The sequence below is a fragment of the Ovis aries genome, chromosome 15 (assembly GCF_016772045.2).
Source record: "Ovis aries strain OAR_USU_Benz2616 breed Rambouillet chromosome 15, ARS-UI_Ramb_v3.0, whole genome shotgun sequence".
Classification (NCBI taxonomy): domain Eukaryota; kingdom Metazoa; phylum Chordata; class Mammalia; order Artiodactyla; family Bovidae; genus Ovis; species Ovis aries.
In genome coordinates, this window is record NC_056068.1 from 6367733 (window position 1) to 6656090 (window position 288358).

The 288358-nt window shown below is 38.3% G+C and overlaps 3 protein-coding genes and 2 non-coding genes across 8 annotated transcripts; 1 reads left to right on the plus strand and 4 right to left on the minus strand.

The window, feature by feature from the left end:
• Positions 1–317: 317 nt before the first annotated feature.
• On the minus strand, positions 318–29019 carry CFAP300 (cilia and flagella associated protein 300). Its single transcript, XM_027979145.3, has 7 exons — positions 28895–29019; positions 28609–28690; positions 15187–15262; positions 12419–12585; positions 8914–9086; positions 2058–2124; positions 318–990 (listed from the first exon to the last, which is right to left on the minus strand). The coding sequence occupies exons 1-7, from the start codon at positions 29002–29004 to the stop codon at positions 862–864; spliced, it is 804 nt and encodes a 267-aa protein (XP_027834946.2). The 5' UTR covers positions 29005–29019; the 3' UTR covers positions 318–861.
• A 50351-nt stretch (positions 29020–79370) lies between these two features.
• Positions 79371–215064, minus strand: CEP126 (centrosomal protein 126). Of its 4 annotated transcripts, XM_012095326.5 has the most exons (11): positions 214681–215064; positions 207451–207570; positions 172266–172411; positions 161710–161821; positions 142168–142363; positions 133475–135617; positions 119711–119823; positions 116510–116585; positions 114616–114825; positions 107895–107959; positions 101919–102310 (listed from the first exon to the last, which is right to left on the minus strand). In XM_012095326.5, the coding sequence occupies exons 1-11, from the start codon at positions 214806–214808 to the stop codon at positions 102248–102250; spliced, it is 3372 nt and encodes a 1123-aa protein (XP_011950716.2). In that variant the 5' UTR covers positions 214809–215064; the 3' UTR covers positions 101919–102247. The 4 variants fall into 4 exon arrangements, with proteins under 4 accessions (XP_011950717.2, XP_011950716.2, XP_014956361.2 ...); XM_012095327.4 differs by lacking the exons at positions 101919–102310; positions 107895–107959 and adding an exon at positions 79371–93342; XM_015100875.4 differs by lacking the exon at positions 107895–107959.
• On the minus strand, positions 96864–97013 carry LOC114118630 (small nucleolar RNA SNORA57). The gene has a single exon (XR_003591865.1). It is a non-coding gene; the product is annotated as a small nucleolar RNA SNORA57 (small nucleolar RNA).
• TRNAC-ACA (transfer RNA cysteine (anticodon ACA)) lies at positions 160436–160508 on the minus strand. The gene has a single exon. It is a non-coding gene; the product is annotated as a tRNA-Cys (tRNA).
• Positions 215065–222715: 7651 nt separating the features above from the next.
• On the plus strand, positions 222716–238417 carry ANGPTL5 (angiopoietin like 5). The gene is made up of 8 exons (XM_004015977.5): positions 222716–223104; positions 225030–225174; positions 226819–226922; positions 227823–227916; positions 231135–231235; positions 233991–234111; positions 236285–236470; positions 237854–238417. The coding sequence occupies exons 1-8, from the start codon at positions 223009–223011 to the stop codon at positions 238171–238173; spliced, it is 1167 nt and encodes a 388-aa protein (XP_004016026.1). The 5' UTR covers positions 222716–223008; the 3' UTR covers positions 238174–238417.
• Positions 238418–288358: the final 49941 nt, after the last annotated feature.

The window sequence follows — 288358 nt, forward strand, 5'->3', positions numbered from 1 at the left end:
GTAAAGAATCTGCCTGCAATGTGGGAGACCTAGATTCAATCCCTGAGTTGGGAAGATGCCCTGGAGAAGCGAAAGGGTATCCATTCCTGTATTCTGGCCTGGAGAATTCCATGGACTTTATATAGTTCATGGGGTCACAAAGAGTTGGGCACGACTGAGTGACTTTCACTTTCAATGAAGGGACAGTACTAAGACACCCTGTACTTTATTCATCTGCCAACCTAATAATACAATGAGGGCAACTCTCTTTGTTTATACAGCTCTTGAAGTAGTGGTGGGGCAGCTCCGATTTTATTACATAATAAAAGAGTTTTCAATTATGCTCAAAACATTACTTTTTTTTATTGAGAATTTTAAGTGGGACAAATGAAACAAAGGAATTGTTATGCTTTTCACAGTTCCAGAAACAAATCTTCATACAATGAACAAACATAATTAAATGAAACTTAAGTTTTAAAAGCTAATGATTCACATTAATGATTCATGGTTAGACATGTTTAGTTTCTCTCACAATTTCAATCCAGAATTAATTGACTTCTAAATAAAATGCATGGAATATTGAAGACTCACTTGAAAGTTAATGTAACAAATATGAACAAGATTTTTAGTTCTTTGTGACTTTCTGTAAAAATTCCATAACTGTATTGGTGTAGGTTACATTAGAGATAAAATTTGGTTCCTGTGCTGGTATTCTACAAAAATTTAAAGAAAAGCATCTTGGTATTTGTTTTCTTCGCCTCTACACAGGTTCTTTACATTTTACTTGAATTAACTTGCAGAGTAAATGTTTATCTGTAAATCAGTGTTAAAATAAAAAATTTGTAAAGAAAAAACAGTAAGTATAGATAACCTGAAAAAATATTAAGACACTTCCCCCACGCCATAACAGTGGTATAAAACATGAACATGACGCTTAATAGGATCCACAATAAAGTAAGAAAATGTCTGTTCATGACTCTTTGTTGAAGGGTAGCATACACCAACAGAATCCTGAAAAAGATAAACTTATTTAATATACAGCTACATTTAAATAATAGTCAACACATTTAGCTATTATGTATTTTCTATTAAAATATCATGAAACACATATAAAATCTTTGACAATAAGTCGGACAGCACAGTCTACTATGCCAGTAATACATATATACTATACACACATGCATACTTCTTGACCTTAAGGAATTTATAATCCAGAGAAAATTCTATCTTTTAAAAAAGTGCTAACATAGAAAAAAAAGTTTTGCATTTTTCTTCTATCTTTGCTTTTGTTAGAACACAGTCTATACATACTGTTTGGGCTGGGACTATGTTTCCTTTGTTTAACCCTGGACCCTAGCCCAGCACAGTAGCTGATAACACAGTAGGAATTTTAAAAATAATTATTCAGTGATTGAATAGTTACAAACTGCTTCATATGTATAATAATATTTTGTGCAGTGCTAAAATTCAAGTCTCAGATTCTGTGATATAAAAACATTTATGTCATTCTTACTTATTTGTCCTATAAATTATGGTTTGACAAGTTTAAGGAACTGTGTTCTACCTCATCTGAGCTACAGATTTAGCTCTCAAATAAGAAGTAACTATTATTAGGCATGGATAACAGAAAAGCTGGGGGGGGGGAAGTTCATCCCATTCTCCAAATAAAGCATAGCTCATCAACTTTTAAGAGAAAACTATTAAGTTTATGTTAACTATGTTCTGTGCATACATGTATGAAGTAAAAAAGTAAAAGTGTTAAGTCATTCAGTCACGTCCAGCTCTTTGGAAGACCCCGTGGACTGTAGCCCGCCAAGCTCCTCTGCCCATGGAATTCTCCTGGCAAGAAACTGGAGTAGGTAGCCATTCCCTTCTCTAGGAGATCTTCCCAATCCAGGGACTGAACGTGGGTCTCCTGCATTGCAGGCTTATTCTTTACTGCCTTAGCCACCAAGGAAGTGTATACACATATATGTTCTCTTAACCATGTCTCTCCTAGTTGCTAACTCCAGTTACAACAATTCTAAAATAACAAGTAATTAAATTGATTGGCTGCAAATTTCCCCCTCAACACTTACATATGCTGTAACTTTAAAAATAGAAGAGGTAATTTGTATTTTCTTGGTTTGAGGATTCTTCCGAACACTAGAATAGGGGGGAAAAGGGAACATTTTAAAATTCAGCAAACACTAGCATAATATATTTAAGATACTGATCCCTTTTAGTACTTGGGTGTCCTCACTGACATATAACATGGAAATATAAAATATCTAATTAAGTAGTTTGAAAAGGATGGCACCTGTGGTTTCAGTAAGGTTGACTGAACTGACATTGCATAAAATGGAATTTTTCAGTTGGAGAGTTTGAGGTTGGTTTGAGACTCAGATGATAAAAGCACTCTCAGGCCAGAGACAATTACTGACAAACAAGAACAGGTTAAAGTTAGACTTAAGGGTAAACAGCTGAAAGGGGTAGATAAAAGCATACTAAAGACTTAAACAGCCTGAACATAAATGCCAGTTCTGTCACCAATTTGTTATTCTACTTTTAGCAAGATTAACCTTTCTCAACATCAGTTTTCTCATATGTGAACTCATGATATGGTTCCTTTTAGGATTATATGAGAATTAGGATTATATGAGATATTAAGAATAATATCTATGAAAACTATTTGTTAAATCATGTATTGCTAAATTAAAATCACTTTCTCTCCTAGCTCTCTTTCACTTATTCTCCCCACCAAAGATAATCTTTAGTAACATATAGTACAGAAGCAAACTGAAGATTGGGGAAATAGATGACTTAATTTATATATAAATAAATACATGTTAAATTTATAATGCTTTACAATCTGCAAAAAAACTTTTTATACTTTACTTCACATAAAGATCACACAACTCAGTGAGGTAGGCATCATTTTGCCGATTTTATAGACAATAGAACTAGAGAAGTCAAGTGATATATTTAAGACATTCCAACTAAAAGTGACATTTCTGGAAATAGAATGTAGGTGATACAGAGTCCAGTTTTCTTTCTCTACATTTCACCTGTTTATCCTATACTTATGTTATATAAATTCATATGCATCAAAGGTATTGTTCATGTGTTATGAGTATAGTTTAAATTTAAAGGAAGGGAACCCTCTTCACTTTGTCAGGTGAGATTACTGCTTCCCCTTCACTATGTATGTAAAAAAATGGGGGAAAAGAGAGATGAGCAGGAAGAAGGGGGACTCTGGGGGAGGGTATGCATGTACATTTGTGTTTGAGCTTGGGTACCTGTTGGAGGTGGCCCCAGACTATTTCAGGGTTTAGGGTTTAAGATTATTAGGTAGTTTTCATCTCAAAAACATTTCACTAAAATTTAAACCCAGGAATCATGCAATTATATTGATTTCTATCTATTTCTGTAACATGAATTGAGGTCATCTTTCATTTCTAATGCCTAAGATACACTGCTTGAAAGTTGGAGACTACATTTAAAACTTCTTGCTTATCATAGGGAAGCCTATAACCACTACATATAAAACATTTATATATACCTATATGATCACCCAGATTAAAATACAGAACCTATCTGTAGTTATACCTAATTTTAAATCTTGATCTGGAGGTGGTTATATGGGTATAAACATATATAAAAATTCACTGAGCTTATGTGTACTATGATTTGTTGAGATTACTGTATGCAAATTACTCCTTAGTTTAGAAAACTAAAAAAACCCTTGTAAATGTTTGTGCCTATCAGATGAACTTGGAGGAAAATTTAGTATTTGATACTACATGTAATAATCACTTACCACCTACAAACACGTACCATAGATGTCTCACTTTTAAAAAGAAACTACATAGGTACACTATTAGAAGTTGGTACCTAATAGATATTAATATTATTCCACTTTACTACCTCTGATCCTATATTACTGTTACTTTAAAATATCTCTAAGACAATTTGCCTGATTTTTTACAGATCAAGCAAAGTACAGTATTATCTGTCCTATATCTCATAAGAAAAAAAAGAAAAGGAAACATAAAGTGATACTCATTTGTGCCCTGATACAATTGCATTGTATCAGATTTTTAGCACTCACTAAGTCACTCTTCAAAAACTGGTTCCAAATAGGGAAAAGAGTACGTCAAGGCTGTATATTGTCACCCTGCTTATTTAACTTATATGCAGAGTACATCATGAGAAACGCTGGGCTGGATGAATCACAAGCTGTGATCAAGCCTGCCAGGGGAAATATCAATAACCTCAGATATGCAGATGACACCACCCTTATGGCAGAAACTGAAGAAGAAAGTGATGAAAGTGAAAGAGGAGAGTAAAAAAGCTGGCTTTAGCTCAATGGTGTGATCACTCACTTAGAGCCAGACATCCTGGAATGTGAAGTCAAGTGGGTCTTAGAAAGCATCACTATGAACAAAGCTAGTGGAGGTGATGGAATTCCAGTTGAGCTCTTTCAAATCCTGGAGGATGACGCTGTAAAAGTGTTGCACTCAATATGCCAGTAAATTTGGAAAACTCAGCAGTGGCCACAGGACCTGAAAAGGTCAGTTTTCATTCTAATCCCAAAGAAAGGCAATGCCAAAGAATGCTCAAACTACCACACAACTGTACTCATTTCACACACTAGTAAAGTAATGCTCAAAATTCTCCAAGCCAGGCTTCAGCAATACGTGAACTGTGGACTTCCAGATGTTCAAGCTGGTTTTAGAAAAGGCAGAGGAACCAGAAATCAAATTGCCAACTTCCACTGGATCATGGAAAAAGCAAGAGAGTTCCAGAAAAACATCTATTTCTGCTTTATTGACTATGCCAAAGCCTTTGACTGTGTGGATCACAATAAACTGTGGAAAATTCTGAGAGAGATGGGAATACCAGACCACCTGACCTGCCTCTTGAGAAACCTATATGCAGGTCAAGAAGCAACAGTTAGAACTGGACATGGAACAACTGGTTCCAAATAGGAAAAGGAGGACGTCAAGGCTGTATATTGTCACCCTGCTTATTTAACTTATATGCAGAGTACATCTTGAGAAATGCTGGACTGGAAGAAGCACAAGCTGGAATCAAGATTGCCAGGAGAAATATCAATAACCTCAGATATGCAGATGACATCATCCGTATGGCAGAAAGTGAAGAGGAACTAATAAGCCTCTTGATGAACGTGAAAGAAGAGAGTGAAAAAGTTGGCTTAAAGCTCAACATTCAGAAAACGAAGATCATGGCATCTGGTCCCATCATTTCATGGGAAATAGATGGGGAAACAGTGGAAACAGTATCAGATTTTGTTTTGGGGGGCTCCAAAATCACTGCAGATTGCAGCCATGAAATTAAAAGATGCTTTCTCCTTGGAAGGAAAGTTATGACCAACCTAGATAACATATTAGCAGAGACATTACTTTGCCAACAAAGGTCCGTCTAGTCAAGGCTATGGTTTTTCCTGTGGTCATGTATGACTGTGAGAGTTGGACTGTGAAAAAAGCTGAGTGCTGAAGAATTGATGCTTTTGAACTGTGGTTTTGGAGAAGATTCTTGAGAGTCCATTGGACTGCAAGGAGATTCAACCAGTCCTTCCTAAAGGAGATCAGTCCTGTGTGTTCATTGGAAGGACAGATGCTAAAGCTGAAACTCCAATACTTTGGCCACTTAATGCGAAGAGCTGACTCATTGGAAAAGACTCTGATGCTGGGAGGGATTGGGGGCCGGAGGAGAAGGGGACAATAGAAGATGAGATGGCTGGATGGCATCACTGACCGGATGGACATGGGTTTGGGTACACTCCAGGAGTTGGTGAATGACAGGGAAGCCTGGCGTGCTGCAGTCCATGGGATCACAAAGAGTCAGACACGACTAGGCAACTGGACTGAACTGAAGTCACTCTTCAGGCACCATGGTTTTTAAGGATGTTGGAACATAAGTTCCACATAGAAATTTATGTGGAAATAATCATATTTTAAAAAATATGATTAGGGAATTTCCTCATGATCCAGTGGTTAAAACTTGGTGTTTTCTCTGCTGAGGCTCCTTGTTTGATCCTTGGCTGGGGAATGAAGCTCCTTCAACCCTCACAGCACAGCCAAAAAAAAAAAAAAAAAATTGGATGTTAACAGTATGATTATATTAATTATTTAGAAATAAAATAATATGATGATTGATTTCTTATCAATATCATTTGTGCTAACTTCTAAGGATTTGTCCCATATTGATTCTAAATGTCATGGTGTACAGAACATTCTAGCTAGCTCTGCTCATTTTAAGAAACAATAATCCTATTGCTTAATAAGCATCAGAAGGCCATAATCTAAGCCTAAACCAGTTCAAATCATAAATCTAGGGGAGATATGTAGTTTGGGGAACCTCTCCAAAATATCTGACAAGAGTGTGTTTAATGTCTAAAACAGGAAAGACAGAGGCACTGTTAGTAGTATAGAATTATTTCTAAGACATTTTTGAAATGTAATGAAACAACTGATTGTTTACTCTGATAAAATGATTTTAAAGTATTGCCTATGTGATTTAAAGAACCCATAATCCTTGAAAATAAGGCATTTCCCAAAACATTTAAAAGATGTCTATTATAGGAGCTATATTAATAATTATGGGTGAGGGGAAAAATACCTTAAGAATGTTTTTATCCTTTTGTTTGAGCTAGAGACCTCTAAAAAAATCAGGCTCTGTAATGTGCCCTCAATATCTACTGATACAAATGTAAGGGATCAACTTCTTTGATAGGATTAAATAGTAACAATGTTTACCTGCAAGTGCAGGTTAGATACTGTAAGGTAGCCACTGCATGTATAATTAGAAAGAGAGCAGATATTTTTCTAAAGCAGATAAAAACACCCAAATTTCAAGTAAAGGAACAGAAAAAAATATTCTTGGATAAGTTAGCTTGTACAAATGACACAACTAGATATGTGGCTCAGCATTCTGAGAAATTACTGATGATATTTCAAGTCCCACCTGTGCTTTCTCTACTTCTATATCCCTTGATAACGGCTATGTTGAACCACCTATATCTTTATCTTAATCAAGATGTTTATTCTAATCATAATTTTCTACTGAAGTTGTATTGAGAAGACAATTTTATATCTTTTCCTCATTCACCAAAGAAACTCATAAAGATGCTTAAACTTGGATCATTGAGAGAAATATTTAATAGTTCTCAAAGAAAAGTAATGCTCTAACTGGCTAATCTTCTCATTCTCCCTAGAATGACAGACTTGGGGTGTATCGCCCCTGAATTGGGAACAGACTGCCCTCCTGTTTGCTGGCCCTTGTGGACTCCATTCCATCAAGAAATTCTAGAACACTTGTACCCACACTGACAATGTCTTCTTTTGAACTTCCGAGGTTTTTATTACAGTATAAAGAACTATAAACATTTGCCTATACATAACTGAACATTGGATTATATAAAAAATATTTACTTATAAAATATTTTAAGCAATTACTTTATTATTATTTCCTATGTTAACTTGTAATTTCTTTGAGGTCAGAGACCACCTGATGACGCCTGTTGCACTCCTGAGTGCCTCCTGATGACTCCTCAGGGCCTGCCAGGGTTCCGTGCCTAATATTAACACTTGCTGGTGGCCTAATCAAGTGAATCCATGGATAAGTTCCTATTCTTTGTATACGATGTCATGAATTTTGCCTACTCATTTTATGAGTGGCCATTATTCTGAGTCATACATTTCTTAGCACCCTCAAAACAGAGAAGAGAATCACAAGAATTAAAGGAAGAGACTGTGGGAAAAAACTGTAGTTTCTGTGATGTTTAGGTTCTGAAGTTGTTTCAAGTATCTCTAACAGAACCTCTTCCTCCACAGCACATGGCAGTGAGGAATTCCACAGGTTCCTGTGGCTGGTGAGGGACAGCACCCTGTGGTGGCCGTGGTGTGTGTGTGTTTGGGGTATGCTGAGGAGTATCTAGCGGGAGTGCTAGAAGTCGTAAGTTTTCATGGGCTGCAAATGATAAGAATATGTTTGATGTAGGTATGTGCATGCTGGTTCTGAAATTGTTTCTGTAATTTCTCTTCTAATAATCATTATGAATTGACACAATAGCTGTTTCATAAAAATCAGAAACAGATTATAGAAATATTTTTTTAAAACTGTATCAGAAATAAACTCAGTAGAGTAACTGAACCATGCAGTTTGTTGTACAGCTGTATGACACGTGTAATGGTTATGAGAATCAAGATGTTGAGGATAAGTAAAGTAATAAGAGTCTGATGGGAAGCTAGTTCTACTGTTTGCCTATGAAAGTAAAAATTTGTAACCAAACTCTGGGAACCTTTGCTTTTTACTTTTTCCTATCCTGTATGCCTATAAACATGATCCAACATCTTCATCATTGAAAAACCCAACCATAGAATGTTCACTCAAATTAAAAAATATATCAAAGTTCTTATCCTCACGTGATCTTCAAAAAGAAAAAAAAGCCCTAGTGCAATACCAAAAACAAACCTAGGATTAATTTTGAAAAGATAAACACCTTGGTGAAAATTCTTCCCCCTCCTTAGAACGAAGGTAATTTTTTTACTATTATTTATTAGTATTAGTCAACCAAATTCAAACATCCTAAGGGATCTCATGTCTCCCTGAGATTTAAAAGGAGGCCTGGGGGGAAAAGGGAGACCTGGAAGACAGCAGTTGCCAGTAAGGGATAAAGTGAGTGACAGGCCTGGCTGAGGAAAGGTCAAGGGGCAGAAGAGAGAACTGAGGACCAAAACAGGGTCAGGGAGATGAAATGTTCTAGTTTGGAAGTGAAGAAGGAGGCTCTGAGGAGAGAGCCAGAGTAGTGCTATTTTTATTCACTTTGGTTATTAATAGATCCACAAATGGAGGCTGGGTAATCTTACCAGAGTTAAATAATTTCCTCTGCTAACCAGAGACTTACATATTGTAATAGAGCAACATTACCTCACTAGATCCTTATAGATAAGTTTTGTTGTTTCCAGATATGGATTAATTACATCTTCATATTGACAAAGGGCTCCACCAAGGCAAAGATGTTTGAAAAGACAAAACAGGAACTCTTCTCTATCTGGTTGGCTGAATACTTCATAATTTTCTGAGTCTTCCACTAGCAAAACCTATATAAGATGATAAAATTCATCTTAATGTAACATAATTCGAGGTTCTAATTTTTATGCTTTCAAAAGTTTCAATTTATATGCTTAAAAGTGATTTTAGACCTATTTTAAGAACCAATCCCGAGGCCATGGAGAAGGCGATCTGTAAGACCTGTGCTTATTTTCCCTCCATTAGGTAATGACACTCAGTGAAAGGAATAAATCTAAACCCAAGCCTTCTCTTCTGTTGCTTTCTTTGTTCTAGTTTAATCTTTAGTAATTTTGTGCTACTGCAATTTTAGTCTTGAGTCACTGTGAATCTCATTTGGAAACAATGGGAGTATAAATAAATGGAGAAACTTTTCCATCATAGTCTTTGCTTCCACCAAGAAACTAAACAAAAATGTTCATTTTCTAAGCCCTCTCATAGTGTTTGGATTACTACTTTCTTTATGCCTGCAGTTACACCATTTTGAACTATTCGGGTAGCTGGAGTCTCATAATCACCTCTCTTTTTTTCCTGTTCTCCTCTAATAATATCACCTTACACATCACCAACCTACATGGACTCTTGCTCTCTTGTGCCCTTGCTACCTCTTTCGGAAAACAGTTTGGCTAGCTCTGATGTGGAAGATTTTCTTACAACATTGTGCATTATAGACAATTGCTTAATTTGTTGACTGTGGTGGACATAAACAGGTGATGATTGTACACTACAAAACATATTCCTTTTTACTGAATTGCTTATACACCACTTACTTGAAAAAAGAATGTAAAGGAAGCTAACAATAAAATATAGATACACTAAGATAAAAATATAAGAAACAAAAGAATGTAACCAAGACATAAATTGGGAAGAGAAAATAAATACACAGAAGAGCTCTAGATGGAGAAAAGCTATAAAAATTGTGTGTAACACTTAATACTGCCATACAGGTAAAGGAGGGACACATGAGTCATAACAATCACAGTCTAGAAGTAAGAAACACATTTTTATTAGGAAAATTGATTAAACTTAACCATTTTATTTACCTTAATCTCAAATGAAAATCACTCCAAGGTCATTACATAAAGAGGCATTTAAAAGTAATAAAATTTATGGTACTGTCTGTATATAATTTACTTATAATGACTTGATGAAAGCCAAAGTATATACAGTCAAAGATAGGTGAGGGCTTCCCCGCTGGCTCAGTGGTGAAGAATCCGCCTGCCAATGCAGGAGACATGAGTTTGATCCCTGGTCTGGGAAGGTCCCACATGCTGCAGAGCAACTAAGCCCGTGCACCACAACTACTGAGTCTGTGTTCTAGAGCCCGGGAGCCACAACCACTGAGTCTACCTGCTGCAACTACTGAGGCCCACACACCCTAGAACCCGCGTTCCACCGCAAGAGAAAGCCTACATACTGCAACCAAAGAGTAGCCCCTGCTTGCTGCCAGTAGAGAAAAGCCCACCTAGCAACGAAGATGCAGCACAGCTATAAATAAAAAAATAAATAAAATAGTAAAAAAAGAGAGGAAGTGGTCTACAGTTTATTATTCTGTGTGCCACATGTAACATTAGCACATCTCCCCTCCAGCTCTTCCTCCCTCTCGATAAGGAAATGATATGATACTGAAACCCAGGTTTGCAGCTGCTTAAAGCTCTGGCCCTTAAAGAACAGTTCACACATTTCTAACACAAGGACTCTCATATACTGAACTGATTAGGCTGTGCAATTAAAAGACTGTAATTGTAAAATTTTGTAGTGAATGTTAAAACAATAATGCTTTATGTCTGATCTCCCTGTTTGTTCACATACAGATCTGTTCAGTTGTGTCGCCCTCCAAGAATAGATATGCAATAGTTAACGAGTCCGACTTCTGAGCCAGTCAGGAAGGATACTATGATCAGTTCTTACCTGAGAGCTGGCCTACAGAATCTGTGTTGCTACACAGTGGGAGGGACCTTTCCAGTTCAGGCTAAAGCTAGAAGCTATTTATAAATGTATTTTTTCGCCAGAAAGCAACAAAGTTAAATAAAGCCTTCTCCGTTGCCACAGAATGGCAAAGAACACAAGAGCAAAACATAGAGGCAAGCAGCAAAAACCATGGAGCCCAACACTTCCTGAATAGAGGTGCTATTCACTGCAAGAAATAAAACAGGCAGCAACTGATGGTTTTGCAGAATATTCTGTTGAAAACCAAATCCTTTTAAAAAGTCCATTGCTGAGGCTCTCTCTATAGAGGTGAGAGCATAGGAGTGAGAGTTCTTTTAGGTACTGTTCTAGTCAAGATCAATATATAGACTGGTGGGATGCCCTCTGGTCTTCTTCAGATAAGATTTCTGTGTCCAGAATGGTATACGAATGGCTTCCCTAGTTCATTTTTATCTGATTTATAATACATTAGACTTGTACATCTCTCTTAATGTAAAATAATAATAATAGTAATTAGTAGTAGTAGTTAATATTATTGAAAGATTACTAAGTGCTGGGCGTTGTACAAAGCATTTTAAATGCATTATCTAACAAAATTCTTACATTATTCTGATTTCATATAAGAAACTGAAGCTTAGAGAGGTTAAGTGTGACCATGATTAAGTGGCATAGCCTGAACTGGAACCTACATCTATTTGACAGCCCTAAATTTTTACCATCTTGTAAATAATAATAATTCATTTCAACAGGATTTCATAAAATGGTTTCTCAACTCACTTTATCAGCAATTTTAGGAAGAGAGTAGAATGGGCATTTTAATTTCCATAGTGTATAGATAAGATCTTGAGGCTCAAGATACTGAATGACTTGCCTAAGGTTATTATTTTCTTGTAAATAATAAATCAGGAATTAGGTGAATAATCCATGTCTTCTGATGTCAAGTTTAGTACAACTCTCATTAAAACAAAAATTAACTTGGTTAATCAAATAGCTTTTTGATCTCAGCAATGAGATTGACAGATTATTTCACTCCAGGGATGTTTTTAAATACTCATTTCACATGTTAAGGGAAAATTTGAAAGAAAAATAGTCATCAACTTAATAGGCCAGTGTTTCTTGAGCTCAGGGTTTACTGACATTATGGGCCAGATAACTTTGTTTTGGGGACTGTCCTGTGCATTATATGGTGTTTAACATTATCCCTGGTCTCTACCCGTTAGATGTCAGTAAAACCCCACTGAGAACTAATGAAATATATAAATAAACAAGTTGATAAGAAAGTGCCATTCAAGAAGACACCTACATGCAATGATTATTACTGATCATTATTCATTGATAAGAGGTATTTTATGGGGTTAAGGCAGGCAGAAGTTTTTGACATTAAGCATTTCCTGAAATGAAATTCTACTGTGAAAATTTTAAATTCTGTACTTACTTTTCGTAACTCATCAGAAATAAGGAAGGGATCACAAAAAGAATCTAGACATTTAACAATATAGCCATTGTCTCGTACAATAGCTTCATCATATAACCGATTAAAAAATGACATTGAAAGCTGTGTGCAAGGAACGTTTATGGCTTCAACTTTTTTCACTTCAGTTCCTGAATAAAGAGATATAAAAATTAATTTAGTATTCTCAATTACTTCCAAAACAAATATCACTATTCAGAGATTCTAAGAATTAACAAAAATTACATATGTTTTGATATATTTAAAAGACACATTAGTTTAGGGATTTTATTAAATTCTTATTTAAATTTCACCATTTCAGGCCTAGATGAAGGATATGTAAATTAGAAAATATCAATACTTGAAAATGAAATACATTTATTGGGTAGCAGGAGGTTCTTAGATCACTTTTAATGAATGATATCAGAACTACCTGTAAAAACATAGAAATTCCTTCATATGATTTTAGATTTGTATTATGTTTAATGTTTTATAATTCTTAATACAAAAATTTTAATCAATGTAACAAGCGTGTTTCTAAAGTCATTGAGGGTGTTTTGAAAATATTTCTCTCCATTAAAAAATTTCCTCCTCTGATCTCACTGACATTGTTTATTACAAAAAAAGTTTTCTCCAAGCCAAGGTAAATTTTGAACCAGGTCCTACTCAAGTTACTACAAGTATGGAATTAGAGAAATTTGAAATCTATTGTTCTAATCTGGTACTCTATTTTTCTCTTTCAGCTTTAGGTCTTCCCCCTTCCAAACATACACTCCCTCCCTGACATTTCCAGAATGTGTCTTTCAGGAATATATTTTCCATTAGTAGAGGTTCTAGTAAGTGATAGAAAGATATAAAGATTAAGGTGAATTTTTTTATTATTGCCTCAGTGAATCACTCAGTCAGTTTCTCTCTTTTATGCACCTACATATGAACACGCACTCACTCAGATATAAAGGGATGGGGCTCTCCTTGTTCAAAGTTCTAGGAAGACTGCAGACTTAGACGTGGTATGTCCTCTCCCCAATATCTTTGCTGGATCTCTGATCTGAGAAGCAGTTTGAGCTTGAGAAGAGTAATACTGGTGATTATTTGCAATTCCTCTCTCTTGTCCACCCAGAGTCCTGGCTAGGAACTATTGCTCTCGTTCTGATCCTGAGCTGGGCTACTGTGGAGCCAAGAACTTGTGTGTGAGTCACTCAGCTGTGTCTGACTCTTTGTGACCCCATGGACACAAGGCTTCCCTGGTGGCTCAGATGGTAAAAAAAAAAACTGTGTTTGCCTCAGTTATTTCAAAAGCTTTGCTGCTAAGAAAAGCTTCTTTTGTTTCAGGGGCAAAATTCTCTGGGGGATTAAAGTGAAAAGAAGATCCTGGAAAGTGATAAAGTAGGTCTGAGCAATATTGGAAAACCAAAGAACAGCAGTATAAAACCAGACAATCTTTGAACATGAGTCGGTGGCCACAGGATGAGGGACTGACACTGGGCAACTTGCCACTTTAATAAACCTACCCTGGGTCTGATGTGGGGAGTGGCAGGAGGGTAGGGATGGTGAGAGAACGTAATTAAATTCAAACCACTTAGTCTGAGACACAGAAACAGCATTTGCTATGGACTGAATTGTGTCCATCCAAAACTCATAATGTTAAAACCCTGTCCCCCAAAGTGATGGTACTTTGAGATGGAGCCTTTGGAGAAAGTAATGAGGTCACAGTGGATTAGGAGGACCTCAACATATGAAGTTTGAAGGGACACAATTTAGTCCATACGCTTCTGTCCTTGTCCCCCTCCCAAATTTATTTCATCCTGACAACCTCAAAAGTCTCAATTCATTCTGGCATCAACCAAAAAGTTTAAAGTCCAAAGTGCCATCTAAATCGGATATGGGTAAGACTCGAGGTATAATTTGTCCTGAGGCAAAATTCCTCTCCAGCTACGAACCTGTGAAATGAGACATTACAGGCTTCCAGAATACAATGGTGGGACAGGCATAGGACAGACATTTGTAGTCCAAAAGGGAGAAATAGGGAAGAAAGAGGTGATGGTCCCAAGCCAGTCTAAAACTTGACAAGGCAAATTTCATTAGACTTGAAGCCTCAAGAGTAATCCTCTCTCGTCCAATGCTCTGCCTGCCAGACCTACTGCATGGGGGGTGGCCCCGTGTTTCTTCCTCTGAGGGGAGTGAGTCACTGAAACTGAGGGGTGGCCCTGACGATCTCTGAATTGCCTTCTCAGTCCTTCTTCTGTTTGGTTGCAGCCATGGGCCGCACCAAATAAGATTTCACCCAAGCATCCTCATGTTAGTGGACTCTTACCTGACCCTCTTCCCTTGGGTGGAATTGACCACTCTCCTCCTTTTGCTCCCTTTGCTATGGGATACACTAGCGATATATTACTGCACATATTTTCAAACATATCAGTGAGTTCCTTGAGTACAGGTTTTCTCTTATTCTGATTTCTCTTATTCCTCATTCCCTGCATCTCTCAGAGCCCATGGATGGTGCACAATAAATACTTTCCAAATGAATGTAAAGAGAGAAAAATTGTTCTTATGTGCTAAGCCAGGATATCTATAGTGGACCCTTGGGGGGAAGATATATGGCAGGCCTGGCACAGACAATTATTTTGACCTTGATGTTATCAAACGTGAGTCATTATTCATAATTTGTACTTTAATAATGAAAATTCCTCAAGTGAAATTTTGTTATAATAGAAAAATCGTAATATGAGGAGATGAAAATAAATTTTGTTTACCTAATGTAAGCCACTCTCCAGAAGATTCTGAAAGTAACTTCAAATTGGGAATGACATTTGGATCTTTGAAAAAGGCCTAAAATACAAATTTGAGGGGAACAAAGTTAGTTACATTATTATCCACAATAATAAGAATTGACTTTAAAATAACTATAGTAGAATCTTATTTAAATTGGGGAAGGGAAATCTTTAACTGGTAAAATGTCTGAGTAATTAATGTGTCATAAAGAAATGAAGTTTTCCTACCTTCACTTTAGAACAGTATTAACAATAATGTCCAAGTAGCTACCTTTCGAACTTAATAAATAGAAAGTTATGATTTATAGTGAAAAGTAGGAAGTTAAATAATGTTTGGAAATTTTGTTTTCTTTTAACCTCGTTCTCTCAATTAACTTAGCAATCATTACTCCCACTCTCCCTACCTCTCAAATCTAAAAAGTAAAGTGAAAGTGAAAGTTGGTTAGTCATGTCCAACTCTTTGTGACCCATAGGCTGTAGACTGCCAGGCTCCTCTGTAGCCTGCCAGGCTTGTCTGTCCATGGAATTCTCCTGACAAGAATACTGGAGCTCGTCTGCCCATGGAATTCTCCAGACAAGAATATTGGAGTGGGTAGCCACTGGCTTCCTGGTGGCTCAGACAATAAAAAATCTGCCTGCAATGCAGGACACTAGGGTTTGATCCTGGTGTCAGGAGAAAGGAATGGCTACCTACTCCAATATTCTTGCCTGGAGAATTCCATGGACAGAGGAGCCTGGCAAGCTACACAGTTCATGTGGTCACAAAGAGTTAGACTTGACTGAGAAACTAACTAAATCTAAATCTAAATGTAATTGTCAATTTAATTCTATCCAAGCGGCACACAGGAAAGTGACAGATTTTGCTTTTTAAAAATGAAAACTTTCTGTATAGCAAAAGAAGGAAAAGTAGCCATGAGTTTTATTTTTAGGCACTAGCAGCTGACTCTGGGCAAAAAGATCTGAAGAGAAAGTTATTAAAAGTATCTCAGGCAGTCCACATAATTTTCAGGAGATATAGAGAATCAGGCTAAGGCACTGGGAATAATACAGAATCATATGTAGAGCAGCCCTGATGAGGAAACAGTCTCCCTTGCTATAGCCTCGCTAAGCACTAAAAAATGCTATCATGATCCCTTCCTCACCAAGGCCACTGCTGTGCCAGGAGTACCCTGCCTGAAAGCTAGATGCCTTGGCCACCAACCCTTAGGATTCTGTGTACAGAATCTTTCCTTAAGTTGCTCACTTTTTTCTTAGTAAGTTTATTTATTTTAACTGGAGGCTAATTACTTTACAATATTGTAGTGGTTTTGCCATACATTGACATGAATCCACCATGAGTGTACATGTGTTTCCCATCCTGAACCCCCCTCCCACCTCCCTCAGTTGCTCACTTTCGAAAAACTGGTTTTGTACTGACGAGTCTGATTAGTAACACTAGATCCTAGATTTGCACTCTGAGTGCAAAAAGAGGCAAGTATTACAAAATGAAGTAAACCGTCAACAAAATGAAAAGGCAACCCACTGAAAGGGAGAAGATATTTGCAAGTCATACACCTGATTAGGGGTTAATCCAAACTATATAAGGAACGCAGTTCAAATAACTAAAACTCATAACGCAATAACAAACTAAAAATATGATTTAAAAAATGGGCAGAGAGTCTGAATAGACATTTTTCCAAACAAGACATGAAAAGATGCCCAACACTAATCATCAGGGAAATGCAAATCAACCCACAATGAGGTATCACTTCACATCTATTGGAAGTGCTATCAACAGTAAGACAAGAAATAACTAGCATTAGCAAAGATGTGAAGAAAAGGTAATCCTCACTCACTGCTGGTGGGGATATGAATTGATGCAGCCATTATGGAGAACAGTATGGAGGTTTCTCAAAACACAAGAAGTAGAATTAACATATTACCCAGCAACTGCACCTCTGACTATTTATTCAAAGAATATGAAAGCTCTAATTCAAAAAGCTTTATGCACCCTATGTTCACTGGAGCATTATTTACCAAGAGTCAAGATATGGAAACAACCTAAATAACTTACATGTCCATTTATGGATGAATGGATAAAGCAGCTGTGTTTTATATATATATATATTTATATATATATGTATGTGATGGAATATCAGTCATAAAAAGATTGAAATCTTGCCATTTGTGACAACATGGAAGGACGTTGAAGGTATTACAGTAAATTAGTGTAATAAGTCAGACAGAGAAAGACAAATACTCTATGGTTTCACTTATATATGGAATCTAAAAAACAGGATAAATGAACAAACCAAACCAAGCAAGTGAGCTTCCCAGATAGCTCATTAGTAAAGAATCAGCCTGCAATGCGGGAGACACAGGAGACAGGGGTTCGATCCCTGGGTCAGGAAGATACCCTAGAGGAGGAAATGGCAACCCACTCAAGTATTCTTGCCTAGAATATCCTTGGACAGAGGAGCCTGGTGGGCTACAGACCAAAGGGGCACAAAGAGTCTGACACAACTGTGTGAGTGAGTACAAACCAAACCTACAGATACAGAGAACACATCGGTTGTTGCCACAGAGAAGGGTTGCGAGGTAGATGAAATGGGTGAAGGAGGTCAACAGGCACAAATTTCCGATTATAAGATAAGTTAGTTATAGGGTATGTAATGAATAGCACAGTGACTATAATTAATGTATCACATATTTGAAAGTTGCTAAGTGAATAAATCTTAAAAGTTCTCATCACAAGAAAAAAGAAATGTAATTCTGCATGGTGACAAAAGATAATTAGCCTTACTAAGGTAACCATTTTGCAGTATGTGAATCATTATACCTGAAACTAGTATCATATGTCAGTTATGCACGATCAGCCACTCAGTTGTGTCTGACTTTTTGTGACCCCATGGACTGTAGCCCTCCAGGCTCCTCCGTTCACGGACTTTCCAGGAAAGAATACTGGAGCATGTTGCTATTTCCTTCTCCAGGGGATCTTCCTGACCCAGGGATCGAATGCAGGTCTCTTGAATCTCCTGCCTCGGGAGGCGGATTCTTTACCACTGAGCCACCTGGGAAGCCCATGACAATTATACCTAAAAAAAAAGCAAGTGTTTTGGATCCTGTTTTGGACTTCCTAAAAAATGAAGGTTGAAAATCACTCCAAATCACATGTATGTTCAAAAAATATTGGGCAATCAGAAAATAATGATGCCCAGGATGAGCAATAAAAGAAAAACAACAGATTGGTAAGAAATATTTGCAACAAATATGATTTAAAAGAGAGGGAGGTTGATATTCCTACTGGCTTAAAAAAGCCCAACATTTATGATAAGAAAAACTGACAACCCAATTTAAACACAGCCAAAAGATAACAAAAAGCCATGTAAAAAAATACAAATAGCCAACAAACTTATGAAAAGATGCTCAACTTCAAGAGCAGTGAGAAAAATAAAAATAAAAGCCAGAAGATATCATTTTACCCACTATATTGGCAAGATTTAAAAAGACTAGTAACTTTTGGTAGGAGTACCAGAAAATATGCACTCTTACATACTGCTAGTAGAAGTCTGAATCTTTATAACTTTATATCCAGAGAGAACTGGATATTATCTTTGACATTAAAAACATGTAACTTATGATCCAACAAATTCAACTTTTGGGTATGTTATACAAAAATGAAACCATCAGTAGGTAAAATTTATGTACATGGAATTTTTTAATAGTATTGTCTGTAGTGTCAATACCTGAAAAATTTCAATGCCCCAAAATTTCAATGCCCATCAGTAGAATGATTGAATAAAATGGCTGAATAATAATAAAATAAAATGGCTCAATACAGTACATCTACACTAGATGGCATGCAGTTATTGAAAAGAAAGTTATAGAATGTAAGCTTCAGAAGCTTGTTTTTCTTATTCACTGTTATATTGCCAGGGCCTGGCATATAGTAGTTACTCAGTTTACTGTTTTGACTTTGAAGGAAAGCCGTTAAGTATTTTGAGTAAAAAGAGTAGTTTAAGAGTAATATATATGAAAAAACCAAAACTCTTTACACAAACATAAAGAAAAGTATGGAAGGATATATACCAAACTATCACCAATAGTCACCTAAGAAGTGATAGTTGTAGGCTTGTGGGAAGAGAGGGGTTGAGAGGGTTGGATTAGATTGGGGTATTAGATTGTTGACTCTGTGAATTGTTCTTTGCTGTTCAGATTGTTTCAATAAACATTTCTCTTATTGCGACACTTCCTTTAAGCTATTGCTCTATTTTCTTAAATGGTTTCTTGAAAGAGGAGTCTATCTTGTTTCACTTCTCTGTCTTCCAGTTATTTTTATACATCTGGCTCCTGCTCCTAACACTCAACCGAAAGTATCCTAATTCCCAAAATCAAATGGACATAGTCCCGCCCTCATAGAATCAACAGACTGAAAGGAGAGATGTTAAGATATTAACATACCCTGAATGTAACGAAAAAATACAGGGTGCTAATATTGAAGTATATAGTAGGCAGACCTACTCTAACAGCTGTGGGATGAAAGGTTAATGCAGAAGTACATTTAGGTTCAGATCTAAAAGCTGAGTAGGAGTCAGCTGGAAAAAAGATATACTGGTAAATGCTTAATAACTGAAACCCCTTCCTCCCAAAAAAGCCCTGATTTGTAGTATTTGATGATTTCCAGGGTGGATTTCAAATTGCCAACAGTTTAACAGCCAGCAAAGATTCCTGAACATTTAGCACTTGAGCTGTCCTGAGCTGGTTTCAGTGTGACACTGGAAAGACTATCCTTTTTAAGGTGGAGAAAATGGCGAGTTTAAAATCTTTAAGGTGAGAATGGAGGGGACATCCCATTGAAGAACAGTAATGAGGTTCATGGGACTTCCCTGGCAGTCCAGTCATTAGCCGCGCAGTGCTGCCAAAAAAAAAAGAAGTAACAAGGTTCAGTGTGACCAGAGTCGATGGGCCAACGGGTCTAATGACGTTGGGGAGTTAAACTGAACTTTGGAGGTCAAAAATTTTTATCTTAATCTCACACTGCTCTAGATTGATCAGTATTTTGAGCTAAGGGCAGTTGGAAGACACTGAAGAGATTTAAACAAAGATGTGATTAGAGTCATATTTTTAAAAGTTCATTCCTTCTGTGGTATGGAGAATGAAGTGAGGGGCTGTAAAAAGACTGGTTAAGAGAGACGGTACTGCTGTAATCCAAGAAGGTCTGATGTTCACATGTCAAAATGATAGCAAGTGGGGAGGGAGAGAAGTGGATGGAGTCCATGAATACTTAGAAGAAAGGGACAATGGGAGAAGGAGGACTCAAAGATGACTCCCCAAATTTTTGCATGAAAAATCAGGCAGAATGAATGTCATTTAATGAGAGGCAACAGTGGAGAGGACCAGATATGTGAGTGAAGATTAGTGCAACATTCAGCAAGTACTCAATGCATAATGTCTACATTATGCCAAGCAAGACAAAGTCCCTGGTCCCATGGTGTTTACATTCAAATGGTGGAAATTAAAGGCAAACACCTTACAGGTATCATATATGTCTAACTACAAAAAAAATCTTACTCAGAAAAAAGGAAGTTACTTTATAAATTTAAGAAGTCAAATAAGGAGTGTTTGTGCAACTATTTTAATTCATATAACACACATTTTAAAAAGACATGTATGCTAGAACCAACCCCAATTAACACTGGTTTTTAATGCTTTTTAGAAGTCTTCTGAAAGAATCAGCAGAAGGGGAAACTTAATTCAGATTTAGTAATTATACCTGGGGGGAATCCACTTACATTTTAAATGTCACTATGAATGGAAGTGGGTTAAGTGGCCTGCAGTGAATTGGCCTGGAGCCAGTGGAAATAAGTCTTCATAAAAGGTCCAGGGATAACAAAGATACTGATATAAATGCAGGAGGAGAAGGGGAACAACAGAGGACAAGATGGTTGGATGGTATCACCAACTCGATGAACATGAGTTTGAGTAAGCTCCAGGAGCTGGTGATGGACAGGAAAGCCTGGTGTGCTGCAGTCCATGGGGTCACAGAGTTGGACACGACTGAGCAGCTGAACAACAGCAATAACAAAAGGCCCCTCAAATAAAGCAATAGTTGTTATTGAAATCATAACTATACACCTGAAGAATGAATTTTCTTAAAAAACACAAGAACAGCCTGCCTTAATGTGTACAAATGTTATGTTGAGTTTGTTATAGAATTTCCAGTGAGGCATTAGAAGTGATTCTCTGAATCTCGGATAGCTTTAAGAAAGCTGACATGTTTTGGAATTTTTTATTCCCAAATAGGAGTGATAACAAAGACACTGATATAAACAGTATGAACATGTATGAAAAGGCAATGAACCATGAACAGTATGAAAGGCAAAAAGATAGGACACTGAAAGATAAACTGTCCAGGTCGGTAGGTGCCCAATATGCTACTGGAGAAGAATGGAGAAATAACTCCAGAAAGAATGAAGAGATGGAGCCAAAGCAAAAATAACACCCAGTTGTGGATATGACTGGTGACAGAAGTAAAGTTTGATGCTGTAAAGAGCAATATCGCACAGGAACCTGCAAGGTTAGATCCATGAATCAGGGCAAACGGGAAGTGGTTAAACAGGAGATGGCAAGAGAGAACATCGACAATTTAGGAATCAGTGAACTAAAATGGACTGGAATGGGCAAGTTTAACTCAGATGACCATTATATCTACTACTGTGGGCAAGAAGCCCTTAGAAGAAATGGAGTAGCCGTCATAGTCAACAAAAGAGCCCGAAGTGCAGTACTTGGATGCAATCTCAAAAATGACAGAATGATCTCTGTTTGTTTCCCAGGCAAACCACTCAATATCACAGTGATCCAAATCTATGCCTCAACCAGTAATGCTGAAGAAGCTGAAGTTGAATGGTTCTATGAAGACCTACAAGACCTTCTAACACCTACAAGACCTACAAGACCTAACTAACACCCAAAGATGTCCTTTGCATTTAGGGGACTGGATTGCAAAAGTAGGACGTCAAGATATATGTGGAGTAACAGGCAAATCTGGCCTTGAAGTGAAAAATGAAGCAGGGTAAAGGCTAATAGAGTTTTGCCAAAAGAATGTACTGGTCATAGCAAACACCCTCTTCCAACAACACAAGAGAAGACTCTACACATGGACATCACCAGATGGTCAATACCTAAATCAGATTGATTATATTCTTTGCAGCCAAACATGGAGAAGCTCTATACAGTCAGCAAAAACAAGACCAGGAGTTGACTGTGGCTCAGATCATGAACTCCTTATTGCCAAATTCAGACTTAAATTGAAAAAAGTAGGGAAAACCGCTAGACCATTCAGGTATGACCTCAATCAAATCCCTTATGATTATACAGTGGAAGTAACAAATAGATTCAAGGGATTAGATCTGATAGATAGAGTGCCTGAAGAACTATGACAGAGGTTTGTGACATTGTACAGGAGAAAGGGATCAAGACCATCCCCAAGAAAAAGAAATGCAAAAAGGCAAAATGGTTGTCTGAGGAAGCCTTACAAATAGCTGTGAATTGAAAAGAAGCGAAAGGCAAAGGAGAAAAGGAAAGATATACACATTTGAATGCAGAGTTCCAAAGAATAGCAAGGAGAGATAAGAAAGCCTTCCTCAGTGATCAATGCAAAGAAATAGAGGAAAACAATAAAATGGGAAAGACTAGAGATCTCTTCAAGAAAATTAGAGAAACCAAGGGAACATTTCATGCAAAGATGGGCTCAATAAAGGACAGAAGTGATATGGACCTAACAGAAGCAGAAGATATTAAGAAGAGGTGGCAAGAATACACAGAAGAACTATACAAAAAAGGTCTTCATGACCCAGATAATCATGAAGGTATGATCACTCACCTAGAGCCAGACATCCTGGAATGCAAAGTCAAGTGGGTGATAGGAAGCATTGCTACAAACAAAGCTAGTGGATGTGATGGAATTCTAGTTGAGTTGTTTCAAATCCTAAAAGATGATGCTGTGAAAGTGCTATACTCAATATGCCAGCAAATTTGGGAAACTCAGCAGTGGCCACAGGACTGGAAAAGGTCAGTTTTCATTCCAATCCCAAACAAGGCAATGCCAAAGAATGCTCAAACTACTGCACAATTGCACTCATCTCACACAGTAGGAAAGTAATGCTCAAAATTCTCCAAGCCAGGCTTTAACAGTATGTGAACCGTGAACTTCCAGATGTTCAAGCTGGTTTCAGAAAAGGCAGAGTAACCAGGGATCAAATTGCCAACATCTGTTGGATCATTGAAAAAGCAAGTGAGTTCCAGAAAAACATCTACTTCTGCTTTATTGACTATGCCAAAGCCTTTGACTGTGTGGATCACAACAAACTGTGGAAAATCCTTCAAGAGATGAGAATACCAGACCACCTGACCTGCCTCTTGAGAAACCTATATGCAGGTCAGGAAGCAACAGTTAGAACTGGACATGGAACAACAGACTGGTTTCAAATCAGGAAAGGAGTACGTCAAAGCTGTATATTGTCACCCTTCTTATTTAACTTATATGCAGAGTACATCCTGAGAAAACTAAGATCATGGCATCTGGTCCCATCACTTCATGGCAAATAGATGGGGAAACAGTGGAAACAGTGACAGACTTTATTTTTGGGGGGATCCAAAATCACTGCAGATGGTGACTACAGCTATGAAATTAAAAGACGCTTGGTTCTTGGAAGAAAAGTTATGACCAACCTAACAGAAGCAGAATACAGCATATTAAAAAGCAAAGACGTTACTTTGCCAACAAAGGTCCATCTAGTCAAAGCTATGGTTTTTCCAGTAGTCATGTATGGATGTGAGAGTTGGACTGAAAATGTGAGAGTAGAAACATATTTCTAAATGTTTTAGAAATTTTACATAACAACAGTTTAAATGTATGTTTGTTAGATGCCACACATTTGAAATATAAGTAGATGTCTGACTCAATCATGTATCTGGCAGACTGCTGATTTCTGATCCAATATCATATCTCTCTTTCCTTAAGGAATCTCAATTTTATTTTAAACAGTAATATGCTCAGCTAAACATCTATGCTTCCTAGCAATCTTTGTGGCAAGTGATCCTGAGATATATGCAGAGTCTGGCCATGAGATATAAGCAGAAGCTATGTACAGACCTTCAGGAAGCTCTGTAAACTGAAGCGCTCCCTTGCAGTGAATTTGGAGGGTTCCTGTCAGTATCTCTAATCCATGGTGAGAATGCCAGCATTATATTCTACGCACAGAGGTCTCTTGAGACTCAAAGTGAGATCTTATATTCAACTATCTAGGATACTGCCACTTGGATGCACCTCAAATTTAGCATGCCTGAAACTGAAATCATTTTCGTTATTTATTCTTTTCCATTTTCTATATATTTAAATCTTCCACTCTAGTCAACCAAATAAAAAACTCGGTCATCCTACATTTCCTCCTTTCCCTGTCAGTTATCTCATCAGTCCTTGAGTACTACCTGTCTCATAAAGATCTCTCCAGGCAATCTCAGTGCTTCTGTCTTAATTCAGGGCACCACCATATACGGTCTGGAAGATAAGTTTCCAATTTAGTCTGTTTCCGGACTCAGTTCTAACAATCCACCCCCTATACTTCTGCCAGGTGATCTCATTACTTTAAATTTTACTGTTTTGCTGAAAACCTTTCAGCAACTCTTCAGCTACATAAAGACCAAATTCCTTTGCATGGCACAGGAAGTCTTAAAAAGTACTGTCCCAACCACCTGTTTAACAATACCCCACTCTGCCTACCTGACAAACTCTTATTCATTTTTCAGGCCAGAGTTCAAGTGCCCTGTCTTTTGGAAGGGCACTTTTTTGACCTTTTTTAAGGTTAATTTTAACCTTTTCCTTTAACCACCTCAGTCAAAAATGACCACTTTCTCTTTTGTGCCACCGCAATACCTTGTGCATTTTATATTATACAGCTTCTCATTCTACAATGCACTTTTTGGTCTGTTTTCCTCTTTAACTGTGTCCTGCTCATCTGTACAGACTAAGAAACTAAAGAAATATTTTCTGGATGAATATTTCCTTCTTTCCATCCACTTACTACCTTACAAACTTTTGAAATCTGTTTCTAAATTTTAAGGGAAAATTCAAAATCTGGAATCCTACTTTAAGCAGCACTCTTTGCTCAGTTACGGGTTTTGTAGTCAATGACATGCAAGTTGGAGCCAAAAGGTCTAGGTTTTGCTATTTGCTGGGCAAGCTTGCACAAATTATTTAGCCATTCTGAGCTTCAGTTTCCTTAGCTGTAAGCTGCTGCCGCTGCTGCTGCTAAGTCACTTCAGTCGTGTCCAACTCTGTGCGACCCCATAGATGGCAGCCCACCAGGCTCCCCCGTCCCTGGGATTCTCCAGCCAAGAACTCTGGAGTGGGTTGCCATTTCCTTCTCCAACGCACCAAAGTGAAAAGTGAAACTGAAGTTGCTCAGTTGTGTCTGACTCTTAGAGTCCCCATGGACTGCAGCCCACCAGGTTCCTCTGTCCATGGGATTTTCCAGGCAAGAGTACTGGAGAGGGGTGCCACTGCCTAAAGTGCGGGCCAAAACACCAAATCTACCAGATTGTTGTAAAGATTAGTGATAAATGGATAAAAAGTGCTGAAAGCTAAATCTGGCACGCAGGAGTCATTACTGCTTTGGGATAACATTTTGCAAAGTAGTATACAAATGTTAGTAACAATAACAGCACATTATAAGCCAGGCATTTTGCTAAATATTTTTATATTTCACTCAATCTTCATAATAATGTCAATATATATTCAGCATTATTTTCATTTTCAGAAAGTACTTAAGTGTTAAGCGCTGTAGGGATCTTGTAGGAAAGTAAAGGTTGAAGAACCTTAACTTGCCCAATGTCATACAGCCAGTAAGCAGCAGAGTTGGACAGACAGCTATCTAGAGGTCAAATGAAGGGAGGATCCAGGTTCTGTAGTGTCTTAAGCATGTACAATTTTAGGGGTTCTAAGAATATACAAGGTCTTCCCTTGGGGCTCAGCTAGTAAAGAATCTGCCTGCAACGCGGGAGACCTAGTTTTGATCCTTGGGTGGGGAAGATCCCCTGGAGAAGGGAAAGACTACCCACTCCAGTGTTCTGGCCTGGAGAATTCCATGGGTCCATGGGGTTGCAAAGAGTCAGTCACGACTGAGTGAACTTCACTAAGAATACAAAATATTTAATTTTGAAAAATTCCAAAAACATATGAGCATGTGAGTATGCTGCTGGAGTACCTCAGCGTTCCTTGGAAGGGGATTCTGTGAGTGAGGAGCTTGAGCTGGTGAGGGGTCCTGAAGAGTCAGTAGCTTCAGGGTAAATCCCCTTCTGGAGGCCATTCTCTCAGCCACAATGCTTTATCTCCTCCAAATTAGTTGCATGAGTAAAATTAAGGATTGTATGAATACACTTCTTTATATTAAAATATGAGAATACTGCCTACTCACAAGAAAAAAGGATAAACATGAAAGATATTGAAAATTAGTTTGGAAAAACTGCCTATTACAGAAATTTATTGTGCTTTATGGATTAATATTGATTCTGTTGAAGATCTCTGTGTGTACTGAACAAACCAAATTAATTCTACACTCTGTCTATGAAATTTTTCTGATACCAATGCCCCTCCATTGAGTGATCTTCTTCCTTGTGCCTAGGGCACCTTATATAGCCTCCAATATAGCAATTATTTTGTCTTGTAGAGAATTTTCTACACTTCTAGCTTCCACACCTATACACATGACTTACAAGCTGGGATCAAGTCTCTTTTTGTCTTTTTAACACCTCCCAGCAGGGATACAGTAAGTATTTGACAAATATTTGTTGAATAAATGACTTATATTAAAATTTTTACAGCACTCTAAAATTCAGTTAATAAAATCCTGATGATCTTAAAAAAAAATTCATTTGAGAGCCAGTCCTGGCATAAATGAAATACATTAAAAACTATAAAAATCTAGCTGAATGAGAAATGTCATTAATATTATAATCAGTAGCACATTAACATTATAACAATCTGAGGTAAAGGGAAATAGACTTTAAATAATCTACCCTCATTTTAAACAGTATTTCTTCAGCCCCCTGTCCAAAATTCATGTCCTTGGGACCTTGGAAAGTGACCTTAGTTGGAAACAGGGTTGTTGTGGATACAATTAGTTAAAGTGAAATTATACTGGAATAAGGTGGGCCCTTAATTCAATATGGCTGGTGTTCTTATAAAAGGAGAAGCGACACAGCTGGGAGGGAGACAAGGAAGGAGAGCTAAGGGGCTTTGACAGGAGTAGAGATTCACGTTTTGCAGCTGCAAGCCAAAGAATGCCAAGGATTGCTGGCAACCATGAGAAGGTAGGAAAAAGGTGAGGAAGGATTCCTCTCTACAGATTTCAGGGAGAGCACAACCCTGTTAACCACTTGATTTTGGATCTCCACCCTCCGAAACTGTAAGATAATACATTTCTCTTGTTTTAAGCCACCCAGTTTGTGGTACTTCCCTACAGCATCCCTTGAAAACTAATACACCCTCACAATAAATATTTTGGTTAATTAGATTAATATTTTGTTCACTGCACTATCACTCTATATGAGATGATCTGATTTTTTAAATTTATTGGCAGTCTTGCTAGGAGTCGGTAAGATCCTTGAAAGCCAGGCTCCTGTCTTCTTCCTTCTGGCATCCCCACTACCTGACGAAATTTCTAGCACAGGGCAGGCCCTGAGGAAGTGTTTTTGAATGAGTGAATAAACTATGCCAACTAGACACTACAGTCAATGCCTGAGGACATGAACCGCAAAGATAATATCACAAACAATAAAAGTATTTTTCCATTTAACTGAGGACTAAAAAACCCCTAGGATTTTAAATAACGTGAATGAAATACAGTGAACACACCAGAATCTGTACTTTGAAATGTTTTTCCCCCTTTCAAAGCAGCCACCTCTACCAGCTAAAGATTTATTTCAATAACTTAGTCACTGCTTAAAACTTTTTCTGGAATTCTTCATATGGAACTGCTAATAGAGCCTCTTCTCACAGGGTAGATTTAATTTTGAGAAACTACCAAAAGTAATTTGAAGCTAAGCCTAGTAAATAAAGCTGGTGATAAAGCTGGATAAGATTTAAAAATGAGATGTGCCTACTAAAAAAGAGACCGATTTTCCAGGGAGAGATTATCTTTCCAAAATCGAAAAGTTCTTTATGGCGGCATACTGAAGAGCTAATTTATGGTGATGGAAAACATAAAAGTTCCTGTGAAACAATCGATTGAACCGTTTTATTATTCTCAAACTTCAAGAAAACGTCGTCACAGAATAATACCGTGTTCACCAGAATCTATGCCAAAGTAGAAAAAAAAAATGTAACATCAGCAGTGGTTCAAGGAACGCTCCAACTTCCATACCAACCATAACGAAATCATCCTTGCGATAAGTCTGAAACGTCTGGTCAAACCCGAACGCCTGCGCCTCGATTCTACCCAGCATAGACCTGGGGCAGAGAAGAGAAGGACGGTCAACTCGGGCTGGTACCCTCTGGGCAGCACATTCATCCGTCCCACCCACGGAGCCCGCCCTTCTTGAGGGTAACGCTGCCTCCGAGTTTCACTCAGGACGGGGCCGCCTCGACGCCCGATCCGCGCCTCCACAACAGAGAAGGCCAAGGGGCATAGAGAAGAGCCCCTCGGCCTCTCACCACTGGCGGAGCCGGCTGGTAGTCTGCGGGGTGCTCAGAGACTGGAAGGTTTTCTGAGGCAAGAATCTGAAGCTGTAGACGCCCAAATCGCCCGGCTCCCCCGCCGCCATCTTGGTCCTCACTGCGAGGAGTTGGGGCCGTTTCCAAGGCAACGCGGCAGCCTGGGGGGGCGGTGACGCTGAGGGGGCGGGGCGGGGCCACAGAGGGGCGGGGCCACGGCTCTACGGCGATCAAGGAGTCCGCGGAGCCGGCGGAGGAGGAAACTAGGGGTCTGCGGCAGAGAGCGCCAGTACATACTTGCTGGCTTTAACCGTTAATAATTACTCCGCGTGGGTTAATTTCTTAGTTTCAAACCTCTAATCTTAGATTTATAGCCGTCTAAGTTTAGTGACTCAACCATTTGTGAAGAAAAAGTTATTCTGAACCAATTATTTTCAAGAGAGATGTCTATATAATTACTTGGGAAACTGTTTCGCCCTCTGGCTTTTTTTTTTTTTTTTTCCTTTGAACGTTACCTCTGAAGGCTAAAAAAATTTTTCCGAATACACCACAGTACAACGTGCTGTTTAATAGAAACATGTATTTCTGATTTTGTATTGAAAATTGCGTTTCGTGTGTGTAGTTGTTTTGTCTAACAGTTGTGTATCAGAAGGAGCTGAGAAAGGGCAGGATGTCGTTCTTTGCCACTTCTTTTCTAACTCCCTTTCCTTTCCCCTTCAGTTCAGTTGAGTTCCCTTAGTCCTCCATAATCTTGATTATTCCGTTTTCAGCCGACAGCAGTAGGAGAGAGGGAGGGAAACGCGCGCGCACACACAGTATTCGTCTTCATTATTGATTTTATTGTTTTCATTAACTGTCGTCTTCTAAATATTTATATTAGTCCTTTTATGTCATGAACATGGTTTAGTTTAAGACTCTTGTTTTGTATTTCTGTTCTTTTTTCCCTTTAATCCAACAAAGAAGAAATAATATTTCATTTTTCTCCTTTTTAGCTTTTTAATTATATGTTTTAGTGTAGCTTTTAATGATTACTCGAGATAAAATATGACTACTTCATTTGTTTCATACCACCTTAAGTCATCACTTTAACCATGTTTCAAACAAGAACCTTAAAATAGGTAAAAATCTATTCACTTTTTACCCTTTGTTGCAGAAGATCAATATTTTACTTCTACCAAATGTCCAAAATACATTATTTTGTTACTGTTATTTTAAGCGTTGGATATTATTTCATATTTACTAGTATATTTACCCTTTGCATTTTTCTTATTCTTTCTAGCAGTTCTGAATTTACAATATGGGATTTTCATTGAAATTGAACATCTTCCTTTAGTATTTCTTATAATTCAAATCTTCTGATAAGTAAATTTCTCAGTTTGTTGTCTGAAAGTGTCCTTATCTTCGTGTTTGAGTGATATCAGGCTGTGCAGAATTCTAAGTTGAGAATTATTTTTGTCAGCACTTTAAATATGTATTCCATTGCCTTCTGGATTTCAAATTTTTGTTGTAAAGTCAAGCATTATTTTTAGCGTTGCTCCTTTCTTTGTCTTTGTGTCTTTTTTTTTTTTTTTTTTTGCCTTTGATTTCAGCATTTTGGCTATTCCCTCTCTCTCTGGTTTGTTTGTGTATGTGTCTATCTTGTATATACCTGTTTTTGTGTGTGTCTTGTGTTTTCATCCTGTTTGGGATGAACTTCTCGAATTCTTTCAGTGATCTCTTTAAATCAGTTTTCAACAACTCAGCCATTCTCTCTTCAAATATCCAACTTTGTCCTTTTCTTTTGGACTCCAATTACATGAATATTAGAACTTTTAACTATTTCCTGTATTTCTCTGTTACATCTTTTTCAATTCTTTGTGTCTTCTTGTGCTTCATCTTTTTTACTCTTTATTGATCTGCCTTTGAATTCACTAATCTTTCCTGCTTAATTCTCAGTTTTAGATATTTTATTTTTTATTTCTCAAATGTCCGTCTTAATCTTGTTTATTCTAGATAAGTCTCCATTTTTCATTCACTTAGTATACATTTTTCTTAACAGATTAATTGAAGTTATTTTTAAACCTTTGAGTGCTTCAATAGAAGAATTATTTTTGGATCTACTTCTTTTGCCTGCTTTATTTCTTGATTATAAATCATGTTTCTTTGCCTTCTCACACATTTAACAACTTTTTGTTTTAGATACAATACTGTGTATTTGAAATGCATAAGGGATTCAGAAGACGTATCTTCCACCAGAAAGTGTTCACTATTTGCTTTAGCTGATAACTTTAATATAATCAGGGATTCAGTAGGTCAAGACTGAGTTTTAGTTTTAGTAGAACTGAACTGCAGTCTTGTCTATTTTGTTTCTATACCTTGAGCAGGCTTGATTGAAAATCTAATAGATCCTTATCTTCTGGGCCCCCCAAAATGAGAACATTCAGGTCTTCTTTTCAGAGGTATTGAGCTTGCACTTCAGCTTCCTACATTCTTGAGCACTGAAATCTAGCAAATGTCTTGATGAGGAGACTGAATGTGTGTTTGAGACAGGCCCCAGCTCTTCAGTAGGACTTTGCTTGCTAAGCTCCAGGAAATTATGGAAAATCTCACTGTGCTTTAGAAGTTTCTGCAGAGCAACTCCACATCCTACACAATAGTGCCCAAACTCAGCAAATTTACTTTGGAAGTGTAGCCATGTTCAACCCTTAAAATTTCTTTGCACTACTACCAAAGGTCATTCAGTCTTAACTTTGCATCCGTCAGTCAGTCAGTTCAGTCACTCAGTCGTGTCTGACTCTTTGTGACCCCATGAATCGCAGCACGCCAGGCCTCCCTGTCCATCACCAACTCCTGGAGTCTACCCAAACCCATGTCCATTCGGTCGGTGATGCCATCCAACCATCTCATCATCTGTCACCCCCTTCTCCTCCTGCCCTTAATCTTTGCATATCAGTCAGTAAATGAGACTTTTGAAAACCTCAACTCATCTTGGAAGGGTTTTCTAGGGGAGGTGTCAGAATGTAGATTCCTTGATTTTACCACCAGAGATTGAGATTCCACAACTCTTGGATGGTGCGTAGGAATTTTATTTTTAATATGCACTTTGGATAAAACTGATGTAGATTTTCCACACTATTCAATGAGAAAAACTTTCCCACACTTTCTTTAAAATCTATATTAAATATCATCTCATGAAGAAATTTGTTTAATACTTCTGACTTTATATAGATTTGGTTCTTGCTAGACAATCAAATATTTGATCATATATTATTTTGAATTTTTATGGTTCTGATTGTTTGGAAACATCTTTCCAAAGAGATTCCATACTATTCAGTATGGAATTTGACATTTTATAAAAACATTTTCCATAGGACTTAATCCTGTGTATTTGTTTAGTTAATTTTTTTCTAGGTTTCTCTAGCTTCGTTGAGGTATAACCAACTTACAATGAACTGCACGTATTTAAAGTGTAAAATGTGATGAGATTTGATATATGTGATCTTTGTGTTTTTTAAAAAGCCCTCAGATAAAACTAAAGATATACTTATTTTGAATTTAGGATGCTAATTTAAAAACCTCTTTGCTTATTTTTGCGTTACTCAAAAGTAAATCATTTTTACTTGGGTTGTTGATGAAATTCATCCTCTTTTTTTCAACCCTGTAATCAGTGATTATACTTTGCCTGTATAGTCTTAAGTTCAGTATTTACTTGAAAATTGATAGTTCTCTAGTTGCTATTTGTTATTTAAATATGCATGATTGGTATGCATGTTCTATACAACCTTTATTAATTCAGTCTCAACAGTAGTTTTTTATTTTTATTTCCCAATCACCTGGCCTTCCGTGATGGCTCAGCAGGTGAAAAAATCTATCTGCAAGGCAGGAGAAACTGAAGACTCAGATTTGATCCTTGAAGAAGATCAGGAAGGTCAGGAAGATCCTCTGGAGGAAGCAATGGCAACCCACTCCAGTATTCGTGCCTGGAGGAAGCCTGACAAGCTAAGCACAAGCACAATCATCTTTAAGTTTTTCCTTTATTAAAAAAGTACATAACATGTTTAACCAGGATAAAAATAAGTAAGCAAAAAGAACAGAAATACCCATGATCCCAGAACTATAATCTTTCAAGTTCTTGGAGCAGTGAATAACATTTTCCATAAAGAGATTTTCCAGAAGAAAAGTTTTCAGCCTGAATTTCATTGACACACTCTAAGGCGCCTTGGCCAGACAAGTCTATGTAGGAAAAAAAAAACCCTCCCATATTTACAAAACAGTTCTCATATTGTATTTAACTTTATGTATGTTTATGGTTTGTTTTTTCTGTATTTTTATTATCAGTTTCAGTATTTTCAAAGTATTGTTACTGATCAGGGTCCCTGGACTCTTTAATCAAAAGAAATTATCAGAGCCCAGACAAGGAATTCAGACAAGGCTTTACTGTGACTCCTGCTGCAGTGCAAGAAAGTAAAAACAAGTAACAGATTCTCTTGCTCACTCCCTGAGGGGCTGCTAGCTGGTCCCTGAAAAGGGGTGAGGGTGGAGCTGATGGGTAGTTCAGGCCAGAGGGGCGGATTAGGTGGTCTGCCCACCCACTTGGTGGTGCTATGTGCAGGGATCATTTACAGTGCCCTGCTTTTGCTCTCTGTACCTCAAAAGTAGAAGCTGGATTTTGGCCTTTTTGTATCTTGTTCATAATTTGCCCCAACTGGGACTAGATGCAGTTAGAGTTTCTTTGTATTCTGTTGTTCTAGGAGACGCTTATATGTGTAAACACTACAGCAAAGGGTCTCAGGCCCCGGGTCCCAACCTGTCTCAGTATAACTGTGTTTAATAGTGTGGACAATGAAGTTAGATCAGAAATCTAACTCTAGCTCTAGTGTTTAGGTTTCCTCATCTATAAATTGAACTTTTTTTTTTTTTTACTTTATAGTAATACCATGAGGATTAAATTAATTAAGTTGTATGAAGTGCTTATCACAGTGACTGGCACTTAAAATTCCAGTGTGTGGTAGTTGTTAATATTAATGGCTATTTTCACATGGGCTTCTAAGAACAGAATACCAGTATATAGTTTGTATATATAGGAAATAAGGTTTGAGTTGATATATTTCAATTTGTGGCTCTCCCTTAGAGATTCATTGGATTTGTTGTTTTTGTTGTTCAGTCACTAAGTTGTATATGACAGTTTGTGACCCCAAGGACTGCAGCATGCCAGGCTCCATTGTCCTTCACTATCTCCCAGAGTTTGCTCAAATTCATGTCCATTGAGTCGGTGATGCTATCTAACCATCTCATCCTCTGCCACCACTTTCTCCTTTTGCTTTCAGTCTTTCCCAGCATCAGGGTCTTTTTCAATGAGTTGGCTTTTTGCATCAGGTGGTCAAAGTATTGGAGCTTCATCATCAGTCCTTCCAATGAATATTCAGGGCTGATTTTCTTTAGGATTGACTGGTTTGATCTCCTTGCCATCCAAGGGACTCTCAAGAGTCTTCTCCAACACAATTCAAAAGCATCAGTTCTTTGGCTCTCAGCTTTCTTTATGGTCCAGCTCTCATATCTGTACATAACTACTAGAAAAACCAAATTATTGTTTTTCTCTCCTTTAGCTGTTTATAGTTTTTCATCAATTGCTATGAATCTCAGTTTGCATCCTTAAAACATGTACTTTGCTTCATTGGATTGTAAATTGTTGCTACAGTGGTTTAGTTGCTAAGTTGTGTCCCACATGGATTGTAGCCTGCCAGCTCCTCTGTCCTTGGGATTGTCTAGGCAAGAATGCTGGAGTGGGTTGCCATTTCCTTCTCCAGGGGATCTTCCCAACCCAGGGATCGAACCCAGGTCTCCTGCATTGCAGGCAGATTCCTTATCGACTGAGCTGCAAGGGAAGCCTTTGAATGTGTAATTATTACTGCTGGCTCTCATGCATTCATGTAACTGTAAAAGATTGCTAAGTTAAACATTACCATTGTTCTGATATTTGGTCATTAAGTGAAGTTGCTCAGTCGTGTCCGACTCTTTGCGACCCTGTGGACTGTAGCCTACCAGGCTTCTCTGTCCATGGGATTTTCCAGGCAAGAGTACTGGAGTGGGTTGCCATTTCCTTCTCCAGGGGATCTTCCCAACCCAGGCATCTAACCCTGGTCTCCCGCATTGCAGGCAGATGCCTTAACCTTTGAGCTACCAGGGAAGTTAGCTGTTATTATTTGGTCATTAGCTGTTGTTATTCTTTCAGGTTTTACATTCTTTTCATTTGGCTAGTTTGCACATACCCTGCATGTTACTAGGCACTATGAGAGTTCCACGATACTGATGAAATATTGATCCTGCCTGCAAAGCTCTTACAAATTCGTTGAAAATTATTGAACAGTCCTTCTCATCTTGTATGCATGTTTAGTGGCTCTGTTATGTCTGACTCTGGAACCCTGTGGACTGTAGCCTGCCAAACTCTTCTGTCCATGGGATTTTCCAGGCAAGAACACTGGAGTCGGTTGCCATTTCCTACTCCAGGGGATCTCCTGATCCAGGGACCAAACCCAGGTCTCCTGCATTGCCAGGCCAATTTACCAGTGAGTCACCTGAGAAGTCCATGTTATCTTGTCTTTCATGTGCATGAACTCTGCTTAGTTCCTTTCATTCTTCTAAAATTCAACCTAATCTTCTCATTGATCATTTACTTATCCTCTGTCACTGTTTAAGGTTGCCAAACTGCCAGCTTTTACCTGATAATTTACAGTACACATCTGTTTGACCTAAAATAGTTCAGTTCAGTCGCTCAGTCGTGTCCGGCTCTTTGCGACCCCATGAATCGCAGCACGCCAGGCCTCCCTGTCCATCACCACCTCCCGGAGTTCACTCAGACTCACGTCCATCGAGTCAGTGATGCTATCCAGCCATCTCATCCTCTGTCGTCCCCTTCTCCTCCTGCCCCCAATCCCTCCCAGCATCAGAGTCTTTTCCAATGAGTCAACTGTTCCCATGAGGTGGCCAAAGTACTGGAGCTTCAGCTTTAGCATCATTCCTTCCAAAGAAATCCCAGGGTTGATCTCCTTCAGAAGTCTGACTTTAAAACATTCAATAAATTGAGGAGAGAGCTAATTCTAAAGAAATCCCAGGGTTGATCTCCTTCAGAAGCCTGACTTTAAAACATTCAATAAATTGAGGAGAGAGCTAATTCTAATATCGGCTTATATCAATGTGTCAAAATAGCACTTATGTTCTTTCTGTAATTCTACTTGGCGGAAATTTTCTATGATTCTACTGATGTGAAAAAGATTTATGGAACACAGTTAGTAGCCAAGAACAATATTAAGTTGATTTTAGTGGTTGTGTGTTCCTAATAAATAAGGATAGAATTTTTACTTTGGAGGAATGAAATAGTAACTGTGATCACAACTATTTGAAATTTGAAAAATGTTGTTTATTGATAAGTTACTTTGTTTAGATCAGTGGCTATTCAAAGTCAGTTCATAATAAAAACTTCATTTTGTCTGTGGCCAAATGAACAAACTAAGCATGATATACTTTTTCATAAAATTAAATGCCCTCATATTAAAGAAGCTTCTCTATTTTAAATTATGCTGTCTTCTTGCGTGTGTGTGTGTGATTAAAATCTCCTTTCCTTAGGAAATGGGCTTCCCTGGTAGCTCAGTTGGTAAAGAATCCGCCTGCCATGCAGGAGACCCCGGTTCGATTCGTGGGTGTGGAAGATCTGGTGGAGAAGGGATAGGCTACCCATTCCAGTATTCTTAGATTTCCCTGGTGGCTCAGCTGGTGAAGAATCTGCCTGCAATGCAGGAAACCTGGGTTTGTTCCCTGGGTTGGGAAGATCCCCTGGAGAAGGGAATGATGACCCACCCCAGTAACCTGGCCTAAAGAATCCCATGGACTCTCCATGGGGTTTCAAAGAGTCGGACACAACGGAGCAACTTCCACTTCCTTTGGAAACAGTAATATTAAATAAAAGTTTTATAACCCTATGTCTGTTAGGTTGGTAGAGTCTTGCTGCTCAAAGTGTGGTTGATGGTTAAACAGCATTGACATTATTTGTGAGCATGTAGAAATGCAGTATCTCTGACCCCACCCCAGACCTATGGAATCAGATTCTGCAAGTGATTCATATACACATTAAATGAGAAATGCTGATCTAGAAATACCCATCCATCGGCCCTATCCCCTTTTATTTTCAAGTTATTCGGTCCTTCCGTCTATCCATTTCCTCAATTCAGAAACCTAGGCCTTATCTTTGACCCTACCTGTCTCACCCCTCCCCTATCCTCTCCCATGTCAAACTCATCATTAAATTTCATAGTCTTCTAAATATAGAAGATATCCACTTCTCTCCAGTTTCCACTGTTGACACTTCAGTTTAAGCCACCACCATCTTTTTGATTGGATGACAATCAGCAAGGCTTCCTACCTCCTCTCCCTCTTTCACGTCTGCCATCCTGACTTCCATTCTGTACACAGCAGCCAGACTGAGCTTATGAAAATAATAAATCAGATTCTAAAACTTCACTGTTGAGAATCCTTTAATGGGTTTCCATTCAGTTCAGTCGCTCAGTTGTCTCCAACTCTTTGTGATCCCATGTACTTTGGCACGCCAGGCTTGCCTGTCCATCACCAACTCCTGGAGCTTGCTCAAACTCATGTCCATTGAGTCAGTGATGCCATCCAACTCTCTCATCCTCTGTCATCCCCTTGTCCTCCTGCCTTCAATCTTCCCCAGCATCAGAGTCTTTTCCAATGAGTCAGCTCTTCGCATCAGGTGGCCAAAGTATTGGATCTTCAGCTTCAGCATCAGTCCTTCCGATGAATATTCAGGATTGATTTCCTGTAGGATTGACTGGTTTGATCTCCTTGCAGTCCAAGGGACTCTCAAGAGTCTTCTCTGACACCACAGTTCTGTTGCCCTTAGGTAAAATCCAACTTCTGGGGGTCTGTATTCTTCATTTTCAGCCTCATTATTCACCTCCCTCTTGGGCTCCCTACTCAGAGATCATTGGTCTGGAAAGAGCCAAACTCTTCTTGCTCAGGGCCTGGTAAAAAGTATATCCTTTGCTTGGAACACTTTTCTTCCTTTTAGTTTCAGCCTAACTACTTCCTATGCATCCTTCACATTTTGAATTATTAATTGCTTCCCTAGAGAGACCTTTCTGACAGCCTGGTTAATATTGGTTTTCCTGCTAATTCACTCATAACACATACTTGTCCCTCATAAGCTTTATAACAATGTACAATTATTTAAATATTCGTGTGCTTCCATGGTTAATGTTTGTTTTCCTCACTAGCCATAAAAATCCAAGAGGTCAGAGACTGTACAACACATGTTCTTGGTCACTGGCACACTGAAGGAAATTCCAAAAAATATCTATTGAGTAAATGAGTCAGTGATTCTGATTTTACTGAGCTATTTCATGTTACATGGGCTTCCTTAGTGGCTCGGTGGTCAAGAATCCGCTTGTCAATGAAGGAAATGGCAACCCAGTCCAGTATTCTTGCCTGGGAAATCCCATGGACAGAGGAGCCTGGAGGCCTAAGGTCCATAGGTTCACAACTTAGCAACTAAAGAGCAATAGGAACACCACCATATTCTATACAAATAAGACAAATAATTTGACTAAGTTGTGTTTTTGTTGTAAGCTTCCTGGATGGCTCAGTGGTAGAGAATCCGCCTGCAGTGCAGTTGACACAGGAGACACAGGTTCAGTCCGTGGGTCAGGAAGATCCCTTGGAGGAAGAAATGACAACCCACTCCAGTGTTGTTGCCTGGAGAACCCTGTGGACAGAGGAGTCCATAGGGTCACAAAGAGTCTGACACGACAGAGTCTGAGCACACACGAAAGCATTAAGTTTAGCTCCAGGCAGATTTGCTGCCTTCTTCTATCTGTTGAATTTAAAACAATTTGAGCTCTTATATTTACAGATAACTTTTTAGAGGTTTAATTTACAGGTAATTAGTACTGTGGGCTAAGCACAGATTTTTTTAGGTCAAGCTATCTGCTCTTTACTCTGCCACATACTAATCTCTAAGCCTCAGTGTCCTCGTCTGGGTTGTTGCAAGAATATACATGCTTATCACAGTGTCTGTGTGTGCTGACTAAGGGAGCATTATCGTTATTTGCTTACTGGCTTTGACTGTGTTTAGCACAGCAACAGCTTGTAGTTCATCAACTCATGTATCTGCAGCAGTTAAAAGGTCCTGCAGTAAAGAAAAGGGTTAAACCTGACGCCTCCTGTTTCTGGAAGATTTCTGCCTCCAATAGTGCAGAGGGGGATGGGCAGGGCCCCAGGAAGAGATAAACAAGTTGGGGCTGGAACTTGTCTCTGCTCTGTGACAGGGCTGCTTACTGTCTTTGACATTAAAGCTTTTCAGGACTGTCAAGAAAAGAGTTCCTTTGCCTTTCTAATAGTTGGGTACAACTCGTTAGTCTTGTTTGGTTTCTATAAAAATATTTTTTATTGCAAAATCCTGGTTTTGGTTGACACTTGTTTAAACAAAATTTATGAAATGGTATATAGTAAGGGACCTTGATTTCCTACTCCAATCAAGTCCGCCACGCCTCCAGCCCTGCGAGAGGGGTAAGGCCCAGCATGGGGTGTCACTCTTGCCTTCGATGGAGGAAAACACTAAGAACCAAAGCAGGAAACTGGTACTCAGGAATGAAGGTTGAGGGGGAAGGAGTGCACTTGATTATTATTTACAGGTTATTCTTTATGAGTAGATCTGTAGATAAACTTCCACTTAGTCCAAGAACTGACTGTTCTGCTTGCAGAAAGGGACGCTGAGCTGTTTCACACTAGTTTTGTATTGGGAATGGAATTCTGGTGAGAGATCCTCCGTGTTAACCTGTTAACCGTGACCACCCTTCACCCCCAACCTTGTCCTCCCACCTCGATTGCCTTTCCTCATCTGAGATGTTCTGGCTCAATGTGTTGTTTCCTATTTGGAATTAGGAACATACTTGTGCGGCCCAGTCCATAGCTGTTCCTGCATGCTTCTTCCTAAGTGTAATATTTATCTAGCTTCTCACGCAGGCAGGCCCAGCTCCTCTTTCAAGGCTATAGGGAGTCTTTCATTTGTATGTTGCAAGGTCAGGGATCTGCAGGAATGGGGTGGGGTGTCTCTCAATCAGAGCAGGTCTCTCTGCAGACCCAAGAAGACAAATTCTCAAGATGTAAAAGGTTATTATTACTATTGTTATTTTTTACAAGAGATATGGACTATTGTTGATACTTTAAAGATTGTTGTGGTTTAACATGGCTCCTCAGAAAGCACAGTGATTTGTTAAACCAGCTCATCATGTTCTTTAGATACATATTTAAATAATTATTAATGCAGATGATCAGATGAGGTCCTTGAGATGTGCCAGTGTGTACACCAGTCTTTCTTGGCTGCCGGATCACACTGTTTTCTTATCTGTGCATTTCTTTTCTTTGTAGATCACTGTGAATGCTTTTAAGTGATTTGGTTTGAATAAGCTGTAAAGGCAAATGGAGCTGTACATGCTGCTTTTTAATGTTTTTTCCTCTGCAACTTCTCCGTCCCCTTACCTTGCACACAGAGTGGTATCTGTAGATTTTCAGGTGTGTCCAGGCTCCAGTACTGCTAAGGAATAAGCATACCTCCTCTCATTCATCCAGTCAACTGAGGCGGTGGATTGCAAGGATTAATGATTTAACACATGGAATGTGCTTAGACCAGTCTTCTGCACACAGAAAGCTCTCAAGTGTTAGCCATTGTTATTATTTATTGGGTGCCCATTATTTACACAGGGGCTTTCCATGCTTCTTAGAGACCAGTCTTCTGAAAGTTTACAATATAGTAAGAGAGAAAGGACATGTACATAGCAGCTAGAGTTACTGCTTTTAAAAAAAAGTGATCATAACTTTTGTATAAAAATCTTCAAACTCTTATCAGGCCTCTAGTGGTCTGTCTGCTTGTACCTACCAACACAGTCATATCTTGTACCAGTTTCTCCTTTGTTCTCTAACCTCTAGCTATATTGGATTATTTCATTTCCTGGAATGCAAACTCCATTAGGAGAAAGAATTTTCTTCTGTTTTTGTTTAGTGATGAAACTCCAGCACCTATGATGTAGTCTGGAACACAGGAAGAGATCTATCTTCTATCATTTGTTATTGTTGTTGAATAAATGTTAGTGTTAGCATTTGCGACTCTCTTGGCTTAGCGGGCAAAGAATCTGCCTGCAATGCGGGAGACACCAGAGACTCGGGTTCATCTGGGTTGCGAAGATCCCCTGGAGGAGGAAATGACAACCTGCTCCAGTATTCTTGTCTGAAGAATCCCATGGACAGAGGAGCCTGGTGGGCTACAGTCCACAGGGTTGAGAAGAGTCAGACACGCCTGAATGACTAAGCACAAACACTTACTTGAATGCAACCCACTTATCCCCATCACCTTCTTTCACTGAGCTACTCTCTACTTATCCTTTTGGCCTGGGTTTAATATCTCTCCTTTGGAGAGTTGTTTGCATTAGATTTTGTGCTACATGCTCAAATTTAATTTTGTGCTACTGTGAACTTTAAAGCTTCCAATTGTTTAAAGTATCAAGAGAATCATATCTGTTTTGTTCACTCTGTATCCCCAGGTCCTAGTTTATTGCCTGGGTCATTGAAAGTTCTTAATTATTCAAAGTGAAAATAGCTCTAATAGAAGGTTGTTGTTGTTTAGTTGCTAAGTCATGTCTGACTTTTTTGCAATCCCATTGTCCTCTGTCTAGGCAAGAATACTAGAGTGGGTTGCCGTACCCTTCTCCAGGGGATCTTCCCAACCCAGGGATTGAACCCATGACTCCTGCATTGCAGGCAGATTCTTTACTACTGAGTCATCAGGGAAGCTCCTAATGGAAGGTAGACTAAGATAAACACTATAGTGCCATAAGAGGAATATAGATAAAGTGCTTGAAATTTAGAGGAGAAAAATATTATTTACAATAAGAATCAGGGAATGCTCAATAGAGGATGTAGTATTAGAGCTAGGCTCAATGGATGGGTAGGATTTGGAGGTGGTGAGAAATGTCCCCCTTGACCATAGCCTGAGCCAGTGTGTGAAATGGTATAGACACTATGTGTACCGCCCAGAGTCCCTTGTGGAACTGAGGCACTCATTGCCCCAAAGAATGGAATTATGATCGGAGTCTTTCTCCAGGAAAGGCCCACAACCCAAGAGAGCTTCTCCACTCAAGTTTACTCCTCAGGGCAGGCACAATCCAATGCCTGGACAACATTGCCCCTTACTTCAATTTGGGACTTCTCATCTGAGTTTCAGAGGTCATTCTAGTTTTTCCTGGAATCTCTGTTGTAACTGTTTCAGAGTTCTAACATCTCTTTCTGTTTTCATCCTGCTTCCTTCACTCCTTTACAGGACAGAACTCCTCGATAAACCTTTTGTGCACAGATCTCTGCCTCAAAGTCTGTTTCCTGTGGACCTCGATCTAAATAAGCAGCAGACATTACAGGAAGATCAGTTGGTCTAGAAAATGGAAGGGTTTTTTCTGCCCTGCCCCCCTCCCCATTTAAAGCAGTTGAATCTCTTCAACAAAATTCTTGTCTGGAAACATCATCATGTAAATATGGTGAAAGGGGAGTTTCTGTACTTGAAGTGGGAGGGAGTGCTACTGTTTTTGCCTATTTTGGCTCCCTTTTTCTGTGCCAAGATAATTCTCAGAGGGCTTTACACACCCACTAGGTCTCATCTGAGTACAGTTCAAAAACCAGTAGGAAAATCACAGAATCCATGGAATAGAGTAGGAGAGAAAACAAGGTCAGGCTGTTGAGTGCTTTGAGTGTCAGGTCAGGAAATCTGAACATTATTCTGGAGGTGAGGGTAGGAGAATACTGACAGTAGTAAATTCAGGGGCTAACGTGATCAGAACTGCACTGAGGCAAATGGGTAAACATAAGGCGAATGAATGAAATCTCTTCCTCATATTATATAACAATTTCCAGGTAGATTATATACATACATGTAGTGAGGTCATAAAATTAGTATAAAATATATAAATGTGCACAGAGTCTTGGGGTTTTCCTTAAAAACATGATACCACAAGTGTTACCTAGGGGGCATTCTTTTTAAGCACGATACTCCAGAAAGAAAAAGATTGACAGATTTAGATGAAAAATTAGAAACATCTGCACACGTAAAACACCCTAACTAAAAAACCCAAATGATAATTGGAAAACATATTTTGAAATAGATTGATAATTACTATCCTGAATACACAAAACGCTCATGAAAATCAACTTAACAATAGAAAAATTGGGTAAAGTATATGTACAAGTAATTCACACACACAGGCAAATGACCAAAATGAAAACAAATTCCAGTAATCAAAGAATACATATAAATTACAATAATGATGTCCCTTTTTTCACTCATCAAACTGGCAAAGTATGGCAGGTACTGTTCTTTGCCTACCCCAAAGCCACCTCCTAGTCTCTTCCTTGCTAACAGAATCGTAGCTATGTTTTCAAATTGGATAGCAGTTTACTGTTCTCAATGAAGGCAGTTCCAGTCCTTGGTTTAGGGGTAAATCTGAGGTCCATTTAGGCTGCTGAAATAGAAGAGTAAATCATCAACCCTGAATATTCATTGGAAGGACTGTGCTGCAGCTGAAGCTCCAATACTTTGGCCACCTGATTTGAAGAGCTTGCTGCTGCTGCTGCTAAGTCGCTTCAGTCATGTCCGACTCTGTGCGACCCCATAGACAGCAGCCCACCAGGCTCCCCTGTCCCTGGGATTCTCCAGGCAAGAACACTAGAGTGGGTTGCCATTTCCTTCTCCAATGCATAAAAGTGAAAAGTGAAAGTGAAGTCACTCAGTCGTGTCTGACTCTTAGCGACCCCATGGACTGTAGCCCACCAGGCTCTTCTGTCCATGGGATTTTCCAGGCAAGAGTACTGGAGTGGGGTGCCATTGGAAAAGACCCTGATGCTAGGAAAGGAGGAGAAGGGGATAAGATGTCTGGATGACATCACAGACTTGATGGACCTGAGTTTGAGCAAGCTAGGGAGATAATGAAGAGCAGGGAAGTTGAGTGTGCTGCAGTCCATCGGGCTGCGAAGAGTCAGACCTAACTGAACGACTGAACGACAACAACTCCTGCATTAGCTCTTTAGCTCTACTTGTTTCTTTTTTTTTTTTTTTCTACTTGCTTCTTTACTTAATCATCCATACAAATGTGCACCATTATCTCCCATCCTAAAAATAACATGAAAACAAATCTATAAAAACTTCTTTGGATTCCATATCCCCTTCTGGTTACCATCCCATTTCTTAGATTCCCTTTACAGCAACACATCTTGAAAACTTGTCTTAGTCACTGTTTTACTTCACATTTTTTTCCATCATCTGCTCTAGTTACACTTGAATCTGTATCAATTCATTAAGATTTATCATCAGGATCATTAGTGACATCCAATGTCTCTAAATCCTACTGTCTTCCCTATTCTTTAAAATATAAATATATATCATACATGGTACATATTACATATATATATCAATATCATATGGGCTTCTCAGGTGGCACTAGTGGTAAAGAATCCGCCTGCCAATGCAGGAGATGTAAGAGACATGGGTTCAATACTTGGATTGGGAAAGGAGGAGGGCACAGCAGCCCACTCCAGTATTCTTGCCTGGAGAATCCCATGGACAGAGCAGCCTAGTGGGCTACAGCCCGTAGGGTCGAAAAGAGTTGGACATGACTGAAGAGATTTAGCGTGCACACATACATATTATATGAACAAATAAATAAATATATTATTTGGTTGCATTGGGTCTTTGTTGCAGCACACAGACTCTCAGTTGTGGCATGTGGGATCTAGTTCCTTGACTAGAACTAGAACCTGGGCCCCTTGCATTGAGAACTTGGAATCTTAGCCACTGGACCATAAGGGAAGTCCCTCTTCTTTATTCTCTTACTTGACCTTTTAGTATCTGTTTACTCCTGATGTCTCTTTCTCTCTGTATGAGGACACCGGTCCTGTGAATTAGAGTTCCACTCTTATGACCTCATTTAACCATAATGACTCCCTTAAAGGGTTTCCCAGGTGGCACTAGTGGTAAAGAACCCACCTGCCAATGCAGAAAATTTAGGAGACATGGGTTCAAGCCCTGATCAGGAAGCTCCCCTGGAAGAGGGCATATTCTTGCCCAATGTTCTTGCCTGGAGAATCCCGTGGACAAAGGAGCCTGGCTGGCTGTAGCCCATAGGGTCGCAAAGAGTCAGACATGACTGAAGCAACTTAGCACGCTCCCATGCATTTCCTTAAAGGCGCTATGGCCAGTTATAGTCACACCATGGGTTAGGGCTTCAACCTACGAAATTTGGAGTGATAGAAACAGCTTTGTACATAAGCAGTTATTTTAGTCTTAAATATCATGTCAACTTAAAAAAAAACTCTGACTCTGACCTCTCTTTGAAATTCCAGACTTGTATCTCCAAATGCCTGCTTAACATCCTGCATGAATGTCTAACAAGCACCTAAATTTAACATGGCCTAAACATACATCAAAGCTGTATATTGTCTCCCAGCTTAATTAAGTTATATACAGAGTACATGTGAAATGCCAGGCTGAATGAATCTCAAGCTGGAATCAAGATTGCCAGGAGAAAGACCAAAAACCTCAGCTATGCAGATGATTCCACTTTAATGGCAGATAGTGAATAGGAACTAAAGAGACTCTTGGTGAAGGAGGAGAGTGAAAAAGCTGGCTTAAAACTCAACATTCAAAAAATGAAGATCATGGCATCCGGTCCTATCACTTCATGGCAAATAGGTGGGAAAATGTGGAAACAGTGTCAGATTTCATTTTCCTGGGCTCCAGAATCAATGTGGTTGGTAACTGAAGCCATGGAATTAAAAAATGCTTGCTCCTTGGAAGAAGAGCTATGACAAACCTAGACAGTGTATTTAAAAGCAGAGACATCAAAAAAAAAAAAAAAAAAAAAGCAGAGACATCACTTTGCCGACCAAGATTCATGTAGTCAAAAGCTATGGTTTTTCCAGTAGTCATGTACAGATGTGAGAGTTGGACCATAAAGAAGGCTGGTCCAAAGAATTGATGCCAATGAATTGATGCTTTCAAATTGTGGTATTGAAGATTCTTGAGAGTCCCTTGGACTACAAGGAGATCAAACCAGTCAATCCTAAAGGAAATCAACCCTGAATATTCATTAGAAGGACTGATGCTGAAGATGAAGGTCCTCTACTTTGGCCACCTGATACAAAGAGCTGAGACATTGGAAAAGACCCTGATGCTAGGAAAGATTGAAGCAGGAGGAGAAGTGGTGATAGAGGATGAGATGGTTGGATGGCATCACTGACTCAGTGGACATGAGTTTGAGCAAACTCCAGGAGATAGTGAAGGACAGGGAAGCCTGGTGTGCTGTAGTTCATGGGGTTGCAGAGTCAGGCACGACCTAGCAACAGAACAACAGCAAACAGGCCCCTCCATCTTCTGCTTTTTCCACCACTTTCTAGTTTTTTTCCATCCTACTCAACAACCTCTCCTTCTTTTTTGTAGTTTAAGCCCCAAATATAAGAATTCCTGTCTTTCCCCTATCTTTCACAGCATATCTACTAGGAGTTTCTATCAATTCTACTTGTAAAACATTCCAAATATGCCCATTTCTCTTCCTGTCTCCTATTCCCCTGCCAGTACAAGCCTACATTTTTTCTCCCTTGGATAAAAGTTTCCTAATTGACCTGATTCTACTTTTGCTTCATAGTAATCCATTCTTATGGCAGCTACATGATCTTGTAAAAAGACCTTGCCGCTCTTCTGCTTAAAATCCTCCAATGGATCATAGAACTAAATGTAAAAACAAAATAGACAAAAGATTTGAGTGGGCACTTCATGAAAGATGTTAAAATGAATGGCAAAGAAATGCTCAACACCATGAAATATTAAGGAAATGCCAATGAAAACTACAATGAGATCTTGTCACTCTTTTACTTAAAACCCTGTAGCATTGGGCCTAAATGTTAAAGAGCAAAAACAAAAGAGCAACAACAGTAGGTCAAATGATTTAAACAGAGACTCCACTGAAGATGATAAAAGGCAAATAAGCCCTTGAAAAATGCTCAGCATCGTTAGCCATTAGGGAAATGAGAACCAAAACCGGAGTGAAATCTTGTCATTCCTGTTGCTCAAACTAGGCCCAGCTTCCATCACTTCTCACCTGTACTGTAGATAGTCTTCCAGCAGATCTATCTGCTTCCATTTTTGTGCCTCTTATTGCCCTTTATTGCACTTTCAAATATAATGCATTTTTTTTTTACAAATTGAAGGTTTGTGGTGACCATCTGTCAAGTAAGTTTACCTGTGGTATTTTCCAGTGGCATTTGCTTTCTTCCTATCTCTTTGTCACATTTTGTTAATTCTTACAATATTTCAAACTTTTTCTTATTTTGTATTTGTTATGGTGATTTGTGATAAGTGACCTTTGAAGTTCAGTTCAGTTCAGTTCAGTCGAAGCTCAGTGTCCAACTCTTTGAGACCCCATGAATTGCAGCACGCCAGGCCTCCTCGTCTATCACCAACTCCCGGAGTTCACTCAAACTCATGTCCATTGAGTCGGTGATGCCATCCAACCATCTCATCCACTCTGTTCTCCTCCTACCCTCAATCTTTCCCAGCATCAGGGTCTTTTCAGATGAGTCAGCCCTTCACATCAGGTGGCCAAAGTACTGGAGTTTCAGCTTTAGCATCATTCCTTCCAAAGAACACCCAGGACTGATCTCCTTCAGAATGGATTGGTTGGATCTCCTTGCAGTCCAAGGGACTCTCAAAAGTCTTCTCCAATACCACAGTTCAAAAGCATCAATTTTTCAGCGTTACTATTGTAATTACTTTGGAGCACCATAAACCACACACACACAAGACCTCAAGCTTAACTGATAAACGTTGTGTGTGTCCTGACTGCTCCATTGACCAGCTGTTGTCTGCCGCTTTCCCTCTCCTTGGGCCTATTTCCTGAGATACAGTAGTTTTGAGATTAGGCCAATTAATAACCCAACGATGACCTCCAAGTAGTCAAGTGATAGGAAGAGTGGCATGTCTCTCACTTTAAATCAAAAGCTAGAAATGATTAAGCTTAGAGAGGAAGTGAAGTGAAGTGAAAGTCACTCAGTCGTGTCTGATTCTTTGTGACCACATGCATTGTAGGCAGCCAGGCTCCTCTGTCCATGGAATTCTCCAGGCCAGAATACTAGGAGGCGTTTCCCTTCTCCAGGGGATCTTCCCAACCCAGGGATGGAACCCAGGTCTCCCATATTGCAGGTGCATTCTTTACCAGCTGAGCCACAAGGGAAGCCCAAGAACACTGGAAAGGGTAGCCTATCCCTTCCCCAGTGGATCTTCCCGACCCAGAAATCAACCCGGGGTCTCCTGCATTGCAGGTGGATTCTTTACCAACTGAGCTATCAGGGAAGCCCTTTAGAGAGGAAGGCATGTCAAAAGCAGAGACAGGCCCAAAGCTAGGCATCTGGCTAGGCTGTGAATGCAAAGGAAAAGTTCTTGAAGGAAATTAAAAGTGCTACTCCAGTGAACACAGGAATGATAAGAAAGCCAAACAACCTTATTGCTGATATGGGAAAAGTTTTAGTGGTCTGGATAGAAGATCATTCCTTTAAGCCAACATCTAATCTTCACTAAGGTCCTAACTCTCTTCAATTCTGTGAAGGCTGAGGAAGGTGAGGAAGCCGCAGAAGAAAAATCTGAAGCTAACAGAAGTTGTTGAGCCTTAAGAAGCCACCTCTATGACCTAAAAGTGCAAGGTGAAGCAACAAGTGCTTATATAGAAGTTGCAGCAAGTTACTGACGTCTAGCTAAGGTCATTAATGAAAGTAGCACCACTAAGGAGAAGGCAATGGCACCCCACTCCAGTACTCTTGCCTGGAAAATCCTATGGATTTTCCCTGGTGGTGTGCAGTCGATGGGGTCGCACAGAATCGGACATGATTGAAGCGACTTAGCAGCAGCAGCAGCAGCAGCACCACTAAACAATAGATTTTCAATGTAGACAAAGCAGCCTTATAATGGAAGAAGATGGCATCTTGGACTTTCATAACTAGAGAGGGGGAAATGCTGACTTCAAAAGCTCTGAAGAACAGGCTGACTCTCCTGTTAGGGTCAAATGCAGTTGGTGACTTTAAGTTTGAAGTCAATGCTCCATTTATCATGCCAAAATCCTAGGGCCCTTAAGAATTTTGCTAAATCTACTCTGCCTATTCTTTAGAAATGGAATAGCATAGCCTGAGTGTCAGCACATCTGTTTACAACTACTTTATTCAATTTTTTAAGCCCACTCTGGAGACCTACAGCTCAGGAAAAAAAAAAAAAGAGAGATTCCTTTCAAAATATAACTGCTCATTGACAATGCACCCGGTCACCCAAGAGCTCTGATGGACTTGTACAATGAGATTAATGTTTTCTTTTTTTTTCCATGCCTGCTAACACAACATGCATCTTGCAACTCATGGGTCAAAAAGTAATTTTGAATTTCAAGCCTTGTTATTTAAAAAACACATTTCATAAAGCTACAGCCACCACAAACAGTGATTTCTCTGAGGGGTCTGGGCAAAGTAAGCTGAAAACCTATTGGAAACCATTCTAGATGCCTTTAAGAACATCTGTGAATTGTGAATGGGAAGAGGTCAAAATATCAACATTTACAGGAGTTTGAGAGAAGCTGAATCTAACCCTCATGGATGACTTTGAGAGGCTCAGAACTTCAGGGGAGGAAGTAACTGCAAATGTGGTGGAAAAAGCTGAAATTAGAGGGGAGTCTAAAGATGTGACTGAATTGCTACAGTGAAATGAAAGTGAAAGCTGCTTGGTCATGTCCGACTCTTTGTGACCCAATGGACTATACAGTCTGTGGAATTCTCCAGGTCAGAATACTGGAGTGGGTAGCTGTTCCCTTCTCTAGGGGATCTTCCCAACCCAGAGACTGGACCCAGATCTCCTGCATTGCAGGCAGCCGAGGCATCAGGGAAGCCCTGAATTGCTATCTCATGGTGGAACTAGCGGGTGAGAAGTTGTTTCTTATGGATGAACAAAGTGGTTTATTTCTTTTTTACGTTTATTTATTTAGTTTATTATTTCTGGTTGTGGTGGGTCTTCGTTGCGGTGCGAGGGCTTCTCACTGCAGTGGCTCTTTGCCTCGCGGGGCACAGGCTGTAGGAACGCGGGCTTCGGTAGGTGTGGTCTGTGCACTCTAGAGCGCTGGTTCAGGGGTTGTGGCACCCGGGCTTAGCTGCTCTGCAGCATGTGGGGGTTTTTCCAGACCAAGTGTCAAACCTGCGTCTCTTGAGTTGTAAGGTCGATTCTTAACTCCAGGACCACCAGCGAAGCCCAAGGAAGTGGTTTCTTGAGCTGAAATGTGCTCCCAGTGAAGATGCTGTGCAGTGACAACAAAGCACTGAGAGATTACCTTAACCCAGTTGCTAAAGCACCGGCAGGCCCTGAGACCATCAAATCCAATTTTGATGTGGAAAGAAGTTCCACTGTAGGTGAAATGCTATCGAACAACACTGCATTTCGCAAAGAAATTATTTATGAAAGGAAGAATCAGTCTATGCGGCAAACTTTATTGTTGTCTTATTTTAAGAAATTGTCACAACTACCTCGTGTCAACAAAATACATAAATATCTTACAGAACTCAATATAAAAATCAGACAATCCTATTGAAAATGGGCAAAAGATCTCAATAAGAGATTTTTCCAAAGAAGACATGCAGATATCTAACAGGTACACAAAAAGATGCTCAGCATCACTAATCATTCAGTTCAGTTCAGTTCACTCAGTCGTATTCGACTCTTTGCAACCCCATGAATCGCAGCACGCCAGGCCTCCCTGTCCATCACGAGCTCCTGGAGTTCACCCAAACTCATGTCCATCGAGTCGGTGATGCCATCCAGCCATCTCATCCTCTGTCGCCCCCTTCTCCTCCTGCCCCCAATCCCTCCCAGCATCAAGGTCTTTTCCAGTGAGTCAACTCTTTGCATGAGGTGGCCAAAGTTTTGGCATAGTCAGTAATCACTAATCATTAGGAAAATGCAAACCAAAACCACAATGAGGTATCACCTCACATCTGTTGAAATGGAGATTATCAGAAAGACAAGACAGGAAAGTATGTGGAGAAATGGAAACACTGTGCACTGTTGATGGGGTCTAATCTGATGCAGTCACTATGGAGAAAGGAATAGAAATTCCTCAAAAAATAAGAAAATAGAACCGTCATATGATCCAGCAATTCCACTCCTGAGTATTTACCTGAAGAAAACAAAAACACTAACTTGAAAAGATGTATGCACCCCTGTGTTCATTGCAGCATTATTTACAGTAGCTGAGGTATAGAAACAACCTAAATGTCCACTGGTGGATGAATGGATAAAGAAGTTGTGAGATAAATACACACACAGACACACACACACACACACGTATATATCTCAGTGAAGTCAATATGCTAAATGAAATAAATTAGAGAAAGACAAATACAGTATTATCTCTTATATATGAGCATTCTAAACCACCCCCACCCCCTGCCCCAGTTCATAGATGCAGAGAACTGTTGGCAAGAGGTGAGGGTAAAAGGGGTAGAAGAACTGGGTGAACTGGTTTTTTTTGTTTTTAGTTTAAATAAATTGATTAAAAAAAAAACAGCAAAAAAAAAAAAAAAAAAAAAAGAGGGAGAGAGAGAGAGAGAGAGAGAAACAGCTAACAGAAATTAGTACTTCTAGGATATTTGCCAGTTGTCAGTTCCTTTCCTGTAGTGGGTCAAGAAGCAACAGTTAGAACCAGACATGGAACAACTGGCTGGTTCAAAAGTGGGCTAAGAGCACATCAAGGCTGCATACTGTCACCCTGCTTCTTTAACTTCTGTGCAGAGTATATCATGCAAAATGCTGACAGAGGATGAGATGGTTAGAGTGCATCACCGACTCAATTGACATAAATTTGGCAACTCAGGGAGATAGCAGAGGACAGAGGAGCCTGGCGTGCTACTGTCCATGAGGTCACAAAGAGTTGGATATGACTTAGCAACTGAACAACAACAACAAAGTTCCTTTACTATCAGTTCAGTTCAGTTGGGTCCCTCAGTTGTGTCCAACTCTTTGCGACCCCATGAATCACAGCACGCCAGGCCTCCCTGTCCATCACCAACTCCCAGAGTTCACTCAGACTCAAGTCCATCGAGTCAGTGATGCCATCCAGACATCTCATCCTCTGTCGTCCCCTTCTCCTGCCCCCAATCCCTCCCAGCATCAGAGTCTTTTCCAATGAGTCAACTCTTCGCATGAGGTGGCCAAAGGACTGGAGTTTCAGCTTTAGCATCATTCCTTCCAAAGAAATCCCAGGGCTGAGCTCCTTCAGAATGGACTAGTTGGATCTCCTTGCAGTCCAAGGGATTCTCAAGAGTCTTCTCCTACACCACAGTTCAAAAGCATCAATTCTTCGGTGCTAAGCCTTTTTCACAGTCCAACTCTCACAACCATACATGACCACAGGAAAACCATAGCCTTGACTAGACAGACCTTAGTTGGCAAAGTAATGTCTCTGCTTTTGAATATGCTATCTAGGTTGGTCAAAACTTTTCTTCCAAGGAGTAAGTGTCTTTTAATTTCATGGCTGCAATCACCATCTGCAGTGATTTTGCTACCCCCCAAAATAAAGTCTGACACTGTTTTCACTGTTTCCCCATCTATTTCCATGAAGTGATGGGACCGGATGCCGTGATCTTCGTTTTCTGAATGTTGAGCTTTAAGCCAACTTTTTCACTCTCCACTTTCACTTTCATCAAGAGGCTTTTTAGTTCCTCTTCACTTTCTGCCATAAGGGTGGTGTCATCTGCATATCTGAGGTTATTGATATTTCTCCCAGCAATCTTGATTCCAGCTTGTGTTTCTTCCAGTCCAGCTTTTCTCATGATGTACTCTGCATATAAGTTAAATAAGCAGGGTGACAATATACAGCCTTGAAGTATTCCTTTTCCTATTTGGAACCAGTCTGTTGTTCCATGTCCAGTTCGAATTGTTGCTTCCTGATCTGCATACAGATTTCTCAAGAGGCAGGTCAGGTGGTCTGGTATTCCCGTCTCTTTCAGAATTTTCCACAGTTTATTGTGATCCACACAGTCAAAGGCTTTGGCATAGTCCATAAAGCAGAAATAGATATTTTTCTGTAACTCTCTTGCTTTTTCCATGATCCAGCAGATGTTGGTAATTTGAACTCTGGTTCCTCTGCCTTTTCTAAAACCAGCTTGAACATCTGGAATTCACGGTTCACGTATTGCTGAAGCCTGGCTTGGAAAATTTTGAGCATTACTTTACTAGTGTGTGAGATGAGTGCAATTGTGCAGTAGTTTGAGCATTCTTTGGCATTGCCTTTCTTTGGGATTGGAATGAAAACTGACCTTTTCCAGTCCTGTGGCCACTGCTGAGTTTTCCAAATTTGCTGGCATATTGAGTGCAGCACTTTCACAGCAACATCTCTCAGGATTTGAAATAGCTCAACTGGAATTCCATCACCTCCACTATCTTTGTTCATAGTGATGCTTTCTAAGGCCCACTTGACTTCACATTCCAGGATGTCTGGCTCTAGATGAGTGATCACACCATTGTGATTATCTGGGTCTTGAAGATATTTTTTGTACAGTTCTTCTGTGTATTCTTGCCACCTCTTCTTAATATCTTCTGCTTCTGTTAGGTCCATACCATTTCTGTCCTTTATCAAGCCCATCTTTGCATGAAATGTTCTCTTGGTATCTCTAATTTTCTTGAAGAGATCTCTAGTCTTTCACATTCTGTTCTTTTCCTCTATTTCTTTGCATTGATTGCTGAAGAAGGCTTTCTTATCTCTTCTTGCTATTCTTTGGAACTCTGCATTCAGATGCTTATATCTTTCCTTTTCTCCTTTGTTTTTCACCTCTCTTCTTTTCACAGCGATTTGTAAGACCTCCCCAGACAGCCATCTTGCTTTTTAGCATTTCTTTTCCATGGGGATGGTCTTGATCCCTGTCTCCTGTACAATGTCACGAACCTCATTCCATAGTTCATCAGGCACTCTATCTATCAGATCTAGGCCCTTCAATCTATTTCTCACTTCCACTGTATAATCATAAGGGATTTGATTGAGGTCATACCTGAATGGTCTAGTGGTTTTCCCTACTTTCTTCAATTTGAGTCTGAATTTGGTAATAAGAAGTTCATGATCTGAGCCACAGTCAGCTCCTGGTCTTGTTTTTGTTGACTGTATAGAGCTTCTCTATCTTTGGCTGCAAAGAATATAATCAATCTGATTTTGGTGCTGACCATCTGGTGATGTCCATGTGTAGAGTCTTCTCTTGTGTTGTTGGAAGAGGGTGTTTGCTATGACCAGTGCATTTTCTTGGAAAAACTCTATTAGTCTTTGCCCTGCTTCATTCTGCATTCTAAGGCCAAATTTGCCTGTTTCTCCAGGTATTTCTTGACTTCCAACTTTTGCATTCCAGTCCCCTATAATGAAAAGGACACCATTTTTGGGTGTTAGTTCTAAAAGGTCTTATAAGTCTTCATAGAACCATTCAACTTCAGCTTCTTCAGCATTACTGGTTGGGGCCTAGACTTGGATAACTGTGATATTGAATGGTTTGCCTTGGAAACAAACAGAGATCATTCTCTCATTTTTGAGATTGCATCCAAGTACTGCATTTCGGACTCTTTTGTTGACCATGATGGCTACTCCATTTCTTCTGAGGGATTCCTGCCCACAGTAGTAGATATAACGGTCATCTGAATTGAATTCACCCATTCCAGTCCATTTTAGTTTGCTGGTTCCTGGAATGTCAATGTTCACTCTTGCCCTCTCTTGTTTGACCACTTCCAAAATGCCTTGATTCATGGATCTGACATTCCAGGTTCCTATGCAATATTGCTCTTTACAGCATCAGACCTTGCTTCTATCACCAGTCACATTCACAGCTGGGTATTGTTTTTGCTTTGGCTCCATTCCTTCATTTTTTCTGGAGTTATTTCTCCACTGCTCTCCAGTCACGTGTTGGGCACCTACTGACCTGGGGAGTCCCTCTTTCAGTATCCTATCATTTTGCCTTTCCATACTGTTCATGGGGTTCTCAAAGCAAGAATACTGAAGTGGTTTGCCATTCCCTTCTCCAGTGGACCACATTCTGTCAGACCTTTCCAGCATAACTCGCCTGTCTTGGATTGCCCCGCCGGCATGGCTTGGTTTCATTGAGTTAGACAAGGCTGTGGTCCTAGTGTGATTAGATTGACTAGTTTTCTGTGAGTATGGTTTCAGTGTGTCTGCCCTCTGATGCTCTCTTGCAACACTTACCATCTTACTTGAGTTTCTCTTACCTTGGGCGTGGGGGTATCTCTTCACAGCTGCTCCAGCAAAGCACAGCCGCTGGTCCTTACCTTGGACCAGGGGTATCTCCTCACCGCCGCCCTTCCTGACCTTCAGCGTGGGATAGCTCCTCTAGGCCCTGCGCAGCCACCGCTCCTTGGATGCCGGGTTGCTCCTCTCAGCTGCCGCCCCTTAGCCTCGGGCACAGTGTGGCTCCTCTCTGCTGCCACCGCTGACCTCGGACTTGGGTAGCTCCTCTCAGCCGTTCCTGCGTCATCGCAGCCTCGCACTCTCGGCCGCTGCCCTTGACCTCAGATGTGGGGTAACCCCTCTTGGCTGCCGCCCTTTGGGCATGGGGTCCTCCTGGCTTCTGCCCCTGACCTCGGGCGTGGGGTAGCTCCTCTTGGCCGCGCTTACTGCTCCAGTCGCAGCCGCCCGCGCCTAGGCTGTATACTGTCACCCTGCTTCTTTAACTTCTGTGCAGAGTATATCATGCAAAATGCTGACAGAGGAGGAGATGGTTAGAGTGCATCACTGACTCAACTGACAGAAATTTGGCAAACTCAGGGAGATAGCAGAGGACAGAGGAGCCTGGCGTGCTACTGTCCATGAGGTCACAAAGAGTTGGATATGATTTAGCAACTGAACAACAACAACAAAGTTCCTTTCCTATAGCTGGAGAATAAATAAAGAATTTTGAATCATACATTGTACAACATAAAAATGTGCTTTAAATGGAGCATAGATTTAAATTTAATATTGTGAAACTTCCGAAAAAAGTTGAGAGCTCATCTTTGTTATCTTGGGTTAGGTAAATATTTGTTAGATTGGAGATAAAAAGTATGAATCATGAAAGAAAAAGGTTGATAATTTGGATTTCATTCAAATTAAAAGCTTCCCTTTAAAAGACCTTACACAAAGACTTGTATTTCAGTGTTTATAGTAGTTTTATTCATAATAGCTCCAAACTGGAAATAGCACATATGTCCTTTCTTGGTAGGTAAATAACTTGTGGCATGCTCACGCAATGGAATAGTACTTAGCAACAGAAAGGGAAAAACAACAGATCCAGGCAACAACATGAATGAATCATCATGCTAAGTAAGAGAAGCCAGGTGCTAAGAACTGCATACTGAATGCAGGGCCGGCTTCAGAGGTGTGTGATGTTTGTAGCTACATGGGCTCCATGCTCAGGAGGACCTTGTGTTTGGTTTAATGCTATGTTTTTGCTGCCTTGAAATTCTTAATAATTTTGTAACAAGGGGTCCCACATTTAAATTTTTTTCTAGGCCCTGCAAACTATGTAATTGTTTTCACTGTGTGATTCTATTAGTATGAGATTTTAGGGAAGCTGAAATTCTGGTAACAAGAAATCAGTAATTAGAAGAGAGGGTATTGATGGCAAAGAGGCAGAGAGAAGCTTTTTGGAGTGATGAAAATGTCTTATATCATAGATTGTGGTGTTTATTACACTATTCTATGTATTTATTAAAACCAGTCAAATTGGAATTTAAAGCTGGGAGTTTTTATTGTTTATGAATCATACTTATTTACAATGACTAAACAACAACAGCACAATCAGTAAAGATCACACACATTTTCTATAAAGTAAACTCTGATGGCTTCCCTTCACAGTTGGAACAGAACTCTGAACTCTTTTCACTTCTGCTGGGAAATCAGTTCTTCCTAACCTCTGTGACCTCACCTCCCTTTCCTACTACACTCAGTCACTTGGCCTTCTCACTGTTTCTTACACAGACTGAGCTTCTTTCTACCTTAGGTCTCCGCACTAGCTTATGTGACTGTGATTCCTTACCCTCATCTTTGCATGACTCACTCTTGTTATTTGCTCTCAATGTAAGTCTTCTTCAGTGAGGTCTCCCCTAACCATCCAATTGATAGTAGCCTCAGGGACTCAGTCACATCACCTCACTGAATTCTTTGCCTAGCTCCTGTCAAGCCCTAACATTCCCAGCTTATCATTTATTTATCTGCTCTGGTGGTTTAGTTCTGTCCCACTCTTGTGATTCCATGGACTGTAGCCCACCAGGCTCCTCTGTTCATGGGATTTTCCAGGCAAGAATACTGGAGTAGTTTGCTCTTTCCTTCTCCAGGGGATCTTCCTAGCCCAGGTACTGAACCCAGGTCTCCTTCATTACAGACAGATTCTTTCCTGACTGAGCTACCAGAGAAGCCCATTAAGAAGACTGGGAACCTATCTGTCACAGTCACCACTCTATTCTTGGTGTCTAGGACAGCACCTGACACGTAGTGTGTGCTCAGTAAACATTTGCTGAATGAGAGAGTTGATAAAACGTGATATGATAATCTAATGATATGAAAAGGGCTTAAGGGTTTCTTATTACACATTTTCATACTGATCATGGGCAAGAATACTGAAGTGGTTTGCAACTGCCTTCTCCAGTGGACCACCTTTTGTCAGAACTCTCCATCATGACCTGTACATCTTGAGAGACCCTACCGGGCATGGCTCATAGTTTCATTGAGTTAGACAAGGCTGTGGTCCATGTGATCAGTTTGGTTAGTTTTCTGTGATTGTGGTTTTCATTCTGTCTGCCCTCTGAAGGAAAAGGAAAAGAGGCTTATGGAAACTTACGGGAGAGACTGCCTGAGGGGTAAACTGGGTCTTGTTCTGATGGGTGGGGCCATGCTCTGTAAATCTGTAATCTAGTTTTCTGTTGATGGGCAGGGCTGTGTTCCCTCCCTGTTGTTTGACCTGAGACCAAACTATGGTGGAGGAAATGAAGATAATGGCGACCTCCTTCAGAAGGTCCCCTGCACGCACTGCTGCACTCAGTGTCCCCAACTTGCAGTAGGCCACTGTCAACCCATGCCTCTGCAGGAGACTCCTGGACACCCAAGGGCAAGTCTGGGTCAGTCTCTTGTGGGGTCACTGCTCCTTTCTCCAGGGTCCTGGTGCACACAAGGTTTTGTTTGTGCCCTCCAAGAGTCTGTTTCCCCATGTCACTTAAAGCTGTTACTCTCTGCAACTTAAAGTAAGCCAGTCAACTACAGGGAGGGACCTTGAAACCCAAAAAAAGAGGCAAAAAAGATCTTCATGACAGATAACCACGATGGTGTGATCACTCACTTAGAGCCAGACATCCTGGAATGTGAAGTCAAGTGGACCTTAGGAAGCATCAGTTCAGTTCAGTTCAGTCACTCAGTCGTGTCCCACTCTGCGATCCCATGAATCACAGCAAGCCAGGCCTCCCTGTCCATCACCATCTCCCGGAGTTCCCTCAGACTCACATCCATCGAGTCCATGATGCCATCCAGCCATCTCATCCTCGGTCGTCCCTTTCTCCTCCTGCCCCCAATCCCTCCCAACATTAGAATGTTTTCCAATGAGTCAACTCTTCGCATGAGGTGGCCAAGGTACTGGAGCTTCAGCTTTAGCATCATTCCTTCCAAAGAAATCCCAGGGCTGATCTCCTTCAGAATGGACTGGATGGATCTCCTTGCAGTCCAAGGGACTCTCAAGAGTCTTCTCCAACACCACAGTTCACAAACCTAGTGGAGGTGATGGAATTCCAGCTGAGCTATTGAAAATCCTAAAAGATGATGCTGTGAAAGTGCTACACTCAATATGTCAGCAAGTTTGGAAAACTCAGCAGTGGCCACAGGACTGGAAAAGGTCAGTTTTCATTCCAGTCCCAAAGAAGGGCAATGACAAAGAATATTCAAACTACCACACAATTGCACTCATCTCACATGCTAGCAAAGTAATGCTCAAAACTCTCAAAGCCAGGCTTCAAAGGTACATGAACTGTGAACTTTCAGATGTTCAAGCTGGATTTAGAAAAGGCAGAGGAACCAGAGATCAAACTGTCAACATCCATTGGATCATTGAAAAAGCAAAGAGAGTTCCAGAAAAACATCTACTTCTGCTTTATTGACTGTGCCAAAACCTTTGACTGTGTGGATCACAACAAACTGTGGAAAATTCTGAAAGAGATGGGAATACCAGACCACCTGACCTGCCTCTTGAGAATCTGTATGCAGGTCAGGAAGCAACAGTTAGAACTGGACATGGAACAACAGACTGGTTCCAAATCAGGAAAGGAGTACTTCAAGGCTGTATATTGTCACCCTGTTTATTGAACTTCTATGCAGAGTACATCATGTGAAATGCCAGCCTGAATGAAGCACAAGCTGAAATCAAGAATGCCAGGAGAAATATCAATAACCTCAGATATGCAGATGACACTACAATTATGGCAGAAAGCAAAGAAGAACTAAAGAGCTTCTTCCTGAAAGTGAAAGAGGAGAGTGAAAAAGTTGGCTTAAAACTCAACATTCAGAAAACTAAGATCATGACATCTGGTCCCATCACTTCATGGCAAATAGATGGGGAAACAATGGAAACAATGAGAGACTTTATTTTGGGGGACTCCAAAATCACTGCAGATGGTGACTGCAGCCATGAAATTAAAAGACGCTTGCTGCTTAGAAGAAAAGCTAGGAGCAACCTTGACAGCATATTAAACAGCAGAGACATTACTTTGCCAACAAAGGTCCATCTAGTCAAAGCTATGGTTTTTCCAGTAGTCACGTATGGATGTGAGAGATGGACTATAAAGAAAGCTGAGCACCAAAGAATTGATGCTTTTGAACTGTGGTGTTGGAGAAGACTCTTGAGAGTCCTTGGACAGCAGGGAGATCCAACAATCCATCCTAAAGGAAATCAGCTCTGAATATTCATTGGATGGACTGATGCTGAAGCTGAAACTCCAAAGAGACGGACACAATTGAGTGAGTGAACTGAACTGAATTGATTACATATTTAGGCAAAAAACAGGCAGCAAAGAGAAGTTGTGTAACAGTGATCCCTTTATTTACAAAACACAAACGTTGTTTAGTCACTCAGTTGTGTCCAACTCTTTGAGACCCCATGGACTGCAGCACGCCAGGCCTCCCTGTTCATCACCAACTCGTGGAGCTTACTCAAACTCATGTCTGTTAATTCAGTGACACCATCCAATCTTGTCTTCTGTTGCCCTGTTCTCATTCTGCCTTCAATCTTTACCAGCATCAGAGTCTTTTCTAATGAGTCCGCTTTTCCCATCTGGTGGCCGAAGTATTGGAGCTTCAGCTTCAGCATCAGTCCTTTCAATGAATATTCAGGATTGATTTCCTTTAGGATTGTCTGGTTTGATCTTGCAGTCCAAGAGACTCAAGAGTCTTCTTCAGTACCACAGTTTGAAAGCATCAATTCTTCATCACTCAGCCTTCTTTATGGTTCAACTCTCACATCCATACATGGCTACTGGAAAAACCAAAGCTTTGACTAGATGGACCTTTGTTGGCAAAGTAATGTCTCTGCTGTTTAATATGCTGTCTAGGTTGCTCATAACTTTTCTTCCAAAGAGCAAGTGTCTTTTAATTTTATGGCTGCAGTCACCATCTGCAGTGATTTTGGAGTCCCCCAAAATAAAGTCTCTCATTGTTTCCATTGTTTCCCCATCTATTTGCCATGAAGTGATGGGACCAGATGTCATGATCTTAGTTTTCTGAATGTTGAGTTTTAAGCCAACTTTTTCACTCTCCTCTTTCACTTTCAGGAAGAGGCTCTTTAGTTCTTCTTTGCTTTCTGCCATAATTGTAGTGTCATCTGCATATCTGAGGTTATTGATATTTCTCCTGGCATTCTTGATTTCAGCTTGTGCTTCATTCAGGCTGGCATTTCACATGATGTACTCTGCATAGAAGTTCAATAAACAGGGTGACAATATACAGCCTTGAAGTACTCCTTTCCTGATTTGGAACCAGTCTGTTGTTCCATGTCCAGTTCTAACTGTTGCTTCTTGACCTGCATACAGATTCTCAAGAGGCAGGTCAGGTGGTCTGGTATTCCCATCTCTTGAAGAATTTTCCACAGTTTGTTGTGATCCACACAGTCAAAGGTTTTGGCACAGTCAATAAAGCAGAAGTAGATGTTTTTCTGGAACTCTTTTGCTTTTTCAATGATCCAAAGGATGTTGACAATTTGATCTCTGGTTCCTCTGCCTTTTCTAAATCCAGCTTGAACATCTGAAAGTTCACAGTTCATGTACCTTTGAAGCCTGGCTTTGAGAGTTTTGAGCATTACTTTGCTAGCATGTGAGATGAGTGCAATTGTGTGGTAGTTTGAATATTCTTTGTCATTGCCCTTCTTTGGGACTGGAATGAAAACTGACCTTTTCCAGTCCTGTGGCCACTGCTGAGTTTTCCAAACTTGCTGACATATTGAGTGTAGCACTTTCACAGCATCATCTTTTAGGATTTTCAATAGCTCAGCTGGAATTCCATCACTTCCACTAGGTTTGTTCATAGTGATGCTTCCTAAGGCCCACTTGACTTCACATTCCAGGATGTCTGGCTCTAGATGAGTGAGCATACCTTCATGATCATCTGGATCGTGAAGATCTTTTTTATACAGTTCTGTGTATTCTTGCCACCTCTTCTTAATATCTTCTTCTTCTGTTAGGTGGATACTTCTTCTGTCCTTTATTGTGCCCATCTTTGCATGAAATATTCCCTTGGTAGCTCTAATTTCCTTGAAAAGATCTCTAGTCTTTCCCATTCTGTTATTTTCCTCTATTTCTTTGCACTGATCACTGAGGAAGGTTTTCTTATCTCTCCTTGCTATTCTTTGCTACTCTATTCAAATGGATGTATCTTCCCTTTTCTCCTTTGTATTTCGCTTCTCCTCTTTTCTCAGATATTTGTAAGGCCTCCTCAGACAACCATTTTGCCTTTTTGCATTTCTTTTTCTTGGGGATGGTCTTGATCCCTGCCTCCTGTACAATGTCACAAATCTTCAGACACTCTGTCTGTCAGATCTAATCCCTTGAAGCCGTTTCTCACTTTCACTGTAAGGGATTTGATTTAGGTCATACCTGAATGGTCTAGTGGTTTTCCCTACTTTCTTCAATTCAAGTCTGAATTTGGCAATAAGGAGTTCATGATCTGAGCCACAGTTGGCTCCCAGTCTTGTTTTTGCTGACTGTATAGAGATTCTTCATCTTTGGCTGCAAAGATTATAATCAGTCTGATTTTGGTATTCACCATCTGGTGATGTCCATGTGTAGAGTCTTGTCTTGTGTTGTTGCAAAATGGTGTTTGCTGTGACCAGTGTGTTCTCTTGGCAAAACTCTATTAGCCTTTGCCCTGCTTCATTCTGTAGTCCAAGGCCAAATTTACCTGTTACTCCAGATATTTCTTGACTTCCTAAATGTTTATTGCAGTCAATGATGCTTGCTCCTTGGAAGGAAAGCTATGACAAACCCAGACAGCATTTTCAAAAGCAGAGACATCACTCTGCTGACGACGGTCCACATAGTCAAAACTATGGTTTTTCCATAGTTTTGTAGTCAAGTACAAATGTGAGAACTGGTCCATAATGAAAGCTGAGCACTGAAGAATTGATGCTTTCAAATTATGGTGCTAGAGAATGATCTTGAGAGTCCCTTGGACAGAAAGGAGATCAATCCAGTCAACTCTGAGTATTCATTGGAATGACTGTTGCTTAAGCTGAAACTTCAATGTTTTGGCCACCTGATGTGAAGAGCCCACTCACTGGAAAAGACCGTGATGCTGGGAAAGATAGAGGGCAGGAGGAGAAGGGGATGATAGAGGATGAGACATTTGGATAGCATCATAGACCCTATGGATATGAGTTTGAGCAAACTCTCGGAGATAGTGAAGGACAGGGAACCCTGGTGTGATGCAGTTCATGGAGTTGCAAAGAAGTGGACATGACTTAGCAACTGAATAACAACAACAAATAGTAGCTACGTGGCTTCCCACGTTTCTCAGTAGTAAAGGATCCACTTGCTGCGCAGGGGACACTGGGGATGTGGCTTTGATCTCCATGTCATGAAAATACCCTGGAATAAGAAATGGCAACCCACTGCAGTATTCTTGCCTGAAGAATCCCACGGACAGAGGAGCCTGATGGGCTACAATCCAAGGGTGGCAAGGAGCTGGACACAACTGAGTGACTGAGCATGCACTCAGGCATAGTAGCTAAGAGTGTAGGTTCTGAGATCAGATAAGCTGTTGTAGAATCCACACATTCTGTGTGGCTTTGGGCAAGTCTCTTAACTTCTCTATGCTTCACTGTTTCATTTGTTAAAAGGGGTAAAATTGTCCCAACTTCATTATAAGGTTTTGAGAGTATTAAATGAAATTATCATGTACTGTGTCTAGCAAAATGCCTGACACATTGTAAGTGTGCATTGTGACCCTGCGGACTGTAGCCCACCAAGCTCCTCTGTCCATGGGATTCTCCAGGCAAGAGTACTGGAGTGGGTTGCCATTTCCTTCTCCAGGGGATCTTCCTGGCCCAGGGATCGAAGCAAGGTCTCCCGCATTGCAGGCAGACGCTTAACCTCTGAGCCACCAGGGAAGCCCACTAAATTATCATAGTCAATTTTAATTGATGTCAATCATAAGTGTCAAGATATTATAGTATCAATATAGTAACTCATACAAAAGCTGCCCTTTATGGGGCAATGGCACCCCACTCCAGAACTCTTGCCTGGAAAATTCCATGGATGGATGAGCCTGGTAGGCTGCAGTGCATGGGGCTGCGAAGAGTCGGACACGACTGAGCGACTTCACTTTCACTTTTCACTTTCATGCATTGGAGAAGGAAATGGCAACCCACTCCAGTGTTCTTGCCTGGAGAGTCCCAGGGACAGGGGAGCCTGGTGGGCTGCCGTCTATGGGGTCGCACAGAGTGGGACACGACTGAAGCGACTTAGCAGCAGCAGCAGCAGCAGCAGCAGCAGCACAGCCTTAAAGTTGAGAGTTACGTATTATTCGGTGGAAACTTTTAGGACTTTAAGCCGGCAGGCAGCAACTCAAGTAACCCTGAGAAAACTGCTCTAAGGAAATGAAGCGAGGAACCAGGTTATGTAGAAATTTTGCAACAAAGGGTAGGTAATCTGGTCATCAAAGATTATTGCTAATTAAAGGAAATCAGATATCCCAAGTCAAGGAATGTAGTGCTTTTCTGTGTATGGGAAAATGCAGGAGTCCAGACTCACTGAAATCATTCCTTTCATATGCATCTCAGCTGTCTGGGGCCAGTACCCTTTGTGTTTCAGTCCAGAGCTTCCTTTCCTCAGGGCTCACTGTGGGCAGTGGTTGTAGTCTGCTGGCTGCTAGATCAGAGGTATTCGTCTTGTGTTCCTTTGGGGCTCACGGGGTCAGGTTGGAGGGCTGTAATTGGTGATGAAATCCTTGTTTACGGACATGGCGGAAAATATTCCATTTCTGTTTCTTCCTCTTGGTCAAGAATTCGACCAATATTTGGAGACATTTCATGGCCCATTTTTGTCCCATGGCACTGGGAGGCTCATCCCAGATCAGGCAATAATTCTCATCGATAACTCCAGGTGTTAATTTCTGGATTAGGCCCATTGATAAATAATAAAAGATTCTCTGGATTCTCTTTATTCCAACCTACTATGATCCACAAGATACTTCCCTTGTTGCTTCTTCCAGTGCCTAGAATCACACGAAGACAGTTACTGATCACACACAGAACTATACATAAGATCAATTGTTTCAAGTCACTTAATCATTGCTACATTTGTTGGAGGCCTGCCTACACATTGTGTGTGTTACACACAACAATCATATAAAATAGATATAAGTAATGTTGCTGTTATGCCCAGAGTCTGAGTCCCCAAAACTGAGAGAATAAGACGTTCACAGCAATGCAAAAGCATAAAGGGGTTTATTACTAGCTCGAGCCAGGACCCATGTTTCATCCAGCACAGTGGAATCAGACAAAGGCCCCGAGCTCTGAATCACATATACTTTTATACAGACGGTTCTTTGTTTCTGTAACAGCATAGCTGATTGGTTAAACCGTACTCGCGCAAGGGACTTTTAAACCTCGCACCCCTCTCCGGATTGGCTCAGGTCTGGCGCGGGCGGGGGGGCTATGGGGATTTTTTCTGATTGGTCGAGTTACACTGCCTGTGGGAATTCCAGAGCCTCAGCTTTTCTCAGGCTTAGCCCGCCCCTTAGAGCCTGTCCTGGCTTCAGTTTGGTCCCAACAGTTGCTAGTAACATTGACAAAGTTATAGTGTAGCAGACGCACAAAGCATAAACATTATGAAAACAGAACAAATTAAAACAATGATCAGTGTAATTAGTTGTAGTCCAGTTGCAATAAACCATCAATTCATAGGAGAGCCAGCTGGAGAAGCCAAATTCTGGCAGGATCAGGTAGGGAGAAAAAGATAAATGTTTTATCTTTGTTTACAAAGGTATACTTTGTCAGCTTGTAGGTCACAGCATAAGAGAAAAGGGTTTACTGGAAAACAGATTCAGACTAGTATATTTTCAGAAGTCAAAGTTATAAATAATATTCAGTAGTTTATTCAGTAATTGATTCTTGTTGGTCTGCATGAAGTAATCACGTTTTCCCTTAGCGCTTGTCATTTGTTACCCAGTTCAGTGGTATTATATAAAGGCTATCAGAAACTTATATTTGTTTAAAAAGTTCTTTTTATGAGACTTCTTGAAAATTTTGTGAAAGCGGTGTAAAGTTATGATAGTCTATAAAGGACAAACCAAAATAGCATGGTTAAAGATCTGAGTACAGTGCAATTAGCAGGAAACTTGGATATTTCTGCAACATATAACATTTTAGGATAATGACAAATTATGACTGATAACACTATATCAGGACATATCAGATGTTAGGGATTCCATATAAATTTTGGGATATCTATATTAACGACATTTATCCATACTAGTGAAATTGTGTGGTGGGTCTGTATGCTGCTTGTGAACTTAACTCCTCCAGAGTCATTTCAGCTCATCTTACGTGTCTTGGTTGCTCCCTTTGGCAGTTTAAGACCACCCTGGGTGCTTGGATAGATGAATGACCAGTTCTTATTTGCAACCTCTGGATGAGCAAGTGTTTTAATTAATGAGTGGATTTCCCTAGGGACCACTGTGAAGTTTGAAGGGTCAACCTCCATCATTCCTGTAAATTTCTCAGTCAACTGAGAAATCCGTAACTGGCTGGGATTAGTCTTGTCCCTTTTCGTCAGAGCCTAGCTCTCATATAATATCTTCACTTTTATTCTGACAATTCTATTAAGGAAGCCGAATTAAGGAAAAATGTCAGATCAGGCTATTACCTAACCACTCAGCCAAGACCACTCAGTTTCCTATAACTGAGCAAACCTTGGTGCCTTTCAACCAGCCCTTTCCCTCAATGTCTTTCAACTGTGTGGGTATTTCCCTGTTATCTTACAACCAAGCCCCACCCAGTATTTCTCTACTAGTGAGTATTCTCTAGTATCTTTCAACTATCCACCCCCACGTCCTTGAGAGGGGGCATGTTCCTGCCATACCCCACCAGATAAAACTCAGGATCATCAATCAGTTCAGGAGACTCACTCAGATTCACGTGGACTCCTGAAGGAGGTGGATAGGTGCAGGAGGCCTCTGCTGCACCAAGGCTCTGGACCCTTGTAGAGTGCAGGCGGAGCACAGAAGTCCTCCTGGGTTCCTTCATGGTCTCCATAACTGTCGACTTAAAAAAGGGTCACAGCCTTAAAGTTGAAAAATATTTATTATTCAGTGGAAACTTTTAGACGTCAGGCCTGGGAGGCAGCATCTCAAGCAACCCTGAGGAAACTGCTCTGAGGCAATGAGGGGAGGAACCAGGTAATGGAGAAATTTTGCAACAAAGGACAGGTAGTCTGAACATCAAAAGACTTGTTAATGAAAGAAAATCAGATATCCCAAGTTAAGGAATGTAGCGCTTTTCTGTGTATGGGAAGGTGCAAGAGTCTGGACTCACTGACCTCGTTCCTTTCATAGGTATCTCAGCTGTCGGGCCAGTCTCCTGTGTTTTTCAGTCCGGAGCTTCCTTTCCTCAGGGCTCACTGTGGGCAGTGGCTGTAGTCTGATGGCTGCTAGATTGAGGTATTGGTCTTCTTGTGTTCCTTTGGGGCTCACAGTCTCAGGTTGAAGGGCTGTAATTGGTGATGACTGCGACATCCTTATTTACTGATAAGGCAGGGAATATTCCATTTCTCAGAGCTTTCTTGCCTTTCTGTTTATGAGATATGTGATTCTATTTTCAGATCATATATGTTAAATCAACTGTCATTTGAATTATTTTTATTTGATTCCTTTAATCTTAAAAGAGGGCATATCAAAATATTTCAATAACAGAAAGTTTGAATTTTACCTTAAAATATAATTTATTCTGGAAATTGTGGGACAAAAAAGCAATCAGTATTTTTCATAATGAGAAAGTCTTAAAATAGCATACCTAAATATACATATTTCAGATTAAGATTTTAATAGGAGTGTGGTCATAATGCATAGACTTTAATATTGCTATAGCATTTTTCATTTATAAGAATAAAAAATAGACTCATGATCTTGACAGATATATTATCTAGCTTATTCAGAAGTCTTACCACACTCTTGCCTTCCAAAGACAGGAAATGCTGTGCTTGTACCTTATTCCTTAAAGTGATTCTGTTTTTTATTATGTTTTCTCTTAAAAATTTTTCAAAGTGTTTGTGTTTTATTTAATGTTTATTTAGGTACCCAAGGTGAAAGGTGTTCAGTTCAGTTCAGTCGCTCAGTCGTGTTGGACTCTTTGCAACCCCATGGATCACAGCACGCCAGGCCTCCCTGTCCATCACCAGCTCCTGGAGTCTGTGATGCCATCCAGCCATCTCATCCTCTGTCGTCCCCTTTTCCTCCTGCCCCCAATCCCTCCCAGCATCAGAGTCTTTTCCAATGAGTCAACTCTTCTCATGAGGTGGCCAAAGTACTGGAGCTTCAGCTTTAGCATCATTCCTTCCAAAGAAATCCCAGGGTTGATCTCCTTCAGAATGGACTGGTTGGATCTCCTTGCAGTCCAAGGGACTCTCAAGAGTCTTCTCCAACACCACAGTTCAAAAGCATCAATTCTTTGGCGCTCAGCCTTCTTCACAGTCCAACTCACATCCATACATGACCACAGGAAAAACCATAGCCTTGACTAGACGGACCTTAGTCGGCAAAGTAATGTCTCTGCTTTTGAATATGCTATCTAGGTTGGTCATAACTTTTCTTCCAAGGAGTAAGCATCTTTTAATTTCACGGCTGCAGTCACCATCTGCAGTGATTTTGGAGCCCCCCAAAATAAAGCCTGACACTGTTTCCACTATTTCCCCATTTATATCCCATGAAGTGATGGGACCGGATGCCATGATCTTCGTTTTCTGGATGTTGAGCTTTAGGCCAACTTTTTCACTCTCCTCTTTCACTTTCATCAAAAGGCTTTTTAGTTCCTCTTCACTTTCTGCCATAAGGGTGGTGTCATCTGCATATCTGAGGTGATTGATATTTCTCCCGGCAATCTTGATTCCAGCTTGTGTTTCCTCCAGTCCAGCGTTTCTCATGATGTACTCTGCATAGAAGTTAAATAAGCAGGGTGAGGTTCCATGAATTATTTAAGAACTGATCTGACTGAAAGAGAATATGTGTCAGTGAAATTCCACGTATGAAAAATACTGTAGCAGATGTTTCTGTGAGGAGATTATCTTCAGTTTATATCAAACTTACAAATATGCCTCAAAAGCTTAAAAAAAACTAATCTTGCCAATTAAACCCCATGAATTTTAGCTTGTCATGGAAATAAACTGGAAAGTGAGGATATGATCATACTGAAGAGGCTGATTTCATTCTCTTTCATGAAAATAATGCTTTTGGTTCATGATTCATTTGAATGCATGAATTCTTAGCTCCCTGTCCAAGCACTCTTTCCAGGTCTTTTCTCCTAATGCTCTGATAGCATCTCTGAGTCTTTGATGGTATTTTTGCCTTCCCAACTCACTTGGCAAAAAGCCAACTGAAAACTGTACTCACTTCAGGGAATACGCACACTTGAGAAGCAACCTCAGTATTTGCATTGGGGTGGTTCAGCTAGATTTTCCTAGAAATGTGATATCTGTTTGCTAAATCTGTGACTTTAACAGTTGTTTTTTTTTTTTTTTCAATCCATTTGTTCTTTGTTTTTCTTCTCAGGTCAAGGAGAAAATAGTCTTCTCTTTGTTGATGAAATAGATTTTGTTATAGGTTTTTATTCTAATTCCTAGCCCTTAAAAATATTAGAAAATCTTGGTGGGAGGTGGGAGGGGGATTCAGGATTGGGAGCTTGTATACACCCATGGTGGATTCATGTCAATGTATGGCAAAACCAATACAGTATTGTAAAGTAAAAAAAAAAAAAAAAAAAACTTGAACTCTTTGAACATTAGTTTGTGATAATCAGTATGTAAAATAAAATATTTTGCATACAAAAATGACACATCCAAATGCATATTACTTATCTGAGACATAAATTTCCATGTGTGATTCCATGAGTGAGGATCTTTATAGTTTAACATTCATCTATTTAACCATGAAACACATTTGCTGAAATTGTGGCTTCCTGCCTTTCTTCTGATTATTTTTCTTTCAGTTTTACTATTTTTTGCTGCAGATATCTTTTCTCATCTCTTTTTTTGGGATTTTTTTTAATGGTTTCAATTTTACAACAGCTTTATTGAAATATATTCTCATACCATAATACTTGTCCTTATAAAGTATACAGTTCAGGGGTTTTTTAATATCTTCACAGAGTTGTGCAATCATCACCACTATCTAATTCCATAATATTTTCACAATTCCATAAAAAACTCTGTACTCATGAGCAAAAACTCCCTATTTCCTCCTCCACAAGTCTCTGGCAATCACTAAACTATTTTCTGTTTCTGTGGATTTGCCTGTTCTGGACATTTCATATAAATGAATCTTACAATATGTGACATTTTTTGACTGACTTTTTTCATTTAGAATGTTTTCAAAATTCATTCATGTTGTAGCATGTGTCAGTTCTTCCTTTTTAATCACTGAATAATATTCTACTACATGGATATATTGCATTTTATTGATCCATTCATCAGTTGCTGGACATTTGGGCCCATCAACTTTTTTTAGCTATTATGAATAAGTTGATACGAATATTCATGTACAAATTTTTAATGTGGAAATATGCTTTCAATTCTCTTGGGTATAGATCTAGACATAATTTCATTACTGTTTTAAAATTTTTAATTAATTTAATTAGAAATAAAATGTTTTTACATTTAATTCATATTTTCAGTTTTTTATGAATTATTTGTTTATTCACATTGTGATGTTTATTTTTTGTTGATTTCTAATAGCTATATATTCTACATATGCAAATTGTTGATTTTTAATAATTATTTTTATTTTAAACTTTACCAAATGTACATATAGCTTAAAAATCTACAAGTGTTGGGATTTTCCAGGTAGTCTAGTGGTTAAGAACCCACTTGCCAATACAGAGCACATGTATAGGTTCAATCCCTGGTCCAGGAAGGTTCCACGTGCTGTAGGGCAAGTTAGCCCATGAGCCATAACTGTTGAGCCTATATGCAGCAACTACTGAAGCCCACACACCTAGAGCCACACGGCAACTACTGAGCTCACACCCTGCGACTACTGAGGCTAGCGTGCCCTAGAGCCTATGCTGTATGACAAAAGAAGCCGCTGCAATGAGAAGCCCACACACTGCAACAAAGAGTAGCCCTTACTCGCTGCAACTAGAGACAGCCTGTGTATACCAACAAAGACCCAGCACAGTCAAAAATAAACGATGAAAAAGTCTTAACACATTACAAGTGTTATCATGAAATAATCACCAGCTGTATCTCCATTCTTTCTTCCCAGTGATAATCACTTTTAATTCTTTTAGTTTTTTTTCTATTAATACTAGTATTTACCTCCATATTTCTAAACAATGAGCTTATGCTGTCATTCTTGATAGTTCAGTTGTGTATGTGATACGTTCACCTTCTACTGTAGTTCTTGGGCTTCCTTGCACCTCAGACAGTAAAGAATCTGCCTGCAATGTGGGAGATGTGAGTTTGATCCCTGGGTTGGGAAGATGCCCTAGAGAAGAGAAAGGCTACCCACTCCAGTACTCTTGCCTGGAAATTTCCATGGACAGAGGAGGCTGGCGGGTTACATTCTGTGGTGTCACAGAGTTGGATACAACTGAGTGACTAACACTTAAACTTTTTCACTTCATTGTAGTTCTTATAGCATTCTCTACTCTTTTCCCCATACCACATTTCCTTTCAACCTGTAGAATATTTACTAATATGTTAAATTAATATTTAATAATTGACTATATAAGTAATGGATTTCCCTTATATAAATAATGGGCTTCCCTTGTGGCTCAGTTGGTGAAGAATCCACCTGCAATTTGGGAGACCTGGGTTCAATCCCTGGGTTGGGAAGATCCCCTGGAGAAGGAAAAGACAACCCACTCCTGTATTCTGGCCTGGAGAATTCCATGGACTATATAGTCCATGGGGTTGCAAACAGTCAGACATGACTGAGCAACTTTCACTTTCACTTTCATATAAATAATAATTTTTTGCTCTTGTCATATAGTGTCCTATGAACATATTTATTTCTTGTTCAACCTTTTGTTTTGGTTTTTATTAAGAAATCACAATTTTCTGTTTAGCTTTTAATTGCATTTCATGCCCTTCCAGATTGCAGAATAATAAATAACATCAAACCGAGTAGACTTTCTATCCTTTTAATGCTTTTTGTTGTTGATTTTTTCCCCAGCTGCACTGCTTGTGGGGTCTTAGTTCGCTGGCTATGAAAACATGGAGTCCTAACCATTGGGCCTTTAGGGAATTCCCTTCTTTTTATGCTCTTACAGTCATCTCTTCTGCATCTGTCTAAGCTATTGCTTTCTAGGCTTGGTGCTCAGCTGGAATCTTCCTTTATCATTATCGTGGGAGTTCAAGAAAAAAATCCTTTTCCTGTGTTGGCTTTGGGTCTTCTAAGAACTAAATGCCAAGATGGGGATAAATGAGCAAATAATTTATTAATGAAATGCCTGTGAATAGAAACAAGGATATTGGAGAGGCTGAGGGAATCTATCAGAAGACAAGTCTGACCCTCAGGGATGGAGGGTTTGATGGAAGGAAGGTTAAACAAGCCTTTGTGTGGCCCATGAGAAGAGTCCTGGGCCTCCCAGGAATAAGCCTTTCTTAGTAATGGAATAATTTGCTGGGACCAGTGCATGGAAAGCCCAGGCTGGGCTGGGTTTCTGAGCACAGCAGTTAAGACACTTGGTCAATATTCTCCTATAGTTTGGAGGGTTGCCAAATGCATTCTCGTGGCCACTAAGGCCACCTTGTTTCTTAGATTTCATATATTTTTTCCCCCTTAGTTTAGTCCCTTGTTTTGGTAGCTCATATCCTCTAGTTGCTTAAGATCATGGTGCACTAATATCCTGTGCGATATTCCTTAATATTTGGTTTATTCCCCTTTTCTCAGTGTTTATCCACTGAAACTGTCCCTCTGGGCAAGGAATGAGGGAATCTTTACAGTATATATTTGCTGGATGTATTGCAGGGTTCTTCTTCCTGGGAACCTGGCTATCTCTTCATTTGGTGGTTCCATATCTGAAAATGGGCTCAGGTCTGGGGACTGAGCAAGGCATAGTGACTCTTTGCTGGGATCACTGTCCTCAGCCAGCTGCTCCTCCATTCCTACCTCTGATTGCAGATGTTAAGTCGTACCTTTGAAGGGTGCCTGGGCATTTTGTCCCTAGAAACCTAAATTTCTATTAATTCTCTCTCTGCCAGCTAAGTTCTCTCAGCTGCCACTTTAACCTTGCTAGTGGTTATGGTAACTGTGGTCCCTTGATTTCTGCAATGAAGTGCTGCTACCTGGTTTCTCTTATTCCAGGGACTCATCGTGTCTGTCACTTTTAGTGAGCCTGGCTCTGAGCTTATTCCAGGGACTCATCGTGTCTGTCACTATTAGTGAGCCTGGCTCTGAGCCGTCTCTTCCTACATTTAGGCATGGATTACAGATAACTGGTACTGAAGTTCTTAGTGACAGCATTGTCTTCCGTAAGAAGCAGCACTTACCCCTTGTAATGAGACAGGAAGAAAGGGGTCAGAGCACAAGCATTAAAAGGATAGCACAACTATTGAGAAGCTCAGGATACAACAAAAACCAGCTAGAACGTACTAGGCCCAAGATGGGCTTCCCCGGCGGCACTAGTGGTGTAGAACCCACCTGCCAATGTAGGAGACGTAAGAGTCACAGGTTCCATCCCTGGTTGGGGAAGATCCCCTGGAGGGGGTCACGGCAACCCATTCCAGTATTCCTGCCTGGAGAATCCCATGGACAGAGGAGCCTGGTGGGCTGCAGCTCATAGAGTCGCACAGAGTTGGACATGACTGAAATGACTTAGCACGCAGGCCCAAGATGGCAGGAGACTGGACCACAGGAGACCTGGAGCCTCATTATATGCTCACTGTAATACATCAGCGTGCTGACTCACCCACAGGCACCATGACAGTTCTGAGGTCAACCATAACAGGCCAAAAAGTGGGTAATGGCCCAATTTCTGGAAATCTCCACCCCTTCCCCAAAATAGTTAGATTAAGAGTAATCCTCCCACTCATTAGTCTATGAAATTATTCAGCCCATAAAAACTAACCATTCTCAGAATGTACTTTAGTGCCACTGAAATGTATAGATAAATATGGTTAAAATACTGTTTTATATTAGATGACTTTCACCACCATAAAATAACATTAAAAAAAAAAAAAACACAAAAACAACACCTCGGGGCCACTCTCACTTTCCAAGACCCTGACTGCGTGCCCAGAATGCAAGTCTGGCTTTCGAGATGGCCCATGCTCTGTCTTTGGATGCGTATCTCCCTCAATAAAACTGCTTTCACTTCCTTAAGGCTCGCTCTTGAGTTCTTTCCTGTTCAAAGCCAAGGACCCTGACTTGGCGGCCTGACGCAGGGGCTCACCTAAGACTTGGGACACGATCATCCTTTTTTGCCCCATTTCTCCTATGACAGCAAGCCCCTACTGAGGCTTCTCCACCACAGTCCAATGAGTACCCCTTAGAGTTGTCCCCACTTCCTCTCCTGGCTGCGAGGGAGATAACTGTTATTACATCCCAACACAATACAGCTGGGAGTGCTGGACCTGAGGGTCTGCAAAGAAGCATCTGGTGAGAGAGGTACCAGCATCACCAAGAACTTCAGTGCTGGCTCCTCTCTGTAGTTTGGGGCTGGTGGTAGAATAGTGGCCACAGGATTGGGGGTGTGTTGAGCCTCAATACTGGGGGACATCCACCTAAATGTCCCCATCCCATGTTTCAGGGCTCGGACCCTAGTGTAACAGAGTGTTTAATCATCTCTGAGGCTCCCAGTTGTAAAGCTGCAAAGTCCTGTGATTGCTCCTGAGCTGTGTTCTCTGCCACTGCAGGGAGATAAGGATGGCTTTGTAAGAAGTACCACCACAAGCACACACTGGCTCTTATACTTAGCCTTGAACTGCTCATTAACTGCCTTCAGTTTCTCGTTATCCCTCTGAAGGGCTTCCATTCACTTGTAAAGACTAGCCCCTGTCTTTGCAGGTCTTGGGCCTGTTGTATCTTTTAAAGGCCTCATTCATTGCATGGGTAAGCTTGATTTTCTCCACTGGGTATGTTTCTTCAGGGCGACATCTGTGAAATACTCAGCAGTTGAGATACTGCCTTGTGCCAGGGATGATCTGTGGCCCACATCCCTCTGAGGTTGGAGTTTTCCTGGCCGGCCAGTGAGCAATCCATTCTCTGCCCTAGAGGCTGCCTTCTCAGACCATTTGCTAGTACCAACTGTTCAGTTCAGTTCCTCTGAAAAGCAGATACCATGATGGAGTGGAGATGTACAAGGTTTATTAGGAGGAAACACCTGTGAAGGATAAAGTGAATAAGAGCAGGTGTTAGCTAGGAAAGTTTTGACATTATGATGTGGATCTGACAACTGAAAAAGGAGAGTGGGAAGGAAGCAGCAGTTCAGAGAGTCTTGACCAGGCTGGTGAGTCAGCTGTGAGGAGTCCCCACTGGCCAGATGGTCCTCTTCAAGTCCACTCACTATCAGTCATGGTGAGCAGCCTAGGCTGTGAATGTGGTGCTGGATCCTGCAGGTATAACACGTGGAGGCTGTCAGCCAAGATCCTCCTGGGGTCAAAGATGTCTATCTAAAGAAAAACAAATGAAGTAAAAGCTGTGAGTCAAGTTTTATACAGGAACCTTACTGAGGACTGTAGCTTGGAAAACACCTTTTCAGGAGAGACTGCTCTAAGAGGCAGGGGAGGAGCTAGTTAGTATATATATGAATTTTCTGGCTGGGAAATATTGTAGTCACGTGTGTGTGTGTGTTGCTAAGTCGTGTTTGACTCTTTCTGACCCCATGGACTGTAGCCCACCAGGCTCCTCTGTCGATGTGATTTCCCAGGCAAGAATACTGGAGTGGGCTGCCATTCCCTTCTTCAAAGGATCTTCCCAACCCAGGGATTGAGTCCATGTTTCCTGTGTCTCCTGCATTGACAGGAGAATTCTTTACCACTGAGCCACCTGGGAAGCTCCAAAAAATAACAGATGTCTCAACTTAATGACTAGTGCTTTTCTATTGTAAGAAGATTCAAGAATCTGGGGTCACTGAAATTCTCTCTTAGGTATGTATCTTAACTATCTAGGGGCCCAAATATCCAAAAACACAGAACTTTCATTTTGCTTTTCCAATCCTGAATTCCCCTTCGGGTGCACTGTTGTGTTTCGTCTTAACCCATTTGTATGATCGTGGACAACAGGCTTCGTTCCTTTTATTTGCAAAGGGAGATCTGAGCAGTGCACACCCCTGAGGGTCACTTCCGTCCTCCCCCACTGCTCTGTCATAAATCAAGTTTCTTTGTTTGTCTGTGTTTATTTCGCGGTTTTCTAATCTGTTCCATTGATTGACTTTGTAAGCATATCTGTGCTACTACCACATGATTTTATTTTGTAAGGACTTCTATTAAGTCTTGTTATTTGTAAAGCAAATACATCCTTTTTTTTCCTCCATATTGTATCTGGGCTATTCTCATTCATTTCCTCGCTCACATAAATTTTCAGGTTAGTTTGTTAAGTTTTGATGTTTTAGCTGGGATTGCATTCAATAGTTAAGATCAACGGGAAGAACTCTGTGTGATGGTGCATCCTCAAATCCAATGATATGGTATATACTTTCATTTATTTCTTTTAAAATGTCTTTTGATATTATATGTATAAAATTTTCCCAGAAAAGTCTTGCTTATCTTTTTAAAGATTCAGCATCGATAATTTAAATTTTTGTCCCTGATGTAAATGGTATCTTTTCTTCAAAAACGGTTATATTTTCTGTTTCTTGCTTGTGTATAGTCATGCCTTTCAGAATTGTCCTACCTTCAGGCAAGGGGGCCCGGATACCCCTTATCTACCAATTACTGGCTGAAGACTGCCCTCAGGGACTGGGTGTGACCCTGTTCGGGGAGCCTCTTGGCCTGAGGTCAGTGCCTGAAGAATGACTCAACTGAGCTGCAGACATTCCCACCAGCTGGGCAAATACCACCTAGGCCCGAAGGGGGCTTCTCAGCATTTAAGAGTCACAGAGATGTTCAAGGTCCTTCAGCAGATTGAAGAATTCTCTTTTATTCTTAGGTTTGTTACGTTTTCCTGGGTTGGTAAAAGAAGAAGCCGTGCCTACCTGTATGGTGTGTGGAGTTGGATGTGGGGTCCAGGCGTTTTTTAAACAGGCTTTCCACTCCTCCTCCGTCAGCCTCCCCTTGCCTCGGCTAGCCCGAGCCTCTTCTGTGGTTTTGGCCGTGCCTACCTGTGTGGTGTGTGGAACTGGATGTGGGGTCCAGCCGTTTTTAAAACAGGCTTTCCACTCCTCCTCCGTCAGCCTCCTCTTGCCTCGGCTAGCCTGAGCCTCTTCTGTGGTTTGAGGGAGAGATGGCTGGCTCTCAGGCCTCTTTGACGGCAGCACAGGGTTTAGCTTTCCTCCGTCATCCTAGTCAGTTCCCACTTGACCTCTGTTTTCTGGCCATCAAAGGTCTGATGCTGTCTCCTTTGGTCTCTCTTTTTTATTCCTTAATTGTCATTTAAGTTGGGTTCAAGAAGAAGCATACGTAATTCATATGTTCAATTGTTCTTGCTGAGAAGCTCTCTCAGTGTTCTGATTCAGAGAATAATAAAACAAAGGTAAATTGGGCAGAGAATTCCCTGGTGGTCCAGTGGTTAAGACTCCACACTTCCAGTGCAGGGGGTGTGCGTTTGATCCCTAGTTAGAGAACTAAGATCCCACATGGCTGTGGCAACCAAAAAAAAAAAAGTGGGCAGAGTTTGACATAGGCTGTTTCTGAAGTTTGAAATTACCCCTTCTTTCTTCTCAGTCTTTGCTTGTCTAACCCACCCTTCAGGTCTCACATTCTCCAGGACACGTACCTCCTCAGCCCAAGTCTGGGTTATATACTGCTTCTCTGTGTTGCAGTGTAAACTCACTCTTGTTTCCTCCAAATATGAATGGTAATATTATGTTTTTGCCTACCTAGTTTGCACTCTGCAGTGCAATACTAATAGTGTTTTACTATACTTGTTTGAGGCTTCCCTGGCGGTAAACAATCTGCCTGCAATGCAGGAGATCCATATTCGATTTCTGGGTCAGGAAGACCCCCTGGAAAAGGGAATGACTATCCAGTATTCTTGCCTGGAGAATTTCATGGACAGAGGAACCTGGCAGGCTGCATAGAGTTGAACACGACTGAACGACTAACACTTTCACTTTTTACATACTTTGTTTTCAAAAGTGCAAACCACAGAGTAAAAGTCATTCTGATGTAACCTTTTCAAGGAATTTCTTGGAGGATGTATTTTCATCAATATTCATATATAGGGAGAAATAAAAGCAAATTTATGGTTACTCATCTTCTGATTCTGAAGGTACAGGAGACTTCTTGTTTAACCTGGAAGGTGCTTTTGTGACAAGCAAACTCAACCTCCAATATGGGAAAACTGTCACGGGAGCTGTAATCCAGTGTCATAGGAAATTTGGAAAGGCAGGCTTTCAGGGGCATTCTTTAGTTTTTCATGTGTACATTTTTGTCAAAGAAGACATTCTCATTTGCTATTAATTTCTTGACTTACCTGATTAAAAAAAAAGCGATAAATGCACAAGGTAGATCCTGTTAAAAATTAACTGCTGAGAAACCACTACTGCTAATGCTTTGTTGCATACATTTCCTGGTTTCCTTCTCCATGTTGGTTTCCTCTCATAGTTAAGACACTGTTAAGTGTAGCTCCCTCTTTTCTCACGTAGCAATGAATCATTGTTTTATCTCCGTTTCATTAGGTATTCTTTACAAACATGATCTTTATGGTTGTGTAATGGTCATCAGAAGAATGCATGTAATTTAACAATTTTCCTATTGTCATCTAGGGTGTTTTATTACATTTTTTTTGGTAACAATAAACTTTGTTACATATATTTGAAATGCTATTCTTGAGGAAATTTAGTCTTTAACTCTGAAGAGTAAAAGTGGAGAGGCTTTTCATAGACACTTTGTGATAATGCATGTGAAATGTATATAAATTTAAAAAACGTAATATATTTACCTGGTTTAGCTTCCTATTAGTATTAGTGTATGGAGGAAGAAATGGCAACCCACTCCAGTATTCTTGCCTGGAGAATCCCATGGACAGAGGAGTCTGGAAGGCTACAGTCCATAGGATTGCAAAGAGTTGGACATAACTGACATGATTTAGCATGCTTGGAGACTTTTATTTATATTATTTGTATTATTGAGCTTAACCAACTTACTATTTGGAGAAGAAGGTAGATCATATCTACATTCAGAGTGAATTATATCATTAATCATAGTCTATGATATATATATATATATAAATATGTAAAGTGAAAATAAAGTGTTAGTTGCTCAGTCATTTCTGACTCTTTGAGATCCCATCAACTGTAGCCCACCAGGCTCCTCTGTCCATGGGATTCTCCAGGCAGGGTACTGGAGTGGGCAACCATTCCCTTCTCCAAGGGATCTTCCCCATGCAGGGACTGAACCTGGGTCTCCCACGTTGTGGGTAGATCCTTTGCTGTCTGAGCCACCAGGGAACATCAAATACATAAAACAATATATTAAAATGAAACAAGTATTGTCAGAGACCACTGGTTTTCTTTTTTAAAGTTTATTTGATTTAAGCGGAGGATAATTGCTTCACAATGGTATGTTGGTTTTTGCCTGTACACCAGTGCTAATCAGCAGCAATGATTGTATGTCCCCTCCCTCTGGAGTCTCCCCTCCCCTCATCCCTTCCTTTGAGGATGTTACAGACGTGAGGGCTGGGCTCCCTGTGTTATACAGCAGCTTCCCACTAGCCATCTATTTTACAAGTGGTAGTGTTTATATGTCAATTCTCCTACCTTCTCTTTCCCCTCCTGTGTCCACAAGTCCACTCTTTACATTTGCATCTCCATTCCTTCCCTGAAATAGGTTCATTAGTACTATTTTTCTAGATTCCATGTATGTGCATTAATATACAATATTTTTTTCTGATTTATTTCACTCTGTAAAACAGGCTCGAGGTTTAACTATCTCACTAGAACTGACTCAAATTCATTATTTTTTATGGCTGGGTAATATTCCATTGTATATATATACCATATCTTCTTTATCCATTCATCTGTCAATGGACATTTAGGTTGCTTCCATGTCCTGGCTATTGTAAATAGTGCTGCAATGAACACTGGGGTATGTGTTTTTTGAATTGTGGTTTACTCAGGGTATATGCCCAGTAGTGGGGTTGCTGGGTCATACGGTAGTTCTATTCCTAGCTTTTAAAACAGTCTCTGTACTGTTCTCCACAGTGGCTGCACCAATTTACATTCCCACCAACAGTGTAGAAGGGTTCCCTTTGCTCTACGTCCGCTCGGCATTGATTATTTGTAGACTTTTTGATGATGGCCATTCTGACTGGGGTGAGGTGATACTTCATTGTAGTTTTGATTCGCATTTCTCTAATAATGAGCAATGTTGAATATCTTTTCATTTTTCATGTGTTCATTTGCCATTTGTCTGTCTTCTTTGAGGAAATGTCTGCTTATGTCTTCTGCCCATTTTTTGATTGTTTTCCTGATATTGAGCTGTATGAGCTGTTTATCAAATTAGGAGATTATCCTTTGTCAGTTGCTTCGTTTGCACTGATTTTCAAACTGGGCAGCAAGATATCAGTGAGTGAATGTATCTTATTGGTTGTAACTAGCATAGGTTTGTTTTTAAAGTGAGATATGATTGATGGGTCTTCCTTTGGTGGCTCAGTGGTAAAGAATCTGCTTGCAATGCAGGAGACATGGCTTTGATCCCTGGATCGGGAAGATCCCCTGGAGAAGGAAATGGCAACCCACTCCAGTATTCTTGCCTGGGAAATCCTTTGCAGAGAGGAGCCTGGTGGGCTACAGTCCATGGTGTTGCATAGAGCTGGCCACAGATGAGCAACAAAATAATTGATGTGTTACATTGTATTACTTTTATGTGTACACAATAATATATTCATTGCAAAGTGATTACCACAATAAATTTAGTTAACTTTCAAGCAACTTTCAAACTCCTCAAAAAATAAAAAGCAGTACTACCACATAATCAGGCGATTCTATTTCTGGGTATTTATCTGAAGGAAATGAAATTACTATCTCAAAAAGATGTCCAAACCCCCATGTTCATTGCACCATTATTTTCAATAGCTAAGGCATGAAAACAACTGCATGTTCTTTTTTAAACTTATTTTGTAGTCAGTTCAGTTGCTCAGTCATGTCCTACTTTTCTCGACCACATGGACTGCAGCATGCCAGGCCTTCCTGTCCATTACCAGCTCCCAGAGCTTACTCAAACTCATGTCCATCCAACCATGGTTGATGCCATCCAACCATCCCATCCTCTATCCCCTTCTCCTCTTGCCTTCAATCTTTTTTTGTAGTGGGGTAGGAACAATAGACTGGTTCCAAACAGGAAAAGGAGTACATCAAGGCTGTATATTGTCACCCTGCTTATTTAACTTACATGCAGAGTACATCATGAGAAACGCTGGGCTGGAAGAAGCACAAGCTGGAATCAAGATTGCCGGGAGAAATATCAATAACCTCAGATATACAGATGACAGCACCCTTATGGCAGAAAGTGAAGAGGAACTAAAAAGCCTCTTGATGAAAGTAAAAGAGGAGAGTGAAAAAGTTGGCTTAAAGCTCAACACTCAGAAAATGAAGATCATGGCATCTGGTCCCATCACTTCATGGGAAATAGATGGGGAAACAGGGGAAACAGGGGAAACAGTGTCAGACTTTATTTTGGGGGGCTCCAAAATCACTGCAGATGGTGATTGCAGCCATGAAATCAAAAGATGCTTACTCCTTGGTAGAAAAGTTATGACCAATCTAGATAGCATATTGAAAAGCAGAGACGTTACTTTGCCAACAAAGGTCTGTCTAGTCAAGGCTATGGTTTTTCCAGTGGTCATGTATAGATGTGAGAGATGGACTGTGAAGAAAGCTGAGCGTCGAAGAATTGATGCTTTTGAACTGTGGTGTTGGAGAAGACTCTTGAGAGTCCCTTGGACTGCAAGGAGATCCAACCAGTCCATTCTGAATGAGATCAGCCCTGGGATATCTTTGGAAGGAATGATGCTAAAGCTGAAACTCCAGTACTTTGGCCACCTCATGCGAAGAGTTGACTCATTGGAAAAGACTCTGATGCTGGGAGGGATTCGGGGCAGGAGAAGGGGACGACAGAGGATGAGATGGCTGGATGGTATCATGGACTCGATGGACGTGAGTCTGAGTGAACTCCGGGAGTTGGTGATGGACAGGGAGGCCTGGGGTGCTGCGATTCATGGGGTCGCAATGAGCGACTGAACTGAACTTACTGAGAGCAAATCCGGGTGAAACTACTGGCATTCATTGTGATAGAAAGCCTATTTTTTCCTAACCACTAGAGGGCAGTATACTACATTAGTTAAAAAATTACACGTAATTTTGTGTTGGACTATTAATGTTATGTGAGAACCTACCACATGGCATACACTGAGATATGGATAAACTGGTGAATAAGACACGTTCTATAATTTAGTAAGAGGACAAGACAGTTACCCACTTTGGTTTGGCTCCTGTCCGCCTTTCTAGCCTCATACACTGCCACTCCCCAGCTTGCAACCTGACCTGTGGTCATGCTCAACTCCTCCTAATCGTCTTGCACATGCTGTTCTCCCTTCCTGAAACATTGTGCTTTTCTCTACCTGTTGAACCCTAACTTATACCTCAACCTCCAATATCTTGACTTTTCCAGGCAAAGTTAAGTGCAAGCATGTGTCTTCTCCATTTCACTCACATGGAACCAACTTTAATATTCTTAGAGCTGGTGACCTCTTTTCCCTAGGAAACTGAACTACTGGAGAGCAAAAGACGTGTTGTTCATTTTTATTTCTCTAGTTGTGTCTGTGACATAGTGCTTAAAATGCACATTTAATAAACGAGCAAAGGATTCATGTCAATGTATGGCAAAACCAATACAGTATTGTAAAAATAAAAATTAAAAAAAAAATAAACGAGCAAAGAAAAGTGCTATGAACAGATGCTGTGAGGAGATAATTTCCTCATAATCTCTCCATTAGTTCTTCCACCCTCTCCTTCTAACCATGCCACTAAAAAGCACCTATCCAATCTCCATAGCAAACCAGAGAGGTTTTTTTGACTTGCCGATGGTGAGGGAGAGTTAGGCTTTGTCAAACAAGGGAAGGGAAGGGAAAATAATTTTGGAGGAAAATTTAGATTTCCCTAATATTTCCCCATGACACCCTGGGGGATGATCTTCACTTTAGCAACACACAGCTGAGACTGAATAATCTTTGTTCTGCCATCCCTTTCTTAGACTAGCCAAGTAGGCAAAGTGGTTACGTTTGTCATTTGGCTAGCAGTTAACAACCCTGACACTTTAGCATTAAGACAGGTTGCCTAGTACATTCCATTGTGATCTACAAAAGCTAAAGGAATCAGAGTCAAGTTTCAACATGTTCCAAGTCCTCATATGACAAATTAAACACTTCTCCATCCAAGTGGTATATATACCTGTTTATAAAAGTTTTTGTTATATGTTCACTTTAGATGTTTGCAAAAAGATTAAAACATATTTTTAGCTTGCTTACAATCTTGTAGGTATGCCCATATTCAAGTGTGTTAATGTTATGTTAGTGTGTGTTAGCTGCTCAGTTGTGTCTGACTCATTGTGACCCCATGGAGCCCTCCAGGCTCCTCTGCCTGTACTCATATCATTTGGGAAATTCTGTAGAGAGACTTGGTTATATATTACAAGGGATAAATGAAGTCTAAAGTCAAATGCACTTCTGTGTGAGTCCTGGATATGTCTTTTTTTCTAGCTTTGTGAACTTGGGCATGTTCCTCAACCTCACTTCACCTCAGTTCCTTCATTTGAAATATGGACACAGCAGTTCTTCCCTCAGTGGAGTTGCTAGGAGGATTAGACAAAGGCCTGCATGTAAAGAGCTTTACACAAAATTTGGCAAATTGTGAACTTTCAGTAGATATTAGCTCTTATTATAAGATGAAGATCTTCAGTGCAAGATAAAATCATTTTTTCTTTGTGAGTTTTTCTTTCTTCTTTTTCAAATAACCAGTGCTTAATGGATTCCCACCACCCCCCACTCCGCTACTATGGCAATAAGCAGTTTATTCCCCCATTTTGATAAAACATATGGCATAAGCTAATGGGGGCTTGCAAGCACGAGAACCTTGGCGGAGATGAAGTGAAGGCCCTGCTGTGGGTGCTATAGCCTGGGCTAGTCGGGGGTTGGACTTTGTGAGCCTCAGAAAGTCTCTTCCAGTGTTTTCCCATCCAGAGAGCTCTTACCTTTGCTGCCCCTGCAAATGCAGTGGGGCATACAGCCTTGCTATTAAGCATTCTTGAGGCTCTTCTACTACTTCGCCAAGAGTGAGCTTTCTCTTCTTCAGCATCACTGATGTTGGCTTGGAATATGGTTTTCAAACAGATTGTCTAAATTATCAACTCCTGTGGGTAGGAACGTTGCTCTGTATAATACATATCAAAATGACATATATATTAATATATAAGTGTGTGAGTGCGTGTTCTGTGTGCTCAGTCATGTCCAAGTCTTTGCCATTTTATGGACTGCAGCCCACCGGGCTCCTCTCTCCATGGGATTTCCCAGACAAGAATACTGGAGTGGTTGCCACTTCCCGACCCAGGGACTGAACCTGTGTCCCCTGGGTCTGCTGCATGGCAGGCAGATTCTTTATCCCTGAGCCACTGGGAAAGTTACATACATAAGTAGTTAATATATTTTTGAGCTAACTATTAATTATATATTTTAATATTTTATATAACTATAGTGACATTTGTTCTGAGCCAAAAATGATAGCTCAGTTGGTAAAGAATCTGCCTGCAATGCAGGAGACCCCAGTTTGATTCCTGGGTTGGGAAGATTTGCTGTAGTAGGGCAGGCTACCCACTCCAGTATTCTGGCCTATGCAGTCCATGGGGTCACAAAGAATCAGACACCAGTGAGCAACTTTCACTTTCATATGGTACAACAAAAATTTTAAAACATTTTAGCCTTTTAATTTTGAGATAATTTTAGATTTACAAAAGAGTGGCCATGACAGTACAGAGAGTTCCTAAATACCCATTACTCAGCCTTCGCTAATGTTAACATCTCACGTAACCATGGCGGCGTTATCAAAACTTAGAAACAAACATTTGTACAGTACTATTAAACAGTTAGAACTGGACATAGAACAACAGACTGGCTTCAAATAGGAAAAGAAGTACCTCAAGTCTGTATATTGTCACCCTGCTTATTTAACTTACATGCAGAGTACATCATGAGAAACGCTGGGCTGGAAGAAGCACAAGCTGGAATCAAGATTGCTGGGAGAAATATCAATAACCTCAGATATGCGGATGACACCACCCTTATGGCAGAAAGTGAAGAGGAACTAAAAGCCTCTTGATGAAAGTGAAAGAGGAGAGTGAAAGCAGATGTCAACTATTATATACTGAATGGGTAAACAACAGAATTCTGCTGTATAGTAAGGGAATTATATTCAATATCCTGTGATAAACCATAATGGAAAAGAATATGGAAAAATGTGTATATATGTATAACTAATCACTTTGTGGAAATTAATACAACATTAAAAATAAACTACACTTCAAAAAAACAAAAAAAAAACCAAAACAAAACAACAAAAAAAAAGTTGGCTTAAAGCTCAACATTCAGAAAACGAAGATCATGGCATTCGGTCCCATCACTTCATGGGATATAGATGGGGAAACAGTGGAAAAAGTGTCAGACTTTATTTTTCTGGGCTCCAAAATCACTGCAGATGGTGACTGCAGCATGAAATTAAAAGACGCTTACTCCTTGGAAGAAAAGTTATGACCAACCTAGATAGCATATTCAAAAGCAGAGACATTACTTTGCCGACTAAGGCCCATCTAGTCAAGGCTATGGTTTTTCCAGTAGTCATGTATGGATGTGAGATTTGGACTGTGAAGAAGGCAGAGCACTGAAGAATTGATGCTTTTGAACTGCGGTGTTAGAGAAGACTCTTGAGAGTCCCTTGGACTGCAAGGAGATCCAACCAATCCATTCTGAAGGAGATCAGCCCTGGGATTTCTTTGGAAGGAGTGATGCTAAAGCTGAAACTCCAGTACTTTGGCCACCTCATGCGAAGTGTTGACTCATTGGAAAAGACTCTGATGCTGGGAGGGATTGGGGGCAGGAAGAGAAGGGGACGACAGAGGATGAGATGGCTGGATGGCATCACAGACTCGATGGACGTGAGTCTGAGTGAACTCCGGGAGTTGGTGATGGACAGTGAGGCCTGGGGTGCTGCGATTCATGGGGTTGTAAAGAGTCGGACATGACTGAGCGAGTGAACTGAACTGAACTGAACTAACTAGAGTACAGATTTCATTAGGATTTCACCATTTCCCCACCCCGAGTAATGTCCTTGTTCTGTTTCTGAGTCCAACACAAGACTTCATGCTACATTCGTTCTGTCCTTTAGTCTCTTCTAATCTGGGACAGTTCCTCAGCCTTTCCTTTCCTTTCACAATCTTGGCACTTTTGGAAAGTACTGATCAAGTGTTTTGCAGAATGTCCTTAATTTGTCTGAGTTTGTGTGATGTTTTTCTCCAGATTATTGAGTTTATAGTTTTGGGAAGAGTGCCACGGAAATGACATACCCTTCTCAGTGCATTAGATAAGGCAGTACAACATGATACTGCCATGTTTTCTTTCTTTTTTTTTTTTTTTAAAGATACAAACGAACTTGTTTACAAAACAAGAATAGACCCAAAGACATAGAAAACAAACTTATGGTTACCAAAGGGGAAAGGGACCATATTACTAGTCATATTTAGTTATTCACTGAAAGATTTCTTTTAATTGAAAAAGAAAAAATATATGAAATTGAGAAAATCTGATACATGTAAAAATTTATCTATCTATATATTTATACACACACACGCCATGTAGTTTTCTCTAGAAGCATCGGCATTTGTAGGAACACAGACATTGCAATTGTGACTTAAACTAACAAGGTTTTGTTCTTAGAAATAAAAAGTTACCTACATATTTCTTTTTTTCAAAAACTATTTTTAATTGAAGGGTAATTGCTTTACAGAATTTTGTTGTTTTCTCTCAAACCTCAACATGAATCAGCCATAGGTATACATATATCCCTCCCTTTTGAACCTCCCTCCCATCTCCCTCCCCATCCCACCCCTCTAGGTTGATACAGAGCGCCTGTTTGAGTTTCCTGAGCCATACAGCAAATTCCCATTTGCTATCTATTTCACATGTGGTAGTGTAAGCTTCCATGTTACTCTTTTCATACATCTCACCCTCTCCTTCCCTCTCCCCGTGTCCATAAGTCTATTCTCTATGTCTCTTTCTCCATTGCTGCCCTGAAAATAAATTCTTCAGGGCCATTTTTCTAGATTCTGAATATATGCATTCAGTTCAGTTCAGTTCAGTTGCTCAGTTGTGTCCGACTCTTTGCGACCCCATGAATCGCAGCACCCCAGGCCTCCCTGTCCATCACCAACTCCCAGAGTTCACTCAGACTTGCGTCCATCGAGTCAGTGATGCCATCCAGCCATCTCATCCTCTGTTGTCCCCTTCTCCTCCTGCCCCCAATCCCTCCCAGCATCAGAGTCTTTTCCAATGAGTCGACACTTCGCATGAGGTGGCCAAAGTACTGGAGTTGCAGCTTTAGCATCATTCCTTCCAAAAAAATCCCAGGGTTGATCTCCTTCAGAATGGACTGGTTGGATCTCCTTACAGTCCAAGGGACTCTCAAGAGTCTTCTCTAACACCACAGTTCAAAAGCATCAATTCTTCGGTGCCCAGCCTTCTTCACAGTCCAACTCTCACATCCATACATGACTACTGGAAAAACCATAGCCTTGACTAGATGGACCTTAGTCAGCAAAGTAATGTCTCTGCTTTTGAATATGCTATCTAGGTTGGTCAAAACTTTTCTTCCAAGGAGTAAGCATCTTTTAATTTCATGGCTGTAGTCACCATCTGCAGTGATTTTATGCATTAGAATACAATATTTATCTTTTACTTTCTGACTTACTTCACTCTGTATAATAAGCTCTAGGTTCATCCACCTCATCAGAACTGGCTCAAATGTGTTCCTTTTTATGGCTGAGTAATATTCTGTTGTGTATATGTACCACTTCTTTATCCATTCATCTGTCAATGGACATCTAGGTTGCTTCCACGTTCTAGTTATTGTAAATAGTGCTGCTGCAATGAACAATGGGGTACATGTGTCTTTTTCAATTTTGGTTTCCACAGGGTATATGCCTAGGAGTGGAATTTCTGGGTCATATGGTGGTTTTATTCCTAGTTTTTAAAGGAATCTCCATACTGTCTTCCATAGTGGCTGTATCAGTTTACATTCCCACCAACAGTGCAAGAGTGTTCCCTTTCTCCACACCCTCTCCAGCATTTATTGTTTGTAGACTTTTTGATGATGGCCATTCTAACTGGTGTGAGGTGATATCTCATTGTAGTTTTGATTTGCAGTTCTCTAATAATTAGCAGTGTTGAGCATCTTTTCATGTGTTTGTTAGCCATCTGTATGTCTTCTTCAGAGAAATGTCTGTTTCGGTCTTTTTCCCACTTTTTGATTGGGTTGTTTGTTTTTCTGATATTGAGTTGTATGAGCTGCTTGTATACTTTGGAAATTAATCCTTTGTCAGGTGTTTCATTTGCTATTATTTTATCCCCTTCTGAGGGTTTTTCACCTTGCTTACAGTTTCCTTTGCTGTGCAAAAGCTTTTAAGTTTAATCAGGTCCCACTTGTTTACTTTTGTTTTTATTTCTGTTACTCTAGGAGGTGGGTCACAGAGCATCTTGCTTTGATTTATGTTATCAAGTGTTCTGCCTATGTTTTCCTCTAAGAGTTTTATAGTTTCTTAAATTTAGGTATTTAATACATTTTGAGTTTGTCTTTGTGTATGGTGTTAGGAAGTATTCTAATTTCATCCAGTTTTCCCAGCACCATTTATTGAAGAGGCTATCTTTGCCCTGTTGTATATTCTTGCCTCCTTTGTCAAAAATAAGGTACCCAAGGTGCATGGGTTTATTTCTGGGCTTTCTATCTTGTTCCATTGGTCTATATTTGTGTTTTTGTGCCAGTACCACACTGTCTTGATGACTGTAGCTTTGTAGTATGATCTGAAGTTAGTTAGGAAGGTTGATTCTTTTTTCTTAAGACTGCTTTGACTACTGGGGATCTTTTGTGTTTCCATATGAATTGTGAAATTTTTTGTTCTAGTTCTGTGAAAAATGCCATTGTTAATTTGATAGGGTTTGCATTGAATCTGTAGATTGTGTTTGGTAGTATAGTCATTTTCACAATATTGATTCTTCCTATCCAGGAACATGGAATATCTCTCCATCTGTTTATGTCATTTTTGATTTCTTTCATTAGTGTCTTATAATTTTCTGTGTACAGTTCTTTTATCTCCTTAGGTAAGTTTATTCCTAGATATTTAATTGTTTTTGTTGCAATGGTGAATGGGGTTGATTCCTTAATTTCTCTTTCTGATTTTTCATTGTTAGTATATAGAAATGCAAGTGATATCTGTGTATTGATTTTGTATCTTGCAACTTTGCTAAATTAACTGATTAGCTCTAGTAATTTTTTGATACTATCTTTAGGGTTTTCTATGTACAGTATCATGTCATCTACAAACAGTGAGAGCTTCACTTCTTTTCCGAGCTGGGTTCCTTTTATTTCTTTTTCTTCTCTGCTGTAGCTAGGACTTCCAGAAATATTTTGAATAATAGTGGTGAAAGTGGACACCCTTGTCTTGTTCCTGATCTTAGGGGGGAATGCTTTCAGTTTTTCACCATTGAGAATAATGTTTGCTGTAAACTTTTCATGTACAGCCTTTACTATGTTGAGGTAGGTTCCTTCTATGCTCATTTGTTGCAGAGTTTTAATCATAAATGGGTGCTGAATTTTGTCAAAGGCTTTTTCTGCATCTATTGAGATTATCATATGGTTTTTATATTTCAACTTGTTAATATGGTGTAATCACATTGATTGATTTCCATATATTGAAGAATCTTTGCATCTCTGGAATAAACACAACTTAATCATGGTGTATGAGCTTTTTGATGAGTCGCTGGATTCTGTTTGCTAAAATTTTGTTGAGGATTTTTGCATCTATGTTCATCAGTGATATTGGCCTGTAGCTTTCTTTTTTGTGTTGCCTTTGGCTTTGGTATCAGAGTGATGGTGGCCTTGCAGAATGAGTTTGGAAGTGTTCATTCCTCTGCAATTTTTTGAAAGAGTTTTAGAAGAATAGGCATTAGCTCTTCTCTAAATGTTTGATAAAATTCTCCTGTGAAGACATCTGCTTCTGGGCTTGAGATTTTTTATCACAGCGTCAATTTCATAATTTGTTGTTCATAATTTCTATTTCTTCCTGGTTCATTCTTGGAAGATTGAACTTTTCTAAGAATCTGCCCATGTCTTCCAGGTTATCCATTTTATTGCCATATAGTTGTTCATAATATTCTCTTATAATCCTTTGTATTTCTGCACTGTCTGTTGTAACCTCTCCTTTTTCATTTCTAATTTTGTTGGTTTGATTCTTTTTTTCTTGATGAGTCTAACTAGACTTTGTGAATTTTATCTTCTCAAAGAACCACCGTTTAGTTTTATTAATTGTTACTATGGTTTCTTTTTCATTTATTTCTGCTTGGATCTTTATGATTCCTTTCCTTCTGATAATTTTTTTTTTTTGTTCTTCTTTTTCCAGTTGTTTCAGGTGTAAAGTTAGGTTGTCTGTTCAGTGCTTTTCTTGTTTCTCGAGGTAGGATTGTATTGCAATAAACTTCCCTCTTAGAACTGCTTTTGCTGTGTCACATAGGTTTTGAGTTGTCATGTTTTCACTGTCATTTGTTTCTAGAAATTTTTTGATTTCCCTTTTGATTTCTTCATTAACCTGTTGGTTATTTAGAAACGTACTGTTTAATCTCCATTTGTTTGTGTTTTTTAGTTTTTTTCTTGTAACTGATATCTAGTCTCCTAGCGTTGTGGTCAGAGAAGGCAATGGCACCCCACTCCAGTACTCTTGCCTGGAAAACCCTATGGACTGAGGAGCCTGGAAGGCTGCAGTCTAAGGGGTCGCCGAGGGTAGGACCCGACTAAGCAAGTTCACTTTCACTTTTCACTTTCATGCATTGGAGAAGGAAATGGCAACCCACTCCAGTGTTCTGGCCAGAATCCCAGGGATGGGGGAACCTGGTGGACTGCCGTCTATGGGGTTGCACAGAGTCGGACACGACTGAAGTGACTTAGCAGCAGCAGCAGCAGCAGAGTTGTGGTCAGAGAAGATGCTTGATATGATTTCAATTTTATTAAATTTACTGAGGCTTGACTTGTGACCTAAGATGTGTTCTATCCTGGAGAATGTGCACTTGAGAAGAAGATGTACTCTTCTGCATTTGGAGGGAATGTCCTGAAGATATCAATGAGATCCATCTCATCTAATGTATCATTTAAGACTTGTGTTTCCTTTTTAATTTTCTGTTTTGATGATCTGTCCATTGGTGTGAGTGGGGTGTTAAAGACTCCTACTATTATTGTGTTACTGTCAATTTCTCCTTTTATTTCTGTTCATGTTTGCCTTATGTATTGAAGTGTTCCTATGTTGGGGGCATAGATATATACAATTGTTATGTCTTCCTTTTGGATTGATCCCTTGATCATCATGTAGTATCCTTCCTTATCTCTTGTAATCTTCTTTATTTTAAGGTTTATTTTGTATGATATGAGGATTGCCGCTCCACCTTTCTTTTGCTTCCCATTTGAATGGAATATATTTTCCCATCTTCTCACTTTCAGTCTATATGTGTCTTTAGATCTGAAGTGGGTCTCTTGTAGACAGCACATATATGGGTCTTGTTTTTGTATCCATTCAGCCAGTCTGCATCTTTTGGTTGGAGCATTTAATCCATGTATGTTTAAATTAATTATTGGTAGATATGTTCCTATTGCCATTTTCTTAATTGTTTGGGGTTGATTTTGTAGATCTTTTTCTTCTCTTGTATTTCTTGACTATATAAGTTCCTTTAACATTTGTTGTAAAGCTGGTTTGGTGGTACTGAATACTCTTAACTTTAGCTTCTCTGAAAAGCTTTTTATTTCTCCATCAATTTTGAATGAGATCCTTGCTGGTTACAGTAATCTTAGGCTGTAGATTTTTACCTTTCAGTACTTTAAATATATTCTGCCATTCCCTTCTGGCCTGCAGAGTTTCTGCTGAAAGATCAGCTGTTAAACATATGGGGTTTCCCTTGTATGGTCCTTGTTGCTTTTCCTTTGCTGCTTTTAATATCCTTTCTTTGTGTCTAGTTTTTGTTAGTTTGATTAGTATGTATCTTGGCATGTTTCTCCTTGGGTTTATCCTGTATGGAATTCTTTGTGCCTCTTGAACTTGATTGACTATTTCCTTTTCCATGTTGGGGAAATTTTCAACTATAATCTCTTTAAAAATTTTCTCATACCCTTTCTTTTGCTCTTCTTCTGAGACCCCTATAATTCTAATGTTGGTGCATTTGATATTATCCCAGAGGTCTCTGAGACTGTCCTCAGTTCTTTTCATTCTTTTTACTTTATTCTGCTCTTAAGAAGTTTTTTCCACCTTTTTATCTTCTAGCTCACTGATTAATTCTTCTGTTTCAGATATTCTGCTATCAATTCCTTCTAGAGTATTTTTAATTTCAGTAATTGTGTTGTTCATATGTTTATTCTTTAATTCTTCTAGGTTTTTGTTAATTGATTTTTGCATTTTCTTCATTTTGTTTTCAAGGTTTTTGATCATCTTTACTACCACTATTCTGAATTCTTTTTCAGGGAGTTTGCCTATTTCCTCTTCATTTATTTGGACTTCTGTGTTTCCAGTTTGTTCCTTCATTTGTGTAGTATTTCTCTTTTTCTTTCATTATTATTATTTTTTAAAATTTATTGTGTTTGAGGTCTCCTTTCCCCAGGCTTCAAGTTTGGATTCTTTCTTCCTTTTGGTTTCTTCTCTCCTAAGATTGGTCCAGTGGTTTGTGTAAGCTTTGTATAGGGTGAGATTTTTGCTGAGTTTTTGTTTGTTTGTTTGATTTTCCTCTGATGGGCAAGGCTGAGTGAGGTGGTATCCTTTCTGAGGCGTCTTGCACAGTGTGCTACTGGTGGGTTGGGTGATGTCGGGTCTTGTATTCAAGTGGTTTCCTTTGTGTGGGTTCTCACTATTTGATACTCCCTAGGGTTAGTTCTCTAGTAATCTCAGGTCTTGGAGTTAGTGCTCCCATTCTGAAGGCTCAGGGCTTGATCCTTCTGTCCTTGAGAAGATGAAAGGTAGACTTATTTCTAGAGGTGATTAGGCTGTGAATCTTTGTGGAAGAGATTCAATTTTGAGGAATTTCTGGATAGGAGTGAGAAGAAAGCCCTCAGGTGCAATTACACCTCAGTTCTGTAGTCAGTGCCTTGATCCAGAAACTGCACTGGACAGCAGGACTTCACAGAGGGACACTGACCTTGAGGTGACATAAAGGAAGGGAGATGAGAGTCAGAGAAGGGTTTGGAAAGCAAGAGTATCCTCTATCCAAATCTATATATTTCTTGTGTTGACTGGTGTTAGTGCATTTTACTTCCAACATGGATTTATTTATTTTAAAAATTTTTATTGGAGTATAGTTGGTCTACATAGTAGTAGACCAACTACTTCATTTCTGCTGTACAGCTAAGTGAATCAGTTATATGTATACATATACCCACTCTTTTAAAGATTCTTTTCCCATGTAGGTCATTACAGAGTATTGAGTAAGGCTCTCTGTGATACACAGTAGGTCATTATTTGCTGTTGTTCAATTGCTCAGTCATGTCCAACTCTTTGCGACTCTATGGACTGCAGCACTCCAGGCTTCCCTGTCCTTCACCATCTCCCAGAGTTTGCTCAAACTCATGTCCACTGAGTCAGTGGTGTCATCCAACCATCTCATCCTCTGTCATCCCCTTCTCCTCCTGCCTTCAGGTCTTTATTAGTTATCTGTTTTATATTTAATAGCATGTATATGTCAATCTCAATTTCCCAATTTATCCTTTTCACGCCTTCCCTCCTAGTAACCACAAGATTGCTTCCTACATCTGTGACTCTATTTCTGTTTTATAAATAAATTCATTTGTGTCATTTTTTTAGATTCCACATATAAGCAGTATCATATATTTGTCTTTATCTGTCTGACTTACATCACTCAGTATGACAAGCTCTATGTTCATCCATGTTGCTGCAAATAGCATTATTTCGTTCTTTAAGGCTGAGTAATATTCCACTATATATATACATCCCACTATATATATATTCTTTATCCATCCCTCTGTAGATGGACATTTAGGCTGCTTCTATGTCTTGGCTGTGGTAAACAGCACTGTAATTAACAGTGGAGTGCATGCATTTTTTATAATTATGGTTTTCTCTGCATATGTGCCAGGAGTGGGATTGCTGGATTATATGACAACTTATTTTCAGTTTTTTAAGGAACCTCATAGCGGTTGTACCAATTTACATTCCCACCAACAGTGTAGAAGGGTTCCTTTTCTCCACACCCTCTCTAGCATTTATTGTTTGCGTACTTTTTGGTGAATTCTGATTGATGTGAGGTGATAGCTCATTGTAGTTTTGATTTATATTTCTCTAATTTAGTGATGTTGAGCATCTTTTCACATGCTTTGCCAACATGGATTTAAAATGAGGTCATTGGCAATCCTCTCTGATGCTTATTTTAATATTATATACATGTGTATATATATATTTCCCAGTATGATTTTATTTATATAAAGGCCCAAAATGGACAAATTAAATCTCTGGTGATATAAATCAGAATGGCAATTATCTTTGGGGGGTAATGTATAATACTTTGGGGTCCTAGTAATGCTCTATATCTTCATGTAGGTTGTGGTTACATAGGTGTGTCCACTTCATAAAATTTTATCAAGACATAGGATGTATCTATCTATAATTTGTCCTCCCTTTATAATTTTATAATTAAGACATCTGTTTAAAAAATTTCCAGACTCATCCTTAGTTCAAATATCCAAATATTCTTCCACGCTCTTGGAAGCAAGTATCCTCTCTGACACCAGCTATAAAGATAAACCTGTCTAAATTTTTTATGAGTTACTAGAAGCTCTGTGTCTCACAGATGTGTCTAATTTAAAAAAAAATTTTTTTTGATATTCTTTGGCTAAGAGATTATTTTACCTTGTAGTGAGTTTTATAAGTTTATTCATTGAGGAAAGTGATATTTTCTTTGGTTTCTTCTAAGTTTACCTTCTCAATTTGAAAGAGAATTCTTTTTTTTCCCCTAAAAGTTAAAACTCAGTGTTATAAGGCACTTTTCTTACATTATTTGAAATGTATATATTTCACATTCTTACTTAGTGTTCACTTTGGTTGCATGCAATACACTATTCATTTTCACTTTAATTTGCAAGGAATGTATATTCTTTGTCCTTCTACTTTTCTTATTTAATGAAGCCACTCTGGCCTAAAATTATAACATCTCTTTTCGGAGGAGTTAGGGCCAATAATGGGCTTCCCTGGTGGCTCAGACAGTAAAGAATCTGCCTGGAATGCGTGAGACCAGGTTCAATACCTGGGTCAGGAAGATCCTCTGGAGAAGGAATGGCTACCCACTCCAGCCATTCCTTCAGGCAAGAATGGTTATCAATTCTTGCCTGGAGAATTCATGGACAGAGGAGCCTGGCAGGCTATAGTCCATGGGGTCACAAAGAGCTGGACATGATTGACTGCCAGCCACACATACACATACACACAGGGCCAATACTGCATGGGGATTCTGGTCATATTTCAGTTTCATAAAAGGACAATGTCATAATGTATTCAGTTCAGTTCAGTTCAGTTGCTCAGTCGTGTCCGACTCTTTGCGACCCCATGAATCGCAGCACTCCAGGCCTCCTTGTCCATCACCAACTCCCAGAGTTCATTCAGACTCATGTCCATTGAGTCAGTGATGCCATCCAGCCATCTCATCCTCTGTCATCCCCTTCTCCTCCTGCCCCCAATCCTTCTCAGCATCAGAGTCTTTTCCAATGAGTCAACTCTTCGCATGAGATGGCCAAAGTATTGGAGTTTCAGCTTCAGCATCATTCCCTTCAAAGAAATCCTAGGGCTGATCTCCTTCACAATGGACTGGTTGGATCTCCTTGCAGTCCAAGGGACTCTCAAGAGTCTTCTCCAACACCACAGTTCGAAAGGATCAATTCTTTGGCACTCAGCTTTCTTCACAGTCCAATTCTCGCATCCATACATGACCACTGGAAAACCATAGCCTTGACTAGACGGACCTTTGTTGGCAAAGTAATGTCTCTGCTTCTGAATATGCTATCTAGATTGGTCATAACTTTTCTTCCAAGGAGTAAACGTCTTTTACTTTCATGGCTGCAATCACCATCTGCAGTGATTTTGGAGCCCCTCAAAATAAAGTCTGACACTGTTTCCATTGTTTCCCCATCTATTTCCTATGAAGTGATGGGACCAGATGCCATAGTAAAGTACAAATCTTGTCCTGCTTTACCAGTTTACTAGTGAGGTTATCCTGGTCTAGCCTGACTTTGGATTTTTAATTGTTTTTTAACTATCCCTTGTTTAGAGATATTCTTTGATGTACAAATGAAAGGGATTAAAGTTAAGGAATATTAACTATGGAATTGCTTTAGCATGTAGGAGGCTGATGAATACATTCACAGCAATACATAAATATGAATCCTTGTCTTAAAAAATAACACGTTTTCATTTAAGATGTTTGAAATGCTTCACAAACATCATGGCACACCCATCTTGCCTGATTACCCCATGGGAATATAATTTGGTTTTATTTATTTTCCTGTAGAACAGCCTTCATTGTTTGAAATGTGAAGTGGGAGAGGAGAGGTGAGCACAGCTCAGGCTCCCAGCGCGGCTCTCCAGACCTGATATCAAAGGAGAATGAGTCAGTACCTCGGGGAGGAGCCTGCTGAACCCTACTGCTCTGGAGCCTGATGTCTGGGTGCTCAAGGTTAGTACTCATGGACTGGAAGCCACTAGTAACAAAGGAATGACACAGAGAGGGCCACAGCCCTTTCTGGACCTCTGCACATGACCAGGACTGAAGGGAAAGTTGTTTAATGCCATCCTGATTCACAGAGGTGTATTGATGGCATAAAAAAAAGTCCAAAATGTTTACTGGTGTAGAGGCAAGCAACTTTCTATTTTTTAAAATCTGAGCTCTAAATTTTTTATTGCCTTATCAAATTCTACTCTTATACATTCCAAATAAGAATGTACAAATACTTTTTCTTTCAGTTGGTCATGACCTTGGGTGGGTTTAAGCTGTCTCGGGACTATGGTAACCGAATCAGTTCAGCTCAGTTCAGTCGCTCAGTCGTGTCCGACTCTTTGTGACCCTGCAGCACGCCAGGCCTCCCTGTCCATCACCAACTCTCGGAGTCCACTCAAACCCATGTCCATTGAGTCAGTGATGCCATCCAACCATCTCATCCCCTGCCGTCCCCTTCTCCTTCTGCCTTCAATCTTTCCCAGCATCAGGGTCTTTTCAAATGAGTCAGCTCTTCACATCAGGTGGCCAAAGTACTGGAGTTTCAGCTTCAGAATCAGTCCTTCCAATGAATATTCAGGACTGATTTACTTTAGGATGGACTGGTTGGATCTCCTTGCAGTCCAAGGGACTCTCAAGAGTCTTCTCCAACACCACAGTTCAAAAGCATCAATTCTTTGGTGCTCAGCTTTCTTTATAGCCCACCTCTCACATCCATACACAACTACTGGAAAAACCATAGCTTTGACTAGATGGACATTTGTTGGCAAAGTAATGTCTCTGCTTTTTAATATGCTGTCTAGGTTGGTCATAGCTATTCTTCCAAGGAGAAAGCATCTTTTAATTTCATGGCTGTAGTCACCATCTGAAGTGATTTTGGAGCCCCCAAAATATAAAGTCTGTCACTGTTTCCATTGTTTCCCCATCTATTTGCCATGAAGTGATGGGACTGGATGCCATGATCTTAGTTTTCTGAATGTTGAATTTTTTTCTTTTTTATATTTATTAATTAATTATTATTATTATTTACTTTACAATATTGTATTGGTTTTGCCACACATCAACATGAATCTGCCATGGGTGTACACGTGTTCCCAATCCTGAACCCCCCTCCCCCAGCCCCAAGCATCCTGCACCCTGCATCAAACCTAGACTGGTGATTCGTTTCTTACATGATATTATACATGTTTCAATGCCATTCTCCCAAATCATCCCACCCTCTCCCTCTCCTACAGAGTCCAAAAGACTGTTCTATAAATCTGTGTCTCTTTTGCTGTCTCACATAAGAATGGACTTATATACAAAACAGAAATAGATTTACAGATAGAGAAAACAAGCTTATGATTACCAAAGGAGAAAGCTGTGGGGAGTCAGAAATTAGGAGTTTGGGATTAATATATACACACTACTATGTAGAAAAAAATAACCAACAAGGACCTACTGTATAGGACAGGGAACTATACTTAACATTTTATAATAACCCATAAAGGAAAAGAATCTGAAAAAAGATATATAACTAAATCACTTTGCTGTATACCTAAAACTAACACAACTCTGTAAATCAACTATACTTTAATTAAAAAAAGTAAAAAAAAAAGAAAATCTATTTTTGTATTTCAAAATCATTGTCACCATAAATTATGGTGTTTACCCATGGAATAAAAAAAAGAAATTCTAAGATAATTTTTAAGCTAGCCATAATGTATAAATAAGGACCACTGAATGTGAGCAGTTAGTCTTACAACTCTTGTTCTCATTATTTTTGTTTTTTTTTAAATTTAAATTTTATTTTTATTATTATTATTTTTTGCTCTTTAATAATTTATTTATTTATTTATTTTTTGCTTTACAATACTGTATTGGTTTTGCCATACATTGACATGAATCCACCACAGGTGTACATGAGTTCCCAATCCTGAACCCCTCTCCCACCACCCTCCTGATATCATCTCTCTGGATCATCCCAGTGCACCAGCCCCAAGCATCCTGTATCCTGTATCGAACCTAGACTGGTGATTCGTTTCTTACATGATAGTATACATGTTTCAATGCCATTCTCCCAAATCATCCCACTCTCACCCTCTCCCACAGAGTACAAAAGACTGTTCTATACATCCGTGTTTCTTTTGCTGTCTCACATACAGGGTTATCATTACCATCTTTCTAGATTCCATATATATGCGTTAGTATACTGTATTGGTGTTTTTCTTTCTGGCTTACTTCACTCTGTATAATAGGTTCCAGTTTCATCCACCTCATTAGAACTGATTCAAATTATTCTTTTTAATGGCTGAGTAACATTCCACTGTGTATATGTACCACAGCTTTCTTATTCATTCATCTGCTGATGGACATCTAGGTTGCTTCCATGTCCTGGCTATTATAAACAGTGCTGCAATGAACATTGGGGTACACATGTCTCTTTCAATTCTGGTTTCCTCAGTGTGTATGCCCAGCAGTGGGATTGCTGGGTCATAAGGCAGTTCTATTTCCAGTTTTTAAAGGAATCTCCACACTGTTCTCCATAGTGGCTGTGCTAGTTTGCATTCCCACCAACAGTGTAAGAGGGTTCCCTTTTCTCCACACCCTCTCCAGCATTTATTGCTTGTAGACTTTTGGATCGCAGCCATTCTGACTGGTGTGAAATGGTACCTCATTGTGGTCTTGATTTGCATTTCTCTGATAATGAGTGATGTTGAGCATCTTTTCATGCGTTTGTTAGCCATCCATATGTCTTCTTTGGAGAAATGTCTATTTAGTTCTTTGGCCCATTTTTTGATTGGGTCGTTTATTTTTCTGGAATTGAGCTGCATAAGTTGCTTGTATATTTTGAGATTAGTTGTTTTAAGGCAACTTTTTAACTCCCCTCTTTCACTTTCATCAAGAAGCTCTTTAATTCTTCACTTTCTGCCATAAGGGTGGTGTCATCTGCATATATGAGATTATTAATATTTCTCCTGGCAATCTTGATTCCAGCTTGTGCTTCATCCAGCCCAGCATTTCTCATGATGTACTCTGCATATAAGTTAAATAAGCAGGGTGACAATATACAGCCTTGACGTACTCCTTTTCCTATTTGGAACCAGTCAGTTGTTTCATGTCCAGTTCTAACTGTTGCTTCTTGACCTGCATGCAAATTTCTGAACAGGTAGGTCAGGTGGTCTGGTATTCCCATCTCTTTCAGAATTTTCCACAGTTTGTTGTGATCCATACAGTCAAGGCTTTGGCAAAGTCAAGAAAGCAGAAGTAGATGTTTTTCTGGAACTCTCTTGCTTTCTCGATGATCCAACAGATGTTGGCAATCTGATCTCTGGTTCCTCTGCCTTTTCTAAATCCAGCTTGAACATCTGGAAGTTCACAGTTCACGTACTGTTGAAGCCTGGCTTGGAGAATTTTGAGCATTACTTTGCCAGTGTGTGAGATAAGTGCAATTGTGTGGTAGTTTGAACATCTTTGACATTGCCCTTTTTGGGATTGGAATGAAAACTGACCTTTTCCATCCTGAGGCCACTGTACCTCACTCACATATGTACCCAAATGTCAGTTTCTCAGAGCCCTTCTCTGAGCACTTTACCTCTCTGTCTAAAATAATACTCCCATCATTCTCTGTCCCTTACCATGCTCTGGTTTCCATTCAGTGTTATCTGATATTATAGTATGTTATAACTATTTATCATAGTCTTATGTTTTAAAATCTGTAATTCTCACTAAAATTTAAATTCCATAGTGGCAGACAGTTAAGTTTTGTTTTTTATTGTATCCCTAGCACACAAAGCAGTACCTAGCACACAGTAAGGGGCTCAACAAATTGAACAATTGAATATTTTTTCCTTTGTTATTTTGATCTGCCAGTATGTACCTTATTTTAATTTCAAAGGGCACAAATTAAGGACAATTTCTATCTTCTAGAATTCTCTTGATCTAGAAGAACAGACATTTATGCACACAAATAATTATAATGTAGGGTACAAATTTATATGTAGTGGAGATTTACAGGTAGTGGAGATGATTACTAGAAAAAATTGGGAGGAAATTTAACCTAAACAGAATTTAAAAGAATGAATTAAAGTTTATCAGCAGATGTAAGTAGAGTGAAAAGGAAGGTATTCCAAGATAGTATCAAGGGTATATGTACAGGCAGAGAGGCATGAAATAGCAGGTTATATTTGGGGGTCTGTAAAGAGTTCAGTACGCTGAAATAAGTGGTGTGGTGAGAGAGTTGGTAAAGATGATGTAGGTAAACGGGGAGGACTCAGGATATGAAGAGCCTTACATGCCATGCTCAGGTGTGTAAAATTTCTCTAGCAGCCAGAGAGGAAGCTCTAAAGACATTTAAGCTGGGATTGATATGATTTTCATTCTGGTCACTTCACTCACACTTTAGAAATGCCACTCTAGAAGCCTTATTGGTGCCAGAGGTAAGAGATTCATCTTGAAATAGTCCAGATGAGAAGTGAGGAGAGCATGAAGTAGAAATACTTGATAAAAGGATGTATGCTGCTGATGTACTCAGTCGTGGCCGACTCTGATCCCATGGACTGTGGCCGCCAGGTTCCTCTGTCCATGGAATTTTCCAGGCAAGAATCCTGGAGTGGGTAGCCATTTCCTTCTTCAAAAGGATGTAGGAGACTATCTTAATTTTATGAAAACAACTTTTTTTAATGATCATACAACTTTTGGTTTTGTTTCTATACTTAAAGAAAATAGACATTCTCATTGGGAAAAGAACATACTGATCAGACAATTTAAGTAATCCAGTTGGGATTGCAGTTTACTTTTCATATTTATCATTTGCCTCATGAGCTTTGCTAGTAAAGCCAATTCTTTAGAGACCAATCACCCCTTTAAAAAGCGATAACTTTAATTTCTGAACATGTAGAATTGAGAATAAGACCCTATAGTAACATCTCCAAAGTACAGAGATCCTTCAAAGTCCTAAACAAATAAAATTACTATTTATGAGAGGTATTATTAATCATAAACTTTTTACACCATTCTACAAAAATTTAGGATTTATTAGGAATTTCAGCAAAACAAGCTCCTGAACTAATTTGAATAATAAAATATCTTACTTTTCAAATACAATGAATTTATTTCCAGTAGCATTCTCATTAAAAACAGTGCAGTATTTTCATTTATTAAAAATGTATTTATCAATAAAATACATAATAAAGTATTATAAGCATAAATGTAAATCAATCAATTTATCTCCATTGTTCATGTTATTTGATGGTATTTTATTTTAATTATTAACAAACACATAAATATATATTTATAGGAGATTCTCAAAAATAATGATCCCATTTAATAGCTACTGTTATACTCATCAGTATTTTCTCTGTGATCTGGATCCAACATCAGGAGATGGACTGGTCCTTGGCTGGCTGTTCTGTAACATAATTTCAGAATATATTCTTTTATTGTAGTATTCATATTCTTTAAGGTAAAATCTGATAGGTGGATCTCCTTACACATTACAGATTTTAATAAGACTGAACTCGTAATTCAATTCCTCAAATGCTACATAAACATCAATCTCAACATGATGACTATCACTTTATATAAGGCATCATACTAATTATAATGGTTCATAATCTTTACTCTTTGCTATTGGTAAGATGTACTTAGAGGTGCTTTTTAAAAATCATAACCTGCTGTGTAAATGGTCAAAATTTAATAATTTTATTTTCTACAGGAATCACTTGGAGCCCATATAATACCCTAGGAATAGTTTAACAATGTTAGGCTAAAGAAGTTCTTGGGAAGGTGATTGTTAAAAATTCATTAAATTTGTTTTATTAAAAAAGCAGGTAAAATATTCCAAACTGAAAATTCTGCTTCTAAGATTCCTTGTTTTTATATTGAAAAATTATGGGAGGGCCTGGAGGCTGCCCTGCAGTAACCCTTTTATCCTATATTGTAATGCACAGACTTACTTCCTTACTTGAGGATAGGAAAGTGTTTTCTGCTTTCGAGTCCCATCCTGACACAGGGGAAGAACTAAGTCTATATTTGTTAAGTGAATAAAAATAGATATAATAATTTTTACAAAAAGAAAATATCAGACTTCTATGGTTGCCAAAAAGAACTTCTAAATTTTGGGTAAAACAGAGTCTGAGCTGGGTAAGCCTATCGGGGGATGACACTGAAGTCAAGTCTTAAAGAATAGAGGAGAGAGGAATTTAGGAGCACTCCTGTGAAGCAGTGGGAACAGCGTGGGCCCGGGATGCTGCAAGAAGTTCCAGGGAGACCTGCTTCTTACTCAAAGAGTATGTAAATTATGACCTGTGGAGCAACTGGAGATGAGAGTGAAAAGCTCTTGAGTGTAGTTCTCTGGAGTTTTAAAAAATTACTTTTCATTATCTATTTATTTTTGGGTGCACTGGGTCTTTGTTGCTGCACTGGCTTTTTTTAGCTGTGGCAAACAGTGGCTGTTCTTTGCTGCATTGGGGTGACTTCTCTTGTTGCAGAACACAGGCTCCAGGTGAAGGGGCTTCAGCAGTTGCGGCCCGTGGGCTCTGCAGCTGTGGCTCATAGGCCCTAGAGCATGGGCTCAGTAGTTGTGGTACATGGGCTTAGCTGCTCTGTGGCATGTGGAATCTTCCTGGGCCAGGGATTGAACCCTGTCCCCTGCACTGGCAGACGGATTCTTATTCAAGGTACCATCCGGGAAGTCTTAATTTTATCTTTCAGGTGATGGGTAACTACTGAGATTGGGTTTTACGAAAGAGAGTGTTATGTTCATACTTGTGCTTTAAAAAGATTACTCTGATGGCGATGGTGTGAAAGACGCAGTGGTGAGAGCAAAAAGGGAGGCTGTTGAAATGGTCTAGATGAGACATGAAGAATTATTAAACTAAGATAATAGTAGAAATAGAGAGGAGTCAGCGGATTTGAGATGCACTTTATTATTGGGAGGATTTATAGACTAGGGGTTAAGAGAGAATGAGAAGCCTGGATAAGATATAAATTTCTCTCTGGGAAATTTGGTGGATAATGGTGTCATTGATTGAAATAAGGGTTAAAAAGGTAGAACAGATTTTGGGGGGAAGATGGGAAAGTGTAAACCCTGACTCATCACTGAGAACTCATCACCAGAACTCATCACAGTTCTGAGAGTTGAGAAAATCACTTAATGTCGCCAACTTAGAAGATTAAACAGAAGAATATATCTATGAGACCATTTGGTACAGTGCTTTTCAATGGCAGGAGCCTAGTAAGTGTGAGTTTCCTTTCTTCTAATTATATCTCAAAAATGTTCAGTTGCCACAAAGACTATTATTGATTAAATGTTAACACTCAGGGGCTTCCCAGGTGGCCCGGTGGCTGGGAGCCCACAGGGCTGTGGGTGTGGTCGTGGTCGGGAAACCAAGACCTCAGCTGACAGGACAGCTGAGCCAGTGTGCTCTGGAGCCGGCGCTCTGCAACCAGAGGAGCCTGTGAGCCCACAATTGGAGAAAGCCTGCGCAGCCAAAGCAAACAAACAGACAAACAACACTCAGTAGAGGCCTTTGGAAGAATGCTAGAAACAGTGGTACTCTTAAGGAGCATAGAATCCTTAGAATATTAAAAAAAGTTCCAGGTTCACTGCGTTTTAATGAAGCCTGGAAAATGTGGATAATTTATATATTCACAGACCATGTATAAAAAAGCCATATAATCTCCACCAATATTTTGCAAATTTCTATGAAGTGGACAGATAAGTGAAAAAAAGCCTCTAAGATCCAAAAAAAATTATTCACTTAGAAAGACAACTAACAAAGTGCGTATGGAGTATATATGTATAAAACCAGATATACTGCAGTAATAAGTTCAGAGGAGGCTTAGTGTATAGACAACAGTACCATAGAGTATTGGTCGCAGGATGCTTCATGGGAGAAGTAGCATTAAACTGCAGCTTAGAGGGTTGTGTCTGAAGAGTAGAGCAAAAATATAGTGCAGAGAGGAATTGGGGAAGAACGTAAGTAAAGCATGAGAAAAACATGAAAGCAGAGCAGAGGACTGCAAACTTGATTTCCATTAAATACATTAAACATGTTTGGCTAGAATGGAAGATCGATATTGTACACTGTGGGATTAAAAATTGTTGTTAGAATAATTCCTATTTTTTAGAAGAGAAGTTACACTTTGCATGTAAATTTCATGTAAATACTTTTTGGAATGTCACTTTTTTTGGAGATAATTTAAGCTAGTAAGATGACCATGTGTGTTAGTTGCTCAGTCGTGTCTGACTCTTTGTGATCCCATCGACTGTAGCCCACCAGGCTCCTCTGTCCATGGGATTCTCCAGGCAGGAATACTGGAGTGGGTTGCCATTTCCTTCTCTAGGGGATCTTCCTGACCCAGGGATCGAACCCAGGTCTCCCACATTGCAGGCGGATTCTTTACCGTCTGAGCCACCTGGGAAGCTGAGGTGGCAATAATAATAATAGTGCAACTTAAAATGTATTTAGCACATGCTATATTATAGGTTCTATTCTAAGTGCTTTACATGGGTGATTATCTCACATAATGCTAATCAGTACTCTATGGGGGTGGATACTATTAAAGTGATTATGAGTGTTCAATGAAGGAATACAGGAAAGAGTGGGTTGAATACTTTTCTTCTGAAAAATCTCAGAACAGCACTTTCTATAAGCAATAGCAGTTGACTGTGCTATGAAAGATACTGAGGTGGCTCTTCTGCTCAGAATTATTCCTTTAACCCAAGTATTAAAGTGCCTGAAATCCCCCTATTAGAAATCCATTATTGTTCTTTCTAGATAATGGTTTCAAATGATTTAAATGGTTTTACACCTTTCAGAATGATTTTTTAAAATGATAAAGTATCTTTTAAAATTTATACTAAACACATTAGGAAGAAAAAATACATCAGTTTACTTCTATGCTTGAGATGAGAAACCCAGATCAACACTATCAAGCACTGGTATGGGGGGAACAACCCAAAGGGCAATTGAATGGGGTAAATATGCAAACAGCAACAACAATAAAGCCATATATGTGGGGTGGTGGGGTGGTGGATTAATATATAAACTTCACTCAGGTTGCGAATTTTCCAGAGAGATATACAACTTCTGGGAATGAAACATCAATTCTCCAATGTTAAACCAATGACATTTGGGTTTTTAGTATTGGGTACCTGATAGATATTATATATTTCTAGGTGGAGAAATTCAGTTTCTGAATTAACTACATAATACTTGTACATTATAAAGCTATAATATAGCATTATAATTTAAAAACAAAATTCTTGTTCATATGGATAGGAAAACATTGGAGACGAATGAAAAAGAAAAAAACACTGATAAAAAGCTTATCTGCAACATCTCCAAAATAACAAATACTTTTGAACAGACATTTTTGCCATTTAAAGAGATAGAAATATTTTTTGGAAAAATCTCTATTGACTAGAAATAGGCTATACTACAGGTGTCCTGGAAAATACAATTTTAATGGTCTCTTGCACTTTCACTTTTCACTTTCATGCATTGGAGAAGGAAATGGCAACCCACTCCAGTGTTCTTGCCTGGAGAATCCCAGGGATGGGGGAGCCTGGTGGGCTGCTGTCTATGGGGTCGCACAGAGTCGGACATGACTGCGGCAACTTAGCAGCAGTACATACAGAAAGTGTAAGAATATGGTTATATATTGCCTTTTTAGACTTTCATATTAAATAATTTTACATACATAAAATACAGTGAAGACCCAAGAACAAATTTTGAAATCTTTTAAAAAACCAAAGTACATCAAAAGCCCATGCACTTTATTCCAAAGAGAAGAACTAAGCTTGGATATCTAAAAGTGTGGACATCTGTTTTCGGGACTATAGATAAAAAACAGTTAAACAGAAGATGCAAAGGCAAGATACAGGTAGAAATAAGACAAGTGATTAGAGGAAAAACAGGCTACGAAAACATGAACTGAGAACTCTGCATTCATAATAACCTGAATAAAAAAATTAAAAAATAACCTGAATCTAATCATGAGAAAACAATCAGACAAATCCAGATTACAGGGTATTCAATATAATCAGTCTGGATGCTTCACAAGTGTCAATGTAGATGAAAGATTAAAAAAGAGAAGAGACTTTTCTAGGTTAAAAGATACGACAACCAAATGAAACATTATAATCCTGGGTTAGATCCTGGATCAGAGAAATAAAATAGCCACAGAGAGTTCTTTTTTAGACAACTGAAGAACTTTGAATGTGGAATGTATATCAAATAATATGTGATATTAAATTTCTTGGTGTGATGATTTTGATGATGTAGGTGAATTTCTGTATGCTGGGGTATTAGAGGGGAAGTATCACCATGTCTACACTTTAAAGCAGTTCATTAAAGTATATTTTTTTGTGTGTGTGTAACTATGCATCTTCTGTCCCATCTACCCTGTCCTATCTGAGCCCACCTATTCTACTCTCCTCTTTCATCTGCCCATCCATCCATATATCAGATAAACCAAGGATAGCAAAATGTCAACAGCTGGTGGATCTAAATGAAGAGTAAAATAAAATAAAATAAAAACAGCAGACAGACGGGCAAACAAAAATAAAATGTTCAAATCTCCAGGCAGAATATGGCAAATGAAACTGTATTGATGGAGGAGGGGAATGGAGTAATTTTGATGTCATAATTCTGTGAATTTACACCATTTTCCCTGAAAAAGGAAGGTTGCTGACTGATGTTACTGTTAAAATAAGGAAGAGTAACGTGTTTGGAGAGAAAGTTAATGGTTACCATCCATCAACTGATGAAATGCTCTCAATGTAAAAATCTTTATATTATGATTTTTTAAACGAGAGGATATTTCCTTGATTCTAATAAAACATCTTATAATTAAAAAGTTGATTGGGGAGAAAAGCTTCCTAGAAGTCAATCTCAAGAAAAATTATTATCAATAAAGAATTCTTACATATAAAAATATGATGTTTCCTAAAACAAGAAAACAAAAAATACTCTGAAAATACTTACCAGAAGTGGTATTATTTGTAAAGTACTTTTGATGGATGGATTTTTGCAAATGGTTTCTTGTATATCTGAAATAATTATACCATGATATATAAATAATTTAGTTATATATATTGAAAGGACTGGCTAAAGAATCAAATATCAAATTCTGATGTGTCAAAATATTCAAAACTGAATAAGAAACTTTTTCCATATTGTCCTCAGAAACAGTCAAGAGTTAATTTGATTAAAAACAATTATTTATGTTTTCCTAAAAAGACATTCCTAGTGCTTTGACTGTTCCATACCAATCTTTATTCAAACGATTATTTGAATCATTTGCATGGTTATTTTTTCATTAAAATTTTTCTATCTTCTTTTTTTTTATTTTTCTATCTTCTTTTTAAACAAAAAACAAATTTCATTCTTGGAGGATCTCAGGAAAAAGGAGGAGATGTTTAGCTATTGAGGTGCAAAAAGTTTAGTAATTTGGTCAGCTCTTGCCTTTTCAATGTTTTTGCTTTTGTCCATATAATAGCAAGGATCTGGACAAAAGAAAAAAAATTAAGACAGAATCTTTTATATGAAGTATTTAAGATGTGTGAAAATATCTAAAGGAAAAAAAGAACCCTCCAAAAAAACTGACTTGATGCTTTTATTCTTTATCTGCTTAATTTCTGGAGAAGGAAATGGCAACCCACTCCAGTATTCTTGCCTGGAAAATCCCATGGACAGAGGAGCCTGGTGAGCTATGGTCCATGGGGTCGCCAAGAGGTGGACGCTACTGAGTACAGCACAGCCGCATAATTTTACATCGTAAACCTACAGCTTTAGTTATGTATTACTTTTGTAGATTCAGCACCCTGTCTTTTATTAATGTATTAAGTATTTAATTTTGAAATTAACACAAAGAGTATGTAAAACATATGTGCATATTTTAGTTAGTAATAATAAAGCTAATGTCTTGTGTAACTACCTAGACTAAGATATTTGAACATTATCATCACTTTGGAGAAATCCTGGAATACCTCAGCTGCTCTGGGGATTGCACTCTTTTCCCTTGCTCACAGAGGTAATGCACTAAACTGGCTTTGCTTCTTTATAGGTTTAATACATGTGTGCATATCCCCCAAATAATTGTCTAGTTTTGCATGTTTCTGAGCTTTACATGGAGAAGGCACTGGCACCCCACTCCAGTATTCTTGCCTGAAAAATCCCATGGACAGAGGAGCCTGGTAGGCTGCAGTCCATGAGGTCGCAAAGAGTCGGACATGACTGAGCGACTTACCTTTCACTTTTCACTTTCATGCATTGGAGAAGGAAATGGCAACCCACTCCAGTGTTCTTGCCTGGAGAATCCCAGGGATGGGGGAATCTGGTGGGCTGCTGTCTATGGGGTCGCACAGAGTCAGACACGACTGAAGCGACTTAGCAGCAGCAGCAGCAGCAGCAGCAGAGATTTACAGAAAAAGTATTTCTGTGGTTTGTCTTATTTTGCTCAAAATTATATATTATTTGGATTCATCCATGATGACGTGTGTAGCTCTAGTTTTCCATGTGTGTAGCTGTTCATTTTCCTTGTTGAATAGTAATCCAGAACCTGAATATACCATATATATATATGTGCATATACATATGTTTTAAAATTCTTGGCTTTTGTTGTTATGATGATCTCTATCCCCTGGAGAAGGGAATGGCAACCCACTCCAGTATTGTTGCCTAGAGAATCCCATGGACAGAGGAACTTAACGGGCTACACTCCGGGTTGAAAAGAGTCAGACATGACTAAGCAACTCACACACACACACTACACATACTTATACATGTTTCTTGATACACATGTGCAGTTTTCTCTAGATATGCACCTAGAAGTAAAATTGCTAGGTTGTAGGGTATGTTCATGTTCAATTTACTACATCGGTAGCAAAATATTTTCTAAAAGATTGCCTCAGTTTACATTCCCATCAGCATTATCAGAGAGCTAACTGCTGTATGTCTTTGCCAACACTTAGCATTGCCACGCTTTTAAACTCATGTCTTTCTGATGAGTATATAACTGTATCTCATTGTTTTATTTTGCATTACTAATAATGTTGAATAATCTATTAGTGTTTATTGTCATTTGCATTTTCTTTGTTTTGAAGTTCCTGTTCATCTTCCCACACCTATTTTTCTACTAAATTGACTTTTCTTATTGATATATAGAAGTTCTTTATATATTTGAATGATGTATTAAATTTTGTTTTGTGGCCTGCCTTTTCATTCTTTTAATGTTCTGAAACGAAGAAAAGTTTACAACTTTAATACAGCCAAATTTATTATCTTTTTCCTCTATGGATTATGATCCTTGTGCTCTACTTAAGAAATCCTTCCTTGAAATCCTGAGATTACAAATATTTTCTATACTACCTCCTATAAGCTTTATATATATATTTTTTCACATGTAATCTTTAATCACCTTGTAACTGATTTTTACGTATATTATGTAGTAGGAGCTCAATTTAATTTCTTTCTATTTGGTGCCCAATTGTTGCAACATGAAATGACAAACAACTTGTCTCAAAATGACCCCAGAAGTTCTTTATAGCTACTTGGGACCCAAGAACGGGTTCTCATCCTATGGGCTTTACCTAAATCTAATCGGTAGCTCATTCCAGTGAAAAAGGCTGCAACTTCTCACACTGGGATCCCAATCAGATGTTTGTTAGACTGGTTTATATTGTTCCATGGCTCTTAGATCCTCTGTTCTGGTGTTTTCCTTCAAACTTGTTGTTTTTTCTCCTGGTGTTTCAGTTTGGAAATTTTCTCTCACCTATCTTCAAATTCATAAGTCTTTCCTCAGCTTTGTTGAATCTACTGACAAGTACATAGAATACATTACTCATTTCTGTTAACAGTGTTCCTATTTCTCACATTTCCATTTGACCCTTTTGTATGGTTTCCATCTCTCTGCTGAAATTCTTATCTGTTCAGGCTTGTAATCTCCCATGTGGCCCACCTTTCCCTAACCTTTAACATATTAGTCATATTAGTCATAGTTATTTAAAATTATCTATTAACAGTTTCAACTTCTGGGCATTCTGTGTCTCACTGTGTTAATTGCTTTGTCCCCTGACTATGAGTTTTTTTCCTTGCTTTATAAGTTTTGACTGAATGCTGAATTTCTTGTTTGAGGTAAATATGTTTGTGCCAGAAAATGGGCATGTCTTTTCTGTTAGACAGTTGGTGTGTATGTATGTGTGTGTGTCATTAATCAACTCAGTTTGAGTTTTATTGTTGCTATGGTTACCTTCAGTACATCAATGGTTTCAAAATTCTCTAGTGTTATTTTGTGCTTTTGCAGGTGTCAGAGGTTTTTCCCTTAAATTTCCCCCTCTACTCTCAGTTTTTGCCTCCCTGTGTGTCTGCACAGTACCACAAGACTCTATGCTCTTGCTTTTCTCCAGCTGATTTCCATTGCTTGTTTTTTGGTACTCGCTGGCCTTGTAGTGGGGGAGTAGTGGAGTTTTTCTGTTGTCCTGCTCCAGGCTTAGTCTTAGGCAGGTCCTCTATGTCTCCTCAGTCATTCTCCTCCTCCTTTCCAGGGCAGTCCACTTTGTCCACTATATCTTTGGAAGGTTTTGTGCAAGACAATTTTGTGCCCCTTCTCCAATAGCATGATATCTCTAATAATCTGGGTCTCTGCCTCCTTTCTGCCCCAAGAGTAGAAGCCTACTTCTCTTATCTTTATGCTACACCCAGTAAGTCTTCACTTGTGCCTTGAGGGCAATCAGCAAAGTTTGCTGCCTCTATCCCAATACCTGTGTGTGTGTGCTCAGTTGCTCAGTCATGTCCAAATCTTTGCACCCCAATGGACTGTAGCCCACCAGGTTCCTCTGCCCATGGAATTTTTCAGGCAAGAATACTGGAGTGGGTACCATTTCCCACTCCAGGGGATCTTCCTGACGCTTCCTGACCCAGGTATCAAACGCACATCTCTTTTGTCTCCTGCTTTGGCAGGTGGATTCTTTACCCCTAGTGCCATCTGGGAAGCCTAGACCTTCTTTCTGCAGAAAAGAAGGTTCTGCATGGAGCTCGATACCTTTCCTACAGTGATGGCTTCTCCCTTTCTCCAAGACTGCATCACTGAGAAAGGATTCCTCTAGTCTCCTGTTCTGCTCTTTTTCTTATGAACACATAGTATAAGTTTATAAAGAAGAATCTGTGAGCTGTGTGAACTCCTCTTGTGTCTGTGGCTCCCAGGGGTTTTATATTCTAGTAATAGCCCACATTTATCTGTTAGCAATTTAAACATAATTTCTAACATCAGCTTGTATGGAATCTGGCATTTCACCATATTCTGCCACAGGGGAGCCAATGCTCATGTTGTCTGTCTTCGGAAGTTCCTGTCTTTCCTTGGATGTCAGGCTACTTCGTTGTGATGGGATCTCAGCTCTCTAATGGGTTCAAGAAAACCTACGTTTTTGTTGTTTATCTGTTTTTTCTCATTCTTAGTGTGTGATTGATATATTCCAGTTTTCTACATTTTATGCAAAAGTGGAATATATACATGCACACAGTATATACATATATATTGATATATATATTACATATAAAAATATTCAGTAGTTCTTAACCATAGTAATTTTCTTTTTGCCATTCAGAGAACATCTGGCTATGTCTGAAGACACTTATCATGATGGGGACATTCTATGATTTTCAAAGCCAGAGATACTGCTAAGTATGGTACAAGGCATGAACAGCCCCCCACAACAAATGATTATCGACCAAAAATGTCTGTAATGACAAGGTTGAGAGACCTTGATAAATACATACATACAGAAAATATTTTTATTATTGTTCGCATCTAAATAGCTTGTAGTTTTGATTATGGTGAATTTTCCAGAACATTGGTTTGTTTAGAAATGTTTTTCTTAATGGTTATTTTTTGTTACTCATGTTTAGTTCAATTGCATGTGGTCAGAGGATGTGCGTTACTCCAATCCTTTGAAGTGCGTCAGTGTGTTTTATAGTATAATATTGGTTCATTTTAATAAATGTTCTATGTGTGCCTACAGAGAATGTGTCCCTTTGATCAAAAATGTTAATCATGTTTGATTCTTACATATCAATTTTTTCAGTCTATTTGTTCTATCAATTACTGATTGTAATTAATTATAATTAATGTTGAAATATCCCCTAGCCATGGCTAAAAAATACTTTATACATTCTGAGGCTATGTTTTTAAATGTTTATACAATGAAAATATTTTATAGATTTTTCCTGTATTAAAACTTTGATCATCATGAAGTCATCTTTTTTTATATCCAGTAATGTTTTCTGCTTTATAGTCAATTTCATCTGATAATAATTCATCTAGACTAGTTTTCCTCTGTGACCTTAGTAATTAGCACAGACATACTTTTTTCATCAACATTTAAGGTTAATTTCTGTCTCTCATGGACAGAGGAGCCTGGCAGGCTGCAGTCCATAGGATTGCTAAGAGCAGGACATGACTGAAGTGACTTAGCAAGCATGCACAAAGTTAATCTCTATCTTTATTCAATTCGATAACCATACAAGAATTCTAGTACACTTTAACACCATTTATGTTCTCCAATTTATGTAATATTTTTGATAGGTATTTAAATTCTGTTTTCTCTTTGAATCACATACTACTTTTTAATTACATTTATTATTTTTTTTATACAATGTTTGTTCAAATTTACCCTCTCAATGTTTGTCCATCTGAGATCACTTTCGGTTTGCTAAAGTATGTTCTTTAGAATTTCCTTTAGTAAGAGACTGCTGTTGACAAAAACCTCTTAAAGTTACATTCTATACAGACATACAGAGGGGTGAAAAAAGCTTGCATGTCTTCTCCCCTCATCTGTTTAATTTTGAAACTTGTTAGGCAAGCTTTTTTTTTTTTTAACCTCTCTCTTTGTCTCTCTGGGAGTCTGAGACTGCATAGGATGTAGCTCCTCGGTAGGCCCAACTTTAGGATGGGAGGGTCTTCCATAGACTACTCATATTAAGTAGGCCATGGATTTTGTCTTCTGTTCCCATTTTTCCGTGAGGCCATGAAAAGCAAAGCTCAGTTTCACTCTGTGGGTTAAATGTTCTCAAGACAAAAGCTAGCAGCAGTACTCTCCTTATCACTTTAGGTTCTTATTTATATTAGTTCCTGGTCCTATGAATTTCTATATTCTTACCATCTTATTGCTATATTTAAGATTTTAAAGTACATAATCCTGAATTTATGGTTGTTTTTGATGGATGGTAAATACAGAAGATGAGATGATTGGATGGGATCACTGACTCAATGGACATGAGTTTGAGCAAACTCAGGAAGACAGTGAAGGATGGGGAGGCCTGGCATGCTGCAGTTCATGGGCTGACAAAGAGTTGGACACGACTTACTAACTGAATGACAACAACAATCCTGAATTTATGGTTGTTTTAGATGGATGGTAAGTACAGATAACTAGCTTGTCACATTGCTGAAGTGGAAGTATATTCACACATTGCCAAAACACAATTAAGTCTGCCAGTGAAACTGGTATCATTGTAAATGATACGAATACAGTATATTTGAAATAGTATATACATTCAGATAAATTTTAAATTGTTATATACTTGGTTCAAATAGGTGATAATCTGATACATTTTGCATTTTCAATTTTTAAATTAAATTTTAAATAAAAATTGTCTAAGAATAAAATACAAAATTTCCTGTGTACAAAAATTGTTCTTCCATACTTACAGTATAATCTTTCATTGAGATGATTAAGGGACTGCAGGATCTTTTGTTCTTCAGCTGATAGTGCACAGATGTTAAATTGCTGCATTTTATTTAAATCCAGATTTGTTTGCTGTAGCTGCTTGCTATTCATGACAGTTAGAATCTCATCCTCAGGCACTGAAGCTTTCACTAGATTTTCAGCCATCAAAAATTCAGAAGTACTGCCTGAAACTACAGAAATTTTATATTAACTATTCTTTGATCCCTTTTTGTCTTTGGGATCTCTCCTTATACATAACTGACACGCCTGTATGTATTAATTTTACAAACAGAAACCCAGTAAGTCTTTTGTTACTTTGCATTTTATTTATCAAGGTCTTCTATATCTAGCATTTTCCCATCCCTAATTAAAAAACAGATACTCAAAATGATGGCAGTGAGGTAATAAAAGTTCATAGAGTGTTTAAGGAAAAAATACATTATGTATATGTAGATTATTTCTGTGTTGTTTTTATTATTCATTGGTAGAATAAAGAGACGAAGTAGATTGTCTTATAATAGCAATTATGATGATAAGAGAAAAGGAACTTACAGAAATTGTAGAAAATTAGATGATCAGCTGGACAGAACTGAAAGCTTAGAAACTGACCAAATAAAAGACCATATGACTAAAGAAGGATCAAATACTTCAAAGAAGATGAGTCTAATAACTTAGCTTGTTGCTTATAAAATAAGCACTTTGGAGTTTCACTTCACATCATCTATTTAAACAAATTTCAAAGGAATTAAAGAATTAAATTTAATGAATCAAATCATTAAAGTAATCTAGAGGAAAAAGAAACATTTCTAACTTTCTTCATTGGAAAGTGTCTTTGGTAATGCACAAATCACTACAACAAAACCAAAGACAAATTTTTAAAGGTTGGTCTTCCGTAATAGATTTTAAATTCTGAAGGCCAAGACTTTTATATGTTTGGTTAATTATTATGTATCCAAAATATTCAGTTGCAGGCAGGAAATTAGCTCTCAATAATTATTTCTTAAATGAAAAAATGTAAAGTAAGACTCCTATATGTGAAAATAAAACATAAGTGGAATAAAATGCACATAATAAAGTAGTAAAAACATTTGTAACTAGCATAAGGATCAGAATCCTTGATATTTAAAGAGTTTGCAGAAATGAGTGAGAAAATACTAAAACTCCAATATTTATAGGAAAAAAGAATATGAAGAAATAATTCACTAAAATAAATATACATACAGAAACAATTAAGCTTATTATTAGTAAAAAGGTACTCAAATAAAAACTAATAACACACCATTTCTCTGTCATATATGCAAATAATAGATGTGATATTTACCTCAAGTTCACATACGCCCCAGAAGAATTTTGAATAATACTTTTCATGAAAATGCTACAGGAATTTATAAAAAAAGCCACAACAAAATTTATTTCCTTTGACCTAGTACCCACTCCAGTGTTCTTGCCTGGAGAATCCCAGGGACAGCGGAGCCTGGTGGGCTGCTGTCTATGGGGTCGCACAGAGTCGGACACAACTGAAGAGATTTAGCAGCATTAGCAGCAGCAGTACTCATTTAATACACAGAGTTTCATTCAATAAATATTAGTTGGGTGCCAATTAAGCCAGGTACTCTAATTTTAATTCTGGGTATATAAATATGGAAATCACCAAATAGGAAAAAATCGGATGTAGAAAGATGTTCAATATATTATTATTTAGAACAAATAACAACTGGCAACAGTCTAAATGTGCAGGTTAAGATGAATTCAGGTCCTAATTGGTGGTATAACAGTCATGTGATATGTAAGAACTTTGGAAAATATGTATAAGAACAACAGAAAAGAAATCATTGGGAACAAAGCTAAGAGGAAAATGTTTAAATTAAAACATACCTTCTTCAATATTAGAAGTACCCCTTGTAGTTTGTTTTGGCTCACTTGAACTTGGCTGGATATTTTGTCCAAAATTCTATAAAAATAGAGTATTAAATGAGAATATAATTCCATATTTAAAATTAGTGATATATATTGGCTTAAAAATTTTATTTGCAGTTTTTATTTTCAATTATCACTATTCATATAATACATATTTCCTTTTTTTGGGGAGCAGAAATTAAGAATTACTGGAATAAGCCCTTTCTAACTAAATGGCTTACCTGATAGCTCAGTAGGTAAAGAATCCGCCTGCAGTGCAGGACACCCCTGTTTGATTCCTAGGTCAGGAAGATTTCCTAGAAAAGGGATACACTACCCACTCCAGTATTCTTGGGCTTCCCTTGAGACTCAGCTGGTAAAGAATCCACCTGCAATGCGGGAGACCTAGGTTCGATCCCTGGGTTGGGAAGATGCCCCGGAGAAGGGAAAGGCTACCCACTCTAGTATTCTCGCCTGGAGAATTCCATGAACCGTATAGTCCATGGGGTCCCAAAGAGTCGGACACAACTGAGTAGCTTCCACTTTCATGGTAACTAAAGATTAGAAAAATGTTTTATGTCAATTTTGGTACATTTTCAGATTGCAATATCATCTCAGACATTTGTAAGAGGGAGGTAAGGTGGGTGTTAATCAAAAGTATTAACTAAAGGAAAGGTAAAAAATTACCCTAAGGCTAGTTTATCATTGTAAGGGTAGGTGACAATTACTAACCAGAAGTCTCTGATTGTGGCTTTATGCCAAAGATAAGCAAGCATCTTAGATGACAATACTTAAAAAAGAAACAGCTGCCTCAATGCTGCGCAGAACTGGGAAATAAGAAATATCAGAACTCTGGCAACTAGCATTTCCATTCAACACTCCCGAGTGATACCAACTCTCTTTCCCTGGATATGGTCTGCTTTGATTCCTTACTCTTGTTCTGTTCCACTTTAAGAAATGATTCTTAGATAAAGTTGCCTGGCTATCACTATACCTAGCCTTTGTTCAGTCTAACTAAGAGTAACTGAGGCAGGTTTCTGCAAAAACCCTGCTTCAATAGCTCTCATAGCCTTGCCTGATCTCCATTATAGACTTGAGACAACCTGGACTGAGACCATGAAACAAAGTGGCAATTGTGCTTTTTAAAATGTTTCATTGTGTTGGAGAAGACTCTTGAGAGTCCCTTGGACTGCAAGGAGATCCAACCAGTCCATACTAAAGGAGATCAGTCCTGGGTGTTCACTGGAAAGACTGACGCTAAAGCTGAAACTCCAATATTTTGGCCACCTGATGTGAAGGGCTGACTCATCTGAAAAGACCCTGATGCTGGGAAAGATTGAGGGTAGGAGGATAAGGGGACAACAGTGGATGAGATGGTTGGATGGCATCACTGACTCAATGGACATGAGTTTGAGTAAACTCCGGGAGTTGCTGATGGACAGGGAGGCCTGGCGTGCTGTGGTTTATGGGGTCACAGAGAGTTGGACACGACTGAGTGACTGAACTGAACTGACCTCTTTTAGATTCTCTGCACAGAGAAGTAGTGGTTGGGAAAAATCCAGTGTGATAAAATACATTTCCTAATAACAAGGTGATAAGAGCCAGTGCTATAGTAACTGAATTCTTGTTTACCCTCTTGAGTGAAAACAAAACCAAACTCAACCCCAAACCAAAAATCAAAACAAAACAATAGGGATGAAAAAAATTAAACTTCAAAACTTTGTTTTGAGTCAGGAAACACTGACCTGTTTTAAAGCTAACGAGACTTTTGTAGATGTGTAAGTGGAGTGAAAGACGTGTATGTGAAAGCGGAAGTGGAACTTCTGAGAAGAATAGAAACGGTCTCTAAAGGCAGCAGGATAGAATGCAAAGGAGCAACACACAGAAGAACAGAAAAAGACACAGGAAAACAGAGATGAATTTAGAGAGGACAATAGGAATGGCATTTACAATTCAGTTTGTTCATTTTTTTGTTATAATAACTATACATTACTTATAAATTTAATATAGATTGATAAAAATAAAGAAAAAATAAAGAAAAAAAATTTGTTCACTTTAGAGATTTTGAGATGTTTGATATGGAAGTTAAAAAGGAAGGACTTATTACGTATTATTCTATTTGTAATCAGGAAGTTATATTTATAATTAAGTACTATGTTTGTTATTAAACAGTAAAAATGTACTGGTAATGTGACAGGATTATTTACATAAATAAAAAAAGTAATGATTCGTTTTGCTAAATCATGATTGATTGTTCTCCATACTAATAACTAGCCATATAAAAATTAATAGTTCCTACAATATTCAAACAATAAGACATTCTACGTTTAACTTGAAATACAAATTTTTCATAAAACATTCTATTTTCAATTCTATTAAAAATCAGAGGTGGTATTTAATGCTATTCACTCATAGGTTTTAAAAAATATTTTAAATACAATCCTTGGATCAAATTAGACCTCTAGAAAATGTTATATTTAGGTCACATTTACTTAGCTCTCACAGAATCACCTCTACTAACTTTTAAATCCACATTATTATGCTTCTGACCTTTACTGAAGGCCTCTATTTCAAACAGCACAGGAAACTTCTTGTTTATTTGTTGCTGACTTTTAATAGGAATATATCTATTATGAACTTCAAGGTCCTGTATGAGCCTCAGTGATATAAACAAAGTCATTATCGATCCCTGAGAACAATGCAACACTCTATTTTCCTTCTTGGCATGTCTTCCATGAAGTTCAGGTTCAAGGAGGACATTTAAACACACTGGAACTATATTAGTCTTTATGATAAGCACATTGCTTTATTTTCTACAGCTCTGGTTTACTTTTCTTTTTTCCCCTTTTTAAATGTATAGCTAAATATTAATATTGTTGTGAATAAATTCAGCTTTTCCCCAGAGCTGACTATAAATAATAACAAATAAAATAATGTGATTTCTTAAGCTTGCTTTAAAATATTCATTAGTAACAGATCATTTAGGCAAACTAGAATATAGCATTTACGTATAGTACAATAAGCTCCTAGCATAGAGAGTTCCAGTGCTTCACAATGGCTTTGGCTATATCATTGATGTCGTGGAACAGTTTGCAGGCAGAGCACAGACCTTTAAGAACATTCTGTTTTCCAAGCAATTTTTCACTACTGAATAGAAATGTCTACTAATGCTGTACTTACATTCATCTGCTCACTGTACTTCTGTCCTACAGATCCAGGGTTCTGTCTTTTTTGCTCTAAAAGACTTTTGTGCTTATTTTTGACACTTCGTTTTCTTCTTGTAACACTAGAATCTTAAACAAATACCACGACAAAGTCAAAATTTACATGAGTAGACAGTATATATCCACTGTAAACTTCCAAGTTACCTTCAAACATCACAGAAAACCCTAAGTTTCATTCATTCAGTTGGCAAGCTTTTATTGAACTTCTCTTACATGTACTCTGCATGACACAGGTACCATAAAGATTTAAACAACATTTCTGCTTTTGAGGGGTCTATAGTTTAGAGCAGTGACCTCTAAAGTGTTGTGGCAGAACACCAGGAGGATATGCAAAATAAATCACTGTTGCATAGGAAGAACATGTTAAAATTTCATTTTCTATTATCTAAAAATTAGAAATTTAAAATTTACTGTGGTAAAACATGATTGATACTGGCACCCTTGTGAGTTTGCAAGGTAGATGCATATAGTATGCATACAAGGTATGCACATTGCTCACAGTAAACAGTTATCTTGGAGGAAGTGCACAGGTTCTAAGTGTGTGAGGTTGGCAGTGTTATCTTCATTAGTGTTCTTTTGTGTCCTTCAATGCACTGAATTTTATGTGTGCCCTGGATTTATGGATATTTCATAGTATATGAATGAATCTTGACAAAGTGGAAAAGAGGCTAAAATGACTTTTGTAGGGCTTTTATTGTATATGTAAAGTTTTATTATTACTTTACTTATTATTTTTCCTATGACTAATTAAAAACATAGTCTTGCAAAATCATAAAGACAATACTAATAACGCAAGAACAGGCGAATAAGAAAGACAGAGCTGATACACATCTTATTCTCATTGCAAACTCTTTGCCACATAATAACAATTATAGTATAGTTATATTATAACAAAGGATCACAAATCTAAAAATTGTAAAAAATAACAATAAACCTCACTCTGTGTATTACGCCTTGAGATATCTAAGGATGGTATATAGAATGAAGTCATCATAATTGATAAGACATTTGAAACTAACCATTCAAGAAATTATTAATACTATATGAGAATTTTACATGTTAATATGTAAAATTATTTTTATAAATATTTAAAAATGTAAGATACAAAATATAACAATTATTTTAAAAGTCTGTATTTCATCCTTGTCTCAGTTAAAAATTTTTTCTATTTCTGGCTAAGGTGCTTAATGTATATATTAGTAGAGTAATATATGTGTATGGTATATATGTATGTGATATTTGCTCAACATTTTTGTTAGTGGTGGTACAATAAAAACTCTTGCAGTATTCCAGAAGAATGGATGTAAATTTAAATGGATTATTACAGTAAAGTGAATAAACTGTATGTGAAATTGTAACAGAATTAAGTGAAACACAGAGCCTTTATGAGAATCAAGAAAGCTTTCATAGAGGTTATGTTTAAGCTTGGTCTTAAAGGAGTAGTAAGCCTCCAAGTATAAGGATCTTTGAATCAAAAGGAACATTATGTTCTAAAGTACAAAGTAACAAAGATACATAGTTAATAAGATTCTTGGACTGAAAGGTGGAAAATTCAATGACTGTGTATATAAGCACACAAATATCTTGGGAGTGTATATGTGTGCTTCTGTCATACAGGTTTAGGTAGGAAAAAATATACAAATATTTTTAGCTGAAATTGTGTTACTGAAAGAACACAGATATTTATGCTACCATAGCTAAGTATCTGTATATTTTCTCTATATAACATATATATATAATTATATACATGCTGCTATACATCACTATAAGTAAATATCTATATCTATATAACAACAAAGACATAAAAGCTTTCAAATTTCAAGAAAGCTGGCTAGTAACTGAACATCTGACTTTTTAGAGTAAGAAATACTAACATAATTTTAGCTAATGTGTTGAACATTTATAGTTGCCCAGGCCTTGTTCTATACTATAGGCACTATTATCATCACTATTTTTATAGATAAAAAAACTGAGGCACAGGCAAGGGTTAGTAACTTGCTCAAGGTCACAGAGCCAGTAAAGGACAAAGATGAGATTTAGCTCAAACAATCTCTAAAATCTAGATATATAGCTCTTACTCTCTATGCTAGTAATTTTGATTTGACTGTGTATCATAGAAAGATATCTTCCATTGTAACCTGTGATGCACATATAGCTTTGTGAACCATATTTACTCTTACAATACACAGTGCCCTCGGGTAGTTTTTACTCTAGAACATTCTACAATTATATTTCATTAAAAATTTCTGGTTACTACTCATTAACTGATTTATAACCTGCTAATGAGTCATGACCTATAGTTTAAAATACACTGTATTATATTTATTCTAATATGGGGATGCTAAATATGTTAAATGCTAGATATATTACATGTTAATAGCTTATAGTGAGATAATTTGGGTACCAATAAAGTTTTAATACTGTTTATTAAGCTTGGATTGTCTTCAAAATCTTGCAAAGTCCCCATTTTCCTATTTTTGAACAGCTCTAAAAATATCTTCAGCTGTAGAAGTAGAAATTGAATGGCTCTATAAAGACCTCCAAGACCTTTTAGAACTAACACCCAAAAAAGATGTCCTTTTCATTATAGGGGACTGGAATGCAAAAGTAGGAAGTCAAGAAACACCTGGGGTAACAGGCAAATCTGGCCTTGGAATACGGAATGAAGCAGGACAAAGGCTAATAGAGTTTTGCCAAGAGAACACACTAGTCATAGAAAACACCCTCTTCCAACAACACAAGAGAAGACTACACATGGACATCATCAGATGGTCAACACCAAAATCAGATTGATTATATTCTTTGCAGCCAAAGATGGAGAAGCTCTATAGAGTCAGCAAAAACAAGACCAGGAGCTGACTGTGGCTCAGATCATGAACTCCTTGTTGCCAAATTCAGACTTAAATTGAAGAAAGTAGGGAAAACCGCTAGACCATTCAGGTATGACCTAAATCAAATCCCTTATGATTTAGGAATACAGAAGAAGTGAGAAATAGATTGAAGGGCCTAGATCTGATAGATAGAGTGCCTGATGAACTATGGACAGAAGTTCGTGACATTGCACAGGAGACAGGGATCAAGACCATCCCCAAGAAAAAGAAATGCAAGAAAGCAAAATGGCTCTCTGGGGAGGGCTTACAATTAGCTGTGAAAAGAAGAGAAGCAAAAAGCAAAGGAGAAAAGGAAAGATATATGCATCTGAATGCAGAGTTCCAAAGAATAGCAAAGAGACATAAGAAAGCCTTCCTCAGCGATCAATGCAAAGAAATAGAGGAAAACAATAAAATGGGAAAGACTAGAGATCTCTTCAAGAAAACTAGAGATACCAAGGAAACATTTCATGCAAAGATGGGCTCGATAAAGGACAGAAATGGTATGGACCTAACAGAAGCAGAAGATATTAAGAAGAGGTGGCAAGAATACATACACAGAAGAACTGTACAAAAAAGAGCTTCATAATCATGATGGTGTGATCACTCACCTAGAGCCAGACATCCTGGAATGTGAAGTCAAGTGGGCCTTAGAAAGCATCATGAACAAAGCTAGTGGAGGTGATGGAATTCCAGTTGAGTTATTTCAAATCCTGAAAGATGATGCTGTGAAAGTGCTGCACTCAATATGCCAGCAAATTTGGAAAACTCAGCAGTGGCCACAGGACTGGGAAAGGTCAGTTTTCATTCCAATCCCAAAGAAAGGCAATGCCAAAGAATGCTCAAACTACCACACAATTGCACTCGTCTCACACGCTAATAAAGTAATGTTCAAAATTCTCCAAGCCAGGCTTCAGCAATACATGAAACGTGAACTTCCAGATGTTCAAGCTGGTTTTAGAAAAGGCAGAGGAACCAGAGATCAAATTGCCAACATCTGCTGGATCATGGAAAAGCAAGAGAGTTCCAGAAAACCATCTACTTCTGCTTTATGGACTATCCAAAGCCTTTGACTGTGTGGATCACAATAAACTGTGGAAAATTCTGAAAGAGATGGGAATACCAGACCACCTGACCTGCCTCTTGAGAAACCTATATGCAGGTCAGGAAGCAACAGTTCGAACTGGACATGGAACAACAGACTGGTTCCAAATAGGAAAAGGAGTACATCAAGGCCGTATTTTGTCACCCTGCTTATTTAACTTATATGCTGACTACATCTTGAGAAATGCTGGACTGGAAGAAACACAAACTGGAATCAAGTTTGCCGGGAAATATCAATAACCTCAGATATGCAGATGACACCACCCTTATGGCAGAAAGTGAAGAGGAACTAAAAAAAGTGAAAGTGGAGAGTGAAAAATTGGCTTAAAGCTCAACATTCAGAAAACAGAGATCATGGCATCTGGTCCCATCACTTCATGGGAAATAGATGGGGAAACAGTGGAAAGAGTGTCAGACTTTATTTTTTTGGGCTCCAAAATCACTGCAGATGGTGACTGCAGCCATGAAATGAAAAGACACTTACTCCTTGGAAGGAAAGTTACGAGCAACCTAGACAGCATATTGAAAAGCAGAGACATTACTTTGTCAACAAAGGCCATCAAGTCAAGGGTCAAGTCAAGGCTATGGTTTTTCCTGTGGTCATGTGAAAGTTGGACTGTGAAGAAGGCTGAGCACCGATGAATTGATGCTTTTGAACTGTGGTGTTGGAGAAGACTCTTGAGAATCCCTTGGACTGCAAGGAGATCCAACCAGTCCATTCTGAAGGAGGTCAGTCCTGGGTGTTCTTTGGAAGGACTGATGTTAAAGCTGAAACTCCAATACTTTGGCCACCTCATGCGAAGAGTTGACTCATTGGAAAAGACTCTGATGCTGGGAGGGATTGGGGGCAGGGATTGGGGGATGACAGAGGATGAGATGGCTGGATGGCATCACTGACTCGATGGACATGAGTTTGGGTGAACTCCGGGAGTTGGTGATGGACAGGGAGGCCTGGGGTGCTGTGATTCATGTGGTCACAAAGAGTAGGGCATGACTGAGCAACTGAACTGAACTGAACTGAAAAATATCTTAAATGAATATAACTTGGTTACATGACTGCTGTATCAATAATTCTTCTCTTCCTTCAGCCTGTTAATAAATCTTCTGGAGGCAAGATCTACCAATACTTTTGTACTTTCTTGATTTGTACCATAATTATTTGCCTTTGATTGTTCTTTGTGTAGATGTTCAGTTTTGTGGATTATAGACTGATCCAAAGAATAGATGAAAATTTATGCTTAAAACTGTTCATGTTTTGTTCCATTCACATACATGAACTTAAATACTATTATATTTACTAATTAATATAATAGCTGAGAATATAGGTACTTTTGCAAAAGTAACATAGTTTGTACTGGCATCTCTAGCCAAATTTCTTGTCTCATATGAAAATTCTAAATATGATAGAATTACTACCAAAACTCAAAATAAAGCTACTAATCTTTAGGAAAGTATTACATATTTTAAAATTTATAGTGTTGTTAATTAAAACAAGGGGAAATTCTGGAGACATTCATGAAATTATAAGTTTGGAAGAGATCTTAGATGTTAATTAGTTCAACCTCTTACTTGTAAATCTAAAGTACTCAGAGGTAGACAATCAACCTGTGCTTGAATGCTTAAGTGATGAGGAGCCACTTCCCCATGGGGTATCTTCCTCAGTTGTTGGTGGTATTAGCTTAAATTCTTCCTTATACTGAGCTGAAAACATCTTTGCACATTTTACCCCTTCACTTAGTTCTGTTTCCTCCTTTTTTTACATAATAAACCTTCAAACATTTGTACAGAGCCTGTACATATCTCTCTGGCTTGAGCTCCTTTAACTGGTCTTCAGAAACAACCCCTCCTTCCAGAGTTCTGGCTCACTCTAGTTTGTTTATATACAGCTCTTAAAATATATAGCTTAAAATAATGTAGACTATCGAAGTACTTCCAAAGATCTGGTTATTATTGCCTAAAATTATATTAAGTTTCTAACAGATATAGTAAAGTTTTCTTTTTTGTTTAGTTTTGTCTTGATTTTTTCTTTTCTTAAAGAAAAATTGTCAATATAAATATCTTGCTCCTGTAAAAAAAAAAAAGCCAAACTAGATAGATAGAAGCAAAATGCAAAAAAAAAAAAAAAAGACCACACAAATCACAAAGTGGCAGAAAATATATGCAATACATATAACTGATGTTGAATCCTAGAATATATTCATATAAGGAACTTTTATCAATAAGGAAGAAAAACTCAGTACCCAAGAGCAGACATTTCACAAAAAAGGAAATGCAAATTGTGCATAAACATACGAAAAATGCTCAATTCATTAGTAACTAGGGCAATGCAAACTGTTATAATTAGACACCATTTCTCATCCATACCTTTGAAAATATTAAAAAGTTCTACTACTGGAGGTTTAGTGAGCATGTAGTAAAGGCACTCTCATTTATTGCTTTGGAAAATAATTTGGCATTACCTGTAGCAGTATACTTAACCTGGCTGAAATACACATACCCAGCAACATGTGTATCAGGAGATGTACAAAACTGTTCCTAGAAGCACTATTCATAAAGGCGAGAAACTGAAAGAACCCACACGGCCAGGAGTAGGAAAATGAAAAATTTCCATAGACTGTAATACAGCAATTTTAATGAAATGCAATACAAAACAAGCACAAATGAAGTGTAGCTAAACTAATCAATAATAATGAATCCAAAACACAAATTGAAAAAAAGCAAATCATAGAGGTATACAGATGAAATGGTTCTATTTATATGAGTTACAAAACTAAAAGCCTGGCCATGGAATCCAATATAGTGGATTTTAACAGTACCAGTGATTTTCTATTTTTGAAACTGGGCATTGGTTTCTTTTATTATTAGTCTTTAACTTGTTCTGTCTACGAATTGTATAAAATTGGGAGACTGGGATTGATATTATATAGTTAACACTAGCACACTCTGCTCAATATGTAACGGCCTAACATTTTTAAAAATTGTATTGAATGCATATACATGACTATAGTTATCTCTACTAAAACTATAGTTTTTAAAATCGGAGTATCTTCAAATAATTGCCACGATAAGATTATCTCCATCTTCTTATAATAGAGACAGAATGCTGAATTTTAACCCTGGCTCTGCCATTAGTCCTAGTCATGTGACTTACACACGTTATTAGCTCTCTCACTGCTTCATTCTCCTCGTTTATAAGATGGGAGTATTATTATTCACTCACAGTTATTGAGAGTGGTTACAATAGTGACTGGCACATAGTAAATGCTATCTAATTTATATCTAGAATAATTTGCTTCAGTATCTCTAATTACATTTCTGATCTCATGAAAACTAGATTTATTCTAAGGTAAGAATAAATTCAGCTGCAATACAACATTCTGGCTCTGCTTTGAACTACCTGTGTCTTCTTTGGCTATATAATCTCATTATGTATATCAGTTTCCTCATCCATAAAGTATGGGAGCTAAGCTCAATTGTATCTTTGATCTTTTCTAATCAAAATTTTGATTCCTTGAAGGTATTTTTAACACTCCCTGGAGAAGAAAACAAAGCATTCTTTTTGAAATCAGATTTCAAAGTATTTAGTATGTCAACATCATTTGGATTTTTAAAAAACTGAAGCACAGCTGCCTATAGAAACATGTGCAAATTTTAAGTATTCAGGTAGACATAACCAAATGGCACAGACACCCAAGCCAAGAAATAGAACATTACTACCACTGAAAAAGCTTTCCTTCTTACCTGTTTCCATATAACCCCATCCATGGTTTTACCTATTCTTCAACCTGATAGAAATGGAATATAATATGCATTTTTATGACTGGCTTCTTTTGCACGATATCCTGGGGTGAGATTTAGTCATGCTACTGTTTCTTAGTAGTGGCTGATTCATTTTTTATTATCGTATTACACTCATTGAATAACTTTTACTTTACATATTATAGCACTGAAGAACATTTGAGATCATGCTAGATTATGGCTATAAAACTGCTATGAAAGTTCTGGTACATATCTTCTGTTTTACACATGAATGAAATTCACACACACACACACACACACACACACACACACACACACATCTGCTGGTCTGGAATTGCTGAGTCATAGGATATGCATATATTCAAATTTAGTAGATGTGACCTTCCAGGCATCACACATCCTTCTTAACAGCGTTGTAGTTTAAAAATTTTAGCCCTTCAGATGTAATTTTATCTAATTATTTTAATGTGAATTCTTCTGAGGACTGAGGCTGAAGTTGTAAAACATATATTAATTGACCATTTGATAAGCCTCCTTTATGAAAAGCTAATTCAAATATACTGCCTTTAAAATAAATTGGTGTGATGGTTTTTTTGATATGTCACCTGTCTACAGTCCCCAGTTGTTCAATTAGGCACTAATGTATTGCTGTCAAGGTATTTTGTAGATATTATTAAAGTCTATTATCAGTTTGCTTTAAGTAATGGAGATTATCCTAGATAACCCATGTGAACTTGAGTCAATTAAGTCAAAGGCCTCAAAGGTAAGTCTTTTTTGAGAGAATACAAAATTCTGCCTGTGAATGGCAAATTTCATATATTACTGTGAGTTTCTGCCCTTCTTCCTGGCCTGCCTTAAAAATTTCGTACTTGCTTAGATTTCCTGTTCCCCATATTTATGTAAGCCAATCTGTTGTAATAAACAATATATCTTACTGGTTTTGTTTTGTTGGTTCAAACATGACTCATATAACTATGATGTCTTTTTCTTATTGATCGTAGGAGTTCTTTATATATTTTGGATATGAACTCTTTGTTGGTATTATGCATTATAAATATCTTATAGTTTGCCTTTTCAGTATTTTAATGGTGTTTTGGATGAAAAAGTTTCAGTCTTATCCTTAATGGTTAGTGCTTTTTATGTCTATGTAAAAAAATCTCTTCCCATCCCAAAGTCATAAGCCCATTCCCTGTATTATCTTCTAAAAGCATTTCTTTTTCACTTTCCATATTCATATATACAGTTCACTTGGAATTGATTTTTGTGTATGGTGTGAGCTAAGAGTCATTTTACTAATTCCATAAAATCATTCAATTGACTCAGTACCATTTAACAAAAAGACAAGTACTTTTTCCCTGCTATGCAGTACCATCTTTGCCAAAAATCAAGCATTCAAATATGAGTCTGTTTTTAGACTGTATTTTATTCCACTGATGTAAAACATCTGGTGCAAAAAGCATATTGCAATCAGAAAGAAGAATGTAAATTAAATTACTAATTTTAGAATTAAGGAAGTTATTGATGTTAACCCAGTCCAAAGTATGACAAAGGGAATGGGTACTTGAGGCAGAAATAGTACAGAAAATCACTAGAGGTGAGAAACGATTGAGAGAGATCAGGGCTTTGGATTGTTCACTCCCATGAATGCTGAGTCACCAAAGCAAAGACTTTTCCAATAAAGGAAGACAATTGGAGAAGGCAATGGCACCCCACTCCAGTACTCTTGCCTGGAGAATCCCTCGGACAGAGGAGCCTGGTGGGCTGCAGTCCATGGGGTTGCTAAGAGTCGGACATGACTGAGAGACTTCACTTTCACTTTTCACTTTCATGCATTGGAGAAGGAAATGGCAACCCACTCCAGTATTCTTGCCTGGAGAATCCCAGGGACAGAGGAGCCTATTGAGTGCCGTCTATAGGGTCACACAGAGTCAGACACGACTGACGCGACTTAGCAGCAGCAGCAGTGAACTAGATATCAAAGTCATCTTCAGGGGAGAATGACTTGAAAGGTCAGGAGTTGGTACCTTTGAATGGCTTGGGTCTCATGGAAGAGTTTTTACTGAAAGTTTTGCTGGAGAGTTTTGGATATGCTAACAGAGAGCAATACATCATCCATAATTGTCAACTCTGGGTACACTGACTATGAGATTAAAAATGCCCTAGCAAACAGCAGAGTAGGAAAAAATGAATAGATGCTCACTGAACTATAATTCATGGGCTTTCCAGGTGGCACTAGTGGTAAACAACCAGCCTGCCAACACAGGAGACATAGAGATGCGGGATCGATCCCTGGGTTGGGAATATCTCCTGGAATAGGAAATGACAACCCACTCCAGTATTTTTGCTTGGAGAATCTCTGTGGATAGAGATCCTGTGGATAGAGGATCCTGGCAGGCTACAGCCTACGGGGTTGCAGATTCAGATATGAAGTGACTTAGCCCTGAGAACTATAATTCAGTATTAACAAGGGGTTCACTTGAAATGTTTAATATTTAAAACAGTTTTAAAAAATGTTTGAATGACTGAACATACAAAGTTTTGTTAGTATTAGATTTTCTAAGTATAACTACAATAATAAGAAGTATAGAAATAAACAACAAAACAGCATGGTACTGGCACAGAAACAGACAGATCAACTGAACAGAACAGAGAGCCGAGAAATAAACCGACCCACTATGGTTAATTAACCTATGACAATTAACCTTTTCTCCTTTTCAATGGAGAAAAGACAGTCTCCTCAATATTGGTGCTGGGACAACTGGACTGCTAAGTGTAAAAGAAAAAATCAGAATAGTCTCTAACACAGTGTACAAAAATAAACTCAAAATGGATTAACGATCTAAATATGACTGGAAATCATAAACTCCTAGAAGAAAACATAAGTGTAACACTCTTTGACAGAAATAATAGCAATATATTTTTTTAGATTTGTCTCCTAAAGCAAAGGAAATAAGATAAAAAATAAATAAAATCCAGTTAAACTTAAAAGCTTTTGTACAGCAAAGGAAACCATCAACAAAACAAAAAGACAACCTCATGAATAGGAGAAAATGCTTGTAAATTATATGACCAATTGTTGTTCTTGTTCAGTTGCACAGTTATGTCTGACTCTTTGTGATAAGGGGTTAATATCTAAAATACGTAAACAGCTCAGATAACTCAATACCAAAAAATAATAACCCTATTAAAAAAAAAAACAAAACAGGCAAAAGACCTAAATAGACATTTCTCCAAAGAAGACATACAGATGACTAACAGGCACACGAAAAGATGCTCAATATCACTAATTTTAGAGAAATGCATATCAAAACCACAGTGAGGTATCATACCAGTCAAAAGTGTTATCATTACAAAGTCTACAAATAATAAATTCCAGAGAGGGTGTGGAGAAAAGGAACTCTCCTATACTGTAGGAATGTAAATTGGTGCAGTCACTATGGAAAAGGGCATGAAGCTTCCTCAACGAACTAAAAATAAGGCTACTGTATAATCCAACAATTCCACTCCTTGACATATATATGATGAAAATGAAAACACTAATTTAAAAAGCTATGTGCACCTCAATGTTCATAGCAGCATTATGTACAATAGCCAGGTTATGGAAGAAATGCAAGAGCTCATCAACAGATGAATGGATAAAGATGTGGTACACCCCCCCCCACACACACACACAGAGGAATATTATTCAGTCATAAAAAAGAATGAGATTCTGCCATTTGCAATAACCTGGACAAACTTAGAGAATATTATGCTTAGTGAATGAGGTAGACAGAGAAGAAAAACACTATTGTTATCACTTTCTTGCAGAATCTAAAAAAATAAGACATATGAAGAGGTGAAGTCGCTCAGTTGTGTCCGACTCTGCGACCCCGTGGACTGTAGCCTACCAAGCTCCTCCGTCCATGGGATTCTCCAGGCAAGAATACTGGAGTGGGTTGCCATTTCCTTGTCCAGGGGATCTTCCCGACCCAGGGATTGAACCCAGGTATCCCGCATTGGAGGCAGACGCTTTAACCTCTGAGCCACCAGGGAAGAAAGTATATAACAAAACAGAAATGGACTCACAGTATAGAAAACAAGCCAGTGGTTACCAGTGAGAAGTGGGAAGGGGGAACAGGCAAGATAGACGTACGGAATTATACAACCTACTATGTAAAATACAGATAAGCAACAAGCATATATTGTACAGTAAAGGAAAATAAAGCCATTAGCTTTTAATAACTTTAAATGAAGTATAATCTATGAAAATATTAAATCACTGTGAGGTATACTGGAAACTAATATGATATTGTAAATCAACTATACTTCAATAAAAACAAAGCAATGAACAAAAAAGTATGGATATATATAATTTCAATATTTCTCTTTAAAAACATGGCTAAAAATATTAAAATTTTCCAGTATTTCTTATACAAAGGCCCCTACTTTGATTATATGTTAGAAAAATATTTGTTTCTCAGATTATATATACAATATGTATTTTTTCTTTTATCAGAGAATGAGAATATAATTTTCATATATTTTTATATTTATGCTATTAGGAAACTATATTTCTTAGTGCTTTTTCTGATCATCTCAGACATATGCTTTCTTAATAATTATATTTATTACATAGCTTTAGTCCCATAGCTTTAGTATGGGACTAGGAGTCATAGATATTTGGATGAAAATACTACTTTTGCTATTTATTGATAATAGCTCTTGACTTTTGGCAATTCTATTTCCTTCTTTGCAAAATGAGGTTTTAAAAAATATGTATTTGTTAGGATTGCTGTGAGGTTTAAATGAGATAATATGTATAAAGCACTTATTACTATAATTGGCAAAGAGTAGAAATTCACAACAGTTAACTATCATAATTTATTTATCAAAATTTCCTTTAAAATATCAAATCTACATGATGCTTTCATTTTTTGGAAGCAGTGTGAAAACTAAAGTTACACTGTGAAGTGGCTGGATAAAAAGAAAGCAAAACCTTTAGTGAGAGAAATAATATTTAAAAATCTAGTTTAAAACTAGAATCTTTGCATTTAGTTTCCCATCTGCTAACATGGCCTGTATCCATTCAGTTTAAGAAAAGTTTGGGTGCTTAATAAGTGCCAGGCACTGTTAAAATCTGGGGATAAGGTAAAGAAGTCAAAAAAATTCCCTTGTTCTTAAAATCTCATGGTCTAACTGAAGAAAGGTGTAAATATTAAACTAACTCTCACTTTATATCTTAATATTTATTCATACCTTTGGGAAAAGAAAGAGTTGCTTTTCTGATTTTTTTCTCAAATCTTATGTATTTCTGACTAGTCATCTGATTTCTACTAGTAGAAAAATGTATGGGCCTATAGTCCATTCCTTTAGAGGAAAGTAGCTTCATGAAGAGTCAACCAGGCCTACTAAGGGCAATGGCATAACACAGAGAACTAATTTTCAAAAATGTTTAAAGGAATTCTATATTTTTTTCCTTCATATGAAACCTTCCATACATAGCCAATTAAAACAGAGCTGCCCCTCTTTTGGAAAGATAATGAGAGGGTTAGGCACACCTATTGTTAGCTAATAACAATTAAATTTAACAAATATTTTAAAGAAGAATAAAGAAAAGTATTATAATCACATTTATTCACCTGTTTAGAATAATTTAAACAAATATTTTCCACTGCGCTTACTTTGACAGAAATTTTGACTGTAACACTGCAGTAATAACAGAATGATATGGGATAAGAATCAAACCACATTTCTTGTCTTCTCTCTTTTAAACTAACAAGTCATGGGGAAAAACAGAAGTTAGCAAAAGTTTCTAATTTTAGTTATGCAAAGGTTGGGTTATTTGCTTAAAAGTGTTAGCTACTAGACAGACGGGTACAATATTATGGGTGATGTTATTTCTATAAGGCTGTTATTGTTCAATTTTAATATCTTGTAAGGTACATTATCAAACCACAATAAGAAAAAGTTCACATTTTACCTATAAAAATATATAAATTTATTCTTACCAGCAGCCTTTTCATTTTGACCCAGAATATTATGCTGTCTTTTCCACAAGGGAACCAGTTCTTCTCTAGTAGTTTTAAGAGTCACAGAGGGATGAGTTTCTTCATATGTTGGACATCTTTGGGGGCAATATAATGTCCCATCTTGTGGGGCAACAGTTTGCCTGCCATGTGAATGATTTATTTTCGTTAACGTTTGGCACTCTGAAGAACAATATGGTAGAGTTGGCATCACAGTGACTAAGTCAGAACAGACATGAGGGAGTGGAAGACTACTTTCTTGATTCCACTGATTCAACTTGTATTCTGTTGGAAGCATATGTTTTGAATTAAAGTAGTTACATGTACTGATGTTTTGAGAATTTTCAGGCATTACAGGCTGACACTGAGATGCCTGTATATTTTTACAACTTCTAATATTTAATTGAGATGTAGGAGGAGGATGAGGTACAATTAATTTACCCTGAGCTTGTGCAAATGTGTTGGCTTTGCTCGCAGACTGTGGTCGAATAACAGTGCCTTTTCTGTTCATACATACAAAGCCTGACTGGACTTTAGCGGATCTTGTTCTTCTGACTTTCACTTCACTCCTTTGTGGACTACTTTTCTGAGTTTTGGAACCACCACTCTTTACAGGGGATATACTTTCCTCCTCTGTGGAGTCTGGCCAGGCTTGTTTAGCAGTGTTATAACCTGAAGATATAAAACAGTTCAAAGGCACATGGTCTATTCCAGATCCTCCTAAAGCAGTGACATTTTCAGAGATAAAATCGTCCTTGGGCTCTTTTTTATTAGCAGAATCCACAGCAGAAGCAGGAATACTAGGCATGTTGCTGGCAGCACCACTTTTAGCTTGAATGTGGAATGGTTGAGACCACTGTTGAGATATTCTTTTTCTACTCTTCAGCAAATGACTATCTTCAGCATTTTTCCATGTATTGCCAGTTTCATCAAACCATCTCAGTTTTTTAATAGTTTTTGGAGTTTCTGCACTTTTCCCTTTTTCTTTTGTTAATTCAATACTATCTCTGATATCTGCTGCTTTTTGATTTCCTAACTTAAAGCCTTGGCTTGTAACCAGTGCCTTAAAATAATCATGCTCGTATTTAGATTCTTTCTTTAAAATACTTTTAAGAAATCTCACACTATTCTTCTCACAAATATTGTATTTTATTTTCTTGTGCTGACTGACTAAGTCACAATTAGAAATTATATTAGATAATGATTTTGATGCTTCAGTTATTTTCTGTTTTTTATCTTTTGAATCAGAGTTATGAAGTATACAGGCGACTTGAAAATTATCTGAAAATAAAGACAACTCTTCCTCATTACAATTAAAATATTTTGTCTTTTCATCTTTAATGTCTTTTATTTCCCCTAACTTATCAGAACACTGCACTGGGTCAATTTCCTTTATGTGTATACTGCTCTTTGGTAAAGGCCTAGCTGATTGTGTATTCGATGGCAAAACTAAAGGGGTTGCCAAAGGTACAAATGAAGTAGGAACTGAAGTAGTTCTATTTTCTTGAGTCATTTCAGAATATTTCTCTTGGTCTGAAATTATTGTGATTTCCTGGGTTAGAGAATCTGGAGTGGCCCAGGCTTTGCTGAATTTAAATTTTGGGCTCTCAGTAACTAATGGTTTCTCCCGTTTGAATGTTCCAGAAGAGGAGTCAGTTGTCCTTATAACACTAGTTTCAGATGTGTTTTTGCTTTTCTTATCTTGTACAAATATGGATGGACTATGTAGAATGGCTACTGAATTATTAGCAGTATTTATGGCTCTTTCCACGGTTCTACTCAGAGCAGATGGATTTTGTTCTTTACTATCAAAACATTCACTTGAATCAGGGAGAACATCAGGTTTACTAAAAATATCTGAGAAAATATTTGGATCATCTATATTTATAAGCCAATTATTTATGTGTTGAGTTTTAGAGAATGACATTTTATCTTCATCAAAGCAGCTTAGGTTAGTTGATTGCAGATTTGCTGATTTGAGGGAAACAGAATTCTGCTGCTGGACTGATGTGGAAGGCTCCTTATTAAGTGTTAAATATATTTCTTCACATTCCCCAGCCTCAAGACTGTCTACACTTGAGAGGGTTTCAGAATTTATTATCTGATTAACTTCATCATGAAATTTCTGAAAGAAAAAAAAGAACATTGTTTTATAGTTTAGAAATTTTAAGTGTCAACAAAAATGATTCAATATACCACCATTACTTGGCACATAAAAGAGAGTAATATGACTACAGACAGTATAGGTATATAAATAATCCATATCCCTAGAGAAGTCCTCACAGTGAAAAAGAGGGAGCCAACAAAGACAAACATATTTGCCTTAGCTTCTTCACCTTAAAGTAACTACTCAATTATCCTAGCCATTAGTTATAGCTTAGAAAATAATTTTTGCTATTGCTGTTCCATTCAGAGAATAGAGTTTCCTGAAGGTTTCATAATAGCATGTGAAATTCTGAAAAGTAGTTATTTACAAAGGGTATTTTTTTTTTTCCATGAGACTTGGACTGGACTTGAATGAGGCTCTTAAAAGCCCTATGACTCTAATATGACTTTCCTGTTGGTAAGGCTATACCTTCTTATAAAAGTTAATCTCATGGTCTATAAAAATGTAAGATGTTTATGAAAACATGCCTGGATCCTGCTGATTTAATACTTAGATGGAGTGTATGCACTGGTGGTGGTATTATTATTTTTAAATTCCCCAGGGAATTCTAATGTGGATTTAGAACTGAGAACTATTGATTTTAACGGCTCATTTTTGGAGATTTAGCACAGTAATAATTTCCATGAATTCTTTACAGTAAGAGTCTCATCATTACTTCAATGGAATCTAATGGAAATTACCAGTTTTTAATAAAATTTCATGATCACTTCAAAGTATTGTTGTTGTTCAGTCGCTAAGTCGTGTCCAACTCTTTGCCACCCCATGAACCGCAGCATGCCAGGCCTCCCTGTCCATCACCAACTCCCGGAGTTTGCTCAAACTCATGTCCATTGAGTCAGTAATGCCACCCAACCATCTTGTTCTCTGTTGTCCCCTTCTCCTTCTGTCTTTAATCTTTCCCAGCATCAGGTTCTTTTCTAATGAGTCAGTTCTTCGCATCAGGTGCCCAAAGTATTGGAGCTTCAGCTTCAGCACCAGTTCTTCCAAAGAACATACTGGGTTGATTTCCTTAAGGATTGACTGGTTTGATCTCCTCGCAGTCCAAGGGACCAAGAATCTTCTCCAGCACCACAGTTTGAAAGCATCACTTCTTCGGGGCTCAGCCTTCTTTGTAATCCAAATCTCACATCATACATGACTACTGGAGAAACCATAGGTTTGATTATATGGACCTTTGTCAGCAAAGTGATGCCTTTGCTTTTTAATACGTTATGTAGCTTTGTCATAGCTATTCCAAGGTTGTTGTTGTTGTTCAGTTGCTCAGTTGTTCCAACTCTGTAACTCCATGGACTGCACCATGCCAGGCTGCTCTGTCCTTCGCCATCTCCTGGCGCTTGCTCAAACTCATGTTCATTGAGTCAGTGATGCGATCCAACCATCTTGTCCTCTGTTGTCCCCTTCTCCTCCTACTTTTAATCTTTCCCAGCATCAGGGTCTTTTCTAATGAGTCAGCTCTTTGCATCAGGAGGCCAAAGTATTGGAGCTTTAGTTTTAGTATCAGTCCTTCTAATGAACATTTACAATTGATTTCCTTTAGGATTTCCTGGTTTGATCTCTTTGCAGTCCAAGGAACTCTCAAGAGTCTTCTTCAGCACCACAGTTTAAAAGCATCAATTCTTCATCGTTCAGCCTTCTTTATGGTTCAACTTTCACAAGCATATGTGACTAATGGCAAAACCGTAGCTTTGACCAGATGAACATTAGTTGCCAAAATAATGTCTCTGCTTTTTAATATGCTCCCTAGGTTTGTCATAGGTTTCCTTCCAAAGAGAAACCATCTTTCAATTTCGTGGCTGCAGTCACCATCTGTAGTGATTTTGGAGCCCAAGAAAATAAAGTCTGTCACTGTTTCCATTGTTTCCCCATCTATTTGCCATGAAGTGATGGGACTGGATGCCGTGATCTTCATTTTTTCAATGTTGCATTTTAAGCCAGCTTTTTCACTCTCCTCTTTCACCTTCATCACGAGGCTCTTTAGTTCCTCTTTGCTTTCTGCCATAAGGGTGGTGTTATCTGCATAACTGATTTTATTGATATTTCTCTCAGCAATCTTGATTCCAGCTTCCTCCAGCCTGGCATTTCCAATGATGTACTCTGCACAGAAGTTAAATAAGCAGGGTGACAATATACAGCCTTGACATACTCCTTTCCCAATTTGGAACCAGTCCTTGTTCCATGTCTGGTTCTAACTGTTACTTCTTGACCTGCAAACAGGCTTCTCAGGAAGCAGGTAAGGTGGTCTGGTATTCCCATCTCTTTAAGAATTTTTCACAGTTTGTTGTGATCTACACAGTCAAAGGCTTTAGTATAGTCAATGAAGCAGAAGTAGATGTTTTTCTGGAATTCTCTTGCTTTTTCTATGATCGAACAGATGATGGCAATTTGATCCCTAGTTTCTCTGCCTTTTCTAAATCCAGCTTGAACATCTGGAAGTTCTTGGTTCATGTATTGTTGAAGCCTGGCTTCCAAGGAGAAGCATCTTTTAAATTTGCGGCTGTAGTCACCATCAGCAGTGATGGTATAGTCAATGTTTAAAACTATTTCTAATTTCACACATATAACACATATTTAAAAAGCATTAATCTGCATAACATATGTAGAAATAAATTCAAGAAGACTTTAATTTGTTAATCTAGTGAAAAAGTTAAATGAACTCAAAGAAAATTAGTTGCCTTAAAATTTTACACAAATTTTAGAAAATTTAAATATTCTGATGTTAAACAAAAATTTAGTATTTTTTTAGCCCTGAAAATAAACTGAGAAACCAATGAAATCAGTTACAGATTAAAAATATCTTAGTTTGTATAGTTAATACTTATTGATATACTATTGTAAATGTTTTGCAAATGGTTCATAAGAGTTTGATATTACTAGTATTTATTCCCTGCCTGTCACTTCCTTCAACCTAACTTGAACAAAGCAAAGCACAGCTCCTTCAATGTCTACTTTTGTAACAGAGTGATTTTAATTGATAATGAGGCTCCTAAAAGCTCTATGACTCTAACAGGAATTTCTTTGAGATTGCATCTAATGAGATATAGAAATCTGGATTAGAAGGTCCTTTTAGACATAAGTATGATGTCTGTGGCTTTAACATCTCTCTTTGCCTAGGTCTGTGGTTGCTTCATTTCCCAAAGCACCTAAAAAGTTCAGCAAACTTTTTTTTACTCAGAATTTTTCACTAAATCAACTTTTTTTCTCAGAATTTTTCTTATCACTAAAAAATGAAACATTGTGATCAGCTTCAAGCTTTGCTTGTAAGTTACTGATATAAATTGTACTAGACTTAACATGCTTTGTTTAATTTTTAAATCAACTCTATTGTGATATACTTATCTACAGTAAAATGTACTCATTTTTTGGTTGTTATTGTATGTTTATGGAGTAAAACTCTATAACATAAAAGTTGGCTTAAAGCTTAACATTCAGAAAACTAAGATCATGTCATCCAGTTCCATCACCTCATGGGAAATAGATAGGGAAACAGTGGAAACAACAGCTGACTTTTTTTGGGGGGGCTCCAAAATCACTGCAGATGGTGACTGCAGCTGTAAAATTAAAAGATGCTTACTCCTTGGAAGGAAAGTTTTGACCAACCTAGACAGGATATTAAAAAGCAGAGACATTACTTTGCCAACAAAAGTCCGTCTAGGCAAGGCTATGGTTTTTCCAGTAGTTATGTATGGATGTGAGAGTTGTACTATAAAGAAAGCTGCGCACAGAAGAATTGATGTGTTTCAACTGTGGTGTTGGAGAAGATTCTTGAGAGTCCCTTGGACTGCACGGAGATCCAACCAGTCCATCCTAAAGGAGATCAGTCCTGGGTGTTCATTGGAAGGACTGATGTTGAAGCTGAAACTCCAATACATTGGCTACCTGATGCGAAGAGCTGACTCATTTGAAAAGACCCTGATGCATGGAAAGATTTGAGGGTGGGAGGAGAAGGGGATGACAGAGGATGAGATGGTTAGATGGCATCACCGACTCAATGGACATGAGTTTGGGTAAACTTTGGGAGTTGGTAATGGACAGGGAGGCTTGGCATGCTGCGGTCCATGGGGTCGCAAAGAGCTGGACACGACTGAGCAACTGAACTGAACTGAATGGAGTGAAACTAGTAATAATCAAATAATTTATTATTTTTAAATATAAAATGCATTTATTCACATCTTTGAGAAGTTACCATTTCTTCAAAAAATTTATGTACAAAATGCCAAGAAAAATTACAATAGTGCCTTATCTCAAACCAAAAATACACACATGATGTATACAAACTTTAAAAAACAAAACACAAGCAATATGAATATAGATTCTTTCAAAAATATTTCTAATGACATAGCTACAACTTAAATTATGTTAAGAGAAATAAATAATAGTGTTACCTAATATATTTACATATTTGCGTGTCATATTTTTTTGATGTGGACTATTTAAAAAAAACTCTTTACTGAATTTTACAGTATTGTTTTATATTTTAGTTTTTTGGCCATGAGGCATGTGGTATCTTAGCTTCCTCATTAGGGATTGAACCTATACTCCTTCATAGGAAGGTGAAGTCTCTACCACTGGACCACCAGGGAATCCCTAAATTATCATATTTTAAATGTATAGTTTGATAGGTTTTAACAAATTATTTACCCATAACCATCACACTGAAATATTTAAGAACTTTCCATCTGTTGAAAGTTCTCTCATGCTTCTTTTCAGTAAATACCTACCCACCACTGACAACTACTAATCTGTTTTTTGTTACTATATAGATCTGAGTTTTCATTTGTTATCATTTTCATTCTGCCTGAAAGACTTTCCAGAGGGTCTCTTATTGCAGATACTGGTGTAGTACAGCTGTGTTCAGCTGTTGCTCATTTGAAAATGCCTATTTGGTTTTCATTTTAGAAGGACATTTTAGTTAAATATAGATTATAGGTTGGTAGTTTTTTTCTTCCTTGTTAGAACTTTGAAAATGTTTCACTGTCTTCCGGCCTGAAATTAGTGTGGTTCATCTTACCTTTGTTGACTTGCATGTAATACATCTTTTACTCCCTTTAGCTTAATTTAATTTTGATAAGGTTCTTTTGTGATGGGTTGTGGGCACATACATATGAGTGTATACTTCTTTATCTTGGAGTTTGTTGAGCTTCTTTAATTTGTGGATTTGCAGTTTCATCAGACTTGAAACATTCCCAGCCACTGTTTCTTTAAATATTCCCTCTCCTCTTTGTGAGATTAATTAAATGTATGTTAGATTTAGATATTGTCCCTCATGTCACTAATTTTTGTAAATATATTTTTTCTGACTTTTCTCTCCCAATGCTTCAAACTGGATGATTTCTGTCCACTGATTCTTTTGCCTATAGTGCCTTCATTGATAAGTCCAATTAATATAATTTTAATTTCAGGTAATATGTTTTTCAGATCTAGAAGTTCTATTTGGTTCCTTCCAAAATTTCATTCTCATTATGTTCACTTTTCTTTAATTCTCTGAAAATATTTGTAAAAGTTACTTTAAACTCTTGCCTATTATCTCTATTATTTATGATTATATTGACTATTTTTTTTCCTGGTTATGGGTCATATAGCTTTCTGCTTTTTCATACCTAGTGAGTTCTGAGTGTTGGACATTATGAACATTATGCTGTATGTCTAAATTTCAGTCTTCTTTAAAAGAGTGTTTCTTTTTTTGACAGGTAGTTAAAATACCTATGGATTTTTTCCGAGGCCTGTCAGGAGGATATGTCCAGGTAAAAAGCCTATGTGATCATAGAGCTTACCTCATTTGTTTCCCTTTATTCAAGACCATCTCTTATACTACCTGTTCTGCACAGTTTAAAAACAACTGTTTCATATATTTTATTCAGAATTATAGTTGTGTGTGGCAGGATGGCACTTCTTTATAGCCAGACAAAGTCTCCTGCTTTGCTTTTCTAGCCTTGCCACAATTGCTCAGTTACTGGATAAACTAGGCCAAGGTTAAAAATTTAATCTTGATATTAGCATATTAAGAATCTTATAAATGTGTGCAAGTACTCATAAAAAATAAAGTGCATGAACATTTCAGGAAGTTTAGCATGAAATCCATACTCATTTGTAGGAAAAACCAAAGTAAACACCATACTAGAGAGAAGAGAAACACCATTTCTAGCTAATTATGCCATTTGTTTATAAGAACTTAATATCCACATGTATTATAATTTTCAATTTGTTTTTATAATCCAATCTATAATGATACATAAGATACACTGTACTTTCAAATAACTTTCATATTTTTCAAAAAATAATGTTCATAAAGCATATTTTTCTATGTATGAGACAGAGAGAAAACTGGAGCAAAAAGCTAAAAATGCTAAAACCTTCTCTCATTAGTATCTGTAATGAATCTGTGCTGATTCATCCAAACATACCCTTGGCTAGTGTTATATATTTATTTCTTTAGTGGATAACAATGCAAAAATGGGACAGAATTATTGCTAGATATTAAAATATTAATAATGTATTTAGAGTTTCATACTTGCAAACTGCTTAGATGCTGATCTTCTAGGAGTTTCTGCGTTTCCTCCAGTTTAAGCTGGAATGCATCTTTGTTAGTAGTCAAGTTTGCCTTGCTGTTTTCCATTTCTTGACCACAATCGATTTTGGATATGAGATATTTCTGATGCTTATGATCATTTTTTGACAGTGATGAAGGCAAGTCATTATCTATAGCTCTGTGAACCACACATAAAAAATGTTTAGTATACTTAAATAAAGTTAACATACAAATGACATATTCATGTAATATGTGTTTGTGTGTGTCCAGATAATCATATATAAGGATATTGGAGAAATATATAGACATATTAGAATGGGAATTTAAAGGAATCAATAGTAGAATAAAAATGGATATGGGATTATAGTGTCAATAAAGCATTCCATCTTCATGTAGGAATGCCCAATTTTTCATGGCTTTGTTTATTAAATCCTATTTCTCTACTGTTTGGGATAGATATTGAAGTAATTACTATAGATGTACAGAGTCAGTCCTCAGTTCTTTAAGAGATCCCTATCTGGATAATAATATGCTGCACTACCCTTAGTTCTGAGCTGATATCATAGATGGTGGTATCCCTATAACCCTAATAAAGTTGGTTGAAGATTCAAGCAGTTAGAAAATATGAAGAATTCTTGTCAGGGTAGACTGGAATTTCCATCTAACTTTAATACGTTTGGAAGCTTGGATTCCATCTAACTTTACTAGGTTTGGAAGATATTAACATATTGTTCTCAGTTGTACCACAAATATAAGCATGGTTTTCATGACACAGAGGGGGCACCTTTAATAAAGAGTCTATTTTTAGTGTGTTAAAGTGCCACCTCCAAATTATCAGTGGATGATATCATCCTCTTTCAGAATTTTGCATCTTCTGGAAACTTACAGCATGTTACACTTGAGTATATGAACAAAGTGAAAATAAAAACAAAGGAAGATATTTTGGGGGTGGGTGAGAGATGAAAGTATATCAAAGGCTGACTGCTATTGCATTAGGGCTGGCAGTATGAATCGCAAGGGTATTTATCCCCAATTAACTTGAATTATCCTCAATTCAATGAGGATTAAAATACTTTGAAAAGTGACTTGTGGCCACATGTGACACATATCTATCTCCAATACCCATATATATCTTTATTTGGACAGATTGGAATAGTCAAAGTCAATGATTACTAGATTCCTGACTATCCTTTTGCAACCACAGAGAGATCAAGGAGAGCAAAAAGGTATCTAAGTTCCTGAACACTGAGATTATGTTTCTCTAATCCTTTTAGGTTTCTTACTCTTACATATTCCTTCCCTTTCAGTCACACTTCCCAAATGAAGTATTGCTAGATCTACAAAAATATCTAATAAACTAAATTTATTTACCTTTTAAGTTGTCGTCTCTCAACTTTTTCTTCTCTATTTCTTTCTTCTCTACTCCACTTGCTTCTCTTCTCTTCTCTACTTTCTTCCCCCAGTGAGGAGGATTGAAGGAATGTATAGGAATAAAAGGAGATGGGGAGGCAGAAAGACAGGAAGAGTGAAGCATGGGGGGAAAGGAAGAAGAAATCATAAAAGAAGAAACAGAAGGAATAGGAGAGGGGAAATCTAAATTTGCTGAAGGCAAATATGGAGAGGGAGATGAATACAAAGGAGAGGAAAAAAGAGGGACAGGTAAAAGAGGTAAGAATGGAGAGGTAGTAGGGGAAGGTGAAGGAGAGGAGGAAAGAACAGATGAAGAGGAAGAAAGCTGTAGAGAGGATGAAGAAGAGGATATGGAATTAGAAGGTGAAGACAAAGAGGAGGATGGAGAATTACAGGGAGGTGGATTGGACAGAACCAACACAGGTGCATGACCTACAAAGGCCTGGGGAAGATTTGACAATGCTGTGGTTTGTGGGACAGATTGCTGGACTGATGGAAAAGGATCTAACTGAGTAGGATGTTCAGGCAAAGGAGTGACAGCAGAAAGAGTGGGGACTGGTTGATGAGGGGGATGACTGGCTAAACAGGAAGGCTTCAAAACAGGAAAACCTTCCAAAGGGGTTGGAGGAACAGTCAGTCGAGCTGGAAGGGAATGACGGACAAGGGCAGGCATTAGAGTAGTTGGGGTTGAATGCTGTGCTGGAAGAGAATGTTCGGGTCTGAAAGTGTTGTAAAACAACTTGCTCTGTGAGTCTGAATCAGGAACTACTGGTGAACCTCGGGGTGGGTGGGGTAAATGGTCAGGTGGGCCAGAAGGAACTGGGGTTGGTAGATGAGGGAAACTGCCAGGAAAGCTGGAAGTAACTGATGCTGGTGGCCGAGGAAGATACTTGATTGGGTAGGATGGTAACAGGGCTGGTAAGTTCTTTGGAAGAGCAGAGGGGACAGATGGATGGATAGGCTGGCAGGTGGGAGAAACGGTTGGATAGCTAGGAAGAATTTGGGAATGGTGGGATAGCAATGGGGCTCTGAAAGGAGATAGCTTATTAGGTAAGTGGGGATCAAGTGTGGAGGTAGCTGGACAGGGAGGAATGGATCTGCACAGGTGGAAAAGCATTTGAACAGGAAGTAGAGAGACAGCCTTATTAAGATGGTTTTTCACTTTATTGGGCTCCCTCTATGTTTTCAATTCATACTATGCTTTGTTCTGAGGTTCCATGCATTATGTCCTTCTGATCAACCAGTGTCCTCTCATGAGTTGAGAAATGTACATAGGTTACTTATTCAGGTTCCCCTTTTCTCATTCCTTGCCCTTTAACAGTACTTTCACTTCTCAGAAGTCTGATAGTCATACAGATAATGAATATGGGCTAGAAAATCTGGTTGAAAGTGATGATACAAAGGGCAAATAGAGGTCAAACAGATCAATGCTCAGCTTTGGTCAGATTTCTCAGGGTAGGTAGCCTGTGGTTCAGGATTAACTGTCTCACCACAAATACATGGATATTGGAGATAGATACTTAACAACATTATTTTAAAGTATAAAAATATGGAGAAAGTATAGTTTCTTTTGTTCTATGTGTACATCTACCAAAAGGGTCAAGTATATTATCTTTGTGATAAGTGTTTGGTTGTGATGGAAGGCTTTTATTTTTATTAGTCATTTCTTATATCTCATTATTTCTTGAAGTAGTTTTTATTTTCATATGGACATAACTCTCATTTTTCCTGAGGCTTAAGCACTGAATGCCTTCCATTTTTAATACAATTCTTCTCTCCTTTAGATTATCACATTACAGCATCTTAAATTATTTTTATCTACCACTGATATTTTCTATATTAGAACAATCATTTGTGAGTACAGATATATCTCCCCTTCTTTGGAAGGCCCCTGTTTCTTGGTATTACTTTATTCTTTAACACATTTTAGGTTTATATTGTACAGAAAATGTATTTTTAATGTGATAACCACATATAAGTATTTGTAGCCTCATTACATTTTAAATCATAGTACATATAAATATTTCTATGAACTTAACACCTGATCTTTAATATTCCAAGCTTTCACATTTGTAGTACAGCATTTTTACAGTTTATAAAGCATTTTCACATACATTATTTTAATACTGTCAGTTATCTGTGGAGAGCAGCTTAACTTTATAATAAGTAAACAAGAGTGTTCTCTCTATAAATTGTATACATTTGTATTCCAAATACATAAAATTTATGTATGTGTATATAGAGATATAGACATCATGAAGTCATAGTAATAATAGTATATTACAACAATAACTGAAAACTATGTATTCTAGTTTAGAATGGAAATAATTTCTTGTAAAAGAAAATTGGTACAATGGTCCTAGCAGATTTGGTATAACAATAACTACATGTTTGTTTGCTACAGTGAAATCAAAGTTGTCTGATGTGTTATCTTTTCTAAGACTTTAAGAAAGCGTACACTGTTGAACAAAAATGTCTATCCTTTTATTCATTGTGCAAAAGAGTTTTTTTATTGAAAATAGTTGATGTTATCAGGATAATAATACACAGAAAAATAAATCTAATAGAGCAGAAAACCTGTATATAAAAAGTGCACATTACTTCTATACTAAATTACTTGACAGTTTTTACTCCTCTAAATTTCCCTGGACCCTAAACCCCCTCTAATTGTCTGTCATCTTCCTTTTTAAGACAAAATTTCCAGTGAGTACTCTAAAATTACACTGTGTTCACTGCCTCAGCTTCCATTTGTTCCTTAATCTACTGCTGTCTGGCTTCTGTCTCTTGCTTTTGCTAATGATTAACTAATTGACCTAACTGCAAAAAGAGACACTTCTTGACCACTATCTTTCTTGACTGTAATTCCCTTGGATTTCTTATTATCATATGTTCCTGGATATTTTACAACTTCTCTGGTTGTTCCTCCTCAGGCTCTTTCTTGAGCTCTTCTTTCTTTGCTTAGATATGCTAGAATTTTTAAGAGTTATGCAATCCTCTGCTTGTCTATCCATATTTTCTGTGTAATCTTATTCATATTGTCTGTGTGATCTTATCTGTATCTGTATGTAAGTGAAGGCTTAATCCATCCTCTGTGGGCCAATTCAACTCTGGGTTAACTCTCTAACTCGGTTCCCTGGATTATTAGTAGAACTAGGACTGTGTTTCAGGGACACAGATGTAAAAAATGACCCTTTATGGATAAGCTGTCTGTACTGACAGGACTGTGAATAAGTCATAGGAAGGACTTATAGGAAGTACTGGTAGGAAGCTATAGTTTTGGGTTTCCCCAAATGTGGTAATTCTTATAACTGAATATATCGCTTGCATGGAAGCTATTCATATAGTCATTACAAGAAATGTTGGCTCTTGTTTAGAACAGAGGATTTCTAACCCAGGGTGGTTGTCTGTGCATTGTGATGTCACTTGTGGGAAGAGCGGCATAGCAAAGATGAGCCCTTTAACCATTTCGTGGCATGCCATGAGGATTCTGCCTACTGAAGAATGTTGCGTGTTGGCATGCAGTGTTTTATGTCTTCTAATTGAGGTCAAACCTGGTCTACTGCAGTCATGAGTTTGAGTGTTCAGCTGAACCAAGACCACCACTGGTGGGTAATAAAGTGTTAGTCACTCAGTTGTGTCTGACTCTTTGTGACCCCATGCGCTATAGTCCACCAGGCCCATTTGTCTATGGAATTCTCTAGGCAAGAATACCGGAGTGGGTTGCCATTCCTTTCTCCAGGGGACTTTCCCAACACATGGATCGAACCTGGGTATCTTGCATTGCAGGCAGATTCTTTACCATCTGAGCCACCAGGGACTGAACTATGGCTTTAACTTATCCATTCACTGACAACTATCATTCCTATATTCATGGCCCAGACATCTTACCAGTGAGAAATTGACTCCAGAATAGCTCATAAGTGTCTCAAACTCACAGTTTATCATCATCCTTCCAGTTACTCTCTCCCTTAAACCTCTTTGTCCTAAACAGTCATTTTGATAAATCGTTTCACTATCCATTAACTAACCAAATCCATTCTCCAAAGTCATTCTTGATTCCTCCCATTCACCTTTCGGTTCTTAAAAAGTTACCAAATCATGTTGATTCTACCTACTAAGTAGGTCTTCATAAGTCATTGCTTTCATTAACTAAACTACCATTTTGTCTGATTTTTCAGCCTTTAGTCTTACTATATTCTTCCTCATCCTGACAATATTCCTATAATATAAATGTTACATGCTTGCTTAAAATCTCTCAGTAACTGCTTTTAGGACAAATTCCTTAACAAAGCTCTTCATGACTTAACTCATGGCTTCCTTTCTAAACAATCTGTGTACAATTTCTCAGCGTACACACTAGTCAAAGTAAATTACCTACAGACTTATAGTTACCAGAAGGGAAGACATAGGTTGGGAGTTTGGGATTGTCATGTACACACTGCTGTATTTAAAATAGATAACCAACAAAAATCTACTGTATAGCACACGGAACACTGCTTAATACTTTGTAATAACCTAAATGGGGAAAGAATTTGAAAAATAGATACAGGTATATATACATAACTGAATCACTTTGCAATATACCTGAAACTAACACAACACTGTTAATCAACTATGCTCCAATATAAAATAAAAATTAAAATGAACAAAATGAACCACCTCTTTCAGTTCTCTTAATACAGCATGTCCTCTTATACCTTCGTTCCTTTTCCTATTTGTTCCATCTTTCCAGAGTTCCCTCTCAATGTCTCTGATAAATATCTTCCTTATTTATTAAGCTTCAGGTCATGTTTATATCCTTTGAGTTTTCATAATGCCAGTGATGTTTCTCTGTTTAAAGTATTTGTTGAATACTTCCAACATGTACAGCACTGAACTGAGCATCATAGGGAATATCTGCATGAGTGAGATTAAGCTACTGTTCTCTACAATATTACAGTTTGGTGGGGCAGGCATAACTACACATAAAAATTGAGCAATAACATATACGATCATGACTTTAAAATTTATTTCTATAGCCTTGAGCTCTTGTTTCATCTTAGGTTCAACTGTTTTTATACATTTCTATTTGGATATTTACTCTCTAAATTCAGAAAGCTCAAATGAAGTTTAATAATATCTTGTTAAACCTATACACTTTTATTACATTCTTTATAATTTTTAAAGTCAGGAAATTCCCTCAATGATCAAGATTCAAAATTTCCCCTTCTTTTGATTTCTATACTTTTTCATTTTCTTTATCCCACCATACACCAAAGCTATAATATAGTCTTTCCACAAAATATTTTTCTTCTTTCTTTTGTATTTCACTACTACTCTTTTAACATAAGTCCTTTTAAACTCATTGCTTGAATATCTGTTGATTTTCCTGCACTATCCTATCCATACTCCAATTATTTTTATATTGAGACACTTTATTCTATATGAAACTTAACACATTATTCTTATTCTTTAATTTATTCTTTGATGATTTACATTTTTATGTTAAATTCATATATACAGCACCTGATTCAGTATTTTTGCAGGTTATACTCAATTATAGGTTACTGTAAGATAATGGGCATAGTTTTCAATACCATACAGTATCTTCTTGTTGCTATATATTTTATTTTGTTATTATTTTTTTGATTACACAGCATGCAGGTTCTTAGGTCCCTCACTAGGGATGGAACCTGCGCCCCCTGCAGTTTAAGGGAGTCCTAACCCTGCTTATTTAACATATGCAGAGTACATCATGAGAAATGCTGGACTGGAAGAAACACAAGCTGGAATCAAGATTGCCGGGAGAAATATCAATAACCTCAGATATGCAGATGACACCACTCTTATGGCAGAAAGTGAAGAGGAACTAAAAAGCCTCTTGATGAAAGTGAAAGTGGAGAGTGAAAAAGTTGGCTTAAAGCTTAACATTCCGAAAACAAAGATCATGGCATCTGGTCCCATCACTTCATGGGAAATAGATGGGGAAACAGTGGAAACAGTGGGTGACTTTATTTTTCTGGGCTCCAAAATCACTGCAGATGGTGACTGCAGCCATGAAATTAAAAGACACTTACTCCTAGGTTGTTTCCATGTCCTGGCTATTATAAACAGTGCTGCGATGAACATTGGGGTACATGTGTCTCTTTCAATTCTGGTTTCCTCGGTGTGTATGCCCAGAAGTGGGATTGCTGGGTCATAAGGTAGTTCTATTTGCAATTTTTTAAGGAATCTCCACACTGTTCTCCATAGTGGCTGTACTAGTTTGCATTCCCACCAGCAGTGTAGGAGGGTTCCCTTTTCTCCACACCCTCCAGCATTTATTGCTTGCAGATTTTTGGATGGCAGCCATTCTGACTGGTGTGAAGTGGTACCTCATTGTGGTTTTGATTTGCATTTCTCTAATAATGAGTGATGTTGAGCATCTTTTCATGTGTTTGTTAGCCATCCGTATGTCTTCTTTGGAGAAATGTCTATTTAGTTCTTTGGCCCATTTTTTGATTGGGTCGTTTATTTTTCTGGAGTTGAGCTGCATAAGTTGCTTGTATATTTTTGAGATTAGTTGTGGTACATATACACAATGGAGTATTACTCAGCCGTTAAAAGAATTCATTTGAATCAGTTCTGATGAGATGGATGAAACTGGAGCCGATTATACAGAGTGAAGTAAGCCAGAAAGAAAAACACCAATACAGTATACTAACACATATATATGGAATTTAGGAAGATGGCAATGACGACCCTGTATGCAAGACAGGGAAAGAGACACAGATGTGTATAATGGACTTTTGGACTCAGAGGGAGAGGGAGAGGGTGGGATGATTTGGGAGAATGACATTCTAACATGCATACTATCATGTGAATTGAATCACCAGTCTATGTCTGACGCAGGATGCAGCATGCTTGGGGCTGGTGCATGGGGATGACCCAGAAAGATGTTATGGGGAGGGAGGTGGGAGGGGGGTTCATGTTTGGGAATGCATGTAAGAATTAAAGATTTTAAAATTTAAAAATAAAAACTAAAAAAAAATAAAAAATAAAATCACTATTTTTAAAGATGTAAAAAAAAAAAAGACACTTACTCCTTGAAAGAAAAGTTATGACCAACCTAGACAGCATATTCAAAAGCAGAGACGTTACTTTGCTGACTAAGGTCCATCTAGTCAAGGCTATGGTTTTTCCTGTGGTCATGTATGGATGTGAGAGTTGGACTGTGAAGAAAGCTGAGCACCGAAGAATTGATGCTTTTGAACTGTTGTGTTGGAGAAGACTCTTGAGAGTCCCTTGGACTGTAAGGAGATCCAACCAGTCCATTCTGAAGGAGCTCAGCCCTGGGATTTCTTTGGAAGGAATGCTGCTAAAGCTGAAACTCCAGTACTTTGGCCACCTCATGCGAAGAGTTGACTCATTGGAAAAGACTCTGATGCTGGGAGGGATTGGGGGCAGGAGGAGAAGGGGACGACAGAGGATGAGATGGCTGGATGGCATCACTGACTCGATGGACGTGAGTCTGAGTGAACTCCGGGAGTTGATGATGGATAGGGAGGCCTGGTGTGCTGTGATTCATGGGGTCGCAAAGAGTCGGACATGACTGAGCGACTGTACTGAACCGAACCACTGGAATACCAGGGAAGTTCCATTTATCTTTTTTATATATAGTAGTTTGTATCTGTTAATATCAAATCTCTAATTTGTCCTTCCCCCTGTCTCTGGAAACCACAAGTTTCTTTCCATATATAGTATGTCTGTTTTGCACATACATTTATATGTATTTTTAGATTCCACATATAAGTGATATCATATAATACCTGCTTTTGTTTGACTTATTTCACTAAGCACTGTATTCTCTAGGTCCATCCATATTGCTGCAAATGGTAGAATTTTATTCTTATTTATGGCTGAGTAATATTCCATCATATACATAACACATCTTAATCCAACCATCTGGAAAACTGGGATGCAATTTCTAAACATTAAACTGAGCTGTTTATGTATTTTGGCTATTAGCCCCTTTGCAGTTATATCATTTGCAAATATTTTACCCAGTTTTAAAAAAGTTATCTTTTTGTTGATGGTTTCCTTTATTGTGCAAAAGCTTTTGCATTTAATTAGATAATATTGGTTTATTTTTGCTATTATTTCCATTGATTCAAAAGACAGATCCAAAAAACAAAAATTGCTATGATTTATGTCAAAGTGTGTATGCTTATGTTTTCTTCTAGGAGTAGCAGTTTCTAGTATTATGTTTATATCTTTAATCCATTTGAGTTTTTACTTTTGTACACTGTGTTAGAGAATGTTCTAACTTCATTCTGTTACATGTAGCTGTCCAGTTTTCCTTGAACTACTTGTCTTTTCTCTATTGTGTATTCTTGTCACCTTTGTCATAGGTTAATTGACTGTAAGTGTGTGGGTTTATTACTGGGTTCTCTATACAGCTTCATTAGTCAATGTGTCTGTTGTGCCAGTAACACTACTGTTTTGATTACTGCGGCTTTGTAGTACAGTCAGAAGTCTGAGAGGTTTATATCTCCAGCTTTGTTCTTTATTCTCAGGATTTTTTTTGTAATTTTGGATGTTTTGTGATTCCATATAAATTCTAGTATTATTTGTTTTAGATCTGTGAAAAAATGTCATAGGTATTTTGATAGATTGAATTAACTCTGTAGATTGCTTTGGGTAGTATGTCCATTTTAATGATATTACTCCCTCCAATTCAATAGCATGGAATATCTTTACATCTTTGAATCATCTTCAATTTTCTTCATCAGGTTTTATAGTTTTCAGAGTACAGACCTTTCACTTTCTTGGCTACGTTTACTCCTAGGTATTTTGTTGTTTGATGTGATTTTAAACAGGATTGTTTACTTTCTATTTCTGATATTTCATTATTAGTGTATAAAAAACAACAGATTTCTGCATATTATTCTTATATCAAACAACCTTGCTAAATTCATTAGTTTCTAATATTAATAGTTCTTGGGTGGAGATGATAGGAGTTCTCTATATAGAGTGTTATGTCATCTGCAGAGCGAGTTTTACCTCTTCATCTTCTAATTTGGATTCCTTTTATTATTGTTTCTGTGGTTAGGAATTCCAACACTATGTTAAATAGAAGCAGTGAAAGTGGACATTCTTGTCTTGTCCTTGATTTTAAAGGAAAAATTTAAAAATTTTCACAATTGAATATGATGTGGGCTATTGGATTTGTCATAAATGGCCTTCATTATGCTGAGATATGTTCATTCTATACACACTTTGATGAGGGTTTTTTTTAATCATAAATAGACACTGAATTTTGTCAAGTGTTTTCTCTGTTATCGATTGAGACAATCACATAATTTTTATCTTTCCTTTTGTTAATATGGTGTATCAAATTGATTGATTTATATATCTCAAACCATCCTTGTGACCTTGGAATAAATTCTACTTGATCATGATGTATGATTCTTTTTATGTATTGTTGGATTTGGTTTGCTAATATTTTGTTGATTTTTGTATCTGTATTCATCAAAAATATTGGCCTATAATTTTTTCTTTTTTTTTTGTATTGTCTTTGCCTCATTTTGGTATCAGGGTAAGGACTGTCTTGTAGGATGAATTTGAGAGTGTTCTAATAAACTCTTCAAGTTTATGGAATAGTTTGATTAGGACAGGTTTTAATTCTTCTTTACACATTTAGTAGAATTGCCTCACGAAGCTGTCCTGTTCTGGAATTTTGTTTGCTGGGCATTTTTCTTTCTTTTAAAATTCAACTTCACTTCTAGTTAATGGTCTTCTGTTCAAATTGTCTATTTCTTCTCAACGGTCTTGGCAGCTGGATGTTTCAAGAAATTTGTCCGCTTCTTGTAGGCTGTCCAATCTGTTGGCATATAAACTGTTCATAGTATTCTCTTATGATTTTTTTTGTATCTCTGTGGTATTGGTTGTTATTTATCCTCTTTATTTTCTTATTTTATTTGGATCCTCTCTCTTTTCTTCTTGGTGAGCTTATTTTTCAAAAAACTAGCTCTTGGTTTCATTAATTTTTTCCTACTGTTTTTTTCTCTCCTAGGAAATGACTCTTTAAAAAATTGAAGCACAGTTGATTTACAATATTGTATAATATGTACAGTAAAGTGAAAAAGTTGGCTTGAAGCTCAACATTCAGAAAATGAAGATCATGGCATCTGGTCCCATCACTTCATGGGAAATAGATGGGGAAACAGTGGAAACAGAGGGTGACTTTACTTTTTTGGGCTTCAAAATCACTGCAGGTGGTGATTGCAGCCATGAAATTAAAAGACACTTACTCCTTGGAAGAAAAGTTATGACCAACCTAGATAGCATATTGAAAAACAGAGACATTACTTTGCCAACAAAGGTCTGTCTAGTCAAGGCTATGGTTTTTCCTGTGGTCATGTATGGATGTGAGAGTTGGACTGTGAAGAAAGCTGAGCACCAAAGAATTGACGCTTTTGAACTGTGGTGTTGGAGAAGACTCTTGAGAGTCCCTTGGACTGCAAGGAGATCCAACCAGTCCATTCTGAAGGAGATCAGCCCTGGGATTTCTTGGAGGGAATGATGCTAAAGCTGAAACTCCAGTACTTTGGCCACCTCATGCGAAGAGTTGACTCATTGGAAAAGACTCTGATGCTGGGAGGGATTGGGGGCAGGAGGAGAAGGGGACGACAGAGGATGAGATGGCTGGATGGCATCACTGACTCGATGGACATGAGTCTGAGTGAACTCAGGGAGTCGGTGATGGACAGGGAGGCCTGGGGTGCTGTGATGCATGGGGTTGCAAAGAGTCGGACACGACTGAGTGACTGAACTGAACTGAACCGAAAGTGATTGTTAGATATATATTTCAGATTATATGTATTATAGATTATTACAGATATTAACTATAGTTCCTTATGCTATGCAATAAATCATTTTTGCTTATTTTATATATAAGTGGTTTGCATTTGTGAATCCCATATTCCTAATTTATCCCTCCTTTCCCCTTTGATAACCTTAAGTTTGTTTAACCATAACCAATGCCTGTGAGTTGGTTTCTGTTTTGTATATATCTATAGATTCATTCTTATTATTTTTCAGATTCCACATGTATGTGATATCATTATTTCCTTCCTTCTGCTAACTTTGGGTTTTGTTTGTTCTTTTTCTAATTCTTTTAGGTGATAGGTTAGGTTGTTTTGAGATTTTTCTTATTTCTTGAGGAAGGACTGTATTGCTAGGAACTTCCCTCTTAGAACTGCTTTTGCTGTATCACATAAATTGGAAAGTTTTGCTTCCCATTTCATTTGTTTTGAGGTATTTTTTTATTTACTCTTTGATTTATTCGTTACCCCCCCTTTTCTTTCAGCAGCATGTTGTGTAGTCTCCACATATTTATTCTTTTTCTTTCTGTAGTTGATTTCTAGTTTCATATCCTTGAGGTTGGCAAAGAAAAAGCTTGATATAATTTCTATCCTCTTAAATTTGTTGAGTCTTGTTTTGAGACCTAGTATGTGATATATGTTAGTTATTCAGTCATGTCTGACTCTTTGTGACCAGATGGTATTCATTCCCTTAACCAGGAGATCTTCCTTACTCAGGGATCAAACCCAGATCTCCTGCATTGCAGCTGGATTCTGGACAGTCTAAGCCATTAGAGAAGCCCCTTAGACTGCAAAGAGACCAAACCAGTCAATCCTAAAGGAAATCAACCTGGAATATTCATTGGAAGGACTGATGCTGAAGCTCCAATACTTTGACCACCTGATGCAAAGAGCCAACTCATTGGAAAAGACCCTGATGCTGGGAAAGGAGAAGGCAATAAAAGAAGAGGGTGGCAGAGGATGAGATGGTTAGATAGTATCACTGACTCAATAGACATGAATTTGAGCAAACTCCAGGAGATAGTGGAGAAGGCAATGGCACCCCACTCCAGTACTCTTGCCTGGAAAATCCCATGGATGGAGGAGCCTGGTGGGCTACAGTCCATGGGATTGCTAAGAGTCGGACACGACTGAGTGACTTCACTTTCACTTTTCACTTTCATGCACTGGAGAAGGAAATGGCAACCTATTCCAGTGTTCTTGCCTAGAGAATCCCAGGGATGGGGGAGCCTGGTGGGCTGCCATCTATGGGGTTGCACAGAGTCGGACACGACTGAAGTGACTTAGCAGCAGCAGCAGCAGCAGGAGATAGTGAAGGACAGGAAAGCCTGGCATGCTGCAGTTCATGGGGTGGCAAAGAATTACTTTACCACAGTTGCCTTATTGATATTCTTTCTGGATGATCTGTTCATTGATATCAGTGGGGTGTTAAAGTCTGCTGTAATTATTGCCCTATTGTCAATTTCTCCTTTTATGTTTGTTAGTGTTTATACAGTTAGGTGCTACTGTATTGGGTATGTATATGTTAAACAGTATATATCCTCTTCTTGTACTGATCTCTTTTTATCATTATATGGTACCCTTTTTGTCTTTCATTAAGCCTTTGTTTTGTTGTCATCTCCATTTGCATAAAATATCCTTTTCTGTCTCCTCACTTTCAGTTTGTATCTTTTGCCTTAAATGACTCTCTTGCAGGCAGCATATCGAAGGGTCTTTTAAAAAATCCAATTAGCTAGCTGTGTCTTTTGATTGAAGCATTAATCCATTGATATGTAAAGTAATTTATTAATAGGTATATACTTATTACTAATTTATTTCTTGTCTTCCAGTTGGTCTCTCTCTTTTCCTAGTTTGATGATTTTCTTTTGTAGTATGTTTGAGTTCCTTGCTTTTTGCTTGTTGTGTATCTATTTGTGGTTACCATGGTGTTCATATATGCTAAACCTTAATTATGTGTACTTGCTTTAAACTCATAGTCATTTAAGTTCAAACACATTCTAAGAGATCTACATTTTTTACTACTCTCCCCCACATTTTGTGTTTCTGATGTAATTTTTTACATCTTCATGTTTATCCCATAACTATTTATTGTAGTTAGAGTTGCTTTACAACTTTTGTCTTTTAATCTATGTGCTAGCTTATTTAAGTGATCTTCAATCCCCACTATATATGGCTTTCCTATTGGAGTTTTCCCTTTCCTATAGATTCTTCTTTTTCATTTTGAGAAGACCCATCAACATTTCTTTTAGGGTAGGTTTATTATTGCTGAATTCTTTTAGTTTTTGCTTGTCTGAGGAGTTCTTTATCTCATCTTCTATTCTAAATGATAATCTCACTGGGTAGACTATCTTAGGTTGCAGGTTTCTCTGCCCTTTTATTTTACTTACCTTTCTGTGTTTCTGACTTTAGGTGAAACGGTTACCTATTACAGTCTTGAAGGGGTGTTCTTATGTGGGTGTGTCCCCATGCAGACTGTGTGCGCCCAATGTATTTGGAGGGAGGGCTGGATTAGTTTTGGATGCAAGTCATGTCTTTCCTCATGGTATACTGGCCTCTACCACATTGGAAAGGGGGTATGGCTGGTAATGGAGGAGTTAGAGCCCGTGCAGGGTATGGGACAGTACTTCTATGCTCAGTGGCCGTCACTATCCTGTCAGGGGTGAGATCTGCTCCTAAGTTGTAGGAGCAAAAGCCCTCATATTTGGGCTCAAGCTGGTTCTGCTACCTTTAAGTATGTATTTTTCCTTCTCCCTGCACTAGGCTTGAACATGGCATGGTAGTTGTGGGAATTCAAGTCTGGGCTATTTCTTGGGTGCTATTTGAGTAAGCACCAGCAATGGACACTGCTCTATCTAGACGACATCCCTGGCCCCCAGGACACCTTTGGATCTTTAGATTGACTCTTTCCCAGGTCCTGAATGCCTGAGATCCAGGGCCAAGATGTGGCTTGGAGTGAGCAGGGTAACATTCACTTGGCTTAGACTGGGGGGTGTGGCATGGCAGCAGCTACTAGGGTACACCTCTCTCTGCCCTGTCTGGTGGCAAGGTAACACTTGCACTCTCCTCATGAGTGGAGTCTAGGCTTCTCTAGCCTTCTCAGTGGTTCTCCAAGCAGCCAAAGGGGCTTGTCTCCTATATGCAGGACTCCAGGATAGGGATGCCCAGGCTATGGTTGGACTCACTTACTTCTCAGGGTGAGTGTCTGCCTGCATGATCTCCCTTTTCCTTTCAGTCCTCTCCCAGAGGCACAGACCCATTACCTGATGCTTTTCTTCCTATCCTGCCTGATTACATGTGTATCTTTCTTACAAACTTGGTTATATAAGGGTCCTTCTGCAAGTTTCCAGTTAGCTTTCCATGAATTGTTCTACATGTGGATGTATTTTTGCATTGTTTGTTATGGGAGGTAAGCTCAGGTCCTCTTCAGCTCCCATTTTTTATACTCTACCTTTTACACTTCTGATTCATCAACATTCTTAAACGTTTATGTCTCTTCTATGCCATAAAGGGCATTTTCATTTTTTCTTATTCTCTCATCTTTTCCTTTTAATCTCTCAAAATAATTTTATTCTTTATTAGATCTGTCTTTTCCTTTTTTTAGAAGTCTTTATTGAATTTGTTACAGTACTGCTTCTGTTTTGCTTTTTTGGGCCATATTAAGTTAGTTAGTTAAGTCTCTCAGTCGTGTCTGACTCTTTGCGACCCTGTGGACTGTAGCCCACCAGGCTCCTCCGTCCATGGGATTCTCCAGGCAAGAACACTGGAGTGGGTTGCCATTTCCTTCTCCAGGGGATCTTCCTGACCCAGGGATCGGACCCAGGTCTCCTACATTAGAGGCAGACGCTTTAACCTCTGAGCCACCAGGGAAGCCCCCAACCAGGGATCAAACCTGCACCCTTTGGAAGGCAAAGTCTTAACCACTGGATGACCAGGGAGGGCCCTCCTTTTCTCACTATACAAAACAGTACTATTTTAGTTTAGGTAGTAATGATCTGTCACTTGGATTAGCCCATTAAATTTTTCTAGTCTCCTTGTTTCCAGTTTCTTTCTATTTTTTTCATTCTCCAACATTCATGCCAATTATCTTTCCATATAAAGAAGACTATGTCGATCTGTTTAAAACCACCATTGGCTCTCTACTAGTTATAGGATGAAATAAAAATTTCCTAGCTAGAAATACAAGCATTCACATCTGACCTCAATCTACATTTCTAGATAATCTCTCATCCTACCAGCAACATATACTAGTCTTGTTACTCTGAACAAATTCTATGTCCTCAGGTGTCTTTGCTTTTTACAACACTGTAGGCCTAAACGTGCCAGAAATCAATCCGTGCTTCTTTAGTAGACAATATGTACTCATCCTTTAAGTCTCCTCTCCAACTTTTAATTTTGTACTTTATCACTTGTGTGTGTACGCTTAGTCACTCAGTTGTCAGCTCCTCTGTCCATGGGATCCTCCAGGAAAGAATATTAGAGTGGGTTGCCATTCCATTCTCCTGGGGATATTTCTGACCCAACAATCAAACTCGGGCCTCCTGCATTGAAGGTGGAGTCTTTACTGACTGAGCCGCCAGGAAAGCCCTTTATCACTTTGCTAATATTTCTGTAACTGCCCACATTATATAGTATTGTTTGAGTCTTACAGTGTAATTACCATTACACAGTATTATAATGTAACTGCAAACACTTATTGGGCAGAGGACCATATTTCATTCATATTATAACTCTTGCTAATCAATGTACAGCACATAATAGGACTTAAGACTTAACATTTTTAGTGCATTTCTGTTACTCATTAGTTTAACATCCATATTTAACAGGATAATATTTCTTCCATCATAAGGGAAAAAGCCATATTTTGGCCCTACATCCCCTTTGGCTACTGTTCTAGCACTCTTTTCCTTTCATAGCCAAGCTACAGTTGGTGTTTTTTCTTTCTCACACTGTAGTTTCCTTCCAATGCAGCAATCTCTTTTCTGTCTCCATCCCTCCAATGAAATTTCTTTGACAAAAACTGCCAGAGTGACTTCTCTGTTTTGAAATATATGGGACATAGTCCCTCTAAGCTGGATATTTTCTCTTTGCCACTCCAGGTTCATTTTCCACACTTACCTCTGCTAGGCAGAGACTGAATGATACCCTGCCTTTTGATTTATGGCTGTTTTGACCTATGAAATGTACTAGCAAGATATGGGAATGTGACAGAACAAAGCGGTTTTTGATAACCACTCCTCAGGCTTCCTCTCTGCTTGGCTTGGTTTAGCAGTGGCAATGCTCCTCTGCCTAGTAGCCCTCTCGTACAGCTACAGCTCTTTTCAGTTTAGGTTTGTTGTGATAATACTAAGTTTGCTGTCAGTTTTGGGGTTGCTTCATCCTCCTTTGTTGGCATCACAGTCTCTTTACTAACCTCTTTTCAGTTACCCCTTTTAAACGCTACATGTTTTCTGCCAGTATCTCAACTGGTAAAACTTTTTATATTAATGATTACCTAGAAGCCATTTCATTTCCATAAGGTTTCATTCCCTGTGAAAGTCTATACTTGCTTAGCTCCATCTTCTCCCTATATATAGTCTCTACCAACTATTCTGTTCCTATCTGCAGGTTTCTCTTTTTTCACTTCCCTATATATTGCTCTTCTGTAGTGCTCTATCCTAGTTCTGCTGTCACAGTACATAATCTCCACTGCTGACTTCACCCATTGTCTTGGCTTCTAATATCTTAAGTCTAGATCTTTCTCTTAAGCTCCAGACCTATGTATTTTCAGTTACAGATACTGAAATAGTCTGTTTTGTCCTCTTTCAATCAGTTATCCACACTTGTTCACAATAGATTAGAATGATATGTTAAACAGGAAAGAAAAGGGAAAGGGAAGTCGCTCAGTCGTGTCCGACTCTTTGCAACCCCGTGGACTGTAGCCTACCAGGCTCCTCTGTCCATGGGATTTTCCAGGCAAGAGTACTGGAGTGGGTTGCCATTGCCTTCTCCAGGGGGATCTTCCTGACCCAGGGATTGAACCTGGGTCTCCTGCATTGTAGGCAGACGCTTTACCGTCTGAGCCACCAGGGAAGTCTAAACAGGAAAAATTGATCTTATTACCTATCTGCTTAAATCCTTCACTGACTCCTCTTAAAACTCTCAGGATAAAGCTTATATTCCCTAGCATACAGGTGTATTTACTTTTCCAATCTCACATCTAGTGAAGCTATTGCTATTTTGCCTTCTGTTATTCAGCCATACTCTTATTCCTGGAACATATCATTCCTTCTACTACTCTTGGCCTTTCTACACTCTCATCCCTCCGTCTGGAATACCATCTACCCACTTGTTTCATGATTAACTCCTATTTTCTTCAAAGCTTTGCTGAAGATTCTTCTATTCCATGAGGTCTTTCTTGAACTATAATAAAGACTTGAGGGGATGAATTTAATTGTTCTTATATCTGATTAAGGGAACAGTTTGCCACAGGTATTCTAAAAATGGAAATACTTTAGTACATACATTATAAACAGTTAAAATATTAACATACTTTACATATGAATTATGTATATATATCTTTATATATATAAACATTAAATATTATTATTATTATTATTACCCATTTGATACTGTTCTATAATTTTTAAAGCATTATTTCACTTTCTCCTAGATTATACTCTTGGGATTATATTTTTGAATATCATATTTCTCCATATCCCTTTCACAATGGCTGATCTACTGCTATATACATAGTAGGTTCAAGAAACATTTATAGTAAATAAATGGAAAATACAGGATGTCAGAGGGTACTCCCTAGTTGGTTGGTCCATCCTACTGAATCAAGATGATTCATTTAAACTAACCTAGAGAGGAACCAGGAGGCATTGCAGTAGCTTTTTAAAAGATATCCATCTAGGAAAGATTTTCAGTGAGGAAAATCCCATTCCTACCATAAAGTTACTCTTTTTATCTAAATTTATATCACTGTTATTCAGCTTTTTTTCCTCAGTAAAATCAGTATCACTATTTTTAAATGGTTTTTATAATAGCTCCCATAGAAAATTACTCAACATAGGCAACACTAAAACTAAAGACAAGAAATTAAAATTTTTACTTACTCTTGAAGAAATTTATATTACACTCTACTTCAATCCAGTGTGTGAAAATAAAATAGTATACTATAAAATAGAGGTGAGGAGTAACTGATGAAAAGGCCTGTAAACTTAGCAACTAGAGAGCTATTTAATTACTGTATATTAGTAACTATACATGATAATCATAAGTTACTTACCTCCAGTTTATTATTGGTCTGTGGGAAGAGGGAAGGTTTACTTCTGATTTTAGATTGGATTCCTGAATTTGTTTGAGGGCATCTTCTAATGGAAGAACTGGTCTTTGAAGAACTAAGGAAATAATAAAATCATATAGTACAGAATCATTTCAACAATCTCTTTATACATAATTTAATTGGTCAATGATAAAATACTATCTTAAAACTTGTGTGACAAATTTATTTTGCACAGTATATTTTAAGTTTAAACATCCTCTTCCCAATAAGAAATAGTTATCTCAAAATTCTCATCACCAATTTTAAGAATACTTATTTGGAAAAATGAAATCTGAGAAACATCCAGGTTCTTTGATCTGGCATGCAAACCCCATTATATCTAGCCTCATAATTCCATAAATTTCTGACAGAATTTATAAATATCCTTATTAAGAAAAGGGGAAAATATAAAAATAGCAGTTAACATTTATTGAGTATTTACTGTGAAAGACATTATTTTTGAGCACTGTATAAGTATTAACTACTTTATTCTCACTAAGGCCTTTGAAAGAAAGAAAGCGTTAATCACTAAGTTGAGTCCAGCTCTTCGGAACCCCATGGACTGAAGCATGCCATGCGCCTCTGTCCATGGGATTCTCCAGGCAAGAATACTGGAGTGGGTTGACACACTCTTCTCTAGGAGTTCTGCCCAACTCAGAGATTGAACCTGGATCTCCTGCACTTCAGGCAGATTCTTTATTGTTTGAGCCACCAGAAAAGCCCCAATCTCCATTTGCAACTGAGGAAACCGAAACATAGCTAAGTAACTTGTTCAGGGTCACACATTAAATGAATACTCATTCACATATCATTCTGCATGACCTCTAATCCAACCCTAGCTCCCATAAGTATCCACTTTCCTAAGAATTGCCACTGTGCACTTTGGTACACACCTTCTTGTTCAAGTTGAAACGTACCTTCTATTTGAAGGATATTGCTTTCCTGCAGCCCTCTTAGGGGAAGATACAAGTAACTACAAATAACTGAAGGCCTGGAGATAGGATAGCTGACTTTCTAGCTCTCCAATGATGCTACCAAATTGTTTTTTCCTCCTTTCTCCTTCAAAAACCCATATCATCATGATTGATGTTTGTTATTCACCTTAAAATTTTTAAGCAAAATCAGTATATTATTATGAATGGGTTAGTTCAAACTTGAACTCTAGAGTCAGGGGGTGCTGCATAAAATACGAGTGAAAAATGTCAGATATGAGATGGTTTGCTGGATATTCTAACCATGAAGGACCAATCCTCTTGAGGCAGAAACTATCAAGCTTTAAATTTTGATTTTCTAATGAGCGTAAGCAATGTCCCAAATGATTGTTTATTGGTAAAATTAATGGCTAGCTGCATAGCCTGATGAATATTAAAAATGAACTTTCCTTGTTGAAATTAAAGATATTCAAGACAGATGGACTTCCCTAAAGTATTTTAATCACTCCCTACCCTTGCATGAACAGAGAATAAGAATCTAGGGAGTCTATACCCTTTACCTTTACAGATAGCATTGAGGTTTGACCTCTAATTAGTCTTGGCTCCAGCTGTTAAACAGGACCATTTCTGATTGTGCAGTGCCAGAAGGCATATAATTTTGTCTCTAGAATATGACTGTGTAAGTCTAAATGGATCTTTCACATAAAGCATAGTCAGAGCACATAACATAGAGCTGGGACTTTATTGAACTTAGTGAACAAGTTACACCGATTGTTTTGTGCGTGATTTGTTAAAAAAATGTTTAGTTGAACTAGATTATAGCTTGAGATTTGCTTTAATTAACACTCACCACTAACTGTCAAAGAGAATTTAACAACTACTTTTAAAACTAACTTGGGTCATTTACATTGCTGTTTATTGTTGCTATTATCTAATGATCTCCTACTCAGTACCTCATACTCACTGAGGAATACTCAAGTCTACATTTTTTTGAATATTTATTGTGTATTAGGGCTTTATGGCACCCCACTCCAGTACTCTTGCCTGGAAAATCCCATGGATGGAGGAGCCTGGTAGGCTGCAGTCCATGGGGTCACTAAGAGTCAGACATGAGCGACTTCCCTTTCACTTTTCACTTTCATGCACTGGAGAAGGAAATGGCAACCCACTCCAGTGTTCTTGCCTGGAGAATCCCAGGGACGGGGGAGCCTGGTAGGCGACAGTCTATGGGGTCGCACAGAGTCGAACACGACTGAAGTGACTTAGTAGTAGCAGGGCTTTATTATTCCATTTAAATTATCAGGCTCCTCCTTCTAGTTCTTTTGCCCTGACAGTCTAACTCCAACAATTCTCTGACTCCGACAATTTTCTGACCTCATTAAAAACCCCAATCCATCTCTTTTTTATAGTAAGGGGAAGCATTAGCTATCATGCATATTGGGTGAACTTTGGTGTAACTCTAATATTTGAGAATAAACTAACTGAATAGACAAGTAAACAGTTGTTTATCACAACTTTGTTGTTCTTCATTCATGACAGTAAACTTTCTTAAAATTTTAATTGAATATTTTGTACAGGTAACATATTCATATTTAGAAATCAAAAAATATAATACAAATTTGGAAGTTTTGCTCTAACTGGTATTTGTATATTCTTTTACTGTTTATGCAGATATAAACATACATAAATATATATTCTATTTTTAAAACTTGAAGTATAGTTAATTCATAATACTATCTTAGTTTCAGGTATACAATCAGATATTCTCTATTTTTATAGATTATATTTAAAGTTGTTAAAAATAATGGTTATGTTTCCCTGTTAGTATAATATATCCCTGTTGCTTAACTTTTTTATTCATATTAATAGTAGCTTGTGTCTTTTAACCCATACCCCTATGTGTCCCTCCTTTTTCACTCTCTCCACTGGTAATCACTAGTTTGTTCTCTATATCTCTAAGGTTTTTTTTTTTTTTTTTAATTTTATTCATTTATTTGGGCTGCTGCTGGATCTTCGTTGCTTTGTGCAGGCTTTCTCTAGCAGTGGTGAGTGGAAGCTACTCCTGGCTGCAGTGTGTAGGCTTACGGCAGTGGCTTCTCCTGTTGCAGAGCACAGGCTCCAGAGTGCGGGCTCAATAGTCGTGGCACATGGGCCTACTTACTCTGGGGCATGTGGAATTTTCCCGGACTAGAGACTGAACCCATGTCCCCTGCACTGACAGACAGATTGCTAAATGCTGCACCACCAGGGAAGTCTTGTTTGTTTTTAAAAAATATACATTCATTTATTTTTTTAAGATTTTCATATCAGTGATAACATATTTATTTTTAAATGTAAGTTTGTCTATGACATTTTAATAAGCATAACACTAAGTCCATTCACATTGCTGCAAATGGTGGAATTTCATTCTTTTTATGGCTGAGTAATATTCTATTACTGTTTAATATCCCATGAACGGTATGAAAAGGCAAAAAGATAGGACACTGAAAGATGAACTTCCCAGGTTGGAGGGTGCCGAACATGCTACTGGAGATCAGTGGAGAAATAACTCCAGAAAGAATGAAGAGACAGAGCCAAAGCAAAAACAACACACAGTTGTGGATGTGACTGGTGATGGAAGTAAAAGTCCGATGCTGTAAAGAGCAATATTGCATAGGAACCTGGAATGTTAGGTCCATGAATCAAGGCAAATTGGAATAGTGAACACTGACATTTTAGGAATCAGCAAACTAAAATGGACTGCAATGGGTGAATTTAATGCAGATGACCATTATATCTACTACTGGGCAAGAATTCCTTAGAAGAAACGAAGTAGCCATCATAGGCAACAAAAGAGTCCAAAATACAGTACTTGAATGCAGTCTCAAAAATGACAGAATGATCTCTGTTCATTTCCAAGGCAAACCATTCAATATTACAGTAATCCAAGTCTATGCCCTCAACAGTAATGGTGAAGAAGCTGAAGTTGAATGGGTCTATGAAGACCTACAAGACCTTCTAGAACGAACACCCAAAAAGATGTCCTTTTTATTACAGGGGACTGGAATGCAAAAGTAGGAAGTCAAGAAATACCTGGAGTAACAGGCAAATCTGGCCTCAGAGTACACAATGAAGCAGGGCAAAGGCTAACACAGTTTTGCCAAAAGAACGCACTGGTCATAGCAAACACAATTATACAGTGGAAGTGACAAATAGATTCCAGAGATTGGATCTGATAAACAGAGTTCCTGAAGAACTATGGACAGAGGTTCATGACATTGTATAGGAGGCAGGGGATCAAGACCATCCCCAAGAAAAAGAAATGTAAAAAGGCAAAATGGTTGTCTGAGGAGGCCTTACAAATAGCTAAGAAAAGAAGAAACGTGAAAGGCAAAGGAGAAAAGGGAAGATATACCCATTTGAATATTGCATTTGAATGCAGAGTTCCAAAGAATAGCAAGGAGAGATAAGAAAGCCTTCCTCAGTGATCAGTGCAAAGAAATAGAGGAAAACAATAGAATGGGAAAGACTAGAGATCTCTTCAAGAAAATTAGAGATACCAAGGGAACATTTCATGCAAAGATGGCCTCAATAAAGGACAGAAATGGTATGGACCTAACAGAAGCAGAAGATATTAAGAAGAGGTGGCAAAAATACACAGAAGAACTGTACAAAAAAGATCTTCACAACCCAGATAATTACGGTGGTGTAATGACTTACCTAGAGCGAGACATACTGGAATGCAAAGTCAAGTGGGCCTTAGGAAGCATCACCATGAACAAAACTAGTGGAGGTGATGGAATTCCAGTTGAGCTATTTCAAATCCTAAAAGATGACACTATGAAAGTGCTGCAATCAATACCCCAGCAAATTTGGAAAATTCAGCAGTGGCCACAGGACTGGAAAAGGTGTTTTCATTCCAATCCCAAAGATCGACAATGCCAAAGAATGCTCAAATTACTGCACAATTGCATTCACCTTATACGCTACTAAAGTAATGCTCAAAATTCTCTAAGCAAGGCTTTAACAGTATATGAACCGTGAACTTCCAGATGTTCAAGCTGGATCTAGAAAAGGCAGAGGAACCAGACATCAAATTGACAACATCTGTTGGATCATCGAAAAACCAAGAGAGTTCCAGAAAAACATCTACTTCTGATTTACGGACTATGGCAAAGCCTTTGACTGTGTGGATAACAACAAACTGTGGAAAATTTTTCAAGAGATGGGAATATCAGAACACCTGATCTGCCTCTTGAGAAATCTGTATGCAGATCAAGAAGCAACAGTTAGAACTGGACATGGAACAACAGACTGGTTCCAAATCAGGAAAGGAGTTCATCAAGGCTGTATATTGTCACCCTGCTTATTTATTTTATATGCAGAGAACATTATGAGAAACAATGGGCTGGATGAAACACAAGCTAGAATCAAGATTGTAGAGAGAAATATCAATAATCTCAGATATGCAGATGACACCACCCTTATGGCAGAAAGTGAAGAGGAAGTAAAATGCCTCTTGATGAAAGTGAAAGAGGAGAGTGAAAAAGTTGGCTTAAAGCTCAACATTCAGAAAACTAAGATCGTGGCATTTGGTCCCATCACTTCATGGCAAATAGATGGGGAAACAATGGAAACAGTGAGAGACTTTATTATTATTTTTTTTACTCCAAAATCACTGCAGATGGTGACTGCAGCCATGAAATTAAAAGACGCTTGGTCCGTGGAAGAAAAGTTATGACCAACCTAGACAGCATATTAAAAAGCAGAGACATTACTTTGCCAACAAAAGGTCCATCTAGTCAAACTATGGTTTTTCCGGTATTCATGTATGGATGTGAGAGATGGACCACAAAGAAGGCTGAGCACCAAAGAATTGATGCTTTGAACTGTGGTGTTGGGGAAGACTCTTGAGAGTCCCTTGGACAGCAAGGAGATCCAACCAGTCCATCCTAGTGTTCATTGGAAGGACTGATGTTGAAGCTTAAACTCCAATACTTTGGCTACCTGATGCAAAGAAATGACTAATTTGAAAAGACCCTGATCCTGGGAAAGATTGAAGGTGGGAGAGGGGGACAACAGAAGATGAGATTATTGGATGGCATCACCGACTCAATGGACAGAGTTTGAGTAAGCTCTGGGATTTGGTGATGGACAGGGAGGCCTGGCGTGCTGCAGTCCATGGGGTCACAAAGAATTCGGACAGGACTGAGTGACTGAACTGAACTGAACTGAATATTCCATTATATATATTTTCCTTAATTCAGTTAGTATTCTTATCACTATTGCTTTGAATCCTCTGGTAAACTATTTCTGTTTCATTTTTTTTTTCTCTTGCTCTTTCCATTGAGATCCATTTCTCTGTTTTCTCAATTTGCTTAACAGTCTCCATCTCTATGAAACAGGTGAAACAGTTACCAATTGCTGTCTTGAAGGGGTGTTCTTTTGTAGGAGCAACCCTATACAGCTTGTGTGTCCAATGGTTTTGGTGGGAGAGCTGGATTTGACATGAAGACAGGTCACATCTTTTCTCAAGCTGCACTTCCATATTACACAGGGCATGCTTCCATATCACTTTGGAAGGATTGGGGCTGGGAAAGAGAGGCTAGGGCCAGAGCCAAGAGTGAGCTCGGGCTTCCTCTGTTGTCAGGGACTACCACCACCCTATCAGGTCCAGGGTTGGGTCCCAAGTTCCTGAAATAGAAGCCCTGAGGAGCAGGTCTGAGCTAGCTCAGGTGTGAGCTTTTCTCTCCCAACATCAGCACTCTGACCCCTGAGGTGAGCAGTGCTGGAGCAAGAGGGGCCAGTATGAGCTCCTAGTGTGTGACCAGGTGCAGGTTGCAACAGTTTGGCCGCAGAGAGTTTAGGCTGCTTCTGATGTGCTGCCCGTGCAAGTGCCCATAATGGCTGTCCTCACCCAAAGGATGCCACTTTGGTTCTGAGCTACCTCTGTGTCTCCTGGCTGAGTTCTTTCTTGGCTGGGGCAACCCTCACTCCAGTGTGGAGCTCAAGCTGGGGCATACCCTAGAGCAGTTTCAGGAGACCAGCCAGTCAACTGTACAGTTTCAATCTGCCTTCTCTGCCCTCTTTTGAGAATAAGTGTGTGTGCATTCCTCCCAGGTGGAGTCCAGGCTTCTTGCAGTCCTCCTGTTAGTTCCACCAACCCTCCAATCAGCCGAGGGGCTCATCTCCCTTGTGCTGGATACCAGGACAGGGGGTCTAATTTGTAGCTTCAACCGTTCACTCCCTCGAGAGGATTTCTGCCTGTATAATCTCCCTTTTCCTTTGGGTATCCCTCCGGACACAGGTCCCCAACTGACTGCTTCTCTTTCCTTCTTATCTTATTCTATGAGGATCTTTTTTTTCAGCCTTGATTGTACAGGAGTCTTTCTGTCAGTTTCCAGTTAGTTTTCAGCAAGAATTTTTCCATATGTAGATATCTTTTTTTATGTGTTTGTTGGGGGAGGTGAGTTCATATCCTCCTATGCCACCATCTTGATCTCCTCTCTTAACATACATTCTAATTTCTTCCTTTTCTTACAAAGAAGTCAGAATACTAAGTATACTCATCTGAACCTTATTTTTATACTTAATAATAAATATATCCTGAAAATTGTATTAAAAAGCAGAGACATATTTTGCCAACAAAGGTCCATCTAGTCAAAGCCATGGTTTTCCAATGGTCACATATAGATAAGAGAGCTGGACCATAAAGAAGGCTGGGTGCTAAAGAATTGATGCTTTTGAACTGTGGTATTGGAGAAGACTCTTGAAAGTCCCTTGGATTGCAAGGAGATCAAACCAGTCAATCCTAAAGGAAATAAACCCTGAATATTCATTGGAAGGACTGATGCTGAAGCCCCAATAGAGTGGCCACCTGATGTGAAGAGCCGACTCATTGGAAAAGACCCTGATGCTTGGAAAGATTGAGGGCAACAGAAGAAGGGGGAAACAGAGGATGAGATGGTTGGATAGCATCACTGACTCAACAGACATGAGTTTGAGCAAACTCAGGGAGATAGTGGAGGACAGGAAGCATGGCATGCCGGAAGCATGGCAGTCCATGCGGTTGCAAAGAGTTGGACACTATGACTGAACAACAAATCCTGGAAATCAGGGATAGATCTGGGTTTTATGAAAGGATAAGGCTTATACAATTTGAGGGCCCAATTAAGAGAAATAATACAAAATTAGATGTAGGGACCATGACAGAGAGAGCTCCTGAAACTTGGACCTTATTGACTGCATGGTAAATCTACATCTGTTGGACATCATTTCATATCAGTGTGTAAACTGTTTCCTCTTCTTTCAATAGCTGCATAATATTCCATTGAGTGAATGTACATGCCATTTGTTTTTACTAACACTTCTAACTCTGCGTACCTAGGCCCTTGGGTAATCAGCACTCTTTTGGGAGAAGGATACCCAGGAGGGGTGAGTATTCTGAGGCATTTATCACAACTAAGTACATCCGCTTTCTTAAGAAAAACTACCTTTTCTTTTGCCTCTTATACAATTTTCTTTATTTGCTTTTATTTCCCATCCTGTTTTCCTACTCCTGCATTGGCAGACAGAGTCTTTACCACTGTGCTACCTGGGAAGCCCTTATTCCTGGGTAGCACACTCTATATTGTTAGGGGTGGCAATATAGCCACAATGAAGATACTAAAATGGTAAACAAGGATTTTGCTACTCTGAATGTTAAGTTTAGTTTTCATATTCTGTGTGTGTTATGTATGTGTTTAAAGAAATTATTTACTGTTGAAAATAAAGTTCTAGAATATTGAAAAAAAGTAAATCAATACTTCAATTAAAAACCCCTATATTTTCCAGTCTGCCTTGCAGATGGAGTTGCCAATTAGATATTAATAGAAGCAGATAGATGGGGGCTTTTAGGAAAACAATTTAACAGGAGTTCAGAGGTACACCCTTCTCTCCTTTATATATTTCTTCCTTCCCGTCTACAACGCTGACAATAGTGACATGATGCTGGAGCTATAGCTGTTACCATGTGACCAATGAAGGTGAAGCTATAAATCATATACTAAGGGAAGCTGAACTCTCCTGTGAGACAGGAGTCCGGGTTCCCTGTGGCACTGCATGATCTTCAGACCAGCTCCTGACTGCCTACCTGAGTATTTCACATTATACAAGAGAAAAACCTCTATCATGTTTAAGCTATATTAATTTTAGCAGTGTTACTGTTGCTCTTACTTTCAGTAAGCTCTCTTATTGACATAGTAATGGCTCACTTTCCAGTTAAAACACTTGAAGTGGACTGCATACTGGATAAAGATGGAATTCCTAGCACGGCATTCAGATTTCTTACAGAATTGTCCCAATTCATTTTTCTAGTCTTGTATCCATTTTTCTTTTCCCCATCCTATGCTTTGGATACACTTTGGATTTGCAATTCATAATTTACTTGCAAAAGTTGTTCCTTATGTCTGGGATTTTAAAAATTGCCTCTTTGCTTGGCAAAATGCTTATTGTTTAAGATTCAAATTAAGTCATTTTTTCAGGGATGATATCCTGCAAGTTCCTATATATGTCCAGTGTTCTTTGTGCTTCATAGTACTTTACACATTCTGCTACCACAAAAATTAGATTTATTGATATTACTTGTTTACATTACTCTCATCTCCAAAATAAACTGTGAAGTCTTTAACAGCAGAGTACAATTAGATTTTTCTGTATCTTGGTATCTTAGCTTACCCTAGACTGGTGTACAATATAGCAGTACAACATGTGTTTGCTAAATACTCATAGGTTCTGCTTGTCCCTTTTCTTTCTGAAGCTTTGACATTTTGTTGCTAATTCTGTGCTACTATTTAAGGCATAAAAATGTAGATGTGATACTGAAGAATCAAACATAATCATTTAAAAATTTTTAATTGACTCCAGTCTTAGACTGTTGGATTATGAAGGCAATGGCACTCCACTCCAGTAATCTTGCCTGGAAAATCCCATGGACGGAGGAGCCTGGTAGGCTGCAGTCCATGGGGTCGCTAAGAGTTGGATACGACTGAGCGACTTCACTTTCACCTTTCACTTTCATGCATTGGAGAAGGAAATGGCAACCCACTCCAGTGTTCTTGCCTGGAGAATCCCAGGGATGAGGGAGCCTGATGGGCTGCCATCTATGGGGTCACACAGAGTCAGACACGACTGAAGTGACTTAGCAGCAGCAGCAGCGCCCTCTTTATGGATCTCTTTATTTTGCTGGTCTCTCAAATGTGAATTTGAACAAAAATGTAGACAAAATGCAAAAATGAATTTGATATTAGCTTATTAAATCTAAATGTTAAATTGTCTTTTGATGTTAAGCTATTTACTAAATCAGTTTTAAAAAGACAACACATTGCAAGCCAGTATGAAGTATAATCAAACTTGTATGTTTTTCAAATTTCCCAACAGATCCAACAAAATATTAATTCTTCAAATTAAACCTATATCAAATTGCAATTTTTCATTTGGCAAAAGTCCTATTATTCAAAACATATAGGCTGAATTTCCACTTTTTTTCTTAATTTATTTTATTGTCTACTCAAGTTGAATGTGATTACAACTTTCGTTTTTATCTTTATATTGCTCTAGAAATTAAGGCACCTGTTCTCTTCCGCTGTGAAAAAGGAATATGGGCACGCTGGAATTTTTCAGTAACTTCTTCAACCTTCTGTTTTCGTTGTTGAAGTATCTGTTCTCTGATTTGATGTTCTCTTTCTTCTTGTTCTTTTCGTTTTTCTTCAAATGCTCTATATTTAAAACAATGTAGACAACAGAATTATGTAGTATAAACATTGAAAATTAAAAAAATGTTTAATTACTTGGATAAAACAACTTTTAAGTAAAAAAAGACCATTTGTTAACAGTTTAAATATCTTTGCAAGTAGTAATTTCAGAATCTTACCTGGGCCTTTTACAACTAAAAGAAGGCATGTAATGAACGTCTTTCTAACATGGGGCAGGCCTGCATACACTTCCCATTTTCAGTTTCCAAACCCTGCTGTGGAAAAAGACTCTTCTAAAAAGCTACATTATTTTCTGTACTGTGAAGAAAATAACTGATTGGTAAAAGAATAAGCCTTGCAAATTATGTAGTAGCCAGGAAGATAATTTGTATTTCTCTTTTAGCCAAAAGTTTAAAATTGTCAGTCATGTTAAGTCTGGGTTGTGCTAAAAATTCAGACAATTTACATAAAAATTGTGATTCTCAACTTCTTTTGAAAACAAGAAAGACTTGACAACCTTGGACTCTTTATTCACTTATGGTTAGAAACATCTTCCCATAATTCTTACTATCCTCTATTTTTCTTTATTTTTAAATAATTTTTTAATTTTTTAAACTATGGAGGTATAATAGATTTACAGGAGAGTTAGGAAGTATAGAACAAGGTTACATATAATTCCTCTATATATTACAACTGTATTTTTAAGTAGATAAATTAAGATTTTTAGTTGGAGTTTCAATATCAAACTCTCAAAAATTACTAGAATGACTATACAGAGAAGTAGAAGGATACAGTAGATCTGCAAAGCACTATGAATCAATTCAGTATAATTAAGATTTAGACAATTTTTGTACAAATTCCATTCAAGTTCTCATAAACTATAAACTGGGAGACACTGGAACATATACAGAGACATTAAACAAGGTGCAAAAATTTCATGGTCTAAAGGTATTGAAATCGTACGGAGTTTGTTCCCTTATCATTGTAGAATTATATTAGAAATTGTATTTGAAAATAACCAATATATTTTCAAGTGCAATGTGACATTTACCAAGAAAGATCTTTGACTTAGCCACTGAAAACCTCAATAAAGTTAGAGGACTGAAAAAAAAAAAAAAAAAAAAAAAACGGAGAGTGATTGCATAGAAGACATATTTAAATGAGAAATTAGTATCAAAATGAAAAATTAATATCAAAGACATTCCCATGGATTTGGAAATTAAATGTCCACTTTTAAATGATGGGTGTATCTAAGAAGCCATAACAAGGAAAATTAGAAAATATTTGTAATAGAATAAAAATGAAAAGAGAATTTACTAGAATTTGTTGCATGCAGCTGAAGCTGGTCAATGCAACTAAATACAATGTGGAATCTTGAATAAGGTATGAAAACAAATAATGGACACTACCATAAAATTTTGTGAAATCTGAACAAAATCTGTACTTTAGTTAATAATACTGTATCACATGTTAGTTTCTTGTTTTTTTCTTCTTTTGTTGTTGTTGTTAACAACATAGTATTCTTTATATCCTCAGAACTGGATTAGAAGTTTCGAGCCTCATTCAATTTTTTTTTAAATTACTAAGATAATAAATTTTCTAGACTATTTGCAGTAATACTAGATGCCAAAATACACAGGAACTATATTCAAAGTTTTGAGGGAATATAAATTAGAAATCTAGTATTCTATTCATACTAAATCAAACAAGTGGAATCAAAATGTCATAAATCTTTTAGCTCAGCAAAAATTCATAAATTTTCTAAAAACATATATATCATACACTATATATATGTATATAAAAGCTTTTCTACTACCCTTGATAAAGGCTTGAGAAAGAACAATAACAACAAAAAAAAGAGATGGAGAAACTAGAAAACATAAACTAAATGAAATGGGAGCACTAAATATGAAACAGAAAAAGTGAAACAAACTAGATAAAAGTAACAGGTCATCATATAGTCCAGTTGTTTTTAAACATGCCTTCTCATTAGAAGCACAGTTGGAGCTTTGGAGAAAAAAAGCAACACCTGGACATTTTTATTTTTCAAAAACTCCCAAGAGAATTCTGATATACATCTGGATTTTAAAAAGTAATTCCAAATTTTTGTATTAAATGGTAGTTTTAGTGATATAGAATTATTACTTTCTATTGACCAATCATGATCCAATGGTATTAGGTGAATAACAGTTATATAATCACAATAGTAAAAGATGTTTATCAGTTTTCACAATCAATAGCCAGACAAAAAAGATAACTACAATGGCAAGCCATAATGGAAACATGATTAACCTAACAATATAAATAGTTATATATAATTTGGTGGGTTAAGTAGACTGATGTGGTAAGTGAAAGTTCATATATGCACATGTTTTCATTTGCCCATCCAGTTTATGTCTTTTGGTTGGTGGATTTAATCCAATTACATTTAAGGTAATTATCAATATGTATGATTGATCTTATTACTATTTTCTTAGTTGTTTGGGTTTATTTCATATAGGTCTTTTCCTACTTTTGTGTTTCTGGCCTAGAGAAGTTCCTTTAGCATTTGTTGTAAAACTGGTTTGGTGGTGTTGAATTCTATTAACTTTTGCTTTTGATTTCTACAGTTTTTGATTTCTCTCAAATCTAAATCAAAGTCTTGCTGGGTAGTGTATTCTTGGTTGTAGGTTCTTCCCTTTCATTGATTTAAATACATCATGCCATTCCCTTCTGGCTTGTAGATTTTCTGTTGAGCAACCAGTTGATAACCTTTATCATCTTTCCTTTGTTTCTTTTAATGTTTTATCTTTGTCTTTGATTTTCATCATTTTGATTACTATATGTCTTGGTGTGTTCCTCCTTGGGTTTATCTTACCTGGGACTCTGCACTTCCTGGACCTGACTAACTCTTTCCATGTCAGGTAAGCTTTAAGTTATTATCTCTTCAAATATTTTCTCAGGTCTTTTCTCTCTCTCTTCTCCTTCTAGGACCCCCTATAATGTGAATGCTGTTTAAATAGGAACCCCTATTCATGTTGTGTTTCATGTTGTCCCAGAGGTCTCTTAGGCTATCTTCACTTTTTTTAAATTCTTTTTTCTATATTCAGTTGTAGTGATTTCCACCATTCTGTCCTCCAGGTCACTGGAGGAAATCTATTGATTTCTTCTAGTGTGTCTCTGTTTATTCTTTAGTTTTTCTAGGTCTTTGGTAAACATTTCTTGCATCTTCTCCATTGTTTTCCCAAGATCCTGGATCATCTTTACTATCATTATTCTGAAATCTTTTTCTGGAAAGTTGCCTATCTCCACTTCATTTGGTTGTTTTTCTGGGATTTTATCTTGTCTCTTCATCTGGGACATAACCCTCTGCTTTTTCATTCTGATTAACTTTCTGTAATGTAGCTTTTGTTCTAGCTGCTATGGGATTGTGGTTCTTCTTGCTTCTTCTGTCTGCCCCCTGGTGGATAAGATTAAGAAGCTTGTGTAAGCATCTGATGGGAGAGACATGGGGTGCAGAAAAACTGGCTCTTGCTCTGGTGGACAGGCCCATGTTCAGTAAAACTTTAATCCAATTATTTGCTGATGGGTGGGGTTATGCTCCCTCACTGTTAGTTGTTTGGCCTGAGGTGACCCAGTCCTGGGGTCTATCGGCTCTACGGTAGGGTTACTGGCAACCTCCAAGAGGACTTACACTGTGAAGCATCTTCCAGGACTGCTACTGCTGCTACCATTACTCCTGTCTCCATGGTGAGCCACTGCAGATCCATGCCTCCACAGAAGACTCTCTAGCACTAGCAGGTAGGACTGGTCAGTCTCCTTTGGGGTCACTTTTTATTTCCCCACAGAGGGGGGAAGCAGTCTTGGTGGGTCTTGATGCATGCAAGGTTCTGTTTTGCCCTCCAAGAGTGGAGTCACTGTTTTCCCCAGTTGTGTGGAAGTTCTATAATCAAATCCCACTGGTCTTTAGATTCCTTGTGGATTCCCAGTCCCTTTGCTGAATCCCCAGGCTGGGAAGCCTGACATGAGGCTCCAAACCTTCACAACAGTGACAGAACTTCTTTGGTATTATTCTCTAGATTGTGGGTCACCCACACAACAGACATGGAATTTGATTTTATCGTGTTTGTGCCCCTTCTACCATCTTGCTGTCACTTCTTTGTCTCTGGATGTGGGACATTTCTTTTTTTTTTGGTTGGTTCCAGTGTCCTCCTGTCAAAGGTTATTCAAGAGCTAGTTGTGAGTTTGGTGTTCTTGCAGGAGGAAATGAATGAATGTCCTTCTATTCTACCATCTTGAACTGGAAGCCTCCCATTCCCTATTTTTCTTATCTTTCCTATTTCATTTATTTCTGACTGTCCCTAGGCACTTGATTTTATATTCAAAGAACTAATATAAAAATTAATTTTGTTCATAAAAATGTGTGTGATTGAGTGTGTCAATAATATCTCCTAGGTAATGAAAAAAGGAGCACTGGTATGACTCACTGGCAGGGAAACTGTCAAGTATCTCTTGGGAGTACATGGGGTTGGGAGGTGGTTGGCAAGAACACTTTAAATGTTTTAATGCCATAGGTCACTATTAACCAACCTTCCAAAGATCTCCACTGGCTGGAACTATCTGAATGACTATTATATTTATAAAAAGACCCAGAAAATTACAACTGTTAACAAGGATATGGAGAAATTGAAACCTTTATGCATTGCTGGTGGGATTGTAAAACAAGCAGCTGCTGTAGAAAATGGTATAGTGAGCCCTCATAAAATTACATTTAATTACCATATGATTACACTTCTGGGAATATACCAAAGAAGTAAAATCAGGGACTCAAATATATGTTTGTATACTTATGTTCATAGTTGCATTATTCACAGTAGGCAAAAGGTGGAAGTAACTCAAGCATCCACTGATAGATGAATGGATAATCAAAATGCAACATTCACATACAATGGAATATGATACAGTATTAAAAATAAGGAAATTCTGACACATACTATAACATGGATGAACCTTGAAGATATTCTGCTAAGTTAAATAAGTCAATCACAAAAGGAGAAATCTTATATAATTTGCTTATATGAAGTACCTGGGCTTCTCAGGTGGTGCCAGTGCTAAAGAACCTGCCTGCCTAATGCAGGCAAATGTAAGAGATGTGGGTTTGATTCCTGGGTTAGGAAGATCCCTTGAAGGAGGGCATGGAAACCCACTCGAGTATTCTTGCCTGGAGAATCTCATGGACAGAAGAGCCTAGTGGGCTACAGTCCATGGGGTTGCAGAGTCAGACACAACTGAAGCGACTTAGCATGCATGCATACATATGAGGTACCTAGAGTAGTCAAAGTCATAGAGACAGAAAGTGCAATACTGGTGGCCAGGGGCTGGAGGGAGTGAGGGTATGAGAAGCTAGTATTTAACAGGCACAGAGTTTCAGTTGAGAAGGTGAAAAAGGTCTGGAGATGGATGACGGTGGTGGTTACACAGCACTGTGAATGTACCTAATGTCACAACTATACACTTAAAGGGCTTCCCTTGTGGCTCAGCTGGTAAAGAACCACCTTCAATGCAGGAGACCTGGGTTGGAAAGATCCCCTGGAGAAGGGAAAGGCTACCCACTCCAAGATTCTGGCCTGGAGAATCTTATGGACTGTACAGTCCATGGGGTCGCAAAGAGTCAGACATGACTGAGTGACTTTCATTTTCACTATACACTTAAAAATGCTTAAACTAGTAAATTCTATGTTATACATATTTTATCACAATAAAAAATAAGAATCCCCTCAGGTATTTGATATGAAGGATGTTTTCTCAACCTTATGTAATGTACAAAGCAAGTATAGCTATAAGGTCCTTTGTGCAACTGTGCAACCAGATGAACACTTAAGCGTCTCCACACTGAGATATAATTTATCAGCACTGTCCATGAGAAATAAAATGTAAGCTGTATATATAATTTTACATTTTCGAGTAGCCACATTGAAAACCAGGAGAATTTCAGTATTTATTTAAATCAGTATGTCTCAAATATTTTCATTTTAACACATGCATCAATGTAAAAATTATTGAAATATTTTATATCCTTTTTTGTACTAAGTGTTGCTTTATATTTAAATTTGGACTAGTTACATCTTAAGTGCTCAATGGACATATCAGACTAGCAGCTATTTTAATAAACTTTTCTGGTAGGTGGTTTGGTTTTTGAAGAAGGAAGAGTTTTCACAGCAGACAAAGACTTAATAATAAGGAAGCTAGGTTAGAAACTAAGAAGGCCTATAAAAGGATTAATACAACTTCTTAAATAATTTTCTCCTAATCCATAGGAAAATACATAACTGTCATTTAATTTTTATAAAACTTTTGTTTTAAAACAGAATTTCCTTTAATTATTCTTTTTTTAAATTTAGTTTTTTATTTTTAAAATTTTAAAATCTTTAATTCTTACATGCGTTCCCAAACATGAACCCCCCTCCCACCTCCCTCCCCACAACATCTCTCTGGGTCATCCCCATGCACCAGCCCCAAGCATGCTGCACCCTGCGTCAGACATAGACTGGCGATTCAATTCTTACATGATAGTATACATGTTAGAATTCCCATTCTCCCAAATCATCCTTTAATTATTCTAATACAGTGGTTCTCAACCCTGGGATATTTCCCCTTCCCTGGGTACTTACAAATTTGTGAAGGAGTTTTGATTGTCACAAAAATTAGGGTGGGCGAATGCATTATCTGTCCTTTAATCTGGCCAATGTGAAGCTTACTCTAGACAAAACTATATATTTGAGAGGTGGCTTGAGAAATCCATGGCTGTCCAGACGCTTAAGGGAATTTGTCAAATAAAAATTTTTTTTTCTGTAATTCAAATATGTAAAGTGGTTCATCAATAGCTTATATCTGAGTCATCAGGTAAGACACTAAACATTTACTTGGCATAGCAGACACAAAAATAGGGAAACAAGTTATTTGTTGTTTAGAATCTTAAAACAGGAAAAATGAATTATAACCACTTTACCATTACTGAAAAGACAGAAGATTCTGAAAAGATTCTAGTAAGCAAGGAATAATAACTGCAAATTTGTTATATATTATTTCATGGCAAATAAATGGGGAAACAGTGGAAACAGTGACAGACTTTATTTTCTTGGGCTTCAAAATCACTGCAGATGGTGACTGCAGCCATGAAATTAAGACACTTGCTCCTTGGAAGAAAAGCTATGACCAATCTAGATAGCACATTAAAAAGCAGAGACATTACTTTACCAACAGAGGTCTGTCTAGTCAAAACTATGGATGTGAGAGTTGGACCATAAAGAAAGCTGAGTGCTGAAGAGTTGATGCTTATGAACTTTGGTGTTGGAGAAGACTCTTGAGAGGCCCTTGGACTGCAAAAAGATCAAACCTGTCCTTCTGAAAGGAAATCAGTCCTGACTATTCCTTGGAAGGACTGATGCTGAAGCTGAAATGCCAATACTCTGGCCACCTGATGGGAAGAACTAACTCATTTGAGAAGACCCTGATGCTGGGAAAGATTGAAGGCAGGAGGAGAAGAGGATGACGGAGGATGAGATTGTAGGATGGCATCACCAACTTGATGGACATGAGTTTGAGCAAGCTCTGGGAGTTGGTGATGAACAGGGAAGCCTGGTGTGCTGTAGTCCATGGGGTCACAAAGAGTCAGACATGACTGAGCGACTGAACTGAACTGATCCATTATTACCCTTGTAAGAGAGTGAAAATATAATTGATGTTTACATTGGCTTTATATTAGCAGATTGTTACTGTTTAGTCACTAAGGTATGTCTGACTCCCACCCAGGCTCCTCTGTCCATGGGATTTCCAAAGCAAGAATACTGGACTGGGTTGCCATTTCCTTTTCTGGGGATCTTCCTGACCCAGGGATTGAACCTATGTCTCCTGCATAGGCAAGAGGGTTCTTTATTACTGAGTCACCAAGGAAGCCCTTGTATTAGGAGATACAGACTAGCAAATGCATGAGAACTTTTTATAGCTTGAATACGTAAAGGGATATAAAAACATACTGAGGAGAGAAATGAAAGTTATTATAAAAAAGAAATAAGTGGAAATTTGGGGGCTGAAAAGTACAATATCTGAAAGAAAAATTTCCACTAGTAGGCTTAGCAGTGTTAGGGGAAGCACACTGATTGAAACCGCCCACCCTGGCCAGGCACCATAGTAACCATTTGCATGAGTTGTTTTATGACAGGAGATCCTGATAAGGAATATGGAACTAATAAGCCACCACCAACTGGAAGAGTTCGGGAAAGGTCTAAAGGAGACACCACGTGTCCATCCACTTCCCAGAATCCCTCTTGCTAGCATTCATCTTGGCTGAGCAATGCGCACACCACCAGGAAAGACTCTGAATTAGAACGATTGGCCAGACACCACCCAGAAACTAATCCCATCACCATAAAACCTGAGACTTGAGCCACGCAGCAGAGCAGGTCTCCTGGATTCCCTTACCCTACTGCTATCCACTCGGATGCCCTTTCCCAATAAAATCTCTTGCTTTGTCAGCACATGTGTCTTCTTGGACAATTCATTTCCGAGTGTTAGACAAGAGCCCAGTTTTGGGCCCTGGAAGGGGTCCACCTTCCTGCAACAGTAGCAGATTACTGATAGCACAAGAGTCAGTAAACTTGAGGACTAACTAGGTATCATCTAGTCTGAACAATCTGAGTTAAATTCACCCATTCCAGTCCATGTCTATGCCCCAACCAGTAACGCTGAAGAAGCTGAAGTTGAACGGTTCTATGAAGATCTACAAGACCTTTAAAACTAACACCCAAAAAAGATGTCCTTTTCATTATAGGGGACGGGAATGCAAAACACCTGGAGTACCAGGCAAATTTGGCCTTGGAATGCGGAATGAAGCAGGCAAAGACTAATAGAGTTTTGCCAAGAAAATGCACTGGTCATAGCAAACACCCTCTTCCAACAACACAAGAGAAGACTCTACACATGGACATCACCAGATGGTCAACACCAAAATCAGACTGATTATATTCTATGCAGCCAAAGATGGAGAAGCTCTATACAGTCAACAAAAATAAGACCAGGAGCTGACTGTGGCTCAGATCATGAACTCCTTATTACCAAATTCAGACTTAAATTGAAGAAAGTAGGGAAAACCGCTAGACCATTCAGGTATGACCTAAATCAAATCCCTTTTGATTATACAGTGTAAGTAACAAACAGATTTAAGGGCCTAGATCTGATAGACAGAGTGCCTGATGAACTATGGAATGAGGTTCGTGACATTGTACAGGAGACAGGGATCAAGACCATCTCCATGGAAAAGAAATGCAAAAAAGCAAAATGGCTGTCTGAGAGGGCTTACAAATAGCTGTGAAAAGAAGAGAAGCAAAAAGCAAAGGAGAAAAGGAAAGATATAAGCATCTGAATGCAGAGTTCCAAAGAATAGCAAGGAGAGATAAGAAAGCCTTCCTCAGTGATTGATGCAAAGAAATAGAGAAAAAGAACAGAATGGGAAAGACTAGAGATCTCTTCAAGAAAATTAGAGATACCTAGGGAACATTTCATGCAAAGATGGGCTCGGTAAAGGACAGAAATGGTCTGGACCTAACAGAAGGAGAAGATATTAAGAAGAGGTGGCAAGAATACACAGAAGAACTGTACAAAAAAGATCATCACGACCTGGATAATCACAATGGTGTGATCACTCATCTAGAGCCAGACATGCTGGAATGTGAAGTCAAGTGGACCTTAGAAAGCATCACTACGAACAAAGCTAGCGGAGGTGATGGCATTCCAGTTGAGCTATTTCAAATCCTGAAAGATAATGCTGTGCAAGTGTTGCACTGAATATGGCAGCAAATTTGGAAAACTCAGCAGTGGCCACAGGACTGGAAAAGGTCAGTTTTCATTCCAATCCCAAAGAAAGGCAATGGCAAAGAATGCTCAAACTACCACACAATTGCACTCATCTCACATGCTAGTAAGGTAATGCTCAAAATCCTCCAAGCCAGGCTTCAGCAATACATGAACAGTGAACTCCCTGATGTTCAAGCTGGTTCTAGAAAAGGCAGAGGAATTAGAGATCAAAATGCCAACATCCACTGGATCATGGAAAAAGCAAGAGAATTCCAGAAAAACATCTATTTCTGCTTTTAGCTATGCCAAAGCCTTTGATTGTGTGGATCACAATAAGCTGTGGAAAATTCTGAAAGAGATGGGAATACCAGACCACCTGACCTGTCTCTTGAGAAATCTGTATGCAGGTCAGGAAGCAACAGTTAGAACTGGACATGGAACAACAGACTGCTTCCAAATAGGAAAAGGAGTACGTCAAGGCTGTATATTGTCACCCTGCTTATTTAACTTATATGCAGAGTACATCATGAGAAACGCTGGACTGGAAGAAACACAAGCTGGAATCAAGATTGCCGGGAGAAATATCAATAACCTCAGATATGCAGATGACACCATCCTTATGGCAGAAAGTGAAGAGGAACTGAAAAGCCTCTTGATGAAAGTGAAAGAGGAGAGTGAAAAACTTAGCTTAAAGCTCAACATTGAGAAAATGAAGATCATGGCATCTGGTCCCATCACGTCATGTGAAATAGATGGGGAAACAGTGGAAACAGTGTCAGACTTTATGTTTTTGGGCTCCAAAATCACTGCAGATGGTGACTGCAGCCATGAAATTAAAAGACACTTGCTCCTTGGTAAAAAAAATTATGACCAACCTAGATAGCATATTGAAAAACAGAGACATTACTTTGCTAACAAAGGTCCATCTAGTCGAGGCTATGGTTTTTCCAGTGGTCATGTATGGATGTGAGAGTTGGACTCTGAAGAAGGCTGAGCACTGAAGAATTGATGCTTTTGAACTGTGGTGTTAGAGAAGACTCTTAAGAGTCCCTTAGACTGCAAGGAGATCCAACAAGTGCATTCTGAAGGAGCTCAGCCCTGGGATTTCTTTTGGAAGGAATGATGCTGAAGCTGAAACTCTGGTACTCTGGCCACCTCATGCAAAGAGTTGACTCATTGGAAAAGACTCTGACGGTGGGAGGGATTGGCGGCAGGAGAAGGGGATGACAGAGGATGAGATGTCTGGATGGCATCACTAACTCGATGAACGTGAATCTGAGTGAACTCCGGGAGTTGGTGATGGACAGGGAGGCCTGGCGTGCTGTGATTCATGAAGTTGCAAAGAGTCGGACATGACTGAGCGACTGAACTGAACTGAAGTCTGAACAACAGCACAGATGAGAGGGCGAAAGAATGAGTAACAACCATAGTTACCTGTGGGTCACCAAATCGTAAGTGGTCATTATTATGTGTCTGTAGAAGGAAATGACAACTCACTCCAGTGTTCTTGCCTGGAGAATTCCAGGGACGGCGGAGCCTGGTGGGCTGCCGTCTATGGGGTCGCACAGAGTCGGACATGACTGAAGCAACTTAGCAGTAGCAACAGCAGTACAATATATATAAATTGGAGTCCCAGAAACAGAAGGGAAAGAGAATAAGGCAGAAAATGTCTGAAGAACTATGGCCTGATAATTTCCAAATTTGGTGAAGAACATTAAATTACAGATAAGAGCAGCTCAGTGAACTCCTATAAAGATAAATACCAAACCACAGACCTAGGTAATTTAAGTCAAACTAATGAAAACCAAACATAAAATATTAAGAGTAGTTACAGAATAAAAGGTATACTACATATACCAGAATAAAATAGAAATGACAGCTAACGTTTCATGAGAATGACAGCCAGCTTCTCCATAAGAAACATGGAGGTCACAAGACAAGACAGTGGCCTTTTTATAGAGCTAAAGAAAATAGCTGTTAACTCACAACTGTGGATTCAGTGCAACTGTCTTTTAAACTGAAAGTAAAATCAAGTTATCTTCAGATAAACAAAAGCTGAGAGTACTGCCAGATGTCCTGTACTACAAGAAATGCCAAAGGAAGTTCTTCAGGCTAAAGGGAAATTACACCAGATGGAAACACGGATCTACGCAAAGGAATGAAGAACACTGAAAACAATAAATATGCAGGTAAATGGAAAAGAGTATATTAATTCTCTCTTCCTCAACTGTTAAAAAGACAACTGGAGGTTTAATACAAAAAATACAATATTGTATTGTGGGTTTATAACATGTATAGGTATAAAAGAAATGACAAAATAGCACAAAGGATGCCAGGGAGGTGGTTAAACATAATTAAAATGTTGAAAGATCCTTATATTTTATGTGAAATGATCTAATATTAACTATAAACAGTTAATAAATATTGCAATTCCAAGAGGAGCCACTGAAAATAGGAAAACTGAAAAAAAAACTTTCTTTTTAACTAAGTCAAAGGAACGCAGGAAGGAGGAAAACACAAACAATAGAAAAAAATAAAGAATTAATAGAAAACAAAGTTAAATTATAGACCTAAAGCAAACCATTTCAATAATTATTAAATGTAAATGAACTAAACACTCCATTTAAAAAGCAGAGTCTTGGCTTTGGGAGATAATTCTCTATGAATATTTCATGTTTCTAAACAGTTCAGGTCCTCTTTGAAGGCATTTACAGCCTAGTTAAAAATGTTTGTATAAGGAGACATTCCAGGATAGTAAAGCTTAGAAAGGTCTTTCTTCCTGGAGACAATCTGGGGTAGTAAAGATAGAGATCTCTACTTGTTTACATTCCAGAGTAAAGATAAGATGTCTCCCTCTCTGGAGAGGAGGATGGACAGCAGCAATGTATAAGATTAGAGTTGCCCAATTCTGTGCTTCCTACTCTGTAATGAACTTTACTGCATATATAACTGCTGTGGCCTTCACTACATTGCCCTTAGGGGCCTGGAGGTTGGGAACTGACACAAGATATTCTTTGGCTATTGCTTTTCCTATGGAAAGTCTATCTTCGAATTAGGGGGGTTATGTTTTTCTTTTAGCCTACCACAACATATATGAAATTGTGTAAGCTAAATCATTAGCTTGCAAGCTGGTTAAAAATCTTAGACCTTTCATAGTTATTCACAGTTTATAACTGAAACACTTGCTAAATTGGTTATAAAGCAAAACCCAAGAGGACCACTACAAATACAGATAGGATGAAAGCCAAAGGACGAAAAAGCAGGGGAAAAAAAAAAAAAAAATATATATATATATATATAATATATATTAATACCAGATGAAGCAGGCCTTAAGACAGGAGTATTACAAGATGAAAAACAACATTTCATAATGAGAGAAGGGTCAGTTTGTCAAGAAAACATAACAATCATAAATATGTATCCGCTTAAATAACAGATCATCAAGATACATCACACAAACAGAACTAAAGAGAGGAACTGATAAATCCACAATCATAGGTGCATATTGTAACATCTCACTCTTAATAACTGATAGAACAACTAGATAATTAATATCAGTAAGAATACAGAAGATTTGAAGAACACTATCAACTACTTTGACCTTGTTATTTATAGAACTGTTAATAACCAACAACTGTTTTAGATACAACATATACATTCTTTTCAAGTACACCATAAGAAATCTTAGGTAGGGCCATAACATATATGCCAATGAATCTCAGAAAATTTAAATCCTACAGAACACATTCTCTGACCAAAAAATTAGAAATCAATTATGATATCTAAGAAAGCTCCAAATAACTGGAAATTAAAAACCACCACTGCAATATACTCCTAGATAAGCCACAGGTCAAAGAAGAAATCAAAAGCAAAGAAAACTTTTTAAACTACCTGAAAATGTAAATACATCATATCAAACCTGTTAAATGTAGTTATAAGATTGTTAAGAGGGAAATAGCTTTAAAAGCCTGTATTAGAAAAACAGAATGGTTTAAAATCAATAATTTAATTTCTATTTTGAGGTGTTAGAAGTAGAACAAATTTATTCTAAAGAAAGGAATAAACAAAAATCAGAAAAGAAACCAATGAAATACTAAACAAAAAATAGAGACCACATAGACTAAATTTGCTTATGAAAATCTAAATAAAATTGATAAACTCATATCAAAAGTGATGAAAAAGAAAAGCAAACAAAAAATGGTCACTGTCATGAATGATAGATCACTACAAAGACCCCAGGCATTTAAAAAATAGGAAAATATTATGCACAACTTTATGCTAGTAAATTGAACAACTTAGAGAAAATGGACTAACTTCTTAAAAGAAATGTTAGCAAAACTACTATAGAAGAAAAACAAAATGTGAAAAATTCTCCTCCTATAATGCTACAATAATCAAGGCAGTGTAGTATTGGTATGGAATATATAGACCAGTCGGAGAAGGTAATGGCACCCCACTCCAGTACTCTTGCCTGGAAAATCCCATGGACGGAGGAGCCTGGTGGGCTGCAGTCCAGGGGGTCGCTAAGAGTCAGACACGACTGAGCGACTTCCCTTTCACATATCACTTTCATGCACTGGAGAAGGAAGTGGCAACCCACTCCAGTGTTCTTGCCTGGAGAATCCCAGGGATGGGGGAGGCTGGTGGGCTGCCGTCTATGGGGTCGCACAGAGTCGGACACGACTGAAGCGACTTAGCAGCAGCAGCATATAGCAGGGTAGAACAGAATATACAATACGGAAGTAGACCTTCCCACACATGGTTCATTGATTTTTGAAAAAAGAGGCCATGGCCACTAAATGAAAAAAGGAAACAATTCCAACAAATGGTGCCAGAGCAACCAGATACACTTACAGGAAAAAACTACCTCAACCTTCATATCACACCATACACAAATTGAGGTGAATGATAAACCTAAACTAAAAAGCTAAAACTATAAACGTTTTAGAATAAAACAAGAAGGCTATGTTCATAACCCTGTAGAAGACAAAAATGTCTTACAGAGGATACAAAAAGAACTATCCACAGAACAAAAAATTGATAAACTATTCTTTATTAAAACTTACAACTGCTTTTTGAAAGATTTCATTAAGTAAATAAAAAGGCAAGCCACCAATTGGAAGAAAATACTTACATATCTCTGACAAAGAAACTGTATCTAGAATACATAAAAAAATCTTACAATGACAAGAAGATGAAAATCCAATTAAAAAATGAAGTCCCCTTCCCAGGGACTTCACAAAAACTATACAGGAATGACTAATCAGGGAATTGCAAAATTAAACCATTTGAAGTCTATTATATGGCTAAATGTGAAAAGGTTGAATGGAAGGTTAAAAAGCTACTGGAGCTCATGTACATTGTTACTGGGTATGTAAAATGGTTAGCCCTTTTGGAAAATTGTTTGACAGTTTCATACACCAATAAACACACATATACCCTAAGACCCAGCAATTCTACTTTTAGGTATTTACTTGGGAGAAATGAAACACACATCCACAAAAAAATTTCTTTACCACTTCAGCTTGAATTATCACAGCCAGTAGCTTTATTAATAGTCCTAAATTAGAACAACTTCATGTCCATCAACGGGAAAATGGATAAACAAATTATGATATATTCTTACAATGTAATGCCACTCAACAATAAAAAAGAATGACCTACTGATATATATACATATATATAATGATGAGGATGACTTTCAACATTAAGAAAAAGAAGCCAGAAACAAAAGTACAAAAACAGGCAAAATGAATCCTGATTATAGAAATCAGAACAATGGTTGTTATAAGGGTAGAAATTAACAAGGGATTTGGAGGTATTAATACATGCAAGGGAATGATAATGATAGATCACTTTATTCAGTTTGAATAAAAGCAAGGCTATGAGGGATGGAATGAACAGGGGCTTCTCATGTGGCTCAGTGGTAAAGACACTGTCTGCTTCCCAGGTAGTGCTAGTGGTAAAGAACCCGCCTGCCAATTCAGGAAATATGAGAGACATGGTTCCATCCTTGGGTTGGGAAGATCCCCTAGAGGAGGGCAAGGCAACCCATTCCAGTATTCTTGCCTGGAGAATCCCATGGACACAAGAGCCTGGCGGGCTACAGTCCATGGGGTCACAGAGTTGTACATGGCTGAAGCAACACAAAGACGTGGGTTTGATCCCTGGGTGGGGAAGATCCCCTGGAGAAGAAACAGGAAACCCACTCCAGGTTTCTTGCCTGGGAAATTCCATGGACAGAGGAGCCTGTGGGTTATAGTCTATGGTGTTGCAAAGAGTCGGACATGACTGAGCACACAATGAACAGAAAAACGGTGCTAAGACAAGTGGACGGGGGTGGGGTCTTAGAATTGCTGAATCCAGAGTACTAGGAAGAAGTGTTATGGAAAGATAGGAGGTATAGAGATTGAAATACTTGAAATTTAGGTTTAGGAGGTAGAGGAGCAATTGGTAACAGCTGAGGTCAATGACAGGGTGAAGTTCAAGAAAATAACAAGCCATCAGGTTGGATGGGTGGTTTAGGCAAATATTGAAATTACAAAGAACAATCACTAGAATAGTGGTAGGGAGACAAAAAGAGCCAGGTGTTAAAATTTTCAAGGGATGACATAGAGGATCTATAGATAACCACAATCAGAGTGGTGAGCAACATAGTTTGACTGGATATGCTTCAAAAGAGCTGGAGGATTTTAAAGAAAACAGACAGGTTAGGAGTGATAATGAGGGGCAACAATGACTTCTTGTACTCCATCCTTTGCTGCTGCTAAGTCACTTCAGTTGTGTTCGACTCTGTGCGACCCCACAGATGGCAGCTCAATAGGCTCCGCCATCCCTGGGATTCTCCAGGCAAGGACATTGGAGTGGGTTGCCAATTCCTTCTACAATGCATGAAAGTGAAAAGTGAAAGTGAAGTCACTCAGTCTTGTCTGCTTTTTTGCGACCTCAAGGACTGCAGCCTACCAGGTTCCTCTGTCCATGGGATTTTCCAGACAAGAGTACTGGAGTGGGGGTGCCATTGCCTTCTCCAATCAAATATCTTCTAGTTTCCCTTACTTTCTACAATATCACCTTCTATTTTCCTCTCACATACTTTATCATTGAGAAAAACAGAAGCTGTTAAGCAGAGAACTTTTTACACACCTAAAAATTTACTTTTATCCATATTAATCTAAATTTGAGGTTCTAGGAACAGTTTCTAACACAATCACATCTTTACCTGTTTTAAGCCTTCATTATGCTTTGGAGGGGATGAACATTTTCCACGTTTACCGTGTTCTTTGCAGTGTGAAAGGCACTCTGCACATGGGTAAGAGTGTATATAGCTGACCTTTGTATTCTGGATAGGGGATACAATCAGGATTCTAGGGACTGATCTAAAAAGGAAGTTTGGGTGAAGACTGCTGGGAAAGAAAAGTTCATTACTACACGTAAGGCAGCCTGTGAAAATGACATAATCATCATCATCATCATGATGCACTCCAGGTGCTACTATGGTCAGGCATTGTAGATGATAGGTATTTCATGCGTATTATCTTGTTTTATCTCACAACAGTTCTCTGAGTTAAGTATTTTATAGATGAAAAAACTCAGTCTTTGAAAGGTTAAGTACTTTTTTCTAAGGTCACATTAATCACTAAGTGGAAGAACTGGTAGCCTAAACTAGGCAGTCTGGTTTTGGCTGGTTTTTAATCATTATACGATATACTATGTAACAGCCTTTTTGGGGTAATTTTTCTCTCTTTTTCTAAAGCATTTCTCTCTCTGACATCACTTGTAACAAAACTGGCTTCCCAAAGAACACTAAGCTTGATTTTCTTATAGTATTTGTCCGCTAACCTGTAATCATCTCTTCAGTTTTCTGTATTACTTGTTAGGCTCTCAGTATCTTAAGAAGGACAGTTGGGTCAGCACACAGCATCCTGCTTGGAATATTCATTGTTGAATCAAAGAATTAATCATATAGGAACTGTCTCTCCCCCATCATATTCAGTTCTCTAAGTACAGGGACTGAAAACTTAATTTCTAGAATTCCTGGAGTTTTGGTATTTCTAGAATACCAAAGCCTTGCACTTGGTGGATGTTCAATAAATAATTGTTGAACAAATGTCTGACCACGTGTTAACATCAATAGATCAGCGCACATTTAAAAGCAGTTATTTATTATTTTAACTTAATTTATCTGCTGGGGATAAGCAAAACAGATATGGTCTGTGTAGTTATTTATAATCTACTGAGGCAATCTACTCAAGTAAACAAAGAGTTCCTAATTGTCGTAGCGCTCTGAAGTAAACAAACGTTAGTCCACGATAGGGAACCAAGGAAACACACTTTAAATAAACAGGGGACATTTCTCTGGAGACATGACATTTAGGCTACAATTTTCAGAATAAGGAGGCCAGTCACGAAAAGAATGAGGGGTAAGGATATGCTTTAGGCTGAAGAAATAGCATGCAAAGCTTCTGAGCTGAGAAAAAGAAAAAAATTAGCAGTTTTTCAGATTGAGAAAATATTGAGAAAATAACACCAGTTCAACAATTTGGCAATGAGGAATGATGGATTTCCAAAGCTAAGAAGTGATTATTTTCCATGCTATAATCAGAAGTTCATTTTGATAGCAAACTACTATCACTATACTTTTATAATGTTCCACAGTGGCCCTGTTCTCTGGGATAAAATGCATAAAGATAGTAAAAAATAATTTCACACAGCACTTTTTTGTATCATAGGAAATATGGGCTGTGATAGACCGAATCAAATTAAACAAGGGATGGAATGTGATCAAAAAGCAGATGTTTCCACTCCCAAACTTAATAACAGGCTCAATAAAACAAAGTCTTACTAAAACACTTTGCTTATTAAAAAAGTGATGATTAATGTAGTTCCTTCCTTATTCACTTAATGAGTAGTTACTGATTTTCTTTTATGTTAATATATGTCAGGCACTGTGGTAAGGACTGTGGGAATAAAAGGATCTGGGGATAAAAACGAGAGACAGCTTCTCTGCCATTGCAGAATTCAGCACTGGAAGGGTATGTTGCTGCCTCCCACTTACCATGGAATTACACTTTTTCACAGAAGAAACATGGTCTTCTTTGGCAATGTAAAAATAAATTTTTTGGATAAATAAAAATTGTATGTATTAAAGATTTACAACATGATGTTTTGATATACATGTACACACTGAAATGAATACAACAATCAAACTAATTAACACACCCATCACCTCTGATTACTTTGTGTGATAACTTGGGCTCTATTCTCTTAGCAAATTTCTGGCATATAATATATTATTATTTTTTATAATACATTATTATTAATATTAACTATAGTCACCAGGCTGTACATTTGGTTTGCAAACTTATTCACCTTATACCTGAAAGTTTGTACTCTTTGATCAATCTCTCTCCTTTTATTCCCCCATCCTCTCCACCAGCCTCTGGAAACCATAATTCCACTTTGTTACCATGAGTTCAATTTTGTTTTTAGAGTCTACATATAAGTGTAAGTGAAAGATCATGCAATATTTGTCTTTCTGTGTCTAGCTTATTTCACTTAGTATAATGCCCTATAGGTTCATTCATGTTGTCAGAAATGATAGGATTTCCTTCTTTTTTAAAGGTTGAGTAGCATTCCATGGTGTTTATGTATTTACCTATTTTTTACTTTAAAATTTTTTATTTTGAATTTGAGTATAGCTGATTAACAGTGTTGTGATATTTTCAAGTGGACAGCAATGTGATTCAGCCATACATATACATGTATTCATTCTCCCCCAAATTCCCCTTCCATCTAGTCTGCCACATGACATTGAGCAGAGTTCTTTGTGCTATACAGTAGGACCTTGTTGGCTATCCATTTAAAATATAGTAGTGTGTACATGTCCCAAATTCCCTAACAATTCCTTCCTCCCATCCTTCCCCCTGGCAACCATAAGTTTATTCTCTAAGTCTATAAATATATACCATTTGAATGCAGAGTTCCAAAGAATAGCAAGGAGAGATAAGAAAACCTTCCTCAGCGACCATTACAAAGAAATAGAGGAAACAATAGAATGGGAAAGACTACAGAGATCTCTTCAAGAAAATCACAGACACCAAGGGAACATTTCATGCAAAGATGGGCACAATTAAGGACAGAACTGGTATGGACTAACAGAAGCAGAAGATATTAAGATGAGGTGGCAAGAATACACAGAGGAACTATACAGAAAAGATCTTCATGACCAAGATAATCACAATGGTGATTATTCCAGACATCCTGGAATGCAAAGTCAAGTGGGCCTTAGGAAGCATCACTACGAACAAAGTAAGTGGAGGTGATGGAATTCCAGTTAAGCGCTTTCAAATCCTGACAGATGATGCTGTGAAAGTGCTGCACTCAACATGCTAGCAAATTTGGAAAACTCAGCAGTGGCCACAGGACTGGAAAAGGTCAGCTTTCATTCCCATCCCCAAAAAAGGAAATGCCAAAGAATGCTCAAATTACCGCACAAAGTGATGCTAGCATTACTCATCTCACACACTAGCAAAGTAATGCTCAAAATTCTCTAAGCCAGGCTTCAACAGTATGTGAACCATGAACTTCCAGATGTTCAAGTTGGATTTAGAAAAGGCAGAGGAACTAGAGATCAAATTGCCAACAATGCTGGATCACTGAAAAAGTAAGAGAGTTCCAGAAAAACATCTGCTTTATTGACTATGCCAAAGCCTTTGACTGTGTGGATCACAACAAACTGTGGAAAATTCTGAGAGAGATGGGAATACCAGACCACATGACCTGCCTCTTGATAAATCTGTATGCAGGTCAAGAAGCAACAGTTAGAATGGGACATGGAAGAACAGACTGGTTTCAAATTGGGAAAGTAGAACATCAAAGCTGTATATTGTCACCCTGCTTATTTAACTTTTATGCAGAGTACATTATGAGAAACGCTGGGCTGGATGAAGTACAAGCTGGAATCAAGACTGCCAGGAGAAATATCAATAACCTCAGATATGTAGATGACACCATGCTTATGGCAGAAAGTGAAGAAGAACTAAAGAGCCTCTTAATGAAAGTGAAAGAGTAGAGTGAAAAAGTTGGCTTAAAACTCAACATTCAGAAAACTAAGATCATGGCATCTAGTCCCATTACTTCATGCCAAATAGATGGGGAAACAGTGGAAACAATGACAGGCTTTATTTTTTTGGGCTCCAAAATCACTGCAGATGGTAACAGCAGCCATGAATTAAAAGACACTTGCTCCTTGGAAGAAAAGTTATGACCAACCTAGACAGCATATTAAAAAACAGAGACATTACTTTGCCAACAAAGGTCCATCTAGTCAAAGCTATAGTTTTTTCCAGTAGTCATGTATGGACGTGAGAGTTGGACTATAAAGAAAGCTGAGTGTCGAAGAATTGATGCTTTTGAACTGTGGTATTGGAGAAGACCCTTGAGAGTCCCTTGAATTGCAAGGAGATCCAACCAGTCCATCCTAAGGAAATCAGTCCTGAATATTCATTGGTAGGACTGAAGCTGAAGCTTAAACTCCAATACTTTGGCCACCTGATATGAAGAACTGACTCATTGGAAAAGACCCTGATGCTGGGAAAGAGAGATTAGGAGAAAATATTTGCAAGTGATGTGACAGACAAGGGATTAGTCTCCAAAATCTACAAATAGCTCATGAGGTTTAACATCATCAAAACAAACAACCCAATCAAAAAAATGGGCAGAAGACCTAAACAGACATTCCTCCAAAGAAGGGATGCTTTTGCTAAGTCACTTCAGTTGTATTGTGCGACCCCATAGACGGCAGCCCACCAGGCTCCCCCATCCCTGGGATTCTCCAGGCAAGAACACTGGATTGGGTTGCCATTCCTCCTCCAGTGCATGAAAGTGAAAGATGAAAGTGAAGTCGCTCAGTCGTGTCCGACTCTTAGCGACCCCATGGACTGCAGCCTAGCAGGCTCCTCCGTCCATAGGATTTTCCAGGCAAGAGTACTGGAGTGGGGTGCCATTGCCTTCTCCCCGAAGAAGGCATACAGATGGTCAAAAGGCATGTGAAAAGATGCTCAACATTGCTAATGATCAGAGAAATACAAATCTATATTGCAATGAGATACCATCTTACACCAAGTCAGAATGACTATCATCACAAAAGAACCCCCTAAACCCAAAAACAATAAATGCTGGAGAGGATGTGGAGAGACAGGAACCTTTCTACACTAGGGGTAGGAATGTAAGTTGGTATAGTTACTATGGAGAACAAATTCCTTAAAAAAACTAAAAATAGAGCTAACACATGACCCTGCAATCCCATTCCTGGGCATATATACAGAAAAAAACATGGTCTGAAAGGATGCATGCACCCCAATATTCATTGCTGTTTACAATAGCCAAGACATGGATCCATGGTATTTATATTCCACTTTTTCTTTATTCATTCATCTGTTAATAGACTTTTAGATTGGGTACTATGAATAATGTGCCTTAGCAACTTTTGAAGAGTCTATTTAAAATGCACAATTCTGGAAGATGTAGACCACCTTGATGTAGACCATGAAAGATGTAGACCACCTTGATGTAGACCATGAAAGATGCAGACCACCTTGGCTCAAAGCGATACACTTCATAAAATGATGGCTATTTGCTAAACTGTTTGGTTTCCACAAACAAACAGTTTGGGAATCTACAATTATGGAGTATAATTTTTTTCTTTATATACTTCCTTAAGAAGTATATAAATAACCACCATGACAATTACTTTCTTTAACAGCAGAACCCAAACAACAGTGACTAAGAGTAACTTCGATCAGAGCAACACAGGCAGAACTGGAGAGCTGGCCTTCTGTGATGCGTTTTTTTCTATTTGGAACCATAATTCAGATTTAGGTAGATATAACTTTCTAGAGATATGATCACATATTAGTTTAAAACTCAACTATATTTTGAGATAATTAAAGATATTTAAAAATAGAATAAAATATTATATTTTAAATTAATGCAATTAGAAAAATAGTTTTTAAGAATAAAGTATAACATTTTAAACAAACAATAATGCCAATATCCTATAAAACAGCTCAAGAATATATTGAATTTACAAATAAAACAGCTCAAGAATATACTGTCAATTTTCACTGCATGGCAAAGAAACACATCTTGTACTTGAAAAGAGTGAAACTTATTTGGAATGCCCCAAATCTATGTTGAATATCATATTTCCAACTTATTGTCTGTCATTTGACTGGAAAAGAAAACAATAAAAAATGAAAAATTACCCTTATTGGAGGGGAAAATACCCAAACAACAAAGATTCATATTCAGACTTAACAAATATAATTAGTAATGTACATACTACAAAGGGAAAATATAATAGCACCTCATTTCTCTAAAGGCTGAGGTTTTGGCTAAAATAAACATATCGATATCAATTAAAGCACATAAATTTCAGTCATAAGAGTCTCAAGTTCTTATTCACATAAATTCTTATTAGACTCAGTTCCGATAAAATCCTTTGTTTGTTTAGGTAATACTGCATTAGAAATGAAAGAAGAAAGGTGAACAAGCGTCTAGAGGGAGAAATGTGCGTGTGTATGTATGTGCTCAGTGTCTGACTCTTTTTGACCCCATGGATGTAGCCCGTCAGGATCCTCTCCAGGCAAGAATATTGGAGTGGGTTGCCATTGCCTCCTCCAGGGGATCTTCCCAAACCAGGGACTGAACCCACTTCTGTGGCTCCTCTATTAGCAGAGATATACTTTACCACTGAGCCAACAGGGACGTCCAGAAAAAGAAATACTAACATCAAAAAGAAATTTTGCTTCTGAGAAGAGGAGGTAAACAGACTTTCTGCTATGTCTTTCACTAAGTACAAATAAGAATCTTGGACATTACATTAAAAAAAAAGTTTAGAAGAGTCTGAAAGATGGAGAAAAGGAGGCAAACTGGCTAGGGACCTCAGGATCCAAGGGAAAACATGGTCGTAAGCTCCCTGAGTTTTCTTTTGGCTTCATATATCCCATACCTGGAGTGGGAGAAATAGGCAACATGGAAATGTAAACAGGACAAAAAAGCACCATCTCTCACTTCACCACCACCACCACCAAAAAAAAAAAAAAAAAAAAAAGTCTGCTATCTCTAGCTCCACGAGGAGGAAAAGGCGAGTGCAGCAAGACAGAAAACTTTTTGACAATAATCTTACTACTTCATCCAAACATCACAGAAAAAAAGAACTGTGGTCCTTTTCCCATCTAAGCCAAGACTGAGTAGGGAGCCTAGATTTCATTTCCATCCTCGCCAGAATGTAGCCAGAACGCTGTTGAATGCTGTCAGAGCAGCTCAGTAGACTGCTAGGCTTTCATCCCCATCTAGTGGTAATGAGGTCCTCCCCAGTCCCAGTATTAGCAGTAATTAAGTGGAGAGTCTGCACTATCACCTGCCTTGCAATGATGAGCTATCCCCTACTTCCCCTGGGTGGATTCTTTTCAGGAGGCCTGTGGAAAGACAAAACTTTTACCAACTTTCACTAACAGTAATGAGGCCACTCCCAATGTGGTGCCAATGGGGACCACGTGAGGAGCTGTAACTCCAACTGCCCAGAAGTGATAAGAAGTCTCTTTCCCAACCGTGCCAACAGAGGGGTAAACCTAGATTTCCACCTCCAACTGTCAGCAATGAAGTAGTGTCTCCCCCTCTTACTCCCTTCCTCTGCTGGCACAGTGCCAGAGAAAGCCAGCTGAGGCTGAAGTAAGTAAGTTTCGGAGTCTCATAACAAGATATGAAAATGTCTGATTTCCAGTAGAAAAATCACTTGTCATCCTAAGAACCAGGAAGATCACAAACTAAATGAAAAAAAAGATAGTCCATAGGCCAACATCAAGTTGACAGGTTTGCAAATGAAAACACAAAGTTTCCAAAACTAAACAGAAGATATAAAGAAAAATCAAATGGAAATTTTAGAACTAAAAAATACTATTGAAAGAAAAATACTCAGTGGATTTATTAGGAGATTCAACATAGAAACATAGTATGTTCAACATAGTATGTCAATTCTTCCCACATCCTTTAGATATACAAGTATAAAGCAATTCCTATAAAAATTCTAGTGACATTTTTTTACAGATACAAAACGATTATTTTAATTTTATATGTAAAGGCAGAATAATTAGAATAAAAGAATTTTTTTTTTAAAAAAAGGAGTAAAATGGAAGGAAGTGATTTGAGTACTTATAGCCACAGTAATCAAAACTGTGTAATAGCCTTGGTGGAGGGATGAAAGTGAAAGTGAAAGTGAAGTCGCTCAGTGTCCGATTCTTTGTGACCCCATGGACTGTAGCCTATCAGGCTCCTCCGTCCATGGGATTTTCCAGGCAAGAGTGTTGGAGTGGACTGCCATTTAGAGAACCAAGAAATAGACCCACACAAATGTGCACAAATGATTTCTGACAAGGGTGCAAAAAATTCAAGGAGGAAAGATAGCTTTTGAACAAAGAATGCTGGACTAATTGGATATCCATAGGTTAAACAAAACAAAACCAAAAACCCATGACCTATGTCTCACACACTATAAAAAAATTAACTTAAAATAGATTACACACCTAGACTGTAAAAACACAAACTTTCTACAGTTTGTAAGTCTATAAACTTTTAGGAGAAAATATTCAGGATCTAGAATCAAGCAAAGGCTTCTCCAAAAACACAATCTATAAGAAGAAAAAGTGATAAAGTGGACTTCATAAAAATGAGAAACTTGCTCTAGGAAAGCCTCTATTATTAAAAAAGTGAAAATATAAACTCAAGTGCAGAATAAAATATTTGCAAACCACACATTTGACATAGGATTTGTACCTAGAATATATAAAGCGTTCTCAAAACTCGACAGTGAAAAAGCAAATAATCTAATTAGAAAATGGATGAAAAGTCAATCTAAGACAAAGGGAAAGACTCTGATGTTGGGAAAGATTGAAGGAAGGAGGAGAAGGGGACAACAGAGGATGAGATGGCTGGATGACATCACTGACTCAATGGACATGAGTTTGAGTAAACTCTGGGAGTTGGCGATGGACAGGGAGGCCTGGTGCGCTGCAGTCCAAGGGGTCGCAAATAGTTGGACACAACTGAGTGACTGAACTGAACTGAAGACAAAGGAGGCAACGCTATACGTGGAGAAAAGACAGTCTTTTCAAGAAGTGATTCTGGGAAAATTAGATGGCTACCTGTAAAACAATGAATTTATAATATTCTCTAACACCATGTAAAAATAATCTCAAAACAGATTAAATATCTAAATGTAGGGCTAGATACTGTAAAATTCCTAGAGGAAAATATAGGCAGAACACTCTGACACAAATCATAGCAATATTTTTGGAGCCATCTCTTGGACTAATGGAAATAAAAACAAAAATAAACAAATAAGACCTAATTAAACTTAAAAGCTGTTGCCCAGCTTTTGCACATAAACAAAATGAAAAGACAATTTATAGTCTGGGATAAAATATTTGAAAATGATCCTCTGACAAGGAATTAGTTTCTAAAATATAAAAACAGCTCACACAGCTTCAATATCAGAAAAACAAACAACCCAATCAAAAAAATGGGCAGAAGACTTAAAGAGACATTCCTCCAAAGAAAACATACAGATGGCCAATAGACACATGAAAAGATGCTCAATATCACTAATTATTAGAAAATCACAACTACAGTTAGGTATCATCTCATACCAGTCAGAATGGCCATTATTAAAAAGCCTACAAATAATCAATGCTGGAGAGGGTCTGGAGAAAAAGGAACTCTTCTAAATTGTTGATGGAAATTTAAATTGGTGCACCCACTGTGGAGAACAGCATGGAGGTTCCTTAAAAAGCTAAAAATAGTAAACATATGATTCTGTAATCCCACTCCTGGGCATATATCTGGAGAAAACTCTGATTTGAAAAGATACATGCACCCCTATGTTCACAGCAGCACTATTTACAATAGTCAAGATATGGAACTGTTAGGTAGGAAGTTAGGCATGAGCAATGAGGGGTGGCTTAAGGGAAAGGGATGCAAGCTGATCTCTAAACCTCAGACACTCCCAGGAGAGCTCACAGATATGCTACAAAAATAGCCACAGAGACTTTTCCAATTCTTGCCCATGTGCCCTAGGCACACAGTGAATACAGACTCACCACAGGGCTTCTCCAACTCTGGCACATTCTCTCTTGTACACAGCTGTGTCCTCAAGTATCCTTAGGCAGCCAGGAGCCCATTAAAGATTCATAAATATTCTATACATACATATGATTATAACAGACTGAAATATAGGAAAGCAGGAGCAATAGAGCCTGTTATGTAACTTGCAACTATTAATTAAAGCTCCCAGCCCACCCCCACCTAGATGAATATGTAAAAATGCTAATTTTGCATGTGCCCAGACACGCCCCCTTTCCCTGATTGACCTTGAGCATACAGCTATTTGCATTCCCTTTCCTGATTGGTATTGGGTACACAGGGCAGAACCAAGAGGAGGAGATGGGAAGTATAAAAATGGAAACCAAGAGGAACGTTGCCACAGCTGCTCCCATGTCTCCAGAGTGTACTATCCACTCTCTGATTTAATAAAAGTTCTGTCTGCTTGAGTTGTGGTTGATCTGTAACTAGTCTGTTGTTTTGAATCCTTGTTATTATGAGACAACAGTCAAGATATCTTGCCTGCTTTAGCTGTAATTAGTCCATCATTCCAAATCTTTGTTATGGATGAGACAAAAACAGGGAGAGAAATAAACCAACCTGACAGAAGCAACCAAAATGTCCACTAACAGATGAATGGATAAATTAGTAGTATACATATACAAAGGAATATTACTTGCCCATAGAAAGAAATAAAACCACTTGCTTATGGACCTAGAGATTACCATATTAAGTGAAGTTAGAGAAAGACAAATATATGATACCACTTATATGTGGACTCTAAAAAATGATACAAATGAACATATTTACAAAACAGAAATAGACTCAGACATAGAAAACAAACTTATGGTTACAAAAGGGGATAGTGGGAGGGGCAGGAAGATAAATTAGGGGTTTAGGATTAAAATATACTGATTACTGTATACAGACTAGATAAAAAACAAACAACAAGGACCTACTGTATAGTACAGGGAACTTTCTCGATATTCTGTAATAACCTATAATGGAAAAGAATCTAAGAACGTGTATATACGTATAACTGAATCACTTGGCTGTGCACATGAAGCTAACATAACATTGTAAATTAACTATACTTCAAAAAAATTGAAAATGGATAAAAGACATTATGAGAAATTTCATAGATAGGCAGATGGCAAATAAGCACATTAAAGATATTCTGCATCAGTAGGCATTAAGACAATATCAGTTAAAACCACACCAAGATATTATTACACCTTTGTTGTTGTTGCTGTTTAGTTGCTAAGTTGTACCCAGTTCTTTGCAACCCAATGGAACTGTAGCCCACTAGGCTCCTTCTGTCCATGGGATTTCCCAGGAAAGTATACTGGAGTGGGTTGCCATTTCCTTCTCCACACTACACCTTTAAGAATGGCTAAAATACAAAATAGTTACAACATCAATGCTAATGAGGATGTGGAAAACCGGATCACTTTTACACTGCTGGTGGATAGTCACTCTGAAGACCAATTTAGCGGTTTTTTAAAAGGCTAAACCAAAATATGATCCAGCAATTGTACTCTTTCATTTATCCCAGAGAAATAAAGATGTTCAGTTCAGTTCAGTCACTCAGTTGTGTCCAACTCTTTGCGACCCCATGGACCGAAGCACTCCAGGCCTCCCTGTCCATCACCAACTCCCAGAGTTTACTCAAACTCATGTCCATTGATTTGGTGATGCCATCCAACCATCTCATCCTCTGTCATCCCCTTCTCCTCCTGCCCTCAATGCTTACACAAAAACCTATACATGAATATTTATAGCAGCTTTATTCATAGTAACTCCAAACTGGGAACTACCCAAATATCCTTAATGGGTGAATGGTAATAATACAATATAATAATACTCAGTAACAAAAAGGAATAAGCTATTCATCCAGCAACCTGGATGAATCCCAGAGAAATGGGTTGAGTGAAAACAGGCAATCCTGAATCAAACATAAATCATCATCTATATATATAATATATATACTATACATGATATGCAGATGACCCAGCCTTATGGCAGAAAGTGAAGAGGAGCTAAAAAGTCTCTTGATGAAAGTGAAAGAGGAGAGCAAAAAAGTTGGCTTAAAGCTCAACATTCAGAAAACAAAGATCATGGCATCCGGTCCCATCACTTCATAGGAAATAGAGGGGGAAACAGTAGAAACAGTGTCAGACTTCATTTTTTTAGGCTCCAAAATCACTGTGGATGGTGACTGCAGCCATGAAATTAAAAGACACTTACTCCTTGGAAGAAAAGTTATGACCAACCTAGATAGCATATTGAAAAACAGAGACATTACTTTGCTGACTAAGGTCCATCTAGTCAAGGCTATGGTTTTTCCAGTGGTCACGTATGGATGTGAGAGTTGGACCGTGAAGAAGGCTGAGTGCCGAAGAATTGATGCTTTTGAACTGTGGTGTTGGAGAAGACTCTTGAGAGTCCCTTGGACTGCAAGGAGATCCAACCAGTCCATTCTGAAGGAGCTCAGCCCTGGGATTTCTTTGGAAGGAATGATGCTAAAGCTGAAGCTCCAGTACTTTGGCCACCTCATGCAAAGAGTTGACTCACTGGAAAAGACTCTGATGGTGGGAGGGATTGGGGGCAGGAGGAGAAGGGGACGACAGAGGATGAGATGGCTGGATGGCATCACAGATTCGATGGACGTGTGTCTGAGTGAACTCCGGGAGATGGTGATGGACAGGGAGGCCTGGTGTGCTGCGATTCATGGGGTCGCAAAGAGTCAGACACGACTGAGCGACTGAACTGAACTGATACATATATATGATAGTATTTATATAATACTATAGAAATGAAAAAAATTATAGAAATGAGAACAGATTAGTGATTTCCAGGGAATGGGTGTGGGAGGGAAGTGGGTGTGGGTATAAAAGGGCAATGTGAAGTAACAGAGTTGTTCTGTGTCTGACTATATATATGTCATTATCCTGGTTGTGAGGTTGCACTACAGTTTTTCTAGATGTTACCACTGGGGGAAACTGAATAGAGAGTATTATGTGATCTTGGGCTTCCCCAGTGGCTCACCGGTAAAGAATACACCTGCAAGGCAGGAGCTGCAGGAGACACAGGTTAATCTCTGGGTTGGGAAGACCCCCTGGAGGAGGGTATGGCAACCCACTCCAGTATTCTTGCCTGGAGAATCCTACGGACAAGAAGAGCCTGGCAGGCTACAGTCCAAAGGGCTGCAAAGAGTCAGAAATGACTGAAGCAAGTCAGCATGCATGCATGGGATCTTTCTGTATTATTTTTTACAATTGCAAGAATCTACAATTACCTCAAAATGGAGGCTCAGTGGTAAACAATCTGCCTGACAATGCAGGAGACCTGGGCTTGATCCCTGGGTGCAGAAGATCCCCTGGAGAAGGGACTGGCAACCCACTCCAGTATTCTTGCCTGGGAAATCCCAAGGATAGGGGAGCCTGGTGGGCTATAGTCTATGGGGTCGCAAAGAGTCAGAAATGACTTAGCGACTAAACAGTAACAACAACAAAGTTAAATTTAACTTTAAAAAAGAAATTACAGCTATGCAGTAAGGGAAAAATCTTTAACAAAGAATTCACCAAGCTAACCTTAATAGCTAAACTTAATAGCTCAAGGGCAACACAGTAACATAACAGAGCAAAATACTTGATGCCCATAATAATGATTCTAAGTCATGAACAAAAGATCAAACACATTTATCATAATCTGTATAAAAGACAGAAATATGTATTGCAATTTAGATTTGCATTAAAAATGTCAAAATAAGGTTTGCATAATTGATGAGTATTCCATTTCTCACAATGCTCTTCATGGGCCACCCATAACTGACCCTTGACTCCTATTGACCCTACTACTCAATTCCGACTCTGCCTTCATAGGCCAGCTTCATACCTTCTCTTGCTTAGATCCCCATAACAGTTTTCTACCCCTCTTCTTTGCCTCCAGCCTACACTTTCAATTCATTCTCTACTCTTCATAATAATGAGATAAAATATGAACATGATCATCCATCTCTCTTTTACTCTTTCAACAGCATCTCAGGATAGGGTTTAATTTCTTTAGACTGGCACAAAAGTTATTTTAGTAATGTCTCCTGTCAGCTCTATAGCTTCCTTTCCTGATACCCTTCCACATTTTCCAGTGCCTAAATCACATAAAACTTTTTTAAAATGTATTTTATTTCATAACATTTAAGTTTTGTCACATATTGTTCTCCTTTGCCACTCAAGTGAGCTAACTCCTGGTTATCTAATAAGAATTTACTCTTCCAGGAATTTTTTGTCATGTACTATGTGAGATGTACTTCCACAGCACCTTGTTGGTGACTCAACTATAGTATTTACTGTACAGCACTACCATCCCCCCCCCCTTTTTTTTTTACTACTTCATTATTAGTAAATAGAGAGCAAGAATCATGCATTTTATTTTTTATCCTCTGGTATACGAAAGGTGGCTCAGAGGGTAAAGACTCTGCCTTCACTGTGGGAGATCCATGTTTGATCTCTGGGTTGGGAAGATGCCCTGGAGAAGGAAATGGCAACCCACTCCAGTATTCTTGCCTGGAGAATTCCAGGCACTGAGGAGCCTGGTGGGCTATGGTCCATGGGGTTGCAAAGAGTAGGACATGATTCAGACTGAGAGACTAACACTTTCACTACACTTTCAAATGTTAGTTGAATGAATAAATGTTATCCTTTATAACATTTTCAGTAGCTGAAAATATCCTGAATTCCTTTCATTTCTCTTTAATATATTATGAATATATTATGGATGATATGGGCTTCACTGGTGGCTTGGTGGTAAAGAACCCGCCTGCAGTGCAGAAGTGGGTCTGATCCCTGGGTTGGAAAGATCCCCTGGAGGAGGCCATGGCAGCCCTCTCCAGTACTCTTGCCTGGAGAATCCCATGGACAGAGGAGCCTGTGGGCTACAGTCCATAGGGTACCGAAGAGTCGGACATGACTGAAGCCACTGAGCACACATGCATGAATAATATATCCAGGGATATTTAAATCTACTGATAACTGAATTTGTTTGAATCTGTTTATATTTTTTAGCTTATTCCATACATCTATATATGTAGGTTTGATTAATATGACTTAAATTGCTTAAAGTATAAGTCCTTATTTATTCTAAGGTACAATTTTTCTGCTTCATGGGGAACTCCATACTCCACCATTCTCACAAATAGATAATGCAGCTACCTCATACTTCATGTTCACCAAATAATTCATCCTGTGATTCTCTAGGTAATTTTTTTTCTGCCTATAGGATATTTAAGGAATCTTCTTTATTACAGGTTTTAAAGATTCTTCCAAAGTGCCTGACCCTCACCACTTGCTAGTGTTTCCTCTTTGCTTTATTTGGGCAGTTTTCCCCATTCAATCCTTTTCTTTCTTATTATGCCAGTTGGTTATATAGTTACATAGGAGTTTTGTCTGATCATCTGAACTTTTAAGCCTACATGCTTACATTATATTGTTTTAAAACTATTTGAATGTTTCTTTTGAGTTTCTTACTTCTTAAAATTCATTTCTATTTAGTTTCCTCATGAAGCCACACTGGATCTGATTATTGACATTTCTAACTTATAATGATGAAACAGATTAACCAAAATTATTTTTTCTCCTAATATTTAATAATTGGTACTCAATTAGCTATGCTGTTGATGAATAAATGCCTCTTTATCAAAGGATAGTTCTAAGTTGAAAGTTAAAAACAATGTAGGAAATAAGTTAATATTCTTTAAGTATGTGTATATATTACAATTACTTGGTCCACAAAGCAGCCTAACTAGGAAGTTATCTGTGGTTGTGTTCCCACAAACAAATATTATAAAACAAAACAAAAAATGGGATGCTATGGAAGACAAGCAACTGTGGCTGTAATTGCTAAGAGCAACTAAGGGAAGTCTCAGGATGCCTATTGTGATTAGGTCTATGGGTATATCTATTGCTGCAGTAACTACTAGTGGAGGAAGGTCTTGGAGAGAAACAAAAGGGACTTCACTGTATGAATACTGAGTGACAGAATGGAAAAATTAAGAATGCGATAAACACATACAAGAAAAATACTGGCAACAGAAATGCAAAAAATGGTAACGAGAAAATAAAATGTGTGTGATTTTAGGCAATTAATATAAGTAAAAAAGAGCACTTGGTGCTATGAAGATCTTTTGAGTACTACTGGGGAAATAGTAATGACAATGTCAAAGTACAAATTTATCTCATTTTGTAGGAAAAAACCTAAGTGTTAGGAGACTATCTCTACCTGTAGGAAAAATAGTTTTTCTAAACTCTATGACCATAACACGAATAGACACCATAAACTCAGATGATGTAAAGCATAAATGGATAGATAATGGCAAGGCCAAAAAAGTCACAATGATAGATATATTCTGAAGTTCAGAAGTATATTTAGAATTTCGTTCCCTTTATAAAAGGTGAATATAGAAATAAATAATTAGTGTTTAAAAGAAACACTATTATGTAGCTTTACATAAAAACAGGTTTTCTTTAGCCATCTGTAGGGCAACAGAAAAGGAAAACATAATGAAATTATATTGGAAAATGTACTGCCTCTTAGAATTTTAAACCCAAAATTTTCTTCTATATTTTCTACATCAGAATTCTTATGGTATTTGATGAGACAAGATAGGTTGGAATTTTATGAATCAAATTCCACATATAAAGCCTGCCATTTCATACAGCAAGACTATTAAAAAATGTACAATTGACAAATATTAATTTGTTAATCAATAAAATAAGCTTTAATGTTGAAGCACTACATGACAAATATTTTGTATATGTGTTCTCAACTATTTCTATTATTAAACTTTTTTTCTCTACATAACAGTTCCTTGAAACATATAGTATTAATTCCAACCATAAATGAGAAACTAAAGCTCAAAGAGCTTAAATAACTTGCTCTAACTGATGGAGCTAGGATTTTAACCTAGATCTCTGACTCCAAAGCCAATGACCCTTTCAACATAAGATTATTCATCTTTACTGAACACCTATCAGTGCGTTTTATAAGCTTCAGGAGCTGAAAGGTAGGAGAAAAACAGAAATACACAAATAAAAAACAGAAACAAAATGAAACTTCATTAAATATTATCAACTACACCAGGCATGGTATAGAGCTAAAGAGAAATACAGTGCCAGGAAAAAAATTACAGGTAAACAATTTTGTATTCCCCAAATGAGATTTGCAGCATATGCCCAATGATGTAGTTAATAAACTCTAGGGATTTTCTGCTAGTCAGCTAATGTAGAAATATAAACAAGGTAGAAAGAAACAACAATAAAAATGGCATAACCATTCTGCATTAAAAAAAAAACCAGTAATTCAAATGAATTTTGAGAAATGTCAAGCAGAGACAGGATCGTTTGCATTTGTGTTTTTACTTTATTTAGTTTCCAGTTTATACTAGAAAGCTCTTTTTTTAAAGTGGCAATCATTTATAAAATTCTTTTTATAATATTTCCACCATTATTCATATTTCCCCTCTTTTTCTGACTGGATGAATGAGGGAAGTACATACATAAAAATTATATATAAGTGAATAATAATTAAAATAAAATATATTCTATTAGAGAGTAAATGCTAATTGGTCACTTTTTATCATGCTGCTGCTGCTGCTAAGTCACTTCAGTTGTGTCCGACTCTGTGTGACCCCATAGACGGCAGCCCATCAGGCTCCCCCATCCCTGGGATTCTCCAGGCAAGAACATTGGAGAGGGGTGCCATTTCCTTCTCCACACTTTTTATCATAAAATGACACAAAAATTGAAGAATATATTTTATAGTCATTTTAAGAAGTAGATATGACACTAATAAATTCTATGACAAGAAAAGACTGCCTCAGTTACATTTACTAAAGTAGATGATACATCATTCTGTGCTATGGCAGAAAAACAATAAAATTAAAAAGTCACAAACATTTTGATCAATTTTATACAGAAATCACTGTCATGACTTAGGTTCATAAAATGCTACGAAGTAGAGAAATTATTAATTTATAAAGACTGCGTTTCTATGCTTTTGAATAAAATACAATTACTTACTTTTTTCTCCGGTTTGACTCCACAAAATATTTACGTGCTCGATTTCGACATATTTTTTGTTGCTGCAGTAATATTTGGCGCTCTTCCTCTAAATTTTTCTCAAAATGAATTTTCATATCTCTAATGACAGCATAAAGTTAAGGACAGTGGTTTACGTCTTTAGTGGATGAATGTCAGTGCTATCTGATAAATATAATTACAGCCTCATACTAATGATGTAATGATTTTTTGTGGAATAATCAGTATGTGTACACATTAGTGTCAGTGTGTAACTGGCAGGTGTTTTATTTTTTCTTGACTTGATAATAGAACTGAAGATACATCTCATTTTCTTTGAGGAAAAATTAATTACTTTTATACATCATGAGCCCAGATAAGGAGAATGTCTGTCTTTTCTTTTATTATACAGATATTTGGGTACTTATTAACAAGTTGCTATCTTAGGAATGTTGGGCTTCCCATGTGGTGCTGATGGTAAAGAATCTGCCTGCTAATACAGGTAGATATTAAGAGACCTGGGTTTGATCCCTGGGTCAGGAAGATCCCCTGGAGAAGGAAATGGCAGTCCACTTCCAACATTCTTGCCTGGAGAATCCCATGGACAGAGCCTGGCAGGTTGCAGTCCATAGGGTTGCACAGAGTCAGACGCAACTGAAGTGACTAAACACACACACACATCTTAGGAATGTATGTAGAAAAATGAAAGGAGGTTATATTTCACTAATATAAAGCAGATGAGTTAAATGTTTTGGTCGATATTTTAATTCACATTATGAAAGTTATATCAAAATATTAAAAATCAGCTAGCAATATAACTGGGAAAACTTGCTGATTTACTCATAGGTTATAAAAAAAAATCAGGAAAACCATACATAGCAGTGTTTACAAGAAGTTTGCCAGATAAAGAGTATTTTAGTTATCTAAATCATCCATTCATTTGAAGTTTATTTCTTTAAATAAGTTGAATTGCTGTGGTTAACTGATGTCTGCATTTACTCAGCTACATTTCAACTGGCATTACTGAATGCCTTTATCAAGTTTATCATAGTATTTTTCTGCTTTTAATGATTCTGAAGTTTTAAGAAGTGGTCATTGAATTACCATTTCCAGAACCTCATCATTAGATGTAGATGTATATAAGATTGTATTGAAGTATATATTGTGAGCATGCCTAGTTGTCTTTTTAGAATAAACTATGTTTAAATCACCTCTCCCCCCAAATAAAGATTTGAAATTCTCTTTAAGAGGTCTATTTAATCAAAATTTTTATAAGATATAAATGTTAGTGGTAAAATAACATATTAAATAATAAGTTAAGCAGTACATAATTTGTTAATTCAAAATGTCTTAATTTTAGGATCCTACAGTATTTCAGCAACATAGTAAAAAAAACCCCTATCCAATACTATGTACTTCAAACCAATCACATTTATTTGACTGTTTTAGTAATTTGAAACTTTGTGAATGGGCGCTTTCAACTATGTTGCTATTTACCTATTTTTACGCCATTGGCCATAATTAATTTATTATAAAATTTTGTACCTTGCCATAAACAAATACATGCACTTGCATACATGATAATTTTACTTAATGTTTCTTTTGAAGGATTTATAAAATTGAAACCAAAAAAAAGGAAGGAATCTGGTTCTTTGTTACCATGGAAAAAGCTAAAGAAAGATTTAGCTTCTTCTTCCAACAGAGTAATTTACTAGAAAGAGTCAGACTTCAACAAGATGGCTAACTGCTAAGTCACAACATCTCAGTGCAGGAAAGTGCAACATCCTTTCAGGGTACCCAAGATCAACACTGTTGGTGGGAGGAAAGGGAGAAGTTGCTTCAGTTCAGGTGAGAAATACGAAGGAGTATGATGCACGTGGAAACAATTGTGTTCAAGGTTTTAACATGCTTGCAGTCTCACCACAGTAACATAAAGAAAATCACAAATGTAAAGTTTGTAATAATGTTCTGACAACTATATATTGTTAGATTTAATTAAATCTCTCTCTACATATATGCTGCTGCTAAGTCGCTTCAGTCGTGCCTAACTCTGTGCGACCCCATAGACAGCAACCTACCAGGGTCCCCTGTTCCTGGGATTCTCCAGGCAAGAACACTGGAGTGGGTTGCCATTTCCTTCTCCAATGGATGAAACTGAAAAGTGAAAGTGAAGTCGCTCAGTCGTGTCTGACTTCACGACCCCATGGACTGCAGCCTACCAGGCTCCTCCATCCATGGGATTTTCCAGGCAAGAGTACTGGAGTGGGTTGCTGTTGCCTTCTCCGCTCTACACACACACACACACACACACACACACACACACACACACACACACACACACACACACACATATATATACATATATATAATATTGCCTGCTGAGTTATAAAAGATGCTTTGCCTTTGCATCTCTTCAAAGTATGGTATTCAAATTTAAAAAATATTAGATGGTTGGTTAAACTTTTATTTTTCATACAAGCTGTACTGTAAAGGTAAGATACTTTCATAAGAACCATAGTTAAATACTTGTTCAAAGAAAGGTTATATACTTATATTAAAAAAAAACAACAACAACAAAACCAAGAAAATTATAGGTTGTAGTACTGGCTAAGTAATACATAATGATTGTAACTTAAAAGCATAGCCTAATATACCCCACCTCATCCTCTCCCAATATAGTATTTTTATAATTGTAGCTCATTTAGGTTGTTTCAAATATTGTACCACCACTGATAACTATGAATCATATAACCAATACTCTTGTTAAATTATTAGAGCTATCCTGATTCCTTTTCTTCTCTGTACCTTCTTCAATAGCCTTGACTCTGATGCTCTAAATCCCTTGCCCAGACCACTTCAGTAGTCTTTTAACTCATCATATTACTCCTAAACTTGTCATTCCTACATTTGAACGTCTACAAAACCAGCTAAACACAAATCTCACTAGGTCTCTCATTCTTTGCTGTTCTCCAAAATCTCTCTGTTACTTTCATGTTAAAATTAGAATATAAGGCATCCTATAATTTGGTCTGTTTTTTCATCTTCATTTTTCAACACTTCCCTACATGACTCTTAGCCCGGTCACACTATCACACTAAGATACTTATTAACAGAAAGCCATGATGTAGTATGCCATTATATTTTGGTACATGCTGGATAACTCTATCCATCCTTTCAGGGACACCTCAAACAGTTCCTACCCTATGAAGCTTTTTCTAACCTTCACTGGATGATATGACACTCTCATGGGTACATCATGTGTGTCTCCTCTACATTTCTATAAAATATAATATGCCTGGCATGGCACTTAGAATATGGTAATGGCGTAATGCAAGCTTGCTGAATGATTTCCTTGGAGAAAATTCTCAGCAGATAAACTAAGACAAAAGGTATACATATCTTCATAGCTTTCAGCGTCTCACAGACAAATTGATTTCCAAAAGAGTTATATAAATTAACATGTCATTACAAATATATGTATATGAGTTAAAACCTCATGAGTATAAGGTAGTACTTTTTAAAAAAGTAAGACCATGTGGGAAGTCAGGTTTTAGTATGTATGCATTAGCAAAACAGAATAATTGTCTTTGTCTTATTTGATACTATTTTTTATTTTCCTCTTTGGTGAATTGTTAGTTCAGGGTCACTGGTCATTTATCTATTGAGAACTTCATTTAAAAAATCAATTTAAGTAAATTCAATAGAGATAGAATAGTGTAAATATTAACCTTCTATCATAATTACAAGTATTTCCTCTAGATAATTCATTTTATTTAATTATACAATTTCCCCTTAAAGTTGTAAATTAACAAGTTATCTTTGAAATATTTTTCATTTGAAATTGGTTCTTGCTTTTCAAAAGGTAAAGTAACTATATCTTCAAGTTATGAAAAATGTGAAAATCTATTTTCTGTCCGTTTTTCTTTAAAATTTTGTATTTATTTTTTATGAACTACCCGGTAGCTCAGATGGTAAAGAATGTTCCTGCAATGCAGGAGACCTGGGTTCAATCCCTGGGTAGGGAAGATTCCCTGGAGAAGGGCATGGCAACACACTCCAGTATTCTTGCCTGGAGAATTCCATGGACTGAGAAGCCTGACAGACTACAGTCCATGCCTTTTTTTTTTTTAAATCAGTTCAAGTATATTTTGGAATGAAGTATAAAGTGTAACTCAAGGTAGAGACAGTGAATTTAGACTACTGTTTTTTAGTGGTTTGAATAATGAGACAGGAGATATAAAAACAGTTATAAGAGTTCTTATGATCAAAAGATGTGATTTTTAGTTTTAAGGATAGTCAAGACTAGAGGGTGTTTATAGGCTTTAGGGAAAGAAGGCTATTAGGGAAGAGTTGGAAGTAAATTGCAATAGAGAGTTAGGATAATTTACAATCCAGGGTTACTGAGAAGAGAGGTGATAAAAACAGGGCATAAGTGAATGGATTAACCTTCTACAGTAAAAGTGATATCCCATCAGTGAGCCTGGAAAAAAAGATAGGGTAGGGGACTGAGGTTGGTGATGGGAGTAGGATGGTTTGTGTTATTTGTTGGGAGGGACCTGAGGGAGTTTATGCATCCATTCTCTTATAAAATAGTAAAAGAGGCTATTAAGAACGAGGGGAGGTGATCAAGATCTGGCACAGAAATTAATTTAAAAGGAACAAGACAGAATTCCGTTCTTGTTCTGGTGAAGCTGAGAACAATCAAACCACAGCAATCTTGTGACTTTTCTCTGATAGATTTTTCACTATTGAGTGAAGGAGCAGAAATATAGGGTGGTAATAGTTATTGGATGGTTGAGAAAGAAGAACAGGAGTACAAAAAACCAAGGATGTTGTTGAGAGAATATGTGTAGATAATTAAAAACAGGTTTAAACTGGGTAGGGAATAAAGAGAGGCAAGGTGGACGCTAGGATAAAATGGAAGGGGAAAAGACTGGAGATACTTGTGAGAAAAAAGGAGGCATACTGTGAAGGGGACATGAGAGAACTTCCCTCCTTTTTTTGAAAATAAATTTTATTCTATTTTCTTTTGAATTGTTTTAAGAAGTTGAAATTATAGAACTTCATCTAATTTTAATTAGATAAACTTCATGAAGTTTTGTTCTTCCATAGCTTTTAGAGTTAGGAAATTCCAATTCGAGTAGAGAAATACAGCCTCTGAGTACTGAATTCATATTCAGAAGTCACATGTAGAAATTTTACCAAGCCACTTCTTATTTTAAGTCCACAGCTCATTTTTTAAAATTTAGTTATTAATAAATTTGCACACCTACTCTGTACCAGGTATCCAATATGAAACATTACAGACACTGAAAACGTACAATATGACACAAGCGCTTAAGTGTTTCTCCAACTAGTAACAATGATATTCTTGATTTACTGGCAACTATATAGATCCAGGTTCGATCCCGGGGTCGGGAAGATCCCCTGGAGAAGGAAATGGCAACCCACTCCAGTACTCTTGCCTGGAAAATCCCATGGACTGAGAAGCCTGGCAGGCTACAGCCCCCAGCGTCGCAAAGAGTCGGACACCACTGAGCGACTTCACTTTCACTTTCATACATGTATAAACTAGGAAAAAATGTATATTATATATAATACATATAGATGCATACACACACATACACTAGCAAAAGTTGTTGGATTTTAGCAAAGGCTCAGGGTATCTATTGAAATGATTATTTACAACTTTCTTAGTTTTAACTATATATTTAGTATTTAGGTAAATTTTTAGTAATACATTTCTTTATAGGAAACCAACATTATAATTCTGGAATTATATCTATTTGGTTTTGTTCATTTGAGGTACTGCCAAATTTATTTTACAACTATTTCCTTTGTTGTATCAACATTCACACCTTAAAAATTTAAAAATATTAAGTCTATGATCATTTCACTAATGAAAATGATGGAAAGATACACCTTGTCAATGAGCCACTTACAGTGCTTCCCTATTTTCTGATTTACAGATAAATCAGGGTCAGTGTAATAGGAGTTCAGGGTTCAAGTAAACACAATGTCAATGGGGCAGAATCAAATCCATACTGAAAACAATCCGGTTGATTTCAGATTACACCTTGAATCAGGATAGTTTTGAGGAGCGGCAAGGCCAAAAGCCAAAGTGAATGGAGTTAATAATGAATAGATGAAAAGAATTAGAAGCTGTCATTGCAGGTTAGCATTCTGAAAAGTCAACTAAAGCAAGAAAAGATGGGATACAAGCTTGAGGAAGCATGATCAGAAGAGGAATATTTACCATTATTTAAGCTTTGTATGTACCTGTCTTCCTCACTAGAGTTGTATCCCAAGCACCTAGCCAAAAAAGGAGGCACTAAATGAAAATTGCTTGTTGACTTGCTTTTAAAAGTGCAACTCCCAGAACTGGGAGACAATAAGAAAGTGGGAATTAATTTGAAAAGCAGAGACTCTCTGACAAGAATGAAGATGATTACACAGCATCACCACTACCAACCAAGTCCTCTGAGAATACAAAGGTTACACTCTAATTGTCATAACACTCTCTGAAGGAATAAACATGGTTTACATATTCGGAAAACAGAACTGTATAACACTTTCAATTTTCTACAATGCAACCAATAATAATGTCAAAGGTGGGCTAGACCAATTCTTAGGTAGGGACAAGTCAGTGATAAACCTGTGCAAAGGCTCCAGGTCCTTTGCTTCTCATTTTCTGTCTGTTGTCTCTCTGACAACAGACTGGGCAGAGGATGGAAAACAAAACAAATTAACCAAATATGTTAGGCTTTAGCAGCTCTGTAAGATAAATGAAGTGTTAGGTTAACTGTTAAGACGGACTATTTCAGGAGACCAAAACATTTTATTTACTTGCGGCATTCTTTTCTCCAAGCAGCATGAATTATCAGGAGATGGATAATATGAAGCAAAGAACATAATGGCCTAACTCTACAAGAAAACAATCCCCAGAGAACACGTTTACCCATTTCAAAACTCATTAAAATTTTTTTTCTTTTTTTTTACTGCAAAGTTGAAAACGGGGGAGATAACAAGGTGGCCGGGAAAGTGGTCCTAGAATAGAAGATGGTATTTTCAGGTTTAAGGGGAGCAGCGACAGTTGCCGAAGCAAATACCCGCATTAAGATGACTGGCCGGTTTCTCTCATCTAGCATCTGTGATAATGGGAACAGAACAGAAAAAAGATCGGGTTCCCCACTTCCAACACCGCCACCCAGGCAACCACGGCTGGAAGGATACAGGTAGGCGCCAGGTCGGTGACGCCCGCCGCTCAAGCGAGGGCTGAGGGGGGCTTTGACGTGGGTGTCCGAGGATTCAGCGCCCAGTCCTGGCACCGCGCTCCGGGCTCCAGGCCTCCTGGTCAGCATCCTTCACCTCAGCGCCGCCTCCCGGCTAGCCCCCAGAGCCTCCCTCATGGCAGCTCCCGCTGCCTCCTTCGGCCCTCCCAGCACTCCGTCTCTCAAGCCTCGCGTCACTGAGGCGGGAAAGTTGGCCGCCGCAGCTCCGGTTCCCGCACAGCGGCGCTCTCGGCTGTGGTGTCGACGGCAGCTGCCGCAGCGGCGACCTTGCCTGGAAACGGCAGAGGTGGCGACGCCGCCGCCATGTTGACAAGCAACCGACGCCGCGTCCTTCGCGACGGCGACCAGGGTTTGGGGGCGGTGCCCTGGAGGCAGCCAATAGGAGGCGCGGACCTCTCCCCTGTGCCCCGCCTCCCGCCCCCCAACCCCCGAGTTGCCCGCGGGCGGCGGCCAGGAAGCTTGCCTCCTCGGGGACACAAGTCCTCTCAGGAGGACGTGCTGACTTGTGCCTCGGAACCTGACTCCGTTCCACCTCGCTTTTATGAGGCTGTTTTCGTGGGGTTACTAAGAGTGATGAAAGACAGCGAGATGCAAAAATCCACAGATATTCGCAAAGCCACCGTGGGGATTCTGAAATTATTTCCTCCGGGGGTAATTCAGGGTAGAATTTGTTGTTTAACTGCCGAGTGCTGTTGTGTGATTGAAGTTCTGTCTTTCTGGAGCATCACTGTTCCCAATCACCATCTTTTTTAAAAAGCTTTGGGAGTGGAAATTTCCTTTCTCTGCATTCCATCTCTCCCTCCCTGATGCTTCTGCCATTCCGTCTGCAAGTCGTCTTCCTTGCCATTTCCCTACTTATAAGGTCTGCATTTCAAAGACTTTTAATGGTGCCAGCCTTGTTGCCAGATTCTGGAAATAGACCATCAAAGCATCGGCGGCCAGGAAAGTAGTGCAGATTTAATTTAGTAATCTCCTGGGAAGACATGCCAAAAGAGATCATCATATTGAAACTGTTTCAGGAGGTATGGAAAATCGAATGGATTTTTGAGCCATCAGTTCAGAACTTTTGCAAGTTAAAAAAATTTGAAAAAAGGCTGAACTTTTTGTTGGAATTCATTGTAAAAACACATGTGAATTCTGAGTATATTTTAGCGTTTTTTTTAATGTGTGTGTGGAAAAACCTCCCATATTGGAAGCAGAATGTATAAACCAAATGAAAATCACTCACCACCATTCAAATGCCTATGCCTTTGTGAATCAATTTGTTCATTTTTAGAGTTCAAAATAATAAACTTTTCCAGTTGAAGCTATTTAAAACAGAGTTTTTGCAAAGTTGGATGCAATGATTCAAACTGGAATGTATTCTGATTAAAACTGCCACAACAAATTGAGTTTTTACTTAAAACACAGAGCACGTAGCCCTCTTCAGGACCATGCCAAGAGGACACAATATGTAATCTTGGCAAAGAAAGGCTAACTGTGTACACTAGGAGGATTAGCTATCTTTGCAAATTTTTAACTGACTTAGTCACAGGAATTTACATTGATTCTATTCCCACTGGCTATCATCACAAGTCTGTTTCTCTAGAGCCAATTTGAGAGAGAAAAAGCAATGTAGGGCAGTCTTCCCTGGTGGCTCAGTGGTAAAGAATCCACCTGGAATGCAGCAGCCTTAGGATATGTGGGTAGGGAAGATCCCCTGGAGGAGGGCATGCAACCCACTCCAGTATTCTTGCCTGGGAAATCTCATGGACAGAGGAGCTTGGTGGGCTACAGCCCATAGGGTAGCAAAGAGTCAGACACGACTGGAGCGACTTAGCATGCAAGTAATGTAGGTCAGTAAAGTGCAAATAAAAGTGAATGCTTGCTGTTTGAAGTATTTGGGCATGGTTAGCCTTCCTGATCCAGTACTCTTGCCTGGAAAATCCCATGGACGGAAGAGCCTAGTAGGCTGCAGTCCATGGGGTGGCTAAGAGTCGAACACGACTGAGTGCTTCACTTTCACTTTCATGCACTGGAGAAGGAAATGGCAACCCACTCCAGTGTTCTTGCCTGGAGAATCCCAAGGACGGGGGAGCCTGGTGGGCTGCCGTCTATGGGGTAGCACAGAGTCCGACGTGACTGAAGCGACTTAGCAGCAGTAGCAGCAGCAGCCTTCCTGAAAGTCTAGTTTTTGCTACATTATCAGTTTTGTATGTCATGACTTTTAGGCACCTTATTGCTTTGTCACACGGGGTATTCGCATTAAGAGGCATAATTTGGTTTCTTGGTTTCCTACAAATGCTTGCCCATATAATCATTCTTCACTCAAATATTGCTTTACAATGATACTTCAAGAAGGAAAGAAATTTTAAACACAATGTTACCAATTTTTTAAAAAAATTACAGGATATTTTGATCTTTAAATTATTTCCTCCTTCAAAATGTTAAGCAGGCTTTTCACATTTTAAGTTGTACAGTCTTCTATTAAGTTGCATAGATTCTAGAAAAACCTTTAAGATTAAATATTTGGATGGTAGATAATTTGAAGCATTTATAAGCTTTATCTTTTGGCAGGAAAGAGAAGTATGATTTAAGCAATAATAATCTACTTCTGCTTTATTGACTATGCCAAAGCCTTTGACTTTGTGGATCACAATAAACTGTGGAAAATTCTGAAAGAGATGGGAATACCAGACCACCAGACCTGCCTCTTGAGAAACCTATATGCAGGTCAGGAAGCAACAGTTAGAACTGGACATGGAACAACAGACTGGTTCCAAATAGGAAAAGGAGTACGTCAAGGCTGTATATTGTTAACCTGCTTATTTAACTTATATGCAGAGTCAGTTCAGTTCAGTTGCTCAGTCGTGTCCGACTCTGCGACCCCATGAATCGCAGCACGCCAGGCCTGCCTGTCCATCACCAACTCCCGGAGTTCACTCAGACTCGCGTCCATCGAGTCAGTGATGCCATCCAGCCATCTCATCCTCTGTCGTCCCCTTCTTCTCCTGCCCCCAGTCCCTCCCACCATCAGAGTCTTTTCCAATGAGTCAACTCTTCGCATGAGGTGGCCAAAGTACTGGAGTTTCAGCTTTAGCATCATTCTTTCCAAAGAAATCCCAGGGCTGAGCTCCTTCAGAATGGACTGGTTGGATCTCCTTGCAGTTCAAGGGACTCTCAAGAATCTTCTCCAACACCACAGTTCAAAAGAATCAATTCTTCGGCGCTCAGCCTTCTTCACAGTCCAACTCGCACATCCATACATGACTACTGGAAAAACCATAGCCTTGACTAGATGGACCTTAGTTGGCAAAGTAATGGCTCTGCTTTTGAATATACTATCTAGGTGGTCACAACTTTTCTTCCAAGGAGTAAGCGTCTTCTAATTTCATGGCTGCAGTCACCATCTGCAGTGATTTTGGAGCCCCAAAGATAAAGTCTGACACTGTTTCTACTGTTTCCCCATCTATTTGCCATGAAGTGTTGGGACCAGATGCCATGATCTTCATTTTCTGAATGTTGAGGTTTAAGCCAGCTTTTTCACTCTCCTCTTTCACTTTCATCAAGAGGCTTTTTAGTTCCTCTTCACTTTCTGCCATAAGGGTGTTGTCATCTGCATATCTGAGGTTATTGATATTTCTCCCGGCAATCTTGATTCCAGCTTGTGCTTCTTCCAAGGGAGAATCCCAGCGTTTCTCATGATGTACTCTGCATATAAGTTAAATAAGCAGGGTGACAATATACAGCCTTGACGTACTCCTTTTCCTATTTGGAACCAGTCTGTTGTTCCATGTCCAGTTCGAGCTGTTGCTTCCTGACCTGCATACAGATTTCTCAAGAGGCAGGTCTGGTGGTCTGATATTCCCATCTCTTTCAAAATTTTCCACAGTTTATTGTAATCCACACAGTCAAAGGCTTTGGCATAGTCAATAAAGGAGAAGTAGATGATTTTCTGGAACTCTCTTGCTTTTTCCATGATCCAGCGGATGTTGGCAATTTGATCTCTGGTTCCTCTGCCTTTTCTAAAACCAGCTTGAACATCTGGAAGTTCACGGTTCACGTATTGCTGAAGCCTGGCTTGGAGAATTTTGAGCATTACCTTACTAGCATGTGAGATGAGTGCAATTGTGCGGTAGTTTGAGCATTCTTTGGCATTGCCTTTCTTTGGGATTGGAATGAAAACTGACCTTTTCCAGTCCTGTGGCCACTGCTGAGTTTTCCAAATTTGCTGCCATATTGAATGCAGCACTTTCACGGCATCATCTTTCAGGATTTGAAATAGCTCAACTGGAATTCCATCACCTCCACTAGCTTTGTTCATAGTGATGCTTTCTAAGGCCCACTTGACTTCACATCCCAGGATGTCTGGCTCTGGATGAGTGATCACACCATCGTGATTCTCTTGGTCATGAAGCTCTTTTTTGTACAGTTCTTTTGTGTATTCTTTCCACCTCTTCTTAATATCTTCTGCTTCTGTTAGGTCCATACCATTTCTGTCCTTTATTGAGCCCATCTTTGCATGAAATATTCCCTTGGTATCTCTAATTTTCTTGAAGAGATCTCTAGTCTTTCCCATTCCGTTGTTTTCCTCTATTTCTTCGCATTGATCGCTGAGGAAAGCTTTCTTATCTCTCCTTGCTATTCTTTGGAACTCTGCATTCAGATGCTTATATCTTTCTTTTTCTCCTTTGCTTTTCACTTCTCTTCTTTTCACAGCTATTTGTAAGCCCTCCTCAGACAGCCATTTTGCTTTTTTGCATGTCTTTTCATGGGGATGGTCTTGATCCCTGTCTCCTGTACAATGTCACGAACCTCATTCCATAGTTCATCAGGCACTCTGTCTATCAGATCTAGTCCCTTAAATATATTTCTTACTTCCACTGTATAATCACAAGGGATTTTATTTAGGTCATACCTGAATGGTCTAATGGTTTTCCCCACTTTCTTCAATTTAAGTCTGAATTTGGCAATAAGGAGTTCATGATCTGAGCCACAGTCGCCTCCCGGTCTTGTTTTTGTTGACTGTATAGAGCTTCTCCATCTTTGGCTGCAAAGAATATAATCAATCTGATTTTGGTGTTGACCATCTGATGATGTCCATGTGTAGGTTGCACCTTTATAGATATGAAGCTGAGCATGGAAGTATTGATACTTTTGAACTGTGGTGTTGGAGAAGACTCTTGAGAGTCATTTGGACTGCAAGGAGATCCAACTAGTCCATCCTAAAGTAAATCAGTCGTGAATGTTCATTGGAAGCAGTGATGTTGAAGCTGAAACTCCAATCCTTTGGCTACCTGATGCGAAGAACTGACTCACTGGAAAAGTCCCTGATGCTGGAAAGATTGAAGGTGGGAGGAGAAGGGTATGACAGAGAATGAGATGGTTGGATGGCATCACTGACTCGATGGACATGAGTCTGAGTAAACTCCAGGAGTTGGTGATGGACAGGGAAGCCTGGCGTGCTGCAGTCCATGGGGTTGCAAAAAGTCTGACGCAACTGAGCAACTGAACTGAATGGAACTAAAAAATCTCTATATTTTGGTAAAAGAGATAAGTGAATTAAATATAATGATTACTTTTTCACATCAAGAGCCATAAAGTAATTCATTCTTTTATTAAGAAAACAAATATTAACCAGTTACTATGTGCCAAGTACTCTCTAGTGGTGGGATATAGCAGTGAGTAAAACTTCAAAGTCCCTGCGTTCTTTAAGCTTGTATTTATTTTTCTTTCTTACTAGAATATATTAGGTAATGAAAAGTACTATGAGGAAAAATGGAGTAGTGTAGACAGATAGATAACTGATGTCAGTTCTATTTTAGATAGTGTGCTCAGGAAAAGCCTCCCAAAATGGGAAATTTGGGAAGAGGTCTGAATGAATAAAGAAGATTGCCACTCAAATATCTGGATGAAGGTTGTTATTCAGAAGCAGTCGGGGCTTTAAGTACAAAAGGCTCTCAGGGCAGAATTTTAGCTGATATATTCAAGGAACAATAAGGAGACCACTGTATCCAGAACAGAGTGAGGTAGGGGAGGTGTCCTAGGACATGAAATTAAAGCAGTGTACGGGGGATGTCCTCTCAATATGGTGGTGACTTACGTAGTACATAAGGAATTAATATAAAATCCAACTTCCAATGGAGGGAAAGCCATTGGAAAATTTTGAGCAGGAGAGTAAGACCTAATTTAATCTTTCAAAAGGATCGCTTTAGTGGTTGTAGGGAAACTAGTCTACAGTTGATAACACTAGAAACAATGAGACCAGACTGGATGTTGTTATGGTAGGTTGGTTGAGAGATTATGGAGGCTTTTACTAGGTAGTCAAAGCGGTAGCGAGAAGTTTTCAAAATTTTAACCTGAGTCATTAAGATGTGTAGATGCAAGTGAGTGGAATTTATTTTAAAAGAAGAGTCAAATGTGACTCTCAGATATGGGACTGGAACCAACCACATAAGGAATATTGCCATTTACTAAAATAGGTTGAGTGTGGGAGAAGAAATAAGATTTAAGTTTCAAGTATGTTAAGTGTGAGATGCCTATTAGACACCTGACTTTATTAACATGGTTTCAGAAATTGTTAATGGTGTTCTGTTTACAGAAGAAAATATAGTAACCACTTTATGGTTATAAAACATGTTCACGTAGTAATCTAATTTGGATAATGTCATAACCTTGAGAATTATGTGAGGCAGCATGTGATGGACAATTTCTTGAGCTTTCAGTTTCTTCTTGGCTGAGGTTATTTTTTTTCTTCTACCAAAGTATTTTCTTGCTGAGGCTATTACTTTTTCTGCTGAAGTATTTTCTTGCTCAAGTAAGAATTTCCTGAATTTGTCTGTGGGCAAGCTGTGAAAGAACAAAGTATTTTAGTGTCTGGCTGGTTTAAAATTACTAAAATTCTGCCATCTTCTTTTCAATTTTATAAGACTTCAACTAGAAATTTAAGATTAAAGATTAATACTAGAAAATAATGATGACAATAAAAATAATAATGATACCACCTAATACTTGAATACTTGTCATTTCTCTTGCACTGTGCCTACTGCTGACATACATCAAATAATTGAATCCACACGACAATCCCCATTCTACAGAGAAAGTAAGCTATCATATTAGGCAACTATGCCCAAGTTTCCAGAGCAATGGAGTGGTGAATGAAGATTCATCCAAGAATGCCGGTACCAGAGCCAGCACTCTCAACTACCCCATATTGCCTGTTGGGAGAAACAGAAAATTTCAGCAGAATAAGAGATGAGAGTGCTTGCATTTAAGCAGAGGGTAGTGAGGATGTAAAGTAAGAAAATAATCTAAGATATTACTTCCTTAATTCCTACCTTAATACCTAGACCATACCACTCACTATGCAAGTGCCATAAAAACTGTCATCTCTACCTTGTGGTTCTTGAGCTAGGAATGGAAATGGAGATAATAATACCTTGAATTAGAAACAAAACTCAGGAAAGTCTTAATTTTAGGGTAATGAAGACTTAGGCATGTTTCCATAGGGAAAAGAAGGAGCCTCTATCATGGAGAATTTGAAAATTCATCAAAGACATTGATCTATCAACTTTCAGAGAGTAGTGATTTTCATTAACAACAGTGCCCTTATATTCACAATTGTTGAAATTTTAACACTATTGATGTAAACATACAAATCAGTTAGAGTCCTAGGAATTTGGTTTAGGTGGTTAATATGACCATCATTGATAGCTACATTCAGTTGTAAGAATGCTTTAAGTCTGAATTATCTGCTGTGGGTGTCCACACTGATTAAATTTCTATTTAGTATTTTGTAGAAATAGTTTTGATGTATTAGTCTTCCACTCCATCATTTAAGTAGAAACTTAACTTCTACTTTCTTACTATTTTTATGCAAACTGGTTCACAGTAAAAGAGTTACACATTATCAAAAGCATTTTTTTCTGAGGAAAAAATTCCTGGCTCATAAAACTTGGATAACTCTATAAATTCTTGGTTGCTTGCTTGATTTAGTTAGCTAGCTGGCCAGCTATTGCTTATATTCCAAAAACATGAATTTACAATGCAGACATGTAGTGATAAAAAGGGTTTGTATAACTTAGAATGATGGGATCTCTGGAGGCTACCTTATTCCTTATATGAAGGGTGTTGTTTCAAACGAGGGCATGGAAACCAGTAAGTACTGGCTTCTGTTTTTGTTGTACACCTTCCAGAAATTTTCGACTGAAGACTCAATGTACTGGAGCTCTTTCCACACAGAGCTAACTGATATTTGAAGAAAATTTTCACTTCTCCAACCAAGAAAAATATGATTTATCTTTTCCAAGCCTCACTCTTGTTCTTAAATCTATGTATTTTTACTTGTGGAGAAGCTATACAAGATAACTGTGTGCATCATTCTACGGTAAGAATTTCAGCAATGTTATTTTAGCTAAGAAAGCATGATTATATAGTTTTTAAGATATATACTAGGTGTTTGACAAGATTAATTACAGCACTCAATATAATTTATGGAAAAATTAAAGTGTTTATTTAAAAATGCTGAGACATGCTTAAATAATATTATTTTTAAACTTAGGAAACTATAAACTGAAGATTGACTCTTAACACATTTCTTGTAAAAATTGTTAAAGAAGTTGCAGACCTAGGTTAAAAACTAGCTAACAACTTTCCACTTAACTTTAATAATGAAATATCTTGTAGGCAATGAAAAGTTCATTTTACTAAAAAAAAAAAAAACCTGTTCTATAAACTTTCATACTTTAAATATAGTCTTGTACCTGGTTACTCAGGAAATTTTAAAATTTAAAATGAAAAAATTGTATTCAGAACAATGTCAGAGTGATAGCTAAGACTGTATGCAATACTATGAGTAGATGGTGGTTTGAATCTCTGTAATTTAAATATTGGTTTATAATATTTAAATGTTATAAAATGTATTTACCACTGTATCAATACCAAATACCAAAGTTGAAGCAAGAATAAATTCTAAGGAAGCTACAGAAATATTAGTAAGAATTCTCTATGCTAAAAATTTAAGAATCTTATTTAGATCTAAAAAACTATAGTTGTAAACTATAGCTGTTTTTGAAAACAGCTAATATGTCAATTGTTATAGGAGTATAGGGGAAAGAGCCAAAGTTAAAAGTAGATCTTTGTAGCAAAATGTATTTTGGGCAAATATCTTTTAAATTGTGTGATTAGCTCTTCACTTTTCTCTCAATATCCATGTGAAAGATGACAGATCTTGTTATTTTCTTTTAATTACAGTTATTTAAATCTTATAACTTCTACCAAAGAATGTTTTAATAATAAAAAACTGGTAATGTATGCTTTAACATTAAAAAACCCAACAATGTACCAATAAGAACCGATACATTTGGAATGATAGCTGTAATTGGCTTTTTTTCTTTTTTTTTGAACACAGTAGTCTGTACTTTTTACTCTCTTACCCCCTACCTTGTCTCTCTCTCCTTCCTTCTCCCCACTAGTATTCAAAAGTTTATAGTTGGTTGTTAGCTTTTGATTTTAAATTTTTACAATGTATTTTATTGAAGTGTAGTTGATTTATAATGTTGTGTTAATTTCTGCTATACAGCCAAGTGATTCAGTTATATATATTTATATCATACATGTATAAAATATGTATCCTTTTTCATATTCTTTTCCATTGTGGTTTATTATAGGATATTGAATATAGTTCCCTGTGCTACAGAGTAGGACCTCATTGTTTATCCATTCCAGATATAATGTTGCTGGCTTTAAAAAATGACATCTGTTGTTGATTTTGGAAAGAAAAATTCCATTCTTTTTTCTGCAATTATTATTGCTGCCTTTTAAGTCTATGAATACTTTACCTTTCAAATCTGTAAATACTTTAGCTTATACAAAAGCGACAAATCTCCTACACATTTTCCCCTCAGCCCCACATCACAATTCCTACAAATTGGTGGCAGAACGTCCTTCTGGCATAGAAATGTTGTAGGCCTCTCAGGGAACCTTCTTAGTATCCATCGAAGGAATTTCAAATGGCGTGATTCTTGAAAGAGGAATGGCTCAGCACTGTATCACACAGGGAAATGTGAAACAGTCAAGGCCATAAAACCACTGCAATGGAAAGTAGGCCCTAAATGAATCCTTTTGGAGTTGGAGAGGAAAAAAAAGAGCAAAAGATTTGTTTGTGGAAGTTTGAATTAACCAATTAATTATATATTCTTTCTTTGTGTATGGCTTAAAATCTCATCTTTTTCTAGAGTCTTATTTATGATATACTAGGTAATATAACATGCTTCATATATTTTTTCTTGTTTTTTTTTTTTTAATATAAAGGATTCTCCAGGAGTTAACATCGTAGAAGATGAATCTAATACAAAAGGTGAAAGTAAAAGTAATGCTACTGTTTACAAAGAAGATTGTGAGGAATCATGTGATATTAAAACTAAAATTACACGAGAAGAAAAATATTTCATGTGTAGTAAGTATTAAAAACAACCAGAGTTATAAAAGTATATGATTTATTATTTCTATGGTAGAGATGGAAAATTATGCTTTAACATTTGTTGAATCATTTAATATATATCCTGATCATCCTAGGCTAGAGGTATATGTTTTGGGCACACAGTAGGTGCTTCACACCTAATTTACCTAATTTGTAAATGAACAATTCCTTCTTCTATGTTATATAGCCCAGTAACATCAACTGACCACAGAAGGCTCTGACACTATCAATTTGCCTAGGACTATTTTCTTGGTTCCATCTGAATCAATAGGCAATTTCACCTAAATTTTGAGGGGGGAATTAATAAATATTGAATAACTGCTATAATAGGTACAATACAAATTCATAGCCAATTTATGTAGCAAAGCATAAAAAATAAAGAATTTTAAAATCTTCATTTTTGTTTAAAACTATTTAGTAGCAGCACAGTAATTCTCATGATCTACTATATGTACCTAGGGGATGGGATGAGAAGGGGGATCAGAAGGGGAAGAAGTTCTGAGCCAGTTCTTATAGGACTTTAACTCTTAGGTCAGAAAGTATAAAAAGCTCACTTTATTGTGTTTAATCCTGTGTGTAACACAAATATCTCAGGCTTCTCAAACCAATGAGTGTAGGTTTAGATCTATTAAGATAAATGTCTAAATCCAGCGAATATCTAATAGAAAGTGAGAGACTGAAAGTAAAAATGACAAGCGAGACTGAATGAGGTATATTTTAAACTATCAAGAGTTATTAATGGGATTCTACTGCTAGAGTGAAATTTAGGAAAATAGAAATGACAAATTTTTAAAAGAATAATTATGCAATAAGAGGGGACTTCTTTTGTTATAAAGGATATCATCAGTATAATTGAATAAACTTGGATTAAGTCTGAGAAATACATGGTAATCAATGCATAACTCCTGATTTTGATGGTTGTGTTGGAGAGAATGTCTTTGGTGTAAAATACCCAGAAATATCCAGAGGTATCATGGTGGCATGCTCTCAAAAGAAGAAAAAATTCTTCACACTGTTCTTACAACTATTCTATGAGTAAGATTGTTTTAAAATAAAAACATTTTTAAAAAGAAAAAATACATGGTAAAAAAGTTTAACCAGAAACCAACCAGTTAAAACTTTTGACTGAGGTTTATTACGGGTGTATGTGCTTTTGTGTTTGCATTTTTTTTTTACACAAAAATACAGCATTAATAGAAAAAATTAAAAGAAAGATTTACCTTAGAAATTAACTTTCATGATACAGAATTATTGCCTTTTACTTTCTTATGTAGTAAGAATTGATGAATTTTTGACCTCCTGCTCCTTTCTCTCTCATAAAGTGAGAATTGATATTCAGAATGCTGTTTCTCATTTATATCAGTTTAAATTAGGGGGTTAAAATAGATTATTAGGAAGCATATTTTCATTGCGAGGTACTGAAACAATTGTTTTCTTCGTTAATCTTGAGTTAAACAAAAAAGTACTAAGCAGAATATGCAACTCTATATATTTAGTTAGATTGAGATGCTATTGCATTTACATATTTATCCAAAATCATTTAAAAATTCTTTATTTTTTACTGTAGTTATCTTCTGTAACAATATAATGTTTAGCAAACCCATTTTATTATGATTTAAGGGAATTTGCAAAATTCTATTGTTTCTTATACACGAAGTACCAAAAAATTACTAAGAAACGTGATGGATGAGCAGCAAGCTTCCTTGGATTATTTAATTAATCAGGTACGGCTTTTTTTTTTTTTTTTAGAATTGTGCTCTTATTGTATGTATACATTGATACAGTTAGCTAGAAGTATAATTGTTTGATTTTTTTAATGTTCAGAAATCTATTTAGTGCCTACTATGTCAGAGACACCATAGTAAAGTGCAGGCAAATAGAAAACAATAACCAAAAAAAGGATCTTCCCTTAAAGATTATTCAGTCTGAGCAGGGGGTTTGGGGGGTGGGGCAGAAGAATGTGTTGAAAATGTTGTGAATGCTGTTAGAAAGTTGCACAAAAGCAATTCAAAATCTGAGCTGTGGGAAATTTTCCCAGATTACAGAGATTATGAACTGAGTCATGAAAGACGGATAAAAACTTCAGAGGTCACAAAGTTTGGGTAAGAAGGCTAAGAGCAGGATGTTCCATCCTCGGGGAACTTGTTGAAGTGGTGCAGGGGTGGAGTGACTGGTGAGGTAGAGGGTGTATAAGAAAACTGACTTGAGGAAATAGGAACTAAATCATGCCACACCGAGAAGTCATCGAAATGTCTGAGCAGGGAAATGCAATGACTAGATTGGCAGCTGGTGTGGAGGATGGCTTGAGGAAGAGCAGATAACAAACTACAGCAAAGGAGCAGACAAGATCCAAAGAACAGATCTGCAAGAGTAGTTAAATATAGAAATGCACAGATGAAGGCAGTGTTCAGGGGAAAATGGTACTGAATTTAATGACTGCTATTTAGCAATCATTAGCAAGCTTTATTGCTTTCTTATAGCAGTGAGAAATTCAAAAGAAAGGTAAGCATTATATATATTTCAAAGCTGGATCTATAAGAGTCTTACGAATATCAGTTACAGAATTCAGCTAAAAAAGTTTTGTTCCAATACATATTTGCTTAAATATATGCCTGTGTGTTTAGGTTAATGAGCTCATGAATCGAGTTCTCCTTTTGACAACAGAAGTTTTTAGAAAACAGCTGGATACTTTTCCTCACAGACCAGTTCAGTCACACGGTGAGAACTTTTGTGTTTTAGCCTTTTCATATTTGTCTTTTGTTACTTAAAAATTTTGTGGACAGGTTGGTACATTTAGAACTTTTGTTTAAAAAATATAGCTCATTATCATCTAACAGGCTGGAGGAGTAGCACCTGCCATTAAGCAAATTTCGGCGCAGACAATGCATACTTTTCTGAATTGGCAAACTTTTCTGACCATTTGAAAGCCATGGCTATAGACAGATATTCAGAATCTGTTGAAAATAGCATAGTTTTATTAATATGTAACTGAAGGTAGGCTCTCCTTTTACATTTTAGTAATAATAGTCTTAGCTTAGAAGAAAAGTTTCAGAATTCCTCCCACCTGTAAAAAGTATTTTTGACATGCTTGAGATATTTCAAATTAGAACATAAAATCTGAAGAAGCTAGATTCAGAAAGAAACTGGAATTTAGCTCTTTTGATGCTAAAATACGGTATAACAGTACAGTAATTCCTAAAGGAATAGGTTTCTAATAAAAATGCCCTACATATCTTACAGTTGTGAATTAATACCAAAGTTTCAAAGCAAATAAATGTTTATTGATGGCCTTGTAAGTGATCTTTCTTTTTTCCTTGCAAAAAGAAGGAAATAAACTGTTACTGAGATCACTTATTTGTCAGGGACTATGACAGGCACTTTCACATGTTACTGTGTTATTTTTTATTATGTTATTTTACCTCATTTGTGAGTAGTGAAGATAGTGTAACAAGGTGGTCATGAGCATAGACGCTAGTGTCAGATCATTTGTCTTCAAATCCCTGATCCACTGTTTCCTGATATCAGTTTCCTTATCAGGAAACTAATAGTCCCCTCTGTCCATGGAATTCTCCAGTCAAGAATACTGGACTGGGTTGTCATTTCCTCCTACGGGGAATCTTCCCAACCCAGCGATTAAACCCGGGTCTCCTGCAATGCAGGCAAATTGTTTATCATCTGAGCCATCAGGGAAGCCCAAACTTATAGTACCTACCTTGTATGTTTCTTGTGAGATTTAAATGAGTAAATACATCAAAATCTCCTAAAGTATCGCCTGAGCATAATAAGACAGTATAAGAGTTTGCTATGATGATGATTATCATCAGTTAAGGAATATGGAGTCCAGAAAAATCTAAACAATCTATTCATGTTTATTTGGATGGTGATGACAAAGCAGATACTCTATTACAGCTTAGTCCTTCACTGTAAGCTTCTATCATATCTCTAAGCATAAGCTTATCATAAAAATATCTCTTAGCAACTCAGAAGAAAGGCAACAAATCTTTATCTTCTGGAAGTAAAGGGGAAAGCAAGCAATTTTTTACAGCTTACTTTTTGTAGATGATATTTTCTGCATATTTACTGTGTGCTAGGCACTATGCTAAGTACTTTACTTAATGTCTTATATGTATATTGTCAGAATAACACTATGAAGTAGATAGTATTATTATTATAACAATATTGCACATGAAGAAAAGTAGTTAAGAAACTTAGCTAATAATCCTAACCAGTAAAGAGTAGAACTAGACTCTAACCCAAGCTTCTGGCTCTGAAGTCTCAGGCTTTGATGTGTTTGTTCTCTGGGTAATTGATATTGTAAGGTTAATTTTATTTTATTATATTTCTAGGAGATGATACAAAATAAAGCATCCAGAGTAAAATGTAGCATTATATCCACATAATAGTTATGTTTACAATCCCCTGGAAAGTGGAATGCTTTAGAGAAGTTGATTACATACTGCTACAGTTCTAGCTATTGTCAACAGAGCAGGCTTTGGCCTCAGCACCAATTCCTCTGGTGAAGAACATGATTCCTCCTTCCTCTCCCTTTCCTTGTTTTTAATGGGGGCCCCAATACACTAGAATATCTGAAGTTTCAAATAGTGGAGAAAGGATGTGTCAATAGTAGCTAGCCTACTTATTCTTTTGGATTTTCTCCTTGTCATCATTACAGATTTCTGTCACATATTATGTTCCCAAGATAAGCCTAGATTTCTGAAAATACACTATTTATTGGACAAAAGCATGCATAATTGTAAAACATATTAAATAAATGTTGATACCAACTGGGCAAATAATCAATAACAGTGAGCTATCAGTGAAGGTTTATTGCAGCATAAATTATTTAGTCCCAGTTCCTTTGTTCATCTAGATTCTTATTTTTAATGATGAGATGATTTTTCTTTTTAAGAAGTTAAAATCATCATATCATTGTTGTTGTTCAGTTGCTCAGTCATGGACTGCATGATTTAAGAACCTCATGGACCGCAGCATGCCAGGCTTCCCTGTCCATCACCATCTCCCAGAGCTTGCTCAAACTCATGTCCATTGAGTTGGTGATGCCATCCAACCATTTCATCCTCTGTTGTCCCCTTCTCCTCCTGCCTTCTATCTTTCCCAGTATCAGGGTCTATTCTAATGAGTTGGCTCTTCGTATCAGGCGGCCAAAGTATTGGCGCTTCAGCTTCAGTGTCAGTCCTTCCAATGAATATTCAGGAATGATTTCCTTTAGGATCAACTGGTTGGATCTCCTTGCAGTCCAAGGGACTCTCAAGAGTCTTCTCCAACACCACAGTTCAAAAGCATCAATTCTTCGGTGCTCAGCTTTCTTTATAGTACTACTCTGACACCCCTACAGGACTACTGGAAAAACCATAGCTTTGACTATTACAGATCTTTGTTGGCAAAGTAATGTCTTTGCTTTTTAATATTCTGTATAGGTTTGTCATAGCTTTTCTTCCAAGGAGCAAGTGTCTTTTAGTTTCATGGCTTAAGCCACCATCTGCACTGTTTTTGGAGCCCAAGAAAATAAAGCCTGTCACTGTTTCCATCGTTTCCCCATCTATATTCCATGAAGTGATGAGACTGGATGCCATAATCTTAGTTTTCTGAATGTTGAGTTTTAAGCCAACTTTTTCACTCTCCTCTTTCACTTTCACTAAAAGGCTCTTTAGTTCCTCTTTGCTTTCTGCCATAAGGATGGTGCCATCTGCATATTTGAGGTTATTGATATTTCTCTCAGCAATCTTGCTTCCAGCTTGTGCTTTATTCAGCCCAGCATTTCTCATGATGTACTCTGCATACAAGTTAATTTAGCATATTGTTAATGAACATTTTAATAATAATTTCACATAACATTGTCAATTCTTTATAATAAAATGCTTAAGTCTTAAATGTGTATGTGGAAATATCCTAAATAACTAATTTTACTTTTCTAGGTCTAGATTGTACTGATATTAAAGATACCATTGGTTCTGTCACCAAAACACCAAGTGGTTTGTATATAATCCATCCAGAAGGCGCTAGTCATCCATTTGAGGTAAAGTTTTCCCTTATTATATATGGATTAGGATAGGCATCTAATCTATTTAAATAATATTTAGTTTTAATTGTTTTACTATTTTATTTCTTCTTAAAATTTTCAAATAAATTAGTATAGATTCCAGTTTTGAAAGTTTTGTTTTCTGGGATTCTTTGCCCAAACCACAAACCAGTAAAAGAATTAGAGGGTTGTTCACTTTTCTATTTGAGTGTTTCTGGTTACATTCTTTAAAGTGAATCCATTTGGTGCTAGATCTTATCCTTACAGTAGATGGAATTATGCAAAATAAATACTTATTTGCTTTAATTAACTTACAAATATCAAAAAATAATGGTGTACTTTGTCTTGGAGCTTGATAAAAATACTTTAATTTCTCTTCCTACACATGGATATACTTTGTTTGGATGGCAAATGACTTTTTGTGATTGTATAAAAAATTAATAATTTAAAAAACCTTTCACTAAATTGTGAGATTGAGAAGCTGATCCACTTCTTAAACTGCATAAAATGAATTACTCATATCTATCCTTAGTAGTTCTCTACCATGATTTTTAGAGGCAATTTCAACTCTATGTATTATTAAAACTATATGTTATTATATATTGTATATTAATATTATATATATAATTTTCTGGTTACATTTTTGTGCATTAGAAAGGTTGTAATATGAATATCATACCTTATTAATAGTCTTTATTACACAATAAAATAATTTTTCTAAGTAGATACTACCAGTTTCTCATCTCAGTTATGAACATTTCCTGACATCTATTAACAGGATGTCAAAAATTGGGAATTAAGTGGGAAATAATTTTAAATTACCTAAATTATCTCACCTTCAGATTCAGAAGTGGGCCTGAACAGATGTGGAAAGGGAAGGTTTCTAATTTTGTGAAGAGTGGGACGCATAATTACCTCTTTTGTGGGAAAGTGTTGGTTCCCTAACTTCCTCCACACTGCCTTTTTCTGTCTGTGTGTGGGAAGTTTCTGATGGGGAGGATTGCTCTGATTTTCTTGCTGTATCACTTCAATGACTCCTCCATGGTGATCCTCTTAAGGGCATTTAGCAGAGCACCACAGACGCATCTATGAGTGGCTTTTGGGGTGGGGCATGTGCTAAGTTGCTTCAGTCACGTCTGACTCTTTGCGAGCCCGTGGTCTGTAGCCCACCAGGCTTCTCTGTCCATGGGATTCTGCAGGCAAGGATACTGAAGTGCGTTGCCTTGCCCTCCTCCAGGGGATCTTCCTGTCCCAGGGATCAAACCTGCGTCTCTTATGTCTCCTGCAATGGCAGGTGGGTTCTTTACCACTAGCGCCACCTAGGAAGCCCTATAGATGGGGCTTAGGCCATGCTTTTCTCTCTGCAAATCTCAATCTGAACACGGGCCATCCAGGCTACGAAGAAAAAAAGCAATCAAAGACAGACACACAGGCATATTTGACATTGTTTTAAAAAATCAGTGTTTTAATTAAAAGGAAAAGTTATTTATAAAGAAATGAATCACTCTGCCACATCAGATGGATGTCATTTGTTTTTGTTGTTGTTCAGTTGCTAAGTCATGTCTGACTCTGCGACGCTATGGACTGCAGCATGCCAGGCTCCTCTGTTCTCCACTGTCTCCCAGAGTTTGCTCAGATTCATATCCATTGAATCGATGTTGCTCCTGCCTCTGTCTCCTTTGCCTTCAATCTTTCCCAGCATCAGGGTCTTTTCCAGTGAGTCAGTTCTTCACATCATGTGGCCAAAGTATTGGAGCTTTAGCTTCAGCATCAGTCCTTCCAATGAATATTCAGGGTTGATTTCATTTAGAACTGACTAGTTTCATCTCCTTGTGGTTCAAGGACCCTCAAGAGTCTTCTCCAGTACCAGTGCTGAGTTCTTCAGCACTCAGCCTTCTTTATGGTCCAACTCTCACCTGTACATGACTATTGGAAAAACCATAACTTTGACTATATGCACTTTTGTTGGCAAAGTGATGTCTCTGCTTTTTAACACACTGTCTAGGTTAGGTTTGTCAAAGTTTTCCTCCCAAGGAGCAAGCATGTTTTAATTTCACGGCTGCACTCACTGTCCACAGTGATTTTGGAGCCCAAGAAAATAAAATCTGTCACTTTTATTACTGTAAAATCTGTCACTATTATTACTCAACTGAAAAATATTTATAAAGTTGAGGAATAAGAGCCTTAAAATGCTACAAACACATATATTGACTGACACAGGGACTGCAGTTAGGTTTGTTTTATAACAAACAGTATTATTTCTTGAGATTAAAAAAATCTGAATATTTTAATGACATATAGTTGCACTGAAACTTTCAGTGGCAGTATCTTCTCTTTCTCTAGGCTTAGGGTGAAGTATGGGATTCCTTAATAGCTCAGTTGGTAAAGAATCTGCCTGCAATGTAGGAGACCCCAGTTTGATTCCTTGGTCAGGAAGATCTGCTCTAGAAGAGATAGGCTATCCACTCCAGGATTCTTGGGCTTACTTTGTGGCTCAGCTGGTAAAGAATCTGCCTTCAATGTAGGAGACCTGAGACCTGGGTTCAGTCCCTGGGTTGGGAAAATCCCCTGGAGAAGAGGCAGGCTACTCACTCCAGTAACCTGGCCCGGAGAATTCCAAGGACTATAAAGTCCATGAGGTTGCAAAGAGTCGGACACGACTGAGCAGCTTGCACAAGCTTGAAGTATGAGTTTTATATCAAAGAATGAAAATAATAGCATGTTGTTTTTGTCTTTTCTGGGTTTATTTTAGGTTATGTGTGACATGGATTACAGAGGAGGTGGATGGACTGTGATACAGAAAAGGATTGATGGGATAATTGATTTCCAAAAGTTGTGGTGTGATTATCTGGATGGATTTGGTGACCTCTTAGGTCAAATTTTATTCATTTCTCCTCTTTTTTCTTCTTCTTGGTATTATGCCTATAGACTGTCTGTATTGGTTAAATTATTAGTAAAAATAGCAAATCCTGTGAATATAAACACATGACTTAAACTACTCTCTCGTTATTAGCCAAATTATTTAAAATAAGTAGGTCTTCAGTTGGGATCTAGATATCTTTATTTTTAGATGCCTGTTGAAGTGTGATTTGACTGAAAATTATAAGTTGGGTATTTATTAAGTATTGATTATATACCCAGCAGAGTTCTGGCAGATGGTCAATAGTTATTTGTAGAATTAAAAACTGAATGAACAGGGACCTTGAAATTCTTGAGATTTGTGCTGTGTCTGTACAAACAAATGAAATGGAAATTTAGGGTACATTGTGTATAAGCTCAAATAATGTGAACTGAGAGTAGTGATTTATAAAAGCATCAGTAAAATTTGGAAAATGGAAACCCCAGGTGAACTGTAAAATCTGTTCCCAGTATTCCATGGCAATATCACTTTGGCTGTTGAACAAAAACATTAGTATTCCTGAACACTGAAGAATTTTACATTAATTGGAACATTTGCAGGTGACTTTGATCATTTTTATGCAGTTATTTTAAGTTGCTGTTGTTATAACTTAAAATATTTAACATCCCATAATAATGTCATTCAAGGATTTAGTAAGTGGTGGTGTTAGTCCTACTGCTAAAAACCTACTGCATGTCAGTGAGGTTAGAAAGCGTGTGAAATGTAATAAAATGTCACAAAGATGGCCAAAAAGCTGCCATTACTATGAAGTGCAGTTGATATACTTGTGTTTTCTCAGCATTACCTCCAATTTTCCAACAAGCCCAGCCATCTGAATCGAGCAGTCATGGATCTGCATACTCTAAATTGCTATCTTCCATACATAATCCTTATTTCTGTAGGGAGATAATTTTAGTTTTAATGAAAAATGTCTTCAGGCAGATATACTTTGGGAAAACAGACTGCTTTGTACTTGGCCTATTAAAGAAATAAACTGTGTTAAGGAAAGTATCTTAATTATAACTTAAGTATCTTAAGTATAACTTAAGTATACTTAAGTATCTTAAGTATACCCCCAACCCCAAGTTTGGGGTATAGGGGAAGTATGGCAAAGACATTTAATTGGTGTCAGACTAGGAGAAACCAAGCAGTCCCGTCTTACTTGTCCATCTTGCTTACTTCCTTTCTTCCTGTACTTCAGAATATCTTTAGTTCTAGGTGGGTATGCAGCTAAAGTGCTCCTGCAAGCCCTTCATGTCTTAGCTATAGTTTTAAGAGTCTGAATGCTATCACATAGTCCCCAACTCTTTGAAGTTCATTTTATTAGACCTTACTTCTTTTGGTAATTTCGTGATTCAGGTAGAGGGATGTGCTTCAGAGCAGGAGTGTCCACATTTAGGCCATGACAGTGAGTAGACGGAGGTAGAAAGCCAATGGCTAGAACATGCAAATATGCAGTTTGTATTACGGAGTTTAAGCATTCATCCTGGATCTACAATCATCTTGGAAATACTGACCCTAACCTGAGGATACTCTGGTGTTTCTACCTTATATTTTCATTCCTTCAGAGGTAACTGACAAGCTGCATTATAACAAAGAAATATTAGTTCACAAAACATTATTCTCAAAGACAGAGTAAGAATAATTTCTATTGAGCACTTTCAGGATATATTTCTTTAGGAGTTGCTGATTTGGAGGTTAAACCTCTTGCATTTCCTGGTACACGTCATTTTGTTACCGGCCATAATATTTGAACTGGTAGTTTTGTTGATATGCCTTAAGGTAGAACTTGATTTTTTAACTTAGTCTTTAAATGACTTTTTGAATTTAATTTAGGCAGATAAAAAAATGAAACAATCTAGTTATCCTTGGTCTAGTAAAGCAGAAGTGAGAAGATACACACACACACACACACACACACACACACATATGTATATATATATATATATATATATATATATAGGCAAATTAGGCACACAGTGATAATTTGAGCTAGGGCCATCTATTCCCTCAAATAATTTATGTGCACCATCTGAGAGTTATTGAAACACTAAACATCAAGCACTTAATAATACAAAGTTATGCTAATAATACATAGTTATTCTAAATATGCTGTAACATATTTAAAAAAGCATTTTTTTAAACAGGCGAATTTTGGCTAGGACTGAAAAAGACTTTTTATATAGTGAATCAGAAGAATACCAGTTTTATGCTGCATGTGGCACTGGAATCTGAAGATGACACATTAGCTTATGCATCATATGATGATTTTTGGATAGAGGATGAAACAAAATTTTTTAAAATGCACTTAGGACGATATTCAGGAAATGCTGGTAAGTTTTTTTATTACTAAAATTATCCAAAAGATTTAAATCTAGCTGATTCAATATTAGATAAAGATAAAATGTAATATATTTATTTTGGCATATATATCACTGTTGACAGATTAGATTAAAAATGAGAAAACTGTCTAAGTCTTGAGTTTTGAAACTCTGAGATGGTTGCATCATCTCATGGTTTTGAACTGCTTTAGACACTTTAAAACAACTTGCCATATGTAATCTCAGTTGATTCTTTAGATAGCGATTCTGTGGGATAGGCTGGGAAGGCATTATTTCCATTTTCATGTTCTAAGAGGCCAGCATTTAGAAGTCTTAGAATGTTAGAGCTGATCTTCACTCTTCTCGCTTCACAGGTGAAGAAAGATTAAGTGACTTCCTGGGATTGCCAGCTCATGACATCTGAGCCGTGGCAAGGATCCAGGCTGATAAACAACTAGTTTAATGGGTTTTTAAGGGTCCATATTTCAGTGCATCTACTTCCCCCCCCCCAAATTATATGTGTTGGCACTTTAAAATACTTGATGTTAAATTTATATTTTGATGTTGACATTTTAAATTCTTCTGTTTAGCTCTTCTGTTGATTGCTCTTGATGGTTCTTGTTCAGTAGGGATGATTAGTGTTAGAAATCCAAAAACGAATGAGTTATGCTTCCAGCTCTTTAACTGATCACAGTATAGAGGGGAAGATTAAATAGAACTGAAAACAGAATAGAACAGAATACTGATGCAGCTCTGGAGGTTAAGAGGGAGAGAATGATTCCAACTGATTGCATCCAGGAAATCTTCATGGAAAGATGATTTTCAACAAAGAATTAATGTTAGATTTAACCTAGGATGCTTTTTGAAAGTACGTACTTGTGCAGAATCTGATGCAGTAAGTTTGGGCCCAGGTATTTGTATCAACTAGATGGATATTTAGCATCCTTATAGTTGAGAATCACTGATTTGTACTTGGAGGAATGGATGGCATTTGGGCAAATGAATGTTGGCAAAGAGAACAGTTTGAGACAAGGCACAGAAATGGAGAACACATTAGTGAATGCCAGATAAAGGGGATAGGGCAGAGATGGAGAATCCTATGGACAGAGGAAACCAGCGGGCTACAGTCCATAGTGTTGCAGAGAGTTGGACACAACTGAGGCAACTTAGCACGCATGCAATGTCCACTTGAAGATGTTTATTATGTTGAGGAATTCATTACTAGATTTTGGCCTATTGCTCCTGGAGGAGAGATTTTAATCTGATATCTAGTAAAAAGTAATTTAAGCCTTAATTTTAGATGCAATGCTTTTCCACGATTGGTTGGTAAAAGTTGATTAAAATTACAAAAAGTGCCTTTAAATTTAGTCATCAAAAAAAATCTGTTTTACCCAGGTGATGCATTCCGGGGCTTCAGAAAAGAAGATAATCAAAATGCAATGCCTTTCAGCACACCAGATGTTGATAATGATGGATGTCGTCCTGCATGCTTCATCAGTGATCAGTCTGTGAAAAGCTGCAGCCACCTCAGTAACAATACCGGATGGTGGTTCAGCCAGTGTGGTCTCGCAAATCTGAATGGCATTCATCACTTCTCTGGAAAGTTGCTTACAACTGGAATTCGATGGGACACATGGACTAAAAACAACTCACCCGTCAAGATTAAATCTGTTTCAATGAAAATTAGAAGAACTTACAATCCATATTTTAAATAATCTCATTTAAAATTTTAATGCTCTTTTTGATAATATATAAAAGATTCTACATAGTTCTCTTTTTACTGAGTGTTTTAAGCACATTTGCCAAAATTTAACCATAGATGACATCTAGGTATTATGAATCTAATTAGAAATCTTTAATTTTGCAGGGTTCTAATAAAGGAAAACATGGCTCAATGTATGCTTTTACGGCTAGCTATATTAGTAATATATAATAAAATTTGTTTTGAGTGAATTGCAACTTGTCTACCTGAAATCTATCGTCCTTTTAAAGGATTTTCCCTCTTCTTTAAAGCATATATAACCATAGTAGATTGTTAGGAAAATTAAAAAGGCATTATATTTATTGCTATATTTATTTGAAATAGTTACCATATAATCCACAGATAATTTCTATAGAAGGCAATTATATAGAATAATTTTGTGCAGATTAATATATAAACTTCACATGGTTTAAAAACCTAACTATTTCTGAGTGACTCCATAATATTTTATAAGTAATAAGAATTTGCTGCAAAAATAAAGTCTTCCTTGTTATTTTATTGTGGCTAATAAATTTACTCTCGTTTGTAATAAACTGACTATACATTTGTATCCTGAGCAGATGAATTCTGATGGTAGCTTCTCTGGTAGCTCAGTAAGTAAAGAATCTGACTGTAATGCCGGAGACCAGGGTTTGATCCCTGGGTTGGGAAGATTCCCTGGAGAAGGAAATGGCAACCCACTCAGTATTCTTGCCTGGAAAATCCCATAGATTTTCCCATATCCTATAGGATATGGAAAGTCCCATATCCTTTCTCCTCATAGGACAGAGGAGCCTAACAGGCTACAGTCCATGGAATCACAAGAGTTGGACACAACTAAACTACCAGTTGGGTTTCCCTGGTGGCTCAGAGGTTGAAGCATCTGCCTGCAATGCGGGAGACCCCAGTTTGATCCCTGGGTCAGGAAGATCCCCTGGAGAAGGAAATGGCAGCCCACTCCAGTATTCTTGCCTGGAGAATCCCATGGAGAAAGGAGCCTGGTAGGCTACAGTCCACAGGGTCCCAAAGAGTTGGACATGACTGAGCTACTTCACTTTTACTTTTAAACTACCAGTTGCATTTTAAACACATTTGTATCTTAACTCTTTTTAAGCCAATAGGAATGGTGTGAACTTTAAGTGAAGAAGAAAGAGCAATGAATCAGTGGGTTAGAGGTGGCTCTAGGAGCAAGCTTATCCCTTCTACTTTTTCATGAAGTTGGAAGGAGTTGGAATGGTTAGGCTTCTATAAGAAAACATAGCAAGGAATGTGCTGGACCAAATTTATATTAATTAAGAAAATTAGGGTTGAACGGTAAAGTACTTTGTCCAGAGTTAGGATTATACAATGTCCAAAGGAGGGTAGAAGTATATGAAAAAATGAGGTGAGAGGAGGTCTGAATTACAGGCAAAGACAAATATCTTGTGATATCACTTACATGGGGATTATTAAAAAAAATGGTACAAATGAACTTATTTCCGAAACAGGAAATAGAGACACAGATGTAGGAAACAAGCTTATGGTTACCAAAGGGGAAAGAGCGGGGAAAAATTAGAAGATTGGGAATGACTTATACATACTATTATACATAAATAGCTATTAAGAACTACTGTATAGCACTATTCTATATACAGGATCTTCCCTGTAGCTCAGATAGTGAAGAATCTGCCTGCAATGCAAGAGACCTGGGTTCAATTCCTGGATTGGGAAGATGTTCTGGAGAAGGGAATGGCAACCCACTCCAGTATTCTGGCCTGGAGAATCCCATGGACAGAGAAGCCCGGTGGGCCACAGTCCATGGGGTCGCAGAGTTGGACACAACTAAGTGACTAACACTACACAACTGTATAGCACAGGGAACTCTACTCAATACTCTGTAATAGCTTATATGAGAAAAGAATCTAAAACAGTGGATATATGTATATGCGTGAATGATTAACTTTGCTGAACAGCAGAAAATAACACAATATTGTAAATCAGCTATGTTGCTTTGTTGTTTAGCTGCTAAGTCATGTCTGACTCTTGGAGACCATGTATACTGTAGCCTGCCAGGCTCCTCTGTGGAATTTCCCAGGCAAGAATAGTGGAGTGATTTTGCATTTCCTTCCTATTTGATCCCAGCCCAGTGATCAAGCCCACATCTCCTACTTTGCAGTTCGATTCTTTACCACACATGAAGGTATAGAGATCACAGTACATGATCTAAATCCAGCAAAAGGCTTAACTTGATTGGAACACAGAAACTGATTTAAACTCAGGGATGAGCAAAAATGACATGATCACCTTTCAAGATTGCTTTCACTTTGATCTCCTCTCCAAGCAGTGAATAAATCATGCACAGAACATGCACAGGATATACTTGCAAGTGGGTAAATATGGTTCCCCATGGCTTCCTGTCCATGGTCCCAAATAAAAATACAAATGCTTTGTTATTTTGTCAACTTAATTATCATTAAACATTGAAACTGTGTCCAGTTTAAAAATCAAAAGAAAAATATACAGATCAAAAAACTTTGCTCTATACCAGCATGTGAAAGTAACTCAGTCGTGTCTGACTCTTTGCAATCATATGGACTATACAGTCCATGGAATTCTCCAGGCTGGACTACTAGAGTGGGTAGACATTCCCTTCTTCAGGGGATCAAACCCAGATCTCCCACACTGCAGGTGAATTCTTTACCAGCTGAGCCACCAGGGAAGCCCAGCATAGATTCAGTTCAGTTCAGTCGCTCAGTCGTGTCCGACTCTTTGTGACCCCCTGAATCACAGCACGCCAGGTCTCCCTGTCCATCACCAACTCCCGGAGTTCACTCAAACTCATGTCCATTGAGTCGGTGATGCCATCCAGCCATCTCATCCTCTGTCATCCCTCCTTCTCCTGCCCCCAATCCCTCCCAGCATCAGAGTCTTTTCCAGTGAGTCAACTCTTCACATGAGGTGGCCAAAGTATTGGAGTTTCAGCTTTAGCATCATTCCTTCCAATGAACACCCAGGACTGATCTCCTTTAGAATGGACTGGTTGGATCTCCTTGCAGTCCAAGGGACTCTCAAGAGTCTTCTCCAACACCACAGTTCAAAAGCATCAGTTCTTTGGCGCTCAGCTTTCTTCACAGTCCAACTCTCACATCCATACATGACCACTGGGAAAACCATAGCCTTGACTAGACGGACATTTGTTGGCAAAATAATGTCTCTGCTTTTCAATATGCTATCTAGGTTGGTCCTAACTTTCCTTCCCAGGAGTAAGCGTCTTTTGATTTCATGGCTGCAATCACCACATGCAGTGATTTTGGAGCCCCCCCAAATAAATTCTGATGCTGTTTCCACTGTTTCCTCATCTATTTGCCATGAAGTGATGGGACCAGATGCCATGATCTCAGTTTTCTGAATGTTGAGCTTTAAGTCAACCTTTTTGCTCTCCTCTTTCACTCTCATCAAGAGGTTTTTTAGTTCCTCTTCACTTTCTGCTATAAAGGTGGTGTCATCTGCATATCTGAGGTTATTGATATTTCTCCTGTCAATCTTGATTCCAGCTTGTGCTTCTTCCAGCCCAGCATTTCTCATGATGTACTCTGCATATAAGTTAAATAAGCAGGGTGACAATATACAGCCTTGACATACTCCTTTCCCGATTTGGAACCAGTCTGTTGCTCCATGTCCAGTTCGAACTGTTGCTTCCTGACTTGCATATAGGTTTCTTAAGAGGTTTCTGGTTTCTTATAGGTTTCTGGTATTCCCATTTCTTGAAGAATTTTCCACAGTTTATTGTGATCCACATAGTCAAAGGCTATGACATAGTCAATAAAGCAGAAATAGATGTTTTTCTGGGACTCTCTTGCTTTTTCCATGATAGAGCGGATGTTGGCAATTTGATCTCTGGTTCCTCTGCCTTTTCTAAAACCAGCTTGAACATTTGGAATTTTGTGGTTCATGTACTGCTGAAGCCTGGCTTGGAGAATTTTGAGCATTACTTTTCTAGCATGTGAGATGAGTGCAATTGTGAGATAGTTTGAGCATTCTTTGGCATTGCCTTTCTTTGGGACTGGAATGAAAACTGACCTTTTCCAGCCCTGTGGCCACTGCTGAGTTTTCCAAATTTGCTGGCATATTGAGTGCAGCACTTTCACAGCATCATCTTTCAGGATTTGAAATAGCTCAACTGGAATTCCATCACCTCCACTAGCTTTGTTCCCTAGTGGTGCTTTCTAAGGCCCACTTGACTTCACATTCCAGGATGTCTGGTTCTAGGTGAGTGATCACACCATCGTGATTATCTTGGTTGTGAAGATCTTTTTTGTACAGTTCTTCTGTGTATTCTTGCCACCTCTTCTTAATATCTTAATATCGTCTGCTTCTGTTAGGTCCATACCATTTCTGTCCTTTATCGAGCCCATCTTTGCATGAAATGTTCCCTTGGTATCTCTAATTTTCTTGAAGATTAGTTATAAATAAAAAAGTTTACATTCATAATAGCTTTGAGAGCTAAAATACTTAGAAGTAGGTTACTAATCTATTTTAAAACTGAGAAACATAAATGACTCTAAATGGCAGCATAGTCATGTTCTTTGAGAGGAGATTTGGTGCAAATGGCTCCAGGCTTTCCAGGTGGTGCTAGTGGTAAAGAACCTGCCTGCTAATACAGGAGACTTAAAAGATGCAAGTTCAATCCCTGGATGGGAAAGATCCCTTGGAGGAGGGCATGGCAACCCACTCCAGTGTTCTTGCCTAGTAAATCCCATGGATAGGGAAGCTTGGCGGACTTCAGTCCATGGAGTAGCAAAGAGTTGGACTCAGCTGAAGCTACTTAACACTCACGCATATATTAATAGATGCAAAATTGTAAAAAAAGAGAAAAAATTTATCAGTGTGATAAGAACTCATAGGACTTACTCTTATCAACATTTATATATAATATATATAGCAGTACTAATTACCTTTATGATGTATTCAGCTCAGTTCAGTTCAGTAGCTCAGTCATGTCCGACTCTTTGAGACCCCATGAATTGCAGCCCACCAGGCCTCCCTGTCCATCACCAACTCCTGGAGTTCAGTCAAACTCATGTCCATTGAGTCGGTGCTGCCATCCAGCCATCTCATCCTCTGTCGCCCCCTTCTCCTCCTGCCCCCAATTCCTCCCAGCATCATGTATTAGGTTGGCCAAAAAGTTTCTTTGGATTTTCCATAACATGGAAAAACTGAATGAACTTTTTGGCCAACCCAATATATGGCATCATTACTACTTATTTGTCCTGTAAATGGGAGTTTGTACCTTTTGACTGTCTTCATTCAGTTCCCCTCACTGCAACCTCTTCCTCTGATGACCACAAATCTGATCTCTTTTTCTATGAGTTTGTTTTTGAAGTATAATTTTTATTTGTTTTTGAAGTGTAATTGACCAACCAGTCCATTCTAAAGATCAGCCCTGGGTGTTCTTTGGAAGGAATGATGCTAAAGCTGAAACTCCAGTACTTTGGCCACCTCATGCGAAGAGTTGACTCATTGGAAAAACTCTGATGCTGGGAGGGATTAGGGGCAGGAGGAAAAGGGGACGACAGAGGATGAGATGGCTGGATGGCATCACTGACTCAATGGACGTGAGTTTGAGTGAAGTCCGGGAGTTGGTGATGGACAGGGAGGCCTGGCGTGCTGCAATTCATCGGGTTGCAAAGAGCTGGACACGACTGAATGACTGAACTGACCTGAACTGACCTACAACACTATATTAGCACCTGTTACCCAACATAGTGATTCAGTATTTCCATATCATGCTTGTCTAGTTATGATCAGTCACCATACAAAGATACTGCATGGTTATTGACTATAGTCCCCACACTGTACCTTTCACATCTGTGAATGGATCATATGGTAGTTTTATTTTTAATTTTTTGAGAAATTCTCATACTATTTTCCATAGCAGCTGCACTAGCTTACATTCACACCAACAGTGCTCCCTTTTCTCCATATCCTTGTCAATACTTCTTATTTGCTGTCTTCTTGCTAATAGCTTTCTGATGAGTGTGAGGTGATATCTCATTGTGGTTTTGATTTGCATTTCTCTGTTGATTAGTGATGTCGAGCATCTTTTCATGTGCTTGTTAGCCATCTGTATGTCTCCTATTCAGATCTTGTATGTCTATTTAAATCCTCTGCCATTTTAAAATTAGATTGCCTGTGTTTTGATGTTAAGTTGTATGAGTTCTTTGTGAATTTTGGATACTAACTCCTTATCAGACATGTCATTTGCAAATATATTCTCCCATTCATTAGGTGGCCTTTTTTGATGACAGTTTCCCTTGCTATGCAATAGCTTTTTAGTTTGATGCAGTCTCATTTATTTTTGTTTTTGTTTCTCTTGCCTGTGGAGGAATATCCAAAAAGTACTACCAAGAAAATTTCAAAAAGTTATTGCCTATGTTTTCAGGTCTTGCATTTAAGTCTTTAAGCCATTTTGAATTTGTTTTTGTGCATGGTATGTGAGAGTAGTCCAGTTAGATTCTTTTGCATGCAGTTGTCCAGGTTTTCAACACCATTTATTGAGGAGGCTCTGTTTTCCCCATTGTATATCTTGTCTTCTTTGTCATAGATTAATTGCCTATATAAGTGTGGGTTCATATCTTAGTTCTCTAATTGGCTCTGCTGATCTATGTGTCTAATTTTGTGCCAGTACCATACATTTTGATTCTTATAGTTTTGTAGTATAGCTTGAAATCAAGGAGTATGATATCTCCAGCTGTATTCTTTTTTATCAATATTGCTTTGGTTATTTGGAGTCTTTTTTGTATTTCTATACAAATGTTAGAATTATTTGTTCCAGTTCCATGAAAATGCAGTTGGTATTTTGATAAGGATTGCATTGAATCTGTAGATTGCTTTGAGTAGTATGATCATTTTAACAGTATTTATTATTTCAATCAGTGAACAAGGTATATTTTACCATCCATTTGTGTCTTCAATTTATTTCATCAATGTCTTACAGTTACTAGTACAGGTCTTTTTCTTCAGCTAGATTTATTTTTAGGTATTTTATTCATTTTGATGTGATTTAAATGGGATTATTTTCTTAGTTTGTTTGATATGTGGATATTGAACCATCCTTGTATCCCTGGGATGAATCTCACTTGAACATGGTGTATGATTCTTTTACTGTGTTGTTGAATTTCACTTGCAAATATTTTGTTAAGGATTTTTGTATTTATGTTCATCAGATATATTGACACATAATTTTCTTTTTGTGTGTGATATCTCTTTTTTTTTGTATAGGGTGATGTTGGCTTGGTAGAATGAATGTGTTAGTGTCTCTACATCTGCAATTTTTTGGGAATTGTTTTAAAATGATAGTTGTTAACTCTTCTCTAAATGTTTGGTGGAATTCACATTGAAGCCATTTGGTCCTGAACTTGTGTTGGTTGGGAGTTTTTTTGTCTTTTAAATTACTGTTTCAGTTTCATTACTGATGATTGATGTGTTTGTATTTTTTATTTCTTCCTGGTTAAGTCTTGGGAGTTTGTACTTAACAAGTACAAACTTGTTACTTACTACTTGTTTCTGAGAGCTGGTCCATTCATTTTAGGCTGTCCATTTTTTCATCGTGGAATAGTTCATAGCAATCTCATATTTTGTTTCTCTTGTGTTGGTTGCTATTTCTCCCTTTTCATTTCTGATTTTATTGACTTGGGCTCTCTATTTTCTTGATAAGTCTGGCTAAAGTTTTATAAATTTTGTTTTTCTTTTCAAAGAAACAATGTTAGTTTTATTGCTCTTTACTATTGTTTTTCTGATCTCTTTTATTTTTAATTTTTATTTTTAGTTTATTTTACTTTACAATACTGTATTGGTTTTGCCATACATTGACATGAATCCACCACGGGTGTACATGCGATCCCAAACATGAACCCCCCTCCCACCTCCCTCTTATTTCTGTTCTAATTTTCATGATTGCTTTCCTTGTACTAACTTTGAATTTTCTTTGTTTTCATTTTTCTAGTTGTTGGTTAGGTTGTTTATTTGAGATTTTTCTTGTTTCCTGAGGAGGGCATGTACCACTATAAACTAGCTTCTGAGAACTTTTGCTTTGTCCCATAGATTTTGAAACATTCTATTTTTGTTTTCTTTAGTCTCCAGATATTTTCAATTTCCTCTTGATTTCTTCAGTGATCCATTAGTTGTTTAGTAGCATATTGTTTAGACTCCATGTTTTTGTCTCTTTTGGAGTCTTTAAATTGTAGTTGATTTTTTGTCTTAAACCATTGTGTTTGGAATAGTTGCTCGATATGATTTCAGTATTTTTAAATTTACTGAGACTTGTTTTGTGGATTAACATGTGATCTATCCTGGAGAACGTTTCATGTACACCTAAAAGAATGCATATGCTTCATTTGATGAAATGTTCTATATATATACTTCTAATAAATCCATCTGATCTGTATATTGTTTAAGGTCAGTGTTTCCTTATTGATTTTATGTCTGGATGATCTGTCTATTGATGCTGCTGCTGCTAAACGCTTCAGTCATGTCCAACTCTGTGCGACCCCATAGACGGCAGCCCACCAGGCTCCCCCATCCCTGGGATTCTCCAGGCAAGAACACTGGAGTGGATTGCCATTTCCTTCTCCAGTGCATGAAAGTGAAAAGTGAAAGTGAAGTTGCTCAGTCGTGCCTGACTCTAGTGACCCCATGGACTGCAGCCCACCAGGCTCCTCCGTCCATGGGATTTTCCAGGCAAAAGTACTGGAGTGGGGTACCATTGGTCTATTGATGCTAGTAGTGTGTTAAAATCTCCTACTCTTATTGTTTTAATATCAATTTCTCCCTTTATGTCTGCTAATGTTTGTTTTATGTATTTAGATGCTCTTATGATCAGTGCAAATATATTTATAATTGTATCTTCTTCTTGTATTGATCTCTTAATCATATGTAATATCTTTATCTCTTGTATTAGTCTTTGCTTTAAACTCTATTTTGTCTGATGTAAGCATTGTTAGCCTGGCTTGCTTTTCATTTCCATTTGCAAGGAATACCTTTTTTCATTGCCTCACTTTCAATTTGCATTTGTCTCCATACCTGAAGTGATTCTCTTGTAAGCAATATTTATATAGGTCTTGTTTTTCTTTTTTTAACCCATTCATCCAGTCCATGTCTTATGATTAGAATATTTCATCCATTTACATTTAAACATATCGATAGTTTTGTACTTATTGCCATTTTGTTAATTTGGAGGGGTTGTTTTAGAAGTTCTTTTTGGTTCTTTTCTTTTTCTACCCTCATCCCTTGTGATTTGATGACTATCTTCAGTGATATATTTGGATTTCTTTCTTTTTGTGTGTGTACATCTGTTATGGGTTTTTGGTTGGTAGTTATCATGAGGCCTATATATCTCTATCTATATTATGTAAGTTGCTGATTTTTTCAGTTTCAATGCGTTTTAACAACACTGCATGTTTACTCCTCCCACCCTACATTTGCTATTTTTGACGTCATATTTTACACCTTTTATTTTGCATATCCCTTGCCTATGTGTTGTGGATATAGACTTTATTTATTTTTACTACTTTTTTCTTTTGACCTTCATACTAGCTTTAAACATGGTTAATTTACTAACTTTATATTTGCCTTTACTATTAAGTTTTTTCCTTTTGTACTTTTTATATTTATATCGTGACCTTTTCTTTTTTGCTTATACAAGTCCCTTTAACATATCTTGCAAAGCTAGTTTGGTGGTGCTGAACTCTTTTAGCTTTTGCTTATCTATAAAGCTTTTGAGGTCTTCCTCAAATTTGAATGATAGCCTTGCCAGATAGACTGTTCTTGGTTTTTCCAAGGTTTTCCCCTTTCATCACTTTAAACATATTGCCACTTTCTTCTGGGCTGCAGTTTCTTCTAAAAAGTCAACTGATAGATTTATGGGAATTTTCTGCATACTAGTTGGTATGCAACTGATTTCTTTTCCCTTGCTGCTTTTAATATTCTCTCTTTAGCTCAGTTGGTAAAGAATCCGCCTGCAATGTGAGAGACCTGGGTTTGATCCCTGGTTTGCGAAGATCCTCTGGAGAAAGGAAAGGCTATTCACTCAAGTATTCTGGCCTGGAGAATTCCATGGACTGTATAGACCATGGGGTCACAAAGAATCAGACATGACTGAGCGGCTTTCACTTCACTTCACTTCTTTATCTTTATTTTTTTTTTTGCCATTTTGTTTATAGCATATCTGGGTGTAACCTTCTTTGGGCTGATCCTGTTTGATATTCTCTGTGCTTCCTGGACCTAGATGCTTGTTTCTTTTTCCAGGTTAAGGAAGTTTTCAGCTATTATATCTTCAAGTATGTTCTCTGTCCAGGTTTCTCTCTCTCCTCCTTCTTTGGCCTCTACAATGTGATTGTTATTATGCTTTTGAGGTCTTCTTCAAATCTGAATGTTGATGTTGTCCCAGAAGTCTCTTTAACTGTCCTTTACTTCTTTTTCATTTTTTTTTCTATTCAGCTTTAATGATTTCTACCATTCTGTCTTCTAGCATGTTGATCTGTTCCTCTGTATCATCTAATCTACTGTTGATTATCTCTAGTGTATTTTTTATTTCAGTGATTGTATTCTTTATCTCTTTTTGTTTTTTTTTTCTTTATATATTCTAACTCTTTTTTGCAAAATTCTAAGTTCTCTGGTTGTGGTGTCCTGGAGTCCCACAGTTTGTCTGTCAGCCTTCTGAAGAGTGGGGCTGGGGCCCAGGGTATCTTGAGGCTAGTGCATGCCCACTTATGAATAAAGCTGGTCTCTGGGCTAGTGAGTGTGCCTGGGCCCCAGAGTCTCTGGCTGTAGGGCCCTGGAGGTCCTGGGCCTAGTACTGGTGCCCTGGTATGCAGGGCTGGATCTTGGGCCCCTGGAAGGCAGGGTTGGATCCTGAGGCTGCTGTGGGCTAAGGGGATCTTAAGGCAGCTGGTCTGCCGGTGGATGGGGTCCTCGTGTGGTTAGTGGCTTGGCCTGAGGGTCCCAGTACTGATGCTGATAGGCTCATTTGTGGGGCCAGGTCCTGTGCTAATAAGCTAAAGGGAGGATTCCAAAATGGCACTTGTCAGTACCAGCATCCTTGTGGTAGAACAAGCTCCCCCAAATAGGTGCCCCCAGGGTTTACATCCCCAGGGTGAGCTCCAGTTTTTTCTTACCTTTCCCAATGAGACTCCAAGATTGGCAGATGGGTTTGACAGACTCCTTTCAAATTTCTGCTTCTGCTCTGAATCCCAGAGCATGTGAGATTTTGTGTGCATTCTTTAACAGTGGAGTCTCTTTTTTTTTCATAGCACACAGGGTATCCCTAAAGTAAGCCCTGCTGGCCTTCAAGTCCAGATGTTCAGAGGGTTTGTCTTCCCAGTGCAAGAGCCTCAGGTTAGGGAGCCCAATGTGGGGTTCAGACCCTTCATTCTTTGAGGAGAACCTCTGTAATTATCTTCCAGCTTGTAGGTTGCCCCTCCAGAGGTATAGGCTTGACTATTCTGTATCTCTATCCCTCTTACACATCTGATTTTTCCTTCTTTATATCTTTATGTATAGATTTTTTTTCTTCTAACCGTCCAGTCTTTCTCATCAATATTTGCTTTTAAATAGTTGTAATTTTGATGTGTCTGTAGGAAGAGGTAAGCTAGGGGTTTTTCTACTCCATCATTGTGGCCACTCCCCACTGAGCACAGGTTTCTGAACCCTTTCCACATGAAAAACAGCTAGATGGAGTGACATATGGAGGCTTACATGAATCTGGCCCTGCCCCTATATATCTGTTGTCTATATTGTACTATTGTGAAGTGAATATTTCTTATAAGTAAGGACAAATCAATCCTTATGCTAGTCTGAAACAGATTTTCAGTGATTTATATAGAAAGACTTGAAAAGCCATTGGTTGATGTAATAGAAGATATGAAAGTGAAGTCACTCAGTTGTGTCCAACTCTTTGTGACCCCATGGACTATACACTCCATGGAATTACCCAGGCCAGAATATTGGAGTGGGTAGTCTTTTCCTTCTCCAGGGGATCTTCCCAACCCAGGGTTCGAAGCCAGGTCTCTCGCATTGCAGGCAGATTCTTTACCAACTGAGCTACCAGGAAAGACCCAGGAGATAAAAAGGTAGGTAGGAAAAAGCAAAAGCAAGACTATATTTTCTATTGAAATTTGTCCCAACCAGGCTTGCTGTCAGGTGTCGGGAGCAGCATTAGGCATTACTGACAAAATAAAGGCACGGCCCTGAGCCCCCTCCCTTTGTTCCATAGGCACGACCCGGGATGAAGGAGTTAGGCTTTGTGATTCTGACTTGTGTTTTCCTTTCTTCAGCTAAGTTGATTAAAGAGAATATTAAGGTGCGTATTGTTCTTGAGAGGAGCAAGAGAAGGCATAAAGCCTTCTGCAGCTGTGCTCAAAGAATAATTCATAAAGTTAATCACTGACATTTGTTCAAGGACTTATACAAAAGAGTGTTCCAGGGTGAGCACAGAGGCCGCAGCTTGAGACCATGGGAGGGATTCCTATCTGAGGTCCATTTGTGAGAAAAGTGTTTATGGCAAAGAAGTTTGCTGAATTTAGGGCTTAGGAATAATTAAAATAGTTAGAAGCTAAAGATTAAGGATTGCTGTAATGTTACAATATTCTACTATGGCTTATAAAAATTAGGGACTTTAGAGATATTATTAGCTAGAAGCCCTTTCTAAGAAATAGTGAACTTAGGATACGAGGGGCAAACAGGACTTAGACAGATAAGAAGGAAACTGAAGAATGTGGTATGCAGCCCAGACATTAGCATGAGTTACAGTGTATTCACAAGGACGCATGAGAAGAAGCAGATAAGAGAATCGCTGAGGAAAGAACTCCTTTTGAGGGGCAACAATGATTTTTGGAGAAAAATAAATCTGAGTCAATGGGAACTAAAAATACCAAACCTCTGACCTAATGCTTTTGTAAAAGTATAAAAGAGAATCATAAGCTTGAAATAAACAGGCAGTTCAAAGAAAGACTGAGAGGCTGCCTCAGTTTCTCTCTTGCCGACGCCATCCATCCTGAGGATATCCCTGGATCCTGCTGAGGCTGGACCTCAGCAGTCAGGCTTGCAGTGGTTGCTTACAATCCAAGAAATGATGTAAGAGTTTCACAGGACTTGTGCTTTCAATTCAAATAAACAAGTATAACTAAAAATATTGAGAAATAGAGATGAGAAAAATTGGCAATATTGAATATTATAGAAGGCTATTTTCATTTTGCGGTTCCTAGTATTACACATTTAATGTAGTCATACTTTTTGTTTTCTATAAAAGCAGAGTTTAAGAAATCAAATGCTTGTTATGTGGCATTTAAAAATTTAATGCATTAAACAGCTGCGAATAAGATGAGGTATTTCATTTTCCGCTAATGCCTGAAGCATTTTGTGTTTCAGTAAGGCTAGTCTTTTGAAACTGAAACAAATGGTTTAAGGAGAATTGTGATCCTCTTATAAGTTATACAGATTTCTTGGAAACATGTATGAAAAACACAATTAATTTACATCTCAACAATACTATAATTTTACACTTGGAGTGTTTTGTTACAAAAATACATTTTGGGGATGGTGAAACTCCATAAATAACTCAAATAGGACACCTAAAACCTGCCAGATATGCAAGAAGTGAACAGACTTAGTATAATAAATAAAAAATGTCTAAACAGCTGATTATCTGACAAGTTCTATCATCTGGGCAGCAGTACTTAAATTTAACTATTAATTCTAAATAAGTCTAAATATAAACAGATATATATATATATCTTTATAGTGCAGCTGTTGTATATGTGAACCACTGTCTTGTCTTATCAAATGTTTCCAATTCAGTCAGTTCCCTGCTAGGTGTTTGTGTCCCACTGGTGTTTTTAAGTGTTCTGAGCCCGGAGAGCAGATGCTTACATGAGCAGCCAGATGACACCTCATGGTTTAGGCTGCACATTGTTCCTCTTAGGTGCTCAGCTCGTGATGCACTCTTTTCCCATTTGCCTTCATAGGTAGAGTCATTTTCCTTGGAACTGGAACTAAGTTTAGGGCCTTCTCCTAGCAGAGTCTTTGGAGAATTTTTCCTCAGTGTTCACTCTCTCCCCTAGGAAATAGGTGGTCCTGAAGGAAAGTTTTCTTGAAGAGCTCTCTAGTCTTTCCCATTCTATTGTTTTCCTCTATTTTTTTTTTTTTTTTTTGCATTGATCACTGAGAAATGCTTTCTTCTCTCTCCTTGCTATTCTTTGGAACTCTGCATTCTGATGGGTATGTCTTTCCTTTTCTCCTTTGCCTTTCACTTCTCTTTTCTCAGCTATTTGTAAGCCCTCTTCAGACAACCATTTTGCCTTTTTGCATTTCTTTTTCTTGGGGATGGTCTTGATCCCTGCCTCCTGTACAATGTCACGAACCTTCATCTGTAGTTGTTCAGGTACTCTGTCTATCAGATCTAATCTCTTGAATCTATTTTTCACTTCTAAGCTATAGTTTCTCCAGTAGTCATGTGTGGATGTGAGAGCTGGACTATAAAGAGAGCTGAGCACAGAAGAATTGATGCTTTTGAACTGTGGTGTTGGAGAAGACTCTTGAGAATCTCTTGGACAGCAAGGAGATCTAACCAGTCCATACTAAAGAAAATCAGTCCTGAATATTCATTTGAAGGACTGATGCTGAAGCTGAAGCTCTAATACTTTGGTTACCTGATGTGAAGAACTGACTCATTGGAAAAGACCCTGATGTTGTGAAAGATTGAAGGTGGGAGGAGAAGGGAATGAGAGAGGATGAGATGGTTGGATGGCATCACCAACTCAATGGACGTGAGTTTGAGTAAACTCTGGGGGTCGGTGATGGACAGGGAAGCCTGGTGTGCTGCAGTCCATGGGGGTGGCAAAGAGTCGGACATGACTGAGTGACTGAACTGAACTGAATTGAAGGAAAGGTTAACTAGATTATTTCACATCCAAAAATTAACCAGTGGAAACAACCTATTTCCTCGGTGTTGTCAGCTTTTAAAGAAATATTCAAAAGTAGCTCAAAGAGTAAAAATGAATTTGTGGTCCAGAGGGATTTACACTGGGATTGATTATTCACTGTGTTAGGGCTCTTGCAGGCCACGGAAATCCCTTCTGTCACCTAAGCAAGTGGGAGGAACAGGTTGCTGAGGCCAGAGTTCTGTCTGAATACAAGGATCTTAGATCCATATAGTTCCAAATGGTGAGATCTAGAATATAGTCATGTGTTGTTATTTAGTTTCTAAGTCATGTCTGACTCTTTCACAACCCCATACCATAGTCCTCAAGGCTCTTCTGTCCATGGGATTTCTCAGGCAAGACTAGTAGAATGGGTTACTATTTCCTTCTCCAGGGGAGCTTCCTGATCCAGGGATTGATCCTGCATCTCCTGCATTGGCAGGCAGATTCTTTAACCACTGAGACACTTGGGAAGCCCTATAGGCATGAGAGTAAATGACAAATACAAGCCAGTGTCTTGAGAACCAGTCTATTGTTGAAATTCTCTAGAGTGGCAGCAAGCCAGGATGTCTGTTGGTTACATTTTGGGCGAAAGAGACAGCAGGTCATCATGATAGAATGAATGCGGGTGGTTAAATAGCAGTTAAATAGCAACTGAGGTGGCTGGGTCTGGTGGTTAGATTCAGTGGGCAGGTAATCAGTCAGGCCTTTCCCTGTATACTTTCTTGACAGTGTGAGCTGAAGCAAAGGAGAGGGAAGCATCTAAAGTTTACTTCAAATCTGTGAGGATATGGCACCATGTGCCCTGATGCTTTTTCAGTGGTGAAATTTGGAGAAATTTGAACACCTGTGTCAGAGAGCTAAGATAACATGTGAGGAAGACTCTGGTGGATGCAGTGGTACCCAACATTTTTGGCAGCATGAACCAGTTTCGTGGAAGACAATTTTTCCATGGACCAGGTTGGGGGGATGGTTTTGGAATGATTCAAGAGCATTACATTTACTGTGCACCTTATTTCTATTGTCGTTACATCAGCTCCACCTCAGATCACCAGGCATTAGATCCCAGAGGCTGGGGACCTCTGCTCTAGAGGACCTTATTGTGAATTGCGTTGGGGGGGATGGGGGGGATCTTATCCTCCTGAATTGAATGTTTGGGCTCCAGGATTATTCTGGTAAAATTTAACCCTAAACCTTTTCCAGCCGATGCATGACCAGAGATGTTTGTGATGTTTGCTGAAGTGCCTTGGAAGATTATAAGAGTCTTTCTCTGAGACCTATGTTCTAGATGGGCTTCCCTGGTGTCTCAGACAGTAAAGAATCTGCCTCCATGTGGGACACCCAGGTTAGATCCCTGAGTCAGGAAGATCCCCTGGAGAAGGGAATGGGAACCCATTCCAGTAATCTTGCCTGGAGAATCCCATGGCAAGGATCCTGGCGGGCAGGTTACAGTCCATGGGGTCACAAAGAATCACATACAACTGAGTGACTAACACTTTCACTTTATGGTCAGATGCTAGATGATGTGAGGTGGACTGGTACTTTAAAAGTAGATACTTAGCTTCAGGGGTTGGTTGTCTGACCCTTAGTTCTTGGACTTACTGAGAAAGATCTTCAGCAGCATAACCTTCTCTTTCAAAGATATAACTCTTATAATCCATGTCTATCAAATGCATCACTTGTGGTGGTTTGAATTGGGTACCCAGGTTTGAGTTTCCATGTTTGGGAAGAGATGCATTCTCTTTGAAATCTCTTTTCATGACCAACTCTTGGATATGTTGGCACTGCCCCAAGAATGGGACTACTCTCTGCTTATATTCACAGTGTGAGAGCCTCACTGGAATAGAATTTCTTTTTCTTTTCTTTAATTAAATTAATTAATTTATTTTGATTAGAGGATAATTACCTTACAATATTGTGATTTTTTTTTTTGCCATGCATCAACATGAATCAGCCTATCGAATAGAATTTCTGAGACTTGTCCTCCTTTGCTGCTGCTACTGCTGCTAAGTTGCTTCAGTCGTGTCCAACTCTGTGTGATCCCAGAGATGACAGCCCACCTTTACTTTTTATTAAAAAAAAAAAAAAGATGTGCAGTAAGGAATGCATTACTAGCACCATAAGTACATTAGATTGGATAATTGAAAGACTTGCCAGGCATCACAGATCATGACCTACAGAGGCAAACTATTTAGTACAGCAGGAGAAAGAGAGTGCAAGCATCTGGAGCCCAAGAAACTTCCCAGTGTGGCTCCCTGTTGTTCTTACTTGTGCAAGGATGCATTTTGTCTCCAGACTGAGTTACCAAGAATTGTGTGATGATAGATTTTTGAGATAGGAATTTGAATTTCCATCTTCGTCTTTTATGACTCTCCTGGTCACATAGCCAAGCCAGGCTGTCTGACTGGTTACACTGGTATAAACAACCAATGGAAAAAAACTGGTCCTGGCTGACACCAGAATAGTTCAAACTCTAAACAGCACATCATAAATCGTTAGCTTACTGCCTTTAGCTTGGCTAAAAGTCAGAACTAGATTCCCAGGCATTCCCAGAGATAAGCATAGAGCTGTCCTGGTCCAGTTGTAACATAACTATCCTATGTAATCTATGCTTTGACTAATGGTCATAGCTTTTTAATTATATATTGCATAATATTCTTTTCCTGAAACTTGGGCAGGGAATGGAAAACTCTGAAAGGACATTTTCCAAAATAATATCTGTTTCCCAATGAGCATTGTTTTAAATAAGTGGTGTTTTAAACATGTTTTTAAACCAAGTTTAGTAAATTTCTAGCATAATCATGTACAAATGTAATAATAATTTTATCTTTTTCCATCAATAAAAAATTTGGGGAAGACAGAGTTTTTTTTTTTTTTTTTTTTTAAGAATTGGGACATAATTTACAAGCCATAAAGTTCATCCTTTAAAAGTATACAGTTCAGTGATTTTTAGTATATTCACAAGATTGTGTAAGCATTTCTACTATGTAATTGAAATTTTTCATCATTCCCAAAAGAAATCCTATACCCATTTTAGGGCATAGGACACTGCCTATTATGAACACTTCATATAAGTGTAGCAATACATGATTTTTTTGTAACTGACTTCTTTCACTTAGCATAATGCTTTCAAGTTTCACCTATGTTGTAACAAGTAACAGTACTTCATTTTTCTTCTTTAAAAAAAACAGTTTTATTGAGACTATAATTCACATACTACTCAAATTCACAATTTAGAAAGTACAGTTCAGTGGCATTTAGTATGTTCAGAGTTGTACAACCATCAGCACAATCAATGTTAAAACATTTTAATCTTATCTTTGAGTGTATCTTATTTAGAGTTTCTTTCGAATTGTGGTGCTGGAGAAGACTCTTGGGAGTCCCTTGAACTGTACAGAGATCAAACCAGTCCATCCTAAAGGAAATCAGTCCTGAATATTCACTGGAAGGACTGATGCTGATGCTGAAGCTCCAATACTTTGGCCATCTGATGAGAAGAGCTGATTCATTGGAAAAGACCCTGATGTTGGGAAAGATTGAAGGCAAAAACAGAGGGGTGGTGGGAGGGCAGCAGATGAGATGGTTAGATAGCACTACCGACTCAATGGACATGAATCTGAGCAAACTCCAGGAGACAGTGAAGGGACAGGGGAGCCTGGAATGCTGTAGTCCATTGGGTCACAGAGGGTCAGTCATGACTTAGTGACTGACTAAACAACAACAACAAAGATTTTTGAACATGTAGATGAATGATTTTCATCAAATTTGGGAAGTTTTTGGTCATTATTTCTTCAAATTTTTTTAATGCTTCTTTTTCTTTCTTCTCCTTCTTGGACTCTCAGTGTGCTATATGTTGGTACAGTTGATAGTGTCCCACAGGATTCTGTGACTCAATTCATTTTCTAAACAATTATTTTTTATTTGGCATTGTCAGGTCTTAGCTGTGGCATGCGAATCTTTTGCCACTCTTCATACCCATGCATGGGCGCTCTAGCTGTGGCATGGCAAGTTGTGGCTTAGTTGCCCTGTGGCATGTAGGATCTTAGTTCCTCAACCAGGGATTGAACCCATGTTCTCTGCATTGGAAGCAGATTCTTAACCACTGGACCACCAGCGAAGTCACTCTATTCATTTTCCTTTATTTTTTTTCTTTCTGTCCTTAGACTATGTAACCTCAGTTGACTTCTATTCAAGTTTTCTAGTTCTTTTTTCCTGCCTGTTCAAATCTTCTGTTGGGTTCCTAAAGTGAATGTTTTAGTCCAGTTATTATATTCTTTGGCTCCAGAATTTAGTGATTTTTAAAAAATAATTTCTATTTTTACTTATAATCTCTATTTGATGCGGTGTCATTCTTATGCTTTCTTGTGAACCTTTACATGTGTTTTATTCCCTTTATTTAAATACTGAATTTAAAGTTTCTATCTACTAATTCCAATATCTGGGCTTCCTCAAAAGTAGTTTTTATTGAATGGTGCTTTTCATTTGTTGGGTGTTTTTGTTTTTGTCCTGTGTTTTGATCACACATTTTTTTTTTCAGTTTCATGTCTTATAATATTTTGTTGAAAACTGAACATTTAAAATAATGTAGTGTGGTAACTCTGGAATTCAGACTCTTCTTGAGCTTCATGGCTTGTTGTTTTTTGATGCTTTTATTGTTATTTGTAATTTTGTTTAGTGAGTTTTCAGAACCAATTTTGTAAAGTTCTTATTCTTTTTCATATGTGGTCACTGAAGTGTCTACTTGATTAGCTTGGTGGTCAAATAATGATTGGACACAAATTGTCCTGTCAGGAATCAATAAGGATCCCAGTCTCTACTAAGTGCCTCTGTATATGTGTTGGGGGCCTGCCTTAAACACTTAGCCAGGCATTTGACAATGGAACCTTAATCTTTACTTTTTCCTTGTGCAGAAACTCAAGGTCAGTCAAAGGCAAGAATTTAGGGCCTTCTTATATCTTTCTTGAGTATGCACATAGCCTTGTGAGTACACACAGCTCTACACATTCAAATGTCCTTCTAGATTCTCAGATATCTGGAAAAATCCCAAGAAGATTCCCATGTTTTATACTAAAGGATATACAGCTTTTTAAAGCCTTTATGGACTTTTACTTGCCAGTTTTTCCTTTTAAGCTTTTTGATTAATCTATTGTTTTTCCCAACTCTTATCTGTTGCTTTAGACAACTGCATGTTAAACAATTGTCTCTAATTGTTTTTAACAAGTGGCCCTATATTTTTCTTCCATCTGGATGAATATGCTTACAGTCTATCCTGGGTTAGTGTGATCCCTAGGGTTCTATCTAAATATCTCATTAAGTCTCTTACTAGTGTCTGAAAATCACACTAGGACCACAGCCTTGTCTAACTCTATGAAACTAAGCCATTCCTGCAGGGCAACCCAAGACGGGCGGGTCATGGTGGAGAGGTCTGATAAAATGTGGTCCACTGGAGAAGGGAATGGCAAACTACTTCAGTATTCTTGCCTTGAGAACTCCATGAACAGTATGAAAAGGCAAAATGATAGGATACTGAAAGAGGAACTCCCCAGGTCAGTAGGTGCCCAATATGCTACTGGAGATCATTGGAGAAATAACTCCGGAAAGAATGAAGAGTTGGAGCCAAAGCAAAAACAATATGCAGTTGTGGATGTGACTGGTGATAGAAGCAAGGTCTGATGCTGTAAAAAGCAATATTACATAGGAACCTGGAATGTTAGGTCCAAGAATCAAGGCAAATTGGAAGTGGTCAAACAGGAGAAGGCAAGAGTGAACGTCGACATTCTAGGAATCAGTGAATTAACATGGACTGGAATGGGTGAATTTAATTCAGATGACGATTATATCGTCAGGCAGGAATTCCTTAGAAGAAATGGAGTAGCCATCATAGTCAACAAAAGAGTCTGAAATGCAGTACTTGGATGCCATCTGAAAAATGACATAACAATCTCTGTTCGTTTCCAAGGCAAACCATTCAATATCATGGTAATCCAAGTCTATGCCCCAACCAGTAATGCTTAAGAAGCTGAATTTGAATGGTTCTATGAAGACCTACAAGACCTTTTCGAACTAACACCCCAAAAAGGTGTCCTTTTCATTATAGGGAACTGGAATGCAAAAGTAGGAAGTCAAGAAACACCTGGAGTAACAGGCAAATTTGGCCTTGGAATATATAGTGAAGCAGGGCAAAGACTAATAGAATTTTGCCAAGAGAACACACTGGTCATAGCAAACACCCTCTTCCAACAACACAAGAGAAGACTCTACACATGGACATTACCAGATGGTCAACACCGAGATCAGATTTATTATATTCTTTGCAGCAAAAGATGGAGAAGCTCTATACAGTCAGCAAAAACAAGACTGGGAGCTGACTATGGCTCAGATCATGAGCTCATTATTGCCAAATTCAGAGTTAAATTGAAGAAAGTAGTGAAAACCACTAGACCATTCAGGTATGACCTAAATAAAATCCCTTATGATTATACAGTGGAGGTGAGAAATAGATTTAAGGGACTAGATCTGATAGATAGAGTGCCTGAAGAACTATGGATGGAGGTTCATGACATTGTACAGGAGACAGGGATCAAGACCATTCTCATGGAAAAGAAATGCAAGAAAGCAAAATAGCTGTCTGAGGAGGGCTTGCAAATAGCTGTGAAAAGAAGAGGAGTGAAAAGCAAAGGATAAAAGGAAAGATATAACATCTGAATGCAGAGTTGCAAAGAAAAGCAAGGAGAGATAAGAAAGCCTTCCTCAGTGATCAATGCAAAGAAATAAAGGAAAAGAACAGGATGGGAAAGACCAGAGATCTCTTCAGGAAAATTAGAGCTATCAAGGGAACATTTCATGCAAAGATGGGCTTGATAAAGGACAGAAATGGCATGGACCTAACAGAAGCAGAAGATATTAAGAAGAGGTGGCAAGAATACACAGAAGAACTGTACAAAAAAGATCTTCATGACCTGGATAATCACGGTAGTATGACCACTTACCTAGAGCCAGACATCCTGGAATGTGAAGTCAAGTGGGCCTTAGAAAGCATCACTATGAACAAAGCTAGTGGAGGTGACGGAATTCCAGTTGAACTGTTTCAAATCCTGAAAGATGATGCTGTGAAAGTGCTGCACTCAATATGCCAGCAAATTTGGAAAACTCAGCAGTAGCCACAGGACTGGAAAAGGTCAGTTTTCATTCCAATCCCAAAGAAAGGCAATGCCAAAGAATGTTCAAACTACCACACAATTGCACTCATCTCACACACTAGTAGCCAGGCTTCAGCAATATGTGAACCATGAACTTCCAGATGTTCAAGCTGGTTTTAGAAAAGGCAGAGGAACCAGAGATCAAATTGCCAACATCCGCTGGATCATGGAAAAAGCAAGAGAGTTTCAGAAAAACATCTATTTCTGCTTTATGGACTATGCCAAAGCCTTTGACTGTGTGGATCACAATAAACTGTGGAAAATTCTGAAAGAGATGGGAATACCAGACCACTTGACCTACCTCTTGAGAAACCTATATGCAGGTCAGGAAGCAACAGTTCGAACTGGACATGGAACAACAGACTGGTTCCAAAGAGGAAAAGGAGTACCTCCAGGCTGTATATTGTTACCCTGCTTGTTTATCTTATATGCAGAGTACATCATGAGAAATGCTGGACTGGAAGAAACACACGCTGTAATCAAGATTGCCGGGAGAAATATCAATAACCTCAGATATGCAGATGACACCACCCTTATGGCAGAAAGTGAAGAGGAGCAAAAAAGCCTCTTAATGAGAGTGAAAGAGGAGAGTGAAAAAGTTGACTTAAAGCTCAACATTCAGAAAATGAAGATCATGGCATCTTGTCCCATCACTTCATGGGAAATAGATGGGGAAAGAATGGATACAGTGTCAGACTTTATTTTTCTGGGCTCCAAAATCACAGCAATTGGTGATTGCAGCCATGAAATTAAAAGACGCTTACTCCTGGGAAGGAAAGTTAGGACCAACCTAGATAGCATATTCAAAAGCAGAGATATTACTTTGCCAACAAAGGTCCGTCTAGTCGAGGCTATGGTTTTTCCTGTGGTCATGTATGAATGTGAGAGTTGGACTGTGAAGAAAGCTGAGCACTGAAGAACTGATTCTTTTGAACTGTGGTGTTGGAGAAGACTCTTGAGAATCCCTTGGACTGCAAGGAGATCCAACCAGTCCATTCTAAAAGACTTCAGCCCTGGGATTTCTTTGGAAGGAATGATGCTAAAGCTGAAACTCCAGTCCTTTGGCCACCTCATGAGAAGAGTTGACTCATTGGAAAAGACTCTGATGGTGGGAGGGATTGGGGGCAGGAGGAAAAGGGGACGACAGAGGGTGAGATGGCTGGATGGCATCACCGACTTGATGGATGTGAGTTTAAGTGAACTCCAGGAGTTGGTGATGGACAGGGAGGCCTGGGGTGCTGCAATTCATGAGGTCGCAAAGAGTCAGACATGACTGAGCAACTGAACTGAACTGAACTGAACTGAAACTGAGTGTCTGAAAAACTATATTATCTGTCCAGTCTCCTTTCACTCTTCCCCTTCCTTCTAAAACATGGGCTGATAAGTTTTCCCTCAGGATGTTTCTCTTCTTTGAAGATAAATCTGACTTGATCTAGGACTCCTAGACATTTTCACCCAGGGCTCTTATACAGTGTTGTGGCCAATGTTGGATTAGTCACCTACTGTGTCATTAACATAGAGCACTTGGGGATTATTGAATATATAGTTTGGACTTCAAAATGTTGAGTTCTACAGGGTAATGCCACAAGGGTAGTGATGGGTCAAAATATAGTTTGATTATGCCAAGAGCTTTCCATAGATGATTGAAGCAGACAATGGGCTATTAGTAGTATGTATATAAGCCTACCAAGTCATGTCAACTGACATTGGTTTGTTTGCCTAGCATTCTTTACCTTGATTATTGCTCTTGATCTACAAAAACATGATCTACAGGCATTAGGGTACATGATGCAGTGACAAGTTGGGCATGTAGCTAAGCCATCATATTTGGACACTTTTCTGTATAATTCAGCAAATAAGTTAATACTTACACAGTGACCTGTGACTCTGCTACTGAACAAAAATTTTCTTTGGCATTTGAGGAGCAATAATTCCCACTTGCCATCTCTGAAAGCATCTTTTGTAACAAATTAGCTGGAGGCAATACATGTGAAAGATAAAGGAAATGGGAGGGGGGCTGGAATAGAAATGGAATAGGAATGTGATATAGGTCTGACACCCATAAAAGAAAAAGAAGAGACTGGCTAAGAAGAACCCCAGGTTGTGGCTCAGATTCCCCAGGTTTGAGAAAGACTTGGCTAGCTATCAGGGAGCTAAAGAGCAAAGATTCTCCTTTAGAGTTTCCAATACTGGGCAGAAATAGCCAGGCCTTATGATTTCCCCCATAATCAATCACTTCCTGGAGCTGCTCAGGAAGAGTGTGGCCTCAAGTCAAACACTGAGAACTCCTGAAAGCATGGACAGTGGAGGCTGTTGGTTTCCTAACTGTGCTCTATGTCGAAGGCTTTCTCTCTCTCCTCAACTATGTCTGCTCTCCATATGTTTTCTAAAGAATGTTGTGTAAATGAAGTCATATAGTGTATTCTTTTGAGATTTTGAGCTTTGTTTTTTCACTCACAATTTCCTTGAGTTTCATGTAAACTGTTGTGTGTATCAGTAGTTTCTTACTCTTTCTTGCTGAAAGGCATTTCATGGTGGGATCCGCCACCATTTCTTTTACCATTGTAAAATTGATTTTTGTGTATTGGTTTTATATCTTGTAATTTTGACAAACTTGCTTATCAGTTCTAGTAACTTTTAAACATGTTTGATTAGATTTTCTACACTGTTTATGAATAAAGTTTTTGTGGGTGCCCTTCATAAAGTTGAAAAAATTCCCTTCTAGTCCTAGTTTGCTGAGATAATTTATGAATTATATTACTAGATAGATAAAGGTTTATGTCCTTTGATCAATTAATTGCTTTATTATAATAAAAGGACCCTCTTTATTTCTGAAAATACTCTTTACTCTGGAGGATACTTTGTTGGTTATTAAGGTAGCCACTCCAGCCTTAGTCTGATTAGTGTTGGGATGGAAAAAGATATACCATGCTTAGAAAACATATTTATATCTTTATATTTATAGTGTGTTTTTGTAAGTAGTATGTAGTTCAGTTTTGCTTTCTTATCCAACCTTAAAATCTGTGCCTTTAAATTGAGGACTTTCAACCATATGCATTTAATGTATTTATAGATATGATTAGTTAATGCTATCTTGCTCTTTGTATTTTTCTCATGTATCCTTTGTTTTCTCTACCTCTGCAGTTTTGTATTAATTAAATCTTTTTTTATATAATTCAGTTTTATCTCATTTTTTTTTGGCTCATTACTCCATCACTTTGCTGATGTACTCTAGCCATTGGCTCTTTTTTTTCTCTAATTTTTGAGAAAATTTTAAAATATAGTGTATAAATTTAAGTTGTGCAATATAATGATCTGATACATGTGAAAAGTGAAAGTGAATATGCTCCATTGGCTGCTCCATGTGTCTGATTTTTTGCAACTCCATGGACTGTAATGGAGCCTGCCAGTCTCCTCTGTCCATGGAATTCTCCAGGCAAGAATACTGGAGAGGATATCCATTCCCTTCTCCAGGAGATCTTCCCAACCCAGGGATAGAGCAGATTCTTTACTGTTTGAGCCAACTGATACATGTATGCAATGCAAAATGATTACAACCACGAAGTTAGTTAGCACATTCTTCTTAAAAATTATCTTTTTTTTTTCCTGGTTATTGTGAGAACCTTAAGATCTAATCTTTTAGCAACTTTCAAGTATTACTTTCATATTGTAACTGAGAGTTTGTACCTTTGACCAACACATCCTCATTTCCCTCATCACCCATCCCCTGGCAGCCACCATTATACTCTGTTTCTATGAGTTTGGTGTTTTGTTTTTTTTTTTAATTCCACAATGAGATCATACAGTATTTGTCTTTGACTTATTTCATTTAGCATTATGCCCTCAATGGGCTTCCCAGGTGGGCACTAGTGGTAAAGAAGCCTCCTGCTAATACAGGAGATGTAAGAGGCATGGGTTCGATCCTTGGGTTGGGAAGATCCTCTGGAGGAGGAAATGGCAACCGACTCCAGTATTCTTGCCTGGAGAATCCCCTGGACAGAGGATCCTGGTGGGCTATAGTCCACAGGTTTGCAAAGAGTCAAACATGACTGAAGCAAGGGAGCAAATGCCCTCAAGATTCATCCATCCATGTTATTGCAAATGGAAGCATTTGCTTCTCTTCTTTCATGGCTGAATGTTGTTCCATTATATGTGTGCACACATCTTTTTATAATCCATTAATTTGTCAAGGGACATTTAGGTTGCTGTGGTGAACATGGGGTGCAGATATTTCTTTCAAATAGTGATTTCATTTCTTTTTGATATGTATCCAGAAGTGGGATTGCTGGACTATATGGCAGTTCTATTTTTAACTTCTTGAGTAACCTCCATACTGTTTTCCCTAGTGGTTGTACCAATTTACATTCGCACAAACAGTGTAAAAGTGTTCCTTTTTCTCTACATCCTCATCAGCATTTATTGTTTGTAGACTTTTTGATGATGGTCATTCTGAGCCATTGATGTTTGATTTCAAAATCATTCCTGGGACTTCCAACCCTTGTTTACTTGAAGACAGAATCCCTGATCCTCTCTGATGAATGGCACATGTCTCATTCCCTCAATCAGATCATCTTAGAGAACAAGACATCAAACAACTAGTTATGAGCTCTGGAACCTGTGCCTCATTGTATTGAAGCGATCTTCTGCTACTCAAGTAGGGGTGAGGGAAAGAGCTCTGATCCCTAGTTACTGCTAGGCCTCTTCTTTTCTATTCTTTATTATTCTGAGTTTTCATTATGATGTTTCAATGGAAGCACTAGTCTCCCGGATCCCCAAGATACCCTGGCCTCAGCTACCTTCAGGCCTGACCTTGTGTTATATCTGCCTCTTGTTCTAAAGGAATGAATTATCCCGGGTGGTGGGTCTGTGGTCAGCTGTGGCTTTCCTGAGCTTCCAGATCCTGACTATCTCCAGGCCTGAGGTTCCAGAGAGAAGCACTTCTCCAGCTGTGGACAGGGGTAGAGGCCTGTATGTTTTCTCCTACTCCAACATAGGATCAGGAGAACCCTTTTACACATGGCCTTATCCATCCTTTATGCTGAATACTTTGCAAGACTTGAGGTTCCTGCCTGAGCTAGAGAGTTCCCAGCTGAGGAAGCAGAGATCTGCTTTGAATGGGACTTACACAGCTGGACCTCTGTGGTCTTACTTGTTCCTAGTCTGGTTCATTGCACCAGAAAAGGCATCATGGTAGGGAGGGATGGTGGGAAATGGAGCAGGGTCTTTCAGTCTATGATTCTTGGTTTGGGTGGATGATGTTCAAATGGATCTACAGAATGTGGTAACACTGCAGGCCCCTATTCAGGGAGGGCTTGCTGCTAAGTCACCTCAGTCATGTCCAACTCTGTGTGACCCCAAAGACGGCAGCCCATCAGGCTCCACCGTCCCTGGGATTCTCCAGGCAAGAACACTGGAGTGGGTTGCCATTTCCTTCTCCAATGCATGAAAGTGAAAAATGAAAGTGAAGTTGCTCAGTCACGTCTGACTCTCAGTGACCCCATGGACTGCAGCCTACCAGGCTCCTCCATCCATGGGATTTTCCAGGCAAGAGTATTGGAGTGGGGTGCCATTGCCTGGTAGGTTTTCTCCTGAACAAGGATTTTATCTGCCCAACTTTAGAAATGATTATTTAATGTGAGTAGCAAAGATGTTTCTATTTGAACTAGAAGAAACTACTCTCATCTCTTATGAAGGAAGGGCCTCAAATGTGGGGGCAGGGCTGTAGACTTTACTACATCCTTTATTTGCTTGGTGCATTGATGGAAGATTCTCCTTTGAATATCCAAGGTTTACTGCTTCAGAAGCATAAATCATTTGGGCTTAGGTTGGGGCAGAGAAATCTTGGGCTTTCAAACGACCCCCTCCTCCTAGAAGTCAGGGAGAAGCTGTGGGTGAGCCTCTTGTGATCCAGACTGAGTGAAACTCATGGGCATGGGCAGAAACTCACCTTATGCTGGGGAATCCTCAAAAAGGACTCTGACAACTAATTATGGCTGTAGCAACCATTAACCTGGGAAGGGAGGAAATTCTCCAAACCTCACTAACAACTATCTAGTGAGTGTTTCCATCCTAGTAACCACACCTTCAGAATTCATGATTAGGGAAAATGAGAAATGTGAGATGTCAGGGTCCGTGGCATATATTTAAAAGTCACACCCAGTTACCAGCAAGGACAGCAGCAAAGTGGGGACAACTTGAGTATCAGCTACAGTTAAAAGCCTGGTCTTGCTTGGCACAAGGGTCAGCCAATTCATAGTAGCCCTGTCCTGGGAATTATTGTTCATTATATTTAACCACCACTCTAGGACTTTAAAGATGTCTCCTTTAAGTCTTGATGGAGACAGTATGCCTTCTGCATCCTTTAATAGGATGTAATTGAATAGGTGTGTGTGCATGCTAAGTTGCTTTAGTGGTGTCCCATTCTTTGCGACCTTATGTACTATAGCTCGCCAGGCTCTTCTGTCCATGGGATTCTCCAGGCAAGAATACTGGACTGGGTTTCCATGCCCTCCTCCAGGGATCTTCCTGACCCAGGGATCGAACCTAAGTCTCTGGCAGCTCCTGCATTGCAGGCAGATTCTTTACCCCTGAGCCACCGGGGAAGCCCAATTATTTAGATAGTGATTTCCTAATTCATATATTATAAATGCACTCAGGATTTCTATATTGTGAAGTCCTGAATTGACAGAAATTCTTTGTTTACAATATACAAGTCACAACCTAGCTAGGACCACCTTTGAGTTCAAATTTCTGAGTTTGTTCAGAGACAAGCTGGCTACTTCAGCTTTTATAGTCAAATCCATAATCTGGTAATTCCACCCATATTGCTAAATAAAGCCTAAGGTAAAGGTTAGAACTTGCTTGGTCTAGCAGCTTCACAGTTTCTAGTTCAGTCTCATACATGTTGCCATATTTTGCAAATTCAGGTAGCAATATTCTGCAGTTACTTTGGCTGGTAAATTTTCCGTTTATAATCGCAGACCATTCTTCCTCTACTGCCACCACGTGGCAAACACAGAGACGTGCCACTCAGGTCTCGCTGTTAGGGTTTCTAGCCTCATTGTGGGGAGTTCAGGACACAGCAGCTTCTAGCTGTGAGATCCTTCAAGATCTGCCTCTGTGATCACTTTCTTCACCCATGATCATCCTCTTGCTGGGAAAGTTCATATCCAGTGACTGAATAGGAGAGGGTGAAAAAGGCTGGGCACTGCAGCCCAAAACAGGACAACTCTGGTAAGCAGTATTCCCTCTTGAGTTCTCCGCCTGTTTGGTTAGAGGATTTGTTGGGCTTGCATCCCAAATTCAGTCTCAGATCGGTTCTAGAAACTCCAAACTGCAACAGTTGGTACTAGAAGTGGTATGGACTGAAAAATAAGTGATAAGTTGCAGTTTGGAGCTGGGCTATTCACTGCCCCACTGGTAATGAGGACCTTATGCAAACTTTCACTGGTGGCATATGGTGGTGGTCTACCATGTGGCAGGGTTGGCTGCACTAGTGGGCGCAACGTGTCGGTATTCGAGACATGGAGGAAATAGAGGCTGTGAGAATGAATGAACATCTTCATGAGTGAGCATCTCCATGCTTCAAAAGAAAATGAACAAGCAATTGAAATAGATGTGAGAGCCAGAGGACTTCTTTGATTATATATAAACAAATATCCATTTCCTGCATCAGGAAGGCAGAAAGAGATGACCAAACTCAGGACCCAGTGGTCTGAGTGATAGAATGAGAAAGAGAGTTAAAAAGCCCAATCTAAACAGATCTGTTAGAGCAAGTTTAAGACTCTGGTTGAGAGACTCTGGACTCCTAACACCTGAGATGGGACTATTTGGGTAGATAAATTTTGACTCCCCCTAATTTTCTGAAAGTGCAGAAATGGCCCATGCCTTCTTAATTAAGAATTGTTCTTTTTGGGTTGAAAGACAGCCCATAAGCATTTCTGCTGCAAATCTTCCCACCCCTTGTCCTGGCCAGTAGGTATATTCATGATTCAATTACAGAATAATCTAGTTTGAGAAGTGCCGGATTGGATCAGGAAGGGGCAGGAGTATATCCCAAAGGAGTTGTAGAGTTTCTAGTAGGAGTTAGGGCGTAAGCCTGAGACTAGATTGTAAGGGTCCTTAACTTTGGGACTGATATCAATAACAAAATATGAAAGAATTTATTGACTTGGTAGTACTCTCCTGCAGTTAAAAATTTAAGCCTTACAAAGACAGCAGGATGTGATGCAAACTTACCATTCAGTTCAGTTCACTCGCTCAGTGGTGTCCGACTCTGCAACACCAGGAACCGCAGCATGCCAGGCGTCCCTGTCCATCACCAACTCCCAGAGTCCACCCAAACCCATGTCCACTGAGTCAGTGATGCCATCCAACCATCTCATCTTCTGTCGTCCCCTTCTACTCCTGCCCTCAATCTTTCCCAGCATCAGGGTCTTTCCAAATGAGTTAGCTCTTTTCATCCAGGGGCCAAAGTATTGGAGTTGCAGCTTCAAAATCAGTCCTACCAATGAACACCCAGGACTGATCTCCTTCATAATTGACTGGTTGGATCTCCTTGCAGTCCAAGGGACTCTCAAGAGTCATCTTCAATACCATAGTTCAAAAGCATCAATTCTTCTGCACTCAGCTTTCTTTATAGTCCAACTCTCACATCCATACATGACCACTGGGAAAACCATAGTCTTGACTAGACAGACCTTTATGGACAAAGTAATGTCTCTGCTTTTTAATATGCTGTCTAGGTTGGTCATAACTTTCCTTCCAAGGAGTAAGCATCTTTTAATTTCATGGCTGCAGTCACCAACTGCAGTGATTTTGGAACCCAGAAAAATAAAGTCTTGCACTGTTTCCACTGTTTCCCCATCTATTTGCCATGAAGTGATGGGACCAGATGCCATGATCTTCGGTTTCTGAATGTTGAGCTTTAAGCCAACTTTTTCATTCTCTTCTTTCACTTTCATCAAGAGGCTCTTTAGTTCTTCTTCACTTTCTGCCATAAGGGTGGTGTCATCTGCATATTGGAGGTTATTGATATTTCTCCCGGCAGTCTTGATTCCAGCTTGTGCTTCATCCAGACCAATGTTTCTCATGATGTACTCTGCATAGAATTTCAATAACCAGAATGACAATATACAGCCTTGATGTACTCCTTTTCGTATTGGGAACCAGTCTCTTTTTCCATGTCCAGTTCTAACTGTTGCTTCCTGACCTGCGTACAGATTTCTCAGGAGGCAGGTCAGGTGGTCTGGTATTTCCATCTCTTTGAATGTTCCACAGTTTGTTGTTATCCACACAGTCAAAGGCTTTGGCATAGTCAATAAAGCAGAAGTAGATGATTTTCTGGAACTCTCTTGCTTTTTCATTGATCCAATGGATGTTGACAATTTGATCACTGGTTCCTCTACCTTTTCTAAATCCATCTTGAACATCTGGAAGTTCATGGTTCATGAACTGTTGAAGCCTGGCTTGGAGAATTTTGAGCATTACTTTGCTAGCGTGTGAGATGAGTAAAACTGTACGGCAGTTTGAGCATTCTTTGGCTTTGCCTTTCTTTGGGATTTAATGAAAACTGATCTTTTACAGTCCTGTGGCCACTGCTGAGTTTTGCAAATTTGCTGGCATATTGAGTGTAGCACTTTCACAGCATCATCTTTTAGGATTTGAAATAGCTCAACTGGAACTCCATCACCTCCACTAGCTTTGTTCATAGTGATGCTTCCTAAAGCCCACTTGACCTCACATTCCAGGATGTCTGGCTCTAGGTGAGTGATCATACCATCGTGGTTATCTGGATTGTGATGATCTTTTTTGTATAGTTCTTCTGTGTATTCTTGCCGTTTCTTCTTAATATCTTCTGCTTCTGTTAGGGCCATATCATTTCTGTCTTTTATTGTGCCCATCTTTGCACAAAACATTCCCTTGGTATATCTAATTTTCTTGAAGCGACTTCTCTTCTTTCCCATTCTATTATTTTCCTCTATTTCTTTACACTGATCACTGAGGAAGGCTTTCTTATCTCTCCTTGCTATTCTTTGGAATTCTGCATTCAACTGGGTATATCTTTCCTTTTCTCCTTTGCCTTTTGCTTCTCTTCTTTTCTCAGCTATTTGTAACGCCTCCTCAGACAATCATTTGGCTTTTTTGCATTTCCTTTTCTTGGGGATGGTCTTGATCCCTGTATCCTGTACAATGTCACGAACTTCCATCCTTTGTTCTTATAGGCATTCTGTCTATCAGATCTAATCCTTTGAATCTATTTGTCACTTCCACTGTATAATCATAATGGGATTTGATTTAGGTCATACCTGAATGGTCTAGTGGTTTTCCCTACTTTCTTCAATTTAAGTCTGAATTTGGCAATAAGGAGTTCAATGATCTGAGCCACAGTCAGCTTCCAGTCTTGTTTTTGCTGACTGTATAGAGCTTCTCCATCTTTGGCTGCAAAAAATGTAATCAATTTGATTTCACTGTTGACTATCTGGTGATGTCCATGTGTAGAGTCTTCTCTTGTGTTGTTGGAAGAGGGTGTTTGCTGTGACTAGTGCGTTCTCTTGACAAAACTCTATTAGGCTTTGCCCTGCTTCATTCTGTACTCCAAGGCCAAATTTGCCTGTTACTCCAGGTATCTCTTGACTTCCTACTTTTGCATTCCAGTCCCTATGATGAAAAGGATATCTTTTTTGGGTGCTAGTTCTAGAAGGTCTTATAGGTCTTCATAGAATCATTCAACTTCAGCTTTTTCAGCATTACTGGCTGGGGCATAGACTTGGATTACTGTGATATTGAATGGTTTGCCTTGGAAATGAACAGAGATCATTCTGTCGTTTTGAGATTGCATCCAAGTACTGCATTTCAGATTTTTTGTTGACTATGATGGCTACTCCATTTCTTCTAAGGGATTCTTGCCCACAGTAGTGGATATAATGGTCATCTGAGTTAAATGCACCCATTCCAGTCCATTTTATTTCACTGATTCCTAAAATGTCGATGTTCACTCTTGCCACCTCCTATTTGACAACTTATAATTTGCCTTGATTCTTGGACCTAACATTCCAGCTTCCTATGCAATATTGCTCTTTATAGCATCGGGCTTTGATTCCGTAACCAGTCACATCCACAACTGGATGTTGTTTTTGCTTTGGCTCTGTCTCTTCATTCTTTCTGGAGTTATTTCTCTACTGATCCCCAGTAGCAGATTGGGCACCTACTAACCTGGGGAGTTCATCTTTCAGTGTCCTATCTTTCTGCCTTTTCATACTGTTCATGGGATTCTCAAGGCAAGAATACTGAAGTGGTTTGCTATTCCCTTCTCCAGTGGACCACGATTTGTCAGAACTCTCCACCTATCCATCTTGGGTGGCCCTACCTGGCTCATAGTTTTATCAAGTTAGACAAGGCTATGGTCCATGTGATCAGATTGGTTAGTTTTCTGTGACTGTGGGTTTCATTCTGTCTGCCCTCTGACAGAGAAGGATAAGAGGCTTTTGGAAACTTCCTGATGGGAGAGACTGACTGAGGGGAAAACTGGGTCTTGTTCTGATGGGTAGGGCCATGCTCAGTAAATCTTTAGTCCAATTTTCTGTTGATGGGTAGAGCTGTGTTCCTCCCTGCTATTTACCTGGGGCCAAACTTTGGTGGAGATAATGAAGATAATGGTGACCTCTTTCAAAAGGTCCCATGCATGGACTGCTACACTCAGTATCACTAACCCTGTAGCAGGCCACTGCCAGCCCACGCCTCTGCTGGAAACTCCTGGACACTCACAGGCAAGTCTGGGTCAGTCTCCTGTGGGGTCACTGCTCCTTTCTCCTGTGTCCTGGTGCCTACAAGGTTCTGTTTGTGCCTTCCAAGAGTCTATTTCCCCCTCCTGTGTAACTTCTGGCAGCTTTATGTTGGGGTTAATGGTGACCTCCTCCAAGAGGGCTTATGCCACACACAGGTCTGCTGCACCCAGAGCCCCTGTCCTTGCAGCAGCCCACTGCTGATCCTCACCTCCGCTGGAGATGCTCAGAGACAGTTCTGTCTCAGTCTCTGTGGGGTCTCTGGGTCCTGGTGCACTTAAGGTTTCTTTGAGCCCTCTGAACATCTCTGGTGGGAATGGGGGTTTGATTCCAAATGCAAATTTGCCCCTCCTACCATCTTGCTGGGGCTTCTCTGCCCTTGGACATGGGGTATCTCCTCAAAGTTGCTCCAGCACCGTGCAGCTGCCACTCCAGGTCCATGCAGCTGGCAAAAGTGACAGGTAATAGTAAAAAATTATGTGCAATTCTTAATGTTACTGTTACTGTTTTCTGTGAATATTCATGTCTTTTATCCAAGACTTCAAATCTTGAGGGCATCTATTTGCATGGGTGTAATGTCACAATCCCGAATCTGATGTTGGGGAAACAGAAGAAATGTCTGACTCCCATTGCCATCAACAGTGATATGCAGGGCACTGCTTCTGAGAAAGATGAAAACAATAAGGACTGTCTCTGTGTTAGTTTATAATTGTTGTTTAACAAATTACCACAGCTTAGTAAATTACAATAAAATACATTTATTATCTCATGATTTCTGTGGGCAGGAGTCTGGGCATGGCTTACGTGGGTCTTCTGCTCAGAATCTTATAAGGTTCCATTGAGGTGCCAGCCACACTGAGTTCTCATTTGGAGGCTTGGTGAGCAAAGAATCCTCTTCCAAGCTCATTCTGGTTGTTGGCCGAATTCATGTCCTTGTTGTTATAGGACTGAAGCCCTCAGGCCCTCATGTAGCCTTCTCTGTAGGCCCCAAATGGTTGTTTGCTTCTTTAAGGCTGACTGAAGAATCTCTCCAGTTTGCTAAGACTGTGAGTCTTATATAATGTCAGTTAACAAGACAGTGACTTGCTAACCTCTTTGCCATTTTCTATTGGTATAAAAGTGAGCCATACAACCCACTTACACTCAGGGGAAGCAGACTATAGCAGGGCTACAAAGGCGTGACTTTTAGGGTGACTCAAGGTGTGCTAGCTACAACCTCCTAGCTGCTGATCAGCTAACCAACACAAAGGGCAAATGCATACTCCATAGCAAAATAACTTCAGCATATGAAGTGCCAAGAATATCTTATTCTTTGAAGCCATTGATTTCCCTTTCTGATGACAAATTTGGCTTTTTCAGTTACCTTGATGGGGAACAAGTATTATGGAATAATATGTCTCATTTTAACTTATAAATGAACATTCTTTATAACTTTAGCTGACATAAATCCATTACCATGTATATTAGTCAGGGGTCTCCAGAGAAAGAGAGCCATTAGGAGACCTCCCTCTCTTTCTATTAAAGTCTTCATGTGATAGAATGAGGCCCAACCACATTATGGAGGTTTATCTGTTTCCTAAAAATGTTTTAATGATTTAAATGCCAATATCATCTAAAAATAACCTTCACACAAATACCTAGAATAACATTTGACGAATCATCTGGATACCGTGATTGAGCCACGCGTGTGGTGGGTGGGCTGACATGCCCTCCTGGTGACCTGGCCATACTGGCACATAAAATTAAGGATCACACCATGAAAGGCCTAGTTGTCTTTGTTAGTCTGGTCAACTGCTTCATTTATAGAGAGAAAACAAAGATGAACTGACTTGCATCAGGCTACATGTGAAATATTGGTATAGAAACTGGCTATGAACACTTACAGCTGCCATGCTTTACTTCTAATCATAATAAATTATTCATAAAATTACACTGGTGGCATTGGGCTTCCCTGGTGGCTCAGACAGTAAAGAATCTGCCTGCAATTTGTGAGACCTGGGTTCAGTCCCTGGGTTGGGAAGATTCCCTGGAGGAGGCCATGGTAACCCACTCTAGTATTCTTGCCTGGAGAATTCCATGGACACAGGAGCCTGGCAGGCTACAGTCCATGGGGTAGCAAAGAGTCGAACATGACTGAGCGGCTAACTACAACACAGCAAATTCTGTGTAGGTGTCTCTGTACTTCTAGCAATGGCTGGAAGTGCATTGTCTAAGAGATAAGTGGAGGTCTGAAAAAGTGGTCCTACATTTAGAAAGCTGAGACACATGTCGACCCCTTCTTTGTGTTCCACAAAGTTTTTTTGGTCAGAGAGGAAGAGGCAGGTAAAGGAGACGGCATAGAGGGCACAGCGTTTTCTCGAAGCAGTATGAGAGGGAGAGACAGCAGTGTCCCTCCTGGAGGCAGCCACCTTCCGGGGCAGAAAGGCCATCATCCAGCTGGAGCTCCGCATCCCTACTTTGAGCCTGAAGTCTTGGCTAATGTTCTCCTCCTTGTGTGTCAAGGAGGGAGTGGGAAAAACACCCCAGGTCTCTGCAGAGGGGAAAGTCACAGCACACTCCCAAAACCGTTCCCCTTTCAAGCATTATATTGCTCTTCACCAGAGCCACCATGGACTGGAAGGGATTCCAGATACTTATTTCTTTAGAACCAAAAGTCCAACCACATTCAGAGGTGTGGAATGACCTATATTTTTCTATACAGGTCCTAACTTTCCTCCTAATATAGATGTATCCTTTGTGTAATCACATGCCTTTTCTCTTTGCCTTTCTTTCTGCTTTGGCACTAGGTGTAATTATGTGAGTGCTGCACTTTCAGAATTCCCTAGAATCCTGGACTTGTTTTTAATGCCTTAGCAGAGAAGCCATCTCTCCTCCCCATTGTCAATAACCTAACCATGGCCAGGGACATGCTGAAGTATTCTTCAGTCTATTTTTCCTTTCAAGTTTCAGAGCGAGGTTTAATGGTGTGTGCATTCACACACCAAAGCTGTTTTCACAAACAAAGTCTAAATCGTGCTGTAGGTTTCCTCAAGGTCCAGCCTGAGAGCTTGGGCTGTTTCAGAGGCAGACGGAAGGAGGCAGCACCTACAGATACCAGAAGGGCTTCAGGGTGACTGATTTAACTCATCCTTGTTACACTTGTGGTTGAGGTAGAACACCCTGGCCAGAGTCAGTCACCAGTTGGTGACCACACCAGCCCTATGGTGTCCAGGGACCCCGCATACCATGATGGGAACCCAGCGTCTGGCCAGCTGGCAGCAGTGGGCTCAGGAACCAGCTTAGGGTGACCCCGGGCCCCTGGTCCAGGCACACTCTATTCTGCAGTCTTAGAACTGAGGATGACAGTGGACCAAACCCTGCATGTAAATCAATACTCACAAATCCTCAGTTTGTGTATTTTCCCAAAGCATATTTTGTAATAGGCCTTAACTATGTTCTGGTTTATATGATGATTCAAAGACTTTTTCTTATGAAGTTTTAAATTTTAATGTGATATAAACATTCACTGAAAACAATAGCAAAAAATCAAGTTTATTTTAAAAGAAAATAAGCATTACATCATTATATGAGAGTCTTAAATTATTCACCAGCAGATGGCAATATAATCATAAATGCTACTGATCATATGCAATTAGATAATTTGTAAAATATGGAAATAGCATATTTTCATGTTTCTAAAGAAATTAAATTCAATTTCACCCCATAGAATTTTCTTGCACCAAGACTTTTTTGATCTTTTTATATCCATTTAAAAGCTATAAAAGTCATTAATTTTATGACCTTGATTTTATTTTTAAAGATAAATTTATAAAAATTTATTTAAAGCATGAAAAAAACCCCTAAACTATCACAGAGAAGCTATGTTAATCAATGATAGACTCAATATTGTAATGATGAATTTTATGAATTTTAAAATGTATAGTATCATTAGAATAGGACCTCCTTGATAGCTCAGATAGTAAAGAATCAGCCTACAATGCAGGAGACCCTGGTTCAATTCCTGGGTCAGGAAGATCCATTGGAGAAGGGATAGGCTACCCACTCCAGTATTCTTGGGCTTTCCTTGTGGCTCAGCTGGTAAAGAACAATTGGAATAAGTTTTTTTTTTTTTTTTGTTGTTGTTGTTGTTGTTGTAGTGAGTCTTTAATTGCAAAATCAAACTAAATTATATATGCTAATTCTAATTTTTTGACAATATGAACATGGTCTATATGCAAGTATTATTGACTTCTAAGGTTCAAAATACCCTGTTTTAAATGTCAGAACCCTATTGGTTAAGGGAACCCTTCTATTTTTTTTTCCAATCAATTTCCCTATGAATTAAGAAACAGAAACTTTTGCAGTGAGCTGCTAAATTTAATATCTGAGCACTTTGATAACTAGAAGAGCTTACATATATGATACATAGTTTTATTCTTATTGCTTCCTTCTATAACATATAAACTAAGCATGTGTATGGGTTTGTAATATGAAGTTAGTGAAAGATTAATCTGTTCTAATATTTCATAATTAACTGAAATTTCTTCAGATTTCTTTTGTCTTTATGGGACTATTAAAAACTATCAGGGAGCCCATATTAGTTTAGTATACTTATAAAGAATCAGGAAAGCCTGAAAATTGCTTAGATCCATGATTCGTAAATTTTATTGCTTATTAGAACCACTTGGGAAACATCTAAAACTCACATCCAGGACACTTCCATACAAATTAAGTAAGAATCTGAGGATGAGATCCATGTATCAGTAATTTTTAAAGTTCCTAGGGTGAAGTTTAGACTGGTTTCTCTTAGACTTAAATGTTCATATAAATCACATGAGGATCTTATTAGTACATAAACATTCAGTAGATCTGGTGGGTTTTCATTTCTTGCTTTTGTAACCAGTTTGTAGGTGATGCTGCTGCACTTACCATGCTTTGGAAAGCATTGGCTTAGCTCTTTAAGGACACTGGTTCTCAATATTTTGTGTGTATCAGAATTACCTGGAAAAATTGGTAAAAACAGGCTCAGAACTTAATATACTTCAATGAACCCAGGTGATGCTGACTCACAAAAAGTTTGAGGATGATTCTTTTAAGATAACTAGATTTCTTATAGGTAAATAAACCTAGACATTATCATTTGAACACTCTGTTTCTCTGATAGTAACTTCAAACTTGACTAGCAATGTGATTGGCCTGGCTGGATGCTCTTGTCAGTTGGAAATACCTTCCACCTCCTCTAATTGTAGAAATCCTACCTACCTTTAAGACCCTGCCCTAATGACAGTTGTCTAGAAGGTCTGTCTGTTAATCACTTCTAAGGGATTTGAACTCCAGCTGTGCATAGCTCCATTGGCTCCTGTATCAACTTTTCTCTCCTGCTAATGTTAAACTAAAACCAGAGGATGAATTTTAATTTTCCCTTCCTTTCCTCTGAGTTCTCCTTCAATCAGATTTGATCCCTTTCCTCATTTTAAACTGTATGGTGAATAAATAAATACTCTGTTCAGGAAAGAGTTACCATGATGGAGACTGTTAAATAAGCTCTATGAATATAGGTCATGTGAGTCTTGCTACCCACCATATCCACTATACCTGACATATAATGGATATTCAAAGGTTGTCTTTGGCTCAAATAATGAGAGGAGTGGAAAAATGGAAGTCAAACCATAAAGACATTTTATGGTGAGCTAGGAATTTGAGAGCTGATCTTATAAGGTGTGATTAATTTTTTTAAAATATAGACGTTTTGGCAAAAATAGAGAGGATGAGAATGAAGAGGAAAAAGAAGGCAAAGAGTCCCATTAGAAGGATATCATATAGTGAAGGTTAGATTAGACATTAAGGGATGGAACAAAGTAAACCAGCATTTTATCGAGCAGCTACTTTATACTACTTATAATGCTAAGTACTTACTGCACATAATATTTTATTTTTATAAATATGCCATATAAGAGATATTCTCATTTTATAGATAATGAAATCCAGGCTAAGTAACTTCTCAAAGAGGTTAAGCAACTTATTCAAAACTCGTACATGAGAACTAGAACTGGAACCCCTAACTGTTTAACTCCAAAACCTTCCACTGCAGTACCAGTAATGATAGGGATGGAGTAAAGAGGGCAGGTTCTGGAGGCATTTTCTTAAAAACATATCAGTCCTCGGGTAATTTAAAAAATAATTTATTTGGCTGTGCCTGGTCTTGGTTGGGTCACGTGGAATCTTCGACCTTTGCTGCAGCGTGCTGATCTTTCAGTTGCTGCATGTGAACATCTTAGTTTCAATATGTGGGCTCTAGTTCCCTGACCAGGGATTGAACCCATGGCCCCTGCACCGGGAGCATGGAGCCCCAGCCACTGGACCACCAGGAAAGTCCCTGGAGGCATTTTTATTTTGAGGAGAACTTACTCACTGGGGTGACTGATTCAGGCTTATGAAAAGCAAGGGAGGGGAAGAAATACTATTGTGCAGCATCTCTGTGATTGCTTGTGTTTTGATATCAGCTGTAATGAATGCCATTATATGTTGAAGACTGATGCGATAGGGTCTGGCTGTTACAGACTCCTAAGAAAAATGGCCCAAGAGAAAGGCAGTGGCTATATGATTCTAGCACAGGCCCCCTCATTCGTTTTCTGATTCTCTTAGTATATTTGTATGGTAACTTGGACATATTATATTAGCAAAATAAAGATGAGTGTCTGAAAAAAAGAGTTTCTGCTGATATTTGGTATAGGAGGTAAGGCAGAGAGCATCTCTTGTGATTCTTCCATTTATCTGAACCTATTAAATACAGTATTTTAAGGAAAAATATAGTCAATACTGTGCCAATCAGTATGTTTTCAAATCATGAATTTAGAGCTATAATTTCATAAAAAATCAACAGTAGTGAATTTGTTCATATTGCATAAAATTTAAAAAGCTCTACCTACCTTTTACTTTCAGAGCCCAAATTAATTTAATCCTGTTAAAATGGGAGAAGTTGTGATGTAATTCCAAATAAGAATAAAACTGATCGAATTTTCTGAGAATTGTAGTCTGGCTCTAATTTAAAAAATTCTACTTCAGTTTGGTGGGCATTTAAGTTTTTAGCTTCTATACAGCATGATCTCTTGGGTTTATTTTTTTTGCACATCTCTTGTACTTACGCCCATCAAACTACTTCAGTCTATAAAGTACCTGAAACTCGGCATTATCATAGTAACTGACAATGTAAAAAAAATGCTTCAATGCTGCTCAAGGGTGTTCTGTATCTTTTCCAATGTTCTTAATTTTAAAAATTAAAAAAAATTAAAAATAATTTAAAAAATAAGATATTAGAAAAATTATTTTCCTTATCACCATTTTCATAAGAATGTTTTTTGAAGCTAATGAGCTGACTGGTGACTGGGGCTCCCTAGATAGCGTCAGCGCAAGGTCTGGTCATTGGCAAGAACAAGGTGTGAACTTTCAGCCCTACGCTTGACCTCAGGGGAAGGGAGAGGGGCGGGAGAATGAGCTAGTAAACTATCATGCTTACATGTGACAAAGCGTCCATAAAAATATCTAAACTATAGGGTTCGGAGAGTTTCTGGGGTGGTGAACACAACTGTGTTCAGGGAGGGTGCTGCTACTGCTAAGTCGCTTCAGTCGTGTCCGACTCTGTGCGACCCCATAGACAACAGCCCACCAGGCTCCCTCATCCCTGGGATTCTCCAGGCAAGAACACTAGAGTGGGTTGCCGTTTCCTTCTCCAATGCATGAAAGTGAAAAGTGAAAGTGAAGTCGCTCAGTCGTGTCCGACTCTTCGCGACCGCTTGGACCGCAGGTACCAGGCTCCTCCGTCCATGGGATTTTCCAGGCCAAGAGTATTGGAGTGGGGTTGCCATTGCCTTCTCTGTCAGGGAGGTTGGTTCACCCTAATGCAGTGTTCGAGACCCTTTAATCCTCACCCTCTGTGCCTTTTCATCTAGCTGAACGTTTGTATCTTTTATAATATCCTTTATAATAAACTGGTAAACTTAAGTGTTAAAAATTATTTTTCTAATTCTGAAAAAATATTTTATAAAATATATAAAGGCATGAGGAAAAAAGTTTCCTATAATCTCATTGCCAACCACTGGTAACATACTCTAAGTAACTTTGGAGTGAAAATATATCCACCCCTCCACACAATTTTGTAATAGAGTAAATAGCATCCAATATTGTAATTGACACTCTGTAGGAAAGTCTTAAAAGATGCAGGAAAAGAGGCATGTGGAAATGGATAATGTTATGTGATGCCAGAAGATCCAACAAAGTATTATTTTATTTCACTGAAGGGACCAAGGGATACAATTACAATCAGCAATGTGTCGATGAGAGAAATCAGCATCAAGTGAAAGTGCTGTGGTGATTTCTCTGCAGGCCAGGGTTGACAGTAGGAAAACTGGTCATAGAGCTAGACTTATTAACTGCAGTGGAAATGACAGGGCCACAAAGCAATAGAGGTGTTGGTGGTTAGCTTCCAGAAGCTGAGCAGTCACAATTATCATAAGAGTCAGTAAGGCTGAAGTGTGTTTGTGTGTTAGTCATTCAGTCATGTCTGACTCTTTGTGACCCCATGGACTGTAACCTGCCAGACTCCTCTGTCCATGGAATTCTCCAGGCAAGAATACTGGAGTGGTTTTCATTCCCTTCTCTAGGGGATCTTCTTGACTCAAGGATCAAACGTAGGTCTCCTGCATTACAGGTAGATTCTTTACAATCTAAACCATTAGGGAAGCCCAGTAAGGTTGAAGGGTAGTCATCAAAATGGCTTGACCTTGAGGGAATTGCAAAGACGATTAAAGAACATGATGTCACCAAGGGAAAAACAGGTTTAACCATATATGCTAAAGGCAGAAGACAAAAATACATAAGCAGGAGACTGAAGTCAGTTACTCCCTGCTCCAACACAGTATCTTGCTCAAGACCTGGACTCAATCCATTTCTCAGATCTGGAATCTGTTGACTGAAGAGGTGGTCAGGATAGAGTTGCTAACTAAAATACTGGATGCCTAGTTAAATTTGAATTTCAGATAAACAACAGAGTTTTAGTATAAGCATGCTCTATACAATACTTGGGAAGTATTTTGGCTAAATATTATTTATTGCTTATCTGAAATTCAAATTTAATTGTGTTCTATTTTTGTTGTTGTTGTTGTTAAATCTGGCCAGCATACCCCTAGAAATTCCACAACAAAACATATACTATGTTGATTCTTCTGATCTTTTCCTAAAGGGACCTATGGCTATTTACTTGGATGACAGTGCACTAGATGTTCTGAGGAATCTTGGACACAGAATTTGGGTTGTCGTTGATACCTGGAGACCAGGAGCATCACTGTGGCTCCATTCTGGGCAGTAAATGGAGTAGTGGCCAAGTTTCAGCTTCCATTAGGTCTACTGAGTCTAAGACTGGGAGTCTCATGACCGTTTCCTTGGTTTAGGAATGTATTAATGGCATTGATATGCATAGCAGCTGATGTAACTACCATACTCTAGGCCTTATCCTATAGTGGGGAAGGCAAAGTGGGAGCCTTTAAAGCTGTATGCATTCCTCTCCAACCTCTACCTTCTGCTAAGATAAAATAATCATTGCACATTTCAGGTGATATGGCAGAGATTATTTCTACCACTAAGAGTCATAAAGATGCAAGGGTGGTGTTTCCCTTCATCTATCTCTTTATTTTTTCTTTTTTCATTTTAAGAATATTTTATTTATCTTTTGAGATTACATATTCATTATTGCTGATCTAATACAATCACTTAGACATAAAGATTTCCAAGAGCCTTTCAGAAACATCTATCTCTTTAATTTACCGGTTTCTTTCCTGCAGCAGTTGGATGGATTCTCAGAAGAGATTATAGATTACTACAAGCTCAACTAAGTATTGGTCCCTAGTCTGGCTGCGATGCTGCCTGTGGAATCATAGCTACAGTATGCTAAGAAGGTCTTGGGCACATGGTATGCAGACACTGATTTGGTAAATATGTTCTTTTCTCTCCCAGTCAGAAAAAAGTATCAGAAACTGCATTCACTAGGAATGAGCAAAAATTTACATGAGTTTTGCCATAGGGCTTTCTGTCACAATATGGTCAAAAGAGATCTGGGCCATCTGAACAGTCTAAGAATATCACATCAATCCATTAAATTGGTGACATCATGTTGATTAAGCCAGATAAACAAGATGTGGCTAGCATGCTTGAGATCACAGTAAAAAAGTTACATTGAGTGGGAAACAAAATATTCAAAGATTCTATAATGTTCCATTCAAGAAAATCTTAGAGATCCAGTGCTCAGGGTCATGCTGGAACACCTACTCCAATATGAAAGATAATTTGCAGCATCTTACATCCTCTACCACAGAGAAAGAAACATAGGATCCATTGGGTCTCTTTGGGCTTTGAGGGCAGCACATTCCATGCTCAGTAATTGTATTCTAGACCATTTGCAGAGTGACCCAGAAGGCTGCCAGATTTGAGTAGGACCCAGGCAGGAATTGTTTCTGCATTAAGACCAGGCTCTGGTGTGATTAGCTCTGCTGCCTAGGTCATATTATTTGTCTGACCCATGATACTGAGAGAGTTAAAGCTTAGGCAGGTTGATTGGAAGTCCAAGGCTCTTAAGGGAGGAGGAGGCAAACATTCTTTTAAACATTTGTTTGCCTTAGTCGGATAGGACACATTTCTTTTACTCCCTGTGCTGATATAGCAACAATACATCTCACTCGAGACCTGGCCTTTCTTTAGGTCTGGAGCTAATGATTATACAGCAAAATAATACATCTTACTCATGGGTATGCTTTTCTTAGGCTATACATTAATGATTTATGTGTGAAAGTTGCTCAGTTGTGTCCAACTCTTTGCGATCCCATGGACTATACAGCCCATGGAATTCTCCAAGCCAGAATAATGGAGTGGACAGCCTTTCCCTTCTCCAGGGAATCTTTCCAACCCAGGGATCAAACCCAGGTCTCCCGCATTGCAGGTGGATTTTTTACCAGCTGAGCCACAAGGGAAGCTCTACATGCAGAATATATCATGTGAAATGCTGGGCTGGATGAATCACAAGCTGGAATCAAGATTGCTGGGAGAAACGACAACAACCTCAGATATGCAGATGATACCACTTTAATGGCAAAGGTTTCAGAACTGTATTACAGTCTAAAGAATTTTCTTGTCTACTCCTATTTCCTTTCCCCTTAATTTTCACAGATACTACTTGTAGTATTTCACTGCTGATGGTGACCGCAGTCATGAAATTAAAAGATGCTTGCTCCTTGGAAGAAAAGCTATGACCAACCTAGACAGCATATTAAAAAACAAGGGCATTACTTTGCCAACAAAGGTCTTTCTAGTCAAAGCCATGGTTTTTCCAGTAGTCACGTTTGGATGTGAGAGTTGGACTATAGAGAAAGCTGAGCACCAAAGAACTGATGCTTTTGAACTGTGGTGTTGGAGAAGACTCTTGAGAGTCCCTTGGACTGCAAGGAGATCTAACCAGTCAATCCTAAAGGAAACTGGTCCTGAATATTCATTGGAACGACTGATGCTGAAGCTGAAACTCCAATAGTTTGGTCACCTGATGTGAAAAACTGAGTCACTGAAAAAGACCCTGATGCTGGGAAAGACTGAAGGCAGGAGAAGGGGATGACAGAGGATGAGACAGTTGGATGGCATCACTGACTCGAAGGACATGAGTTTGAGTAAGTTCTGTGAGTTGATGGACAGGGAAGCATGGCATGCTGCAGTCCATGGGGTGCAAAGAGTTGGACATGACTAAGTGACTGAACTGAACTGAACTTTCAGTAAGGGCTTCCCAGGTGGTTCTAGTAGTAAGGAACTCTCCTCAGGAGACACAAGAGATGCTGGTTCGATCCCTGGGTTGGGAAGATCCCTTGAAAAAGGAAGTGACAAACTCACTCCAGTATTCTCTAGGCCTGTAGAATTTTATGGACAGAGAAGCCTGGTGGGCTACAGGCTCTTTGTCACAAAGAGTTGGATGTAACTGAAGTGAGTTAACTGAAAGCCTCCTGTTCGTCTACCTTCTCCTGGGTATCTGCTTCCTGGCGGACCCAAAAGATACACAGACTTTTTAGGTTTTCACTATTTTAATATTGAATGTGACTTTAATTTTCAAAGTACATGTTTGAATAATTCTGTTCCCTCTTGTTTGCGTCTATGCATTGACTATTTGGCAATGCCAAAGAATGCTCAAACTACCGCACAATTGCATTCATCTCACATGTTAGTAAAGTAGTGCTTAAAATTCTCTAAGCCAGGCTTCAGCAACACGTGAACCATGAACTTCCAGATGTTCAAGCTGGTTTTAGAAAAGGCAGAGAAACCAGAGATCAAATTGGCAACATCTGCTGGATCATGGAAAAAGCACGAGAGTTCCAGAAAAACATCTATTTCTGCTTTATTGACTATGCCAAAGCCTTTGACTGTGTGGATCACAAGAAACTGTGGAAAATTCTGAAAGAGATGGGTATACCAGACCACCTGACCTGCCTCTTGAGAAACGGATATGCAGGTCAGGAAGCGACAGTCAAAACTGGACATGGAACAACAGACTGGTTCCAAATAGGAAAAGGCTGTATATTACCACTGTGCTTATTTAACTTATATGCAGAGTACATAATGAGAAACGCTGGGCTGGAAGAAGCACAAGCTGGAATCAAGATTACCTGGAGAAATATCAATAACCACAGATATGCAGATGACACCACTCTTATGGCAGGAAGTGAAGAACTAAAGAGACTCTTGAGGAAAGTGAAAGAAGAGACTGAAAAAGTTGGCTTAAAGCTCAACATTCAGAAAACGAAGATCATGGCATCTGGTCCCATCACTTCATGGCAGATAGATGGGGAAACAGTGGAAACAGTGGCTGACTTTAATTTTCTGGGCTCCAAAATCACTGCAGATGGCGACTGCAGCAATGAAATTAAGTATGGCAAAACCAATACAGTATTGTAAAGTAAAATAAAGTAAAAATAAAAATTAAAAAAAAAAGACACTTACTCCTAGGAAGGAAAGTTATGACCAACCTAGATAGCATATTGAAAAGCAGAGACATTACTTTGCCAACAATGGTCTGTCTAGTCAAGGCTATGGTTTTTCCAGTGGTCATGTGTGGATGTGAGAGTTGGACTGTGAAGAAAGCTGAGCACTGAAGAATTGATGCTTTTGAACTGTGGTGTTGGAGAAGACTCTTGAGAGTCCCTTGGACAGCAAGGAAATCCAACCAGTCCATCCTAAAGGAGATCAGTCCTGGGTGTTCATTGGAAAGACTGATGTTGAGGCTGAAACTCCAATACTTTGGCCACCTGATGTGAAGAGCTGACTCATTTGAAAAGACCTTGATGCTGGCAAAGATCGAGGGCAGGAGGACAAGGGGAAGACAGAGGATGAGATGGTTGGATGGCATCATTGACTCGATGGACATGGGTTTGGGTAGACTCCGGGAGTTGGTGATGGACAGGGAAGCCTGGTGTGCTGCAGTTCATGGAGTCTCAAAGAGTTGGACATGGCTGAGCGACCAATCTGAACTATTGACTATTTTATTATATAGTACTTTTCACCCTAAATCAGAAATGTACTTGATTACTCACACAAATCATTCACAAAAATATATTTGAGTATGTCAACAATAATAACTTAGTATAACAATTCCACAGTGGGCTTCTGGAGTGAAAAATATGCCAACAGTGCAGGAGCTGCAGGAGATGCGTGTTTGATTCCTGGGTCGGGAAGATCCCCTGGAAAAGGGAATGGCACCCACTGCAATATTCTTGCCTGGATAATCCCATGGACAGATCAGCCTGGAGGCCTACAGTACATAGGGCCACACAGAATCAGACACTGCTGAAGCAACTGAGCACACATAACAATTCCACCAGAAATTAATTATAATAATATAAATTCCTGCTGGGTAAATGTGTCTTCATTCAATAATGTACATAGGTAGTATGGATGTGTCAACTGGTAAAATTATTTAGTAATTACAGAAACTTTAGACTGCAACCTAAATGTAATTTGAATATAATTATAAATTTATGGCTAAATAAATTTATAATTATAAATTTATGGCTAAATGTATTCTTGGCACAGTATATATTCAATATTTATATGTTGAATGAATGAATGAATGAAATAATTGGCATACAATACTGGCCAAATAATTATTTAGGAGTTTTAAAGTAGAATATAAATATTTTAATCTTTTTTCTGAAACTATGTAATAATTATAAATTATTAACAAATGTGGTAATTCCCAGCAAAATTCTCTTAGGAGCTCTTTGCACACAGATCTCTGATTCCAATTACCATGCCTCTTTCCCACACTTTCAGGCCCAGTGGGAGTTTCTTAGGACATCCTGTTGGTGTTAGACTCTAGGTACTGAATTATTCTTCACTGATTTCCATATGGCCTACCCAACCTATATAAATAATCTTTTCTTTTTCTTTTTCCCAGTTCATCAACTTGAATGTGTCATCTGTTTCCTGCTGTCCTGACTGAATAGAAGCAGAACACCTCGAAAAGATTACAGCATAATATCAGAAGAGATAAAAAGTTATGGTTCAGTTTTTAGGAAGTCCCTCTGGAAGGACTGTTCACATTCTGCTAAGTAAAGCTAGGTGAAACATACCCAAGGCAAGGATTTTGAGGCATGTGGCTAAGATACTTCCTAGAGAAACTCCACAGGTATGCAATGCCAAACTGTCACTCACAGTGTTGCCAAAGTGAATTATCACAAGTTGATCTCTCTGGAAGTAGATAAGGAGATGGAATTTAGTGTGAAAGATGTGTGTCAGAGATCAACATCTGAAAAAGGAAGGAGGAGGAATTGGATGGAGGAAGCATCACAGTTATCAGGGTGGTGGCCAACACCATCGGGGAAGAGGTGTAGCAGTGTGTATATTGTAGGGGGGAATTAAGGGAGTGAGACGAGGTCCAGGTCAGGCCAAAATGGTTGGATCTTTATTCTTCCACTCCGTTCAGTCAGGGAATGCCCGCTGCCTCAGAAAGGCTAGGATGTTGGTCAAGTCACATCCTTCATACATTGGCTTGGTTGCCAAGGGCTGAGAGATGTACTCTCCACAGCTGGGTAACAAGCTCTTTCTTGAGGGGAATCTGTGTGGCTTATCATTTTGTGTACAAAACGTGTATAAGGCTACTAACAATAGTCTTACAGCTGCCAGTTTTTTTAAAATTTTTTCTGAGATAAAATATGTTCATTTGATGGCAAATAAACTTGAAGTGTACAGTTCAATATGGTCTGATAAATGGTCCCAAGCAACAAAACTATCCTAGTTAACATAACAAATACTTGTATTGCTCCTATACAGTTTCCTCTCTCTTATTCCTATTCAATCCTCTCTTTTGTATATTATTTTTTATATCAATAGGATTTAAAAAATTGTTTTAAAAATTATTTATTTATTTTAAATGAAGTCTAATTACTTTACATAGTGTGGCGGTTTTTGTCATACATTGACATGAATCAGCCATGGGTGTACATGTGTCCCCTTGTCTTGAAACCCCCTCCCACCTTTCTCCCCATCCCATCTCTCTGGTTGTCCAAGTGCACCTGTTTTGAGTGCCCTGTTTCATGCATCAAACTTGGACTGGTGATCTGTTTCATATATGATAATATATATGTTTCAGTGCTGTTCTCCCAAATCATCCCACCTTTGCCTTCTTTATAGGGGACTGAAATGCAAAAGTAGGAAGTCAAGAAACACCTGGAGTAACAGGCAAATTTGGCCTTGAAATACGCAATGAAGCAGGGCAAAGACTAATAGAGTTTTGCCAAGATAATGCACTGGTCATAGCAAACACCCTCTTCCAACAACACAAGAGAATACTCTACACATGAACATCACCAGATGGTCAGTGAAGAAGGCTGAGTGCCAAAGAATTGATGCTTTTGAACTGTGGTGTTGGAGAAGACTCTTGAGAGTCCCTTGGACTGCAAGGAGATCCAACCAGTCCATTCTGAAGGAGATCAACCCTGGGATTTCTTTGGAAAGAATGCTGCTAAAGCTGAAGCTCCAGTACTTTGGCCACCTCATGTGAAGAGTTGACTCATTGGAAAAGACTCTGATGCTGGGAGGGATTGGGGGCAGGAGGAGAAGGGGACGACAGAGGATGAGATGGCTGGATGGCATCACTGACTCAATGGACGTGAGTCTGAGTGAACTCCGGGAGTTGCTGATGGACAGGGAAGCTTGGCGTGCTG

What these genes read in the sequence shown, in the direction of transcription:
- CFAP300 (XM_027979145.3), bottom strand. Translation starts at nt 29,004, where the DNA reads ATGGCGGCGGGGGAGCCGGGCGATTTGGGCGTCTACAGCTTCAGATTC. An exon ending in ATCTATAAGGATCTAGTGAG is followed by an intron (nt 2,125 to 8,913) that starts GTAATGTTGCTC and finishes CCCCTATTCTAG; the next exon opens with TGTTCGGAAGAATCCTCAAA. An exon ending in TTTTTAAAGTTACAGCATAT is followed by an intron (nt 991 to 2,057) that starts GTAAGTGTTGAG and finishes TATCTTTTTCAG; the next exon opens with GATTCTGTTGGTGTATGCTA.
- CEP126 (XM_012095326.5), bottom strand. Translation starts at nt 214,808, where the DNA reads ATGCTGACCAGGAGGCCTGGAGCCCGGAGCGCGGTGCCAGGACTGGGC. An exon ending in AGTACAGTGAGCAGATGAAT is followed by an intron (nt 116,586 to 119,710) that starts GTAAGTACAGCA and finishes CTATTTTTATAG; the next exon opens with AATTTTGGACAAAATATCCA. An exon ending in TCTCAATGAAAGATTATACT is followed by an intron (nt 107,960 to 114,615) that starts GTAAGTATGGAA and finishes TAATTATTTCAG; the next exon opens with ATATACAAGAAACCATTTGC.
- ANGPTL5 (XM_004015977.5), top strand. Translation starts at nt 223,009, where the DNA reads ATGATTTATCTTTTCCAAGCCTCACTCTTGTTCTTAAATCTATGTATT. An exon ending in TGGATTATTTAATTAATCAG is followed by an intron (nt 226,923 to 227,822) that starts GTACGGCTTTTT and finishes CTGTGTGTTTAG; the next exon opens with GTTAATGAGCTCATGAATCG. An exon ending in ACGATATTCAGGAAATGCTG is followed by an intron (nt 236,471 to 237,853) that starts GTAAGTTTTTTT and finishes TGTTTTACCCAG; the next exon opens with GTGATGCATTCCGGGGCTTC.